General features: G+C 35.0%; 8 protein-coding genes across 16 annotated transcripts; 3 read left to right on the top strand and 5 right to left on the bottom strand.

Annotated features, from left to right (window-relative positions):
• Positions 1-23,306: 23,306 nt before the first annotated feature.
• On the bottom strand, positions 23,307-199,023 carry LOC129249501 (uncharacterized). Of its 7 annotated transcripts, XM_054889353.1 has the most exons (21): positions 198,260-199,023; positions 149,727-151,398; positions 120,970-121,222; positions 98,154-98,417; positions 85,119-85,315; positions 83,469-83,589; positions 81,638-81,776; positions 81,345-81,562; positions 80,956-81,248; positions 77,684-77,809; positions 77,417-77,604; positions 73,395-73,533; positions 72,839-72,853; positions 64,093-64,149; positions 63,704-63,787; positions 63,398-63,566; positions 60,538-60,627; positions 56,851-57,060; positions 50,474-50,686; positions 45,068-45,425; positions 23,307-24,842 (listed from the first exon to the last, which is right to left on the bottom strand). In XM_054889353.1, the coding sequence occupies exons 2-21, from the start codon at positions 151,122-151,124 to the stop codon at positions 24,329-24,331; spliced, it is 5,046 nt and encodes a 1,681-aa protein (XP_054745328.1). In that variant the 5' UTR covers positions 151,125-151,398; positions 198,260-199,023; the 3' UTR covers positions 23,307-24,328. The 7 variants fall into 7 exon arrangements, with proteins under 7 accessions (XP_054745328.1, XP_054745330.1, XP_054745329.1 ...); XM_054889355.1 differs by lacking the exon at positions 56,851-57,060 and having other exon boundaries at positions 63,488-63,566; XM_054889354.1 differs by lacking the exon at positions 72,839-72,853 and having other exon boundaries at positions 63,488-63,566; positions 77,447-77,604.
• Positions 199,024-208,688: 9,665 nt separating this feature from the next.
• Positions 208,689-208,817, bottom strand: LOC129249507 (uncharacterized). Its single transcript, XM_054889367.1, has one exon. The coding sequence runs from the start codon at positions 208,815-208,817 to the stop codon at positions 208,689-208,691; it is 129 nt and encodes a 42-aa protein (XP_054745342.1).
• Positions 208,818-213,960: 5,143 nt separating this feature from the next.
• Positions 213,961-217,372, top strand: LOC129249502 (uncharacterized). Its single transcript, XM_054889361.1, has 8 exons — positions 213,961-214,533; positions 214,628-214,831; positions 215,087-215,256; positions 215,325-215,468; positions 215,537-215,945; positions 216,199-216,740; positions 216,850-216,928; positions 216,986-217,372. The coding sequence occupies exons 1-8, from the start codon at positions 214,105-214,107 to the stop codon at positions 217,190-217,192; spliced, it is 2,184 nt and encodes a 727-aa protein (XP_054745336.1). The 5' UTR covers positions 213,961-214,104; the 3' UTR covers positions 217,193-217,372.
• Positions 217,228-218,618, bottom strand: LOC129249504 (peptidyl-tRNA hydrolase ICT1, mitochondrial). Its single transcript, XM_054889363.1, has 4 exons — positions 218,365-218,618; positions 218,127-218,312; positions 217,593-217,762; positions 217,228-217,524 (listed from the first exon to the last, which is right to left on the bottom strand). The coding sequence occupies exons 1-4, from the start codon at positions 218,527-218,529 to the stop codon at positions 217,431-217,433; spliced, it is 615 nt and encodes a 204-aa protein (XP_054745338.1). The 5' UTR covers positions 218,530-218,618; the 3' UTR covers positions 217,228-217,430.
• A 1,095-nt stretch (positions 218,619-219,713) lies between these two features.
• On the top strand, positions 219,714-222,805 carry LOC129249503 (tRNA (guanine(26)-N(2))-dimethyltransferase). Its single transcript, XM_054889362.1, has 6 exons — positions 219,714-219,941; positions 220,007-220,458; positions 220,511-220,888; positions 220,953-221,121; positions 221,187-221,719; positions 222,565-222,805. Exons 1-6 carry the CDS (start codon positions 219,768-219,770, stop codon positions 222,698-222,700), a joined length of 1,842 nt encoding a protein of 613 aa, XP_054745337.1. The 5' UTR covers positions 219,714-219,767; the 3' UTR covers positions 222,701-222,805.
• Positions 222,806-222,831: 26 nt separating this feature from the next.
• LOC129249505 (protein CFAP276) lies at positions 222,832-223,758 on the bottom strand. Its single transcript, XM_054889364.1, has one exon. The coding sequence runs from the start codon at positions 223,500-223,502 to the stop codon at positions 222,924-222,926; it is 579 nt and encodes a 192-aa protein (XP_054745339.1). The 5' UTR covers positions 223,503-223,758; the 3' UTR covers positions 222,832-222,923.
• Positions 223,759-224,667: 909 nt separating this feature from the next.
• LOC129249506 (serine/arginine-rich splicing factor 2) lies at positions 224,668-228,290 on the bottom strand. Of its 3 annotated transcripts, XR_008582661.1 has the most exons (6): positions 228,101-228,290; positions 227,845-227,975; positions 226,875-227,292; positions 226,710-226,820; positions 225,428-225,909; positions 224,668-225,366 (listed from the first exon to the last, which is right to left on the bottom strand). XR_008582661.1 is itself a non-coding variant. In XM_054889366.1 (4 exons), exons 1-3 carry the CDS (start codon positions 228,164-228,166, stop codon positions 226,923-226,925), a joined length of 567 nt encoding a protein of 188 aa, XP_054745341.1. In that variant the 5' UTR covers positions 228,167-228,290; the 3' UTR covers positions 225,947-226,820; positions 226,875-226,922. The 3 variants fall into 3 exon arrangements, 1 of the variants encoding a protein (XP_054745341.1); XR_008582660.1 differs by having other exon boundaries at positions 224,668-225,909; XM_054889366.1 differs by lacking the exons at positions 224,668-225,366; positions 225,428-225,909 and having other exon boundaries at positions 225,947-226,820.
• A 3,452-nt stretch (positions 228,291-231,742) lies between these two features.
• Positions 231,743-236,786, top strand: LOC129247189 (eukaryotic peptide chain release factor GTP-binding subunit ERF3A). Its single transcript, XM_054886191.1, has 7 exons — positions 231,743-232,702; positions 233,994-234,185; positions 234,257-235,026; positions 235,094-235,180; positions 235,263-235,439; positions 235,502-235,670; positions 235,740-236,786. Exons 1-7 carry the CDS (start codon positions 232,291-232,293, stop codon positions 235,781-235,783), a joined length of 1,851 nt encoding a protein of 616 aa, XP_054742166.1. The 5' UTR covers positions 231,743-232,290; the 3' UTR covers positions 235,784-236,786.
• Positions 236,787-243,370: the final 6,584 nt, after the last annotated feature.

Here is a 243,370-nt window from a genome sequence, read left to right as displayed (position 1 = left end):
CCGCGTGAAAAAAATATAGAAAAAAGGGGAAGGCCTTGCAATGATGTCGACTAAGAAATATCCACAAATTCAAAGTAATTAAAATATGTATGTATGAAATAAAACCAATCAAGACAATATGCTGCTTTTTATGACGTATGTATGTGGCCTGCTTTGAAAAATATTATATTTGCATTACTTACATATACTCGTATACACGTATGTACTTGTGTGTATGGACATTTCAAAAATGGCACAGAAGTTGTCATACATTTAGCAAAAATTAGTCTACGAAAAATGCAAAATATTCAGTAATACAAACATACATACATACATATTTTGGAAATATTAATGAAATTAAATATACACGTTCAAGCACATCCATTTCATAATAATCAGCGGTCCATGTATATTTTTTCGGCAGAACTTAATTAATTTTGGATAAGATGTGGAAAAGCAATTTATGTACCAAAAAATCTTTCTAGTAGTCTCTGTTTGAGTTGTTTGGCGCGGCAAAATATTCATTCATTTTAGGCATTCTATCTATTAGTTTTGCACATACGTCTCACTCGTCTTAAGCTTAGCTTAGCTTTTTAGTGCGAAGATTTGGCATTTGGATTTTCAAAATGTTGCGGCGCTGAGATTTCGCAAATAACTGCTTTTAGAGCGCTAAGTTCATAAATCGTCTTAAATGATTGTTGTGCCGGTTCAAAATTTGGGCAAAGGTTTTGACAGGCGGTCACAATCAATTGCGGCCTTTTAACGGGGACACCATTGACCTCCATTTCGCCGGATTGGATCCAGTTTGCGAGTTAACGATATTTGAAAAAATCCGCTTGGTGCTGCTGAGCGCTCATGATGAAGCAACTTTACCCGTTGAACAGAATTACAGGGTTGACGGGTACCCGCTGTCAAAATTAGAACACTTTTATTAGCATGGAATTGCACATAATCGCGGCGGGGACGGGTTTCTTGCCGTGGATTATTTTTACGGCGGGAAGATATTTAAATAGATTAATTTCTATTTTTACTGCCGCGTTAAACACTGAGGGTTGCTTTTCTGAGCACTTGATGACAATTTGTTTGTTCACAACCAACAGCAGGCAAATAATATTTATTCAATTTGCATAAGAAATCCCGCAAAACATAAATAACTTAGAAATAAGTGGTTTTTTTTTTAATGAGATACAACGAGTTGCTTCACACTACAAAATTACTTTTATTGTAACCACAAAATGTTAGCTGAAAACCGTCCCGCTGCAATAGGGGTTTCCATCCCCGTCGAAATTGTGTTTTGACCGACCGAATTTTTCGAGGGAAATGGATCAGCTGTACCCCCAGCATGCTCAGCTGATACTCAGTTGATTAGCTGCGCTTGATTAGCTAATGATGAGCACCAGATTGTCAACATTTTATTGACAGAACGCGTGGCGTTGGCATTGTTGTAGCAATTTTGTGACAGAACGTGAGGCCATCTCATAAAAGTAGCCCTGCCGCAATAATTATAGCTCGAACACACTCACTCGGGTGAACTTTTCCACATGATTGCACAAAAGTATTCATCCAATTTTGTTTTTGAATACATTTTTTACTATCATAAATAAAAACAAAAAATGATTTAGAGTGAAAATTTAGATGAAAATTTTTATTTTGACCTTTACGTGCATCATTGCTTGCTTGTTTATATTATATATTGCATCTGTTTCGTTCACAAATGTAAAATATGATTGATGTACAACACCGTTTGCAAAAATTATAACGGAAGGACGATTAATTTTGCGCCACTTTGTATGAGGTTATTCAAAAAACAACTAAACTTAAAATATTTAGGCAAATTAAATTAAAATTAGTATCTTTTGAAAGAAAGTTAATACAATGTAAAATCATCAACCTCACTTACTTTTGTAAAAACTTGAACATCAGATCACCTTAATATAGGTTGTAGGGGTGTTTCTAAATGACCTCCCCAGCGGTCAATGGCACATTTCCAAATACCGTTATTTCGAAAACTACAGAAAATCTGACAAAACGGAAGACCACGTTGAATTAAGAAGGCCCCGATTAAACTGTCAACTTTTGCCCAAAACGCAAAGTTGAAATACGACTAATGCGCTATTAATAAATGACCCAAAAATTGGCTCAAAAACAGTATTAAATATTTGTCAGTAAATTGAAGTAATATTGCAAGCGAAAAGATGGCTTAAAAATGTGTTATAAAATCTGCCACAATTATCATAATTATGCGTGTAAGCAACAGTATTAGACTCTTTATAAATTTCGTTTTTAGTTTTTTGGCGATAGCTGTATTGAAGCAATTGGGAATAGCAGAAACTTACATGAATGGTCGTTATTGTAAGCATTTTCATTTTGCAAAGTTTGCGATTGAATTTTTTGTTATAAGAGATTTTGCTAACTGCCTCCTTACTTTATTCTGTATCTCCGCGGATGAATTTTGCACATTACATTACATTAAATAACTCGAAAGGTTTGTTTCATAATTTATATAAACTTGTTTTGTTTAGTTTTCTTACTCTTCGTAGTGTAAATTTCCTGAAATTATAAAGAAACCTTAAAAAAGTATTAAACCAAACTTCACAATTATCGAAGCGCTGCAGCAAAAAAAAAAAAGAAGATAAATCCAAATTTATTTGAGTATCGACTGTAAGAACTAGCAAAACCTAATTTATTTTCATTTATTGTATATTTTTTTAATTAAAAAAAAAAAAACATTCACACACATACATTTGAAAAATGTTAAATTGATCGCAAAATAATAACAAAAAAATAAAAATAAAAATATGAAGCTAAATTATAAAATTGGCGTATAGTCAATCGGCCACCGTTAACGAGTTGGCTTGTGCGTGTCTACCATTCGTTAAGGTTTTTTCTGTGTAATAGTGGTTGCCCCTCGGCAGGCAAATGCAAACCGTCGCCGAGTGTGTTTTCGATATGAAAAAGCTCCTCATAAAAAACCATCTGCCGCTCGGAGTCGGTAGGTAGGTCTCGCCATTTGTGGAAAAATATGATGAGTAGTTCGACCAAACAGCCCATAAGGGGTGTTCACACCATTTTTTTTATACTTATATATTTTTCTTTTACTCGTATTCCTTGATCATCAAAGGAAAAAAAATCATCAGAAAAAGTAGTATCAGCTTTCTTATAAATTCAAAAAATTGAATGAGAGTGCCCACTCGCGTTCTAAAATATTTTCTTATAATCATGAATAATTACAATTAAATAAGGTTTACGTACATACAAAATAAATACATAGACGAATACTTATACAAATACATACAAATGTTGCTTCGAAATAGTTTTGCGAATTTCCAAAATGTTGTGTGTTTAATATAGTATTTAACGGCAAAATAAAAAAAATTATTAAAACGACTCATTTGTATGTCTAAGCAAGTACATCGTTAAAATAAAGCTTTCCTTAAGTGCATACATACATAAATACATGCATATTTAAATCTATATACACTGATAGGCGTAATAAAGAAACATAAACGTTGTTTGTATATACATAAATAAATAAAAATATAAATATAAAATAATAACCATTTACTAACAGAAAAACAGAAAAAATACGTACACAAATTCATGAGCAAAACATAAAAGTAAGCCTATAGAAATATCTGAATGTTAACTGTTGCATATGTATCACAATTAAATAGATGCTCATATACGTACATATATATATATATATATATATGTATATATACTGTATGCATATAGGATTGCAGTTGAAGAATCGCATAAAGTCATTCTAAGTGTTAAAATCCATGTACTTATAATAAAATTATATATTTTAATAATTGGCAGTATTGATACCTACACACATACATATATAAATAAATCTATCGTGTGAGCACACGAAATTCAATGCATACTGCAAACAAAATGACAAACAAATCAGAGCTGATTCTAAACCTACCACCAAATACTGGCAACCTCTTTAAGCGCGATGTCAGCATACTGACTAATATGCGTGCATATGTGCATATGTATGTAGATAAAGGTAATATATCAAAGTAATTATTATTATTATAACCCATTATTATTATTATTATTATAATTACCATTATCATTACTTTTATTAATATAATTATTATATTATTCAAATTTTTATTACTTTCTATGAAGCACGACATTTTACCGGTGGATATCCACGAGATAAAAAGTTTTATTATATGTTTTATTAATTAACATATCAAAAATATGACTACTTTGACTTGGCAACTTATATTAGTATTTTTAAATTTATAAATATGTACCATATGTGCACGCGCATTATTACAGCCAATTAGAAAGGTTGCATATCAAAAAGATTGTACGTCTTTATTCTCATTTCATGCTTAGTTAATAAAAATACACGCTGTGACGTTGTGACTTAGAGTTATATAACTGATGTAAAATTGTTGTAGTTATCATGTAGAACTTATTTTGAAGCTATAATGGCAGCATCTATGTACCATACGGAAATAAATTTTGTACACGGCATGCATTCGCACGACTTATTTACCGCAACATTGTTGCCAGCCACATATTGCTGTGCTTGTTTGAGTATCCAGAAGGAATTATCGAACAACAAAAATACCGGAGCAACATGCTCTCTTCAAGAGGGAAACAATTGTGTGCAAATACAAAGTTAGGAATTTGCAATAGCAGCCAATTGCTGATTGCTTTGTTGTTTGAATTCAAGAGTGTATAAGCGCAAACGTTTGAAATCTGGAGTAGATGAGTGGTTTTCATATGCAATTTACTGTAGAAACGTACCTACACTTCTTGCATATTTAATATGCTTAATTTATTTTATTATTTTTATTTTATATCTTCAACTTGAAAATTCTCAAAGATAAATGTATTATTTTTGAAAACTACAATGTTGATGTTGTAGCAGCATAAACATTCTCGATACATAGAAGTATAAGGGGAATGCTGCTGTAGTGACAGTCCCTGGCCGGATATAAATCCGCGTCCTTCCAGTTACGTAGAACCGACTGTTTTTCTGACAATTAAACATTTATTAAATAAGAATTTGCAAGTTTTCACAATATTGTCTCAACGTCCCTTTTTTATTATTGTTGTAATATGTAGAAATAAATATTTCTCATACATTTTTCGAAAATGCTGTCCGTGGAGCGATATAAATTCCGCTTGTTCCAGTAACATAGAACCGAGTATTGGTGGAACGACTGCATCTGTGCTGCCTTAATTTTATTAAATTGTATTTTTATTCATTTAGTAAATCTAGAAATACAACATTTCTTACAGACCACATAGAACTAACAGTATTTGCAACAATTTTAAGATGAACGAAATAATAAGGTGGTGCCGATCGTGGTACCGCTACTTTGCTCTCAACGAATTTGACAGGACAGCTTTGTATTTGGCGTTCCAGAATTTTTTGTAATGATCTTTCTTTCTATTTAAATAAGTTCGATAGAAATTATGCTTGTAATGCTGCCATTGAATGTGCAGTTCGTGATTTTAATATTATCTCCAATTCTTACTTCTAAGTTTTCTCAGTTCGAAATAAAGAAACACGCATAAACATTCTCCATGCGTGCACGGAGAATGTCGCTGGAGTGACAGTCCTTGGCCGTATATAAATCCGCTTCATTCTGGAAACGTAGAACCGACTGCCGTGGGAACGACACATTTTCTGTACTATTGAACTCTATCTTTTAGTTTAGTTAGACGCAAGTTTGAAATTATATTATGTATATATTTTAGTAGTCAGTTTGGAAAATTTTTTTTTTGGTTTGCTGAAACAAATACATAAAATAAATGCTTTTAAATCTCCGAAACTATTGAAATGATAGCAGTAGACCGGCTGATATATCGAAAAGCTGTTCCATTCACCCTATCGTCGTGTGCTGCTAGTTTCAAATTAATGTCTGTCAGTTTGTCCTTTTCTTTCTCTGTTATATTTTCTTCTGTCCTGACATTCCGACGCATTGTTGTTGGTCTAGTACCGTTACCTTTAATGAATGCTCCTTGGCAGTAACTTGTATAGTATAAAACCAGATTTATTCATTATTTGCAGAAATATAAGATAAAAAAATATGAATTTATGTGAATTTTTTTATTTTTTTTTTAATTTTATTTGTATGTCAAATGTATTAATTTAATAATTTTATGTAAATATTATTGTACATACATATGTACTTATAATTTTAAATATTATTATATACTGTCAACGTCAAAAGAAAGCATTTAGCACATATTGATAACTTTTGTTTATTTAGTTTGTGATTTAAATTCTTTTTTTTTTTAATATATAGTTCATACTACAACAAGAACGATACAAAGAAAAGTTTCGAGCTTCGTCGAAATTTCAAACTTTTTACTCAGAATTAAAAAAAAAACAAAATATTGAATATGCAGTTTTATAGATGGTTGAATTTTGGTATAATAAAGTGCAAGTTTCAAATGGTTAAAAAATTGCGTTGATTTTTGACAATTGTTTCTGTTGACAGTGTTGGGTGTTTTCGTCCACATAAAAAATGTCGAGTAGGCGTTAAATAAAGGAAATGCACAAGACCGGGACTGAAAAAAATTTTCAAAAAATAAGTGTGATTTTTGACCTATTTGAAACTTGCACTTTAAACAAAATTTAATGAGCTCTAAAGCTCGAAATTTTTTTAAAATTCTGAGTAAAAAGTTTGCAACTTTGATAAAAATTTGCGGAATTCTTCCAAAATTTTGAGCAAAATTTGAAACTTTGCTTTATATTTTGTTGTAATTTGAACTATATTTTTATAAAGAATAATTGAAATTAAAATGTAAATAAATAAATAGTCAAAGTTTGCCAATGTATGTACCCTTTATTTTGGCATTGACTGTATGTATGTAAATAATTTCTAACTTAGTTAATTTTTCAAATACGAACATACATACATATGTACATACATAATATATATGTATACATATATATATACCAACACATAACACAAATATAAAAGTTAATATAAACCAAATGAAGATAATTCAGCTTATAGCTAAATCGAATTTCATCAGCTTAACGATCATATAACATAAAACTACACATACATATACTCGTATACATATAAATGTATATGTTGCTTTAATATTCACTACAAAACCAAAGAATACTAATACTTGTTAAATTTGTATAGTGGTATATTTATATGTATTAATCGTATATACTTATACTATAGCCCAGTAAAGCATCTATTGATATTCATAATTACAAAAACAAACAAAAAAAACAAGATCTCAAAACTTGATATGTATACAACCTGCGTAGGTGCATATACATGCATACATAAAGTTTTCTATATTCCGCAACATGTTTCTAGGTACGAGAGCGAGAGAGTAATACTAGACACACGTGGTACTATATATCGAACCTTCCTATATGTATTGACTTAGGATGCATTCAACTTTAATGCCTTTACAAGAAGTTAAATTATCTTCAACTTGTTAATCTATGAATAATTAAATATCAAATATGAGTACATATAAAAGCATAGAAACATATACATAAACACATACATACATATTAGCCTGATGTTGAGTTGGTTCTATTACTACATATATATAGTATATTCTAAATATATACAAATATTTAGCGAAAATATTGTTGTATTTGTGTGGCAAACGAATATGCGTGCAACAATAAGAAAAAATTAACAAAACAAAAAAAAAAAAATAAAATAAATAAATTAAATAAAAATTAAAAAAAAAAATTCAAGAAATTTTCAAAAAAAAAAGAATAAAAAATCAAAGAATAGCCAAACTATTCTCGAGTTCAGAAATTAAAAATTAATATTGAAGATGCAAAGTCGTATTTGAAGTAAGAATGCTTAGGAGCGATGCTATGTGGAGACATGCCCACAATAGCAACACACATACATGTGTTTATGCAGCACTGCGTGACGGTATTTGATCGATCTCATTACATTTAAAGCAATTGCATGATTGCGTGCAAACCAAACGTCATGTCAGTTGTCAAACGTCGCACACACACGTACTATGGTTTATGAAGTAAAATGCATTCAACTGATTTGTTTCGTAAATAAACTTATTTACACACATATGTATATACATGCATACATACGTACACGTATAAGTTTGCATGTGGTGACGAAATTAAAGCCTCAACAGCTGCACGCACACACGCATATCCATACATACAAATCAGCTACCTGCTGCGCGTCGTCACGCTACAGTCGCCGTGAAAAGTGTGCTGCTCCATCATACCATTGGCGACTGTTGCATGTTGTATAGCACTTTAGTGCGCCTCGCATTTTGCATTCATAAAACATACCATACACACATATGTACATGCATACGAAATTAAAAAAAACATACAATCGTATTTATTAAAGCAAAAATATGTAGGTATAAATATGGACAAGAATTCAAATATTTCATTGAATGGAAACTATGCATAGGTACATACATACATACTTATACTCTAAATGAATAAAACAAAAGGAAAAAGAAAATACAAAAACAGAATAAATAATTAAATAAACAAAAGCATTCATCTAACTATATCAGTTTTATTTGATGCAATAAATGTATAAATAAATTATTGAATTCAAATATTAATTCGGCGTTTTATTTTTATATTAAAAGTATAGGCAGAAGTGCTTAAGTGTTAACATGGTAATACTATATACAACTCAGCTGCATAAGATTGCATAATAACTATAAATTGCGGATACTATTCTTCCTTTTTATATCCTTTTCTTCCCATTTTTCTCGGGCTCCATAGCTGTATGCCGTTTACGAGCTAGAGATGATTTTTTATTTCCCTTTTCAGAAACATTTTAATAACAGAAATGCATTTGCAGACTTGACGGCAATGCACAGGGTTGTCCTTTAGATTTGCATACTTTTTGTCCCCATTAGACCGCGCACAGCAGAACATGAGATTAACCAGTTAACTGTATCGCTCCATTTACAAAGTGCGCAGAAATTTTTTTTTTACCTGTTATTATTATTTATTGAATCTAAAAGGGTTTCCAATAACAGGTGTTATTTGTTTATATCGAGAGATGATTAACGATTTTTTATGGCCGGAGTTGGATGGTATTGATCTGGACAACGTTTATTTTCAACAAGACGGCGCTACGTGCCACACAAGAAACGAAACCATTGATCTTTTACAGTAAAAGGTTCCAGATCGTGTCATCTCTCGAAGTGATGATCACAATTGGCCACCGAGATCTTATGATTTAACACCTTGTGACTTTTTTCTTTGAGGCCACGTGAAAGAGAAGGTCTACACCAACAGCCCAAAGTCGATTCAAGACCTCAAAGATGGAATTCGTGAGGCTATCGAGGACATAGGGCAGCCACTTTGCAATTCGGCTATGGAAAATTTTATGAAAAGGATATGGTCCTGTAAGCTTGGTCGTGTTGGTCATTTGCCTGATGTTATTTTCCACTATTAACGGCATACCTTTCACTTTGGAATGAAATACCTAAACAACCGATTATTTATATTAAAAAATAGAATTTTTCTTTGAATATCAAAATAACACCTCTTATTGGAAAACCCTTTATTAATTAATCTTAATACTAACCATAAGGTTTCGACTCTTAACCTAAATTATTGAAGAAGGTTATGGTTGTTATGGAGACCTCAAATATGCGTCATCGAGTTGGAAGGTCAATTCTGTTGAGACGTGACGAATTGACGGTAGGCAACAGCGACCGAGCCAATGGATTTTTGTGGTGTCTCAGACTTTGGTAGTAGATTTGTTGGATTACTGCTATTTCTGCTGCCAGTAATGGAACATTTAGGTCTCGATGGATATTTTCATTTGTTATGTACCACGGCGCTCCAGTAACCATTCTTAATATTTTAGATTGCCTTCGTTGTATAACTGGAATATTGCTGACACTTGCATTACTCCACATGTGACGCATACGTCCAGATTGGCTTGATGATTCTATTGTAGAGAAGGACTCTGTGATCAAGGCTAAGCCCGGAACTGGAATGGAATAGCCAATGAAGATCTTTCGTTTTTCGCTTCATCTGTCCACTTTTGGCCTGAATGTGCCGTTTCCATGTCAGGCGCCTGTCCATACAAGCTCCAAGGTATGTAACTTCTTTAGAGGTATGAGTGTAGTTTACTGTGTGTTTTACATGACTGTTGAGGTCACCCGACGCTCGTATTGGACACTCGGAGCCCCAAAGGATTGCAGTGTAGTCAACAAACGTGGATGTACATATTTGCGGATTTGTTGGAAGGCCAGCCGAGTATATTACATATAAAAGCGGACCCAATACACTGTCTTGTGGTACGCCGGCTTTAATATCGACTTCATCAGTTAGGTAGTTTTTATACTTACCATAAACACCCGATTTGTAAGATAAGATTCTAATATTTTGTGTGAGCTTTGTGGCAGTGTGCTTTGGATTTTGTAGACAAGTCCCTCGTGCCATACTCTGTCGAACGCTTGAACTACATCAAGAAATATGCTTGAGAAATATTCCCGTCGTTCAAAAAGATTCCTTGTTTCGGAGCTTGAACAATATTGTTTTGCTACAGATGAGGCATCAGTTTTCGTTTTAGCAACTTTTCAAATAGTTTGGAGAGAGATGGCAGCAGACTTATAGGTCTGTATGAATTTTCCTGGCTTCGGAATCATCATAATGGTCGATTCTTTCCAATCAGAAGGAAAGTGGCCAACTTGAAGAACTGCGTTAAAAAGCACACTGAGAAATCTAACAGCGCAGTTTGGAGTTTCTACTATCATTTTAGGAGATATTTGATCATATATAAACTTATGTATAATTGGCGCTTACACCAATTTTGGGCTTTTGGCCGAGCTCCTCCTCCTATTTGTGGCGGGCGTCTTGATATTGTTCCACAAATGGAGGGACCTACAGTTTGAAGCCGACTCCGAACGGCAGATATTTTTATGAGGAGCTTTTTCATGGCAGAAATACTCTCGGAGGTTTGCCATTGCCTGCCGAGGGGCGATCGCTATTAGAAAACATTTTTTCTTCATTTTGGTGTTTCACCGAGATTCGAACCTACGTTCTCTCTGAATTCCGAATGGTAGTCAAGAACCAACCCATTATGCTACGGCGGCCGCCTTTGATTTTTGATCATACCCAGATGTTTTTTAGGATTCATCTCGTTCTCAATTATTGACTTTAGCTCATGCGGAGAAATTTTTATTGCATTGTTACTATATTCAAGTGGTGATGGAGACTCACTTCCAAATTTTGTCAAATAGGTTTGAGTTGCCGGCAATTCAAACCCATTAGTTAGTGAGTTGGGTTGAACAAATTTGTGTCGCGAAAATCGAACGATGACGAGTATGGACGTCAAGCGCATATTATTTTTATATTTTTACTTTATTCTGGTATGATCTCAAATTATTCTAAATATCTAAAATTATTCTAAATATCTTAAAAGTTCATTTTTACAACAATTACAATTTAAATACCCAAGGTAAGTTCTTCTTCTTAATTGGCACTATAACCGCTTACGCGATTTTGGCTGAGTTTAACAAAGCGCCCCAGTCGTTTCTGTCTCGTGCTAGCCGGCGCCAGTTGGACACACCAAGTGAAGCCAAGTCCTTCTCCACCTGATTTTTCCAACGCAGAGGAGGCCTTCCTCTTCCTCTGCTACCACGAGCTGGTACCGCATCGAATACTATAAAAGACGGAGCGTTTGTATCCATTCGGACGACATGACCCAGCCAACGTAGCCGCTGGATTTTTATTCGCCATACGTTAGGACGGGTATGATGAGAGTCTTGTAGAGTGTTAGTTTTGTTCATCGAGAGAGGATTTTATAGCTCAGTTCCTGCCTACTTAGTCCAAAGTGGCACTTGTTGGTGCGATAACGCGTGTGCGCCGACTGTTTGTTTGAAGACAGTAGGTACTTCGTCGTTTACCACCAGACCCATTCACTTTGCCTCTTTATCCAGTTTGAAGAGGGCAGAACTAACAGCGCGGTTGTTAAGGCCGATGATGTCAATATCATCGGTATACGCCAAGGTAACTAAGGTATCTGCCATCTTTCCATGGCGGGTATCCTTGTCAAACACAGTTAACTGGGTAACTACATATGCCGGCGATGGTTTTCACCTTCAAATACTATCTAACACGTGGGCTGAAAAGTCCTTTACCTAACAAAGAAAACACGTTTTTGACTATCAACGTAATTTCCATCAAGAAACACGCAATTATTCCAGCGCTGCTCTAACATTTTAATACCAACTTTGTAAACGATTTATACTTTCTCTCAAAATATACCTCAGCTTCAGCGATAACCTCTTTATTCGAGCCTTTTTTTTAGGTTTGCGAGCAGCCAGTAGTCGCTGGGAGCCAAATCTGGCAAATACGGTGGATGTGGAAGCAATTCGAAGTTCAATTCATGTAGTTTTGCCGTTATGGCTTGACTTGTCACGCGGTGCGTTGTCTTGATTAAACAAAACAGTGAGCAAACGTGGCACCCACTTTGAACGGAGCTTTCGCATAGTCAGATGCTCATCCAATGTAAAGCCAACACTTCTTTTGGTATCTTTCTATCGATGTCAGCTAACTCACGCACCTTCAGTTTTCAATCATTCAAAACGATTCTGTGGATTTTTTGATGTTTTCTGGTGTTACCGCCTCATTTGGACGACCACTGCCTTGTGCATTATCGGTGTCTCTACGACCACGTTTGAAGTCAGCAAACCATCGTTTTATTATTGTTTCTGGTGGAACGGAGCCCTCATATCACTTTTCAAGCCATTGCTTCGCTTGAACAGTATTTTCCCCATCAAGATGCTGTGTAAAATTAAAACACGAAAACGCGATATAATTTTCATAGGAATGTTAATCACAGATTTGTAAAGAAAAAAACAGAACTCAAATCAGTTGAGTTAGAGCGTCAGCTGGCGATTGTTCTGGGAACTGTTCAAGGCAATAATTAATTTTCATTGAGTATTAAGGGCTCCACTACGGTTCTGCACTCTGGTAAGTATGAGAGATGATTAGCTCCAGTTTGGCACGATTATTACAAGTTGTGAAGAGAGCCGAGACAGTTTTGATAGGTGAAAGTGGTAATGCAACGAAGAAGTAAGAAAGTTTGGTAATAATCGAGGATCAAACGTAAGTTATTGGGTTGAGGAATAAGTTCGTAACGTTTTTACCGAAGACTTTTATTTAAAAACAATAATTATATCAATAAGTTAACCAATTATATATTCGCCGTTGCTGTACACAACCTCTTGCCACCTCTCGACCAACTTGTTGATGCTGTTCCGCCACAAATCACCCGGTCTGGTGTCAAAGAAGTTGTTGAGCCAGTTTTTAAGGACCTCTTTGTTATTGAAGGTAACACCGTTCATATGGTGTGAAGGCGTTGTCGTGAGGGAGTATTGGGTTGACCATGTCGATCAGGTATTTTCAGTCGAATAGCCTCATTCCCGACGGTGTAGCTGGGCAATGTAGGGCTCCTTGTTGAGGGCTCCATGTTTTTCGAGCATTTCCCAGTGCACCAGTTGAGATGTTCTTCATCGAATTCAGAAGGATTTCCGCTACGGGACATGCATCGACGTCAAAGTCACCATTTTTGAACTTTGCAAGCCATTTCCGTGCTGTAGACTGGTCTATGACACCTTTCCCCTCCTTACACGTCGCAAATGACCCGGGCTGCTTCGGCAGCTTTTTGACCTCGATGAAAAGCAAAAAGAACAGGTGTCGAAAATGTTAATTTTTGCCTCCTGGGTATTCCATTTCTAAGTCTCAAAACTAATAAAAAAAAATAGGTTGTCTGTAAAGTCGGTTTACTGACGATAGTTTAACGTGATAACGTCATAAGAAAATACTGATTGAATGGTTGCATTTTTCAAAAGAAAATTTTAATTTTATTTGTTTGTTAGATATTTTGTATGGATATAGAGAATGAGTCAACATTAACATAACATAATATACTTTAACATAACATAACATAACATAACATAACATAACATAACATAACATAACATAACATAACATAACATAACATAACATAACATAACATAACATGCTGTTCAAGCAAGGTAACGACGCATGAGCAAGATAACGACGCATTTTTTGGTGCGTGCAGCCGGCTACATAGAATTATAAGACGTTATCACGTCAAAAAATAATAACATTAAAACAACAGGTATTATTAACAAACTTGGTTTTATTTTAAATTCTTCAAGTAAATCAAATTAAAAATTAATAATAATCAATAAGAAGGCATATGCAAATACAAATACGTGAATTTATATATGTACATATACGCATATACATACACATATACGCTCACTTAAGTAGGAGAGAGCAAGATGTCGAACGTTGCCGTTCGTTTGCTTTTTTTGCTTTGTCGTTCGCTCCGCGCTTTCGCTTGCAGTTCATTCAAGGTAACGGCAATGAGTAAGGTAACGGTAATGAGCAAGGTAACACTAATGAGCAAGGTAACACTAATGAGCAAGGTAACGGCAATGAGCAAGGTAACGACACATTTTTTCGTGCGTGCAGCCTGTTAAATCGAATTATAAGACGTTATCACGTCAAAAATTAAATAACTCAAAAAATACGATTAACATAGTTTTGTAGAGCAGATAGAGTTCTATCGAATAAATACTTATCCTTTGTCAAACAGCAAACAAATCGTTGTAGAATAAAAGAAAATATAAAAACGCTATGAACTTATTCCCCACCCCAATATTTGTTGTTATTGGCCACACCTGCAGTGTCAAAGTACTCACCTTTGAATATGCAAATTAAAAGATCCATTCATTTTTGTTTCTTCATTATTTATTGTAAAGCTTTTTCTTGATTTCAATGAAAGTTCTTATGTAGTTATAATGACTTGATTTCTATGAATACATACTTAATTTCGCATCCGATTTCACAAACTTACATACGTATCAGTTAAATTTCGTTTTATGTAATGTGGTATGTGCATTTTTTTCTCTTTTTTTCTTTTTTCAATTAACTATCGCTAATATACTTACACATGTGGGTAAGCATGAATATAACGTAAGGCTTTGAGTCGAAAGTTGTGCCAATTTCGAAATCGTTTAACAGTGTTTCTCAATTTTTCATTTAAGTACGCAATATGTACAACATGTGAGCCAAAATAGTTTATGCGCGTATTGGTAATGATGTTCTAAGTCAGTTGTATTATTTTATTTTATTTTAGCACTAATTAAAATTTTCGTTTTGGTAATCACTAATTAAAAGCCTAATTTAGTAATTTCAAATTAATTAACTTTGTTATTTCATAGTTGTTTTTGTTTTTTTGTTTTTTTTGTTAAGTGTTTCCTAATTAATTTCATTTTCAATTAACTTTTGACAACGCTTACTATCAAATAATTGTATTTTTTATTTATAATTGAATTTTCAAATACTTTTTTCGTTTGTATAGTTATTGTCTCTAAAAATTGGAAATGAAAGTCGAGCGGGTGGAGAAAGGAAATACATACATACATTTTTATGGGAAGCGCGTTAAAAAAAAAATACCCACAAAAAATATTATTGTAAAAGGCAATTATATGGCAACATTTCGAGTAAAAATTAAGTACATTTTTGAAATCTTGTGTGCAAAAATTTTACTTTACAAGAAAAGACGGAATATATCGTTTACCTTATTTACAATTGCAAAGTAAAATGTTTCAAGTATTAAGTAAGTAAAAGTAAAAGTATTTGCCGAAATAGAAAAAATAATATAATTCTATATTGTTTTAAATTACTCGTATTAACAGCAGAACAGGCGTGAAAATCGTATTTATTATCGAATAATAATCGAAAATAAGCGAACTGCCTTCTTTTAACAAGTGCTGCAGTATTGGAGAAAATTTGTTCCTACCTTTCCTGTGCATCGTTACGTATCTTATTGATTTTGGAAGATCTTTTCATAACACAATTCGACACAATTTTTGGGTCTGGCTTATGCTGAATATCATATTATATATTGTTTACTTTTACGCTACTAATAGAGGAAAAAATCCAATTTTTCATCAAAGTTTGGTTTTGTAGAAACCAGTGCAATTTTTCGAAATTTTAAGAAACGAAGTACCTCCTGTCATCAAACAAACAGTCGGCGCACTTGCGTTATCGGCACCCACGTCACTGTTGACAGTTATACCATAATTTCGAGGTTGTAAAAGACTTCGTATACTTAGGAAATAGCAGCAACAGCGATAACAATGTCAGTCTTGAAATCCAACGTAGAATCTATCTTGCCAACAAGTGCTACTTTGGACTAAGTAGGCAACTGAGTAGTAAAGTCCTCTCTCGACGAACAAAACTAACACTCTACAAGGCTCTCATCATGCCCGTCCTAACGTGGGGCGAATAAAGATCCAGCGGCTATGTTGGCTGGGTCATGTCGTCCGAATGGATACAAACACTCCGGCTCTGAAAGTATTCGATGCGGTACTAGCTGCTGGTAGCAGAGGAAGAGGAAGGCCTCCTCTGCGTTGGAAAGATCAGGTGGAGAAGGACTAGGCTTCACTTGGTGTGTCCAACTGGCGCCGGTTAGCACGAGAAAGAAACGACGGGCGCGCTTTGTTAAACTCGGCCAAAATCGCGTAAGGGGTTATCGCGCCAATCAAGAAGAAGTGCAATTTTTCGAAATTTTAAGGAAAAATATTGCTTTTTTCATAGTTTTTTATATAAATTTCAATCAGGAAACAGCGAAGACTTTTTAATTGATTGATGTTGATTATTCTTAGCACAAAAACATAAAATAATACCAAAAAAAACAACAAATTAAAAACTGAATAATAACGTACAGTTCATATTCTATCCTCGAGAGTACCAGTTTCTTGAAAAATTTTCACCAACCTTTGAATTGTCAACTCATTCGGACGATTAATTCCACCAAACAAATCACGAATTTTGCGATTTCTTGTTCTTAAAGATCGACAATTTTTATAATAAGTTTCAATAATTTTAACACTTTGTTCTATCGTATAAAATTTTGCATATGTCTATTTGACAAATGCTAAAGATGACGTGAACAGGGTAACGTCTAGGATTTATTTACTACTAACATCTAAGCGTCACTTTTGAAAGATCATTCGCAATCCGTTATTATTTGTGGTTTTTATTAATAGCATTCGTGCCTGTTTTAACCAAATTTCTGTTCGATGCAAATGATTTGAAAATTTATAGCAGAATTTCTCTCAAACACCATACAGTATCACTTTCAATGTATTTGCCGATGGATCAAAAATGGAAGAGGGGTGGCGCGGGCATATATTGTGCAGAATTAAGCATCAAAAACTCATTTAAGCCCCATAACTATTGCACTGTGTTTTAAGTTGAAGTCTTTGCTGTAAAGAAAGCAGCTGAGATTGTATGTACAGAAGCAACAATTAACTGCGCAATAAACTTCTACGTGGGTAGCCAAGCGGTTATAAAAGCGATCAAATCATACTGTCTATCATTCCCAAAAGCATTTAACACGCTTGCACGTATTTGCATTTTAATAATGCTTGCAAGAAATGTAATGATGCGGGCACAAAAGATGCCCTCGAGCAACTTCTATGCTGCTGTCCGGTGATCGAGAAAACTAGTCTATGCTACCTGGGTGCTCTCTAACCTTAACTACCTGCATACACCCGCTATTCGTTATGACAAAGTGATGATTTAAACAATCTATCCGAATGGAATAACAGGAACAAATTATCGCTTAATATAATATCAGTAAATTTTTCCACATAACGATCAATAAAGTTTTAAATCCAATTGGCTTTACTTATATGATTTCTAATGTTCGTCTTTCCGCAGTAAATGAATTTTCGGATCTAGGTGTTGTTTTTGACTTAGGACTCTTCTTTGTTAATCACATTAGTCTCATTATTCCTACAGCCTATTCCAACTTGGGCTTTCTGCGACGTTATGCGCGAGACTTTAAAGATCTTTATACTAGTAAAAAGCTTTATATGGTATTTCCTTAGATTCCCAAAAGATCGAAGGAGCTCAACACAGTTTCGTTTGGACCTCTTAATAGAATTAGACCTCTTAATAGAATTAATAGAATTTTTAATAGCCTTGATCTTGATTTCGCACTTCCTAGATCTCTATTTTTATCTAAGCTGAAATCAAATTACTTCCTAGTCTTTATCTTTAAATAATGTATTATATTTAAGTAATTTTTTACCGCTAGCCTGTAAGGTTTGTAACAATAGACTTAATACTAGTACTAACTATAAAAGAAACCAAATGAATATTCTTAGCGATTTTATGGTATGTTTGTATGCACTCTTCCATAATCAAAAATCTTATTGAGGTAAAGCATACAAAAGCAAACTTTAAAAGCTACTAATGGATAATTTGGCATGGTGAAAAGATTTCACAGGCTTGCCAAGATCAGACCGTTAACCGACAATCACCTGATTGGCCGAGGTAACCGCAGTCATAGCAAAGGTTTATTTAGAAAAAAACTGAGATTGTGTTGGTGGCATACGAAGAAAATCAATACAACCATCGCTCAATTTACTTCGTTAACTCCTGAACAACGACTGATTGGACGAGTGTGTGAATACGTGTGAAATTAGCGGGCAGAATTCTGGTGCCGAGTGCCTGCTGACATGGCAGCCGAGCTCTCGCGCAATTTCGTCTTAGTTTCGCAATAGCTGAAGGCCAAACCTGGTTTGGTTCTTTTCGATGGCTAGCAACAGAATTTATGTTTTGAAAAAGGAATCCAGAAAACAGCTTTCTGTTCGAGCTGTGCAATAATTTGTGTACAATGGTTAATTTAGGCTGTGCTTGAGAGTTAATTTTCTTTAAAAAAAAGTATACGTAATATATGCATGTTATTCGTATATAGAAATATACATACATAAATATGAAGTACATTTTGACAAGTGCAATGAATTAAATTTTTTAAAATTGCAATTAAACATTTTTTTATAATGAAACAAAAGTTATAAAACTTAACAAAAATTAAAAAAAAATATTAAAAGTACAATTGGCAACTAGAAATATTTAAAATATTTTGATTTAATTTTGAAATAAATACAAATTGGCAAAAGTAAATGTATACAAAAAAAGTAGATTCTTTAAGTTTTGACAACTTAATTTTCAACTTTTGGGCAGCCATGATTTTTAGTTCATAACTCGAAGTTTCAAATTGTTTGGCGTTCATTTGTGTTAAGATGCACATATGTACAAGAAGGCGCAAAATTAGTCATCAAATATGTTTTTGAATAACTTTTTTACTAAATACATATTATATCTTCATTACAAATATTGCAACTGTCTAGTTCACCCGGCCCAAATAGGATACGACGCCATTTGCAAAAATTGTAAATCTCCCGATGGTGATTAATTTTGCTACACCTTGTATATGCCCAATTTTATATATTTTGTAATACAAACTTTAAGGCATACATATGTACTCTTTTGAAATTTTGATACAAGAAGAAATCAGCTGGAAGCTTTGATTTTAGTGTACTTACATACCAAAGAGCAGACCGATTACTCATTCAACACTCATTTCACAAAGGTTTCCCACCACACCTTGATGAAACGATTTTTAAAAGATTGACTGGAAACAGCTAATACGAGTATAAAAAAATGGAGGCATATAGCTTCGAAAATGGATGATATGTAAGTGCATTTAGTTTTGAATATTTCATAATTGTAACTATTTACATATTTTCACTATAAAATTAGTGTAGTGGTACTCTGTGTAGTGATGAATCGAGCGCTACCCAAGGGACTAATTTGTGTCACAACGCTATAAAATAAAGTATTATGAAAGAACTTTAAAATTTGCGTAAAAGGAGGTGCCAGTAATGTTTGGAACATCCCTTTTTTTGGCTATGTAAAAGATGACACTGGAAAGGAGATTGCTTTTTTCCACATGTGCTATGAAGTTTGCAAACACATTTTGGACTTCACCTTGTAGGTATTATAAGATATTTCTCAATTCATACATAAAGAATTTGAAAGATGTCATGCGCTCGTTGCTCAAATCAATTACTTGAAAATGTGATTCATTTATTCACTTGAATTTTTGATTTCAACCATTGAGTAAGGAATAATAGAGTTACAAGCACTAAATTTTTAGCAAACGGGTGAAAAGAAGAGGAAGGACAAATCATCGCGACAAGTTCCAGAGGTGAAAAATGATGTCATTTAGCGCATTTTTAGCGAATCGTGATATTTTTCTGAGCACCCGGCAGGGCACTTGTTTCGCTGCGTCGTGCAGTGCTTTCTAAGGAAAAAATAATACATTTTCTTGTCCCAAATATAGCCGAATTTAGTATTGTTGAAGTGCTTCAGAAAGAAAAATTTTTAATCTTCATCTTAGTCTTAATTTTATCGAAAATATGAAAGCTATGAAAAAAAAACTTAATATTTGGGTTGAGCGCCCTTAACTAACTCCACTAACTAACACGTTTTTAGCGAAATCCAGCCATTTTCCGATGTTTGGCCAATTTTTATAAGGAGCTGCTGCACTGTACGTCGTTTACCCTTCGTGTATATGAGCAAAGACATTAATACTCGTCTCTGTAACTCGTCGCTATGTTATGCCTTTCCTCTTCTTTTCATACTTTTTACTTCACAAAAATGAGACACCACAGTATATTTGAGTGGAAATGTGATGCCAGTACTGGCAAATAATCTTTGTAACTCTCGTGACTCTCTGTTATTACTGACACAATGTTTCAATGTCAATGCATGCTATTTTTACAGATCACTGAGTGGTTGAGTGTGTAGGTAAAAAACTAAAGCGAGTGATGCCATCCATTCTGCTCTCTGGTGCCTATGCACCTACACAATTGAGCATTAAATTAAGTTGTTAGCTTCAAAAATTGTAAACGTTTGCCCAATGAAGCAGTAGAAAGCAAATAAAAATTGAATCTATGTATATACAAATTTGTTTTCTTGGTAAAATGTTTCGTCATAATTTATGTTCTTAACATTTTAATGTTTCCTTTTATTATTTGTCTTTGTAGTCAATTGTGTTTTGTTTTTCTCATTAATTTTAGCTGTCAGTTTTAATTTGATAAAATTTTGCGTATTTTTGCTTGCCAATTTGAACTACAAATTTAACGATTTCAATTTATTTTATGTTTTTTTTTTTTTGGGGTTTTTTGTTCATTTACTTTTAGGTTATGCTTATTTATGACTAATACTAATGTTATAAAAATAATTTAAAACCCATACATTCACGCCGTCTCTAACCGACACAAACTTCATCAGCACACACTAACCTCGCACTAGTACACTAAAGTTATCTCTATTGCATACTTATACATGTTTATCGTTAGGATTCTCATTTCTATAGCATCTCATGTCTCATATACTTAAGGACATACTACATATGTACATATTTCTTATTCACAGTTTAGCGTCTAGAGAACGTTTTGGATTTCATTTTTTGTTTTCACCTTTTGCTAATACAGTCACATGTTGAATGCCATTTACATACATAAAATGCGCGTTTTTATTTTTTAGTTAAAAAATTTTACTGTACAAAGTTTCTAGACTTTTCATTTGCCCGCTACATATGCAAATTCATACATATTATAACATACAAGTACCATAATTTATTTCTAACACCAGTTTTTCTATCAAAATTTGTGAAAATTTTCAAAAATTAGCTAATAAAGTATATCAAGTTGAAATAATAAAATTATTGATTAACTAGAAAATTAACTAACAACATTGAATAAATAAAATCTGTTAGAAAATGGAAATATTTGTATTTCTTAAAATTTTTGTTTGTTACTGTCAGTTGCAACTATTTCACGCAAAGGAAAATATTTTTTTTATTTATATATTTTTTTTGTTTTTTTGCACAGCCGTTAGTTGCCAAGTTTCACTTGCTGCTGTACAGTGTTTCTAAATAGATGGCAATTGGTTTTGTAGGTCTACTGTTATTTGTTCTAATTTTACTGTTAGTCAATGCACAGCGTTCATTTAAGTACTTAAGCACAAATGCAGCTTAAAGTACAGATAAATTAATTTGCGCAATTATTTAATAATTTTTGTTTTTCTGTAATTTTTGTTGAATATTTGTAATTTACAACTACATACATATTTTTACGTATCATGTTTTTCTACAATGCTGTTTGAAGCATACTTCATTTTCTTGTTATTTTTATTTTTGTTTGTTTGCATTTTTTCTTTTCTTTTGGAACAATTGGAACACATTTGCTTGGAATAAAATCACATAATCATTATAAATTGAAGAAAATAACAATAATAAAAAAAAAAAAATCAATTAAAATGCTAGCCTTCACATATCTTTAATTTTCAATTTCAATTATTTTTTACATTTATATTTACAGTAGGTAGAAAAAGCGTGGACAAGTTAGTCGGTTACGTAACTTTCAGAATAATTACGTACATCTTTTGCTTTCAAATTAAAAAGAAAGTTCAAAATAGAAAAGTGTCTTCAAATGTTGACATTAGGGTGGCACAAAACAAGAAAAACAAATTTCTTAATGCTACCTTATAAATTTGTTGCTTGACCAAAAAAGGAGACAGCTAATTTTTTATTTTTTCTATTTTTTATATTATGTTTTAATTTATTAAATATTAACGCGTGCCGCACACTGAATTCATATAGGAAAAAGTCCCTTTAATATTTAATCTCCTGTTTTTATATTCTTTCACAAATGTTCAAAAAATGTCTTAGGTCAAAAATAAAAAAAAATATAAGATAAAGTTTTAAAATTTTTTAAATTGTGGGTGCTTTTCAGGTCCACCACGGCATGGGGTAAGTATTAAAATAAAATAAATAAAAAATTATAGTTTTTTGGCCATAAAAAAGTTTTCTAATATGTGCAATTTCTAAATTTCTAAAAAAATTGTTCAAATCTTTAAAGTTAAAAAACAAAAATATCTATCTAATTTTCGTATTACTTTTGGTCTAAGACATTTGTTTTAAATAAAGCATATGGCATCATATTTTAAAATGTACTTTTCCGTTAATTTGGTATAAAATGTTTTAATTTTCTTTCCCAAATGTTCAAGAAATGATACTTTTAGCTTTAAAAAACAGTGTCTTAGGGCAAAAGTAAAAATAAAAATCAATCAAAATATTAAAATACATTTAAAAAAATTTTAAATTTTAACAAAAATTTAATTTGGAACAAAAAAAAAGATTTGTCTTTTTTTTCTCTTTGACATTTCTCTGACATTTTTTAAATTTTGGGGGTTTTAGCATCACGGCATGGGGTAAATTTACAATAAATAAATAAAAAATAATTTTTTGAATATATTTTAATTTTTAAATTAACGGATTTGTGCAATTTCTAAAAAAACACGATTTATCTAAATTTTAAAAGTAAAAAATATATTCATATTAGTTTTTGTTTTTTTTTTTTTGTGACGATATTTGTTTTAATAAAGCTTTGGGTGTCATTTTTTAAATATTACGCACGGCTAAATATTAAATAAAAATATATTACAAAAACCAAAAGGTGCCTAATTTTTTTGGCCATAGAACAAATCAAAAGATTAACATTAAGAAATAAAAAACTTTCTTTGTTTGGTGCAACTTAAGTACTTTAACGAGCAGGTTTTGTAACTTACTTTCGAATGCATTTAATTGAAATTTTTGGGCAAACGTATTAAAATTCACGCGGAAGTGAATTACAGAACCTACTCCATAGACAAATAGGTATGTTCTATGATGGCAAAAAGATGTATTTTCTTGATGCCACTCCCTCGAATGTGTAAAACGGAACTAACTCGTAAGCATAACTCGCAGATTTTTTTACAATTTGCAATTTTGTAAAAGCAGCGTTTGCAAATGTTTTTTGTATTCGCACGGCAGTTCATATGCGACCGCGTACCGTTACTTCATCAGCATACCCCAAAAATTTTAGCACACATTTTATGCTCTTACACTAACAGCAACATTGTGCACATTTTCCACCCTGCGGCTTGCCAAGCCTTCAGATAATCAAATCATTATATACCTACATATGTATGTATGTACACATCAACATACACACGAGTGTATCACTAATTAAAAACTACTTAACAAAAACGTATTAGCAAAAAAGTTTCATAACTGAACGAATCTACTTACGCATACAACTAATCGTTGTCCTGGCTTGACGGCGCAACAAACTATTGATAGCCCTTTTTATTTAACTAAACCCTTCTTCCTTCAATACTTATTACTACACAGAGCCCACATACGAAATTATGCCTTGATTAGCGGTATTTATTGGCATGTAATTCATTTCATTGGGCATTTACCGCACGAATCGTTACTCTTACACTCTCCTCTTCTCTCACTATTTACTGTAACATTTCATATTTGTACGCCCAACGGCTTATACGCCGCTGCTGAGTGCTGCTGCCGCCGCTGGCAAGAAGTCGCTGTTATAGTTGCGCGCGTCTACTATCTCAAATGATGCTCTCATCATTGTTGCGTGTCAGCCGTATGGTGGTTGTTGTATTGTTGCTGCTGCCACTGGTGCCACTACTACCATTTGCGCCGCCACTTCCACTGCTACCACTACGATTTCGACCACCACCACCACCAACGCTGCCGCTGGTCAAGGTTGTCACAACAATACTCTCATCGTCATACAAATCAATATCTTCATCTTCGTCGTCATCATATTCCGAGTTCGATGTGGAGAGTAGTGCGGTGGTCACTTGATTGCGCAGACCGCTAATACCCGTTATACCCACTAGACCACTGCCGCCACCTCCACCAGCGCTACAGCTGCCCATTCGGCGAATTTGTGCACGTGGCGTTAATTTCGGTAGGAGTGGTTCACGTCCGGTGCTATTGCTGCTACCGCTGATGGTGCGCTCTCGAGTGGTCAAAGCGGCGCTGTCCCAATCATCGCCCGTCGGCTCGCACAGGGACTTGGAATGGCCGTGCTGATAAGTCTCCTCGGGGATAGTGTCTCTGTGGTTGGGTGTGAGGAGATTAATTGTGAATCGTTTGATTTTGAAGCGCCACGTATGATGGGGGGGAGCAGGGGGTCAATTGAAAGAAAATTTTAATTATAGATTTTTTTTTTCAAATTAAGGGGAGTGTGTTGTTGATACGTATATGATTTTTTAGCAACATTTGTATGTTCTCTTGAAATTACATATTTTTTAGAATATTTTCTCTTAGAAATGTCGCACTATATGATAATGGAAAATTTGTATAAGCACGAGAGCCAAAAGCATGCAGGAAGAGTGGTTTAAGAAAAAGCTGGGTTTTTTTTTTCAAATTTTAGTTCATAATAAGCACAAAAAAGATGAAATGAAAAGCGAAAGAGACCAAAGCGCTGGTGAAACCATAGGCACGAATGCAGTTTGAATGTACGACTGCAAATTCTTCTACAAGGCTGAAATTTCTTAGTTTGCTTGGGTAAAAAGAAAAAATTAACAAAAATTTAAGAAATTGAAAAGCAGTTAAGATAAATAAAGTTTAAGTATAAAATGCTGAAATTTATTCAAATAAATCGCCAAAAAGCTGTGTGAAGTGAAAGCATAAAAATGTGAAATATGTATATATTAAACGATATGTACATACACATGTGAAAATTTTGGTAATGTATAGAAGCATTTTAGTTTTAAAACATCGAAATATTTCAATATACGAGTATACACATTTTATACATACATACAAGTTTATAGGCGAGAAACAGGAAAGAAGCGGGATTAAAAGTAATTTTATGAAACAATAAATAAGGATGTATTTACAATTGAAATATTCATTAGGATACAGTACTCTCATAATTGTAAAGTTTACATTTTTTAATAGAAATAATAATACTAAATATGTTACCCACAAAGGCTATAAAGTCGTAGCACATTTATTTCTTAGTATGAAAATATTAAATGAAATACTTTTTGAAACAGTAATACTTTTTGAAACAGTAATACTTTTTATCAACCGAAATTTTATCAGCTAAATTATATTAGATAAGGTGGTATTAATTGTTAGACAAGATGGCGCAAAACTAATAATCCCATTCTTACTTTGAATAACATCTTTACTAAATAAAGAAAGATGATTTTGAGTGATCGAAATATTTATTTTGACCTTTACGCACTCCATTGCTTGTCTGCATACTGCGGCTGTCTCGTTCAGCCTCAAATACGACGCCATTTGAGAAATTAAAAATCTTCCGATATTTAAACAGTTGAGAAGAAGGTGTACACCAAGATTGGCTAATTTTTTAGTGATAGTTAAAATAAGCGTTTCATTATCACCAAATCTTCAGTTTTTCGGTGTTTTAACTATCCGCTTGTGGCATTAATTATTTAGTGCACTATGCCCAACTCTGGTGTACTCTACATATTGACAAGTTTAGACTATTTATTTATTTACTTTTTAATTTCAATCATTCTTTTCACAACAAAAACCATGTAAAGCAAAGTTTCAAACTTTGCACAAAATTTGTAAGAATTCGGTAGATTTTCGTCGGAATTTCCAAGTCTTTACTCAGAATTTCTGCAAAACATTCAATTTCATAGCTCATTCAATTTTGGTTTTGGTAAAGTAAAAGTTTCAAGTAGGTCAAAAATTACACTGATTTTTTTTTGCTCGCGGTCTTGTGCGTATTCACCGTTTAACGCCTACTCCACATTTTTTTACATTGAAGAAAACACCCTACACCGTCAGCAAAAAAAAAAAATCGTCAGAATTCAACGCGATTTTTGAATCATTTGAAACTAGCCCTTTATTAGACCAAAATTCATTAATCTAAACTCAGTAAAAAGTTTTAAACTTTGAATTTTTACAAATTTTGTACAAAGCTCGAAACCTTGCTTTATATGGTTCTTGTTGTAGTATGAACTATATTTTTGTAAAAAATTTATTGAAATTACAAAATAAATAAATAAACAGTCAAAACGTACCAATGTGTGGTGTACGCTTTCTTTAGACGATGAATGCTTAAATAATTGGCTTTTATGCGTTTAGTGGGTGTTCGGCCGAGCTTCTCCTCCTATTTGTGGCGCGCGTCTTGATGTTGTTCCACAAATGAGATTAGGTGATTAATTTTGCGCCAGTTTGTATGGGCATATTTTTATGTATAATATACATTATACATACATATCCTATATGTATATTTAAAGTAAATTTATATATTGCATATATCTAAAATAAATAAATAAATAAATACAGTTTATAATATAAATATTTAAGTATTCAAAATATTTAAAAAAGGTTTACAAAAGTAAATTCCTCAGAAATAATCGAGTCCTTAGAAATTTGTATTTTCTAATGCGTATGTATGTATGCACGTATAATAAAATTAGAAGTACTTGTGTTGCACGTCCAACCTCGATCCAATTATAGAGTGTGTCTTGATGTTGCCTTAAAAACGAAAGGTTCAACAGGTTTATGGTTTCGATAGAGGTTGTGGAAAATCGAATGACAGCAAATGAAAAATTGTTCAACGTACTCCGAAATGGAATATTTAGTGATTCGGTAGACCGCCTCAGTACCGAATCACTAAATATTCCATAGTCTAGTGGCTTTGAGCGTGATCGACAATAGGCTTAGGGTGCCATACCCACTGTGAACAATGAATACTAAAAAGAAGTTGAAATTATACAATGAATCAGCGTCTCAGAAAAGAAAAAATATACCCTTTGGAGAAGCTTAAAACTGTGAGTTCCTTCAGTTATGGAATAACATTAAGATGCATACTACAAATTGGAGACGTTTGGTCTAAAAATCCTTGAAGGTCATATGTGTTAGTAGTTATATCTGTGGCTACAATCAATAACCGACTAGGTTGATTTGAGAGAGATAACTCGAATCTTATCATATTTAACCAAGAAAAGTCTATATGAAAGCGAGTGAAATCGTACCTCCGAAACATATTCTTTTAAAAGTTACTACTATTAACACATGGGCTAATTTCTCTTAAGTATGATTTTCGACTTAGGCGGATAGTGATGGTGACCACAAATATTATTTATTTATTTAAGTCTACGAATTACAATCCTTACAGACTATAATACACAAGTTGCTTAGATTAAACTTCGCACATATTACATGTATTTAAAAACAACTATAATAAGAATTTAAGAGATTTAAAAATGCTACTCTCGAAAAATCGAGAACAACATCATTATGAACGGAATTTAATTCCGTAAAGCACGAGTAATGGGAGCATTACTGGCATAGTTAGTTTTAAAGTTTCACCCATAAAAAGGGTAGAAGGGTAGACATTAAATCGAATCTTTTCCAACAAGTAGAGACAATCAATTACTCCAGTAATAATGTTATGAGTAAAAGACAGATACAGTATAGACCTAGGAATTTCTAAGGACTTGAGACTTTTAAGCATGAGACGATCAGAATATTATGGCATGAGATCAATAAAATTCAGAGACCAAGGGGCATATTTGAGAAAAAAATATTGCACACGTTCGATTCTATTGATAGCTTGCTGACTACAAGGTCTCCAAATAAAAACAGCATATTCTAAATGAGATCTGGATTTTAAAGTAATATAATATTTATATGGTTATTAAAAGAAAAATTGTTATCATACCTATATAAAGCCAAGGTTTTCGAGTAAGATATTTGAAAGCACTTAGATTAGTTCAGCGAAAGTCGTGAACTCTGGCACCAGAAGTAAAGCCTATTCATATCGGGTTTAAGTTTAATGGCATCCTCTTGAGTCTTGATCGCTGAGAAGATCTTAAGGTCATCAGCATAAAGCAAACATTTAACAAATGAGAAACAACTTTTATGTCATTAATAAATAACACAAATAAAAGCGGTCCCAAGATACTTCCTCGCGGAACACCAGAGGTGGCACCAAAGGGGGTAGAAGAAATACCATCAATTGTTATAACACAACGTCTATTGCTCAAATAAGATTTTATTCATTGCAGAAATGCAGAATGAAAGCCAAAACAACCTAATTTTTTAACTTAGATTCTATGAGAAATTTTGTCGAAGACTTTCGAAAAGTCAGTATGAATACAGTCGACCTGGAAGCCAGCCGAGAAAGAATCAATGCAGTATTCACTAAAAACAACCAGATTAGATACTGTAGATCTGTTAGCAATAAACCCCATTTTTAAAGGGGTGAGAAATTCATTTGCAGAACGACGCAGTCGGTAGTCATAAATAATGCAGTTTTTGTGGGAGACAACCCATAATGAAATTTTCCAAAGAATATATTTGTAGACCCTTTACGCCCCTAAGTGCTTTTTGGAAACTACGTTTTAGGTATTTGTCAAATAAAAGACCCTCTATAAGAGACAGTAATGGGTTAAAATGTTTTACAAAAATACAAAATACTGCTGAAAGGAAAATCCTCAAGTATATAATGCGGTATGCAAAATCAATCAGTCATAATTGACACATGTGAACTAGACAGCTGTAGTATACCAACACTATACTATTTTTTTCAGTAAACAAAATTGGATGATTATTTTTGCGCTAGCTTGTAGAATTCATAGCCTCGAACGAATAATGTTTGGATTATATTGATTGCAGTTTTGTCGCGTAGACAAATCGATTCTTGCTTCACTGAGTAACTAATTTTTAACAACAACTAAAACCAGACGGACAACGTGCACTTTTTGTTGCGTAGAGGCTTTCACTAAGGGGACTCTAATCGCCAGCATATTCAAAATTCGCTATAGAGGCTTTTGAGTCGGCTTGAAGTGGCTTTTGTTAACGGTACTTTAATCATGAATATATTCCAAAGGTCTGCATGCTTAAAGCTTTTTCATTATATTGGGTGTTTTTTAAGAGCTCAAGATCTTAAAATGATAATACAAAATAGAAATATTGTTGGAATGATTTTGTTTTAGTATAATTTGGTAGATAATCAAATTATATTTACTTTTTGAATATGAGATGTGGCATAAATCCGCCGCGGCTACGAGTTACATGGTCCCGATTAATGTTGACTTGAAAAACTTACTGAACAGAAATGTCAACATAGTTCGCCATTTTCAGCTGTCAAATCTTAGTTATCGATATTGATAGTTCTCCATAGATCCATGTATGGAACATTTAACAATAACGAGGCTTTTTCAGGGATTTAGGAAAAATTTTGTTATATTGAATTTGTCGTTTTATCTATTCATGTTTTTATGTTATATCGAGCCTTCACTGTATATAAAAACTTAATTTGATCACCATGCAACCTATCCATCCTATCCTATACCATCGTTTTGCAACCTATCTAATATATATGTACATATATAATTAGCGCGTACACTTTTGGGAGGGACCTATAGTTTCAAGCCGATGCCGAACGGCAGATATTTTTTATAAGGAGGGATGTCGAGGGATGACCGCTATTAGAAAAAACTTTTTCTTCATTTTGGTGTTTCACCTATATTCAAAACTGCTTTCTCTCTGAATTCCGAATGGTAGTTATGCACCAACCCATTCGGCTAAGGCGGCCGTCAGATAGGTAAAACACTGAAACATTAGGCCTGACACTCAACGCTAACTAACATTCGATATCAACATTCAAGCCTCTCGTCACACAATTCACCTAAACCTATTCATCTTACACATTTCTTTCTCTCTAAGCAGTTAACTGAGAATTTGATAGCAATCGGGTTATATGTGGAACCAGGGCGCTTAATGCAAAGATCTTGTTGTTTTACAAATCAATTTAATAGGAAATACAAAAAAACGCTCGGAGCACCCTAAAAATAAATTACAGTAATACGTGCAATAGAAGTGACTTGTAAAGTATTAATACATTAATACAAAAACACATACATATACATAAGTATGTACATATGTAAGTATGTTAGTTACAAAAATTGAGGGGTTAGTAAATTCTAAAATGTCGTATCGACAGGACAAATTTTTGCGACTCATATTTTAAAATCTAACATTACTTACTTTTTTCTAACTTAAATTGGAAGAACTCTAAGCTCTTGTGTACATACATATGTACGTAAACCTTTGGGTATTTCCTTTAATTAATTTGCACGATGCCAACCTAAGGAGTTGTTGTTTTTATGTATGTGGTTTATAGGCGCTCTCTATCTTTACCCCAATTTACTGTATTCGTGTATGTTTAGTAGATAGATATTTATGTAAGTGTACCCATAGTCTTTATGATACAAATGCACACGGTATGCGTGTAGGTCAGAGAAATACTCGCAGTGCTAAATCCCCTCTTAATAATAATAATAATAATAATAATGCATGTATGTGTGTGTATGTTCTTTTTAAAATGCTTAGTGCGGAACCACTACAAAGAGAAGCTTAACAATTTCATACCGTTTGAGTGTTTTGTGTTAAAAATATTCTAGTGTATCTATTCCTTTCCATAAAAGCATGTATATGAGTGTATGTGTGTTTGTAGATTCGTTAGACACGTTGATACTGGAAATGTATACTGTAAGAAATTCAAGAAATGTGATTTTATTTAAGGACGATCAGTCACAAATGAGACTCGTTTTTGGAATCTTAGTTTAGAGTTTTTTGTTTATTTGTTATGTTTTCACCTTTTAAACGCCACCGAGATATGAAATAAGAAAATTATGATGGTTTAGTATATATAAGGTAAAGAGTGGCGCAAAATTAATCACCCTACCCAAAGAATTATAATTTTTGCAAAATAAAGATTTCTATCACTCAAAATCATTTTTCTTACTTAATAAAAAAGTTATTTCAAACCAAATTGGAAGATTAATTTTGCTCCACCTTGTATTAATTAAAAATGTTACAGGTTTGAATTGCTCAAGTGCAGATTTCACAAGCAAAAGAGAGTTAAATACAAATATGTAATATATAAGTACATTAGGGTGCATCCATACAAAAACAAACCGAATTATTTTTCCATCATAATCATAAAGTTTATAACGTTCTAAGCCTTCCGCCATAAAAAAGTTCAACCAAATTTTAAGATATACGTGAGTTGGTCCGATTTGGAAGAAGCTCCAAAAATCGAGTTTTTTAATAAATAAAAATTGATTTTAAATATATTTTTAAATATTTCAGATGACAGTTTAAGCAAAAAGGTCTATACAAAAATGTTGAAAATTAAAAAAAATATACAAATATTGCGAAAAACTAATTTTATTTATAAAAAAACAACTGATGCCAGTTGCCTGAAGTTTTTAATATGATGATTTATAATTATATTTCAAGTAAATAAATAAATAATTTAAAAAGAATATAAAACAACACGATTTTTGGAGGTATTTCCAAATTAATATCAATCTTCTTATTTTTCCGAAATATTTAACCCAACATTAAAATATAATATTGTATAAAATATATTATAATATATAATAATATAGTAAAATAAATTTTATAATCCCGGCGGAAAAACAGCAACCTTTTTTTTTAATAAATGGAGTAGTTAAATATAAATTGGCTTATCTTCTGTGCTAGTATTTCTGATATACCTTTTTCTTGATAACTGCATGGTGTCCGGAGGCAGAATATACATATATATATATATATATATATGTATATATAATTGGCGCGTACACCCTTTTTGGGTGTTTGGCCGAGCTCTTCCTTCTAATTGTGGCGTGCCTCTTGATGTTGTTCCACAAATGGAGGGACGGACCTACAGTTTCAAGCCGACTCCGACCGGCAGATATTTTCTATGAGGAGCTTTTTCATGGCAGAAATATACTCGGAGGTTCGCCGTTGCTTGCCGAGGGGCGACCGCTATTACCGTGATTCGAACCTACGATCTCTCTGAATTCCGAAAGGTAGTCATGCACCAAGCCATTCGGCCACGCCGGCCACCATTAGATAGAATTAAGTTTTAAATTTAAAGTTTCTCCCAAGCCGCTGAGCGTATAAGTAAGTGGGGAGAGGACCGCGCTAGATTTGTTATTCGTGCCGGCCAATGATTCGTATGCAACTGCTCGTCGTAGAGTCTGCGACTTTACAATATTCGACGTTTAGGTGATGCCCCAAGCGAAGATTTGATTCGTGCGAGAGCGAAGGTTCCGGGCAAAAAGTTCGGTGGCCAACAGCCCACGAGGGCCCAGGCAGAGAAAATAGGCAATGAAATGAAAGAGTTCTCTTTAACTAGCCTATTCAATTTTACCACTATTTCATAACGAGTTTCCTTTTCACTCTACGGCACTGCCTTTACAGCGATTACGGAAATTGTTTCGGATTTAAAGTACAGGGTGGCTGATGAAAGCCGCTACCAAAAAAAAAATTGAATAACTTTTTTTCTTTTTAAGTTATCTGTTCCATTTTTGATTTAATTTGCAGATTGATCTTTAAAATTTATTAAAATGGATAACTGGGACATGCAAACAAGAATTTGGATAGTCCGCCGCTATCACGCACTGGAGTCCGTAGTTTTGGTACAGAGAGAGTACAGGCGGATGTTTGGCGGCGATCCCCCGAGCAGATGGACCATAATGAGACTGGTGAATAATTTTGCTGAGCAAGGAACAGTCGCAAGAAGGCCTTATCATCGAAACCCACCAGTTCGGACGGAGGAAACGATCGCTGCTGTAGCTGCAGCTATACAAAGCAATCCAAGGGTTTCAACAAGAAGCTTATCTGCTCAACTTGGTGTCAGCCGACAGTCTTTGCAAACAATAATGCACAAAGATTTAGACTTATTTCCCTACAAAATTCAAATGGTTAACAAACTGAATGCAGCAGACTTGCCAATTCGCTTGGAATTTTGCCAGAAGATCCTGCAAATGGTGGAAGAAGACCAAAACATGTTAAACAGCCTTTTCATGTCTGATGAGGCCCATTTCGATTTAAACGGCAATGTGAACAAACAAAATTGTCGAATATGGAGTACTTCTAACCCACAGATACTCCACGAGACGGAATTGCATCCTCTTCGCGTGACAGTGTGGTGTGCGGTTTCTTCACGCTGTATTGTCGGGCCTTATTTTTTTGAAGAAAATGGTCACACCGTTACGGTTACTGGAGACCGTTATTTGAAAATGCTGAAAGAATTTTTCTATCCAGAACTACGCCGAAAGAGAATTCCTTTCAACTCTGTGTGGTTTCAACAAGATGGGGCAACGTCTCACATAGCCCAGACTGTTATGACAGAGTTGCGACGAAAATTTCCCAATAAACTGATTTCAAGAAACTCCGAATTTCGTTGGCCCCCCAGGTCGCCTGACCTTACTGCACCTGACTTTTTCTTGTGGGGTTTATGTAAACAAGAAGTTTATAAAACAAAGCCAACAAATTTGGATGAACTAAAACAATCCATTCGGGCAACAATTGCGGCTATTCCTGTCGCAACTCTCAAAGCAGCAATGAACAACTTTTTACTAAGATGCCGCACTTGTGTCAACGAGCATGGGGGGCATTTAAATTCAATTATTTTTAAAACTAGTTAAGCTACATTTAATAAAATTTAATGACCTTCAACTTGAAAAAAAATAAATGAACTCCATACACTAAAAAAAAAGTTATTTGAGTTTCTTAATGTAGCAAAATTCATCAGGCACCCTGTATAATGAAAGTGTATGAAAATATTTGAAACAGTATAATTTTGAGTTGGACTCTGTTTCATTAATATTTTTGGAGATAATAGAATATATGTACCGTTAGAAATCATCGTCACACACATCGACCGTTAGATCATTCTGCATATCCTAAAATTCGAATATTCTCCTTAACTATAACTATTTTTATGAGCTTGCAATTTTAATATGTATTCATAAAAATATATCTCCTCGTCTCAGGTACCCCTATTTTCGTGTTTGCTGCTGTACATACTAAAAACTTGAAATGAAGAAATCAAATCATATGCATACATACGCATGTACATGAACATATTTCAGGAATATACACATTACAATCGCATTAAATTCTTTGAATTAATATTTAATCTCTAAATAGCTTATTATAAAAATTACTTAAAATATAGGCATACTACGCCTTTTAAAATTTGATTAAAATGCATAAGACTTGAGCTTAGACTACAATATTTTGAGCAAAGTAAAACATGCATTTTAAAAAGCTTCATTGTGCATATTTAAAAATACGCTTTACAGAATAATTTAGATTTACTTGTGCTAAATAAAAGGCTTAATATATTAATGCTCAGACCACAATCGATTTGAAAATAAGTTGCAATAGCGGTAAAGAGTTTGCCGCGCATGTAACGTTCGGATCGAATCTGATGATCGTGGCAATAGTTTTCTTACAAGAAATGCTAATTAAATAGTTGAAAAAATGTTAATCGATAATTTTTAAAGTCCATTTTAGCCTACTTGTGAGCTACCAAATAAATTAAAACTACTATCATGCGTAAATCGTTTTAAAAAATATTATTTTTAAATGCTCATATTTGTTAAAGAGAAATTAGGTTTTGGTTATTACTTTAACATAATGGTTTGATAGAAAATGTGACCCAGATATGTAAATGTAGGTGTAATCAACGATTACCATTGAATAAATTATTAATATATAAATTTTGTTATTAATAGTGGTTGCCAAAAAAAAAAAAAACAAATAGCAACGCGACATATTGTAAAGTTTCAAGCACATTTTTGTACTGATTTTTTTGTATTTATTTTTATCAAAATATATTTTCCACTACAATAAAATCCACTAAATCAAACTTTCAAACTTTGTAAAAAATTAAAAAAAAAATCTATAAATTCCTGTCAAAATTTCAAACTTTCTAGTTAGAATTTTTAGAAAGCTGTTGGGTACACAATTTTGTAGCCCATTCAATGTTGGCATATATGTAACACCGAGTACTAACCGAATGGACTAACATAGTTCATATGGTATTTCATAGCACACTTTTTCTCTCACTATGCCGACCGAGCTCAATCGCGTAATCTCAATTGCCGATGCTATCTTGTCATTGCAAAAAGTGTTGTTGTACTTAAAATTTACGAAACTTTCAGGCTTCTTTTTAGCAACATTTTGTTCTCGAGTTGAGGCTAGTACTAACTGCACAGTCGTGAAATGTTGCTAGCAACATTGATTATCAAATGAGAAGAAACGTCAAAGCATCACGAGCATCACTTTAGAAGCAATTGGCAAATTTTGATGAGAAAAGTGTTTGTGAACAAATTAATGCACACATAAATGTAGTATATTGACAGAAAAAGATATAAAGAAGATTTATTTACACTCTTTGTGAAGACTCAAGCACTTCATTCGCAAGCGAACTGGCAGTTTTCGCTCAACTTTAAATGGCATGCGCATTTTAAATATATCGATGGTTTTCGAGAAAAGCGACATAACTCAAATTCGGAGTTTTGCCGTTAAAAGCAAAAATCAACTACAGAGTTTATATATTTTTATCTGGAAAGATTCGCTTATGACATCTTGAAACAATTCTGAGAGATGGCGTTAGTGTCGTTTTGTCAGGTGATCGAATTGGCGCGTGAATTATCTAGAAACCTGACCCACCTCAGTATTTTGTATTTTTGAATTATGTCACTTTTCTCGAAAACCATCGATATGTGTAAACATGGTACTGGCATGTTGCGTACTGAGTACTACTTTGTCATGAGGTACATACGAAATTTCACGCGTATTTCACGCCAATGCAATTTGTATGGATTTTGACGACCGTTTCACATGAAACTCAGACTTAGTACTGTACTTGAGAGGTAAGGAGCTTATGTTTTTTGTGTTTTTGCCATTTCAGGTTGAAAAAATGAGTTCCAAAAAAGATTAGCTAACAATTTTATAAAAAACAAAGCGCGGAATGACCAAGTGTACATGCGCGAAGTGCAATAAAAGCATATGTGGATAGCACAAAGTTGAAGCCTGCAACAATTGCTCTTAAAAAGAAAGAACGTATTATTTTTTAAACATTTATTTTTAATGAATTTTGCATTGCGAAATTCTTTTATTTATGTGTTTATTTATTTAAAAAAAATATATATTTATTTTTATTTATTTAAAAAAATTAAATATTAAATTAAAAAAATATATAAATATTATTATTTTTCCTTAAAATATATTAAGTTTTTTTGTTTTGGGAAAACTATGTTTTAAAATGAGTTTTTTTAAATTTAAGTAATAACGAAAGTGCAAAACTTTTATTTTGTTACTTAGAATAAATGAAAATATAGTAAATAAACTTTTGTTGATGATTGATGCCTAGGAACCGACTAAATCTGTGCTATGGGGGCAGCTCCTCCAGTAATTTAAAATTTTCCTTTTTTTGCTTTAAAAATTCAATTACAATCTAAAGAATGTCTTTTAAATGTTTCAAGCTTAATAGAAAGTCTGAAAAGTTACTACAACGTCAGTGAAGTGATGAGAAGTTTATCGCGGTTTTCACGAAATACGTTTTTTCCGCGCTGTTGAATATAACTCAAAAAGTAATCAAGATATCAACTTAAAATTGTAAAGGGATATTCTTTAGCATATTAGCCTTTGCATGTACCTTAAATTCTATATTAATTACACTGTGGTACAAAAAAAAAAGTTGCAAAAAAACTTTGGATCGGACATGGTGAGGGTTGTAGCTTATGAAAAACTGAAAAGAATGGTATAGGAGAAATTTCCAATACACCCTCAAAATCTCATTTTATGGCCATAAAACCGTTTTTCAGTAGGTTGATGTGAAGAATAACTCCTAACTTCACCAATTTCCCTCCGATTTCGAATTTGGTTTTTTAGTTCGAAAGAACAAGAACAAGCCTTTTTGACAGAGTGTTAACGTTTTTTCTGAAATGACAACTGACGAGACTGTAGACGGAAGTATTTGGAATTTTTTTATTTTTTCTCTATTTTTTCGACTTTGACATAATTTTTACGATATTATCCGATATTGAGGATTTTTTTTAGGACACTACTGTTATAGTAAATTTAATTTTGCGTCAAATGAGCTATATTTGACTGTAATTGAATTAAAATTAGTAGAGTTGTGCGAGTTTTAAGATTTTTTGTTTTTTTTTTTTACTAATTTGGAATGTTGGTATAGCTTACGCTAAATGGGAATAAGAACGTGTTTTGATGCGTTATTATAGATACGTAATATTTATTGGAGTGTATATGTATACATAAGAGTACACTGTACTGCATACAACAGAACTGGTTAGAACTTACGAAAATATCTGACATATTATAGCACTTTTTTTTCAATAGAAATATGAAAAAGCTCCCAAGTGTACCAAAGTTCACTCTGTACATTGATTAACAAAAGAAGTTTGTTATTATAATTTAACCTTATTAAAACGTCAAAGTTTTATTGTTTGTTTCATTGAAATTCAAGAGATATAAATCAAAACGTTGCCAGAAAAGTCGAATTTCTCAATATTCTCCGATGATGTGGCATCATCATCCTTATCATAAACCAGATGATTGTTATTTTTATAAAACGGACGTAAACGGTCATCATTATAAAGCTCGAAAGCACATAAAGTAGGTTGATGTTGCAACTGTTAAGAACCCCGTAGTCTTGGACGATATGATTGACTCAACTGCAGGAACTGAAGGAAGTTCAACTCATTGCTGATGGTGATCAAACTGATAACAATAAACCTGATGATGAAGAGTACTTTCCGTCTGGTTTTAAGTCTTCAGAACGACACATTGTATTAAATTCAGATTTTCAGGATCTTTCTCGTGATTTACTTCTATCGGGAAGACAATCTGAAACGCTCGCTTCTCGATTTAAACAATGGAATTTAGTTGATGACGACTTCATGATGATCGAATTTCTTACAGAGAAGTATTCAAAACTGATGAAGAGAATGACAAATGTACCGTACCATACTAAACTCCAAAGGGCCGTTTCCAATGCATTTTTAAGTTTGGAACCAGTTCCGTTGTGTACTGCACCGTACCGCACCGTACCATACCGTACAGTGCTGCACTACACAATACTCCAATAAATATTATGTGTTTATAATGACACTTGTTATCATTTTCATGCTTCGAAACGCATACCAAATCTCGTAGTAAAAAAAAAGAAAAAATCTTAAAACCCACACAACTCTATTAATTTTAATTAAATTACAGTCAAATATAGCTCATTTGACGCAAAATTAATTTTACTATAACAATAGTGTCCTATAAAAAATCCTCAATATCGGATAATATCGTAAAAATTATGTCAAAGTCGAAAAAATAGAGAAAAAATAAAAAAATTCCAAATACTTCCGTCTACAGTCTCGTCAGTTGTCATTTCAGAAAAATTGTCAACACTCTGTCAAAAAGGCTTGTTTTTGCTCTTTCGAACTAAAAAAGCAAATTCGAAATCGGAGGGAAATTGGCGAAGTTAGGAGTTATTCTTCACATCAACCTACTGAAAAACGGTTTTATGGCCATAAAATGAGATTTTGAGGGTGTATTGGAAATTTCTCCTATACCATTCTTTTCAGTTTTTCATAAGCTATAACCCTCACCATGTCCGATCCAAAGTTTTTTTGCAACTTTTTTTTTTGTACCACAGTGTTATCAGTAGAAATATTGTTCTGATTAATTTGTTTCTAAAAAAAGAGTAATTTTTTTCTTTTTCACTTCAAATTTTCAGGTTTTTTTGTTTCGTTAAAAATAGGTAAGTGCAAAGCGGAATAACTTATTTTAATGAAAAATTTTTGTCTGGTTGATTTCAGTTGGCTGTACATTCCACGGCGCAAATTAAAGAAGAGCCACGTTTTAGCAGCTGTAACGTCGCCATTTTTTTTTTTTTTCAAAAAAATTTGTATATATTAATTTATTTATATATAATTTATTTTAAGATATATTAATACTCTCAGTTTCTCGCAAAAAATGATTGAAAAATACATGTTGGTCGATTCGACAAAGAATTAGCGCATGCGCATAAAAATTAGCAATAATTCTCTAGGATTAAATTGGCTAAAAGTGAACGTTTTTTTGTTTTGGGCACAGTGTTGCGCATTTTCTTTCATATAATGAATGCTCCAAATTTCTTTTTTGCAATATGTCGCGCTACCATTATTTTGCCCGCCACTGTCTACATTATCGGTAGTGGTCATGTACGTATATAAATATATAGCACACATACATACATACCTGCACATGTGTGTGTACACAAATATAGTAGTTTAAGAGCTGCTTATGAGTTACTTAATATAAATTTTTAACTCCACCAACTTTTCAAAATACTTTTTTATGGTATGCTTGATATTATTAATTTCATGTGGAGCATATGAAGGGCGTTACTTTGTCCACACTAAATACATATATGTATAGTACAACTTCATAATACAATTAGCTTACAAAAATACCAAAAGCTCTTTTCATTTATTACATATTTAATCATTTAGTATGTATACTGCATACAAATACATACATATGCGTGTGTATGTGTTACTTAACCTGCTATTAATACTCTACTAACTGTTTTTAAATATCACCATGGGAAATTGTAAAATTTTTACTGTTTCCTTATATTCAGATGTACGCGCGTACATACATATATGCCCATAGCCTGCGCATTCATTCACGTCCAACTTCATTTCCAACATCAAAACTTCAAATACTATAGATTTACTTCTCAATATTCAAGCGCTCGGCAGTAACTACTCAGCAGCTACTCGCACTATCGCTATTGTCAAATGTTGTAGAAGTATGTATGGTGGCATTTGAAGAGGCTGTGGTAGCAAAATGGGTAGTTATGGGAGTAACAATGGCCTTTGTGGTAGAGTTAGTAGTAGCTGTAGTGGTTGTAGTTGTGGTAGCGGTATCGAGACTTTTAGTAGCTACACTGGAAGTATTACAATTACTCATTAGGTAGTCGCAGTTGTTGTCGTATTAGTTGTTAATATAGTTGCAGTTGTATTCGTAGCTATGGAATTTGTAGTAGTAGTAGTAGTAGTGGTGGTAGTAGTAGTAATAATGGTAGGAGTAGTAGTACTATAAGTAGTGGTTGTGGTAGTGCATGCAGTTGCAATGTCTTGTAATGGTGAGTTAAATTGAAAAACTCTACTGGGCCTGCGTCCAGTCACAATAAGTCTGTAAATACAATACAATACATACCAAATAGCACAAAAAATACTGTTATTTATGGCATTTTAATGCTTTGTACTAAGTTTGGTAATCAAAAAATATTCAAGAATTCTGTTTTTTTATTTTTAATTTTTTTATTACATTAATATTTAATTGCAAAGAGGAATGTAAGTATTACTGATATGCCACCAACTCGTTTTGGTGAGTGAATGCAATTATGTATAAGTATGCGCGCGAGTGTATGTGTATGCGGCACATGTGCAGGTTTCAAGAGGTAGTCTAAGGGTGTATTGTAATTTAAAATATAATTTAGTAATTAAAGTTGTGTGGGTCTAATTATTTTCTCGAATAGACTAAATACCTACCTACAGTGGTCACACAATTAATTCGTACACCCTACGTAGTACGTAAAAAACTTAAGCCTTGCGCAAAATATTTGCTGTGACAATATATTTCTTTTGGGTCACTGCAAGAATGTTATATTCCTAGTGAATTGCTGCAAACAAAACTCCCGTTATTTCTCAACTCACACTGAAGGTTCCAAGGAAAACAGGCAGACGTAGCAAAATGCTGCAAAACATTTATTCGTACACTTTCAGCTCATGATATTGTCGGTGCAGAAAGTAACAGTAAAAATCGTTTGTGTTTTTACTAATATTGCTGAAAATGAGATAAGATTGGTTTTTCTTACTTTATAATGCCGCTTCAATTTCAGTGGCGCGTAATATCTCGACTAAAAGTGACCAAATGGGACGAAGTGCGGATTTACCATTAGAAATGCGTAAAATTGTGCGAAATCGGCAAAATAATTGGCAAATAGCATTCTACAGTGCAAAGTGTTATTGCTAATTATTGCAATACTGGTAAATTGGAAGCTAATCATCACCAAGTCAGAAGCGAAAAATTTCGACTCCCCGTGAGGAACGTAACATAGTAGCACCAATCGCGCAAAATCTAAAAATTACCTCCACGATATTATGCCGAAATATTCAAGAGTCTTTGCATAAAGAAGTAAGCCCAGAAACAGTCTGTAATTGTCTGCATAACGCTGGTTATCATAGCCGAGTGGCACACCGCAAGCCCTACATTTCAGATGTTAACAGAAAGAAAAGATTGGAGTTCGCCAAACGCTATATAAATGAGTCAGATTCTTTCTGGGAAAACGTCATATTCAGTGATGAGTCGAAATTTAATATTTTCAGATCAGATGACCCTCCAAAAGTTTGGCGAAAAGAAAATACAGAATTTATTAAAAAAATCGTATTCCTACCGTTAAGCATAGAGTAGGAAATCCAATGGTTTGGGGGTGCATAGCTGCATCTGGTGTGGGAAAAATGGTTTTTATTGATGATAAAATGGACAAACATCAGTATTTAAACATTTTGAAGAATAATTTGCATGATAGTGCCGTTAAACTTGGACTGGATGCTCAACTTATCTCGTGCAAGAATGGCTGATTTACCACTATAAGCAGATTAAAACTCCACCTCAATCACCGGATCTGAACCCAATTGAGCATGTCTGGGGGATTTTAGAATCAGAAAGCACAAGTAACCAAGGTATTGGTACCATAAAAAGTATGCTTCGACGTTTGGAAGCAGTTATTAAAGCTAAAGGTGGCACTCGTTTTTTCCTTTATTTTTTTAATAAAATATTTTTTTAATTTTGCATAAAATTGTGCCTTATTTCGTTATTACCTTAAGTTCTATAATTCCAGAAATGAATTTGGAAGTTTTTGTTCCTTAAATATTAAATAAAAATGTTATTTTTTACGAATATATTAACATTTTGTTCTTTTGTGTAAATCGTGGTAAGTATCAGGTGCATCTGTTTATAAATTGTGAGTGTACGAATAAGTTGTGTGACCACTGTATGTATATGAAAATGTATATTTATAGGCAATTGCCTAAATGAATTGTATATTTTGCCGATTGTGTACTTAATAAATATGCAACTATGGACTTAATGATATTCTAACCAAGCAAGGAGTAATTTTAGTAAACGCTAATTTATAATTAAACCAATGAATAATTTGTAAGAGAACTACTTTCATACTTATTATTCATTTTTGCTAGTGAAACGAATAACGAATAAACGTATAAATAATGTGATACAAATTAGTTTAAACCACAAAATAACTAACATTTGGGTAGTTCAAAAGTCACATTGATACATATATACATCCATTACAACAAGAGTTATTGAGAAACACAAGCAAGTCATATACTGAAAATAGTTTTTCTTTTGTTGTCATAATTTAAATGTTGAGGGCAAGAATATTATAATTTTTTATATTTAATTCTTTTAGTTAGGAAAGAAGTTTTTTAATTTAGTTAAGAAAAAAATCCGAAAATTTAAGAGTAACTTTTATTACTGTTATTTTCCACTTGTAGACATTCGAAAGATGAGCACACAATAATTGGCAAAGCTACCTGCCTACCTCAGCCTTGTGTGAAATGGTTTTTATTGTTCGGAACACCCTCTAGAAAAATGAGAATGGGGAAATGTAGACAGAGGTACCCATGGCGTATACTTTATTTCATAGGATGAAAGCTCAACTATTTTTTTTATATTTTTATAAAACAGCAAAAAGAAAGACGTTGAGTTATGTTTTTTCGAAATACATCGATATACTTTTAAAACATAATCATTAGACAATTTCAAGAATATTTAAGAGCACATTTTTCAAGGGAGTACTACACACAAAAAGGGTGATCAGATTGGAGGTACTTCCTCCAATAATGTTTTTTTTTTACAGTTCACGCTGAATACTGCCAAACCAAATACATATTTGTTTCAGAATTCATTGACATTTCATCATGGAAAGACTTACGCTCTGACAACGTTTACAAATCGTAAAACTGTATTACGAAAATTGACGCTCTGGGAAAGGAGACCATCGCGCGCTCAGGCCAGGCACGATTAGCAACATTTTTGGCTTAATGACCTCAACATTAAGCAAAGTTGCCATATTTGGGTTGAAGAGCAACCCGAAGCCATTCAAGAACAGCCATTACATCCATTGGAAACAACCTTTTGAGGCGGCCTATGGGCTGGAGGAATTATAGGCCCATATTTCTTCAAAAACGAGGTTGATGCCAATGTAACAGTGAACGGCGAATGCTATCACGCCATGATCTCCAGAACAAGTGGTTTCAATAAGACGGTACAGCTTGCCATACAGCCCGTCAAACAATGGATTTCTTGTTTCGTCGTTTCCGTGAGCAATTCATCTCTCATCTCGGGCCAGTGGATTGGCCACCAAGATCGGGTGATATCACACCTTTGGACTTTTATTTGTGGGGGTTATGTAAAGTCTAAATGCTTTAAACCAGCTTAAATTGCGGCATTGGAAGCCAACATTACTAAAGTTTTACACGAGATACCAACCGAAGCCCTGTAGCGAGTCATTCAAATTGGTGTTTATGGATCATCGAATTACGGCGCAGTTGCGGCCAATATTTGAAAGAGATTATCTGAAAAATAAATGTCATGAATGGTTCTACATTAATATCTTGAGGTGAGTATAAGAATTTATGATATTTAAAACCATTTTTTTTTTTAATTGTATTCTTTGAAACTTTAAAGACCTTTGAAGAATTGAAGTAGCGAGAAAATTAAAAACTGAATATGCAGCATTACTTTACAGAATCTTTACTTTCACGTGCATATGGAATTTTTCGTGGATAAATATTATTTGTCATTTTTAAATTCAACTGAAGAAATTATTAAAAGTCGGAGGCGGAAAGTGGCAGAAAATACCATAGACTCATTAATTTGCTATTTATTTTAGCTACATTAATTCAATAATAATAATTCAATGTAGAATTAGTTATTATTTATTATTGTATTAATATTTTTATTATCTGCATCAGGTTCTTTAAACAAATTTTATTTTAGTATTTTTATTTGACAACTTTACAACGACAGAGGTTAGTAGATATAGATATGGAAATATATAAAACATAATATACATATATTAAAAATGTCCAATAAAACACTACTTAATGTGCTGCAAATTACTGGTTGATTTAAAAAATATATATGTAGATATATAAAATTGTATCTACTTTTTTTAGCTACTACTTAGTCAGGCAAATTTATATTAGTTTTCTTTTTTTAGTTTTAATGATGGGAACAAATAAATTTTGAATAGCTTCAAACAATGTTTAACACAAAAAAAAAACAAACAACAACACAAATATTAATATGCGTGTAAATGTATTGGCGAAAGTGGCGAATCTAAACAAGAAACAATAACGTTGAGCCAAGTACTCTGTACTTACCCACTTAACTCCAACATCGAGCCGCGCCGCACATTACGCCGATGGCTAGCCGTGACTGGAAAGGGTCCCGCATGCGCTATATCGCCCATATTTATACCCATACCGATATGGGCACCAGACGAGCCGACCGAAATTGATTGCGAACGTTTATCAAGGCGGGGATTCGAATGCGGTGGCTGTATCAACGGCATCAGGGGCAGGCCGCTGATTAACGCACTGGCTAGTGTAGGATCGGAACCACGTGCCGAACCAGCGCCATCCACGGGATCACCTAAACTGCTGCCACCCCTCGAACCGCAACTCTCACGCCGGAATAAACCTATGACAGACTTGGGCTGTTTAGGTTTATTAATACCACCTTTTTTTGTGTGTTCAATTGTATGGGGATTTGTTGATGGGAGGTGTGCATGTGAGTGGGGTTTTTTGTTTGATATTTCGTTTGTTACCGGGTGTGGGTGTTTGAGCATTATTGCACATTATTTTGTTTTTGTTTTTCGTTTTTATTAAATTGTTAATTTTCAAACAAACCAAGTCGAAAGTAGACAGTTAGATTATGTTTTGTTTGGTTTTTGTTGCAATAAACACATTCAACGCAGTTACGTGGAAGAGAAGAACAAAAAGGAGTTGGAAAAAGAAAAAACAGAAAAATAAAATAAAACACAATTTTAGCAGGTGTCTTAACAAATTTTGACAATTGGTGCTATGTAATAATATACGAGTATCTATACCAAATATTTCTAAACTACTAATTAGCTTTTTACATATGCATATAATTTTTTGTTCATAGCTATGTAGAAATATTTAATTTTTCCAATATTTTGTTTAATTAAAAATGCTCCAAAAAAGTTGTTACCAGACATTAGTTTGAGTAGTAAACTAAATGCGCAAATAAAGTAAAATAGGAAAATACAGAAATTTTAACACTGGGACTATTTTTAAAATCAGCCAATAGGTAGAGAGTGCATGCAACGACTTTTGAATTGGGTAAGAGGAAGTTTTGCTTAGGAATCCATTAAGTAATATTGTTTTTCTTTTCTATTTTATATACATTTCAAAACTAATTATATTTGTTTCACTCTTTGATTTTGTTTTTTCTAGCGCAATGGTCAGGAAAATTAAAACATGCTGACATTTACTTGGGTAATTGCCAAAAAGTGCTAGTAAATACCCCCCAAGCTTCAGCTCTAATAAAGTAGAAGACATTTTTATACAATCCAAATGCTTTCAGGGCACGAGTATTTCCGGAAATATAAATATATCTATATATATATCTATATACGTATATAATTGGCGCGTACACCTTTTTTGGGTGTTTGGCCGAGCTCCAATTTGTGGGGTGCGTCTTGATGTTGTTCCACAAATGGAGGGACCTACAGTTTCAAGCCGACTCCGAACGGCAGATATTTTTTATGAGGAGCATTTTTATGGCAGAAGCATTTTCAAAGGCAGAGGTGCGCTCGCTAGTAGAAAACCTTTTTCTTCATTTTGGTGTTTCACCGAGATTCGAACCTAAGTTTTCTCTCTGAATTCCGAATGGTAGTCCCGTACCAACTTATCGGCTACGGCGGGCGATACCTGTTTAAAATAAGGAAATGAGAATACCCCACAAGCATATACGGTGTGGCAGCCGAAGATAACGCCGAACACACCTTTTTCCAATGCATGCGTCGGGAACAAGAACATCGAACGTTGGAGAATGCTGTCGGTCACTTAACCACTGAAAATGTAATCGACAGGATGCTAAGTAGCGAGGAAACGTGGGAAATCATCAGTGGTTTCGCAGAAAATTTACTATACTCCGTATGAAAAAACGGGACCGGGACGCAGGCACACGAGTATAGATTCTGCAATGAGAAAGATGGAATGCCACTCTGAAGTAATGCGAAAGCCGTTCCACGGTTATTGACGTTTCCAAACGAGCGGGAGTTCTCTAGTCGCATGACTATCAAAATCACATCTACTTATCCAAGAAAAAAAGCTTCAGGTCTACATATAATACCAGCCCGCAGCGAAGCTCCATAATTTTTTAATTTTATTTTCAAATGTATACTGCCTTCTCCCCTTCTTAATTCGCGCGATAACCGCTTAAGCGATTTTGGCCGAGTTTAACAAAGCGTGCCCGTCGTTTCTTTCTCGTGCTAACCGGCGTCAGTGACACACCAAGTGAAGCCAAGTCCTTCTCCACCTGATTTTTCCAACGCAGAGGGGGCCTTCCTCTTCCCCTGCTACCACCAGCTGGTACCGCATTGCATACTTCAGAACACTGTCTTAATTAGCAATAAAGAATATCGTACGTAATTATTGCGCACTTTTCAAGTCCTCGCATAAATGACAGTAATTTGTTCTTTGATACATTTACATACAAGACCCAAGTAGTGTGCGTTAAATGCGTGACACAATAAGTCCTGCGCTAAAGAACTCTAGAAACTACAAGTTATCTATTCTAGATCAGCTGCTCTGGAAGGCAGATAATCTAAACCTTATACCTGACTCGGAAAACTGGTACACAGATGACTCGTAGCTTGCAGGTGGTAGGATTGATGTCTATGGCTTTGGACAGAAATTAAAAACAATACAATATTTCCGGATTCGTAGCTGTGTTTGCCGGTTATTGCACGATCTGCACACACGCGGAAAAGCTAGGCTTATCATTTAACTCCCCTATGGGGACCTTTCAGAGAAGAAGATTGTTGAGCACTTCCTCTGTAAATGTCCGGGTTTGGCAGCTAGACGATTAAGACACTGAGTGTTCCTTTCTTCGACAGATTGGGGCAGTGCGTCAACCTAAATCTCATCAATCTTCTCCTACTTCTTCTAACTGTATATATCTGCCTGTTGGAGATCTCATAACGGTATCAAAACGGCGCTTTAGTGCTACTTGGGGAGTGCCAGAATGGTACTTCAACCATTTCACTTACCTAACTATCTATCTATCTATCTGTAAACAATAAGGGCGGTTCTTCCACAGGCCTTCAAGTGAAGATCTATGGCTTAGATATTTGTGGCAGAGAAAGCCTTCGAAGTACAACACTGTAGTCTCACATAATAACTTTAAAACCCATCCTCAATATCCTGGGCATAAGGGACCGGCACCAGGATATGAAGCGCATGGCAAGAAAGAACAGGCGGATTGTCTAGCGAAATTAGGCGATACAGCAAAATTTCATTTAGCAGAATGCTTTTGAAGGCTTACCAAAGCTCGTACTCGAATAAAGAATGTTACTCACGAGTGGGAATTTATACGACACTGGATGGAATGTTTAGGACGAAGGCCGCTGAAGCAGTTTTAATATAGAAGAGCATCAAGTCAGCTCCTAAATCTCGATCGAAAGGTCTTACGAACTCTCAGTGGATACTTAAACGAGACATTGTAGTCTTCTTTATTGTTTCAGAAAAAGAGCTATTACTATAGTAGACGAAGTAGACAGATTATTCTGATGCTAACATGGGTCCCGGGACACGTGGGTATCGCGGGTAATGAGATTTCTGACTCTTTAGCTAGGATGGGCTCTGAGGCCAACTTCAGACTGTGCACTCTGCCCTGCATGAGAGAAGGATGAGAGGGCGGACCACTTTCTGTGCGTCTGCCCGGCGTTCGCTCGAATCAGGCTTGAGGTCTTTGGCACTGATGTCTTAAGAAACAACCACCTTGGCTCCTTGGCACCACAAGATTACTCAGATTTCGTCGGAGCAGTACAATGGACTTAATTGTGTCTGAGTGCTGTACTTGGCTAGTCTGTCTAGACAAAAAAAAAAAAGACGAGCTGGACGCTGAAACGCCAGGGCACATCCTCTGGACTTGTACAAATCTGAAAAATAGCCATTAATTTGCAATCACCTCTTGGCCGGAGGAGCCAAGTCAGGAGAATAGGAGGAATGTGAAACAAGTTGGAACCCTATTTCCATTAAACTTGTCTGTTCTTCCAAGACATGCTACTAACGAAACATTGTAAAGATAATCACACTGAAATACTGTCTACTAACTTCTAATTATTCCAGCGATATATACATATATATATTCCTGTAAACTCTGGGTGGAACAAAGGGCATCCAACAAATAGGATCAGAAAATGTTGACTGCTATAAGGTTTAAGTACAGCTTGTTAGGGACTTTTAACATTTTTACCACCTCTATAGCTTCAGAGAAAAAAATTTCTAAATTTGTTTAAGTCCGTCAAATTTGTTGGTTTTTCGTCAAATACATATAGCGTGAATTTAGCACAACGAAAAATTTCAGTTACCATTTTCTTGCTATATTTATTATGAAATAGCTTATCGCTTATCCAACGACACAGCACCACACTTTGTTAGGTTCCCGGCCACTCCGGAGTGGAGGGAAATGAAAGAGCAGATAAGTGTGCAAGGAAAGGCTCGGAGCTTAACCTTCAGCGAGTGCTAGAGGACATAAATAAGCATTTCTCTAAACGAACTATACACTGCGATTAATTTGAGCGTAATCGCGGAAACTAATAGAAGGTAATCTCTGATTACTAACTGCAGGGTCTCCAAAACGTTCTTGCCAAAACTGAACCTTAAAGCACAATATGTCTATGATTCAACAGATCAACTACAACGTCCTCGCAGGGATTGTAATGGGCCACTGCGTTATTGGCACCCTAGCCAGTAGAATGGGTGTACTTCACAATGACGTCTGCAGGAGCTGTGGAGATGAAGACGAAATTGAGTCGGTACAACTCCTCATCTGTGAATGTCCTGCACTTCAGAGAAGTCGCGCGTAATATTTTGGCGATTATTTCTGTGAAGACCTGGGAAATTTGCAAAATGTCTCACTGGAGGCACTAGTTACCTTCTTAAGACGTTCTGAATCCCACCTATGCCCTTTTTTGGGTGTTAGGACATGCTCCTCCTCCTATATGCGGCGTGCGTCTTGATGCTGTTCCCCAAATTGAGGAACCTGCAGTTTTACCCCGTTTTCGAACGTTAGATGAGGAACTTTTCCAACGCAAAAATCCAATCGGAGGTTTGCGACTGCCTGCCGAGAGGTGACCGCTATTAAAAAAAACTTTTCTATCGTTTGATGTTTCATGCCTGAGAGATTTCGAACTCAGGCACTACTGAATGGTAGCCACGCACCATCCATTCAGCTACGGCGGACACTCAAATTAAATTCATTTTAAATAATTCACAGCGCAAATATTTGAGGAGACCATCGCTACCATCTACTCACTGTAGTGGATTGATTTCTCTGTATATAATTATGCTTTTATTTTTTTTATAGGAGAAATATACATTATTAGATAAAATCAGAACAAATCGTTCAGGTTTCAAGCATACTAATATTCTATTCAAAACAACTATGCAAACTTATAACATCTACTACATTTCCCATTAGCTTTAGTTATCGAGTCATTAGTCGCAATTTACTACACATTTCAAAAATCTTACCTAAAAATGTGGCACTAGGTGAATTGTATGCCAGGTACTCCTTATTCGAAGCCCAGGCGGGGAATTCATTTTGTTGCACTGCGTCTGTAAGCTCATCACCCTGTCGCTTCCAAGGTAATTGCGACTCAGTGGCGGTGGGTGTGGCCACACGGCGTTCGCCATCTGAATCACGTGATATATTGTGATCCTCCTCGAGTATGGGATTCTCAGCAACTATGTGGAGAAAGTATGCAAAATATGATTGAAATCAAATTTAAGCTATATACTTTTTTCCAGCTAGGGTGAATCTAAGCATACAAGTATTGGTTTATTTAAATGGTTAAGCTTTAGCTTATCGAAATAAGGCGGAAGGCTGTGTGCATGCAAGATAGGTGGCAAGAGCCCGTTAACCTCGATTTTGTTAGTTAAATTAGTTAAATATTTGTGAGTTAAATGAAATTTAGTTACATCAGTTGCGGGTCTCTTGATACCCATCAACCAGGTGTTAGTATGTGTGGTTAATTTTAACACATTGCTGCAAACAAAAATAAAACGTTAGGGAATACTTCGAAAACGAAAAATCGAAACCCAGAAAATAACCAAATTGAAAACAGCTAAAAAAACAGTCATGCACAAAAATGCCATGCTCGTAGTAATCGATGTGTTTGGTATTGTATTGATTGGAACCGATTGAGTTTTTATACACAAACGCGATTTTGAAAATCGATCTTATTACATATGAAGAATGATGACACAAATTTTGGTGTGTTTTAGATTGTTCGGGTTTGTGAATGTCAAAGCAATGCATTAAATACAATCTGGCAACATTAATATAATTTATTTTTATGCAATTATTGAAGTGTCCAAACGGAATGCACGATTACTTAGGCGAAGTATGACAACAGGGAAGGGTGGATGAAACATTTATGGGAATTGGGCAAAGAAGCGATAAAAAGTATTCCTGGATACTACAGTTGGGTTTGAATACTTCGTAAACATCCAGCTATACATTTATATATAACCTATACAAGAAATCGAAAGTAAGTTTCATGAAGGAACATATCGTAGAAAAAAAAATATATGTCGAAACAGGAGTTGTGGAGATATAAAAGTACATATTACAGGGCAACTGCAAGAGGTTATGGTTTGTTAAAAACTCCAAGGAAATTGCTAAAGAGAATCTCTTGCAGATTCTCATTTAGAAATCTGTGATTTTTGGGAGTACTAACTACTAAGCTTGGTGAAAAAACTTCAGGAGATCGTTTTTTAGTCCGAAGCCTTTGCTGTGTTTTTCCACTTCACATGGTTAACAAAATTCAGATGGTGTGGTCGATATCAGACCGTTAACCTCAGCGTTCAGACTGACGTAGCTAGGGTCGTAACAACGGTTTATTTACAAAAAAAAAAACGAGATTGTGTTGTTGATATACGAAAAAAATCAGCACAACCATCGCTCATATTACTTCGTTTACGTCGGAACAACGACGACTGGTTGGACGTGTATGTGAATACGTATGAAATGAGCAGAAAAAATTCTGCTGCTGAGTCCCCAGTGACATCATGGAGAAAATATTTCCAAGGCAAGCTCTTCAACACACCGTTATTCGGCTTTGAGCGAATTTGTCAGAATCGGATAATGGCTATCGCCACTTGAGCTGTGTTTACAAAAAAAAACTGAGATTGTGTTGGTGATATACGAAAAATGTCAACCAATGACACTTCGTTGCCGTCTGAACATCGATTGATTGGACGAGTGTGTGAATACATGATCGTGTAGAATTCGGCTACTCAGTTCCCAAGTGACGTGGCTGCCAAAGTTCCCCTCATAATTTTTTCTTTATCATAGCTAAATAACACGTTACTCCCTCACTTTTGTTTTCCACCATAGCTGAAAGTCAAACCTAGCACTCTATACTCTATACTTCTTGCTAACTAACAGAGTACATTTTGGCCTCGTGAATGTTACTCAAAATCACCTCAAATCCGACCCTGCATGTCGGATGTTTCATTTGCAACTGTTAGTTCTAAGATTCGTTTAATGGTGAATCAAAAACCTGTTTACAAATAAACATAAGTAGTGTAAATATTTCGTTTCTCAAAACAACGAAGTCAAAAATGAAAGTTACTCGTTTTTCTATTAATTTTATACTCGTATCCCACTCCACTCGTATTGAAAAACCTACCGATTGTCTGAATTCCTATTCAGTGAAATACCTAATTGCAAGTAGATGAAGCAAAAAAATGGTCTATTGCTGGACTTGTCACGTGAAACCGTAAGAAATTCAATATGACAATCTGATGGCTATACCGCAAATTGAGTTCCACAAATGTTTTGAGTGCTGAATCAAATGCTGGCATAAGTTCGTTGCAGTTGATGGGGGCAATTTGAAGGCGATAATATTACTTTTGAGGAATAAACTTGTATTTTGAATTTTCTGAATATATTCCGGGAACTGTTTGATCAAGGTAGGGCAGTCAGTCAAAGAAGTTTTGGCACAGTGTTTTTATTTTACAATATTCACAATGTTTTGAATGCTTAATGGGTTTTTGGTTTTGCTAAAATGTTTGTAGAGAAACATAGCTTTTAATATAATAACAGCTGTATAAATCGAATCAACAAATTTTCATCAGAATTCCGAACTTTGTTTTTGGTATAGAATTCTATAGCTCATTTAAATTAAGTGTAGCAAAATGTAAGTTTGAAATTGCTTAAAATTCTCGCTAATTTTTAAAAGTCTTCTGCTGACGGCCGCCGACATTTTATTCCCTTCAAGCGTTCAAACGATGCTTGGAAGAATACGAAGACGAATTATCGTATCGGCTCACACAGGAAAGGTTTTGAGCACACCAAAGATCAAATAATTTGGTACCGAACGATTTCTTTTTACGAGATCAATGTTTGTCAACGACTGAATAAGCTGTTGAAGCCTTTAAACAGCTCGTTTTGGATATATCCACTTCTGAGTGAAGAAAGCGTTTTGAAAATTGGTTAAAGTGAATGCAAATGTATAGAAGTCAATATAGTCAATATAGAAGTCAATATACATTTGCATTCACTTTAACCAATTTTCAAAACGCTTTCTTCACTCAGAAGTGGATATATCCAAAACGAGCTATTTAAAGGCTTCAACAGCTTATTCAGTCGTTGACAAACATTGATCTCGTAAAAAGAAATCGTTCGGTACCAAATTATTTGATCTTTGGTGTGCTCAAAACCTTTCCTGTGTGAGCCGATACGATAATTCGTCTTCGTATTCTTCCAAGCATCGCTTGAACGCTTGAAGGGAATAAAATGTCGGCGGCCGTCAGCAGAAGACTTTTAAAAATTAGCGAGAATTTTAAGCAATTTCAAACTTACATTTTGAGGAATATTTTGAAAAGCAAAAAGCCAATTTCATTATTATCTTACTTTGTTTTCATCATATGAAATTTTAAAAGAAGAAAATACTTGTGAGAAAAAAAAACCTTAAAAATTAACAGAAAGCAATGAGCTATAAAACTCCATGCCAGAAAAAATTTAAAACTCTGTGTAAAAAGTTCGAAATTTTGTTGACTTTCTTTAATATATAAAGTATAAAGTATGAAACGTTGGTTTGGCTGTAGTATGAATTATATTTTTACATAAAATTTACGAAAAAAAAAAATGCCATTAAAGCACTGCTAATATTGTAAAAAACTCACTATATCAAAATTTATTCATAAGATGCCTTTTATGCCTTTTGCATTTTGCGCCTTTGCAGCACTGCGTGTGATGAACTGTTATTCGATATTTGTATCGAAAAGTTTGGTATTTTTTATAACGTTTTCATTTACGAGCTTTATTTGTTCGTTTTTCAATGAGTTGAAAAATTCATCTCGCTCAAAAGAGGGTAATCGCTCGTGAACATTTTCGTGGGATAACTTATTATTTACGACGTGGATTATGGAGACAGCAGAGCGTTGATCAACTTGTTTCGACTTTTGAAGTTGAAAGCCACTGTGAAACACTTTTACAACGAATTTCAAGTTGAAGGAATTTCGTGAAGGCCGTTCAAAAACGGTTGTTGTGCCAGAAGCCATCGATGTTGTGCGTCAAATGATAAATCAAGATCCTCGTGTGACATATCTCAAGATTGGGCATTAGCGGGACCAGTCTTTAAAATTGTATCACCGTTTTTCAACGCCTGAAGAAGCTGTCACTTCTGAGTGGGGAAAAAGTGCTTTGAAAATTAGTTCAAGCGAATGCAACAGTGAATTGGCTGCGAAGGGAAATATTTTGAAAACTATAATAATAAAGTTATTTTCATTCATATATACATATAATTGGCGCTTACATCCTTTTTGGGTGTTTGGCTGAGCTTCTCCCTCTATTTGTCTTGATAATGGTTTCACAAATGGAACACCATTCAGTTTCTAAGCTACCTTCGAACGGTAGATGGTGTTTTATGAGGGACCTTTTCAACATAAAAAACCACTCGAAGGTTTTCCAGTAGCTTCCGAGGGGCGACCGCTATTAGAAAATACTTTTTCTATCACTTGATGCTCCATGCACGGAGACTCGATCCTGCGCATTTCCAAATGGTAGTCACGCACCAACCAACTAAAACTTGGTAGAAAAGACGTTCGGTTGATGGTCGGTATTGTTACAGGACACAATCCATAACTACCACGGAGATCATTAAGGACCCGATTTGCCTGTCTTGCTTAGAGGAGGCAGACAGCACTGAGCATTTTCTCTTTTCAGTGGCCTGCTTTTGCTAGAGCAAGACTAAGAATTTTGGATTCCGACGTCATGAGAATGAGTAAAATTCGTTCTCTCAAACTAGACGATATTTTCAGATTTGCTAATGAGTTTGGAAAATTCTCACAGGATTAGCTATCTCTGCCTCTGTCTCGATTCTATCCTATATCTCTCTATCTGTGCCTTCTCTTCTTTCTTCTTTGATAACTATGTACTCTTTTACTTTCTAGAGCGTTGAAAACAATCGGATTTTTAGCCTGTGTGTTTTAGGAGTTACTAATTTCTCCGTGCTTTTTAGCCCTGAGTGTTTTAGGAGTTACCAATTTCTCCGTGCATTTTAGCCCTGAGTGTTTTAGGAGTTACTAATTTCTCCGTGCTTTTTGGCTCGCCTTTTTTTCAAATTTCAATGCCCACCCATTCGGCTACGGCGATCATTCTTATTTTACTGTGTTTTCATTATTGGGCGCAAATTATAAAAGGCAACACTGGTAACGAAGTTTGGCTAAACGCTTTGGACAAATAGAAGATAGCCGAATTTGAACTTTAAATTATTGGAGCATTTTAACATTCGACTTGCGCTTAAGTTGCGCACAGAGTTTTGATAAATGCAATGAAAAGTGAATTAGTGAAAATGGATTTATAGGTTTTTGGGGTAGTAAATATTTGTTTATCTATACTAAAGCACTAAGTGAATTTTGGATAATTTTACAAGCAGGCTACACATTTCCTCAGACATGAGCACACTATTTACTCGATTTGTTTTTTTTTTTCGTTCTTTGTTGAGGTTATTCTACAAAAGCCACTAGTGCTAGCATTTATATAAGCCACACATTTTTTTTTTAAAGTTTTTTTTTACAATTCATATGGGTTACTAACCCCATGCCCAATGGTAAAAAGGTATACAAATAAAGTCGATATCTCTTCTTGGTTCATAGTTAGAAAGAAACAATTTGGATTTTTCATTCAGATACCCTTATGAAAGTAACAGCCAATTTCGAAGTCTTCTTCACAATTTTCATAGCGTTAAACGACTTTAGTAGATATACCTTTTACATATTATTAGTTGTAAATGTAGTTGATCTGCTTGTTAGAACTTGTGATGTGGAATGCGATCCGCTAACGACGAGCTGATGTTAATATTCAAGTCTATGGCATGATCACTTTTTATTACAACAAACATGGACTTTCTGTGCAACCACAATGATTGACTATAAACTCAAATATTTAGGTTGCAGAAAAAACATTTTGTGCTGCTAAATATTTGCGCCTAAAGTGAAAATACGAAAGTTGCGTGAATATGATGAATATGGATTAATAATAGAAAATAAACAAATGGAATAATGAACGAAAATTTGATACAGAAAGAATAAACGTTTGAGATTTTGAAAAAAATATAAAGCCAAATAATTGTTTTGAGATAATAAATTATCTGTTTTCGAAAGAAACAATTTTTTATAATTTATTGAAAATACGGCCAGTAACGCAAACGTTTTAGAGCAACAGATCACACTGATAATGAGTGCAATTGGCTGAAGGCACTTTTGTCGCATTTTTGAAAACAGCTTTTCCCACTAAATTGCAAAGCAGGGTATGCTACATATAATATAACGCGAGAACTACATTTTGTTTTTGTATCTGTAGTGGTGGCTAGTAGCCGTAGATGTTTATAAGCCTTTACCAATGCACTGGTAGGAACGATCCCGCCGCCAAGGCAATATCGATTCGGCTGCCGTTGGGCCCACATCGGGCGTTAACAATTTCTCAGGGCTGCCGTTTTCACTTTTCGGTGTGGAGTAGTGTTGGACGATGCGCGCCTTCGATGCATCAAAACCGGGTAAATTCTGTATGTGCGCTATAAGCGAATTGTTATTGGCCAGATCCGAGTCCGCTGCACAGGTATCCGCGTTGTTTTTTTTTTTTTTTTTGAGTATTTTAATAAATGTTTTTGTAAGCATTATTGGTACGTTTGTGTTTTAATGATCCATTTTTTTTTTGGTTGGCATTTGTATGGTGTTTAGGGTTTTATGTTTCCCAGCAGTATTTTATTATTGTATAGTTGTGTGTGTACATATGTGTGTGTGTGTGCATGTTTTAAAGATATTTCATTGTTGTTGCCAATCAAAGTTGATATATTTACAGTGTGTTTTGAAACATTTCGAATCGTTTTATTAATATCGATATTGTTTTAGTATTGCATGGTAGCATTTGAGACCCGTTTTGTTTTTTGTTTTGTGTTTTTGGTATTTTAGACACAAATGAAAAATATAGAGAAGTGTTTGTGAAAAAAAGAATATTTTTGTTAGATTTTTAATATATTGTCACTTTTTTAATAGAAAAGTTAGTGAGAAGTTGGAAAATAAAATAAAATTGCAATAAATTATACAACAAGCCATTTCCAGATATAAGAATGTGAAATTAAGAATTTATAAGAATTTCGTCCTATTCATATTTTGTTTTTATTTTGTGAAGCAGTAAAAACCAGTGACTACAATGCACTTTGTATGTGCTTTTTCACAATAACAGAAAATCTAAAGGATTGCGGGTTAAATTTTAATGCAGATTTCACTTTAGGGGACTGATAGAAGTAGCACGGTGCAAGATCTAGTTAATAAAGCTTAAGGAATTGGCATTGAGTTGCTGAAGCAGTGGTGGCTAGAAGCCTCTTGACAAACAATGCAAATAAGTCGGTGCACTATGGAACGAGCTAGTGAAAAACCTGATCATATATGCATTTTTTAACTGTTGTACACAACGGAAGTTTTTAGAGTTATTATTTAGGGAGTAAAGCCATTTCTTATAATCTGATAAGTTCTTTATATTTATTTAATGAAATAAAATAAAAACTAAATTAGCAGTTCACCTAATGAAATTGCTGAGGCTTCTACTCGTAATTCCGTATTTTGCAGATCTGAATTTTTGGATTTTTCCAAGCAAGGTACTATTTGGTACATTTTATTTATATTAACTTATTTGCGCCTTTGAAATTATGATTTCTCAGGTGGCATTCGGGATTTCGTGCGCTACTGTACTACTAAAAGTTATTTACATATTCTATAACTAGACAACAGTGCCTTGAACCTCAAACTTCATTTATGAAATTCTAAGAAGAAAGGAAAGACTTTGGAAAGAAAGACTAAAAAATAGGAATTTTATTCGAGAATCACATTAGAATGTATACAAAAATATAAAAAACCGCCATGCTGGTGCAGGCAGCTTACTTCGCATACCCCAAACGTTCTGAACTACAATCTAGTTTTCGACGTACCCAGAACAACCGCCAGGTGACGCTCTAGTCGAGTGATTTGAGTTGCGTTTTTTTTAGCCAGATTGCCACATCTGTGATTAACATTTCTACGGAAATGTTATCGCCACTGGTTGACGCCGCCTTGAGTAATCTACCTCTGCACGTGTTTTCGATATTTTAGAGTTTTAAAAATGCATTTGAATTTGCAACAACGAGTTGAGAATGGTGCGACAACCTTAGAAATTTTGTGAAATTGTTTATGTAATGATACTCTAAAGAAAACAGCCGACAGCCATTATGAGTGGCATGAATGCTTCAGAAGAAATCGTGAGTCCGTCAAGGACGACGAAAGGTCTGGGTAGTGGCAGGTTGTTGACATCAAAAACTGATGAAAGCATGAATAAAGTGAAATAAATGTTAATCAATAAACGCAAAGTCACCATCAATGAGCTGACAGAGGACTTGAACATTGGTTATGAATTAGTTCAGGACATAATTTAATGAACAGAAAAGTAGTTAATGAATGTTGCTATAAAATTTTGCCTGAATGACCTGAGTTTCATGTCAAAAAATACCGCATTGATATTGTCAAAAACATAATTTTCAAGGCTGAATCCGATTCAACATTCATCAAACGCATCTTTACTAGAGACGAGACGTGGTTTTATAAGTACGGCACGAAATCCAGACATCAGCCATGTGAGTGGAGCGCTCCGAATGAACCAATACCGAAGAGATCAGTCAAAAAAGAAAGCGATGCTCACATTGCAAACAATATAAATCTTCCGATAGGGTGCTTCATCATGATCCGCCTTGTAAATAATCTTATAAACCCATAAAAATACGCAATATTTAAGCAGCTTAATGACATACAGTTTCTATGCATTATTAGAGCTGCCTCGTGAGCTACGTAAATTGAAATATCATGCATTGCAAGGTTTCAGAGGCATATAACCACGCATTTTTTGCTCCTTTGGCGCATGTTCCACATTTGCGTTTATTTAGAATTTGAAGAACTCACAATAATAAGTAAATCTATCAATCTGGAAATGGTCTGTTCATAAATAAAATTTGTAACACCTAATTATTGCAACACAAATTGCATATTATTGTAAAATTGTTTCTCATGAATTTCTAATATTACATAACTATATATTTTAATCAATAAAATACTCGTAAAAACAACCTCTGTGAAAACCAACAATGACGTTCATGTTGTTCTACTCGTACAAATTTCGACAATGTAAAAGAATTTCGAAATTATATTTGAAAATAATTTTACTATGGGGCCGAAATAATACATAGGTTACAGCGGGAACTTTCACAGAGCTTTATTTAAACAAATTCCCAACTGCATTTTTAGCAAGACACGAATTTGAATGCAAGTAAAAAATGGCATTTTTGTGAAAAAATAAATGTTTAGCAAAGAAATATTTAACAAACATAAATTCATACATGAATATGCCATAAATGATTTTTAAGTTTCTGGTTTTGTGGATTATCGTTTTTTACGATGGTTAGCTCTCTCATTTTATACTGTTGACACACAGATATTCTGCAACGATTTATGGCATATTAATATGTTTAGCTGAAAAAATGCATTTAAAAACCATTTATGCTTAATATTTCTTATCATTCAAAATAAAAAAAAATTAATTGAAATAAATTAAAGTTAATTGTTTAGAAAATAAAACAAGCAAAATCAAGTTAAAAGGGTAAAACATACGCTCGAAAACAAACGCAACAATAAGCGTTGAAGTTGGGTAAAAGTTGAATACAGTTATATTTGAGTATTAGCGCGTATATTCTTTATTGTAGTAGAAGTAGGGTACATAAATATGACAAAAAATGTTTACCATCAAATTCGCACATACACACACAAAACATACGCGCCTCCTCCTCCCCCAACCTTTATCGTCAGGTGTACTTGCCTAGTTAGTATGTGTGTATGTGTGTATGCTAGCAAATATTTACTTAAAATTTATTTTAAATAAAAAAAATTATATATTTTACATTTTTTTTAATTCAACAAAAAATCATAAAAACCAATAATACATTCATTGTGTATATAAGTGTTAGTAGATATTTCTTGTATATGCAAATTAGTAAATTTCGACTTACGTGAGGATTTCGCTGTAAATGTCAAGCCGTCATCCCAATCGTCGCCACTCACAACCGTCACCTCGTTTAGTTTGCCCAGATTTTCTTCTCCTGATTCATTGAGAACATCATTAATATAGTCTTCTTATAATTGAATATTAAATATGATTTTAAATGTATTTGTGTGTGTGTGTGTGTATGTGTGTTTAATGACAAATTCCGCAATTCATATGTGTATGTATACATTAGTATTTAGGGGTAAAGATAAGAGATAAAATGAGCATCCAAAAAATCCGCCAATGCACGCAAGTAAAAGAAAAATTAATGTAAGATGAGAAAAAATGTCGCCAATATTTAGTTAGGTTGTTAAATTTAGATAAGAGCGCATTAAATATGCTAATTAATAGATTCTTAATAAAAATTAAAAAATATTATAACACTATGCAACAACAATTTTTTTGTACACCACTGGGAAGTAATTAGATACGTTTGATAACTTTCGGTGTACTGAACTGGTCTCAAAAGTTGCCCGTCTCGTCAGAGCTTCGAAAAAATTTTGCTCAAAGTAAATTAAATAAAAAAATAAGAAAAATAAAGGTGTGGGCGAAAAAATTACAAACGTAGTGAAATTGCCACTATTTATACATTTTTTGAAGCTTTAGTCACCACCATAGCCGCATCATGTCGTACGATCGCTATAGATGTAAATTAACAGCTCTATGTTGACACTTTCTGTTAATTTTGGTTCCAATTTTTAACATATGTAAGCTTGATGTTGCCAGTTTCTCTTAACTGTGCACAGCATTTGAAGAGTACTTGTGAACAAATGTTAACTAAATAAAAGCAACTGAGCTAAGAAGTGGTTCCAATTTTCAACAAATTTCCAAATTTTAGCGCAAACTTCGATTTACAATTAATTAAAAAATGTCGATTTTGCGTTTTTTGACCCAAATTTTCTACAAATTGGATATAATATCTGTGGAATCGAATTTACATTCAGCGTACCAAAATCTATCGAAACCCAATTCATTCGTTTTGGTGAAAAAATTAATGTTGCATAGTGTCATTTAAAAGTTATCTGGGTGGGAAAAAACTACTGATGGGAATTATGATTGCTAATATCAAACTTTAAAACTGATATTAAAATGTACAATAAAAACTGCCGTGAATTTCATTCAAGGGATTTGGAATTTAGAGAAATTGTGGACCTCGGTAGATATGCTTTCACTTTAATTATTTTCAATTTTTTACGTCTTTTTAATAATTTATTTGAAATACTTGTAAAACCACTGTACAGCAAATAAACAAAAATACCCACGCTTCGGTAACGGATTCTGGTGGAGAGGACAGACAATATACATATGTGTTACGTATATCGGAAATTTGTAAGTTTAGGCCTAACTTTTTTTGAAGTAGTAAAAAAAATGCGTGCGTCATGGACTTAAAATTTAGTTCTGAATGAAATTTTCTGTATGCACTAACGAAATTATCCGTTTTCCTTTTTGACTTATTTTTGGCCTTTAAGTTGAATTTTGTGTTTTGGTGTATTAAGAGACTTATAGCAAAATTTTATGACAAATAATTTTGTGGTATATTATAACCCGTTATTTACCGCTTTTATGAGCATTTTTTGCTCTTTTTTATAAAAGAGATAAAAAATAACCAGATATTGAGTAGTTGAGGCCTTAAGTGTTTCGCGATATTTTATACATAGAACTGCTGAATACATTAAACAACTAAAATGTAAGAAATACAGTTTATTATGCAGATTTACCATAAAAATGTGCAAGAGGTGGGGAATTTGACCTGCATAACGAAAAATGTTGATGCACACTTTCAAATCGCATGTAAAGGGTCTTTCAAAAGTTACGCCTAGATGTCAGTAGTGAATAATTCCTAGAGGGTACCTGTTTTGGTGGACATTTAAATGATATAATTTTTCATATATACTTGTTAAGAGCCGTATTTTGTAAATAGTGAAACCTGAAGTAATCTAAATTTTAATTTTTTTTATAGAAACCTAAAAGAATCTAAATTTTACATGTTTTATTTTAAAGCAACAACCAGATGCCTCTTTTAAAATACCTTTTTTTACGAGAGTTTGTTTTTTTTTGTCCACTCTACAAGAATCCATTGCCTGAATATTGTTATTTTGGAAAGCATCTCATTTTGTTGCACAGTGTAATAAGTAGAACTCAAGTTTTTAAACAATTAAAATAAATTTAAAAAACTGAGTTCTAAAAGCAATTATAATAATATTTTCCCCAAAAATTATAATAAGACTGCTAGAATACTGCCATTTGGATTTTTTGCTAAATGTGAATTTGTCTGTAAAATTTATCTTTTTATACCAAATATAATGGAGCATAACTAACGATATTTATAGAGTTTGAGCATTTCTTAGAAGCACGAAAAAGCCTTTTTCGTGACTAACTTTTATCAGTTGTGGTATAAAAAAAATATTATAAAAAAAAAAGTTGGTACCATTGTTCGAAAACGTCCCACTTACGGACTTAAATTTTATATAACCTGATTTAGCTGAAATGGAATAAGCATTATTTTTATTTTGTATTATTTATAATAATTAACTTTATGCAAAAATTCGTTGCTCGTTTATGTGCAAATATTATTCTTTTCTGCTTTCTAACCAATGCAAATGAAAAAAATTTAAGAGATGAAGCCACATAAAAAAGGCAGTAGGGGAAGAATTTTTCTTCTCCGATTTTGTTGCCTATCTTAAGGTGTTCGTTGCAATCATTTCTAAAGACAAATCAACTTTAAGGGGAAAGTACATGCCTACCAGATTTCTTCCACTATTCTCAAAAGTTTATAATCACTTGAAAATCGTTTTTAAATTTAATTTACTTGATGGCACATTTACCTATTTCTAATCTACGATATTTGTTAAGTGAATTGTGATTATGTTTTCTGATTAGAATTTTGCGAAATTGATGTTTCGCTTTGTTCGTACCATGCGAAAATTGTTTCGTTGTGCCGTTCTGTTGGAAGTCATGGAAAGAGACGTGATTTTGTTTAACACCATCTTGTTGCTGTAAAAAAGGCGACTGATTAACATATGTGACACATGTGCATACAATTAGTAAGTATCATAATAAATAGCATATATCCACAATGCAACTACAATCCAATTAACATATTTATATGTGTATATGTGAAAATTGCATACCTTACTAGTGCCGCGTTTGCTGCGCTTGTGATGTTTCCGATCATTGAACATTCGTCGGAAGTTCATTTGCATTTTGTAATTCACCTGTAAAACGTTTCAATTAATAGCGAATGTAAATTAGCATAAAAATTAATTATACAATATTTTCCAAGCGAATGCACTTGGTGGCAAAGCTTGCAAACTATACACATACACATATACATTTGACTCACACGAGTATATTTTCACATTTTCAACAATCACTACATTTTTTGTTTTTGTTTTTTTTAATGCAGCAGTGCAAGTTATTATTTCAGAGATTTGTCAATTACTTTCGAATTATTTGGCTACTATTTTTCGAAGTATGTAGGTTTTGGAACTTATTGTTCTTTTTTCGTATTGCGACTTACCTGCGTAGACAAATCTCTGTCATCTACTGCGTGTCGGCTATAACTAAGGCGGCGGTGCTGTAAAAATAAAATGCAATTCACAAGGTATTAACGACACAATTCTTGTTTTTGCGTTTTGCTTGTAGGGAAAACACTAAGGTTACACTAAGAATTCAAAAATAGGTCATCACTTGCAACAACTAAGCATCAGTTTGTAGGAGAGGGAAGTATAAAGTCTAAGTAAGGTCTGTTGTATATCGAGGCGTTAAAGGGCTAAATAAATGATACAATGATGAAGTCTTCAAAATTTAATTAATTTCCGCAAAATATATTTCACTTCATAAAAGTTCTAAATAATGATATTAAAATGCAAAAAAAAATCTTTTTTAAAGGTATATACGTATGTACTTAACATCTCAAATAGCAACACAAAGTTTTAATAATAGAAAATTAAAGATTTGGCAAATATGCTGCTGAAGCTAGTATGCGAAATATTAATAAAACATTTAAGCATGAAAAAAAATTTAATTAATAACTCACTAACTATTATTTTTATTATCCAAAAGTACGAAATTTGTTTTATGAAATTTCAGTAGCGTCAAAAGAGAGTGTATACCATATATTGGCAAGTTTTGGCCATTAATTTGTTTATTTTTCACTGTCAATTATTTTTTTTTATAAAACTATAGTTTATGTTACAACAAAAACCATATAACGCAAAGTTTCAAACTTTATACATAATTTATAAGTATAAAAATTAGCAAATTTTCATCAGAATTTAAAACTTGCTGGTTTGCATGTGATTGCCTCTCCAGTCTTTCAGCCATTGAGCTATTTTATCAAGTACTTTCTAGAGTTTGAGGGAAGCCACTTCGGGGTGGGAGACTACTTAGCCTTGTCCTAAATTCTGTGACAAATTTTACCACGCTTACGGCGAGAAAAAATTCGCAGAAAAAAGTTCCGCTACTTTTACTTTTGTTCGTATGCATTGTCTACTCATAAATTATACTCAGTTTCGTGGCAAATTTCGCTTGTTAACAATGAAGTGGGAGCTAAGGAAATTCGCATTGCAGTGTTGCATTACAAAAGTATGGTAAAAGCGCAAGTGAGATTTACGAACTGTTGAAAGAAATTAATATTTCGGGAATGTTTGCTTAGCATACGATCAATCGTTTTTTCCAAGCGTCACAAGTGACAGACAGGAAAAGAAGTGGTCATCCTCGCGTAGTTCAAACCAGTGCAGCCATAAAAGCAGTGCGAGAAACAATTCGCAGAAATCCCCTTAGAAAGCAGAAAATCAAGTCCAGTGAAATTGCTGCATCGACCAGATCTAAGTCAAGACAAGTTAGAGATGATCTCTACATGAAAGTCTTCCGTCGCTCCACAGATGCGAGCAGCTTCTTCGGTGGCACGCGGTTAACGGCCATGAAAATATTCTTTTCACAGATGAGCAAATTTTCACTGTTGAAGAAGTTTTTAATAAGCCAAACGACAAAGTCTATGCTAAAGCTTCTAAAGACGTAGAAAATATTGTTCCAATGGTTCAGCGTGGACACCATTCAACCTCCGTAATGGTTTGGTGGGGAGCGTCTTGTAAAGGCGTTACATCAAAAGTGCACCATGAGGATGTCTTAAAAAGCGTATTGAAGCAGTTAAGCAGTACTCTTTTCAATGGAGAGTGACCATAAGGCCAAAACCATCCAGCAGTGGCTAAAAAACAATATTCGTGGGTTCATAGCCGCAGAAGATTGACCGTCTGGAAGTCCAGATCTGAATCTATTGGGATAAAGTTTGTGGTCAGGATTGGAGAACATGGCCTGTCGAAAACTTTTGGAGAGTCTCAAGTAACCTTTGGTTCAAGCAGCGACTATGCGTCTATGTCTATGCCCATGAAAACCGTGCGTGCTGCAATAGCTGAACGGCCTAATCGTTTGAAGGATCGTATAAAAGCAAATGGTGAACATTTCGAATGAAAATTTAAAACATGGTTTGTTTAATATTTACATGAAAACTAATTTCATATCTATAACTGACTTAACTTGTAATAGAATTTGTGGCAGGACTAAGTATAATAAGTAGGACGGTGTCATCTCCGAAAGTTCCGACGATAGTTTCCTCTGTGATTGGTAAATCTTGTGTGTAAAGCAAGGAAAATATTGGGCTCAATATACTGCCTTGGGGTACGCCATCTAAAGTTTCATAGAGTTCAGACTGTTCTTCGTTTTGTTTAACAAAAAAGTGTCGGTCCTTGAGGTAGGACTTGATAAAAGTATAATAATTAATGACTTTCATTTTACAGAGTAAACCATCATGCCAAATGCGGTCGAAGGCTTGAGATATATCGATAAATGCGGCAGTACATTACTTCTGCTGAAAAGCTTTGTGAATACCATTTACGAATCTATTCTTGGTACTGTGTATTTTTCTGAAGCCGAATTGGTGATTTGGGTTTAATTCTCGGTCTTCAATTATGGCTAACATTTTTCAGAAAAAAGGAATTAACTTTAGCGGCAACGGGGGGCGATAAGATTCCACTTTTTCTGCGCTTTTTCCTGATTTTATTTAAATTGGACAGGGTTGGGTGACTTCCTCTATGCAATGAATGCTTGAAATTTTGTTTTATATATTCAAAACTTGTCAATATGTGGTGTACACTTCCTTTTGACGCTGACATTATGTACAAAAAACAACTTTTGTATGAAAATATTTTATTAAAATTTTAATAGATATTAACATTTTTACAAATATTTTATTAAATAGCTATTAAAATTTTAATAAAATCTAATTTAAATATCTATTAAAATTTTAATAAAATATTAACGAACGTTTGGAGTTAGCGAAAGCGATAATTTATATTTAGAAAAATTTTCTTCTCATTAAGACTCATTTCACTTAATGTAAATGGGATTTTGAGCATTTTCATATGCTTTGATCTTCTTTTTCACAATATTTGGCAAAATTTTAGGATTCGTTAAAGCCTTTTTAGTGTAATTGCACAGTGGTACCGTGGTAGGCCATTCGAGCAAAATACTGGTGCCTCATTTTTACACCACATTTGGTCTAATTACTAACAAATAGTTATTCTAACTGGGAAAACAACAAAAAAAAAAAGCATGTGTAATAAATGTATTATTATCCACTACAATGAGATAAAAAAAATAGCGGATTCATCTCTCACAAAATAGATATCTATGACTTACTTCCTTCGAGAGCGGTACCACCGTGCATTGTAAATATTTGAAAATTCCATGATTAAAATATGTACATATGAATGTATTTGCTTGTAGTTTTCTTTTTAAAGAAGCTCTTTTTTTAATTTTTAAAATTATTAATCCAGAAATTATTTCCCTTGTAAAATACATTAATTGACACACATCATTTAAAATAGTAAAAGACAAATTGCTTTAAATTTAACAAAAATATCAAACGTAGAATATTTCAACACTAAAAAGACAGAACTTAAAAAAAAATTATACTAAACATTAGAATTAGTAACATGTGTCGAACGAACTTTCGCCGTAAATTCGAAAATCCTGGAAATATTTGATCAAGAGGAAAATAAAGATTATTTATTATTATGAATAAAAAAATCTTTTAAGGAATTCATTTTCATTTCGAATTTTTCTATCATTCCGTTTTTTCTGGGTATTGGAGCAAAACAATTTTTTTTAGTTGAGTTGAGATAGATAAGTACAAAAGCAATTTCTCTGTTTTCGCAGTTAGCCTTCGAAGTTCAAGAGTGGACCTTTCGTAAAAAATTATTTTTAACCCTTTAACTATTTATGTTGAGTATATTCGTGAAGTCGTGAAGATAAAAACATCTCGATCGTATTATTATTCAACGAGCCAACGTAATTGTTTCCCCTAAAAAATGTACATTTTAGGATATTCGTTAGTCCGACTACGTTTTTTATTTTAACACACAATCAGCCCTATCATAGAATCCGTCATAGAAAACCTTCGAATACGAATGTCTACTACGAATACGAAAGAATTGTAATCGTGGGCTCCATGTGAACACGATAAAAGTGCTGCCAAATATTATACAAATGTCAAATTTTGATATTTCGACATCAGCTCACTTCACTGTAAACAAGACAATTTAGTAAATAATCTTTAAGTTTTTTGTCAAGTTTTCTGAATTTTCAAATTAAAATGTATTCGTTGATATGTGCGGTTGTGTTAATGGAAGAGGCAAGTGAGAGAAGCAAACGGAGGGTCAGAATTGAGCGAAAAATATTGAGAGCGGCAAGCAACGATCTCGATACGAGTATGGACGAACCAATGTAAGTGCGTGCCTTTTTGTTAAAGAAAAAGTTTACTTAAACAGAGTTTAAAACAGGTTTATCAAAAATTACCGGTTAAATAAAGCTGCATTTGCATACGGAGGGAGGCTATCAGCACGGAGTTGGTAAAGATTTCGACGTGCCAATGGAGCAGTCGACATTTAGCTAAGTGCTAATAGACTTATTGGCGACACTACAAAAACGATTGTGTCCACAGTGGGTAAATCCCGACGTGAGAACCAATGAAAAACGGCAAAGCCAGATGGAATTCTATCAAAAATATAGATTTCCTGGCATCATTTTGTGTGCGTCCCATAAAAATTATTTCTCCTACTAAAGAAAAATTCCTCTACTACAACCGGAAGGGGTACTACAGTATCAATGCCATGATTGAGTTCTCCTTTATTAGCCCCAACAAAGTGGTATACTGCTGGCATGTTGTTATAACTTTACACAAGTGGAAGTCACATAAAAGTACATATACTTAAAAAATTTCTTTACATTTACAGGTGAGTTAATATAGAACTAACATTTTACCGATTTTTCATTTGTTTCCTTTGAAAATAGAAAAATTGTACACAACTCTAAGATTTGACGTTACGAGTGTATTCAGTGAATGATACTCTACGAACTCCGAATGTACGTTCGGAGCCATTCGAATTTTATGCTTACAATTTCTTAGTTTTTACGAAAAACAGTCTACGATGAATTGCCTGATAGGGTTGAATAGCTTGTATTAGGCTGAAATAACAAGTTCTGAGATAGTACCGTTACAAAATGATTTCTTGAGAATTTTATTGACAGGAAAAGTAGTAATAAGTACTTTGAGGAATAAAATGTGAAATTAATAATTTTAGTTAACCCTAACAGATGTTCATACTGCTCTACAAGTAATATTAGAAGAGAATCCAGATATTGGTGCCCAATATGCAAGGCAGCATTATTTACATTTCTTTTATATTTTTTTTTAAGTTTACTTAATTAAATTTCTAGTTTTGTAACCACCAATAAAAATATTATATATATAATATTTTCAAAAATAACTAACACGCCACGTTTGATTTTTAGTCATAATTGCCTACTTTTACAGGCGGAAATATTTTACTCTGCTTATGTCGAGTATACTCGTAACACCTCTTCGCTGGAAAATAGTTAAGCAGGCAGAAAAAGTTTTTCGAAACAAAATTGAACAGTTAAAGGGTTAATTATGTAAATAACTAAAATGTTAAAAATATTACATTTTATAAGGGACCCAAGATCAGATCTTCGTAAAACTAAAAACTTTAATTTGTTTTTTGTTTTGTTTTTTAGCACCTGCAATATAAGTTTACACAAGAAAGTTATATGCCATTTAAGTAAGAGCAAACAATGACCCGCGCCCTAATTTTTTAATTTTCTAGTTACTTACATACAATAATTAAAAGTAGTCTTTTACCAGAAGTCCAATTTCGAACTTCGAAGTGTATGTATATCTCGATTTCTGAGGCTAACTTCGAGCTACTTTTACTTATGACTCAATCTCTTACAAAAATAGGCTTGGTCCAATACCCAACCAATGCTGTACGGTATTATTGGTGAATTGAGATGAGGCTCACAGTAAAGGTGGACAAATTTGAATTATTTTTCGTTTAAAACAAATTTTACTAACTGCAACTTGCAAAATATAACTGTGCATATTGAAGCGTGACCAATTAGTGACCAATAATTCTAAGTGCGTTTTCTTATATATAATATATAGTATATTAGTTATTATTTTATGGATATGTATATATGTACATAGCTTAAAATGAATGCAAACGTAAGACGAATGGTCATAGAAATTAATTCAATAAACTTAAGGGTAGTAATTTGTTTTTCTTTTTTTATTTTTATTTATTTTCTTATTTATTTAAGATATATACACCTTATATATGTACGACTTTTGGTATTTTTACAATGCAGGTAAAAGATTAAATCATGTGACTAAACAACAACAACATCAAACGAAAATAAAAAGATCCTAGATTACATGAGTGTATTGCTAACTGGCGGAACGAGAAAAACTGTTAAACAAGGCGAGTCTAAAAAAGGTGATTTCGACTCCCTAAATGCAACAAATTAGGTCTGTTCATGTAAAAATTATCCAGTAACTTGCCAGTAACTTTATTTCCGAGAATTCTCCGTCAAAGCGAAAAATATCAAAAAACGTACATGAACGCAAAACCAGAACAATTTGCAAGTGTAACGAACAGCTGATTAAACTGTTGGCAGGAAAAATCACAAAAATTAAAAACATTTTCACTTGAGCTACCTCGTATTAAATTTAAAAAAATATAAAGCAAATAAGATGCAAAATAATAACCTTCCGAATCATATGATCTCATTTTGTCCACAATAATTTGTTCCATTTCATGATCGCTGTCAGATGAGGAACATTCCGCCAACAGTTGCAATTCGCAAATTTTAATTCGTATTTATTTTTACTTTGCGATCAGCTGTTTTTCTCACATGCAAGTAAAAATTTATCCAGGAAAAACTTGCAACTTCCCCTCAAAATGAAATGTAATTTTGCTCTCTCACTTTCCCCTACTTTGCAAGTCTGTTGGGTACACGAACACCAAAAGGTGATAATTTGTAATAATTGTTACAAAAAATTTGCTTCATGAACAGACCTATTGGAACGCTATTGTCGAATTTCAGCTAAAGAAAGAAGAGAGAAAGAAGATAAAAATACAGCCACTTTCACAAGCAGGCACCAATCATCTGATGAAAGAACAGCACCCCGTAAAGGTTTGCCTTACAATTAAATATATTTTATATCCATTGCGCCCACGGTGTAGAGAGTATAAAAGCTGATCTCATTCGCGAGTCTCTATGAGACCCTCAGGGAATTTTACAGGATCAGCTGATTTGCTGTCGTAATAATTAGATATTTGTCATTATTTCGTTGTTGTATTACTTCTATTTTTATTGTTAATCGTAATCGAATTTTTCCTACAGAGGGAAAGGGATCGAACTTTCCCTTTCTTGTTTATTTAAATGTTGCGTCACAGCCAAATACTCGCACGAATATCGTTCCCCAAACGTGAACCTTTACAGGATTTTAACAGTTCGTAATCGGCAGTGCACCAGGATCGACGTATGCAACTATCCGCCCAAAGGAAGGATTCCTCGGTGAATGTTACGTTTGCCCAATTCCGCCCATGTAAATCTTTTCTCAATGTATGATAATGAGAGCAGCGGTTTTTTCAATTTGCTCTGGAAGTTGAGGTCTTCTGCACGTAAACGTTCTCGAGTCGTGTGTTCGGAAACATTAAAACCACTTTTCCTTAAAATTGTTTCAGCTTCACGCAATGATAAGTGCGGTTTTGCCATACACAAATGATCTTCTGATCCTGCTTTGGAAAGGTATTTGTTTTTGGGTCTCGTCCAGGGAAGCCGTCAACGTTTTCAACTTCGGTATACCCTTGCACCCATTAATTTATGAACGTCTGGGACTTCTTTAAATATTTTACTACAGATTAATAAATAATTGTCGCGTGCACTTATGTTAGGTGTTTGGCCGAGCTGCTCCTCCTATTTGTAGCGTGAGTCTTGATGTTGCTCCACAAATGGAAACAACTTTTAAGCCGACTCCGAACGGCGAATGGTTTTTTTAGGAGCTTTCTCATGGCAGAAATTCACCGCTATTAGAAAAAACTTTTTCTTCATTTTGCCGTCTTAGCACCCGCCTGCTCCAGATGCACATGACATTTTTGGGAATACTGTTTCCAATCGTTTTACATGCGCGGAACTCATTTTATAAAACCAACATACGCTTTCTAATTTTCTCACAAAGCTAACAAATTGCACAATATGCGCAAAGGACATGCCTATTAAGCAGCAATTAAATTTCTCTATAACTCTAAGTTTGAATTTTGCCGGTCACGCTTCTATTAGACAGACTGTATACGGGGAAAAAGTTGAAATTTGGCGCACTGTGTTAGATTAGCCAACAGAATATCATTACTAATATCTGTATAACAATTTCATGGCTGTTTAAAGCTTAAGTAAGCATGAGTAGCTAATTAATTACCTACTTTTTCAGAGAGTTCTGTGTAGAAATCAGTTTATTTTATAGATATTTTTAATATACCTATATGAGCATTAGTACTGAAGGTTGCAGACAAATACGTATGGTATGATTCCTAAAACAACATAAAAAAGTATATTTAATAAAGAAAGAAAAAAAGACCATTTAAACACAAAAAAATATATGACTTTTTTTATATATAATTAGCGCTCTTTCATTAGTTAAGGACATTAAATTCAACTTTTTTATGGTTATTGATTAGCTTAATATGTAATATTTGTTTATAAACTATATGTGAAGAAAAATTTGTAATTGAAACTTTTGTTTAAGTAAAAAATTGAGACAACAATTAACAACCAACAGCGAAAATAGCAATAGTAAATAGATGCAATATTTTTATTGTAAATAAAAAGACCAATTGATGCCGTACCATTTGCATTGAAGCCTGCTTAGTGAGGTTTTTTGGTTTGTTTATCATTTTTAATGAATTGGTATTGACGACAGTTTTTTCGATTTTTCAGCAGTTTGTTTTTCAGTACGCGTTTATTTTAAGGCAATTAGGTAACGTTTTTTGTGTTTTCGATTTTTTTAGATTTTTACAATGTCGTACATAATGTTACGTTGAAAATATAAAAAGAGGAGAAGAACATTTGAGTTTCATTAAATAAATTTTTGCGTATTAGTCAATATTGATAGTTCAGTTTTTGTCATAGAAGTGGCATATGTACATATGTAAAAAAATAATAAAATAAAAAATAATAAATGTAAAATACATATGTCATACATAGAGGTAATGAAAATATGATGTGGCATATATAGTTTCAAAGCGAGAATATAATTAAAACTGTATATAAAATATATTTGTTTATGCATAGTAACGATTGGGTGTATTTCGAACTAATTTGTGGCATAAGGTACTCTACAAAAATGAACCTAAAGAAAAATATTCTTTTTGTAAATTCGAAAAAAAAAAAATTAATACAAACCCTTCTATATGGCTTCAACTCCTCGGCCAGCAGATGGTGTATTTTTGCATCTGTAAGATCTTTTTTCGACGGATTGTAGTCCAATTCATGCATGTCGAGGTTTCGTGAGCAACTATTGTCCAGATTTGTAAGGCTTGGACTGGTTAACGAAAGGTTTAAAACGAAAATATGTGCATAGATTAATAAAATATTTCGATGAATTATAATATTAAAGATAATTGGTATTTTTCGCAAAGCAAATTTTTTTAAATGCCTAATTACTGCGACATAGATGCAGCGCATACAGATAAAACAAAATAATTTTTACCATTTGTTATTGAATAGATATTTTTACTTAACAAATAGGGTATATATTTTGAAAAATATATAATTTTTACCATGCTTTGCAAAAAATATATATTTTTGTTATGCGATGATTTTTACTTAAACAAAAAACGCTACGAATAGATAATGAGTGATGATCTGAGTGAATATTTTAAGTGTCACAGTAATAGTTTATTTTATAAAACGTTTATTAAAAACATAATAAAGTAAACGAATTTTAGTTACAGTGCATCTTTTAAGGAAACAGTTTAGTGTTTGAGAAACTGTCAAACATAAATTTATTTATAGGGCGAATTGCAAAGAAAAATATTAAACAGTAGGATTTTTGACTACTATACAAACGGGTAGCAGGGCTTTCAAGTTTACAACGATTTCTTTTTATTTCTATTTTTTTTGTTTTTGTAAATGGGGAAGGTACATTTTTTTACATAAAAGGCGTTACTTTTAAACATTTAACGCCATTTTGTTGAAAATGAATTTAAAACAAAAGTAAGGGGTGTTTTTTTAGCTGCATGAGAACTATTTATTTATTTTATGAATCTAACCATAAGTTATTTTACAGTGTTTGGGTTTAATTTTAAAATATTAAAAATAACATTAAAAATAAGGATGTTTTAGGGGAAAAAGATTTGACAAGGCGAAATAATAGACTGTAAAAAGTGGAAGTAGGAGGACAAGAACAAGGAAGCATTAGAAGAATATATGCATGTACCTACATATTAGCTATTATAACGGGTGATCAATTAAGAGGAGTTTTTTTCATTTGCGTTTTTTTTACAGATCGCGCGCGAGTTGTGGCAAACTGTCATCGTGGATTTGTTGAACAGCGTTTGGCATTTCATCATGGAAAGACTCACACCGCAACAACGTCTACAAATTGTTCAACTGTATTATGAAAATCAGCGTTCTGTGACAAATGTTTTTCGTGCGCTTAGACCGCATTATGGTCAACATAATCGGCCTGCCTTAAACACTATTCGACATACCATCAACAAATTTGAATCCGAATATTCATTGGTGGATAATTCTCGACCGAATAGACCACGTCCAGCAAGAAGCATTGAGAATATAGCGGCAGTAGCAGAGAGTGTACGTGAAAACCGCGATGAATCGATTCGGCACCGTTCTCAGCAACTTGGACTGTCGTATGGAACAACTTGGTCAATTTTACGGAAGGATCTTCATTTAAAAGCATACAAAATACAGCTCGTACAAGAACTAAAGCCAAATGACCTTCCTGCACGTCACCGTTTTGCTGATTGGGCTCTTGAAAAGATTGAAGAAGATCCGCTGTTTTCGAGCAAAAGTTTGTTCAGCGATGAGGCGCATTTCTGGCTCAATGGTTACGTCAAATTGCCGTATTTGGGATGAAGGGCAACCAGAGCTACCTTTGCACTCAGAGAAAACAACGGTCTGGTGTGGTTTATGGGCTGGTGGAATCATCGGTTCATATTTTTTCAAAAATGATGATGGCCGCAACGTAACTGTGAATGGTGCTCGCTACCGTACCATGATATCGGACTTTTTGCTACCTGAAATTGAATCTAATGATCTCTACGACATTTGGTTTCAACAAGACGGAGCCACTTGCCATACAGCTCGTGAAACAATGACTTTATTGAGAAGTCATTTCGGAGAGCAGCTGATTTCACGTTTAGGACCTGTGAGTTGGCCACCAAGATCTTGTGATATCACACCTTTGGACTTTTTTCTTTGGGGATTCGTGAAGTCCAAGGTCTATGCTGATAAACCAGCTACGATTGAAGCTCTGGAAGCCAACATTACGCGTGTTATTCACGACATACCAGTCGAAATGCTCGAACGAGTGATTGAAAATTCGACCTTCAGAATGGACCACCTTAAGCGTAGTTGCGCCCAACATTTGAATGAAGTCATATTCAAAAAGTAAATGTCAAAGAATGTCCTTTCAAATGATAAATAAAGGTTTTGAACATAATTTACATTTTTGTTTTTTTTTAACTATTGAAAAAAGCACCTCATGATTGATCACCCGTTATATACATACATATAATTGGCGCGTACACCCGTTTTTTGTGCGTCCAGTTTCAAGTCGACTCCGAACGGCAGATATTTTTTATGAGCTTTTTCATGGCAGAATTACACTCGGAGGATTGATTGTTGATTACTAAACAGTTTAAGTGATCGGGACGATCAAGGGAATTAAATTCATACGCCAAGGTATTTGGGCTCACTAGAGTTAATGACCTTGTGAAGCAGCCATAGATATCGATAACTATGGTTTGACAGCTAAGCATGGTAAGCTGTGTTAATATTTCTGCTCCGTAAAGTTTGTGAGGAAGAGCTCGGCCAAACACCTAAAAGAAATGTACGCGCCAATTATTATTATTATTGTTTTTTTTTAGTTTGGCAAGTCATCTTAATGCCAAAAGAACGCTTTTCTTTGAAAACACAAAACAAAAAAAAAACAAAAAACAAAGATAAATAAATCTGTTCGCAAAGTTCATAGAACGAAGTGTGGAAGAGGACGCCGAAACCGATTCGTCATCGTTCTCAAATTTTTGGTCTTTGTTCTTCAACTACGTATGAAATTTTGGGTAAGGATCTTGGCTTACGTGCCTGTAAAATACAGTTCGTGCAAGAATTGAAGTCGAATGACCAATGTGTGCGTCACATTTTTGCTGATTGGTCTCATTTAGATTTATTTATGTATTAATAATGAAATATAATTATAAATAACTATATTACAAAAAAAGGCACTAGCTACTAAGATTTATTATTCAGATTTATTAGGAAAAAGTAGTCACAAATTGGTAGTAGTCACAACTTACAGCCGCGGCGTGCATATGCTGGATATCATATTTGAATAATAAATACCATGAAATTATTTATTTATTCATTTAATATTTTCAAATGCCAGATTATAAAAAAAATAGTAAACAATAACAATCATTTCAAAAATATTTCTGTTTTGTAGTATCACTTTAAGTTCTCAAGCTCTTAAAAAACACCCTTGATTTCATTCATTGCGTGAGATTTCTTTATATGATGAAATGTTCAAAATATTTGAAAATCAATTTTGTTTTCATTTTTCATTCACAGGAGTTAGCGCACATTTTCGCACGAGGGCCAACAACAGTCAATAAATATCGATACAAATTATGCGAAATGGTGCTTAGTTGTATGCTAATATATTATATATGTGTACAAACGTCAAAATACAAAATATATAAATCGTATCACTTAATTTGCTACTAAGTACTAAAACAAATCGTCAAGGCGTAGGCTTGTACGCGCCTTAATTAAGGCAACGCACGCGATTCAAACCCGCGAAGCAACGAGAGATCCTTCTATTTTATTACTTGCTCCTTTATCGAATACTTACATTTTTCCTTAATAAAAGCCAGGGAATTAAAAAAATAACTAAAAAACATCCAATAACTACTTTCTATTGCATTAGTAGCACATGAGTGGGACATGCTGGCTAACAGTAATGTCACTACAACAAAATATAATAATATTACTATTAAATCAATTATATCAATTAAATACTATAAGTACGAGTATTTAAAAATCAAAATCAAATCTGTAAGCAAAATTAGAGAAATTAAATCCATTTTACGAGTCATAAATTTTTGTTTGCTTTTTCGCATTTACGAGAGTTACATGCACATTTTTCTTTGTTTTTGTTTTTTTGTATTCTTCCAAAATTCGTTTACCATGTCGTGTAAATAGTTGGTGGTGCCCACCTTCCACCAATACAATTACTGGTGTAATTTCTGAAGAGAGCACTCATTGATTCGGTGGCCGTTATTTGCCCGATAGTCGACGGATTACGTCGCATTACTTCCATGGCATCACGCATTGTAAGCTTTGAATAGGTTTCAATAATTTTCGGTTCAGCGCCCTAATATTGAAATGAATGCAAACGTTTAGTTCGCTTTAATGTCTGCTACTGGAAAAATAAATAAAAAAAATGTGTATACCTTTAAGTCTCTGATTACTAGCGGCCTGATGAAGCGGTTGTCGAAGCGCTTAAACTTATCACGCACATTGTAGTTGCCAGTCTTGCCGATTATATCTTCAATCCCAGCCATTAAGTGGTCCATGAACTGGAAAAGGGTGTTCGGAAAGGATTAAAACAACAACAAATTAGAAACAACAGTTCTCACAAACTTATTTGGAAATGCGAGGGTCGTTAGAAAAGTCCGTGCAAAAATAAAAACTACTTAATTATTTGGGGTAAAGCTTCTTTACATTTTTCGACATAGTCTCCTTTTAGGCTTATATACTTTATCCAATGTTGTTCTGGTTTGTTGATCTCTTCCAAATAATAGGAATTGTTCAAGTTTAAAAAATAGCCATTCGTTTCTGCAATTATCTCCTCATTGAAATAAAATCTTTTTCACACCCGTCATTTCTTGAAAAGGACGAACAAATAGTAGGCCGGGGGCTCCCTCGGCTTCTCAAGCCTGGAGAATAAGGAAGATCTGAGACGAGTTGGAACCCTATTTCCCCATTGCGCCCACAAATGCTGACGCGTTAGCTGTTCCGTTGTCGTGATGAAAAAGGAAAATCATTCGACTTCTTCAATTCAAGCGAATGCCAAACACAAAGAAATAAACCAATCTGGCCGAAACTTGGTGTGTGTTCTTCAAAGGGATACCATTAACTAAACATAACTTCGGTACGCGCCAGTAGTGCCACCGCTCTGACCTTCGACGGAATTTTCAAACGACCCTCGTATATACATTTTTAATATTTTTACATTATATCTATTTAAAATACAGTGTGTGGCCAAATTATTAGAGGCACATTTAAAAAATAAATAATTTTAATTTTTAGGCGAAGAAAAGTAATTATGTAAGTAATTGTTTTTTTATCTTCCTTGTTTCACTCCTCTTGCGAGCATAGAGCATCTGAATTCGTTCCGGGCAGTTATTTTTGCAATGTTTGCGAAGTGTTGATTCTCTTCAAGTGTTTTTTGAGCAACCGCGACTTCTGTTTCCTTGCGGGTTGCATTCAAGCGCCACTCTTGTTATGCTTTCAGGTGACTTTCTTATTAGCCAGAATATTCTGCATATGATTATTTTGTATTGTAGTATTTGTTGGTGAATACTGGCAGTTTGTTATTACTTTTCTATTACTGATAATCTAATAGCCAAGTTTCACTGCCAAGCATTAAGAGAGATTTGAGACCATACAGGACTAGGTCGCCCGAGCGCTGCTCTGGCTTTACTCAATCTATTATCGGCATTTTGCTCGGCTCCACCATCTCTTGTTATTGTACATCCGATAACGCATGATGCTCAATCATTATCTGGTTAAGGTACGAGTGGTTGATACTCATACCTTTGATCTTTGCTATGCTTATCTCTAATCCGACACCTCGCGCTAGCTTGACCTTCGCCAGGTTCGCCTTCGTCTGCATGTTTCTGTCTGCAGAAGCTGCAAACGGTGCCTCTTGGTTTGCAAGGAGAGTTTGGTCATTACATCGTCCAAGACGGTTGCGAAGAGAAATGACGAGAGTGGGCATTCATGTCGCAGTTCAGTGTTTTTGTGGTGAAAGGTTCATAAGCAGCGAACTACTGCCAGATCCGAATTTCCTACATTGCTTTTATGAGACAAATCAGTTTCTGGGGGACTTTTCGTTGTGAAGTGTATGGACTCGTTTTTCGTTATCAATTACGATAATATAAGTTATTTAGTTTGTCAAACGCTATTGAATCTACAGTTAAAATATGCTTAAAATAGCTTCATAATGTTAAAATTAAAAGAAAGGCATAATATTTAGTTACGCCGCCTTTTGGAGCAATCCCAGCTCGTACATTGCTCGACCTGCTTTGCGTACAATTAATATAGTTTTTCCCCCCTTTCGTCACTTCTATACCAGAGGTCATTGAAGACTTTTTCCACTGAATCTTATTCGTTATATTTTCCTTTTTTTGAGGCAGTTTCTTCGACAAATTACAGGCATCCTGCGCCTTTGCTGCTAATCATCGACCAGCCCATTATGATGAATGAATGCTTGAGCCTTTTCACGATCCAATCCTTTATACATCAATTAGTTTATTCACCTATGATTCGTCAGTGAATCAAAGCTGAAAAATACACTGCGTGTAGTTAACAGGAACAGGAACAGGAACTTATTGACAAGTTTTGGTAATTTGTTTCTAAAAATGTTTCAATGAAAACAAAAACCAAAATTCCAACTTTGTGTAATTTTGAAAAAAAAAAAATTTGTTTAAATTTTCACCAAAATTTCATACCTTTTAATCACAATTTTTAGAAATATTCGGGGAATGCAGTAAAGCCCATTAAATTTTGGTGTAATATATTAAAGTACCGGTTTCAAGTGGCTCAAAAACTGCTTTGATTTTTGCTAATTTTTTTTTTTTTTGCTGACGGCCTTATACACTTTTTCCATATACCTATACCATAAAATAAATCGTCAATTTGGTTTTTGAATAACTTTATGAGTGAGTAAACCCTTATTTGGACCGTTCAGCGCTCCGTTGATTGTCTGTTTGTATTACTGGAGTGTCATATACGATTGACGTACGATGTCATTTGCACAAATTATAAGTCTTCCGATAGGGTAATCAATTTTGCGTCACCGATATACACATGCAGGCTCGACATTTTTTTCTTATATGAAAGAAAAAAGCCTACACTGTTAGTAAAATAAATTGTCAAAAATAAACGCAATTTTTAGCCAGTTGAGACTTGCACTTTAACTCATTGCACTACAATTCATTGTACTATAAAACTACATACTCGAATTTTTCTTAGAAATTCTTATTTGAAAGTATGTAATTTTGATGAAAATATGAAAAAATTCTATTTAATTTGAATAGTTTCGAACTTGGATTTATATGGTTTTTGTAGGAGAATCAACTATATTTCCATAAAAAAAATATTCAACTTAAATAAGAAAAAAATAATTCTCAAAACTTGTGAATAAGTGCTCGTGCGAAGTTATTTAACGCAACCATAATTAACTAAACGTTGAGTTGGGACTTTGCAAAAGAGAGTTTATACGAAATCTAAACGTGTAACTGGTATTATTAAAAATATGTAGGTATAGCTACCATTTTCCGACCATCAAAAGTCCAATTCAAATGTTCTCGGCACCATTTAAATTATTCTTTAAATTAGTTAAAATATTGATGTGACTAATAATTCGGCCACCCACTCCAATGTAGTTTTGTTTTTTTAATTATATTTATTAAAATAGGTAACGTTCTCTAAAACTCACCCGCTCGTGTATGCGTTCGTTCATTGTCGGTTTTTTCTTGCTTGCCCGCTTCACTTTCAACATCGTCACCAGCGGTTTTATCGTTATGCCTTGTAGGAAGACAGTGAAATAAATCACTGCTATTGTAGTTGTCACATACATATCCTTCTGTTTGACGATGCGCTCATCGACCAACAGCACCAATGCAAAGGCGACCGCACCACGCAAGCCGCCATACGACATAACAAATTGATCGACACGTGACAACTTGTGCAATCGGAAACGATTCGCCAACGCAGATAATATCACAACTCCTGTGCATAAGACATTGGCAAAGCACATAGAAGATGATGAATTCAATATACATACTTTACGTAAAACTCAAAGGGAATGTGACTGATGGTTCTTACCAAAAACACGATACACCGAACAGAAAGTGATAGTCAACAGCACAAAGGCAGTATTCCACACGTGATTATTATTGACTGTTGCCACACCGAGGAACATGAATATAATTGTCTCCGATGAACTGGATAACATTTTCAGTGCATATTTTATTGTGGTATGAGATTTTTGTGAGATATTCGCTTCGACATAGTTTTTCATTGTTATACCGCAGAAGGTAATGCTGTAAAGTAATTAAAGTTTAATTGATTGAACTGCTCGAAACTATTGCAGAGGGGCGAAATGGAATTTTATTTACGCTAGAATGCCGCTCATGTGGAATATTTCCGCATTCAGATACGCTAAATACGCCATTACAAAGATGAAGATCGGTTCAATGACGCGTACATGATCAGTGAAACGGGTCACTAGACCGGTTAGGAAGCCCCAAATGATGCCTGTAAGGGTTTGGGAGACATAAAATAATTGAGAAATGGAATACGCATAATTTGCCAGAGCAAGAAATATGTACTTAGGATAACTCAAAAGAAAACAAAAACAAAAATATCTTGATGCTCCCTTTAAATTTGTTCTGTGAGACACAGTTTTTGTTTTGCTGTCTTTTGTTTCTTTTATTTCCATTTAATACTCTTTTTTTAACACTCATCAATCTGCTGTATCAAATTGATAAGAACATCGATTTATTTTGTGTGAAAAGTGTGAAGTGTAATAATTTTTTATTTTGTATTTATTTCTGAATGTATTTTGATTCATTTTCTATAAATATATAGACTTCTCTTACTTTTCCGCTTTTTATTGCTTAAATTTGAGTTTTTGATGTTGAGTCAGATTGGCATTTTTTCCAAGGACTTAAGCGTACTAACGAAGGATATTTCAAAAGTGACGTCTCAATGTCAGTAGTGAATAATATTTTTGTCAAGTAGACAGATGTACAATTTTACATAACAGAAAGCGTTAAATCATTAAAACTTATTATGAAAATCGTTGATCTCTCAGAGCAAAATATCGCGAAATTCGTGATTTTTTGGTGTATATAATCAGCAGAATGAGTCGACAATTCAAAGTTTGGTGAAAAAATTTCAAAAAACTAGTTTTGTCAAGAATAAAAAAAAGCAGATAGACTAGTAGACCAAAAACTGGACGTTCTGTTGAGAATATTTCTGCTGTAGCGCAAAGTGCTGCTGAACAACCTTCAACATCGATATCCCGACGTTCTTAACAAGTAGGCATTCACGAATCGAGTGATTGGTTCGGCGGATTTTACTTGTGGATGTCCACTTGTAATGGTGGACATATAAATTATGTTATTTTTTACATATAATTGTTAAGAGCCGTATTTTGAATAAAAATAGTGAAGCCTGAAAGAAAATAAATTTTTATGCGTTTTATTTTAAAACAACATCTAGTCTCGTCTTTAGAAATCTATGTCATGATCCTTTATTAAAAAAAAAGTGTTTTCAACTATTTTCTGCGACCCTGAAAAAATTACACTTTTCTAGGTAGGAGAAAAAAATTAATAAAAATCCACAATAAATTATTAAAGCAATTTAAAAAAAAACATTTAAAAACAACATAATAATTCATTACTTCCTTATTAAAAATTTCTTACGTCAAAAATTTAATAGAAGCAAAAAAAATATTTTTTAAAATTAATTTTAAAAATATTTTTTTTTTTTTGTAATTTTTAAGATATTTTTTTATTTTATTTTAAAATATCTTTATTTTTAAAAATTTATTGTTTTTTAAATTCTTAATATATTTTACTTGTAATTTTTAAAACATTTTTTGTTTTGTTTTTAATTTTAATATAAATATGTTTAAAATTTGGGGGTTTTTAGTGTCGCTGTAACAAGTTGTTTAAATTTTTTTTTTTCAGCAATGCTTAGGGTCAGTTCTTTAGTGCAAGTTTAACCTTGATTTCTAGTTTAAACATAAAATTTTGCATGCCTAAACTTATATACAGTTAAGCCAGCACTGAAAAACTGGCACTAAGTGGTCGATCTCTTTCCGCTCCCACACATGTCGAAGCTGACCACATAGAGTCCACATTCCGACATATAGGCGAGCACGATCACGCTTAATGCTCATTCACAAAATGTTGGTTTTATATGGACGAATAATATACTTACCAATAACAGTACCACCAATGGCAACGACAAAGAATGAACCTACACCACTCGCAATGTCTTGAGCTATTATTTCCGATATGCCGATTTCGTTGTATACTTCCATCATATGATACATAACGACCTAGAAGAAACCGCAATTAAAACAGAAATATATTTTGGGTTTGGAATGCAGGCGAAATAATAAGAAATTAAATGTGAAGTGATTTTTGCTTTTCAATGTCTTATCTTTTAAGGTCAATATACTGCTCCCATCTTTCATAAAGTTTATTTATACCACCTAGAAAATGTGTTCGTCTAGGCCTTACGCAAGAATTGCTGACTTCACTTCATAATCATCAGTAAATTTTCTGTAAGTTTTGTTTTTCATTTTTCATCTGAAGGTGCTGAACTATGGTGTGAGTGGTTAAGTGTTTCGAGGGCGCACTTGTGTAGGACAGCTTGAGCAACATGACTCTTGCGATTGGGTGCAAATGTCGTGCAAAAGAAGCACATCTCTAGTTAAGTTTTCCCTAACTGACAATAAGATGCTTTCTGAATCCTAAATTCTGAAAATTAATACCTATCATCTTTCCAGCCGATGAACTTTCATCTCCAGTAAAAGTTCAATTCATAAGCAAATTCTCGTTCTCGCTACATCATCATCATTGTTGGCTGGATAACATTGATCGCGTTTTCGCCTGTTGCAGCATATGCCGCCAAATAATCTCAGTTGCTTGACTGCGTCCTCCATACCCAGAAAACCTGCGCTTCAGATACACCGTCAATCCATCTGAGCGGCAGACGACCCTTACTTCACTGTCTATGACGCTTTCCAAAGCGTATTTGTTGGGGTCGGTAATCGGTATTAGCCCGTAATATATAACCTGCCTGAGACTGAGTTTTGTCGAGGGCCTATGCTCCCGAGTGGAGTGAACAGGAAAAAAATGTAACCTGCTCAGAAGCGGCTCTTGTCTAGAAGGCGGCTCTTTAGGTTTTGGTTTGCGTAGACTCTGGATGCGCTTTTACTTTTGAGGTGGTGTGAGCATTCTTGGTGCCCGTGTCGCGCTTTCCGTCTGCATACCAAAGATAAACAGACTAATAAAAGATGCAGACTATTTCTTTTTGCAACTTATTTCTTTTTCAAAAGTTCATCTTTTAGAAGTAGTTTTTCGACTTTTTGACAATACCTGAGGACGCCACTTCAATCGGCCGAACTCAGTGTTGATCGCCTTCCCACCTTTGCTTGAATAGATTATGACACTTAAAAAAAAATGTTTTTCATGGGTAAAAGTCTGCGTACACAAATGACATGTCTTCCATAATAATCTGTGGTGCTTGTATTTCTCGCGAGTAACTTAATCACGTCACGAAACGCACTTTTCATAATAATAATTGATGTTTTTTCCCCTTTTCACTTGCTTAGCCGGCGATATATAATATAAAAGGTAATGGACCGCTTTGATTAAAACTAAGATTTTTAAGAAGTGTGTCTTCGTCGCTAGGTGCTAGTAAAGATTAAACTTAAACTTTTTCTTTATTAAAAAGTTAGAACATCAATTATTTCACTCAAATCACTAACAGAGAACACAAAACTAGGAGATAACTTCTTCTACTCTTAAAAGTAAGTGATTCTATTATACAAAAGCTATTCAAAGCAGGTATTTAACTTACCGTCACAGCATCGTTCAAGAGCGATTCACCAAATACTACAATGTACAGTACTTCATTGACGTGGATTTCTTCAAAAACAGCCAACACAGCCACAGGATCCACAGCAGAAATTAAGGCGGCGAAGAGAAAAGTGTCTAAGAAACGTGGTGCTTCAGGACCAAAGAGACCAGTCAATCCGCAACCCCAAAGTGAAAGACCTTTAAGGAAATATTAAGCATACAATTTATGTGGCAAAAGCAGTTTGCAGTGAAAATATAAAATTTGGTTTCTTAAAAATACGTCAAATTAGCTTTAGAAGGTGTAAACGCTATTAAAAAATGAGTTCCCGATGTTTATTAAAAAATAATTCGAACCTATGTTCGAAAGTGGTGAAATTTTTAAATTTATTCCTTTATTCTTGCTACGAGATTGCTTTGGAAATCATCAAACTAAACAGGGTGGCAGACCCTTAGTCGAAAAAATTAATTTCGGTACATGGAACAGAACCGACTGTCATGGGAATGACGGTTTTGGCTAGTTCTGAATTACATGGTTCCCTTCGAAGACTATTACGATCGGCGAAACTATAAACCTGCTAAGATACTGCGCTCAGGTCAGCAATCGTGTCTTCTAATGTCGCCTGAGTACCATATTCACAGCGATGACACTCCTCTTCGCAAGGACTACGCTACTCATAAAGGAGCATAATATCATGCTCAGCGAGCAGTTTCTTCTGGCATGCTTCGATGGTAACCTTTCCAAAAATCTTCTGCTGGAAGCTGAGGTACCTTCTAGGTACATCAGAAGCCATTTCTTCCAACGACAAGATACAGACTTGCATAAAACAGCTACTGGACCTGACGGAATATTGGTGCACTTTAGATATTCAAAGAGGGTGCATTACCACTTTCCCGAACTCTCGCCCTTTGAATGTTCTTATTATAGACCAATCATCACCTACAGCAGATTTCAGCCGTTCTGAATACTGTAGTCAATCGAACTCCTACTCATTCAGAATTGGCGAATTCACCCGACATACTACAAAAAATATTCGGTATATCAAGTTAACCCGCATTAAATTAATCCCCTCTACTTATCTAACACACGCCCTACCTTTAGCCCCATACGGTCAAAACAGCTCGTTTCTTGGACCTATCGTTAGATGGTATTGAAGATGAAGACTCTAAGCTGGAATCTGCAAACTGCAACAACAGAAACAATGATTTTATAATTTATGATAATTTTCAGACTTCGAAAAATTCTACTATTTGGAAGGGATCGAAAACTAAAACAGCGTTGGACGAAGTGTATAAGCTTATGAGGAGACTACGCCGAAAAATAAAAAAAGGTTACCCAAAACAATTAAGTATTCAGTTTTTTGTATGGACTTTTCAAACGACTCTTTTATTATACAAACTATTTTTAACTGTTTAGCCTGTCAAAAACTCAAAAGGGGGTAGAGATTCGATTAAAATGTATCTTTAATCCAAAAGTATTGCTGAAAATTCTCTGAAAAATATTTATCAAAAGGGTGCTATCTAAATGTCGATAAGTGTTCAACTAAAATCAGCTGCAAATTTTACACCAGGATTTCAATAGATTTTTCTTACAAGAAATCTTTCGAAACGGGAAGTTTTTTTTTGGGCAAAAGAAGTCCATTATTTCTCGGTAGATCGCTTCGGTGATCGATATCTCGTAAAGTATCGACCAAACAATTTTAAGTTTATGCTCGTTGTCAAGGTGACATTTCACACTAAAAAAACTCCTTTGCTGTTTTTTGTTTATTCCATTCAGTTGTGAGTTGCAGGGTGTTAAACACGAGAATCAATAAAGAGAAAATTCGGTACATTTTACAATTTTTCTTTGATAAAGGCGAAAACGCAAGCCAGGGAATGGTGTTTATGGTGCCGCTATTGTAACTGTTGCTAATTATGTGCCATTTTGGTTTCGTCGATTCCGTTCAGGCATTTCTGATGTTAAAGAAAATGTCGATAATGTCGATAAAATCAAAGAAATAATCTCAGTTGACCGCTTTGTTAGTAGTCGTAGCATCGCCCTGGAGCTAAAGATTGACCATAAAACAGTTTTAAACCATTTTCGTTTAATTTTTACGATAACACAATGGATTTATTTTTCCCCAACTAAGTGTTGCGTTTTCCTGCAGTGATTTATTAAGGCACGCAAGAGTCGCTATTTCTTTTGTACATAAAATGTAAAGTTTTCCTTTTTCGACTTTACATTAATCAGAAAAATGTAATACTTTAAAATTTGAAATGTCAAAAGCAAACCATAAAAATGCTATAGTGGATAAATAAGCCTTTTTGCCGATAACAACCGCCACGAATCATTCTTAATCTAATATCATTAATCTACTTTAGTCTTTATGTTTTCTCAATGTGCTTAAGTAGCTTTATGTGCTTATGTTCATATGCTTTCATTTTGTGCATCAAAGAATTTCGATTACCACTTCAATTTTGTATGTAAAGAAAAAAACGTATTGCTTGTGTGATATTTTTGAGGCACGTGGGCAGACTTCAAATTGAAATGTGCAAACGTCAATCTTAAGGTGTATTTATACTACTATACTTGTACAGCGCCACATGTCAAACAAGTGCCATGTGCCAGAAGCAAACTGAGGGTGCGGGCACGCAGGTGAGGTGTTCGTACTAGTTTATATTTGGGAATGCTAAATATCTTCTTCTTTTTTCTTTGTATTATAATTGTACTCAAATGTTTTTCTACTTATGATGACAGATTTAGAGTTGCAAAAAAAGCGAGGACAGGCATAAATGCATATAGGAGGTTGTATGTAACAGCTTAAAGGAATCGAGATAAATATAGGCAAACGTATATCAAAAGGCTCAGAATGATGGGATAGCTCGATAGCGCTCGTCATTCGCCGTAACCCCAGCTCCTTTCTCATTTCGAAAGAAATAAGGACCGATATTGCCGCCATAAATATATAGATACATAGATAAACGAAGCTTCTTCTTCTTCTTAATTGGCGCGATTACCGCTTACGCGATTTTGGTCGAGTTTAACTAAGCGCGCCAGTCGTTCCTTCCTCGTGCTAACCAGCGCCAGTTGGACACACCAAGTGAAGCAAGTCTTTCACCACCTGATCTTTCCAACGCAGAGGAGGTCTTCCTCTTCGTCTGTTACCACGTGCTGGTATCGTATCGAATACTTTCAGGGCCGGAGCGTTTGTTTTCATTCGGACGACATGTCCCAGCCAACGTAGCCGCTGGACCGTTATTCGCTGCGTTATGTCTACGTCTTCGTAAAGCTCATACAACTCATCGTTCACCTGCGATATTCGCCGTTGCCAACGCGCAAAGGTCCAAAAATCTTGCGCAGAATCTAAACGATTTCTCTTGCAACCTCGAAATCATAACTGTCAACAGAGACGTGAGTGTCGATGCGCGAGGGCGCCGACTGTTTGTTTGATGTCAGGAGGTACTTCGTTTTGTCCTCGTTCACCACCAAACCCATTCGCATTGTTTCTTTATCTAGTTTGGAAAAGGCTGTACTAACAGCGCAGTTTCGAACAATCCAGCATTAGGTTAAAGAAATCACACGACAGTGAGTCACACTGTCTGAAACCTCGTTTGGTATCAAACGGCTCGGTGAGGTTCTTCCTAATTCTGATAGCGCTGCTGGTGTTGAGCAGCGTCATTTTGCATAGCCGTATTAGTTTTGGGATACCAAAATTCAGACATCGCGGCATGCAGATAACTTCTTTTCGTACTTTCGAATGCAGCTTTGAAGTCAACGAAAAGATGGTGTGTATCGATTGTCCTTTCATTAGTCTTTTCCAAGACTGGGCGAATTGTGAATATCTGGTCGATGGTGGACTTTTTAGGTCTAAAGTCATACTGGAAAGGTCCAATCAGTTGGTTGATGGCGGGATTCAGCCGTTCACACAATACGCTCGTTAGAACCTTATATGCAATATTTAGAAAACTAATCCCGCGGTAGTTGGCACAGATTGCAGGATCACCCTTCTTATGGATTGGGCAGAGCACACTTAAATTCCAATAAAAAATCCACTTAAATGCCGGGTTACTGAACGACAGTTCCGTCGACAACGATTTGGGTGTCGGGATCTTCACATTCTCTGTGACATGCGCAGCTGCCACTATTTAAAAAGTTCGAGAAGTGTTCCCTCCATAATTAAAGTACTTTCTGGATGTCAGTCATCAGATCGCTGACTTTGGTCTTACAGGAAAATCTTCTTGCCAAACCTTACTGAACAGAAATGGCAATACAGTTTACCATTCTCAGCTGTCAATCCATAGTTATCGACATCGATATTTCCCATGCAGCTAAAAAAACACCCGATATTACGAATAATAATGTAAACAGGGAAAGTCGCAATAGTAAATTAGAGAACCAATAACATAATTGTGACACACGGGGAAGCATTGCTCTAATTGATTTAAAAAATGGGTTTCCGCCAGCTGCAAGTGAAGACCCGACTTTGGGCATCGATACCCGCAATGTAAGGAAATGTTTACCTCGACAGTGAACCGAAACTGTGCTTAATGGCGACGATCTGCGGTCAGAAGTACAGCGGAAACCTTTATTGAGAGTTCATTGCCTCGCTACACCATTCGGCGTATTCACGGAAAACAAATGGAATGGCCTCCAAAAATCTCGTAGAGTGAAATAATTTTAAAAGTGAGCTGAACTTTACCTAATGATCAATTTGATTTTTGGAAAAAAATACTTTCCGTGATGAAAATCTTGCATTGACGTACGATACCATTTGCAAAAATTATAAATCTTCCAATAGGGTGATTCATTTCGCGCCTGTGGAAGCTAACAGCCACCGACTTGCGACAAAACAAGGGGTTTCATATGAAGCGAAGCGGTCAATGCTTGAATAGTGAGAATACTTCTGTCCCTCAATTAAAAGAGAACCTCTATCCAAAAAAGGATTCCTCTCTTGTTTGGTGAGTCTGCGAGCGAGTGGCGCATTATTCGTTCTACCAATCAGGAGCTAAACTAACTGCAGAGTTCTAACTGCAGCGCAAATAGCCAGATAAACAAAAATTACCAATCATCCTTCACCGCAGTGCTGGATCATTGTGTAGTTGAGCGCATTAGACAGGGATAGGTTATAGGGGAAAACCCGAGTCATTCCGGTACGCTGCCATGGGAATGCTTCCGGTTAAGGAGCACAGTAAAATGCTAGGGTGGTACCGCAGATATTTGTGTGAGCCTGAACCCCCTCCCAGGCGAGTCAGTAAGCACTTCTTCAACTACATCGCCTAGATCCAGGATCAAACTGGATCGAATAGTATACAGACAAACATTAAGCGACATTCATCGGGAGTATATTACCACTTTCTTAAACACCCGACCCCCGAATACAGCTATCGGAGTCCAACCAGCACCCATTGCAGACGAAGAACTTCAGCTGCCTCGAGATACCCAGGCCCATTTACGTTCTGGATATTGTAGCAGGTTAAAATTCTACTTATTCGGAATGATCTCCGATATACTTAATATATGTCTGGCATGTGCAAGTATTCTGCACGATACTAACTGCTCATTCATATGCCCTCTCCCTCTAGACCCAACCCGTCAAAACTGCATGTTTTCTGGGCCTACCGTTAGATGAGTTAGACGAAGACGAGCGGTGACTATACCGCACAGGCAGTTTCCAAATTTACGGTTAGAAAGTAAAACCCAATGTTGTCGCCAATAAATTACCACCTCTTCTGAACTATTGGCAACATCATCAGTAACCGAGGCATATGCCCGAATCCGTCTGTTAACAAACAAACCGAATCCGTTCCCATGGCAGCCGGTTCTACGTTACCGGAATGAGTCGGGTTTTTCCCGACCCAGTAAACTAGCCCTGTCTAGTGAACAGTATGTCACCGAATCCGTTGCGCTTCCACGATAGTCGGTTCTACGGTACCGAAACGACCCGGATTTATATCCGGCCAAGGACTGTCACTCCAGCAGCATTCCCCGTATGTAAGTAATAGGACTATGAATAAGTTCGTGCGGTTTTACAACAGATGGCGTAACTTGATTATTATTCCATCGATCCACATTTCCAAACATTCATTGGAGAGCTACTGTCGTAAGGCACAAACGTCAGTATAAGTTTTTTATTTGAAGCGTAAACAACAATATTTTTACCACACTTGAAAATGTCGAATTTCGTGCCAAATAATGTGTTTTTGCGGGGAATTCTTCTTCATTATTTTAATATGAAGAAAAAAGCAGCCGAAAGTCATCGTATCTTGGTGGAAGTTTATGGTGAGCATGCTCTAGCTGAGCGAACGTGCCAGAAGTGGTTTGCACGCTTTAAAAGTGGTGATTTTGGCTTGGAAGACGAAGAACGCGAGGGTGCGCCGCCAAAGTTCATGGATACCGAATTGGAGGAATTGCTCGATCAAGATCCGGCTCAAACGCAAGAAGAGGTTGCAAAAACTTTGGGAGTTGATCAATCAACCATTTCCAAACGTTTAAAAGCCATGGGAATGATCCGAAAGGTAGGCCATTGGGTGCCGTATGAATTGAAGCCAAGAGACGTTGAACGCCGTTTTATGGCATGCGAACAACTGCTTCAACGGCACAAAAGAAAGGGTTTTTTGCATCGAATTGTGACTGGCGATGAAAAGTGGGTCCATTACGACAATCCAAAACGTCGGGCAACGTATGGATACCCTAGCCATGCTTCAACATCGACGTCGGCGCAGAATATTCATGGCCTGAAGGTTATGCTGTGTATCTGGTGGGACCAGCTGGGTGTTGTGTATTATGAGCTACTGAAACCGAATGAAACGATTACGGGGGATGTCTACCGACGACAATTGATGCGTTTGAGCCGAGCACTGCGAGAAAAACGGCCGCAATACGCCGATAGACACGACAAAGTTATTTTGCAACATGACAATGCTCGGCCACATGTTGCACAAGTGGTCAAAACATACTTAGAAACGCTCAAATGGGATGTCCTACCCCACCCGCCGTATAGTCCAGACCTTGCGCCATCCGATTACTATCTCTTCCGATCGATGCAACATGGCCTGGCTGACCAGCACTTCCGTAATTACGATGAAGTCAAAAAATGGATCGATTCGTGGATTGCGGCAAAACCGACCGAATTTTTCACAAAGGGAATCCGTGAATTGCCAGAAAGATGGGAAAAAGTAGTAGTAAGCGATGGACAATACTTTGAATATTAAATTTGTAACCATTTTACGTCAATAAAGTTTCAAATTTCGAAAAAACCGCACGAAGTTATTCATAGTCCTATTATATGAAATGTTTATGCTGCTACAACAACAACAACATTCTACTATTTTAATTCAGAACAAGCAAATCGTGTATTTGATATCGGGCTGCATGATGTTCAATGTATTTATTGCCTGCCTCATAGTCAAATATAGGCGCACATGTACTTTCCCACAATGCCATGCAATTAAATAGTAAATATTTATTAATGAATTATAAGCCATATAATTTATTTTAAAGCGCCATCTCCAATATTAGGTAACCGATAGTGTTCATATATGCCTACATACATACATACATATAATTGAAAGTCATAAAGCTATTGATCAGCATTGCGCAGAGCAACAATTAACACTTATTAACTTATTAACGCCTTCATGCCACAGATCCACAGATGGGCGCTAAGGCAACTTAGGTTTATTATAGCACATTTCTACATATGCAGTGAGCAGTGAATATGCAGTTGCAATACACAGCTGAACATATACAAAAAACAGTAGTTTAAAATTGTATCTGGTCTCAGAGGATAGCAAAAACGATTCTGGAAGTTGATTTCCCTTTCTCTTTTTGCATTATTTGCACGAAATAATTATAGTTTCTTCTTATTCAATTAAAAGCAAACGAAATAATGATCAACACTCGAAAAAGAAAATTTAAAACTATTTTTTCGCTTATAGTCATAACACGTGGAATGTGGTCCCTAGCAATTTTTGCCATTCAAAGTCAGTCACATGCAGCACCGACGTATGCATGGTTAGGTGAGGTTTTTGTAGCAGTCGGCTTAGAGTAGCCAAACTCACTTAGGTCATGTAGGTCCGTTGTGGTACCACTGTGTAACGCGGTAACCTTACTGTTAGTTTTCATGGGGCCAGTTAGACTCCCTTATGAAGCGAAATATAGGTTTTATCCCTACACCGGATAGTTCCGTCGGTATTTAGTTCAAAATGGTATTTTCTAAGGCTGGACAATTATAAAGGAAGTGTTCTACTGTTTCTTCCCTACTGTTTCTTCCTCTTCCTCGTCTCTACAACTTCTGCAGTGTTCATGCGAAAATATTCCTAGTCTAGAATTCCTGTTGGCCTAACAGCCAATGACCGGTGACACAAGCCACGACCTTTGAGCTGTTCTCTCTTGATAGGTTAAACAACTCTCCTGATCTTCTCTTATCTATTTGCGGTAAATTAACCTCGTTTTCTTTTCTCCATGACCTATTGGCCTGCTGGAGAATATTATTTTGAGAGGAGAATATTAATTTGCAAGTTGCTATAGAAATTCCAATGTTGCCTCTGTTTTCAAGAAGTGGAAGATTAGTACCGCTTCTGGCTAGCTCATTGGCCCTCCAATTTCCTTCAATATCTCTATGTCCCGGAACCCATATAAAGCTGACCTTGAAGACAGTGCTAATATCATTTAGAGCTGTCAGGCATTCCTGAACAACCTTTGATCTTAGTGTAACTGCCTCCATTGATGTGATGGCCGCCTGGCTATCCGAGAAGATATTTATCGTAGTTCTTATTACGGCGTGTGTCTTAAGGTACACAGTTACCTCCTTTACGGCTATAACATTTAACAGATATACGCTACAGTAGTCAGGAAGTCGGACGACGGCAACTGGTTCTTTGGATTTGAAGCGTGTTGCTGGTGCTTAAGCAACCCAATAGTTGGATCCCTTACGTTCAAATTGGCATTTGCTTGTAGAGAAGTATTTTATTATAAGTGGATAAAGCGAATCGATTACCCATAGGCTAATACATGTTTCTGAATTTAATGCCAAATTCTTCTTCCTATCTGAGTTTGTTGTCAAAAGTCATACCCAGGTATTTAGTCGTGTTATGATACGGAATTTGCTTTCCATTTACGTATAGTGGAAAATATCTCATTATATTGTACGAAAAGTCCATATGAACGAATTTTGTATAATTTAATTTTATGCGCCAAGTAACTGCCCACTCATAGTTTCTGTTTAACTGTTTGACTGAATCTGTGTATTACATTTGATGGAAAAGAAATATACTCAACAAGCCCGCGATTTGATGTGACTAGTCCTGGGATTTTCAGAAATCATAACAGCCGAGATTTGACACCCCTAATGCGTACTCATTTGTGTGTATGTAAAAATCTATAGAAAGAACAAAGCAGGTGATGTGCATCGTCGTGTTCCGAACAAGAAAAATGCTGGCCAATCAATTTTGGTCTTTAGTAAGAGTTAGTGGCGAGCAAATCCAGTACATGACATTGAAATATTAAGTTAATGTATATAGTACTATCATATATAGTACATAGTATGTATGTATGTCTGTATGAAAAAATTACCACATTTAACTTTTGTTTTGATTACTCAAATTCAAATGGGTCTTTTACTTTATAAAACTAAAGACAATATTAGCTTTCCTCTTCACTCCATTAAGGCGTAGGCATGAGCGTGCTCTATGTGCTATATATGTATGTATGGATATGTAGCTAAATGCGATAAATATCTTGAGGTGCACAAGTATAACGGAATATGAATCTACACTACTACAAGCATTCCTAAGCAAACAAGATCCGGGCGCTGCTGGCACAAAGCTACAGCTCCACGTGCTGCTATTGAATGCAATTTTCAATGCTTTTTATGACTTTTCTTTTTTTTTGCATTTTATATTTTAGAGCGGACATGTTGCGGAAGAGAAGAAAGCGAAGAGCAAGCAAGCAAATATTCAAGCAAGTGCCTTCGTCAACTAAAATTTATTTTATAATTTCCACCATGGAAATGATGCGAGGAATTTAACGATGAAAAGATGATAAAAGAAATTTTAGTGGCTTTTAATTAAATTTTATCTCAATTTATTTAGCATTTGTTGAAATTAGTTAAATGCACTAAGTGCTGACTTTGGCAAAGGTTATAAAGCAATTTCTTTTCTTTCATCGCTAAAAATGTCAAAATAGTAATTAAGTAGATGAGCTGGAGAATGAGATCAGCTGATACTGGCCACTGCTGCTCCATTTAATCGACCTATTTTTAATTTTAAGCCATTTTTTTGTCAACCTTGGATCTGGGTGTGGGGAGATTGAGGTTAAGTCATAACGAATTAGACCGATGCATAGGGCGCAGAAATCGTGAAAATTCACTATCAAAAAGGTGAAAGTTTTTATGACAAAATGTCATCGAAAATTTTGTCAAAAGGACAAACGCCACCAAATGTTCGTTTCCATACATAAATTACGAGTCTAGGCACATTTATTGTAATAAGAAGGTCAGAACTTTTCAAATAAATGAGATACTCCATCTGAATTTGGTAACTTTCAACGGAAACTACAGGATATATAGTAAATTTTTACCCACTTCAGTCTCTACATACATAGTAAATTATGATCACTGAAACAAAAACAAAAAAGCATTTCAAGCATTCGGTTTATAGAATAAAATATATATCACCATTCACAAAAAAAAAATTGTTAAAAATGAATGGGAGTTTTCAGTCACTTCAAACTTGCACAATATTTCCTAAAATTGAAAGGGCTACAAAACTGCATACCCAGAATTCTGACTAAAAAGTTTGTAATTTTAATGAAATTTGTTAAATTTATAAAGATTTTTTATAAAATATGAAATATAAAGATATATGATTTTTGAGGACTAAAAGAAATGCCAACTGTTTTCCAAACGGAAATTTTTGCTATTCTGAGAGTAGCAGAATGGATAATTGAGAGGCTATGGGGCGGGAAACAGATTGGTGTTTTTACTGACAGCCAGGCTGCACTAAAGGGTTGGAGAACGCATCAAAGATTGTTCAAGAACGTAAGAAAAAGTTCAATTTGTTTGCCAGACAGAAAAATCTCGTACCTATATGGGTTCTAGAACACTACGGGGTTCAAGGGAATGAAATTGCCGATGAATTGGCCAACTTTGCCTCAGCGGTTCTCAAGAAGTGGATCAGAGATTATGTATGCAATTTACATAAAGAGCGATGGTCCGGTATAGAACGCTGCAGAACTGCAAAGTATTTTGTAATAAGCTCGAATAGAAAACTGTCGGACTTTCTTCTAAAACTTGGAAGAGAAGACGTTCGGTTGATGGTCAGTTTTATTACACGACACAATCCATGGAGTCAACATACGACTACCATTGGAATCATTGAGGACCCGATTTGCCTACGTTGCGTAGGAGGCGGATAGCACTGAACATTTTCTCTGTAAGCGCCCTGCTTTTGCTAGAGGAAGGTTGCGAATTTTGGGTTTCGATGTCATGAGAACAAGTATTGTAAAATTATTTCTCTTAAACTGGAGGATATTTTCAGATTTATCAAAGAATCTGGAAAATTCTCACAGGACTAACTATCTCTACTCCTCTATTCTATCCTATCTTTTTCCTTCTGTTACTTCTCTCCTTTCGTCCTTGACTATCTACTCTTTTACTTTCTAAAGCTTTAATACAATGGGATTTTTAACCTGAGTGTTTTAAGAGTTGCCAAATCTCTCGGTGCTTCTTGGCTCGACCTTTAAAATTTCAATTTCAATGTAGAAATTACTCTCAGCTCTTCCCTTATGATGTGTAAAAAATTCAAAGCCATAACAAGGAGGCGCAATATTAATAATGCATTTTTGTTTTTGAATAACTTTTTTACTATTATAAATAAAAGAAATAGTTTTGAGTGACGGAAAGCTTCCATTCCTCTTCGGTTTTTGTACTGCAGCTGTTTAGTTCACAAAAAAAAAGTTATGTCTTCTGATAGGGTGATTAATACTGTGCCACCTAGGCAGCTAGCATATTGAATGTCTAGTTTTTGATGCTGCATACTCAGTTTTTAAGAACCTTAAGTTTAAAGTTTCAATGGGGAAACGTAAGCAGAGGTATCCATTGCGTATATATTATTTCATAGGAAGAAAGCTGAGCAATTTTTTTAACGTTTTTTTTATTCATTAGAAAACTTTAAGGACAACTTTCGCTTCAATTCATTTCACTTAAGAGTTCTGAAGTTCTAAGTTCCAATTCTTGTCCATAGTTTCATTCCAAAGATTGCCATGGAAGATTCTAACCGATTTCCTTGTATTGTTGTATTTTTAATTTTTCGAATTTTCTTCCAGAAAACTCGTAATATAGGCACCCAGAATCCAGAAATTGGTGTGAAATTTAATTTTATTTATATTTGTTAAAATATGTACATACATATGTAAAGGTCTGTTCAAAACTCAGCGCACGCATATGCCATTAACATTAACCTCTTTTACTTTTGAAACTTGTCACAATGACGAGTCCATTTGTCTTCTCTCTTCTGTAGTTACGGAGCTGACCAATAGTGAAAATAACACTTTTATTAAAGTTCGTAGAGAATACAAATAAAACTTTAAATGCAATGGCAATACGCAGTGCATGTGCATGACGTACACTCGCACATGTACATTCGCTGACATAACAAAAATAGTAAGTAAACAAATAAATATTTCCAACCATTGGACTGACAACGGCGCATGCACTTCGACGGCGCTTCATATTTCACAATCACATTAAGCAATTTGTTGGCGTACACCGCAATTAATTGAATTGAATTGAATTGAGTGAATGGATGTCGCAACACAATGAAGTGGAAGTTCACAGCGACAGTGGTCTCACTTAGGATAAAATATGATTTTTCTCAGTACAAGCAGTAAGCTAACAAGCAATAAAAAATACTTTACATATATACTCGTATGATTATAAATAAATTACAAGTGTATGCATGCTTACATATGTATCTATAATACTTTTTTGTATTTATGACGCACACCAAATACATACATACATACAAGTATATGAACGTACATAATTTATATCCTACTTACCGATGGTTGCTGTATTGAAAACAGTGCCGACCACAGCCATCAACAGGATTGTGCCCAAATTATCGAAGAATAAACGATTTGGCATGAAGTAGCCAGCGTCCAGAATAATCGGCGGAAGCATGTAGAAGAAAAATGTATTTGGTGTAAGTGGCGAGACGGCGACATCAGTGCAAAAGTACAGTACGAAACCAATAAGGACACCAACAACGATCAGCAAACATGATTCGGGGAAAATGAGGTGTAATTTTGGTGTCATATGAAAACCTGGAACGAAACGGAGAAATACAATTGGTTAGTGAGCATTGGAGCTAAAGGTGGCGAATAATACAAATTGCCCATAAACATACATACATAATTGAGATGGTAGTAAAGCACTACACGTTTGCAATATTAAGTGGCACTTACTTATCTATACCGGGTGTGCCAAACAGATGTATTTTTTAAAAATAAAATTAAATGGTGTGGAACAAAATTTCCCCTGCCATATTATGGCCTCATTAGAAAGAAATATTGCCTCTATTTATGGAAAAAAAATTTTATTAAAAAAGGAGCTTGAAAGATTCAAAACACCTGCTCTTGAAACAACAAAGTCAAGCAACACAGAATAACTAATAGCATTGAATTCATGAATCGATCGCGTAGGTCTACGAAATACTCTTCTATTGAGACTGGTTACCCATGTATTTCTGTGCGCTGAACATGATCCTGGTGTCCAAAAGTACCCATCACATCATGGTTTTGAGAGTATTGAAAGTAAAACCTCATATAAACGTTTATTTGAACGCTTTTACCCATCCTTATCCCAAAAACCTAACGTACCAGAGATTTCAACTTATACCCGGACAAAAGCTCGAATCCTACACTATAAACGCCATATATAGAAGTTCCAAAATAAATAAACAACTTTGAATAAAATGGGGTTACACCTTTAAAATCCAGTAATTACGACTGAGTTCCAATTATTAAAATAAAGGGTAATTGGAGGTACTTTTTCCAATCATGTTTTTTGACAGTTCACGCGTGACTACTGTCAAAGTAAATACAAACTTTTTTGCAGTATTAATTGACATTTCGTCATGGAAAGACTTACGCTCCAACAATGTTTACAAATCGTATAATTGTATTACGAAAACCGACGCTTTGTGAAAAGTGTTCATCGCGCGCTCAGGCCAGGCGCGATTAACCAAATTTTTGGCTCAATGGCCCAAAAATAAGCAAAGTGGCCATATTTGGGTTGAAGAGCCACCCGAAGCCATTCAAGAACAGCCATGATATCGATTGAAAACAACCGTTTGGGGCGGCCTATGGGCTGGAGGAATCATCGGCCCGTATTTGTCCCAAGACGAGGTTGGCGCCAATGTAACAGTGTTCGCGCCATGATAAACGACTTGTTGATGTCAGAAATTGAAGCCCGTAATCTCCACAACTGTTGAATTTGGTTCCATTAAGACATTTCAAGGCGCTACTTGCCATAAAGCCCGTGAAACAATGGATTTACTGCGTCATCGTTTCGGTGAGCAATTTATCTCTCGTCTCGGACCAGTGGATTGGCCACCAAGATCGTGTGATATCACACCTTTGGACTTTTATTTGTGGAGGGTATGTAAAGTCTAAATGCTTTGTGGGTAAACCAGCTTAAATTGCGGCATTGGAAGCCAACATTACTAAAGTTTTACACGAGATACCGACCGAACTCCTCCAGCGAGTCATTCAAAATTTGTGTTTATGAATGATCGAATTACGGCGCAGTTGTGCCAATATTTGAAAGGGAATATCTTTTAAAAATAAATGTCGTGAATGGTTCTACACAAAAATAATAAAGATTGTAGAATCAATTTGAATTTTCGTTGATTTATTTCAATTTAAAATTCGCTATCTTTAAACAGATAACCTCTTTTTAGGCGGACCGAAAAGTAATGTCGTTTTTGCCCATGTGAACGCTTCTCTACCGTTTACGAGTTCATTGCATAGTTGAAAGTCGTACCATAAAGTTAAAATTTTCTTGCGCCGTATTGAGCGAAATGGCTAGACAAATACCAAACGAGATTCATGTCCGCCATTGCATGCCCTTGGAGTTTCACAAGGGTGGTAATGCAATAGTTGCTACCAAAAAAATTTGCGATATTTACGCAAGCGACTTAGATGTCCGTAAATAGCAAAGGCGGGTTTCTAAGATCAGATACGGTAGTTTCGAACTTTCTGATTCACATTGGTGAGAAAGACCAGCAACTTTAGGCGGAAGTGAAAGCAAATCCTCGTCAGACAATTGAGTAACTGTCAAATACTCGTAACCCACCTTGGTAGACCATGCAGGAACATTTGCACCAAATTAGTAAAGCAAGCACAGCAGGTGTTTGGGTTCCGGACGTTCTATCTGAAAAAAACAGAGCTAACCGATCCACGACATGCAACTTATTGCTTCAACGCTACAAAACAGTACAGTTTTTTGATTGCTTGATCACTGTAGATCCTGTACGCAAAAGGCAGTAGCTCCCTCCGAATGTACCGCCTCGAAGGACTGCTAAGCCAGGTTTACATGTGAAAAAGGCGCTTCTTTTGTATGTTCGGTAGGCTTCACGTGGAATCGTCCATTTTGAGAAGCTTAAGTCTGAAAAAACTGTTATTGCAGACAAGTAAATCTATAATTAATTGAAAAGTATCTAGCGATTATCTGGAGGCACTGGAAAAAAGTAATGGGTGGGGGTGGGAGGTATTGAATCATGCACCATACTCGCCAAACATTGCGCCATCGGATTTCCATTTATTCCGTTCGCCGTAACACTTCTTAACAAACAATAGATTTCAAACTTTGGTTCATATGAAAAATGCCAACTCCATATATCGCACCCTAAATACAAAAGGGTCACAACTCAAAATTTTCCACACTCGAGCTTGACTTGTTTACAGTAGCACAGAAAACAAACTATGTGACATATCACGCTGAAATTTGCCATGTAAGCTTATAACAGTCCTACCAAAACGCAAAAAAATTATTTTTGCCATATGTCATCCGCGGACCGTTTTATTGAATACGTCTCGTTCATATTTGAGCAGAAGGACATTTTGAGTTGTGACCCTTTTGTATTTAGGGTGCGATATGTTACTAAAATATTTTCGGCATTGAAAATTGGCATTCTAGATGGCAGAAGGTTGTTGCCAACGAGGGTGATTACATCATTGACCAAACCGAAAATCCTGTAAGAAATCTCTTTATTCGAATTTACCGTAAAAAAAAAACATTATTTTCCGGTCACCCTAATACATTAATCGAAGCTCATAAAATTGACGACTCGTGGGATTTTGGAGTCGCTGATTACAGAATCGATGACAATTTTTCAAAACTTAAACAGGCGGACGCAAAATAAAAAAAAATTGGGCTAGGGTCATGAAACTGTCATTTTTGGAGTCGCTGGTTACCGAGTGGATCAAAATAATTTTTTCAAGACACACCAACGAAATTAAAAAAAAAATTTCAAGTATACCGCTCACGCTTCCCGTTTTGACATCTTTTTGGTGTTTAAGAAGATTTTGGAGGTTTGATATATTAAGGGACTTACTATAAGTAGAATTTTGTGACAGATATTTTGATCGTTAATCTTGACCAGTTATGAATATTAATTGACCTTTGTCACCAAATAAACAAATAAGAACCATCTATGAAAGAGTTAGAGGGACAAAATGTTCCACTATAATATTTCTCCTTGATTTTTTTTTACACAGAACTACTGTATACATCATGGATCTAAGAATGTCCTAAGTTTTAGAGTTGAATTTCTCATTTCGAAAAAAACTTCTCTTAGCAATTTGGTTTGCACTGACCGGTCGTGCCAGAAAAATTTAACATTGCCTAATCGCCACTCCAAAACCAAGATTTCGCAAAACAACCTTTTTGGATGTGCGCCTAGGTGTTGTTCCACAAATCGAGGGACTCACAGTTTTACGCCGATTTCCAGACGGCATTAGTCGTTTGCATTCGATTAAAGAGCCAGCCATTGAACCTTGTAAGTGAATAAGCCAGTTCTTTGTGCAAGAGATCCTAGACTGGTGCGTCAAGTTGAATTTCTGCAGCAGCTTGCATACACCTCAATATGTCCAACACATCATTGCCCAAGCTTGAAGCAACTCATTACGTTCCGCCAAGATTTTGAGCGTAAAACGAGCTGTCAGTGTTGAAATAGCATAGGTTTCAAGATATCCGTATTTGGAACATCCAGTATTATGACGAACTCTCACAAGCACCTTCATTACAGACGCAAAGGAGTTGCTAATGTTCATGCATAAGAATTTGATTTGTCACTCCCACACTTTACCCATTGCCCATTGCCACCAATACATTTGCACTCCTTACGTGCGCGTCTGATTATATGATTTCTTATATACTATAATATATGTATGTGTGTTACGTATATTTCATTTTTTTGTTTTTTGCTTTTACACTGCGGCTTTCTTTGGTTTATTGATTTTCATTGTTGTTGAAAATATTCACGAATCCACTTGAAATATCTGCACATAAAACAAATGTATTTGTGTATATGTATATGGGCAATATGCAGGGTATCTAAATTCACCCACTGCCAGTGTATGTATGTATATGTGAATGTATTTTTATGCGGGTATCTCAACAATCTATAAGGCATTCATACATATCTATGGCCACGTGCACATACCCAGTAGTAAAGTTTTGCATAGATAGATTTGCAAACGAGCCGAATATACAAGTATTTATAAAAACACTTGAATATAACTGGAACAGTTAATGGAATCTTACTTTAAATTTTCAAGGATTACTTAGCATCATATCAACTACTAATGAAAAAAATAAAGGAAGTGTCTGTGTGGGGTTGGGTGTTTTTCACAAGCAATAAAGAAAAATTTACCCTAACATTGTTTTGAGACAATTTTTTTTAAAAAGCATATTTTATTCTAAAAATACATTCACTCTAAAAAATAAAATAAAAAGTAAAGTAAAAATTTATAAAACTGCACAAATTTGATTTTAAAAACTTCATACCAAAATTTTCAACCTAGAATAAATTTTAAGATATAAAGAATTTCAGACTTAGACTTAGCATAGACTCAGCTATTAATAAAAAAATAAGAAAAATATCTGAGGAGGGATTGGGTATTTTTCACAAATGGCAAAGAAGCATTTTTAACGAAAAAATTAAATTTTTTCGCAGCAAACTTTTTGATAAGCATATTTTGTTCTAAAAATATTAAAAAAAAAAATGAATAAATAAATAAAAAACAAGAAATAAAAATAAAAGCAAAAATAAAAACAAAAAAAATTTAAAAAATAAAAATAAAATAAAAAATTATAAAACTCAACATGTTTAAACTTAAAAAAACTGCGTACCCAACTTATCCGTTTTGAATAAATCTCAAGACTTAAAGACTTCCAGACTTCAACTTAGCATAGTCTCAATTATTAATGAAAAAATAAGACAAATATTTGAGAGGATTGGGTGTTTTTCACGAATGACAAAGTAAAATTTTTAAAGAAAAAATTAATTTTTTTTTGAAACAAATTTTTTGATTTGCATATTTTGTTCTAAAAAATATAAAAAAAACAAGTAAAAATAAAAAATCAATCAAAATAAAGTAATAAATTATAAAACTCAACATATTTGACTTTAAAAAACTGCCTACCAAAATTATCATTATTGAACAAATCTCAAGACTTTAAGACTTAGACTTAGCATAGTCTCAGTTGTTAATTAAAAAAATAAGAAAAATATCTGAGGAGAGGTTAGGTATTTTTCACAAAAAATTACATTTTTTGTTTCAAAACAAATTAAATAAAAAAATAAAATTAAATTAAAAAAAAAAACAAAAAAAAATTATAATAAAATAAAGTTACAAAACTTAACATATTTAACTTAAAAAAAACTGGCTACCAAAATTACCAGTACTGAAGAAATCTCAAGACTTGAAGTCTATTAATGAAACAAAAATAAGAGAAATATCTTAAGGCTGTTGGGTGTCACAAATGACAGAAAAATTTCCCAAACATTTGTAACGAAAAAATTAAGTTTTTTATGAAACAAATTTTTTTTAAGTACATTTTATTCTAAAAAAGAAAATAAAAAATTAACAGAAAATAGTTATGTATAAAACTGAACACATTTGACTTTAAAAAAATATTATAAAATTTTTCCAGTCCATGTCAAAAATTCTTGATTCACTTAGCATGCGATTGCTCAGTTATGTCTTTCTAAGTAAAAGTAAAGTCGATGAGATGCAGTTATTATGTATATTTCACAATGAAATTCTTTTTCAGCATAAAAGAGGAGCTGATACCCTTTTCTGTCTAGTTATCAAAAAAAAATTCTTTTTTTGGGTTAAGCTCCCCCAGCAAACCAGCGATAAGTAAAATGTGTTCAACTCCTTTTTACCACATTGCCAACATTTGAGTACTGCTTAGTTTTATTATATTACTATTAACGGAATACTTTCCTCTTAATAATGAAATAAACATCCGATAATTTATATTAAAAAGAAGCATTTTTCTTTGAATATCCAAATAACACCTCTTATTAAAAACCCCTTTATTTTTTGGAATACTTTAGGTACATAAATAATTAATTTACCACTTATCTCTCTTTTTCACCATTCTTGAACCAATTTGAAAACAGTCGAAAAATGTATGCAATAGCACCAGTACTTTAATGAGGCAGTGTTCTTTTTTACTAAGGTGCATAAAAGTAAGTAAATTGTTACGCTTACAAGTGGCAAAGGTGGCTAAAAGTGTTTTAGTTACGGGTATCTGCTGAAATGGCATGTTTTCATCATGAAAATGCAGGCCAATGATAAACTGCCTAGTAATCAGGTCAATGCTGAAAATATGTTCAAAATGTCTATAAAAAATTGATGAGGATTTTTAAAACAGAAATAACTGCAGAAGTAGAACAAGTGCATTTGAATCAATCAGAATTCACACAAGCATGTAAATATAATCATAAAGGCCAGTAAAAAATATGAATGCATGTATGTACGTATGCATATCGATTAAAGTTTTAAAAAATAATTCTTCATGCTACTTTACTAATACATAAGCACGTGTGCTTGCCAAAGAGAAAAATAAGTACACACCCCCAATGTCACTTATCTATTTATCTACTTGAATATTATTTTCTTCCATGATATTTAAGAGACTTAATTTGAACAAATTTTTTGAATCATCGTGCAAGTCTTTAAATTACTCAAGTCTTTAAATCAAAGCTAAAATATGTTATTAGAGCACCGGCAATGCAAGTAAATTTTTAAAAATCTTTATAAAAATTTAGAAAGAGAAATTTCTTAATATATTAGAGACGCTTATCTAAGTAGGAAGGAAGTTACCTTACGAAATTTCAGATTTGTCACTTTTACCAACCTGAGATCAACAATGAGTTCTTGAATACCCAATAGGCTAAAATGAATTCTTAGTCGATGTGAAATTTGTTATTAATGGCAACCTTTTGTTCCCCATAGAAGACAGCTCAAATCAGCTGTTTTAAGAAGTGCAAGCATATAAAATTACAAACCATTTTGGTTGGTATTTAATAACAAATTTATCACTTCAAAAAATAATTAAAAAAAGTTGGGAATTGCAAGCAAAAGTGGATGGTTGGCGCAGTGAGAAGGATATTGGTCAGTATGCTAATGAAATAAATGTGCCCCAAATGGGTTTGTGCGTGACTACCTTTCATTAGTGCCTGACTATGAAACCCACTGTGGGTACGAACACTAAAATTATGGAAAAAGTCTTAGCAGTTAGTGAGTGTATGTTTGTGATGAAAAATCTCCTCATAAAAAGAAGTATAGGTAGTCGGAGGCGGCGTAAAACTGTAGAAAGGCATCAATACACACCACAAATTAGAGGAAGAGCTTGGCCAAACACCCAACAAAGAATGTAAGCGCCAATTGTACTTGTATAATTGTGCATTTATTTACATTATATTACCCCACCAGACGATGTCGATAATGAATTAGATGACAATATCCAAGTTTTTTATAGTATTTAGTTCACTAATATATAAGGTGGTGCAAAATTAATCACCCTATCGGAAGATTTATAATTTTTGCAAATCATACCAAAGCGCCGTACGTCAGTGATATACGACACTTCTGAATTAGACAACTGCAGTATACAAACAGACAAGCAATGGAACGCGTAAAGAACAAAATAAAGATTCCCATCACTCAAAATAATTTTATTTTATTTAGTAAAAAAGTCACCCTGTATATACTGTTTTGTTCCTGCGATATTTAAATACGCAGGTTAGAAAAAAAGTCCCAGGACCTCAGGAGGTTAAGCAAATGTACGCAGAGGGTACAGAAGATAAGCTGCTCACATTTTTTTCTCCGATTATTCCTTTTTTTAGCATTCTGCAAAATATTTTTGGGAAATCTCTGATTTTTACGTTAATAGCCTCACTCTAAAAAACGTTAATTACGTAATCTTTCTTCTACGGTCAGGGAAGAAAACTATGATGATATTCGATAAATTTGATTTTTTGTTTTTTACTTTTTTTTAAATATTGTTCTTTAATTCTTTAATGAAAGCCACTTGAAAAGAAACTTCCAAACTTCATACAAAATGAATAATAAATTCAACAAAATTTCATTGAATCTGCATTTTTAAGTCTAAATCTTTAGAAAAATTTCGCATATGCAATAACATCATCATCATCATCTTTTGGCACTTTGTGACTTTTGGCCTGCTGCACGTGGGACCTCCATACATCTCGATCGCTTGCGACTTTTTTCCGCTTCCTTATCCCAAGTTTATTGATGTCCTCTAATTCGTCGGCTCATATTGTTCTTGTCCCTCTTGCTCTAGTGTTTAACACGCTCTGGTCTATACAATTTTCTTCTGGGACCTCATACCGTCCATTCTTGTTATATGAACCAGCCAACTTAGCCGGTGCGCTTTGATGAATCGCATAACATTTTCGCCATTTATCCGCCTTACTATTAACGCAACTCGCCGTGATCTTTGATTGCTCCAAACATTTTTCTGAGTATTTTTCGTTCGAAAGTTTGCAGTTTCGCTTTATCTGCTTCAGGTAACGTACACGATTCAGCGTCATTGCATAAGACTGGTATGTTGATGGTTTTGTACAGAATCAATTTGGATTGTCTGCTTAGTAGTTTCAATTTAAACGATTTGTACGATCTGTTTCCTCCTTGGATTCTCTCATCTATGGTGAGGCTTGTTGAATTGCCTCTACTCAGTTTGTAGCCTAACTAGGATTTCAATAGAAAAATCGCCAATTTTCAGTTTGTCTGATTTTGTCCAAGCATCATCATATACCAGATGCAACATGGCTCATGAAATTTTAATAAAATAAGTGCAAGTTTTAAGCGGCAAAAAATCGCATGAATTTTTAATATTTTTTTCTGACGAGTTTTTGCACTGTATTCCTCATAAAAATTAATTTCTTATGGAAGAAAATGCGTGAGACCATTTGTAAAAAAATTAAAATGAATAAACTCCAGTTTTTATAAATTGCATTTGTTATATGAAAAAAAAACAGCAAGAGAAATCACCAAAAAAAAAAAAATAATTTTTAAATCAACGTTAAATAAAACGTTTATAAAACTGTGCATGGTAAATTTTCCATGAATTCAGATTAAAAAGTTGTTGAATTTTTCTAAATATTATATCAAATTTCAAATTTTGATTTGTATGGTATTTATTAAAGAATTCAAATTAAAAAAATAGCAAACCAAATTTAACTCGTAAAATATTTTAAATAATAAAAACATCATAATGCACTCAGCTATGCTCGTCACTATTTCGAAATAAAAAAAATTAAATTCGGCTAACCCTCCTATAACACGGTAGATAAGTTCCTCCAAAATACCGTGTTGTGTGAGACCAACAGCCAGTACAAAAACGGGGGTTCAGTGTCGAAAACTTATTAAAAACAATTTTTTTCAGTTCTACATAAACAACTTGACTTTTATTAAAAATACAAATGTATGTTCAACGAAAAAACAAAAAAATATTATTTTAATTTAACACAACTCTAATTTAATAAATTTCTTCGCCGTCACTGAGAGAACGTTTTTTCGGTGGAATGATGGCGCCTTCACTTTCAGAACTTTTTTCTTCATTTAAAGTTTTTGCATCTTCTTCCCTTTTAAAATATCTGTAATTATACTTTGATTGCTGCTTCTTACCAGCTCATTGTAAATTTCTCGATATGAAGCTAGACAGTTTTGCAGCTCCCTTTTGAATTTTCGTCTTCTCACAGTAGAAGGGTACGCATTCAAGAAAAATGACTCGAGATTTTCAGCTAAGCTTAGGCCTTCTTTTAATTTTTTTAATGTTAAATTATTAACTGCACAATCTTCATTAGTGCTAGTGTCCTCAGAATTGATTTGATTCGGAAGACATTTCCCTCAAATTCGCTTCGTCAACTTCTCCTTCCACTAATAAATCTTGAACGTTCTCATTAGACATATCCTTCGCCTCCGATTAGTTTAGCAAGTTCTAATCTGCCGATTCAGGCACGTTTTCTATTACAACTGAAGAGAGGCATTTTATCTTCCAGCACGCATTTAAAGTTTATATGATCAGTTTTTTCCGCGCCAAAGATATGATGTCGATACAGTGCTTGATTGGAAATTTCTTCCAAGCTTTCATTACATTAGTTGATTTTGAGTCGGGTACGTTCAAAATCCACTGTAAAGTCCTTCTTATATAATACGAAGATTTTGGGATTTTCCAATATACCGGTAAGGTGTTTTTATTTACGCCTTTAAGTGCACGAGGATTTAAATATCTATAAACTAGCAAGAGTTTTGCCGTAAAGGCCCTCGATACATTACTGCACAAAAGGAGCGTTAGTTAGACGATCTTTAAACCCGGGTGCTGTTTTTTTTCTTTTTACAATATAAAGATTCGACTGGACATTGAAAACTTCATCTGCTGTGTATCCTTGCTCTTCTATAACGTTTTTAATTTCTTTCTGGATACGACCTAGGGGCTTCCTCATCCGCCGACGCAGATTCTTATGCTATGAATTGCAAAACGCTTTTTGAATTTTTTCAACTAATCTTTACTTGCCACAAAATCTGTGTTCACAGAGGATTCTCCTTGTTCTTTAATTTGTTTGTAAATTTTTAGTGCGTTTTGTGTGATGATATTGCCATCTGCCATCTAATGGAGTATTTCTTTGATAATATTCATCTATCCTTATGCTGAGTGCCACAGCACTTTTTATTTCTTTTTCATTTCTCTTGCTAGTCCGGACTGTTGCTTCATTCAAATTAAGACTGTTTCCAATGTGAGATGTTTTTTTCTCGTTTCAATAGAAGATCCAAGATTTATTTCTTTACTTCTAAAGTAATAAATTTTCTATTGAACGATCTTTTTTTTATGTTAAAAATTTATTTTTTAACGTACCGCGGGTCAAGGCAGACTGTCGACCACCAGCGTAAGACACTCTTGTTTTCAGACCACGGAGATGAAAAGAAATAATTCCGCCAACATCTCAGTGGCAAAACTGTATCCTTAAGACGGCAAGCCTCACCGCGGCTGTAGAAGTATAATACTTTACAAAGGTTTTCGCAATTTTCTTATTCGCTACGTGTTAGAGCGAAAGCGTGTTGTAGGAGGGTTCCCAATATTTACGAATCGTGTTATAAGATGCCGTGTTGAAGGAGGGCTACCTGTACTCTATACTTGTGTAAAGACTACACCAATTTGGATTATGCTTCTTTGCTTTTGTCGTTTTAATACTGAGGTAGGAAAAAATTAAATTCCGTAAACCTCAAATTAAAAACCCGATTTTCGGAAAAACGCACTTGCGTTTTGTATGGATATTTTGTATAGCAATGCAAACCTACACCAGCAATGAAAATTGCATTTGACAATTCACGCATTCATTTATACGAGCATAGCCACTTCGGTTTTGCTGGCATGCCCATCATTTCATAACCCCGCATTTATTTTTAATTCCATTATTCATACTGTAGCATTCCTACCAGAGCTTCTAAAATTGAATAGAGCTAAAATTTAAGTTTCAGATTTTCGTCGCCAATGTGGTAAGCATGGAACGCATTTCAATTGCGTACGAGTTTCATTTAATCACCAAACAAAACGCGCACACAGTGTGGCCAATACTGCCGACCCCAATGAATTGCGGTTGGAGCGCGGATTGGAATTCATAATCACACAATAGGGGTTACAATATGAAACATATGAAAGTTTTAATTCACTACCGAACTTTGTGCCACTTTAAATTAATGGTTAAATGGTATTTATATTAATTGAAGACATTTTAACAGCCCAATGAGGCTTTTTTAGTATTATAATCGATCGCCGAACCAAACGTAACCTATGCACGAAGAAGAATCCATCAATAAATAAACAAAAGGAGGGGGATTACTTGTTTATGAAGAAAAAAAGTAGACGAAAGCAATGGTACAACCAAACACAAGAAATTATATGCACATACACATGCTTTCTAGCCAGGCGTCTTTCGCATAAAAACGCAAACAAACAACAATAATATTACTAAGCCATTCACTGAATTTTCACAAACATATAATTTCTCCAGGAAGGACATCCCCGAGCCGTTTGATACCAAACTAGGTTTCAGGCAGGGTGACTCGCTGTCGTGTGACTTCTTTAACCTCATGCTGGAGAGGATCGTACGAGCCGCAGAACATAATCGCTCAGGCATAATTCTTTATGAGAGCGTACAATTGTTGGCGTATGCCGATGACATTGACATCATCGGCCTAAACAACCGCGCTGTTAGTTCTGCCTTCTCCAAACTGGATACAGAGGCAAAGCGATTTTTGGACCCCTGCACGTTGGCAACGCCGAATAACGCAGGCAATGGCACGATGAGCTGCATGAGCTTTACGACGACATAGACATAGCGCAGCGAATAAAGATCCAGCGGCTACGTTGGCTGGGTCATGTCGTCCGAATGGATATAAACGCTCCGGCTTTGAAAGTATTCGATGCGGTACCAGCTGGTGGTAGTAGAGGAAGAGGAAGGCCTCCTCTGCGTTGGAAAGATCAGGTGGAAAAGGACTTGGCTTCACTTGGTGTGTCCAACTGGCGCCGGTTAGCACGAGAAAGAAACAACTGGCGCGCTTTGTTAAACTCGCCCAAAATCGCATAAACGGTTATCGCGCCAATTAAGAAGAAGATATAATTTCTCCTACTTTTGTTCGTTTGTTTTGTATTGCGAAGGAAGCAGACGTCAGAATAAAGTAACTGTGTTTTATTGGCGCCACTTTCAGTACTTAATTCGCCTTGACTTATACCCAATACTACCGAATCTATTAAAAGAGGTATGAGTAGACCAGCTGATTATTGTTTTTTTTTATGGTTTTGAGGTGTTCGTTAGGATGCCAGCATAAAATGAAATGACAAAAGTCTATTCTTTGCGGACCATCGTCGTATGCTTCTAACTCCAACTGCGCGTCACCTGTGCAACATAGCTCGTCTTTTTAATTTCTACTTTCTTTTGTCGTGACATTCTAATGTACAAAACGTTATTGTTGGTCTAGTGCCACTCCCTTTAATGCGCCTCACTTGTATCTCTAGAAGTAATTGAAATGCAAATATTATGTTTCTAATTCAAATTCTAAAAAGGTAGTAATGCCCGCAATGAAATATAGTATAATAAAAGATCTAATTAAGAAACATCTGCCAAGCAAATATATTTAAAATGCCTTTAGTTCAATATTTGGCTTTAAGAAAAAAAAGGCATTTATTCACAAACATAGACGATAAATATTAGACAGGTCTGGCTCATTACCATTATTTCCGAGCAAAATGCGTCTTTGCATAATGCACACAACAGAATGCACTAACAGAACAATAACATAATTGATTTATTTGTTTGTATGAGCAACGTACTTATTCATGTTTGTGACAGCTGCAATATCTAATAAAGGGTTCTCCAATAACAGGTATTATCTATCGCTATCCAGAGATGATTAACGATTTTTTATGGCCGGAATTGGATAGCATTGATCTGGACAACGTTTGTTTTCAACAAGACGGCGCTACTTGCCACACAAACAACGAAACCATTGATCTTCTACGGTAACAGTTTCCGGACCATGTTATCTCTCTCGAAGAGGTGATCACAATTGGCCACCGATATCTTGTGATTTAACACCTCATGACTTTTCTCTTTGGGGCCACGTGAAAGAAAAGGTCTACGCCAACAGCCCAAAATCGATTCAAGACCTCAAAGATGGAATTCGTGAGGCTATCGAGGACATAGGGCAGCCAATTTAGCAATTCGGTTATGGAAATTTTCATGAAAAGGATATTGGCCTGTAAGCGGGGTCGCGTTTGTCATTTGCCTGATGTTATATTCCACTATTAACGGCATACCTGCCTCTTTATAATGAAATAAACATCCGATTATTTATATAAAAAAATAGCATTTTTCTTTGAATATCAAAATAACAACTCTTATTATGAACCCCTTATTATGTTATGCACATTGCAAGTCTTGTTTTAATTTATTATACATACAAACGAAACACATTTAGTTAATTGTTTTTTGTATTCATTAATGTTAATTAAATTTGAAAAATATGTATGTGCGAGTATGTATGTACATTCTTCAAATTCATTTCGAACGCAAAAATACAATAAAAATTTTGTGGATTTGTCCGGGTTTTTATGCCGGATAAAGAGTGAATTCATTTCTAGAATAAAAACATCTGACTATGAGGCAAATATTAAAGGCCATAATACAAATTTTTGAAATAAAAATACACTACTATGTCCGCTATTACTAGAAATACCAGGTAGCGCAAAATTAGCCATTCAATTTTATTTGGGTAACTTCACTAGATAAAAAAAATGATTTTGAGTAAGGAAATCTTTATTTTGACCTTCACGCGGCTACATAAAAAACTACTAAACCTCAAATATTAAGGCAAATTAAATGAAAATTAGTATTTTGTTAAAGTAAGTTTTTATATTGAAAAAAAATTAGTTACGTTAAAAATTAGTTAGTTAGTAAAAACAAATTAGTTTATTGGTAGTCAGAATTGCGAGATAAGCAACAATTTTCAAGTATTTTAAAAGTCGAAGCGAATCAGGGAAAGGTAAATTGAACTACTCTAACATCGCAACAAGAACATGTGACCATTTCTGGGTCGGTGTTCGCAAGAGTGATATTTTTCATTGATTCGCTGTATGTAGAAGTTATAGGAATTTCATTACGAAACTTGCAGGAATTACTAATCATAGCCTACGTTATTATTACAAAAACAAACTGAGGGGTTTTGATAGTATACAATTACCAAAATTTTTTTTCCATAAACGTTAAAAAATTAAGGTTTTGAAAATAACTTGAAAAGAGGGCTTGCAGGGACTACTGATTATAGTAATTTTTATTATTAAAAAAACTCAGAGGAGTGCTTGTCAAAAATTATCAAAAAAAAAATATATATCTATACATATACGTTTATTTTCAAAAAATTTAGAAAGTGTTTTTGCTCAAACAAAAAAACAAGTATAGAAATGTTATGTTTAAATTATCGAACTTTTTTTATTTTATATTTTAGATCTGTAGAATAAAAAAAATTTCATCGCAAAAATTTAATTTTTTCCAAAAACAATTTTGTTTTAATGTAGAAAAAATATTTTTTTTAATGTAGAAACAAAACAAACACAAAAGAATTTCCAACAAAAACAAAAACAGTTCCAAAAATGTAGGAAAAAATTTGTATCTTTACCCAAATAAAAGCAAAAACAAAATTTTTATAAAAATTAGAAACAAAAACTAAAAACAGAAGATATTTCACTTCAAAAAACTCTATTTTTCACCATTGAGTAATCTCAAAAAAGAAATTCTAGATATGCAGAAATTTTTTATTTTATTTATTTATTTATTTATTTATATAAGCTTATACAATGTAAATTTACATATGTACAACCTAAAAACATGCAGCGCTAGCATCAGAGGCTATCAGCTGACCGTTGAATGGATGTTTTGTGTTAAATTCTTCTCAATAGGTCACAATCTTTTAGTAAGTTATAAATGGTTTTTATGTTTTCCTCAGTTGGGCTGGAAAGGAGGGAAATAGGATCCATATTAGAGTAACATTCTCTTTTATCTCGAAGCATTGGGCAAAATTCTAATAGGTGGAGGACAGTTGCTGTGTCGTTGCAGAATGGACAGTTATTGGTTCTTATGCCACCAAGGAGGTGAGCATGCGTAGCTATTGTGTGTCCTATCCGGAGACGTATGTATGGAGTGAGAAAGTTAGCTGGAATTGTTGCAGGATATACTGGTTTGATCCTTGCTGGGTTGACTATTGTATAATGATGATTATAAGAAATCCAATCGATGAAGAGTTTCGAGTGCCTCTTTTCGTTGATGAGACGATATATATCAGATTTTGTAAAGAAGTTGAGTGTTAATGTGGGCGCGTTAGATGCATCTTTAGCTAATTCGTCTGCGTAAATATTTCCTGTTATACCAGTATGGCTAGGAACCCACATTAGCTTAATTTTCTTTTGATATAAAATAAGATGTTCTCTAATTGAATTGATGACAGTAGTTTGGTTATAGCAATTTTTTATAGCTTGAAAACATGATAAGCTGTCGGTACATATTACATACTTTCCAGAGTTTTTAGAAGCATGTAGAACAGCGTGGAAAATTGCGGTGGCCTCAGCAATAAATATAGAACAGAAAGGGAAAAGCAGCCCATAGGATATCGGCTTACCTTTCTCGCTAACGACAGCAAAAGACGTATTTGAGTTTTTAGAGCCGTCCGTATAAATAAATTTCCAATTATTATGTTTCAATTCGCTCGCGATTACTCGAAACTCAGCGATATAAATCGCATTAGGAGTGATGTTCTTAGGTAGGCGGACTAGATTGTCTATAAAAGATTCTTTAGGGATCAACCATGGTGGATGACAAAGTTTACGTAATTTAGGTGGTTTTAATGGCAAGTTATTTGTTTTAGCGAAAATCGCGCAAATGTATATAGCTGATTCAATTTTTGGCAATCGGATCCGTGATGACGATGAAAACAAAACTTTTCGTAGCAAGTTGTTGGAACCAAGAATAATCCTAGGGTAGAGTTTCATAGTACTGTCTTCCATGTTATCCCTTAGTGAGGGAAGGCCAGATTCAGCTAATAAATTTTTTATAGGCGATGTTGGAAATGCACGAAGCGATCTTCTTATAGCTGAATGATAGGGTGCAGCAAGCAGTTTGAGATGGTTATTTGAGTGATGTCCATAAATTTCAATAGCGTAGTTTATTACTGAGAGTATTAAAGCGTTGCCGACTTGAATTAATAGAGCTGGGCCAATGAGCGAGCGCTTACATGATAGGTACTTAACAATATTTGAGTTTTTAATAATTCTATTTCTTATATACTGACAGTGATCTTTAAATACATACTTACTATCTAGAACTAATCCAAGAAACTTCAGTGTAGGAGAACATGTAATATTAACATTATTAAATGAAATGGTTGGAAAAATACAATTTTGTTTTCTACAAATGTGGAATGATTTAGATTTAGAGTACGATATTGAAGCGCCTGACGAAAGGGACCAAGATGATAGCTGGGAAAGGAAATCTACAAAGGAAGATGATATAGAATTCAGGTCGGAAGATTTGGAAAATAGGAGAAGGTCATCAGCATATAGCTGGTGACATATATTAGGAAAATTTGATAGAATAGAACTAATTTCGTCAAATGCTATGGTGAACAAAATAACTGATAACGGAGATCCCTGAGGAGTTCCGTTATCTAAGGGAAGTGTGGAAGAAGATGTATCAGAAATAAGAACTTTGATTTTACGTTTATAAAGGAAAGATTTTACGAAATTAAAAACACGGGGTCCTACCTTCCATTTAATTAATTGCCTTAGAACTACGTGTATGCCAACACGGTCAAAAGCCTTTTCAAAATCAAGCGAGAGAAGGGAAACGTGGTTTTTGTTAGATAGAGCATCACAAATGAAGTGGTCAAGGTACAATAGAGCATCGATTGTGCTTTGGCCTTTTTTAAAAGCAACCTGATTAGAGTGAATAAGCTTATTAAATTGGAGGAACCAGGAAAGCCTTGTAGCAACAATTTTTTCTAAGAGTTTACCTAGGCAAGGAAGAAGAGAAATAGGACGATAGCTGGTAACTTCGCAGGGAGATTTGCCCGGTTTTTGCAGAAATTTTATTTTTTACCTTTTAACAAAAAAGGAAAAAAGCCAAATATTCATAAAAACAAAAACAATTAATGAGAACCGAAGATATTTCATTTCAAAACCTCTAATTTTCAGCACTCAATTCATCTCAAAACTAAAAAAAAATTTTTAAATGTTCAGTCTACGTCTTATACTCCAGGCCAGGATTCTATTATTAAAGGTTTGCTCACTAGTGACATTCGATTTTTGACACGCCCTTACAAAAGGTTGTATTTAGGAAGATGAATAAAGTGGAAAAAATTAAATCCTTTTTGGTAAAAATGGTAGCAAAAAAGTATTTTCTTACTTAAATGGAAACAAACTGCGAAGGGTTTAAAAAATACATTTTAATTAATTTATTTAATTTGAATGTAAATAATGGTACAAATAGAAGTTATTAGCGGAAATTGCCAAGTCTAATATTATATTATCATAAAACAAGAAATTCTTTCACCTAATCCCAGATTTTATTTTGTGAATTAATTATTAAATTTAAAACCGATCGCCAATATGAAACTATTTTGTTAAAAATAAATAAATAATTGGCACGTACAATTCTGTTAGGTGTTTGGCCGAGATCCTCCTCCTATTTGTAGCGCGCGTCTTGTTGTTGTTCCACAAATGGAAGGACCTACAGTTTTAAGCCGATTCCGGCAGATGGTTTTTTATGAGGAGCTTTTTCATGATGGTACTGTGGACACTTCATTAATCCAGGGGAAGGTGGGCTCATTGGAAACAGGTTCCGTCAATCCAAACTTTTTTATAATGAAGTGTGCAATGTTACCGAACTAGTATAGTCCTGAACATACCGATGAAAACTCTTTAGCGAGTTGTTGCTCGTAAGCAGAACATTTTGAAAATGAAATTTTACTTTTCCTCCACTTTAACTAAAAATTTCTAGAGCTAGCAACCCATTATCTTATCTAAGGGAGCCAATTTGTCAAACGAGAACGAGAAAGCTGCTTACTGAGCAAACCTTTCATCATTGAATCATGACTCAGGCCTATATATTATACATGTGTGAATAGAAGAACACCACCTTAGTGAACAGAAATGTCAACACAGTTGGCCATCTTCAACTGTCAAATCACAGTTATTGATTTTGATAGTTCCCATGCAGCTAAAGAAACACCCGATACATACGTTTTCTATTTTACTCCATATCAATTTGGGAAAAATACTGATTTTTCAGCATTTTTAAAACTTGAGGCTCTAGTCGGTACCTATAAAACTTCTCCGGTTGGCTTAAAATTTTATATTTAGTAGCATTTTTGTTTTGGTTTTTTGATAACCTAACGTTTCTAGAGAGTGCCTCGGAAAAAATGAATATATGTTTCCCCGTAACTATTGCAAAACCGAAACCTTCTCCGCCCTGCGCATTCTAGCTGGCGCCATCTATCGGGTCTATTTTTCAAATTTTTTTTTTGTTTCATATAACTAATGCCTCAGAACCTAATACAAAATGCTCTAGATATACTTTCTAGGTGGGCAGGAAAGTGTGGTCTAGGAGTCAACCCAGACAAAACAGAACTCATATTGTTCACTAGGAAACACAGAATCCCTCAACTAAGTCCAATTATGCTCAAAGGGGAAGCTCTTGTGATTTCGGAAGAAACCAAGTACTTGGGACTAAACATAGATAGGAAACTGACTTGGAAGTCAAACACCTTACAAAGAGTCAGGAAAGCGAACCTAGTTTTTTATGCCTGTAAGAGAGCTTTAGGTAAGACCTGGGGAATTAAACCTAAGGTTGCTCATTGGCTCTACACTGCTGTCGTCAGACCCATTCTTCTATATGGAAATGTTGTCTGGTGGTGTGCTATGCAGAAAAAAAACTATTCTAATTTATGGAGTAAGGTGCAGAGATCAGCGGAACTAGCAATATGTGGCGCCATGAAAACCACGCCATCCATGGCTTTGGACATCATGCTACATCTGCCACCCCTAGATCTCTTCTGCAAATACTCAGCGGCCTGCTCCGCTTTAAGGCTCAAAGCGAACTCACAATGGAGAACTGTCACACATGGGCATTCAACCATTTTAGACGCCTACGCGGTATACCCAGTGACTGTGATTATCACCCTCCCATTCTTTGCTTCGAAAGGAATTTCCTAATGAAAATCCCTTCTAGACTGGAATGGTTTGAAGAAGATCCGGACGGAACCAAAATGGACACCGGTGTAGGATCACGGCTATTTTGCGAAGAGCTTTCTATTAGTGAATCCTTTAAATTACCGGATCACTGTAGCGTTTTTCAAGTGGAAATAAACGCTATTCATGAAGCCTTAAAATGGTTTAAGATAAACAGAATATCATCAACGGATATCTGCATTCTATCAGACAGCCAAGCTGCCCTACGAGCCCTGGATGCATTCCAAACAACATCAAGGAGTGTCTTACGTTGTCGCCAATCTCTAAATGAGATGGCCAAGCAATATCATATAATCTTATGCTGGGTCCCAGGCCACAGAGATATACCAGGGAACTGTAGGGCAGACCAACTTGCAAGAGAAGGTACCTGTATGCCAGACATAAGTAATTTTTTGGTGATACCTCTCGCAACTTGTAAGCTTCTCATTAAGGACACACTAATCAATTAGGCAAATCAGAGATGGATTAGCGCTGACACCTGTGAAATTGCTAGGCAAACATGGCCAAGGCTAAATTTACGTCTGTCCAAGAGTATTATAAAACTGAGTAGACTTCAAATCAGGACCTTAGTAGGGGCCCTCACAGGACATTGTCTCATAAGAAATCATGCAATTAGATAAGGCGTTTACACGCATGATTTCTGTCATAGCTGCAGAAATGAGGAGGAATTGGAAACAATTGAGCACCCTTTTTGCACATGCCCGGCTCTAGCCAGAAGCAGAAACCGATTTTTAAAATCCTACTTCTTAACGAATATAGATAATCTATACATTTTAGGTATCAACATCCTTTTACGCTTTGTCAAAAGCTCAGGATGGTTCAATATGGAGAGGGAAATGTAGCCCAGCTTCCGCGGCTTACACCGGACCCATTCCGTGGTCTAAGTGGTCGTTGTCTCTATGTGCGATGCGGCTGCCAAACCTACCTACCTACCTACCTAATACCTCAGAAAAGAAATCATTTTATTCGGTTAAGAAACATGGGAGGATATAGTTCAGAAATTTATGATCTAGCCTATAAATTTTATTCGAAATAATTCAATCTATGTATACTTCCTCCAAAGTTGGAAATGCAAAATGTTTTACACGAAAGCTTCGTGAGTGCTAAAAATCGATACTTACAACTTTCTACAAGAGAAATAATATATATTTTAATTATTTATTTTGCAAGCAAGTTGATAATAATAATTTAATTCTTATCGTCTTCATTCATTCTGTACTTAGTAAAGCTTAAATGTTTCTTGAAAATCGCTGCATAAATCCAAGAAATCGATGAGAAAACATAGCCAAAAATAAATAGCTGATTTGCAAAATCCTGCCCATTGATTTTTCGGCAGCACTCTATTTAAGCACTGAAACAACAAAACATTATACGAAGAAAGTGCAAAAACAAAGCAAATTCCGCTTGTTAGCATGCAAACACCCAAACCACCCATCAAGTCCAGACAACAAAGCTTGAAAGTTGGCAAGTGTAAAAGTTTAGGTATTCACACACGCATGCATGCATGGGCTCACACTGACATTTTAAATATAAACACGCAACCAAAAAAATTGGGTCTTATGAGTTGTTAGTTTTGCGGCGTGGGCTACATGAATGCCCTTGAAATGAAATGCGAAAGCCAAGGACAAAGTCGGCGACCAAACTATTTTGCACAAATGGCATGAAATGGCAAAGCACAACTATATTCCAACACTATACACACACATACGTATATACGTGCAAACATAATTCGAAATTTGCCAGCGACAAAGGACACACTGGTTTTCATTGGCAGCTGCTGTTTTTAAGGAGGCGGAGACGAAGTTTGAACATTTTTGCTCACAAAGCAGGGAAGTAAATTCCTACACATACATACATACGCAGGCAAAAAGTGCACAGACAGCAATATTATTGTAGAATTTGGCAGTGAGGTTATTGCATTTATCGTATTTGCTTTTTGTTTAGCATTGAACACCATTTCCAGTGTGCAAACACCTAACCAACGTCATCAATAGAAGTATGGAAATTTAAGTCTCGCAACCACGCAAACACGCAAGACAGTCATTACATAGAAAGAAAATTATATTTTAGCATACTTTCAGGCGCGCAAGAGCTTTTTTTTTCTTCTTTACGCATTATTTCAAGCGTTCGTTGGCAAATTGTGTTTGTTGAAAAGTAACAACATGAGAAAATCGAATGCCGATTTATTCTAATGGTGGACATTAAATTTTTATAACTAAAACTATAACACAACAATTTCCATTAAATGTAATTAATGCTTGTAAAAATTGTTTACTCTTCATTCTAAAGTTATTTCGATCATTTGATTACATAGTTGGCAATTTTTATTACAGATTGGCAGTTGGTTCCATTTTATGTCATCTGTTGAAAAATTTCCTGTTTTTTGTGTTTCTTTTTTTCACATCTACTCTATTTAAGTTTCTTCTCCCTTTTCTTACATATTTGTGTGTGCTTTATTTATTTCATTTTGTTACTCACCAATTTTCGCTACACTCGCCGAAAGTATCCAGATACCAATTATAAATGGCGTTTTCACCCTATCAAAATCCACCTGCGAAAGCGGATAACGGTCTGGTCTATGCGCATAGGGATCATCATCGTCATGTGCTGAAATCATTATCGGTGGTCTATGTGTTTCGACTTCTTTGGGTTTTTCACTGGGCGTAGGTTCTGCTGCTATGGCGTTGCTTTGAAATGAATTTTTACTCTCATCACTGCCACTGGATGCAACCTGCATTGAAAATAGAAGGGACGAAATGAATAATTGCTTGCGAAAGAAAATAGATTGTTTTTATACATAGGACTTTTTGTAGTCGTAAGAAATAATAGCTCAAGTCGAAACTAAAGTTTAGGAATATAACCAACTTTGTTTAGTTTTTATGCCAACTTGTTCCAATAAACAAAATTAACATTTTTTTTCTATAAATCCAAATAGGGTCTATATATTATTATTCCTGTTAATATTTTTTTAGTAAATCTATTAGTTCATAGCATAAAGAGGCTCAAATTCCGCAGCTCCAATTCATGGAAAGTAGTTATGATCACAAAACTTAGCTAACTGCTTTTCGCTCAAGGCAGTCTCTTTAAAGTGAAAAGTTTTCGTGGCTGTTTGTTTATGGAACGCACCTTTTTGCATTCCCCTAAACAAACCAAAGAAATTCAGAAATTTCACAGTTCAATTCGAGCTTCTTTCTATAATAAAGAAAATATGAAAGCAACATTCAAAATGTCACCAAAAATTGAAATACCGAATTGTGTCAATGTATTGACTAATACACAATCCACACTTAAATGAAGCTCACAACACGAGGTGTGTTAAAAAAATAAGGTGAAATTTCAATCAAATACGGTACACAGGCTCTTTTCAGGTGTTTTCAGTTACTGTTACCTACTTAATTTTCTAGATAGTTTTTTTTTGTTTGTTATTTTATTTTAGAAAATTTCATGCTCTTCATAAATTTACAACGGCTTTTTGATGTTAGAAAAGTTACGAGGATTCGGGGTTCTCTACTGATTTTCGCGTTTGAGGCAATGCTCAAACTCTAGATGGTAAACATTTTTCCTGCTAAACTTATTTTATGTTCACTACCACCAAACATAAATTGATATATCTGTGGGAATAAAACCTGACAACGAAAACCGAAAAATTTTAAAAGAAAGTAAGTGAATTGTGGCTTGATATTTTTTATCAGAGCTATACTGCGAAAAGATTATCTGTATTAAGAATCGTAGGCTATGTTTTATTTTAATATCCTAAAAGTCATGCGAAAAACACTCAAATCGATGCTTTCCGAGAGAATGGGACTGTCGTGCTACCATATGGGGTGAAACTTAAGGTATTTCAAAAAATTTCACTGAAAAAATACTCAAATGGTTACCAGTTTTTTTAATATAATTAATTTGAATGAAATACGCGCTTAAATACTTCAATAATCTTTTAAGAACTTCAAAGGCCAAACAGATCAAATTTGTTCAGAACTCCCTTTCAACACAGGTGTATTATTCTTCTACTCTTAGAATATGAGTTAACAAGAGTTTGTCGGAAATAAGCAACACAATGTTTAAATTTTGTATTAAAATAACTCTGATAGGTGATATTAGCAAGCGACTGAGATGTTACAATACCTTAATTCTGAGGCCTTTCGAAGTGCATGAATTGTAATATCACTTTTTATTAAGAAGAAAAAATGCTGTATGGGAAAGTCATTACAAGTGCCCATTCAGCCATGCTACATTTAATGTTACGGATTTTTGATAAAACAACTTACACTACTGAACCTAAAAATGCAGATATTCATTAAGGCAATTAAGCAAATAAAAGTATCCATACATTCTCATCACTTTTCCAACGAGACAAATGTAAAATGCTAAGGAATTTTAACCCTAGCAAGCAGTTTCTTTTCTTTTCCGAAAATAATATCTTTTTTCCACTTTTCGCATGCTTCAAAATTATTCTACACCGCAGGAAATGTAAATGTTATTTATTGCAAAAACCACAATGTACGAGTAAGTGATATGTATTTTATTGTGGTTAAATGTAATTAATAGTTAAAGCCTCAATGAGTAGTAGTACGAATATATGTATAAAAAAATGCTTAATGGGGCAAGTAATGCAGGATTGGTGTGGATTTTCGATAAAGCAACATACACTAAGGAACATAACAATCGTACGCAGTAAACTCCTGCACAAACAGGCTCATTCGTTTTTCTCTGCACAAAGAGTAGTGTGATTCAGTGCGGTGGCCGATGTTAGCTTTGATTCGGTTTAGCAGCCCAATCAACTCACAATCGACAACAAATGTTAACAAGAGTTGAGAGGCTTCTCTTTTAAAGCATGAATGGCTGAGCAAATAACTATTTTCATTGCCTTTCGAGTGCAAACAGTTACAACACGAGAAAATCTCATAAGCAACACGATTCATTCTATTGAACCATTGCTTGTGGTCTGTCTTTTGTTTTGCAGACAATCAACATTTAATCGACAAGAAATTTTAACCAGAGATGAGAGGCAAGAAAGTTCATTCTTCTCTTTTAAGGCATTAATTGCTGATCTCTTATAACAATTTTCAGTGCCCTTTACGTAAAGATAAAATTTCATAAGCAACTCGAGACATTCGATTGCTTATGTTTTGCCATTTCTTGTTTTTTTTTTTTTTGCTTTTCAAATAATAGAAAATAAAATGGTGCTACCATGGAAGATGATGTAAGTAGGTTTATTTTAAATTGCAATTTTAACACTACGATTTCTCAACATTTCCCACAAGTGCTCTCAATTCATGTTCAACGAAACAAAATTCCTTCTAAACACTTGATTCATTCATTCGGCCGAAACGAAGTTGAAATTTGCAGAACTTTACATAATAATAATTTGTTTTTTCACATATATGTATATCTATATATATAAAAATGAAATGATGTTCGTTTGTACGCATTTTTTTTGGGCCGATACGAGGCCAATTTTATTCGTTCTTTTTTCATATTATAGGGATCCACTAGGGGAAGGTTTTTAGCAAAAAAAAATTTCTTTTAAATATTTTCTTCATATGCTCATCGTATGGGACGAGTGTACTATGGCACACAAGAAACCATTGGCACTTGATAGAACTTTGAAAGATCTACGAGGAAGCCAAACAGTCTTTGGAGGTGCCGTGATTTTACTGGCTGGAGATTTCAGGCAAACATTACCTGTGATCCCAAAATCTACGGCTGCAGATGAAATCAATGCATGCTTAAAATCATCGTATTTATGGAGACATGTAAACACGCTTACACTTACTACAAACGTACGTGTTCAACTACAGAACGATCCGTCAGCAGCTGAAATTACTGAAAATGGGAAATGGCCAAATGTCTGTCGATCCAACAGGAATGATTACATTGCCTAACAATTTCTACACTTTTGCACAGTCTAAAGAGACATTGATACAGAGTGTATTTCCAAACATAGTTCAACATTACAAAAACCATGATTGGCTCAGCGAAAGAGCAATTTTAGCTCGGAAAAATAAGAACGTCAATGATATAAATGCAGCTATTTTGGATCAAATACCTGGTGACATAGTTGCATATAAGTAAGTCAATGGACACTATTACTGATCAAGATGATGTCGTAAATTATCCAACTAAATTCTTAAACTCACTCGATTTGTCAGGCCTACCACCTCATAATTTACGATTAAAAATTGGAGCACCGATTATTATGCTGCGCAACATTAATGTGCCACGACTTTGCAACGGTACCAGACTTTGAAAGGGAGGTACAAAGAAGGAGAAGACGTTTTGATACCCAGAATTCCACTGATTCCAACGGATTTACCATTCGATTTCAAACGTTTGCAGTTCCCTATTCACCTTGCCTTCGCTATGACAATTAATAGGCGCAAGGGCAGTCTCTACAAATGTGCGGCATTAATTTAGGTGACCCAATTTTTTCTCATGGACAATTGTATGCAGCTTGCTCACGAGTAGCCAACCCATCGTCATTATTCATTTATGCGAAAGACGGAAAAACCAAAAACGTTGTTTACCAAAAAGTATTACAATAAAGTTCGAATGAAATTGTATAAAAGAATTTGCTTTGTTACGTATTAATTTTATTCCCTTTCAGCAAATCATTGAATTTATCGCCTAGCGAAGTGAGCGAGGATACGCTAGTATGTATATAAGAAGTACTCTATATACATATAAGAAATACTTTTAAACATAAATCTATTTTATTATGCAGAATAGGGCACAATAGATCGTTCAGGCCGCGGTGCTAAACCCTCACATTGTACGAAATAATATACCTACAGCATAAAATAAAACTCTGAATTAAGTAAACTCTCCTTATTTTAATTACATAGGCTATGTTTTTAAGTTGTTGTACCCTTCAAGTGTAAATGGGTGTTGTTGTATTCAATGCGAATGCCTTCGAATCAATTGTGTTTCAAAACATTTCATGTTATGAGTGCAATGAAATAATAAAACAAACATCTCCCTCTTTAGTGTAGTTTAGTGAGGTGCTCTCTCGATCTTTCCTTACAAGGCCTTTCGCTCAGATACTGTTATATGTGTATGTGCTTCGTTAAGCTAAATACACACCAGGCAACCGTTGCAGCAACTCGGCCATGTTGAAGCGACCGTTGCCTCGTGTGTAGCTGTGTTGCCAAATGATTTTCGTGTTGCTGCAACCGTTGCCTGAAATATCAAATAAATTTAATTTTTGGGATAGGTTGCTGCAACCGTTGCTTCGTGTGTATCATTGTTTACTGCTTTTACTCGTTCAGTTCGTTGAACACAAGCAAAGAAGAAGGTTCGTGCGGAGTAAAATAAAGTGAAAAAGGAAAAAATGGCAATTGAAAATAATGAAAATTATGTTAATTTTATTAACGAATGTAAAAATTTGAGAGAGCTGTGGGATATAAGTAGTGAAAAATATATTAAAAATAAAAATTTTAGAAAAAAAGCATACGAACAATTAAAAAATGAATACAATAAAATTGATAAAAATTTCAAGTGCGCAAAAGCGTTTCCTGTTGCAAGATACCGCAAAGTTATTGCCAGTCTAATTTCTGCTGATATTGCCTCTCTCATTATGGTATCTTGTTTCGTTATTTTGGCCTTTACGAAGTCCAACAATTTTCTAAACAGGGCTTCGTCCATCCTCATGTAATTTTTATAGTCCGTTGGCTCATTTTCCCTCAGTTCTTTCAGCAGCCTCTCGTTCGAAAATTCTATTTTTTTAAAAGCCAATTTTTGGACAAGATTTTTTTTCTCTTCTTTTGTTGCATCTCTTCTTCCTCATTTTCGTACAAAAGTTCGTCAATTATAATAAGAGAAGTAATTTTACGCATTTCGTCGATCATTTAAAAAATTTAATTTTACGTATCTTCCGCTTGTACCTTTCCTGCACCACAGTTATACACAATACTGAGATTGAAGCAACGGTCGCAACGTGTTTCTTAAACAAAGGCAACACGTTGCTGCAACCGTTGCTTCAACGGTTGCCTGGTGTGTATTTAGCTTTAGAGCAATATTTTGCACTGATTCTTCACTAAAAAGTTTCAGTTTACTTCTGAGTATGTGATAAACCCACAAATAAATCAATTTTTAGCAGAATCGACGATAACGTTGAAAATACTTGTATCACTTGGCATGGAATCGCGCATGATGGAATTTATAGCAAGGCATGATATCAGTAAATTGAAAGGAGCTACGGGCATATTTAAGGCAGGCCTTTGGAATATGCCAAATTCTATCACTGGCAAATTTATGATGAGGTACTAAAAATGCAATATATTCCAACTTAGAATGAATGATGTGAAAAAGAAAATTTAAAGCCGCATTTAGATATCATAAGGTTAATGTAAACAAAAAATGTGAATCAAATATAGCACCTAAGCCTTTGATTTCACTCAAGAACAGTACCGGTGATGCTACAAAATGTACGTAATAATTCACTGCTTTTGGAGAATGTTAGATGATAACAAATAAAAGTTAAAGCTATGACATCAATATTGTTGCATCTGCTGATTTTTTTACAATAGAACAAAATTTCACAGTCGTATATATAGGGCATGAGTCTTGAAGACGAGAAACAACTAGATATAACAGCGATAAAAAGAAGAAGATAATACAAAGAGGCAAAATAGAGGATACTCTCTCTTAAGAACTTTATTAAAAATAGTAAATGCTGTTCATATAAAGAGCATTGTATCACCTAGTGCCCATTTACACAGTGAATCATGTGGAAGGAAAACATTTTGTTCGTGGAAGAAGGACGGACGCGGAGATTTTGTCTCCCGTACTGGCGAAACGCTTTGCGCTTCTTATTCGTATTTCCAATCTTAAAGCAATTTTCTTCTTTTGTGGGAGAAAGTTCGGAGTTCTGTGTTAGTTTCCAATCAAACGAAAGAAATCAACAATGACAAGCATCAGAACGCGGTTTGGCAAATATAGAATAACTTTTGCTAGTAAAGTAGGTTTGACTTAAAAAAAACTCATGGGACAGACTTATTTATCACACTATAAATCTATGTTTGGATGAACGATTTGGCGGCTTTAAAATTAAAGTGATTTTCTTAAATTTAAATAATTCAAAGACGTTGTTGAATCGCGGTGGGCGATGCGGGAAGGGCATTTCGAAAAAATTATTTTATAATTTCTAATCGGCAAAAAAAGATTTGACAATCATTTATTTGTTTCATTTTATTAGTCTAAACCGATATTCAAACAAAAATATGTAAGTGCAAAGTTTACGGGTGTACGGTGGATCTACATTCCGGGTAAACAAACATATCTTTGTCATTGACACCTTTTTGTAAATGTTTCAATACAAAACTAAAACACGCAATAGAAACTTTTAGATGTTATCAATCACTTGAGGGTATTAATTTGTAATAACATTGACTAAATGCTGGCTGAGGGTGAGTTCGGTATGCCGATAACACTTGGCAAATGATTTTCACTACCGGTAACTTATAAAAACATTTTTCCAAGGCAACTCTACAAGCACGGCACGCACACAAATAAGGGATTTTTTGAAATAAATTATAAGTATGAATTATTTTTTATCAGCTAAAAAAATTATATGTAACAACGTAACGTAAAGCAAGACCGGTTAAAACAGTGTAAAAATTCAAAATAAATACGGTCATTTTGGAAAGAGATTCTCTCCGCTAACCGCTTTATAAAAGGAATAAAAAAGGGAGCTATGCACTTTTATCATTTTACACACTTTTCATATTTAACTTTCAAATAAAACGCTCTGACCTCAAATTTTTAATTAATTTTTCACTTTTTCATACAAAACAAATTCGAAAAAACAAATGCACGTATGACATGAAAACTCCACAAAGAAACACACAAAGTTATAAATTCTTATATCCATTGAAAACACACGCTTTTTAAGAATCAAGGCAATATTTATGGCTACCTCGTGTGTTAATTCCCGAAAACAGCAGGCGAAAAATGTTGCGCTCTAAAATTGGTTGTGCGCTTTGCAATGTTTATAAATCACTTCTACGAGTCTAAAATTAATACTTGCGGCCGCCGAATGTTAAGGCTTAAGAATAAAAACATCAGATACGTGCACACATACATACACATGTACATACATTTCATGCTGACCATATCATTAAGCCAAGCGCATTCTGCTGCAAGCGATTGGCCTCATTTGCGCCAAAATCTGGTTGATACTGGAAGTTGGCTGCCAAACCAAGCATAACCAACTCAAACCGAATTGAGCAACTCCGTAAAAATATTTATATATTAAAAGTATTACTTCGCTATAAATACCGAGTACATGGATTTTTTTTAACAAATAAATATTAAATATGTGCATACATAGGTGCAAAACATAGTTGTTGTTGGCTGTATCAGAACAAAAAGTATAATATCAAACAGAGAATCACAAAATGACATGCGTCGTTCATGTTCGTGCAGGAACTTGCTAATCGTTGTATTCGCAGCATAATTACAACTCTGATATGCGAGTGGATTACAACTCTCTGTACATATATATGCATCAAAATATGCATATCTTCTGCTCAAATATGAACGAGACGTTATCAATAAAACGGTCCGCGGATGACATATGGCAAAAATACATTTTTTGTTTTTTGGTAGGACTGTTATAAGCTTACATGGCTAATTTCAGCGTGATATGTCACATATGTAGTTTGTTTTCTGTGCTACTGTAAACAAGTCAAGCTCGCTGACGTCTCGTTCATATTTGAGTAGAAGGTACATTGCAATGAAATGTATGTATAGAGATAATAAAGTAGCGATTTATGAATAAAACAACACTATGTGTGTATATATGTGTATGGCAGCATTGAATTATTACATTGACAGCTGACAAAGAAAATTGTTGTGAAGAAACCCGATTTGAGCAACAACAAAAAACCAAACAAAAAAATGTGTGTAACTATAATAAAAGATCGAAAAATAAAAAAAATATAAAAAAAAAGTAAATAAAAAAAATATAAAAAATAATAATTCAACAACAAACGTTTAAAATGATTACTAATTAAGTTTTATTTGTGCTTACATGTGAATAAAATTATTACCCTGTATGCAAAATTCGGAATTCTTATTCCATCGTTATAGAGTTTTCTAGATGGGAAATTTTGACTTCAAAATTTTAATTTCATAATTTAATCAAAATTTTTCCAAATATTTTAAATTTTTTCTGAACGTTTCAACCAAAGGGCATCAAATATTAGGTGAAGTAACAAGCTTTTCTACCCGCCCAAAATCTCATAAGCGGTTATCGCGCCCATCAAGAAGAACAAGAGAAAGTTTTGAATGCCTTCCGCTAGACGTGTTTAGGTCAAATTATTCAGCGATTTAAAGATGATATTACGCTTCCAAAAAGTTCTTTGACAGTTTTGTGTTTCGTCAAGCCAGGTACATGTTTACAGCGTTGCAAAATAAAAGGAAAAAACAGAGAAATTTTAATGCATACTTCAGTACCACTACAACCAAGGTAAAAAGGCGAAGCGGGCGGGCAAATAAAATGTTTTACAGTATTGAATGCTTGCGCTGTGCAGCAATAAGTTTGAACACTTTAGGTAAGTGGTCCAACACGGACTACAACCACGATAAAATCCTAGCTGGCATCTCGGAACTTCACAGACTGGTGGACTATGTACTCCCGCCTCCACTTGCCAGTACAATGTTCACGATTCCTCTACTCTCAAGGGAAGAGTGGGAATGGGATGATGTAGGACAGGGCGCGTCCATCCATGTATACAGAGATGGCTCAAAGCTTGAGGGCAGGGTAAGCGGAGCTGTATATTCCGAACATCTCGGGATCTCCTTCAGTTTTCGGTTTCCCATCTACTGTAGAAGGCCGAACTGAGGGCAATAATACACCCCGTCACACTGGTGCAATGTGATGCGATACCTGGAGATAATTCCTACATTTACATAAAATCCCTCCCAAAGCAGTCGACAAGTCTTAACAAGATGGCTGAGTCATTTCACCTAAAGCTGACATGAGTTCCTGGCCATTGTGACGTTGCGGGTAATTGCAGAGCCGATGAGCTAGAAAGATTTGGCACCAAGTGGACTGATGAGTACACAGACAATGCAAAGGCACACCCTTACGAACATCTAAGCTACTTATCCTTGAGGTAATTGTAAGAGTACCGAATGAAAGATGGCGTAATGAAACAATGAATTTTTGCTAAGCCAAAATAAGCATAGTCTTAGCACACTGATTTCAGTGTGCACGCTCAGATGCAAACACAGGACTTCTGCATAAGCTGTCTAGATGAGGAAGAGGAAGAGACGATCTTGCACCTCCTGTCTTGCATTTCTTGCTCTATCAGAGGCAGATTTACCATTTTAGTAGGATTTTTCAATAAATTGGAAGATTTCAGTACTGTGAAAATCAGGGAGCTTCTGAAATTTTGAAAAGTATACACTGGTTTTTTTTTATAAGAACTAGTACCCCACGGGGCACCCCAAAGGGCTATGAGTTTGAGTGTGCTGCACAACCGCTTCAAGCGGTGATTTCAAAGATTATACTCCGGTAAGCCGGAAATGTTAAAAAAAAAATCATGGCAACCGTCGAGTCCGAGGGACGCCTCATCGGATGCTGCCATCATCCAAACTTCTGCGCCACACGTTAGGACGGGGAGGATGAGAGTCTTGTAGAGTGTTAGTTTTGTTCGTCGAGAGTTGATTTGAATGCTCAATTGCCTACTTAGTCCAAAGTAGCACTTGTTGGCAAGAGGGATCCTCCGTGGGGTTATCGGTGTTAATGCTGGTTCCTAAATAAACGAAGCCTCTTACAACTTCGAAATCATAACTGTCAACAGTGACGTGAGTACCGATGTGCGAGTGCGTCGACTGTTTGACAGAAGGTACTTCGTTTGACACATTTGCTTTGCTTCTTTATCCAGTTTGGAAAAGGCAGAACTAACTGCGCGGTTGTTAAGACCGATGATGTCAATGTCATCGGCATACGCCAACAATTGTACGCTCTTATAAAAAATTCTGCCTGAGCGATTAAGTTTTGCGGATCGTACGATCCTTTCCAACATCGGGTTAAAGAAGTCATGAAGAGATTCAGCCTGTCTGAAACCTTGTTTAGTATTAAACGGCTCGGACAGATCCTTCCCAATTCTGACGGCGCTGCTGGTAGCCCCGTCATTTTGCATAGCTGTATTAGTTTTGCGGGAATACTAAATTCAGACATCGCTGCATACAGGAAACTCTTTTTCGTACTGTCGAATGCAACTTTGAAGTTGACGAAAAAATGGTGTGTGTAGCTTCTCTTTTCGTGGAGATTTTCCAAGACCTGGTGCATTGTAATTGCACTGTTACAAATCTCTTAATTTCGTCAAAAAGACAGAGCAAATATCTTATTTCCATTGCCACAAAATGAAGCGAAGAGACACCCACAATTTTTGTTTTTTGTAATTGTGACAACGCCGATATTTTACAAGTAAAAACTTAGAAAACCTTTTACTTCACCTTATACTATACTTACATGTAATAGGTGGCGCAAAATTAATTGTCCTATCGGAAGATTTACATATACTTTTTGCAACTGGCGTTGCACCTGAATCGTATGTGGCACTTGTGTGTTTGACAAGGAAAGGAGCGCTTAAAGGTCACAATAAAGATTTCCATGACTCAAAATTATTATTTTTTTACGTAGTAAAAAAGTTATTCAAACACAAAACCTGTTACATATACGAGTATTCTTAACTTTGCCTTTTAACGGCGCCAAAAAATAAAAATCCATCATTATCGACTATTTAGTACGAGGGAAGTTCAATAAGTTCCCGTGTTTGATGACAGGGGGCGTTTCTGAGGGAAGTTGGCATTAGCGTCATGTGCTGCCATCTATCAAACGACGGCTAAACAAATTTCAGACTGATTCATAAGTTAGTTGGGATTTGGCAGCTATTCGAGTAAAACGTGTTTCGTGATTACTAAGATAAGTTGGAAAAAGAACAGTATCGTTCGGTAATTCGCTTTTTATATTTGGATGGGAAAACATGTGAGGAGCTAAACGCAAAGTTAGATGCTGTCTATGGGGACGCTTCGCCATCTATGACCACAGTTAGATATTGGTTCAACGAATTTAAACGTGGGCGAACATCCGTGAGGAGCGACCAGGACGCATGGCAGCCGTGGTACCGAAAACAAGAGTGCGCGAAGTATCAGACGCCATAGGTGTGTCGACCGGATAGGCAATTAATATCTTGCATGATAAGTTGGCGATGAAAAAATTGTCGGCCCGATGGGTGCGATTGCTCACAAGCAACAACGAGCAGATGCGGCTGTTAACTTCGAAGCAGTATTTAGAGCAATTTAAGCGAGATCCCAAGGAATTTTACGAGTTGTCACCGTTTATGCATCCTGGACTCATCATTACACACCAGAAACGAAGCAACAATCAAAACAATGGATTTCTCCCGGTGAAACTGCTCTAAAGAAGACGAAGACAGGAAGACAGACCTATCGGACGGAAAGGTCATGGCGACAATTCTTTGTGAGTTAGCCCGATCTGGCTCCCTTCGAATTTTTCTTGTTCCCTACCATGAAGAAATGGCTCGCGTGAAAAAAATGTAGTTCAAACAGGGAAGTCATCACCGAGATAGATGCGTATTTTAGGGAGTTCAAAAAATCTTATTTTTTGGAGCGGTTAAAAGGAGCGTTGGGAGAAATGTATCCGTCTAAAAGGAGACTATGTTAAAAAAAATTAGAAAAAAAAATGGAGTATTCATTTCTAAGCCGGGTACTTATTGAACCCCCCTCGTAATATTTAACAATCGTTTTAACCATTGGAAACGTTAATGAATATGTAAAATGGAAGCACTCAGACGGCATAAATACGAGTATAAATATTTATTTATCAATCAATATTAATATCAGTATTGAATCCAATATTTAAATTGAGACAAATATGTGAAGTATAAATATATTTATATAAATAACTTTTCCATAATTACACCTAAGTAAATAGGTATTGTATGCGTCAATGCCATTCCAGCAATACCAGATATTATTCTGATTCGATATACTCACTTCAAATAGTTTTATATTATGGCGTAAAATAGATAATTTAGCAATGTAATTGCACAAATATGCATGCATGGACATATGTGCATACGGATATACATACAAACAAACATACATACTTACGTCCATGTGCAATGAAGAGCAATTTTACTAATTTCTGGAAATTGTTTGGGAAATTGCATAACCAACCGCATAACACAACTCAAACGCTATCGCCTGGGTAAGCCATTCGCACACAAACACATACATACGTATGTATGTGCATATGTACATTTGCACTTATTTAAAACATTTCCATTTAAATAGCTGTTAGTAATCCACAACGTAGCAGCAATGGCATTGGCAATGGCACTACGTTCAAAGCAAAGCATTTTTTTTTCAAGTTCAATTGTAATCGATTGAATTATTGCAGTTATTTGTGTACGAATACTGGCTTGCGTACGTACATACATATGTATGTACATACATATCTACGAGTTTCTGCATGTAAACTATGTCAATTTGCTTTTCCTTTTTCATGCGGAAATGACGAAAACTGAATTTGAAATGCAAAAGTCTAATTAAATATGTTTTGTAATTAGAAATTCTGAAAAGTTTGCCGCGGCATATGGACCTGTAATATGTACATAGCGATATCTATAGATAATTATAAATTAAATGCTTTCAGAGCAAGCCGGCAATTTATTCTTGGCCCGCGTCTCTTAAGGTGCTATCAGGCGTTGCAACGAAAGTGTTTGCAACAAGCTGAGCAATTTTTGAACTGCAAAAGCAGTTGCAGACGATACGATCACCGTAATCAAGTGGTTCGTGCGTGTTTACCATTCGATTGAAATCGGATCGAAACCCACTGTGGGTATGAAGCATCAAATCATAAAAAGAATTTTTCTGATAACCGTCGGCCCTTCGCAAGCAATGGCAAGCCTCCAAATGTGTTAAAGGTTGTCAAAAAAGTCTTGCGGTATTTTTATTGAATTTTCAATTGTTCATAAAATTGGTTATAATAATGCGATTTAAGTCAAATATACGCCGTTTTGTTTGTTTTGTTCGATGTTCCCAACGAGATGCCAACTTCGTAATGCCCCTCTTATAGAAGCTCGCTTCCCTACTGTCAAAACTCGGAGAGCCTGTTGATCAAAGATAGCCTCTTCTGCATGAGTGCTGCATTCAAGCGGTCCAGTTGTTGGCAGTACAGGTCCGAATTGAGCGTTTGGCCATAGGGGAGCAGCTCATAGTGGATGATTCCCTGCCAAACCCACCAAACACACAGAAAAACCTTCCTGGCCGTCAATCCAGGCTTGGCCACCGGCTGGGCAGCTTCACCGCTTTTCGACCACGACCGTTTGCGCTTCACGTTGTCGTAAGTGACCCACTTTTCATCGCCAGTCACCATCCGCTTCAAAAACGGGTCGATTTTGTTGCGATTCAGAAGCGATTCGCATGCATCCATACGGGCAAAATGTTTTCTTGCGTCAAGTCGTGTGGCACCCATACATCGAGCTTCTTTTTGAATCCAAGCTTCTTAAATGGTTTATAACGGTTTGATGACTCATGCCCAGCTCTTGGCCGATGCTACGGCTGCTACTATGCCGGTCTCTTTCGATTCAGCGATTTTATCGCAATTTTTGACGACAGGCCTTCCGGACCGTGGCGCATCTTCGATCACCTCTGCACCAGAACGAAAACGTTGAAACCATCGTTGTGCGGTGGAAATGGAAACTGTATCGGGTCCATAAACTGCACAAATTTTATTGGCAGCATGAGATGCATTTTTGCCTTTATCGTAGTAGTACTGTAAAATATGCCGTATTTTCTCTTTATTTTGCTCCATGTTTGCGACGCTATAACTCACGAACGACTAAAAGCAAACAACAATTAATCAAACACGTGTTAGCACGTGAAAAGAGCTTTCCAAAAAGCTCTAGCGTGAACCGATACGACGAATATAACTAGAACTACGCGCTTGCAAAGACAAGCTTGCGGAAATACCGCAAGACTTTTTTGCTAACCTTTATTAGTTTAGGGGGGAAAAATTTCCATTATTTACATTTAAAGTTTATGCTCGTTGTCAAGGTGACATTTTGCACTAAAAAAAATTATTGTGATGGTTTTTGTTTGTTTCATTCAGTTGTGAGTTAGAGGGTGTTAACAATGGTGGCCCACAATGTGAAAATGCGGTGCTGGTACAGTTTTTCTTTGATAAAGCGAAAATGCAAGCCAGGTCGCTCAAATTGTGAACGGTATTTATGGTGCCGATACTGTAACTGTTGCTAATTACGTGCAATTTTGGTTTCGTCGATTCCGTTCAGGTGTTTTTGATGTTAAAGAAAAAGTTGATAATGTCGAAAATGTCGATAAAATCACAATAATAATCGAAGTTGATCAGCATGTTGGTATTCGTAGCATCTCCCAGGACCCAAAGATCGGCCAAACAACAGTTTTAAGCCATCTGCGCAAAAATTTTACGCAAAATAATTAACATTCTGTCAAAAAAATATCGAGAATTGTTCATTTAAAAAGCGCAGACATATGTCTAAATGTTTTTTGCTGGAATGTTGGTACAACTGTCCTCTGCAGTATCGCAAAGTTTGAGCGTGATCTGTCAATTAACTTGTTTTTGGCATTTAATTATATCAGTCAACCGCAGGTCTGCTCTGCGATATTTTAATTCTTAAAATTTGTGTTTGAAAATGTTGCAGAATGCCTATGACGAGTGTACTTTATCAAAAACATCGGTCTACGAGTGGTATAAGGCTTTTGCAGAGGGCCGAGAAGTCGTGGAAGATTTTCCCCGATTTGGCCGCCCATCAACGTCTTCAACGGATGAGAACGTCCACAAAGTCAATGAAATGGTGCTGGAAAACCATCATTCAAATTTGAGCGGGGCAGTTCGTAACCTTAGCGTGTCTCTCGAATCAATTCGCAACATTTTACACCATCAATTGAGCATGAGACGCGTAGCTGTTCGACTCGTTCCAAGAGAGTTGAATTTCTTTCAAAAAATTCATCGAAAGAACAACAAGACATGCTTTAGCAAGTGGATTCGGACCCATTCATAACCCAATTCCAGCGCATCATAACAGGTGGGTATATGAGTTTGACATGCAAACCAGTCAACAGGCGACTGAATGGCGCTATCCATATGAGCCGAAGCTCAAAAAATAAAAAATCACGCCAAATTCGGTCAAAAGTGAAAGTCGTACTACTCATTTCCTTTGATTATCAGGGTATTGAGCATCTCAGAATTCATTCCAAATAGTTCTACGGTAAATAAAGAATGTTATTTGGAAGTTATGCGACGTTTGAGAGAGAATGTGTGTAGGAAACGGCACAATTTGTGGAAAGAAAACTCATGGATCTTGCACCATGATAACGCACCGTCTCACAAGGCTCATATTGTGAGCACTTTTTTGACCAAAAACTCGACAAATATCATCAAACAACCACCGTATTCACCAGATTTAGCCCCTGTGACTTTTTCCTTTTCCCAAAACTTAAATTTCCACTCCGCAGATGCTTTGATGAATGGATCCTATTTTGAACGCGACAAAAGAAATGCTGATTATTAAACAATTATTTTCCGTTTTATTGAACAATTCCCGGTACTTTTTTGACAGAATGTATTGTTTTCCCTTCTAGCTTTTGAAACGAAATTTTTGTATTAATGTTCTACTAAATTTTCTCGGTTGGAGGTCTACTGAATGGGTCGGTACCCACTAGAGACCTGTATCACGTCAAATTTTCGGGAAGATCGCTTTTTGCTGTCTTCATTAAAAAAATCGAAAACCTGGTTTAAACTACCGGCAGTATAGTGATATGCATATAAAAAAAGAAGAAAGTCGTAGGAATCCAATAAATGCCCCTCATGCAAATCTTTCTGCAGAAAAGACTACAGAAAATAAATAAAATTTTAAAATTGATTCTCGACTACAACAATGTAATTGCAAAAAAAGTTTAAAGGGTCTTCAAGAAAACCCGTCACCAAATAGTTGTTGAGAACGGCAAGATATCTGATGCTCAAGTCTCGTGGCCAACGCGTCATAGTTATGTTGTGAAATTTTAATTGTTTGTATGTTATCATTTACGGATGATTCGAAGTTGGACCGAAGAGTGGTTGGGGGAGTATTCTGGGAAGAGCTCCCCATCAAGCTCATATTTAGGCTGCCGGACCTCTGTAATGATTTCCAACTGGAAATAGCCACATTTTGGAAGCAGTGCTCGCTTCTGTAATTACTGTAAAGGAGGTAAATATCTACTCCGACAGCCAAGCGACAATTAGGGTCTTGAGCTCGTTGTTTGTACGTTCGAAATTAGTCGGAGAATGTCTGGCTTCCCTCGCGATTGCATCGAAATACTTCGATGTTAGGCTTATTTGGGTTCCCGGTCACAGCGGCATAGAGGGAAACTGCTGGGCCGATGAGCTGGCTAGACAAGGGACCTTTGAGACGGCTTCATCACAATATGAGAGGTTTGGAGTTAACTTGAGAATCTGTGGTCTGCTACTGGAAAGATGGGACTTGCGTCAACTCAGCAAACGCTGGGCTAGTGCGCAAACGTGCAAAGTGGCGAGATCCTTCTGGTCACGGGTAGATCGGTGGCGCTCGAGAGAACTTCTAAGGCTAACAAAGTCGTAGCTATGTGCAGCTATTTCTGCAGGAGCTGTCTGGAGGACGAGGTGGAATTATCTCTGCAACTTCTTTTGAGCTGCTCTGCTCTCGTCGGGAAAAAATTGACACATCTGGACTCTCACTTTTCGGTACACCAGCGAATGTTGCGGGTTTAAATATCACACATCTGGTGAAATTCACTAGTTGCTTGAAACGGTTAATACAATCGTAAATCTCCACTGTTGGTCATCTCCCTTCTCTTTTCCTCTCCCCTTCCCCTGTTATGCAAGGGCAGCAATTTAACCTAACCTAACCTATGTTATCAATTAGTTATACCGAAAAATATTACTTTTTAGCTTTGTTAGCTGTGATACTATGAAATAAAAAATAAAAGCAAAAAAATAGAACGTCCAGTTTTTAATCTGCCAGTCTTTTTTCTATTCTCGCCAAAACCAGTTTCTTAAAATTTTTCCACCAACCTTTGAATTGTCAACTCATTCGGACGATTATTTCCACAAAAAAAATTACGAAATATGCGATATGTTGTTCTTATAGATCGGCTTCTTTTATAATTTCTTTCAATAATTCTAACGCGTTATTCTATCGTGTAAAATTTTACACAACTCACAATGCCTTCTGCAGGAGTTGGGGAGATGAAGAAGAAATTGAGTCGATGAATGTGCTGCACTCCAAGGAAGCCGCACCCGATATCTTTTCCGAAGACCTGGGGACAGGGCTAGTTACCTTCTTAAAAAGATCTAAGTGGTTTAAGCAACTAAGTTAGGGGATGGAAATCAAATACAGGTATCAAAATGGGCCTACCAAGTAGGGTTACCGAGTGTCTTATCTTTGCCAAGCAACCTGGCTAACCTAACCTAACCTACTAGACAAATGTCAAATATGACATAAAACAAAATTACCGTATAGAAAATTTAAAGGAAATTCAACAATTTTGATATATTTCAAATTATTAGATATACTTTTTTCGAATCTGTTGATGAAACAAAAGATCTTGGTATTATTTTTTCATCGAATTTCACATTTAATAGTTTTAATAATATTGACTATATTGTTAGGAAAACTAATTCAACACTAGGCTTTGTTAGGCGTGACTGTGCACAGCTCTCTGATCCATTCACACTTAAATTGCTTACACGCCTTACTTAAATTTGCTTTGCGGTCTTTGAATTTTTCTGAGCCTAGCTCTCGTCTGCTTCTAATAAGCCTTAAGACCTGAGAAGCTAGACGAACTGTGCTCTCACTGTCCTTTATGTTTAATGCTTTTCATGGCTATTTAGATTGTACTTCTTTATTAGATCGTATCAATTTTAATATTCCGCAAAAAAGCCTACGTGCATGAGTCCCTTTTTATGTTGCCAATTGGGAGGCTGAGTATGCACGTAATGCCCCAATTGCACGTGCACTTAGTGAATTAAATAAGATTTCGAGTTCTATGCCAGTGGATTTTTTTTAGTGAATTGTTTTGGGTTTGTCAAAACTTTTAATATCTTACTTTCATAAGTTTTTGTAGTTAATTTTTAATGCTTTTAGTAATAAAGTTTTTATTTCCCCATAGTCTGAAAGAAACTTACTTACGTACTTTCATAGACTAAATTTATAGGAATAAACTGAAAAATATTTCGCGAGAATTCCTGCGGGAAAGTTAAAAAGTTTTAAGTGACAAGCATTAAAAAAGCACTTTTATATCTGGCCGCACCTTTATGTCAATAATCGTCACGCCTTCTTAACACTTTGCGACATATACACGTGCATATACATACATACATACATGTAGCTGGTAAGGAATTTAATTTCTAGACTCTTTATAAAATTAAAATGAAAATAAAAAAGTGAAATGTTCAAATGACGTTATTCTGTAGATTTTACGCCACTAAGACAAGACATGGTCGTATGAGTTTTATTTCTTAAGTCAATATTGGATTAATTGCAACTTTTTCAAATCGATGCTCGACGATTTCCGCATGTTATAATCAACGAAGGATCCAACACAAATTACTAAGCTCCAAATTATAAATAAGCTCAAGTATTTATTTGTTTTTTAATAAATATAAAAACAAGGTAAAATACTCTTTTCGTTCTATAGATTTTACTTTTCTTATGAATTAAATTAAGTTTCGTGAAATATGTGTTTATTTCTATCATCATTATAATTTTAAATATTAAAAACATAAACTGTTAGCTCGAAACTGATAACAAAAACATAAAAAATGTAGTTGGTCTTATATTTTTTTTCGTGTGGTGTATAATAACACTTTGCAGTCTACTTTGCATGCAGATTTCCGGCTGTGAAGTTTCAAATTAAATTAAATCCAGATATTTAAAAGTGGTCAGTGTGATGCCAATTTCCCAATATCCCTTATTATTTATTTATGTACACATAACGGATTTGTTCTCTAAGATCACCCCAGTTCTCAATGGTTTCAATGCACATTTTTATTTTTTTTTGGCTTTTTTGTAATCTTTCTTTTTTTGGTTCTTATTTTTTGTTTTTTTTTTTAACCAAATTTGTGGAAAATTGATTTGTATCCCACTAAAATGTTAATTTTTTGCAATTTTAAAAAATATCGTTATGTAGAAGAAGATGTTTGCGGTTATTGCCATTGTCAAGAAAAATTTCAATTCGATAGACATATAAAAATTACTAAATCGATTCGTCTCGACATGCCGATTATTTGGGTGGGTACATGTTTATATACGAGTATAACACAATTCCCTTCGATCGTTACATACAAAGTTATAATACCGTAATGCATCACAGGACACGGGTATGAAAATGTGCACGAATGTAGCAGGCATTCAGGCACTCAATTATCTTTTGGCGTTGCTTGTGTCGGTAATTATCAAAGCAGCAAAGTAATAAAAGAGCAAATGGACACGGGCATTAGCAATATGCAAGAAAGAAGTCTTATGACAATCTCTTCGCTTTGAACTTGAGCACTTTCGCAATTCTAATAAAAGTACTTACATACATAATATAAGGGTATCCATTTGATGGGCTTACTTAATTTTTTTTTTATTTAATTAAAAGTGAAAGATCGCTATATTATACACCTAGGAACAAAATAATAAATACTTGTTATTTTGACCATTCTTTTACGTTTGTTCTTCTTTTTTTAATAGTAATTAATTTTTTATAAAATCATAGTTCACAATGCAGCAAAGCATCTAACTTTGTGCAAGATTTATACGAATTCGTCAATTCTGCATAAAAATATTGAACTTATTAAACAGAATTAAAGCGAATTCATTCGAGATTATGGCACTAGAGCAGCTGATTTCGCGATTGTGTGTCCTGCTAGTCAAAACGCTCTGCTTCTTTGTTGCTGCTTTGTTTGTTTGTTTACATTCTGATGGAAATTTTGGAGTAGAATCGCTTTTACAAAAACAAAATACAAGTCTTTAAATAGTGTTGTTGCTCAAGTGCTATCACCCTCACTAGATTTGCTTGGATCCGAATTTGGAAAAGAAAATTTAGGACCGCAGTTTTATAGCCCATGAAATTTTAGTACCATGAAGTGCAAGTTTAAAGTAACTCAAAATTATCGTTGGTTTTTTGTATTTTTTTAATACTTTGGTGGAAAAACGTCGTAACCCAGCAAATTTTTTTTTTTTTTTTTTTGATAAATATACAGAAATGACAACCTCTTTATGCTGTGCAAAAAATTCATGGCAGTATCCATTAACAGTAAATATCCCATAAAATGAAAATGTGTCTTTACTTTTAGGGAGCATAGTAAATTGAAAATATTGAAGTCGATTTTGTCGAAATTTTCAATTTTTGAGCTATGTCCTTTTTTCAGCAAACACTTCCCTACAGAATTTATATATGCAGTCAAACCTCATTAACTCAAATCACAATTATGCCATGAAAATGTTGGACTTTATGGATACTTCAAGTTATAGAATATTATTATGTGCTTCTTTAAGAAAAGCCAAGAATGATAGAAACAAAATTGCGCCCATCTGAGAGTGCGTGACGTTACATTAGCTGAGTTGTGCAGTGTTGCCAACCATTTGCTTTTCACAATAAATTTAAACTTTTTTATAGCCCAAAATACGAAAACTTTTAAGTTTGGAGTTTGTCACTTTTTTATTCAAAGCTACCGAAACTGTTGGTTAAAAAAAAATGTATTATTAAACAAAATAATGTTAAAAAAGGTCACTCTAGGAAGATTTTAGTGCTCAAAAAAATTTGTTGATTCTTATAAAATTTGATATTTTGAAAGTGCAATTTAATTTTTTGCTCCTTTTAAGGTTATGCAAGAATATAAAATGTCCCTCTCTCAACTCTTCTTAACATTGAAAACCTTTTTACACATTTTAAAAAGCGTTTAAATTTACTGTATGCGAATTAAAACCATAGTGGTGTAATCGTTTCTTCTGGTCCTCAATCCTTAGTGGGGCATAGAGCATCAAGAGGTGTATTCATAGTAAAAATAAGCAAAAAAATTACAGAAAATATTGAAGAAACCATAACGAGATTTTTACAAAAAGAGTATCTTATCTTGTTGCATAACCTCAAATATAGCAAAAGTCGTTCTCTTAACAAAAGAGTTTCTCTCAACAAAAAACTTATGAATTAAATTGTACTACTTAACACATTTTTTCAAAAAAACGCACATTTTAAAGACAATTTGTCACGCATACAAAGCTCTTCAAGTAATTCAATAAAAATTTGGTATTTTATTTCCTTTAAATGCGCTTTTTATATCCAAAGCTAGGCAACACTGCAGTAGCGAGAGAGATATTTGACTGTTGGAAGGAGAAGAACAATTATTGTTGACTGCAATCGAGAAAAAAAAAGTAAAACTAAATAAAACTGAGTGCATTATTGAACTAACTGAAATTGGATATTAAAAAAAATTATAAACATTACTTTTATTTAGAACAGGCTAGAAAAATTTCATGAAGAAATAACTAAAACACCGAGACTAAATAACAAAACAATGCTAAATAAAGTTACGAAAGTGGTAATCTGGCTGGTCACCAATTATGCTAATATGGCGTTACTCATTGTCAATTTAGCTGAGAGAGAAGTAATAGTACAACGATAGGCGCCATCTCATAATGTTTTATATGTTATATTAATTAAACCGGGTGTTTTTTTAGAGGTTAGGTTTTCAAGTTGGCACTACTTTTTTCGTAGATGGTCTTTTTGACAGCTGTCACTTGATTTATGCTCAGTTTAGTTTGCCATTTCATAATGAATAGACTTACACCTGAACAACGTTTGCAAATCGTGCAAATTTATTACGAAAATAATGGTTCGGTTCGCGCGACGCATCCCGTTTTTCACAAGAAAATTTTGTTCAGCGATGAAGCTCACTTTTGGTTGAATGGGTATGTCAATAAGCAAAATTGTCGCATTTGGAGTGAACATAATCCACAAGCCATTGCTGAGACGCCGTTACATCCTCAAAAAGTCACTGTTTGGTGTGCTCTATGGGCAGAGGGAATCATTGGTCCATATTTCTTTAAAAATGAAGCCGGCCATAATGTTACAGTCAATGGAGAGGGCTATAGAGCCATGATTAATGACTTTTTCGTGCCTGAATTGGACGATGTTGATGTGGACGACCTTTGGTTCCAACAAGACGGCGCTACATGCCATACAGCCAACGCAACAATCGATTTATTGAAAGAAACTTTTGGTGAGCGCATTATCTCGCGCCGTGGACCTGTGGCGTGGCCTCCAAGATCGTGCGATATAACACCGCTGGACTATTTCTTGTGGGGCTAGGTGAAGTCGCTTGTCTACGCAGATAAGCCCGAGACGATTGACGTCTTGGAAGAGAATATTCGGCGCGTTATTGCTGACATACGGCCCCAATTGCTGCAAAAAGTGGTCGAAAAGTGGACCTCTCGGCTGGAATTTATTCGGCGGCCACTTGCCCGAAATCATTTTTTTTGGAGTTTAGCCAAACTTCTCCTCCTATTTGTGGTGTGCGTCTTGTCGGCTACAATTTCTATGGCAGAAATTCACTCGGAGGTTTGCCTGCCGAGAAGCGACCGCTACTGGAAAAAAACTTTTTCTATCAATTGATGTTTCGAACCTAGGCACTCCCGAATGGTAGTTGCACAACAACTACTACTTCTATTTGCCATTTCCTCGCTCGTTATCTCTATGCTCGATTAACTTGACGAAAAATTTGCATGCGAAAGCAATAACAAAGTTATCGAGCAAGATTCGCCCCTAGCGAGTATGGCTATAGCTCATGAGACTGGTATTATTCGCCACTTGCTAACTCTTGGCGAAAAGAAGAGGCCTAATTTATGGTATGTATGTATGTAAATTCGCATTCTAATTGACAGCGCAAGGCAGGCTGCAGCATCAACCTAACAACTTCAATCTATCAAAAATCTGCTAAAGAATGGAACTTAAAAAATGACGACTTCTAACTAATTGAAATTAAATGGTACAGATAATCAAACAATTCACTATTTGCAAAAAAGTAGTAATAATATTTAAGGGTATTTTATTTTAAATTCGAATTTAATTTTAATTAGAGCTCAATTTTTAAGTTTCAGAATTAAATTTCCATTAGAATTTATTTTCTTAATTTTTAGAATTTAACTTTAATTTCAAGATTTAATTTTAAGCTTTAGAATTTAATTCTTAGGTACTTAGAAATCTACCAAAATTTTGCAACCTTTACAAATACATTTCCCATATCTTGAGATGTGTACGCAAGTTCGTTTGCATCCATGCGATAAACTTTATAGCTCTGCTCAGCTAAGTTGGATATTACAGCAAATATACAGCGCTTTGTCATAAAGCAGACATTTATAACCCACGCACACAAGCACAAACACTGGTTTAGTCATGTAGATATTTGTGTATTATTATGCAGCCTCTAGCAGTAGCATTGGGATTAAATCATAGTGAAAGAATATAAACAGATATACGGATATGACTATGAATTGCAATAAAATCTAAAAGAGGTAATAGCGATGTTACTCATGTTCGTTCGAATATCGTGTATTTTGTTGCTTCATTGCATCTACTACTTACATTTATATCTATGGATGCTTATTTGCACACAATATAGCTTGTAATAAAGTCAGTGAAGTGTGTTTGAGTAGCATGTGCCTGGCCGATGGTATGCGAGTATGTGTAAATACATACAAATATATATACGATTCACGTCGGTCGGTTTGTTGTTGCCGGTCAGTTCATAATATTCTATACACTGTCAAGTTCAAGGTTGCATATAACAGCATCGAAGGGAAATTATATTTGAATATGGTTATACATATATATGTACGTATGTATGTATGTATGGATCATAAGATGTACTTTGTCATTAAGTAACTAAAGTGTTCTCTCTATTGCATATTTACTTGCACGAGTAAGAAAATAAGTACTCACTAAATTCCACAAATCAATGCTCTGAGGTGCATATGGCGCGTTTGCTGGAATGGATGATGCTCAATAAAAAACAAAAAATATACAGTGTACTCTCTCCTAACGGACACCTCCCATAAGCGGACATTTTTTTTCAGTTCCGCAAAAATCCATAGGAATTTTTTAAAGTTTTCTCTTTCGAGCAGGCAACGCTCGCATAACAGGACGCGGACACTTTTTCACCTCACCAAAGATATTTCAGTTCTGTCATAGGCGGACAGCTTAAAAATTCTGCCCTGGAGTTATCAAAATCAATAAATTTGTTATATGTTGTTTATTTCATTCAAAAAGCGTGGGAGCAAATGACTCCATAGACAATGAAAAATTGTTTAGAGGAAGCTGCTTTTGAGAAAACAAACTTCCCTAATGGCGATATGACGGTTATACTGCAGAGGATGAGCTTCCACAATCGCAAGTTGCTCAGTTCACCAACATTATTAACTTAGCTCCGAAACAAATTCAAGTTGACGTCGAAACTGTATTAATTTAGATATCAAAATATTTTAACTTTTTTTACACTTTCCTCATGAACGGACGCCTCCCATAAGAAAACACATTTTTCAGTCCCTTAGGTGTCCGCTTAAGATAGAATCCACTGTATGTCGAAATGACCGACTTCCAAGTATCTAATACATTTATTTATGTAGTAAAAATAATCGAATTATTAGACCAGCACCATAAACAAAAATAAGATCCTAAAATAATCTTATTAAAACTGAAAAGAAAAGTATTTGAAAGAGGCCATAAATCGAAGATCACTTAACAACAACACTCAATGCCATTTTCTCTATTATATTTTGAGCACATTGAGCATATCAGACCGTTGATCACTGCTGGAAAATTCGTATTCACCCAATTATTATACGCCCTACTTATATAATTATTTTGATGACGAAAGGTTGCGCATATCGCTATACCACTACTCCGAGGATGCTCGATTACCAGGTTTGGCCACCGGAAGCAAAATTGTACAAGCTACGTCACAGGGCCCTCGTCAGCCGATTTCCGCCAGCTCGTTTCAGACATATTCACACACTCATCCAATCAGTCGTTTTTCAGACGGCAACTATATCAGTTTTTGTGTAAACACTTCCCATGTTTCGTCAGCCTATCAGCAGATTCTGTCAAATTCGCTGAGAGCCAGTCAACGGTCTCATATTGGCCACACCTGTCAAAATCTTTTCACCCCATTTGCACTCGCTGTACCAGTACTCCATAAATGATACCATGATTACCAGGTTTGACCATCCGAAGTGGAAATGTGAGAGTAACTTCGGCTGTCACGTCAGCGAGGATTCGGTCGTCATACACTCGACCAATCAGTCGTTATTAGATGACTGAGAACCAGTTTACGGCCTAATGTTGGCCACACCTCAGTGTTCTGTACATCGGGCCGCTACTTAGCCCTCAAAAAGGTACATTCATTAAAGGTGATTACACTAGACCAACAACAAAATTTTTCTTATATTACAAATGACACGACAAAGAAAGATAGAAAAGAAAAAGAAAAGGACGAGCTCTGTAGCACAGCCGATTGAAGCTCGAAGCATACGACGATAGTGCGAATGGAATGGATTTTCGTCAATTCATTTTATGCTGCTCTGCAATTGATCACTTTGTATAGATTCGCCTTTGCTCTCATTGAGTTTGATAGAATTAGACGTTGAGTTAACGTCAAGGCGAATTGAGTACTGAAGGTACAGTTACTTTACTCTGACATCAGCTTCCTTCGCAATACAAAACAAACGAACGCAACAAACAAAAATAGGAGGAACTGTATGTTTGTGAAAATTCAGTGAATGGCTTAGTAATATTGTGATTTGTGAGATTTAAACTAAACAAACTAATGCAAACGAAGTGCTGCGTGTTAAATTGTTAAAACGCAAATGAAAATAAAGCCTCCAAATGCAGTTTTTTGCGTTTTTATGCGGAAGACGCCATGGCTAGAAAGTATGTTTGTGAGTGTATAATTTCTTGAGTTTGGTTGTTTCCCTTGCTTTTGCCTATCCTTCTTCTTCACAAACAAGTAATTCCCCTTCCTTTTGTTTGTTTATTAATGAACTCTTACGAGACGGCGATTGCGGAAAGCGCAATCTTCTTCTCTATTCTTCTTGATTTACATTTTTTCTCAAGGCGAATTCATGGATGATGTTACTAGTAGTAGAAGAGAGATTTTTTTGAGATTTGGTGGTTTGAATATCAAGAACAACTGAAAAATTTACTCGAATTTACACGAATTTTAATAAAAAATAAGCAAAGCTGAACTCTTTTCTATTACCTTTATTCTTTATATTAACCTAACCTAACTTCTCACTTTCGTTTACAAAAGCTAACTATGATACTTTAACAGTCTCTTCCAAGTTCTCTCGTACACCTCATTCACAAATTCGTCGCCACAAAGTTACGCTCAATTTTCCACTCCAATCTACGTAATATAATATTTTATTCTATCATTCTTGGTTATGGCATCATTTAAGCTTCTTCGCCTTATTTGTCCAAGCAATTGTCATATGAAAATGATTGATGTCGCCGCCGGCCAGCATGCGCGTTGCAGTCAAAATAGTATAAGCGAACTTATCGATATATAATATGGTATATAGGGTCTTCTAATAACGACGGGTCGAAATGGAATGAAGCAAGCTGTGCAAAAGGTATTGACGAAATTCTTTCTTCAATAGAAATATGGCAACGTTCAAATATCCGTCGGCGTCCCAATGTATGTGACCCAATTCTCATTCACTCTATTGCTCAGATCCTGCAGAATTTATGTAACAGCTGACTTTGAAGTCATCGTTCGTTTGCGACTTCTTAGCATAGACCTGTAACTTTAGAAACCCCAAGAAGAAAAATTATGGCGGATTAAATCGCATGATCTTAGTGACTAATTAAAGTCACCTCTGTGGCCTCGTTAATAATACTCTATAAGCTCAAAATTAGGGCAAAGGTTTGGATAATTGATTTTACTTAAATGAGACCTTCTTAATTGAAGATTGGCTCTGATTTGTCAGATTAGCTCCAGTTTTCCTGGAAACGGTATTTTAAAGTTGCTCTAAAACCGCTGACTAAAACTAAGAATAAGAAACAGAGTTCTTACAAGTACACAAGAATTATGTACTCGTATTTGAATTTTGTCAATGGGTGAGAATCTTAAATTTACTATTCGCTGTCCCACAGAGACGGCTAGGACCCATAGACTTATAGTATAGAGATAACATTAATACAGGGAATTAAAGATATGACGAGGACTCGCGCGTGTCTCAAACAGTTAGCACTGGGTAATTGTGAATTAGTTTTATTACTGTTATGGCCTGGTTTATGAGGTCTAAAAATTGCATCTCTTTGCGATTTTTTTTTAAGGAAAAAATTAATTTAGCACTGCAAAGTTTTTTCTATATTTTAATGAACATTTAAAAAGTATAAAAAATTTTTGTACTGGTTAAAGTAAGTTGAAAAAAATGTTTAGCATAGAAATGAGTAGAGCGCTGCAACGCTGGAGTTTCCAACTGGCGTACAAGATACAGCACGTAATTATTATCTAAAGCAAAAAATTCAAATGGATTTCTAATTATCATGATTTTTTATTCTAGATGAACTAAGAAAACTGAGAGAAATTCCAAAATTTCAACTTTTTGGAGGTTTTAAAAAATGCCTTTCTATAAAAAAAAATTCACTTCAACTTGGTATAAAAATCGTGAAAAATTTTTTTAATCTATTTTGTTAGTTCAAATAGAAGAGAATTTAATACTGAAGGGAACAAGCTATGATTCATTTCAAAAGGTTCATTAGTTTTTTTTTATTCATGTACGCCAATTCAAAGAAATCATAAAAATGAAAAGTCGAGAAAAGAAGATAAAGTTTGTCCTATAGCTGTTCGGTCACAGCGTAACTACCTAACGCTCGCCTACCTTTGGCTTTGTATCTACGGAAATATTGAGAATTAGGCTCTGTAACTTTGTGTGAATATTCTGAAATATATTAGGAATCGCTTAAAACGAATAAAAAAAAAAATTGATTTTTTTGACCTTATAAACCAGGCTTCCCCCTTAACTTTCAAGTTCGTTTACATTACAAGACGGGTTACATTTTAACACTCTTCGTTTTACCGTAATGAAGTTTTTGTTGAGCATAATTTAGATAAAATGTAAAACGTTTGGTTCAATAAAATAAATGCCAGCACTCACCGTCAATCGCACGGGTGTTACTCCACTGTCTCCCTGAGCCCCGACTGTAGAAGTTGCAGCCGCAATCACCGCTGCTGGAGTGGGTAAAGGAACAGGTGCTCCATCCGTAATCTGATTTTGCCGCTCCAAACTATTCGGACGGCCCTCAATGCGATTTAAGCAGGAGAAGAAGACGCAAACGATGAATAGAAATATTAATTTACGATTTGTCAGCAGCTTTAAGTGCCGAGATGACTTTCTTTTGGAATTATCTTTTTCACTTTCGTGCGGTGCTTGCGTCTCGTTTTCTTTGCTGTCCTGCTCTCTTCTCTTGTTTTCCTGCTCCTGACGTCTCCGTGCTTCGGCGAAACGAGGATCATCATGTTTAATGGTAACTGCATCACAATACGCAACAAATGTCAGCCAAAAGTTAAGAAGTTGCTCACGCACCACATTGAAAATTTCACTTTGTGTCGATGGTTCATTACTTCTTATCGTCTCATCGGCTTCCATTGAGTTTGTTGTAGCTTTTGTTTTGGTTTTGGTTTCTACGATACTTTCAATTAAATTACTACTTTGGCTTAAATTTATAGTTGCGAGTTTTGGACTAAAATCACTAAGTACTACATTATTATTATTATTACTACTACGTTTATCGTTATTATTCACAATTTTCTTGCCACAGTCCACATTAACAGCGGCTCTATGACTTACACGATCATTATAAGTTTTAGCAATTTTTTCTTTGCAATTATTAGAATCACTAGCATTTTTATTATTATTACATTGAATATTTTTCATAATTTTACTAAAAGTAGCACCATTCAAAACCGTTGTCACTTCTTTATCGACAAAAAATTCCTTTGTAACTGTCTCACTACCAATATCCGACTTTGTATCACTATCGCTGTCCGTACGATTATCCACCAAAATAGAATCCAATTCCCATTCAGAACCGGAATTCGTATCATCATACTTATCACTTTCTATGCCGCCTTCGGAGCCGCCTGCCACGACTCTGGTAGTCATCGTCGTCGTTGTCGCCATTGTCGTAGCCGTCGCGGCGGCAGCGGCAGCCCTTTGGCAATTCACGCATTTCAATTGTTCTTGCTGCTGTTGACACCAGCAAGCACGTCGCATCGATTCCAATTGCTGTCGCGTGCCAACACCACCACCAGCATAGATCCCGACAACTGGAGTACCTTCATAAGCAGTCTCTTTCATTTTATTCGCCATTCGGTAGCGTTCCCTGGCAATGCAATCGTGCAGATGTTCGGTAAATGTTTTCACTTTGGATTTTGTTGAATTCTTTGTTGCAGCAGATACACTATTGCATGTAATTAATTTATCTGGTACATAAGCATCACTAAAACGCGTAGCTTCTTCATGCAAGCATGCATTGACTGCATTGATTAACATAACAGCTGTTAGCGGGGGGGAAAGAAAGTGTGTGAAACGAAAGAAGAGGACGTGATTTGAATTACGGCGGAGAAGAGCGATAAAGGTTTTCGATAAATAAGAAATATAGGTATAGGGGATTAGAATCTATAATTCTTGATCCAGCGCAGTTGATAATATAATTCGCATTTGGTATCCAGATGAGTTGATTTTTTCGGAATTAGAGCTGTTTTAGGTTGTTAGCAGATCTTTTTGTTGGACGTCTCCAGGATGCCAATTAATAAGTAATTTAAAACTGTAAAGAAAGAAAAGAAGATATATGTTACGAAGGATATGGCACTATTTTTTAAATATTCTTTCATATATAATCTTTTATTTATAAAAAAAAATTGTAAAAATTATTAAAGATTTTAACACAAACCCTATAATTCTATGAGAAAGTAAAACATATAAAAAATAAAATAAAACATGTAAAAATTTAGATACTTTCAGGTTTCTATTTCCATTCAAAATACGGCTCTTAACAGTTATCATACATGTGAAAAATCACATCATTAAATTGCCCACCTACAGGTAAAATCCACAGTCGATTCATGATGGTCTTATTGTCACACAGGTGTTTTATTGAGCAGATATTAGGTCAAAAATAAATACAACTTCAAATAAAGAAACTTTCTGATGCAAAGTTTTCTATTGTGGCTTGGGTAATGTTGGGGTGTACTGAAGAACTATAAATAATAGAAGCCGTAAAAATCGTCGAGTTTTATTGATTTGAGTTTAGTTTGAGTGTGATTTGCGTTATGCTCGGAAAAATCGCTTGCTGTAAAATTCCGAATTCAAATGAGTGGTCAGTGGTGTCAAAGTGACACTATAGTTATCTAACGCAGTTTGTTACGTGTGCTGCGACCAAATTAAAGGTTTTCGTGACCATTCTGCAGAGTCCACAATTCATCACTTAATCCATAAATTTGGGACAACTCGTCAAAGAAACGCAAGATCGGGCGAAACTATTATGAGTGTGTGAGAAAATAAAAGGCAATACACGACATTCACTGGCCACCGAGTTTCCTTTGCTTCTAGTTTCCCTAACTAGACTACTTCAGTTAAAGTCATATATCTCTGTAAGTTTTTCTCTAATTTATTTATTTATTTAAGTCTATGAACCAAAAATTCTTACAGACTAATTAAAGGGTCCGGCACTCGAAGGGTAAGCAACTTCAGACCGCCGAGCAGCCGTTGCACGGGCATCAGCTGTCTGTTAGTTGACTAAATGATAGTCCAGAGTATTGTTTGCAAGCGCGCGGAAGCATTTTGCCTCGAGTAAACGGGCAGTAATGGATTTCAAAAGTAATATAGTAATAGTGTGATTGCATTATATTTGGCTGGAAAATGACAATCAGCGATTGGTCGTGAACTCGAGCACCTTAAAGTAAATAAAGTTTTTGTTTATCGCACCATTACTCGTTACAATGATACTGGTAGCTTTGCGAAACGTCATGGAGGTGACCATAAAAAGACTGCAACGTCACGTGAAATGGTTCAAAAAGTGAAGAAGCGACTTGAGTGAAATCCCCGACAAAATGCCAATAAAATGGCAAAAGAACTGAAAATATCTGACCTTGGCATCCGCCAAGTACTGAAAACTGATCTCAAGCCTTACAAGATCCAAAAGGCGCATGATCTCACACAAAAGCAGCAACAACTCAAACTTGAGAGAGCGAAGGAGTTGCTTCGCTTGGCCGAAAGCGGTTAATTTCAATAGGGTTTATTTAACCGACCGTTAAACACGAGAATTTGTGTCAACGATTGGCCACCAGAAGGCAGCACCCGCCACAGATAATGGTTTGGGTCACTGTAACCGCAGATGGGTGCTCTCCAATCATTTTCAGCGAGCCTGACGTCAAGGTAAATGCGAAATATTATCGGGAAAGTATTCTGGAGGTTGTTTTGAAGCGGTGGGCAAACAAACATTCCGGTGGCAGGCCCTGGACTTTTCAACAGGACTCGGCACCATCTCACAAAGCTCAGTTTGAACCAAGAATGGCTAAAAAACAACGTTCCGAATTTCATAACGTACACACAATGGCTCTCAAATTCACCAGTTGCGAATCCGAAGGATTATTCTCTTTGTGCCATTTTGGAGAGCAAAGTCCGAACTAAAAGATTCACCAGTCTCGAGGTGCTGAAAAAATCCATTATACACAAGTGAGCCAAAATACCTGCAAGTCACATTCGGGCAGCTTGTGATTCGTTTCTGGACCGTCTCAAGGCAAAAGATGCTCATGTCCAGCAAAGGTAAACTGATTCTTAATTTTTTTATTATTTACACATATTTTTTACTTTGAATTGAATAAAAGTAATTTTCCAAACTAAATTTATGACCTTTTTAATTGGTCACACTTCGAGTGCCGGACCCTGTACTACTACTACAGCTACTGATGTACGTATTGAAATTCCAAGTTGTTGTTTTTTTTGTTTGAAAAATAAATAAGGATAATATTATATTAATCGCCTGACTGACGAAAAAAAGTTTTAAATCGTTTTGTCAATCTGTTTTTCCAATTTGTAGTGAGTGTTGTAATTTTTTTCCTAAAAATAGATGGCCGCCGAGGTGCCAGGTTAGTTTTATTATAACTCTCTTTATGACAGAAACATACTCCGGCGGTTTTCAGTGCTTGCCGGCGGGCGACCAATTTAACCATTTTTTATTTACCGCGCAACTATCGATAAAACAGTTGACTTGTGCGTATGTACTACATACTTATATGACACGCGCAAGTTTATTAGCCTACGGTGGGGTTGTTGAATGAGTAAACAGCTCACTTTGAGGTACTAAATTTTACTACTAAATAGAGAAAAAAAATGTTACTTGTATGACAAATTCAAATACCGCATAACTCCCCTCCAAAAGTAAATAGTTTTCAAACGCCACTGATATTAAATACAAGTTGGGAAAACACTCACAATGATTCAATAAACGAGATTGATGCACAATACACAAAAATAGAGTATCTGTTCATTTACGCTGTGACACTTTTTGCTGTTATCGGCTATTAGCAATAAACGCGCGCGTCAACACAATTGAATTAATAAACAAGCGCCACCAAAACTAGAAGTAAAAAATTACGGTAGCAAAATCATCAGTCGACGAACTAAAAACCCCAACTGACCTGTCGCAATAACCAATTTAAACTGGTTAAAACTGAGACTCGACGCCAGATATTTAAAGATTTTTCACACAAATTCTGAATGTGGGATGAAAGTTTCACACCATCTCAACGTTTAACCAATTTTACATATTTATGTATGTACACAGGTTAATTGAAGTTTATGTGAGATCAAATGCGAAAATAATTCACATAATCTTGATGACGTTGTTATTAAAAAACTCAATAAATCAATAAATAAATGGATACAAAAGAGAGTATCCAATTATTTAGTTATTTGCTTATAATTTTTTAGACTGATAGACTTATGAAATGATTTGTTAAATGAACTCGATTGCTCTTTTTTTCGACCGGCAAATAAGGGTGATTTTTTAAGAGCTATACGAAAGTTTTTCAAAAAAAAACACACGTAAAATTCAGAAAAATGCTTGAACTTTTTATTTAAATCGATAGTACAGTCCATATAATTTAATGTTTGAAGATTATTTCATGCAAATGTTGACCGCGACTGCGCTTCAAATGGTCCATCCGCTTAGTCAAATTTTGGCATACTCTTTCCAATGTTTCGGTCGCCATCTCACATATAAATGCTTTAATGTTGTCTTCCAATGCATTAATTGAAGCAGGCTTGTCTGAATAGACATGAGCTTTAACATAGCCCCACAAAAAATAATCTAAAGGCGTTATATCGCACGATCTGGATGGGCAATTGACAGGTCCCGAACGTGAAATAAAATGTTCACCGAACTTGCCTCTCAACAAGTCCATTGTTACGCGTGCTGTGTGGCATGTGGCACCGTCTTGCTGAAACCACATGTCACGCAAGTCAAGCTCTTGCATTTTGGGCAAAAAAAAGTTGGATATCATTTCACGGTAGCGCTCACCATTCACAGTTACGTTACGATTCGCAACATCTTTGAAGAAGTACGGTCCAACGATACCACCAGCCCATAAACCGCACCAAACTGTGACCTTTTCTGGATACATTGGTAGCTCTTGCAATTCTTCTGGCTGATCTTCACTCCACTCCACGTACCCATTAATCAAAAATGAGCTTCGTCGCTGAACACAATTTTTCGATAAAAAAGTGTATCTTCGGCCATTCTCCAAAAATTCTGCGTTGCGGTAGGTCGTTCGGCTTCAATTCTTGCACCAGCTGTATTTTGAGAAGCTTCACACCTAAATCCTTTCGCAAAATTTTCCACGTTGTTGAGTAACAGAGGCCCAATTGCTACGAACGGCGGCGAATCGATAATTGAGGGTCATCATTAACACTGGCCGATACAGCTGCGATATTTTCTGCAGTTCGCACTCTACTTAAGCGTGTTAGTGGATTGATGTCCAATAATGTAAATTTGGTTCTAAATTTAGTCACAATAGCTCGAATAGCCGCTTCAGTGGGTCGATTAAACTGACCATAAAATGGAAGAAGCGCGTGATAAACTTTCTTAACAGAACACGCATTTTTTAATAAAATTCAATGATTTGCAAGCATTGTTCGTTTGTAAGACGATTCATAATTAAATTATATGCCAAACTGAAGATGTTTGACAGTGAAACAAAACACGAAACGTGCGTCAGCTGTTTAAACCAACTATTTAAAAGATAATAGCTAAAAAATCACCCGTTATATGATTGCAGAAAAAATTCGCCAATTGGTATTGTATGCTGAAAATACTTATAAGTAGGCACGGATCATTTGGTTTGCATTTTATGAGTAATTAGCACTACGCCAATTAATATTTTTTGCAACCAAATTAAAAAGTCCATTAGCACGCTTTTACTTCAATATAAAGTATTATTTAGTTGAATTGCAGAAGGCGACTGCTGAGATGGCTTAACAGGTGCAAATGTAGGTAATCAAACTTGAAACTACTCCGCAAAAAAAACCCCGTAAAGCCTCAAATGGAAAGCCTTCTCTCAGCTTGTATCACGAGAATCGTACTTGACAAGTTTTTGGAGTATTTTGACGGACTGATAAGCTTATGTGCTCTTCCACAACTTTTATTATTTCATCATCATCAATTCCTAGAGTTCCAGTGTGGAACATAGGGCCACAATAATTATGAATTATTTAATGTTTAATATTTTTAATTTTTAATATTTTTTATTTATATATTTTTTTAGTATTATTAAACCCAGTGGTTACTCTCCTACCACCCAATCGATACGAGAGACACGGGCCCGTTCCCATGACAGTCGGTTCTACGTTACCGGAACGATCCGGATTTATATCCAAGGACTGTCACTCCAGCAGCATTCCCCGCGCATGTATGGGGAATGTTTATGCTGCTACAACAACAGAGACACGGGCCGCATGACGTACGAATCATTTTTGGCGTTGGGCCTAGAAAAACTGGAGTTTGTTAAGCGTCAGGATCCAAAAATGTGAAGCTACAGAAAAAGTAATTCATCAGTTAAATAAAAAGCTAGAGATATGCCATCGTCAATCATTTCTTTTGAGAAAAGAGAGCATCGTTTTTCTAGATAGTAAAAAATGGGTCTGATACATAAAAAGTTCTGGAATGAAAATTAAAAAACTGGCATAAGGATCGAAATAAATCATTAGGTTAGTAATTTTTTGTACAAGGTTTTAGAAAAATAAGCCTAAAGTACCTTGACATTTGAGAGGGAATATTACGGTTAACATCTGTCAGAAGAAAGGGGCTAGAAATCATAGGGTGTTTAGGGGAGCTCCTCCACCTATTTTTGGTGTGCGTCTTGATGTTGTGCTACTCGTAAAAATGGATGGACCTTCTGTTGAAGCCAACTCCGAACGGCTAATGGTTTTTTATTAAGAACTTTTCCATGGCAGAAATTCAAGCGGAGGTTGGCCATTGACTACTGCGACTACTATTGGAAACAACTTTTGCAATTATTTGGTGTTTGCACCACCGAGTGGAAGTCACGCACCAACCCGCTTGGCTATTGCGGCCAAGCTGGCATGCATGAGGCTTTTAGGCTTCTTAAAAGGTAAAGGACTAATCTGTAAAGCAAACTTCACCAATTTTTATGCCATTTTTGGCCTCTTCCAAAATTTATTGTTCATCAATTCCTGCTAAATCAATATAGTATTGTGATAATTCTGCAACATATTTCTCAAGTCCTTCCTTCCTGGAGGAAGTACCTATACTCCGTGTATATCTAGAAATATAAAAATCAATTACTGTTTTGTATATAAGCGCATCACCCACGAGCGGCTTAGCAAATTTGCTTTATTCTTTTCTATTTTGCTTCTTTTTGACTGTGAAAGGTTCATAGAGAAAAAACCTTGAAAAAATGGTGTTGCCGGATTTTAGAAATATCAAAAAAAATTGTTGTGCTAAATGGGCCGCACTAACGTTATTTTTTAAAGAAAATATTTAAACTAGCATTTAATAAAAAATTTGAAAACTGTAACGCATATAATGTAACAACACGACCATCAAGCAGAACGTGTTTAAAAAAATATAAATCATACTTTTAAACCTTTTAAAAAAAAATTTTCAGAGCAAAAAATTTTGTGTTTAAGGCAGGTCATGGACTGCCAGGTGCTCTCGTATGCATATATAAAAGGTTTTGTAGCTAAAATGCACTCGATAATTCAGAATTGCCTGCCAATAAAAACCTTCTTATATATTTTTCTTCAAGCCCAAACTCGCTTTGCGTATCTTGCCCCATTATCAGGGGGGGAACCAGTTTAGACTGATAAAAAACTCGAAATTTTTTTATTGCATAAATTGTTAGTACAACTACTCAAGAATATGTGGTAAAAATTTTAAAAGGAAATTCGCATTATTCCCGATTCTATGAGCACTTAAGTGACAGCCCGTCTGTTCGGCACCGTAGCGCGCGGTAGTTAGAACGGCATTTTTCTCCAAATGACTTTTTTCAACTGGTGGGCACTCTAGCTCAAAAAGTTATCGACCAATCGTTATGCAATTTTTGGGGAGTGTTATTTATTCAATTCTAATTTATACGAACCTAATTCTTGGCGGCCGCCGTAGCCTAATGGATTGGTGCAAGACTACCATTCGGAATGCACAGAGAGAACGTTGGTTCGAATCTCGGTGAAACACCAAACTTAAGAAAAACATTCTTCTAATAGCGGGCGCCCCTCGGCAGGCAATGGCAAACCTCCGAGTGTATTTCTGTCATGAAAAAGCTCCTCATAAAAATATCTGCCGTTCGGAGTCGGCTTGAAATTTTAGGTCCCTTCATTTGTGGAACAACATCAAGACGCACACCGCAAATAGGAGGAGGAGCTCGGCCAAACACCCAAAACGGGTGTACGCGCCAATCATATATATATATATTTCTTGGATTATATTATCATTAAAAATATTTTTTTTTAAGCAAAATAGAAGCAATGGTATGAAAAATTGGCATTGTATTCAAGCGCCTCAAAAACACGCAATTTTCCATATTATTTTATTAAAGTTAGGTTCATATTCTTAGGAAACATGTGAATGAAAAAAAAGTTGTTGTTGATTACAGAGAAAAATTACAACTTCAGGAATGCCCGCCAGCCAGATACTCGGATGGCGATCGTCCATGAACAGCATGCACTAACGCCACTATTTCCGGCGGAAATAGCTTGAAAAAATTTAAAAGTATACTTAAAAATATGAATAAACTACCCTCTAAGTTTAAACAATTTCTGATTTTTCCTTCCTTGCTAAAAAAATTTACGAAAAACACAAAAATTTCGGCCTCTTAAACCGGTTTCCCCCCTCAAGGGCATCTCCTTTATTTGCACTTAATATATAAATTTCTAATTTGCGTTTAGTTAAGTTGTCTCTTACTTTTCACAAATTTCGTGCTAGTTACCCCAATATTTATGACTTCATTACATCAATTCACTGTCTGGATTGAAATTGCGAATTAGATTTTTTCACGCAGCATAGGCCTTATTAGTGAAGCTTCTCTTGAACAGTCTTAGCTTATGCGAAACCTAGCTTCTTTCCTTCTAATGCCTCATAATAGGACGTCACTGCTTTCCATTATCACCATTAAAAGTGCCAAATGTTGCGTTCATCCAATGCGTAAATAAACACACACATACACACATATGTACATATGTATGTACATGTATGCTCCTTTTTAAGCCTCATTTAACGAGTGAAACGAACAATGCAAAACAAAAAGAAAATTTCACTGTTATTTCTACATTTACTTCTGAATAAATCGTTCGCTTATTCTTTTCAACTTTAAAGTGGTAATGCAAATTGGCAAACAGAGTAATAATATTAGCAAACATTTGAACTAAAGCTCTGGAAAAAACCAGTTAAATGTAAACACGTGCAAAAAGCTGATAATTTGCGCACGATTATGGCGTTAAGTGGAGGATGTGCACTACATAGAAATGCATAATGCATATATATATATTTACATGACACTTACACATATTACATAATTACATATTGTACTTAGTAGACGCTGAATGACTGATTGTACAGGTACTCCCTTTGGAAATAATGAATTGTTAAGAGTTTTAATTGATAACCAATTACGAGTTTCATGACTAATTTTAAACATTTCCCACAATCTCTGAAATGCTTTGCAAATAAAATATTAATTAAGTTTACTAAGGGCTATGCATGCATGTACACTGATGTGTAATAAAATGGCAAAACCAAAAGTTAAGCTGTAATGGATTTTAGCGTCTTTTTTATTTTTATTAGGTACTAACATTTTCAAAGAATCTTTTAAAAACAAACTTAAAATTATTTGTGAAGTAGTATAATAACATAGAAGTTATGTATGTATGATCAACAGCGATTAAAATAAATTCCTCTTTAACCAATATTTTCCAAGCTTTTAAGCTTAGCTGGGTTTCAGTTTTTATTTTTATACGTTACTAATATATACAAAGAGGGTTCAATTAGTACCCGTGTTATAAATGAAGACACCATTTTTTCAAATTTTTATTTTTTTTATTTTTCAACATAGTACCCTTTTAGAAAGATACCTTCTCCCAACGCTACGACCATTTTTTTAACCCCTCCAAAAATAGGATTTGTCGAACTCTCCAAAATACGACTCTGTATCGGCAATGACTTCCTCGTTTGAACTCAATTTTTTCCCCACGAGCTACTTCTTCATGTTAGGGAACAAGAAAAATTCGCTGGTATCCAGATCGGGTGAATACGGCGCTGCGGCAGCAATTCATAACGCAATTCATGCAGTTTGGCGACGACAACTCCGGATGAATGAGCTGGTGCGTAATTGTGATGAAACAGCATCTTCTTTTTCGCCAAATGCAGCCCTTTCTCCTTCAATTTTTTGTAAAAGCGGTTCAATACCTCACTGTAGTACTGTCGAGCGATCGTTCTTCCTTTCTTTAAAAAATCCATGAGGATCACACCGTTCGCATCCCAAAAAATCATCGCCATAACCTTTCCGGCCAAAGGGACTGTCTTCGCATTCTTTGGAGCAGATTCACCGGGAGAAATCCATTGTTTTGATCGTTGCTTAGTTTTTGGTGTATAATGATGAATCCAGGTTCATCAACGGTGACAACTCGACGCAAAAATTCCTTTGGATCTCGCCAACAATTTTTTCACCGCCAATTTACATGATAAAATATGAATTGCCGTTCCGGTCGACACACCTATGGTCTCTGTTACTTCGTGCCCTTTCGTTCGTCGATCAGCGGGAATCATGTCGTGGACTCTTTGAAAGATTTTCGGTAACCACGGCTGCTCCTCATCAAAAACGAATGTTCGCCCACGTTTAAATTCGTTGAACCAATATCTAACTGTGGTCATAGATGGCGAATCGTCCCCATAGACAGCATCCAACTTTGCTTTTATCTCCACGCATTTTTGCCATCCAAAAACACAAAGCGAATTACAGAACGATACTGTTCTTTTCCCCTCTTAGCGAAAATCACGAAACACGTCCTACTCGAATAGCAGCCAAAACTAAACTCACCTACCAATCAGTCTGAAATTTGCTTCGCCGTCGTTTGATAGATGGCAGCACACGATGCTGAGCCAACTTCCCTCAGCAACGCCCTCTATACGTATACTTATTGAACCGTCCTTCTATATATTATATACATAATTGGCGCTTACACCCTTAATGCTTCAACTTTAAGTTGCTTTAACTTTCTCTTTCAATGTTCTAGTTGTATTCACACACCTTGCAATTGTTAGGTTTTAGACGTTGCCCTGTATGAACGCGGTCTTATTAATACTCGTTAAGTGCTTCCAAATAAATTTAAGGTTTGGCAGCTACTTCCCAGTATTGCCATCTTATGAATGCTTCATCTATTCGCCACTCGCAAACGGTTGTCGAATCGAAGGCGCATAAAGTGTGAAAATATGTGCATACTCTGTTTTACTCAAAAGTTTTTGTTTTTGTTTTGAAGCTCAACTCTCGTGGAAAGAAATGCGGCGAAAATCCGAAACATTATCAGAAAACTAATTTTCAAAACTCAGCTGAAATTTAGATCCACTCCAAACTCGCACTTTATTATACAATACTAAAACTTAAGGGCTATAAAACTGCGTATCCAAATTTTTTTAGAAAATTCTGATTAAAAGTTTTGATGAACATTTTTTGAATTTTTATAGGTCTTGTATGAAGTTCGAAGCCTGGATTATTACGGTCTATAGAATGAACTACATTTTTGAAATTAAAAAACGAATTGTGTCCTCCAAGCAAAAGCATCGGTATCACATACTCTACGTTCTGACTAAAAATACCGAAGGTATAGCGAAATATTTAAAAAGGCGACCCCTATGTTCGGCTAAAAAACTTTTTTTTTTAGTCGCTTAGGGGTGTATGGCGAATTTTTTTCCGGTACGATCTAATAGATTGGATATACTTTGCCTTAACAGAAGAACAAAAAAATTGTCTATAAATTTACGAGTAAGTATAATTGGTCCCCAATTCTGGAAAGTGATAGAGATACTATTTCTCAAACCGTATCAATGTTAGTGTATTAAACATTAGCCTGTACGATCACTGGATTTGACCCCAATGGATTATTGTATCCGGAATAGGTCCAAGAGCTAATTTATTCAGTAGAAATTGAGTCTAGTGAGCATTTTATAAAAATAATTAGGCAAATCCATAAAAAAATAAAATTACGCTAAATCTAAAAATTGCGACCACCGAAATGCTTAATAGGCGTGGGAAATGTATTAGATGCATGAAATATTGAGGAAAGATCTAAAATTTCACCCCTGCAAAATTCAAATCGTGCAAGCGCTCAAGTCTAACGATTACAATTTGCGTAAAAAATGTCTGCGAGACAATGTTGGAGCGATTTTGTACGGTAAACACTATCTTTTGAAGTGATGAAGCTCATTTTCGTTGAAATGGAAGTGTAAATAAGCGAAATGGCCGCAAACGACACTCATAGACCCAAAGTGATTTCTGTCAATAATAATGCAACATCCTTCCTTCGGTACACATGCATACATGGTTTCAGAAAAGATAGTGCCACGCCGACCACGGCGAGAGAGGCCATGGCGATACTGCGTGATTTCTTCTGTAACAAACTTTTAAGCCGCTTCGTTGACATATCCTGGCCACCCAGGTCACCCAATCTTGCACTTATGGACTTTTTCTGAGGGGTATCTCAAAAGGAAAGTCTATGAAGAAAACGTAGCGACTATCTGAACACGAAAAGAAAATACCCTTCGCGATGTTAATGGCACCCGACATCGCTTCTCCAGTGATTGGCACGGAGTAGAAGGCCAGATTCGAAGATAGTACCCGACGTAACGGTCAACATTTAGAAAATAACATTTAATAATTTAAATATAAATAAAATAAAGGCTGTTGATGCTTTCCATTTCAATTCAACCGGGCTGCTCGGGTCATGTTCTTCGATTTCGATGTAACTTAAATATGTTGCTCTCTGGTCAAAATAATGAGACACGTATTTTTTTGTTCGCCCGAAAAAATTTTTTTTCAAGAGTTATCGGCAATTTTGTTTTTTGCCTCAAACTCGATTTTTTTTAATTATATAAGAAAAAAATTTTTTGAAATGCCCATAACTTAGTCAAAAATGAACCGATTTTAATAATTCTGGGTTCAAAATGATCGTAATTACTTACACAAGCGACTTCATGTAGAAACAATTGCAAAAAAGTAGTTGAAAATTTTTTATTTAGTAAAAAAGAAAAAAAATTTAAATTTTTTCAAAATTCAATATTTCAAAAAGGGCATTTTTTTTTTTTTTATAACTTTTTCCAAATCAAAAAAACATCTCAAACTTTAATTGAGCTGCATGCCTAGTAGCTAAAATGCGTTGTTTTTGAGTAATGAATTTTTAAGTAAACACCCTGTTTCGCACTTTTTGTTTTTTGCAAAATAAAAAATTTTCAACTACTTTTTTGCAACTATTTCTACATGAAATCGCTCGTGTAAGTAATAACGATCATTTTGAACCCAAAACTATTAAAATCGGTTCATTTTTGACTAAGTTATGAGCAATTAAAAAAAATTTTCTTATATAGATTATTTCCATTTCAATTCAAAAGGGCTATTCGGGACATGTTCTTCGATTTCGATGTAACTCAAATATGTTGCTCTCTGGTCAAAATAATGAGACACGTACTTTTTTGTTCGCCCGAAAAAAATTTTTTTCAAGAGTTATCGGCAATTTTGTTTTTTGCCTCAAACTCGATTTTTTTTAATTATATAAGAAAAAAATTTTTTGAAATGCCCATAACTTAGTCAAAAATGAACCGATTTTAATAATTTTGGGTTCAAAATGATCGTTATTACTTACACGAGCGATTTCATGTAGAAATAGTTGCAAAAAAGTAGTTGAAAATTTTTTATTTTGCAAAAAACAAAAAGTGCGAAACAGGGTGTTTACTTAAAAATTCATTACTCAAAAACAACGCATTTTAGCTACTAGGCATGCAGCTCAATTAAAGTTTGAGATGTTTTTTTGATTTGGAAAAAGTTATAAAAAAAAAAAATGCCCTTTTTGAAATATTGAATTTTGAAAAAATTTAAATTTTTTTTCTTTTTTACTAAATAAAAAATTTTCAACTACTTTTTTGCAATTGTTTCTACATGAAGTCGCTTGTGTAAGTAATTACGATCATTTTGAACCCAGAATTATTAAAATCGGTTCATTTTTGACTAAGTTATGGGCATTTCAAAAAATTTTTTTCTTATATAATTAAAAAAAATCGAGTTTGAGGCAAAAAACAAAATTGCCGATAACTCTTGAAAAAAAAATTTTTCGGGCGAACAAAAAAGTACGTGTCTCATTATTTTGACCAGAGAGCAACATATTTGAGTTACATCGAAATCGAAGAACATGACCCGAGCAGCCCGGTTGAATTGAAATGGAAAGCATCTGTTTAATTTTTTGGGGTAAACCTTTTTTTTCGATATCGTCTCCCTTTAGTCTTATGCACTTTGTCCAACGTTGTTCAAATTTGTTGATCTCTTCCGAAAAATAGAATTTGTCCAAGTATCCGCGTGTGAATAAAATCTGTTTTCCCGCCAGCCATTTCTTCAAATTGGGGAACAAATAGTAGTTCGAGGGAGCCAAGTCTGGAGAATAGGGACGATATGAAACGAGTTGGACCCCTATTTTCATTAATTTTGCGACTACAACGGCTGAGGCGTGATCTGGTGCATTGACTCACTCGACTTCTTCGATTCAAACGAATGCCAAACACATAAAAATAGGCCGATATGGCTAAAACTTGGTGCGTGTTCTGCCAAGAGATGCTGCTAACTGTAAACAATTCTAATACACGCCAATAGTGCCATCTCTCTGACTTTGCATTGACTTTTCAAACAACCCTCGTACACTGATATAAATACCGATTTAAACCAAAATAAAACTAAAATGTTGTTACAAATAAAAGAAATAACAAAAACCCCAACAACGCAGTGTCGACCAAGTAATTTGTGGCGGATTTTCGGTCTTCTTCTACAACAAATATGTATGTACATATCTGCATACATACGAGTATGTATAGTATGTAGACTAAAAATTCTTATCAAATAAATGAAGTAGGCAGATAAACAAAACACGTATCATAATTAAAAGGCCTTGCTGGTGTTTAGCAATATTTACTGATTTAAAATAGAAACTAAAATTTCCCAACTTGTAAAAGATATTTTACTCTATCTTATCTGTATCTGACAAATATTGGTAGAATTATTAAATAATATCATAGTTATAAAGCCTCTGAGTAAATAAATAGGTAATATTTACTTTTTCTAGTAAACATTATATCAAATTTACAAATCACAGCAAAGTGGACGTGATCAAAATGACTAAAGCTCTGAACTACGCATAATAAATATTGAATTAAAAGCCTTTTATGATACGAATACCTGGTTTCGAAATAGTAAATGTTTATTGATAAGGGAAGCCCTGCATTTGATGGCAGATAAGAACATACGGTATATAACACAAATAAGTTCCAGCGTTCTACAAAATTGATATTGGTTTTTGAAGTGTTACAAAACATAGAGTGCGATGTTGTTTTTTTGTTAATAAGTAACACCACTTCATGAATGCCTGGTAACGGTTGTTTGCGATCATATTTTTTTCTATTGACACATTTGGCGTTTATTGTTAGCAGTCCAGCTTCTGGCGTTACAAAAGTAAACTTCCAAAGGAAAGGCATTATTAGCGTTTCGTTTGCAAACCATTTAATGAAAAAATTGTGTCATACAACTGCGTTATAAGCAGCACTCAAAGGGATTCGTACCAAAATATCACATTTTATTAGCGATTCAGTAAATTTCAAAATATATTAAGATATAAAAAAATACTAAGTTGGGGAATAAGTTCGTAGCGTTTGTATATTTTATTTTATTTTACAACAGTTTCGACACCTGCTCTTCTTTGATTTTCATCGAGGCCAAAAAGCTGCCGAAGCAGCACGGGAGTCTAGGCGAGTCTACAGCACGGAAATGGTTTTCAAAGTTCAAAAATGGCAACCTTAACGTCGATGACACGTCCCTCAGCGGAAGGCCTTCTGAGTTCGATGAAGAATTTCTCAAATCACTTTCGAAGGAGAACGGTCGCCAAACCAGTGGTGAATTGTCGGAAAAAAATAACTGCGGTCATAAAACGATTCTCAATCACCTTCATTCAATGGGATTTATCGAAAAATTCAGAGCCTGGGTATCTCACGAGCTCAATCAAAAAAACAATGAAAGTCGTCTTCAAATTGCTTCTCAGCATCTCTCCCGCCACGGGAGATGACAAATGATGCCTATACTTCAATATAAAGCAAGTAAAGGAGTGGGTGCGTCCAGGTGATACGCCAAAGCCGCGAGTCAAGCCAGAAGATCATGATATGTGTTTGGCGGGACTGGAAGGGCATGGCGCACTGGGAAATACTCCAAAAGAACGTCACGGTCAACCAGGTGCTCTACATTGCCCAACTACACCACGTGAAGGAGGCTATTCGACTGAAGAGATCTGATCGATATGGTCAAATCATACTCCTTTATGGCAAGGCAAGGCCCATGTGGCACAAGTCGTCAAAGCCGCACTCCAAGAGCTCGAATGAGAGGTCCTTCAGCATCCGCCGCGTTCTCCAAACCTTGCACCGACCGATTACCATCTTTTCCGCTCCCTGTCATACCATATGACACAGGCGTTACCTGCGATAGCAAAAAGGTCCTTAAAAACTAGCTCAACAACTTCTTTAACACCAGACCAAGCGATTTTTGGCGGAGCGGCATCAACAAGTTGGCCGAAAGGTGGGAAGAGGTTGTGTACAGCAAAGGCGAATATGTAATTGATTAACTTATTGATATAATTATTGTTTTTTGTTTAAATAAAAGTCTTCGGAAAAAACGCTACGAGCTTATTCCCGAACCCAATATTTTGCTTGGCTTCTACCGAATCCATCAATAAATTTCATTTCATAGCTTTCCCATAAATTTCATTGTAATCAATTATTTTTTCTTCAACCTTCTTCAAAATTAAGAACAAAACAAAAAAATCCTTTTTTCCACAAGCCAAAATATTTTCAGCGATACCAAAACCAATGAAAAAGGTAAGAAATTAAAAATATACCTGCAATGCTTAAAAAGAATTACAAATGTGGCGCATTTGCCACATATTACATAAAAATGCATTTACATACATATAATACAGAGGGGCCTGGTCCGACCCTGGTGTCCAACAGAAGGTTTTAAAAAAAAGTTGAGTTTAAATTTTTTGATTTTAATTAAGTTTAATATATCTACATACATATGTACATATTTATTTTAAATTTATGTACAAATGTACATATGTAGATAAGTATTTTTGATTTAAACCCTGCTATTTCCTTTTTATTCTTAATTTTCTGTTTTTTTTCGTTTATTTTTTGACAAACAAAAAAATTAAATGGAATTCAAATACAGATTTTGTTTAATAAAAGACAAAGAAATTATGATTTGATATGATCGTACATACAACAGACCCCCAATTGTCACCTGAAATAGATAATCAGCACTGACTCAGTAAAATAATGAGAATTAGCAGCAGAGTTGAATATTTGTTTGTATATTCGATAATGCTTATACGTACAGGAAAAGGCGAATTCACACCTAGATACATTTTGACATAAGTTGTGGCATAGCGATCTTAAGAGACTGATATAAGCTTTGTTCTAAGCGCCTTCAAAATTTGTACCCGCCTGATCGGCAGGTGCACAGTCAATCAAATGGCAGCCACTGTTTTGCAGCTATTTCTCAACATTTGTGTAGCACATGGAATATACTTCTCTAAAAACATACATACGTACATATGCACATATGTAAATAAAATAATGTAAACAATTAAATTTTGCTTACAGTTCATAGAATGTTCAACAAAGTGTTTCTATACATAGGCATACATATGTGTGTGTGTATATTTTGTAAATAAATATGTAAGTCAATTTGTTGGCAAAACTACACGTTGCGCCTATTTTTAAATTTCATGCATAACCTAAAATATTAAGAACTATACCGCCTCCGGTTTACCGCTAATTGTCTGCACGGTTGTCAGCTTGCTGAGCATATTTTAGATTTAATGTTCTCTGTCGTATTACGCAAATACTAGCGACTGTACTCACATACATATGTATTCACATACATACATATATGTACATGTATGTACAGTGCGCACCAAACATATTGAATTGAATATTAATAGGCGCTTTCGAACTTTTTCAATTTGCTCCAGAACACATTAAGTGGTGAGAGAAGCACTGAGCACTTTCCTTATGAATCCAAATTTAATTTGAAATATTCAGACGGAATGAGAAAAGTTCACCAATCATGAAATACATGTAAGTGCTTATATCCGCCATACTCGCAAGGTACAGTTAAACATGGCGCAGGGGTAGGCAATGGGTATATTTTTCGGGACTTGACATTGAATTTTTACAACGAATAATAAGCATAATGGATCCTTTTTTATGTTCCAAAATTTCTTTAAAAGTGTAAGGCTTCCCCACGAAGAGTGGAATATGCCACTTTCATGGTGGTTCCAAGAAATTTGATCGCAACTGAAAAAATCCAAATATGGTTGGCTCAGTCGCCGTACCTGGCCATATTTTCCTTAATTTTCATTAAAATTATTTAAAATGAAGATGTCAATATATTTTTTTCAAAATTGGCGTACAGTTTATTTATACATTAAAATAATATATAATAAAAAAAACAAGCCGAAAGCCTCCGATGCTAGCGCTGCACTACTTTCAGTTTGTATAATAATTTTATTATTATTAAACCTTTATAAAATAAAATAAAATAAAATAATATAGAAAACGTGTAAATCCACATAGAAAGTAATATCATAAAAAAGATGTGTGTAAAATTTCAGGAAGATCGGTCAATAACTTTTCGAGTTATCGTGTATGACAATTCGAAAAATGAAGTTGAATACATAAAAATTCCTCTCCCAGCGCTCGAACGCAAAGAATAGAGTCGTCACGGTTGACGATCTCTAATATAAGAAATACTTAAATTTACGTGTAAAAATTGTTTGAAATATTCTTAAAGGATTATAAAGGGTGGTTAAGTTTCAAGGGCCGGTGTTGGTTTTGAATAAAATACAATTTTTTTAGGAAATTATTTTCATTCGCCTTTATTATGATAATATTGGTATGGCTCAATTGTATGGAGCAAAATATCGACCAAATGGCCGCTGCGGCCTCGGGGGCACACTTCCATCCGATGGTCCAAATTTTCGATGACGCTGAAGCATAATTAAGGTTCTATGCCATTAATGTGCCCAATTATCTCATCCTTTAGCTCTTGAATTATTGCTGGCTTATCTACGTACACCTTTTCTTTCAAATAATCCTAAAGAAAGAAGTCCAACGGTGTCAAATCACATGATCTTGGCGGCCAATTGACATCGCCGCGACGCACAGTGCGGCCGATTCCCAAAAAGCTGGCCAAAAGTCGAAAAAAAAAGTTTCTAGATAGAGTTTTTTTGTCTTTGGGTTGGCTACAGTAATGCCTTGAGTAGTGAAAACCGTTCATAGCAACGTCCTGTACCCTAAGTATCCTCTGTATTTTCAGTCGCAACGTGGCCTTCGATTGAGGATCGTATTACTGTCGATGAATAGTGAAAGTTGTACACATTTGAAAGATTTTGTAATGGAGTAAATTGAACAAAACCAAATAGAATCATCTTCGGAAGGTTAGTAAAATACGAGAAATCTTTAGTACATATCAATACCTCGACACAAAATTTTTAGCTGCAGCAATACGTAGATACATTTTTTGCAATTTTTTTTATAAAATTTGAGTTTTCAAACTGTATAGTAATACAACACCGTCATATGCTACTTTGAAACCTATTAAAGGTTACTCAAAAAAGTAATGGTTACTGAATAAAACAAGATTCAGCTGCTACCACTTGCTACCTTGCGACCCCGAAAACATATAAACTTACATGCATCTTGATTATGTTCTTGAATATACGCTATTTCACGTGAGGGGGTGGCCAATAGGGGTGGAAGGGGGTGGATTTTCAAAATTTTAAGATCAAATTCGTAATCAGCGACCCCGACAACCCCCGAGTAAGAAATTTTGAATCAATTACTTAATTTTTTGAGTTTTGGCCAGCTTTTCGGGAATCGGCCGCACTGTGCGACGTGAGATTATTCGGCCATCAAATTTTTCGCGCAAAAGAGCACCGTCCTGTTGAAACTACATATCGTCCACATCCATATCTTCCATTTCGGGCCATAAAAAGTTCGTTATCATCTCACGATAGCGAACACTATTCACAGTAACTGCCTAACCGGCCTCATTTTTGAAAAAATACGGCCCAATGATGCCGCCGGTCCATAAACCGCACCAAACAGTCACTCTGTGTGGGTGCATTGGTTTTTCGGCAACCACTCTTGGATTATCATTCGCCCAAATGCGACAATTCTGCTTATTGACGAATCCACTGAGGTGAAAATGTGCCTCATCACTGAAGATGATTTTCTTCAAACGCCCGTTTTGATTTGAACGCCCGTTTTCATAATAAGCCTGAATACTTTAACACATTTCTCGATTGTGTATCTTTCCTTAGTTCAAATTGAGTTAGTCTGAAGTTGAAAAATGTCAAATGAAATACAGAAAAAAGCTTGACGTTTAGGTGTGGTTCACATTCAACATCGGCCCTTGAAATTTAACCACCCTTTATTAACATTTTATGAAAAAAAAATTTTTTTTCGGAATTTTACAGATAATCCAATCAAAAATCTCTGGGAAATAGTAAACGGAAGCATAGGCAGAAAATCGACACCCTGATATTGATAAAAATTAGTTAATTGAAACTGCAGTACTCGCCTGGTTAAGTATTCCTTTGAAAATCACAAACAACCTATGGCTCTATGCTTCTACGGAGACGCATATATCTTCAGAAACAATGGTTATAATAGATATAAAATATTAAATAATAGGAGTCTTCGATACGCCACTTCTCTGCACGCTATCTCTGGGCTCTGCTTGACGAAAAATTTGCTTGTGAAAGCAACAACAAAGTTCTCAAGTATCACCGCTAGCAAGTTGCTTCAAATTTGCGAATTATTTTTTGCTGATGACCGTCATGTTAGTTCTGATCTAAAGTCAACAACATTTAGTTTCTGATCTAAAGTCAACAACAACATTGAGAGGAACGGGATCACGAAGGGTGTTGACAAAGCACAGTAACGAGTTGAAGCAACAAAAGTTTCCCGTGGTCTAATTAATACTCATTAAGTACTTCCAAACAAATGTAATTTTTGGCAACTCTTCCAGAGCTACCAACATATGTTTCTTTATGCCAAGTGCTTCATCTATTCACCACTAGGCTATTCGAAGGGGTCTAATAATATTCAATATTGAATATTGTTGCTATTGTTTTTCGTATATCATGCCACGGAGTGAAATATTTTTCATTTCATTTCATTTATTGCCCAAAATCATTTTAACATAGGAGTTTACAAAGTTATGATAAAATTAGATTATTTAGCATTATCCTAACATACATTTGTATTTATCTAGGAGTTTAAAACTTATTTTTCTTTTGATTATACAATAGGTTATCATTATTATATGGAATATCTTTGGCATAATTTTAAAACTTATTTATATTCTCCCAAAAAGGGCTTAAAAAGGAGATAACGAATAATAAACTTCTATAATTTATTTGGCTATAAATTGATCAATGTTATAAACTAAATTTTCATCGTTAAAGTTGTAAGTATTGTATCGCCTATGATAATATATTGCTTTACTATTTTTATGTAACATATTATTATTTTTTAGTATTTTTAAATATATTGGTGATAAATATTTTTCTGTTAGAGGTAATGATATTTCCCTTGCCTTTGACAGATATTTGTTTATCAGTTCATTTTCTATGAATGTCAGTTTATCAACAAATCTTACTGACGATTTCATTAAGAAAAAGTCTATGTGTGATATTTTACATTTTTCATACAAACTTTTATTAGAAACTCTTTTCCGAAAAGTACCACTTCTGTAAGGTTGGCGATTAAGTCCGCTACAAATTCTTAAAACATATCGTTCAAATCGTCTGAGTCTCTCCATTTGGCTCGAAGAAATGTTGAACCATATCGGATGAGCATAAGATATGATTGGTCTAATTATTTGTTTGTAAATATTTATTTTAATACCGTTCGATATTCCACCGTGCCTTCTTAATAAAGTACAATAGCTAAAGAACATTTTTTTTGCTTTTGTCAAAATGAAATTTATATGTCTTACAAAGGTGAATTTGCTATCCAAAATTATGCCCAAGTATTTGATTTGTTCTTTGTATTTTATGTTGAATCCATTTATTTTAATTTGAGGCTCATATTTACGAGCATTTGGATATAAGTTTTTACGTATTCCTTTAACAATAGTTGTTTCGCTTTTATTGAAGTTTGAAGGTGGGTCAGGGAAATCAGCTAAGAAGATGTTATAGAGAATTGGCCCCAACAAAGAACCTTGTGGCACACCTGAGCTAACGTCTCTTGTCAAAGAATTAAATATACCTTCATTAACATAAAATGATCGCTCTTTTAAATAACTATACAACATTATGCAAAGATTTTTTTCGAAGTTGAACTTCCTGTACATTTTAAATATTGTAAGATTCCTTCCACCCAAGCAGTATCGAATGCTTTTTCCAAATCTAGACTGACTAATATCGTCGCTTGTCGTCGATTTAAATTACTACAAATAAAATCAGAGAGTAAAGTTAGTGCGTGGCATGTTGAATGATATGGCCGGAACCCAAATTGATAGTCTTTTAAGACATGTCGCTCTTCGATATGTTGTTTTATTTTTTCAAGCAAAAAATCTTCCAATAATTTACTAATATTTGAAAGAAGAGATATTGGGCGATAATTAACAAGAGAACTAAGGTCAGTGTTTGGTTTGTAATAAAAAATTTGTAAAAAAAAAATTCCAAAAAAATATGCACGTTTCGAAAGTAATCTTCTCCCACTCCTCCCACATAACATCATTCAAGACATCTGTGCTTATATTTTTTGGCGTTTCTTTATGTTCCCATAAGAATTCAATAAGCTTTAAATCTGGTGATTGTGCAGGTGTTGGCAATAACTTGGGAATATTATAGAGAAGCAATAATTTTACTATAAGTACATGAGCAGTAGGTTTGGAATCATAGTCTGGTTGAAAGCAGTATTCAGCACTAATATACCTATTTTTGAAACTTTTGCCATATTTCATCTTTCACTCTTGGGGCAGTTATCTTTACATCTTTTCTCACAAGCCCCCCAATACTGCGCTTTTCTCTTTTGGCTTTCTGTTAATTTGACACTCGCCTTACTATGTACGTATTACTAAGTAAAATAAGTACTGTTAGAAGCGGTCATAATTTTTTATCGCCAGCGAAGCAACCACGATAGCTCACCGTTAGAATTTGATTGACAATTAGTATTTAAAAATAGCAGGAGCCTAGAATTATGACGCCTAGTGTATGTACAAGTACATACATACATATGTACATATGTCAAAGGCTCAAATATGTAAACTATACTGTAAACGAAATTGCCATTCCCGATCGGCCAATTTACAATCGTTGAAAGATGTTCCTTATGCCAGCACATCAACTGCCGCAAATTCAGACACCTAAAATTGTATATAAAAAATTCAGTAAAAGACAGATTATTGTGCCAACTACTTCACATTTCCCGCTACGAAATCAGCTGCCACGGTAAAAATTAATGATACTAACAAAAAATTGGTTTAAGAAAATTTAAGCATTTCTATATTTCTTTGTGTGTAAACTGGCAATCTCGCCTCGCAGGAAACAATCAGCAAATCTGATTCATTTCTTCTGGAATATGTTGCCATATTTTCTTAAAAATGCGCAAATTTCTTTATTTTTTTATTCAAATTTATAGACGACGAATACATTTTTTCTCACCAAAAAGCAAATCCTCTAACTCTTACTGCAATTATTTGTCATGAATATGTTTTGAACCACCTCAGCTGATAAATTTTACAAGACTTGATTACCTTCGAATAACTATTTATTTACGCGGATTGCGATTTTTCCTGCTAATAGACGAAAGTTGCAACAAAAAAAAACATGTTAAATGTCCCCATATATCCATTTGTGGAACAACATCAAGGCGCACACCACAAATAGGAGGAGGAGCTCGGCCAAACACCCAAAACGGGTGTACGCGCCATTAGGTGCTTCTTGCTTTTGTCGCTCTTCAGCTTTCTCTCTGGCTATGCCAAATTCATATTAATTCTTAATTTATTAAATTTAATTTTACTTTCATTCTGTTTTGTGTGATAGCATTTCAGTATAACAAGTGCACTCTTGCAAAACATATTTATACACACACATACTTATATGTAAAAAAATGTCTTTGACTGCACAGAGCATTGCTAGATTGGTACTCAATATTGTACAACATTCACTTTCTAGTCTCTATGTCATGCACTTAATTGTCTCCTTCTTCTTTCTTCTGCCAAAATCTGCCTACTGCTGCAGATTCACTTTTCATTATTCGCTCAATCTGCATTTGATTGTCTGGCGATTGCTCTTTTATTATTTTCACAAGCATTTCGCAGTGACAAAGTGGCTGCGTGTTAACTGTGAGTTTATGTAGTAGACTCCCTATAGTACTCGTACAACTTACACAGCAAAGTTGTGCTGTTGGTAGATTTAAAAAATCAGCCAACAAAGCTTGCGTGCCTAGCCGAACAATACGATAGTTGAATGCATTTGTGGATGATAAAGCATCTGCTGTTGGTGGTGGGGGTGATGCGATTTAAAGTAGTAATTGTTGGCGCGAGCCAGTTTGTTTGGCTATGAGCGTACGTTCACAATCTGTGCTCGACTATTCGACTTTAATTGACGGCAATTGTCGGTGGCATATGTGTAGCACGGAGCGCATGTGAGCGCACGGATTACTGATAACATATACGACATGGCGCTTGATTTAGTTGGCGGTAACTCTTTTGGTGCAAAATTGTATGCAGAGATACGCAAGTAAGAAAATGCTTTAACGACTTAATTCCCATGAATTTTATTTTTTATGCGTCGAGCATATTGAGACATTATTGATTTAATGTAATATACTTCAAATGGTTTAAAGTTTTTGATGTAGTTTTAAATTTTTAAAGTTAGGGCGCGTAGTTAAGTAAGATGTTGAGCCTCTCTTACTTAAAACCGCCCTCGAACGGTAGATGCTCTTTTTTGAGAAGTATAAATGCACTTGAAGGTTTGCCATTCCCTGTCAAGGGGCGAGCTCTATTAAACAAACATTTTTCTATCATTTGGCATTTACGGCTCACCGTGAGCTGCGAGTCCAAGACCAACCGAATGGTAGTCACGCACCTGGCTACAGCATCACAGCGCTACAGTTATTGATATAATATTCATTATATTTGGTAACCTTAGCAATCAATCAAAGACTTTCATAATCCATTGTATGTGATCACGCATTGTCATAATGAAATACGGCTTTTCAACTGTCAGTGAATGTTTCTAGATAATTAAGGGAGTTTTTCAAATGGAACACCTTACAATAGAATCTTGTAAAATCGGGCATACGAATATATACTATAAACGAGTTCAAAGTATTACTCTCATAAATGTCGGATGTACGAATTTTACTGTTCCCTTCGAAAATACAAATTTAAAATGAGAGAGCAACATTTCACGGCAACTAGTCTGTGTTTAGAAATCTAGCTGTTACTAACAAAAAAAAACAAAAAATATTTTTAAAAACTAAAAAAACAATTTTTTTAAAAACAAAAAACAACAACTTTTTTAAAACCTAAAAACACAATTTTCCTTATTTTTTAATAATAAATAAAATAAAATAAAAAAAAAATGTTTTAATTATTATTTAAATATTTTTTTTTTTTTTTGTTGTTTAAAAAAAACCTTGTTAAATTTATCATCATAAAATGAAAACATTTTTTATTTATAAAGTTTTGAACTTATTAAAAGGAATATATTCTAAATTGAAGAATATGAAAGAAATCGACTCATAAATATTAAAGAAAAAATTGGGAGTATCCGACTATTTCTATACATTGCGGACAATTTTTTGTGCAAGTATTGTATTTCTTCTGATATAACAAATATACATGTATCTACACACATTAATTGTCTTACTTGCTTCATACACTTTGCTAAAATATTTAAGAAATAAAACTAGGATACTCAAAAAACCAAGCAAAATGAAAAAAAATCAGTTTTGCGAAAACTGAATGAGCTACTCCAGAAATTGCAGAAACAATTGAAATAATGTTTTACGGTAAGTTTAAGAGCCTATATGGAGTAAATATTCATCCTGCGCAAGATGTCTAACTTTATGTCAAATAAGCCATTGAGGCGTATGGCGTACCCAACTTTTTAAGGGGGTGGTAGGGTTTAGCGCTAAAGAAAAACACTTTTTTTTTTAATTTTTTACAGAAATATGGCTTAAGATACTTTAATAATGTACATCTATTGTACATCTTTTCAATAAGTTTTTAAAAAATATTAATAATAAAATATTGACAAATAAGCCCATGACAGAGTTTTTTTGGAGATATGTTTTTCGAGAGGTGCTCTGCGGTGCCAATCGGCATTCGTCGTAGAATCATCTGAAACTAAAAAAGTCGAATTTTTCAGTTAAAGTATGACGTAATTGGTGGCAAAAAAAACGTAAAACGAGCATTTTTGGCGAAAAATTTCGCCATATTTGTAAGTGAAAAACAACCTTAAAAAAAAAAAATAAAAAAAAAACAGTGGGGGGGAGGGGGGGGGGGGGGTATTTTTGATTTAGAAAACGTGTGCCAAATTTGAAAAGAATCGGTTGAATAGTTTCGGAGTTGTGATTGGCACCGACTTTTAAGAAGTCGTTTCGGGAAAAACGCGTTTGAAAAAATGACTGAAAAATTATCGATGCTCCGCATTCGAGGTAGAGTGCCTACAAAGGTTATAGCTTTGAGAGTTCTGCTCCGATCCACTTAAAATTTTGACACAACATTCCTGAAATGATTTACCATAAGATGAGTGAAGAAAAAAAATTTCGATTTTGTTTACTTTTTTATTGAATTTCAAACAATCCAACCAGGTCCACTTTAAACGAAAAAAATATTCTCATGTAACCGATATTAATTTTTAACGTGAGTCAAATTGGAACGTATTAAGATTTTTAGTAATACCTCGAACACAGTTCTCCATATCGGGTTCATAAACCTTTTCAAGCATGCTGACAACAACTCATCCACATTTTATCGCATTCATTTTAATGATTTTGAGACTAACAAATCACACACAAACTTTCAATTTAGGTAAGTTAACGCTGTTTGTATAGAAACTTCAAAAAATATGTCTCTCACGCTATGGCAATGTGAGTAAATTTTAAATTCATATGACCACAGGCGCTATACGGCAAAATTGCTGACAAGTTTAGTCAGCCAACACCTCCAATCAAGCCCCAAGGTGTCGTGCCTGCAGTTGCAACGTGGCTGCGAGGTACGATTTAAGTGAAACAAAATATTTTCTTTTCTAGTCAGAAAATGTTTTACTTTTAACAAACTAAACAACAGTTAGATAGAAAATGCCACAAACTTCAAAGTAAAAAACAAAAAACTGCAATAACCTAGCCTAACCTAGCGTAAAAATTTTAATAAACCAAATAACAATTAGTTTAACTTATATATACAAGATCATAGAATATTCAATGAACTTCAAGTGCAATGCAAATACTTATATTCTAGGTTAGGTTAGGTTTGGCAGCCGCATCGCACATAGAGACAACGATGCCACTTAGACCACGAAATGTGTACGTTGTGAGCCGCGGGGGCTGGGCTGCATTTCCCTCTCCATATTGAATTTATATTGTAACAATAATTGTTTTTAATTACTAACTAGTAATTGAAGCAAGTTCAAGTATTCAAGTTTTATCGTAACAGTTGATCGACGCATGGCAACATTGGTCCACTTTTTCTAATAACATTTTATCAAAGGGGGAAAAAAATGTTGTAATTAAAAAAGCAACTTGTAAAGTTGTTTTTATTTTATTATAAAATATAATTTAATATATTATAAAATATAACTCTTGTATTTTTAACCGTAATAAAAACGCCGGAAAACGCCGATTACCAACGGAATGTGTTCTTTCCAAGAGCAATCCTGTTATAAAATTCAAATTTAGAGTTTGAAAAAAGAATTCTAGTAGTCATTACAATTTTAGGGCATCTGCGGCAGAGAATGCCTTCAAAGAAGCGGAACTCTGAAACACATCTGCATTTTGTGTGACAGTCATGTAGCCATTGTGGGTGTACTACAGTCTCAAAAAATAGCATCCAAGCTCGTTGAGGAATGATTTACTGTTCTAAATGCCCTGGGAGCAAAGGTGGGCTTGGTGTGCTGAATACTAGGACATAAAGGTTCAGATGGCAACGAACAAGCAAACTATCTAGTCAGCAGAACCCTTTTATGAGCTCCTCTAAAATCACATAAATGAAGTTCTTAAAGACTGAGAAGACAGGGAATTCAAATGAGACTCGCTAGAATTCAGAACAAAAGCAACCTAAACAGTTTGGCGAACTCTCACTGGATACTACATACATATATGAGCCTTCGTTATCATTGCAACAAACTAGAACAAGTAGAAACACGCATCTGCCGTTTTTGCGAACTGAACGATGAAACTCCGAGTGCCTTCTCTCCGGATGGACAGCTCTCGCAAGAGGAAGACTCGTACTCCTAGGTGATGCGTTCTAAGTCCTTTAGTTATATGGAACCAAAAGCCTAAGGATGTCCTCAAATTCATCAGACATTCAATTATATAATTAACTCTCATATAATATATGAATCAGCTTTCATGTTGAGTGATTTATATTTCAAATTACGCACAAATATACATATTTAGTATTTTTTATTTTTATTCTAGTTCAATAGTGAAAAGGTTGTAACCAATGGCTTTATTAATTATTATTATTAGGCTAATGCGCACTGCGCCCAAAAGAGCGGCTGCTGCTTCCCACGACAGTCGATTCTACGTTACCGGAACGAGCCGCATTTATATCTGGTCAAGGACAGTCCCTCCAGCAGCATTCCCCGTGCATGTATGGGAACTGTTTATGCTACTCCAACAGCCCATATCTGGGAGCCAGTTTTGAAGGTGATAGAATTTTTTTCCAGGCCGTACATTAATAAGCAATTGAAAGTTCTGAATAGAATGGGTTAGAGTGATAATGTATGAACCATATAAAGAAATAGGAGTGTGTCGAAAGGTCTCTAAAATATTCTTCCAGACCCCCACTTTTTAGATCGGAGTTGTCTTTTAATCTTAAAACGCTCAAACGAGCTTAATTTTCAGTTAAAATGGGAGGCGGTGATGTACATAAGAATACACCTAATGCGTCAGTTGGGCATATACGACATAGACCAGGCAGTATCTACAATTTGTTGAGTTCATTTAGCACATTTCATTGCTTAACTTGTGGTGGCTCATGCTAGAGAAGTGTAAGTGACTATGGGTTTAACAACTGTGGTGAATATCCAGTAAGTCATTCTGGAGCAGGCAAATAATTTGTAACTTCCTCAGAATGAGAGTTCCAAGTGCGCGTTTTATCAAGATTGATGCAAAGATAGTTTGCTTCTATGGAGAATTGAACGGTTCATTCATTTAGCACTGGATGTTTGAGGTTCATTTTCTTTTTCCTAGTAAGCGGCACTAGCGCAGTATTCAATGGGTTAATAAGAATATACATACATATTTTACTTTAAAAAATCTGCTCTACCCTCTTCAATCGCACCACAATTGGAAAAACCCATATTTTTATCTAAAATTACTTAATTTCCCTAAAAAAATTTATGTAAATACAAAACGTTGCACTTCTCCGTTGAATATTTTATAAATAGCCGGTCACGGACCGATAGCGCATAGTGTGGAGACGTCAATTGAAATACACAAATTTAATGGAAATGGAATTTGCAGGCGAAACGATGAAGCAACTAATGGTGAGCCAGTCACTACAAAGAGATTCTAACGGTGGATAGAAGAAATATTAGGTGCTCTAAGCATTTATTTCGAAAATAAATGATTATGATTCCTAAACCTGGTGCGGGTATCAAGCCTTTACATGTTAATTTCCCAGAAAACATTACCATTGAACAAAAATGTCAAAAACATGTGTTTGCTTGTACAGCTGGCTTGACAGGTCTCACTATTGAAAGATGTGTAAATTCAAATGTCACTCGTCTTACATAGTCGTATATATGTAAATACCACTTTGCATACATTATTTTGACGTAAATGCAAAAAGCGTTATGCAAGATTTTCAGTCACTGGGAGATATTTGGATATGATTGCCTTCCCTGCGCCTCAATGGTTTTCGAATTGAAAATTACGTGCATGACTTTGAACTTGGCAATATGTGTTGAACTTTTCTGCATTCTATGTGCCAAGTTATAGTATTTTTATTGATTTAGAAACGAGCAAAACAAAAATAAACAAATGCCCCGCAGTTCATTCAAAATAAAACGAAATTTTACATTTTAATTTTTATTTTTAATCAACTTGCACTAATATAATAATTGGCAATTTGCCATCAAACGCAACGTCTTCAGATGTTTCAATGGACGAAATTTGGTTTGGAAAATAATGCAATATTTTTGTTAATAGGTGTAGAAAGATTTTATGGTTAAACGGTGAATTTTCGAAATGCCGCGACGTCATAATGCGAAAACTAAAATAAAGAAAGCTGATTTAATGTTTTTACAGCAAAATATTATTTCTGTCTTCTTAGAATTTGCCATCAGTTTGATGAACGATATTATTATTATATGTATACACATACATTTACATTAGTATGTCCAAAAAACAACAGACTGTTCCCGTCGACGGACAATGACAAACCTCCGAGTGCATTTTTGCCATGAAAAGCTCTTCATAAAAACTATATGCTGTTCCTAGTCGGCATAAAACTGTGCGTCTTTCCATTTGTGGAGCAATATCAAGACGCACGCCACAAATAGGAGGAGGAGCTCGGCCAAACACCCAACAAGGGCGTACCAATTATAAATTATAAAATAAATAAAATTTAATAAACATCGAGTCATTTTCTTTTTTCTAAAAAAGAATTACCAGCATCAAATAAGTTGTAAGTCACTGAGCTTATTTGATGCTGGTAATTCTTTTTTAGAAAAAAGAAAATAACTCAATGTTTATTAGATTTAATAAAAAAATGTATACGACTTGTAATGAGATATGTATGTTCTGTTTACCACTGCAGAACCATAACAAAAACAAAGCTTGCTGAAAAAATATACAGTTTTTTTATCAAAATATACTCACGGCTTAAATGATGCAGTGTATTTTATAAAGCGTGATTTTTTAGCTATTATCTTTTTAAACAGTTGGTTTAAACAGCTGACGCACGTTTCGTATTTTGTTTCACTGTCAAACATATTCAGTTTGGTCTATAATTTAACCATGAACGTCTTACAAACGAACAGCGCTTGCAAATCATTGAATTTTATTATAAAAATACGTGTTCTGTTAAGAAAGTTTAAAGTCGAAAAATTATGTTCAGCGACGAAGCTCATTTTTGGATCAATGGGTACGTAAATAAACAGAATTGTCGATTTTGGAGTGAAGATCAGCCAGAAGAATTGCAAGAGCTACCAATGTATCTAGAAAAGGTCACAGTTTGGTGCGATTTATGTGCTGGAGGTATCATTGCGAATCGTAACGTAACTGTGAATGGTGAGCGCTTTTTTTTGCCCAAAATGCAAGAGCTTGACTTGCATGACATGTGGTTTCAGCAAGACGGTGCCACATGCCACACAGCACGCGTAACAATGGACTTGTTGAGCGGCGAGTTCGGTGAACACTTTATTTCACGTTCGGGACCTGTCAATTGGCCATCCAGATCGTGCGATATAACGCCTTTAGATTATTTTTTGTGAGGCTATGTTAAAGCTCATGTCTATTCAGACAAGCCTGCTTCAATTAACGCACTGGAAGACAACATTAAAGCATTTATATGGGAGATACCGGCCGAAACATTGGAAAGAGTATGCCACAATTTGACTAAGCGGATGGACCATTTGAAGCGCAGTCGCGGTCAACATTTGCATGAAATAATCTTCAAACATTAAATTATATGGACTGTACTATCGATTTAAATAAAAATTTCATGCATTTTTCTGAATTTTACGTGTGTTTTTTTGAAAAACTTTCCTATAGCTCTTAAAAAATCACCCTTTATTTTCTCTGAGAATGTAATAACGGTGAAATGTCACCGCCATTCTCGAAAACATTTCTGTAAAGAAAAGTTGCAAAAAATTAAATTTTTTTAAATGGGAAAACGGACCTCACTTGAAAAAAGGGAAGACGTAATTTGTCATTATAAAGAGGGCAAAAGCCAACGAAAAATTGCAGAAATAGTTGCTATTAGTACCTCAACTGTCCAGCTTATTATATAAAGGTTTCGCCACGAAAACAGGATAGAAGATAAGGGTAGATCTGCGCCAAATAAAATATTTAATGATGCAGGTAAGAGATGGATTGTTCGCAAAGTTAAAGAAAAATCCGATTTAAGCGCTCCAAAATAACGAACGAAGTCGAAAAATACTTAGGCAAGATCTGTAACCCTGAAACTGTTCGTAGAGTTCTGCGCGAAGAAAATTTTCATGGAAGATCTGCCCGAAATAAGCCGTTGATTAGTCCTCGTAATGGAAAACAAAGAATGGAGTTGCAGGCAAAATTTGAACAGTTAAACATAATTAAAGAGCAAAACTTGTAAAATCTATGAATTCACGGTTAAAAGCTGTTCTGAATCAAAAGGGATACCCCACTAAGTATTAGGCGTAATTGTGAAATCGCAATATTAATGTGTTTATGTTTTTTGAATACTTTTAATTAAGTGCATCATTTAAGCTGTGACCTCAAAACTGTAACTGAATTATTTTAATTTGCCATATCTTTCTTATGATGAAACATTTTTTGTTATTCTTTGTTCTTAATTAAAACATGTTATTTAACAAAAAAAAAAAGATTTTTTTCTGTAATGGAAATACCATAAAATATATTTGATATTTTAATAATTTTTTTTGGCTGCGTCAAATAAGCTGTATATACAATGGCGCGATTGAATATCTACTTATGACGCATATGTAAATAAAAACCCAGCCGAGACCACATGGTGAAGAATAAGGACTCCCTATACAATACGTTCACCCTCTTATAGGGGCGCCGAAAAGGGATCACATACGCCGGAGAAAAGGACCTTCGTATATATGGAAAAAAAACGGCCATAGAACTCCTTAATTTTGGGGTCCCAGAAAGTTCACTCAAACAAAGACTCCGTACGGGTTCCTCTATTCGCCTATGATATTTTAAAAAGTACTTCTTAATTCATCCCGAAAATAACAAAGTGTTTTGGAATTATTTTATTTATTTGTAATTAATAAGCGAATGCGAAAAAAATAAATATCAAAAAGATAACAAAGAGGCCCAGCATGATTCATAAACGCTCCGATATTGTGCTTTTGAATGTTCGCTTTTCACTCCTCCTTCGGAGAGCTTCACCCATTTATTTGGCTAGGAAGGTATGTATGCACTACCTTTTTATAGTTAAACCTGCTTTTATGCACTCTTTTTGTATTCGGGTTTTATGCGTTTTCTTTTATGACATCCTTCTTTTATGCGGTACGTGAATATCGAAACCTTAAGTGAATTTGAACGAAGTAGGCATCGCTTTTAGTTTTATTGATTATACCTCATAAAACTTGTATAACTCCCTATTTTCAATGCTGCCAATTCTCTCTTCTGATATTAGACAAGTTTCATTAGACCGCGTCCATACAGAACAAATTTTGTTGCTTCAACTTTGCGCATTTTTGGTGTTGCCCTTCATGTTCACGGCAGTTCCGTTGCTTGCAATTGTTTTTTAGTTTAAAGTCAACAACAACATTGAGAAGAAGGAGAACACAAAATTGAGTTGATTCAGCAAAAAATATTTCTTGCTTATTTATGTCAGTTGCTTCAGTTGCTTGGCTAATCGAATACGCCTTACATTATCAGCCCTCGAAGTGCGTGTATAAATATCCATCGACAATAAAGGTTGGATTGATATTACAGGGTCCGGAACTTGAAGTGTAACCAATTAAAAAGGCCATAAATTTAGTTTGGAAAATTACTTTTATTCAATTCAAAGTAAAAAATGTGTGAAAATAATACAAAATTAAGAATCCGTTTACTTTTGCTCGATATGACCACCTTTTTTTGCCTTGCCTATCACCTTGAGACGGTCCAGAAACGAATCGAACTGAAGAGCGCCCATCTGCGGTTACGGCGGCCCAAACCATTACCTGTAGCCGGTGCTGTCTCCGCGTGGCCAATCGATGACACAAATTCTCGTATGAATGGTCGGCCAAATAAACCCCATCGTTTTGGGAGTTTACGAATTACTCAATTTGAAAAATTCTCTCGTCAGAAAACATAATGTTCGGAAATTGAATGATTTCGGTCAAGCAAAGCAACTCCTTCGCTCTTTCAAGTCTGACTTGTTGCTGCTTTAGTGTGAGATCATGCGCCTTTAGGATCTTGTAAGGCTTGACTTTGAAATCAGTTTTCAGTACGTGGTGGATGCTAAGGTCAGATATTTTCAGTTCTTTTGCCATTTGATTGGCACTTCGTCGGGGATTTTGCTCAAGTCGCTTCTTCACTTTTTGAACCATTTCACGTGACGTTGCAGTCTTTTGATGACCACCTCCTTGACGTCTCGCGATGCTACCAGTATCATTGTAACGAGTAATGGTGCGATAAACAAAAACTTTATTTTCTTTAAGGTGCTCGACTTCACGAACAATCGCTAGTTCTGATTTTCCAGCCAAACATAATGCAATCACACTATTACGTTTGAAATCCATTACTGATCTTCTTTATTCGCGTTTACTCCCGGCAAAATGAGAAAGACGATTACATTAGAAACTAGAACTGAAGTACTAACTAGCAGATGGTGAAGGACCAAGAGCTCTTGGTAAGGAATATATCACTCATTTACTTCATAGTGACATAATCCAAAAAAATCTTGTAGATAAGTATTCAGAAAATACATACTAACATATAAGCTTTAATTTTATGCTACATACATACATTTGTATGTACAAAATTCGACCATCGTCGGAAAATTTTATCACCGATTATGTTTTTGGAAAGCTTTTCTCGCTATTCTCAGCGGTCCGCACAAAAACAGGTTTGACTGTATTTTTATTACCGTTATATTGTACAAGTTACCAAACTTAAGTCAATATTCTCTACCGCAGCCAAACTATTTAAATATGTACATGAAATACAAGCGCATACATATATGTATGTATGTATGTATACACAAATTGTTAAAGTATACAGTTCAGTGAGCCTTCAGACTTACTCAGTGTAATTCTCATAATTTGTATAATAAATACAAAAATTATGCCCATACAAGACAAGCAAACAACTTCAACGAAAATACCTACATACATATTTATGTAAACATGTAAGTTAACTTCAGCCTTAGTGCCTTATCTAATCATATATATGTATATTTACCAGCATTTGGCCTTGAAATAAACAAATCTTGATCGCATGGCGTCATAAAAAATAGAACGATTTCTTTTCTTGTTTGCTTGTACTCGTACACAATTGCTTTGAATACTTGTATGGGTCTCTCAAAAGACGCGCCTAGATGTTGTTTTAAAAGAAATTATTTAAAAATTTATATTCTTTCTGGTTTCGCTATTTTTATTCAAATACCGCACTTAACATTCATTCACATATGTGAAAAATTACATCATTTAAATGTCCATTATGAGCGCGTCTACCCGTAAAATCCGCCAAACGAACTAATTATTGAGAACGTCGCGAAGTCAATGTTGAAGGTTTTTAAACAACACTTGGCACGGCATCAGCAATTTCCTCCACAGGAACGTCTAACTATTGTTCTGCCAGTCCTTTTTCTATACTCGACAGAACCAGTACTTCAAATTTTTTCACCAACCTTTGAATCGTCCGTGTACTCGCATGATTGTTTCGCCCAAAACGATCACAAATTTTACGATGTGTTTTGTTTAAAATCGACCATTTTCATAATAACTTTCAGTAATTTTAAAGCATTATTCTATCGTGTAAAATTGTGCAACTGTCTGCTTGGCAAATGTCAAAAAGCACATACAACGTGAAGGCCAAAATAAAAAAGGACTAGCATCATAAAAATGTTTTTGATAGTGTCATCTTTTTAATGAGTTAGTGCGTTGGAAGTTACATCCCTAATTGACTTCTAGTGAAAGCTTACTGACATTCGGTTCAGTGGAAGCGAAGTTATTGCGACTAAAGTGTCAGTGTGTTTATGTCATTGATACAAAAATGCGTTTCGAACAAAGCTAATATCAATTTTTTTTTTTTAAATCGGAAAAACGTTTACCAAAACATTTGAATTAATGAAAAAGTTTATGGCGATGATTGTCTATCTCGTGCCAGAGTTTAAGATTGGTTTACGCGTTTCAGAGACGGGCCGCCCAAAATCAGTAATGCTGAAATTCGTGGAATCGAAGTTGAATATTTATAAAACATCGATTTATCGCATTTTAACTGATCATTTAGGCTTACGAAAGGTCTGTGCACGTTTCATTCCGCACAAGTTAACTGAGGACCAAAAAGTGCCTAGAATTCAACATTCGAAAGACCTCATTAAAGAGGCGAGAAAAGATCGAAAAGCGAGAGAACTTCCTTTACAATATTGTAGCTGATGATGGATGAAACGTGGTGTTTTTCTGAAATGAACCTGAAACTAAGCGTCAAGTGCCGAATGGAAGGCCGCAGCGAGCCACCACTCAAAAAATCGTGTTAGGAGAAGTAAAAAATCAAGTCGATGCTCATTTGTTTTTACGATTCCAAGGGAGTTGTCCACAAGGAGTTCGCGCCAACTGGCCAAACCGTCAATGCAGTTTTCTATCTTTTTGCATCGCATACGTCGAATTCGCCCCGAATACAAAAGGCGACGCATAAAAAAGGCGGCATCTAAAAATTATTCAATACTGTCATATAGGCGTTACTTTTGAAAGGCTCTTTATTAAACATATGTATACAGCATTTTTACATATATTATAAATATGTTTTTAATAAGTATACATATATAAGAACATTGTTTATATTATAAAATTAGGCGTTTTGGATTTAAGAGATATTTACAGAGTTATTAGTCAATAACGTCATGCACCATTTTTTGGTGAATTGTCTGGCTTCATCCCCAATTTATCCGAAAGTACACGGTGAGTGTAAAAATAAACACTTTTACATTTGTGGGTACTCTAATGTACATAGAAACATACATGCATGCCTCTTGAAAATGTGTACTTAATTAACAAAAAAAACACACAGTTTTCTTTAGCTTCATCAAAGGCACATCAAAACAGGCAGCTGATTTGATTTTTATCTATTTATTTGGTCTCTGAATTGTACAAGTTTAAAGTTAAAATTACTCTAAACTGGCAATCTTTGCTTACAGATTTTGACGTTCTAGTGCCCAAAAACAAAATGAACTGTTCGTATTATTTTTGCTCTGATTCTTCTACTCTCCTACTCTACACTTCTGTGACTCGGATACAACGAAATATTTCTTTTTAGATCATTATTTTTATCTATCATTATTTGTTTTGTTTTGTGGTCTAAGTCAAAATTAAAAAAACGTGTTTATCAGTTATTTCACACCACATTATTTTAAACTAAATTTATTCAATGTAATTTTTACTAATATATATCGTCAAAAAATAACCACTAGATGGTTATAGTAATTTCAACATTATATGGAATTCATTTAAAGTTAAAATTAATGGTCTTAGTAAAAAATTCAAATTGTGTATGGGATTAAGTTTCCGTCTCTTCTTAGCAAAACAATTAAATAATACCTGATATTGTGTGAAGTATGTGCCTTTGGAAGCTACAACTTTACTCCATCTTTCAGGCAGCATATGGATTCCTCTGACGAAAAATTCGAGTTCTTTTGACGTGATCTATTCATTGAGCCAATTCGCGATGCTGTCATAAGAAGTGAACTGCTCTCCATTCAGCGGAACATATCGTAATCCGAAGGTGCAATGTCTGGGGAATACGGCGGGTCGGGGCAAGATTTCCCAATTCAGTCCCTCTAAATATTTCTAGACCAATTTAGCAACGTGTGGCCTGACAGCAAAATAAGTTTGTCATGTCTACCTCCCATTCCGGCCGCTTTTCTTTGAGAGCTCAGAGCTCGATTCAAACGCATTCGCTGCAATCGGTAAAGATGTCCAGTGATGGTTTCAGATGGTTTAAGGAGTTTATAATAGATGACACCCTTCTGATCCCACCAGATGCACAACATAACCTTTGAGAACGACAAAGAGGCACAATCGGCCCCCGCGTTCGGCAACGTTCGACATTTGGCTCTCTCCTACTTGAGTGCGCATACCTATTCAAAACACCATAACTTTTTTGTGTGAAATTACTTTTTATTGATTTCAAAGACAAAATTGTTCAAAAATGATTACAATTTTTACTATGTATATTCACTTTAGCTCGATATGATCACCTTTTGCCTTGACTATTTTTTATTTGTATTTTGGCACATTCTCGTATAATCGATTTTTTCAGCACATCCATACTGGCATATTTTTTAGTCCTCACCTTTCTCTTCAAAATGGATCAGATGGAATAGTCCATCGGATTTGCGTCTGGCAAATTCGAAAGCCATTGTGTGGACGAAATGAAGTGTGGAACATGATTTTTTAACCATTCTTGGTTCACACGAGCTTTATGAGACGATGCCGAGCCCTGTTGGAACGTCCATGGTCTACGACCCAAATGTTTGCGTGTCCACGGCTCTAAAGCAGCTTATAAAACATTTTCCCGATAACAAATCGCATTCACTTTGACACCAGGCTCGATAAAAACGATTGGGGAGCGTCCATCAGCGGTCACTGAAGCCCAAACCATTACTTGCGATGGGAAATTGCTTCGAGTGGCCATACGTAGGTTCAAATTCTCGTATGAGCGTTCGGTCAAGTAAACACGATCGTTTTGAATGTTTATGAATTGCTCAATTGGGAAATTTTTTTCATCAGAAAACACAATGTTGGGAAATTCGCCACGTTCGTGCAAGCGCAACAACGCCTCTGCTCTTTCGCACCGATTTTTTTTTTTTGCTGGGGTGAAAGGTCGTGTGCTTTTTGGAACTTGTAAGCCTTGACCTTGAGCTCATTTTTTAATATGTGTCGAATGCTGTCTTGCAATATTTTCAGTTCTTTGTCCATTTTTCTTCCACTTCGACGTGGATTTCGTTCAAGTTGAGCCTTCACTTTCCGAACTGTTTCTGGTGTTGTTGCGGTTTTTTTTTTGGTCCACCGCCATAGCGTTTTGCAATGCTACCAGTATCATTGTAACGTTTTATAGTGCGATACACAAACATTTTATTCACTTTGAGGTGACTGAGCTCACGAACAATGGCTGGTTGTGAAATATAACGCAATCACGCTACTACGTTTGAGTTCCATCACAGAAAAAAAAATTCAACAAAACTGAGACGCAAATACTTTTGATGGCTTATAAACAATATATTTAACTGTCATTAGAACAATTTTGACGTTGATGTCATGAGCTATTTTACAGATACAAGCAGTGTGAAGTTGGTAACACTTCATATATGTGTATATGTATATATATGCGCATATGTACATATATAAATTCACATAGTTGTATTTGCACATGCCCTCTTCCTGTGTGCATGGTAATGAACCATTTCTCTATGAGGATTATTAATTTGATTTACTTGAAGAATTTAAAATAAAACCAATTATATCTTCATCATCCTTACCGAATTTAAAATTAGTGACGACTAGTTGTTAATAATACCTGTTGTTTTAATGTTTTTATTATTAATTTATTATTATGTATGAAGAAAAAAATGTTTGATAATATTTAATGAGAATAGGACGATGATAGGAAAAGTAGGAAATGAAAGGGAGTGTTTCGAGTGTAATGTGTCTTGAAAAAGTCAAATCGATGATGGTGGCTCTTAGTGTTGTTGACTTATTAACGTCTAATGTACAATCGAAATTGAACATATCTGTCATGAATTTGATAAATGTTTCGTAATTTTTCACGTTTGTGTAAATGTAACTTGATCAATTCCATTGCAATTTCATTTACCTCCTTCTCTATATCCATACAAAATATCTATCAGATAAATAAAATTAAAATTTTCTTTTGAAAAATGCACGTTAAACTATCGTCAGTAAAACGACTTTACAGACAACCTCTTTTTTCAGTAGCTCTTTATTAGGTCTTCTCCACACATACATATGATTGTCCCTCTGAACTAAATATGTTAATCTTGCTTTCTTCTGCAAATAAAACGTGCTTCCAGAACTCGAAATCCTTATCACCATGACCTCTTGCAAATTTTATTCTCTTGTGTCGGTTAATCTCGTTGATAAAAGGTTTTATCGTGCAACTCTTTCATTATTTATTCTTTCGAAACACTATATATATACTTTCGGAATTGCAGTTAATATAGGGTTTTTCAGTAAGAGCGCTTCAACTTTTGAACTTTTTTGAATAAAACATAAACGGTTTGACTTTTTTAACTAATTTTTTTTTATTATCGAGTTTGAACATATACATTTAAGTATGAAATTCGATTTCTTTTGCATGACCACCGCGTGCACGTTTTACGAAGTCCAATCGTTGAACCCAATTTTCGACCAGTCTTTTGCATAAATCGACCGAAATTCCAGCAATTTCGCGTTCAATATTGGCTCTGAGCTCACAAATCGTCGCCGGCTTGTTACTGTAGACCAATGACTTCACATAATCCCAAAACGGGACGGCTTGTTAAATGGACCGTAAAATGGCCGTAATGCTCTTAAAGTAGCAGCAACAGAACGATTATTTTCATAAAAAAATTGCACGATTTGCAATCGTTGCTGAAGTGTGTAGCGTTTCATGATGAAATGTATACTAATGAGGTTTACAAATAACAAGCGAAAAATAAAAAATATTGCGTCGTTCGCCCTCCCTATCGGAAAAAAGTTGAAGCGCACCTATTGAACAACCCTATATTAAGGCGTTGAGCGACTTCTGTTGCGAGCTTAGGAGCGCTCAAATTTGGAGTTTTCTCCGTTCATCTGCATCCGAAAACAGTTTGGTCGCCCCTATTTCTTCCTATTTTCCACGGATGTTGTTTCTTTGCAACGTTTTGTCACGTCGTATACAGTCGATCGGGGTCTACTCACTATTTCTACGATTTCCTGAACGGTTTTATCCTTTTCATGATGACTAATAATTAAATTTCTAACTTCAATTATGCTTTGTCCACGCTGTCTACCCGTGTTTATAATTTGGATTTTTATTCAACAAACCACGACTGAAATTATATTTTAATTTATTAAGTTTGGTTATTTCTTCGCGCCGTTCTACCGAGAGCAAATTAATTGTGGGATTCCCCGTTTTAAAGTGTCACACAATCGCAATAATGTTAGATGTCCGACTTCTTTTTTAACACCAATTTTGCGAATGCTGCCTGATACATTTTTTATAACAAGGAGGTAATGGATTTGTAAATTTTTCTTACTATTTTTAAAATCCTATTTGAATACCCAATAGAAAATTATTAAAGTAAATTTTGAATTTGAAACTGCATGCCAAGTATGTATGTATGTCCGAGTTTTTTATTGAGCCACTGTATGAACATATTCAAAGTTAATTGTATTTATCGTTAATGGTTCTTTCTTTAAAGGTTTTAATTTGTATGTACATATGTATATACATACATATCTATTATACATATATACTTAATATTTACCCTTTCACCAAAACTTTGTAGGTATGTGACGAATTGTGTAATTGATCATCACTTTTAATGCGTGAATCAAATTTTTTCAAAGTAAATAAAATTTTTGATCAATCAATATCAATATCAATCAAGCTCTTACAAAAAATGTGCATATCTACATACTCGTATGTATGAGCATGTGTGCGTACATGGACACATGAATACCAGAAAAGCGTTCAGCCAGGCACTTAACTGATAACTAAATTACAAATATGTAAATATATCCATACATATATACATACAATATAGGGCCCGACATCCACAGACATTATAAGAAAAGCATTGCAAACATACATACATACATACATACATACATATGTATGTACACTTTACGCGATTACAAAATAGGCGATAACAGTGATTGACAAATATAAATTTGATTAATTTATTACAAAAATATACATAGTAAGAAAATCACACTGTTATACGATATTTGAGTGCATGTTTGAAGTGGCTCAAAAATCACGTTGATTTTTGACAAGTTTTTTTTTGCTGACGCCAACAGCGTTGGCCATTCGTTATATGGAGATGATGCGCAACACCGTGAAGAAAAAGCTTGAAACTTAGATTGTGGATATGTGGAGAATGAAATACACTTTTATAAAAAAAAAAGAATATTACATAACAATAAAATTATAATACAAACTGAAAGTAGTGCAGCGCTAGCATCGGAGGCTTTCGACTGGCAGGTTGATTATGGCTCGATTAGATCCGACGAAGTAGATCAGTATCTTTGAGATAGTTATATAATATAGATATGTTGGCTTCGGTTGGGTTTTTTAATATTTCAAGAGGGTCAATGTTACGAAAGTAATAATGTTTAGTCGATGCAAGGTTCGGGCATGAAGACAGAAGGTGATTTATACTCAGGGTAGAGTTGCAAAACGGGCATAGGTTGGGTGGAATGCCTTGAAGTATATGGGCGTGTGTAAGTATTGTGTGGCCTAGTCGAAGGCGGCTGTATGGTGTGACCATATTCGTTGGAATTGACTCACTAAAACCTGGTTTTACACGCTTAGGATTAACTAAGGAGTAGGGATGGTTATAGTTACTCCACTCGCGTAGGAGGTCACTTTGCCTTTGGTGTTTTATGAGACTGTAGATGTCATGTTTAAAGATGATATTGGTTGTAATGGTAGGGGTGATTCTCATTTGTTTTGCAATTTGGTCAGCATGTGTAGTACCATTAATATCTGTGTGGCCAGGAATCCACATAATTTTAATTTTTTGTGGTTTAGTAGTTAGTGTCTCTCTTATAAAATCCATTATGTAGTTAGAGTTGTTGTAGTTCTGGATGGCCGAAAAGCACGATAAGCTATCAGTGCACACTATGAATTTGCCCTTGTTTTGGATTGCATACAAAAAAGCGATAAAAATTGCAACTGCTTCTGTTGCAAAGATAGAGCAGAATGGGAATAAGAGCCCATAAGTTATTATTTCGTTTTGCTCTTTTACGACAGCATATGAAGTCTGTTCTGTCTTAGACCCGTCAGTATAGATCAGCTTCCAGCCCATGGCTCTGTAATTCGCTGCGATTTCAGAAAAAATGGATTTATATTCTTCACGAGATGTTTTAGCTTTACGTTTAAGTGCTAAATTGTTAATAAAGGACGCCTCTTTAAGTAGCCAGGGTGGGTTTCGATGTTACTGATTTGAAACCTTTGCAGCGGTAGGTTATTATCTTTAGCAAATTTGAGACAGAGATGGATGGTTGACGGTGTCTTAGGAATACGCTTTCGAAGAATATTAAAATTGAATAAGAAACCAATAAATTTTTAAAACTTGCCAATAAGGTCCTGTGTTATAGTTATTTACCGTATGCTTCCATTTAAAACCACGTGTTGCATTCGAACGCGGTCGTTACCTGTACAGCAAGCAGACTGGCGCACGCTCACCATAAATAAATTCTGAAGAAAATAACACAAATATGCTCCTGCGTAAAAAGTAATTACTTTCTAGAGTAAAAAAGCAATTAAATTTTAAACGATTTTTCGTTATATGGAGAGAGACTTTAGCACTAGATTTACCACACCACTCAAAATGACCGCTCTGGCAATATAAACTGAAAATTGTTTTTGTAGCTATAATTAAAGAATCAGTTTTATGAACTAAATATATGTGATGCTTTCCATTTCAATTCAACCGGGCTATTCGGGTCATGTTCTTCGATTTCGATGTAACTCAAATATGTTGCTCTCTGGTCAAAATAATGAGACACGTATTTTTTTGTTCGCCCGAAAAAAATTTTTTTCAAGAGTTATCGGCAATTTTGTTTTTCGGCTCAAACTCAATTTTTTTTAATTATATAAGAAAAAAATTTTTTTAAATGCCCATAACTTAGTCAAAAATGAACCGATTTTAATAATTCTGGGTTCAAAATGATCGTCATTACTTACAGGAGCGACTTAATGTAGAAAAAATTGCAAAAAAGTAGTTGAAAATTTTTTATTTAGCAAAAAAGAAAAAAATTGAGATTTTTTCGAAATTCAATATTTCAAAAAGTGTATTTTTTTTTTTTTATGACTTTTTCTAAATCAAGAAGACACCTCAAACTTCAATTGAGCAGAATGCCCAGTAGCTAAAATGAGTTGTTTTTGAGTAATGAATTTTTGAGTAAAAAACCTGTTTCGCACTTTTTGTTTTTTGCAAAATAAAAAATTTTCAAATACTTTTTTGCAACTGTTTCTACATGAAATCGCTCGTGTAAGTAATGACGATCATTTTGAACCCAAAATTATTAAAATCGGTTCATTTTTGACTAAGTTATGAGCAGTTAAAAAAAATTTTTCTTGAATTTTTCGTGAATTTTCAGACTAGCTGAGTGAACTGATTTTACATAGAAATTATATCATCCGGTATTTGGGTTTTTTGGCAGTAAACTAGTGTAATCTCAAGTTTCCAACACATACCCGTTCTTGATTAGCAAATACCTCAAAAGGGTCTGAAACCTATTACTAATAATAGACCAATTCAAGAAATTGCATTGAGAATTAAAAAGGGAAATTAATTGAGCAATTTATAGCAGTCATTTTTTCACAGTTCAGTAGTCAGACTTGTACGGAACTAATTTACTGTGTGTGCCATATAATGTGAGATAATGGAATCACATTGCTCGTAAAAGCTTTTTTTATTACGTATAACACGGATTATTTCACTATCGCGCCAACTGTAACTGAGTCACATGTTTGCATATGGAATGTATAGATAAAACATTGAGCAAGTAATAAGTAATTTTAACCTATTACTTCCAAATGGGTATTTAACTACTCATTAAACAAAAGACAATATCCCGGAAATGTTTCTTACACAGCCAGCAACTTCCATCACTTAGAATCGCTTTTCTTTTTAATTAGTAAAAAAAGTTATTCAAAAACTAAATTGGAGGACTGCGTAAGAAAATGGATTATCATTTGATTAATCTCCTTAGATCTTTAGATTAGTCTACTTACATATTTTGAGTAAAAAAAAATTTTCTTTTGAATATCGTCGCCCAATTCTTCTGAATTGCTGATGGCATGAATTTGCTATAATGTAACATGGGCAATTCTAAGCAAACTATAATGTCTTATTTAATGAAACTTGGTGGAGATGTGAGAGAGTGGTTCAGGAATAATCTTTATAACTCCCAATTATTCCAGAAATAATAGTTTGGTAATAATTTGCCTTCAAAGTGCCCTCGGGAACTTCGCTATAGTTTGGCACATTATATTATAATATATCCCCCCTAACAACCTTTTTTTCAAAGCATCTTACATTATGCTAAATTTTACCCGATGGCATCAACATCATGTGGCGGTGTAAAAACATTTACTTTGTCTGTATATTGAGCTCCAACTATCAACTTCTGCTTCCAGATCCTCACAAGTCATAAATTTTCTTTGCTTTTCTTTTTTAACAATTTTTAATAAAATATAAGCACACATTATAGCATAATATTATTTGTTTTCACTTCGTAAAACAGTTGATTTGAACTGTTCCCTAAGGCGATAAAAAAATGTACCGTTGATAACAAATTTGACATTCACTAAAAACCTATTGCATATTTAAATACCCGTTGCAAATCCCAGGAGAGACAAAAGTTACAAATATGAAATTTCAGAAGCCACTTGTCTGTAAATTAAAAAATAAAATAATAGCACGGCGGAATCGAGGACAGCCAGTAATGGGTTAAAGTGAGTTCTTCGTTTTTATTTTAAAACTAATCCAAGCGATATTCAAGGTGACCATATTAAGACTTCCAGACCAAACCATACGTATGTATATTAAATTGCAGATGCACAGACAAATTACAGATGTCTTCAAAAGAGGCACAACTCGAAATTTCTTATTTTTCAGTTAACATATGGAATTGCTCGTTGTTAGTCTGTTTACTAATACGCCAAATTATACCTCATATTTGTTAGAGTAAATTGTGGAAAAAACAGTTAGTTTTCATTTATTGTTACGAAGGACACTGCGCGGCGATAGGCCAACATTTCATATTTTTAGTTGTGTTGTAATATTCAAACCGGTTATTGAAAAGAGACATGTTTCGAGTTAAGACTTTTTCCTTTTTTTTAATTGTTCTTCACTTCCTCTAAATCCTTGAATATCATCAAAGGTGGCATAACTAAATAATAAATTCATTAAAAAAAGCGCGAAAATTTTATCAAAAGAGATATAATTTAAAATCAAAAAAATCACTTTTTCTAACAGTCTTTAAAAACAATTTTACTAATATACGCAATAAACAACGTTTTTTTTTTTAATATTTTATAAGCTCAAAAACAGTTTTTTTGGTTTTCTGAAAAATTACCAATTTTGAGTTGTGCTACGGCTTGACTTTAGTATGCGATATGTATGTATGTGTGTATGTCAGATATTCTTCTTAGCTCCACAATCCGTGGTGGACCATAACTTCAAAGTGTCTCGAAGGGAAAGAATGTGCAACGAGATGGCAGATCGAAAGAAATTAAGCCTTTCACCTCTTTTTTCCAATCCCCTTACATCGCCTTCACGTGGTGAGCCTGTTAACCTAGTGCGGAGATCAAGTAGCTATCTTTTTACAAGAAAGAACAAACCTTGGTAGATGCCCTAGGAACGAAAGACGTAAGATGAGCACCCCCGAAAAGGGGACTGGCCTTTAGGCAGACAACCTAATGTCAGTTTAAAAAAAAACTTTTCTTGACACATCAACAACAGCATGTCAGATATGCTATCTCTAAATAAGCTAAGATTAACTACCATATGGGCAATATTTTCAACGCATACAGAGCTAGAAGTCCAGTGCAGGAATTCTCGAGCGACCCTGACAATAAAAAGAGTCGGCTTATTCGGAAGCAAAATAACAGGTCTACAAAATTCACTATTTTTTTATAAATGAATGTTTTTCGATTCTGTTGTCCAAATTATCCATCACATGATGGTTTTGAGGTAAGTTAAAAAACGTTTTTCGAAGTTTTCAAAGACACTTTTCTCAAAAACTTTGCTCTAATTCTCAAAAACTCTGCTCTTTCTAGTAAGAATTAGCGGCTTCACAAAAATGTATGAACCACATGTATTTGCAAGCACATATGTATGTATATATGTACGTAGATATACATATTTCATATCAATCACAATTTTTTGTATTTATTTTTGTTGCCTTCAGTGTCCTTTGATTCAGGTTTTATTTATTTTTAAACCATTTACCCAATTTGAAGAATAGTAATGCTAGTGACTTCTATCACACGTTGTTTTGAAATTTCATACATATGTAATTTCAGAGTACATATACATAAATACATGTGTACATGCATAGAGATACACCGAGTAGTAACTGTTATTAAACAAATGTATTCTATCCATGTTTGGAATTTCGTGCCCACAATGGATTTCAAACCTAGTCCCACAAATCTATTCGACTACGACGGCCGATATACATACATACATACCTATAATATATACCTAAGTAATATGCAAGCAAAGAAATAGCTTACGAACATTCACACATCTGCGGAAGAGTATATACATATGCATACATATACATGAACTCATGGTACACTACCTACATAGGTAGGGTAGGTAGGTGCATAGGTAAATACTAAAAACGAAGTATATTTTACAAAAAAGAAAATGCAGTAGACTACTTGTCACAGATTTTCCCATAAGAATGCCCAAAAGCAGTATTTGCCCAATTAAAAATTTTTAATTATTCCTGTTAAATACCTGAATATTCCAATTCACGTACATATGTATGTATGTAAATGATTTCGTTCAATTTTCTCAAATTTCCGCGTCGGCCTGGCTCACACTGACTTAGTTGCATTTGTTTGGTAGCTTACACTTCCGTTCTGTTTTTATTTAAAGCGTGAAAATCACCTTTTCGTTCTTTGAAATTTTAATTATGCTAATTTTATTTATGCAACATTGTTTCCAGATTACAAAATTTCGTCCTTGACTTATTATGTTCACAAAACTATACACTTCTCGACTCCTTTAAAACTTTTTATGAATGTACAATAAATGGTTCAGCTTCATATTTCCACAAAAAAATGCATCTACTGCATATGTATGTAAGTGCATAGTTCAATTTTTATGCTGACACATTGCATTTTACAAAATTGACAGCACACAAATGCGCGCGTACTCTCTGCAAGGCACTGAACAAGCAAACACGCCGACAAACCAACAAAAAAAACCGTCTACTTTCCCACTACATTTTTTTATTTTGTTTGTAGTGGATGTATGCACATATTTTTAATTTGCTTTGGAAACGCTTTTGCACACGTCTTAATATTGTATATATTTTAAGAAATTTTTCTATTACACAAACCGCCACGAATCGACAACACAACACAACAACCCGAACGACTCACTGGAAAAAGCAAAATGAAACCTATAATAAACAGATAATGCACTGAAAGTGTAAACTCAACAAAATTCCAATTCTGCTTTGCTCGTTTACTTGCAAGCAGAAAAAAACTGGCAATCGACAGCGTCGCTGCACACAAATGTAAATGTAAATTGAATTTTTCATTTTTGAAATAGCACCACTGTGTCAGTGTTTAGTGTTGCAATACCCTATTTATAACTTATTTCCCTTTTAAGAAAAGGGAAATTGGAATACACACTTATGAATTTATTTATTTCTTAAATAAATTTGGAATTTATGGAAGGAAAATTAATAATTTTTTCATTTGAAACTGAATCTAGTGTTTTTAAAAAATTTCAATTAAGTCAAATTAAATAAAAATCGTACATAAATAAATTTCACATACGGCAACACAAACGTCCGAATTCACCACTGTGGTGTTTATGTTACAAAACATCTGGGATAACAAAACATATACAATAATTTGCTTTCTAGCTAAACTAAGTTGTTGTTGTTGTGCAAGTTGTTCCTATATGCAAAAATAAATTAATTGCGAAATAATTGGTAAATCGTTATTTTTAAAAGCATTTTTAAGTACTCAACAACAGCCACTATTTTCATTTTCAGATTTTCATCTCAATTCATTTGACAAGTTTAGGCGCCATGCCTAAATAAATTATTAGAATTATACTAAGAATTTTGTTTTCCAAATTACATACACATATATATATTGCAATTAGTTTATTCGTATTTTTGCCATCACCAGGCATTGGCAACTCACCTACACTAATCCCTTAATTTATATTCAAGCTTTCTGAAAGTCACTGGGCAAACTTTCACGCCCCAAATTATGCTTTCTTTTAACAGTTTTCTTCAGTTATTCGTAATTTCATTAAACGAACTAATTTCTATTGCAGAGTTTAATAAAAAATGGGGCCATTTGTAGTGAAATGTGAACTGTCAAGTAATTGTCTTTTGCACGTAGAAAGCGCATTCGCGGTTATAAAAGGGGGGCTGACGAATAGCTTTTGTTTGGAAGTTCTGAAGATGCCAAAATCATCGAGGCAATTTTTATATAGCATAGAATTCTTCTTAACTTATGATGTCTCACGACGCTTAGTATTGAACATATTCTCAAGAACTATACAGGATTCGGTAACCCCAACAATAAAGTAGAAGAAATTCATGATTACAGAAATAAGTTAAAATAATAGCAGATGTGTTAAGGAAACATTTACTTCACGAAGCAATCACTTTTCAACCACCCTAGTGACTGTATTAATGCATGAAATATATGTAGATTAAAAAAAAAAAAAAATTAAAATAAATAACAATGAAATAAAAACAAAAAAAAAGAAGTTTAAAAAGTACTAATTTTGTGAATAACTCGTATTAGGTTGCCTCCACATTACAACAAACCAAAAAAAGATATTTCTTTTCACAATAAAATAATTGAACAGCGATCCTCGTCGTATGGTATATTCTCTCTCATATGCACGATTTTATTCGGCCCTTTCAACAACAGAAAGGAGGGTGATAAAAAGTGATCGGTAATTTTTTCTTTCATTGAAAAAAAAAATTGTTAAATTCTATGCTTTTTCTGTCCAAACTTTTACAAATTGAAGTGCACAAGCTTAAGTGTATTAAAACAAAACCATTCCGAGAGACATTGTTTTAACCCATTGGTTGGCTGAGAGCAATTTCGCATATTATTCACTAGAGTTGCTTTCGTCTAAAAAATGGTATCGATAACGGTAGTTACATGCATCTGCACAAAGTGTTTTTAAATTATAACTCATTTGTAACACTTTTAACAAAGTAATTTAAAAAAATGCTGTAATATTGGTGGACAATTTTATCAGAATTCCACAAGACGTTTTTAAGTATGCCATTTTTTCGTAAAATTATAAAACAAAACGATGAATTCGTAAATGAAATAAATTTCAGCAAATGTAGAATTAAATACTCCCTCAAAGAAATATTTTTTCAAGCTAATTTTATACCATCGTTGTTAAAATTTGCTCACAAGTTATTTTCCATAGCAGCAAAACAAATGACTTCAACTGCTACAACAACTACAAGTGAAAAATTACTTTGAAGTCAAGACAAAAAACAATCGAGGTCGAAAACCTTAAGTACGAGGGCTATATGAGATTTACCATGCATTGACAAGAAACAAACTATTTTGTGTGTAAAATTTACTTTATTTTGACACACTCGACACACTTAACCTAAAAAAAATAAAATTCCTGCAACTCCTCAAAATACGACGAACTCAACATCGTTAGAACCAAATTTTTTTCCGCAAGGCCTTTTTTCATATGTAAGGGGTCCCGGTGGTTTAGAACTCGAAAATACCCTAAGTATTTTCAGGATGTTTTTTACAATAACAAATGAAAAACGATATTTACAGTTTGTAGGCTTTTTATTTAACTTCTTTTACATACAAAAACGAAAAATAATTTTTTTTTAAATTTCAATAATTTTAAAAATGGCGCTGAAGTTGACCCTCCCGAAAAATTGGACATGAATAGTGTTGTCCATTTTGGCACTTCTATTTATCTGAAAACTAAAAAAATATTGATCAGCATGACTATGTCCCACTACTAAAATAAAAAAAATTGACAAAATGGCGCGATTTTGAATTCGACACTTTAAAATTTGGGTTTTTTTCAGTTTTTTAAACAAAACAATACGAAATAATTTAAATAATAATATGATTCTAGTACGGGCGATGATGTTGTGAACAACATATTAATATTTCAGACGATTCGGTTGAATAGTTTTTTTATGACAACTCCAAAAAATTCGTTTCGAGATAAATGAGTAGACTGTAGAAAGTATGATATTGTGAATTTCTGCATAAAAATTTCACAGTATATTCTAAAGATACTATACTTTCGAAATATCGAAAAAACAAAAAATCGATTTTTTCAAATTTCTAGACCACCGTAGAATTTCTAGACAACTGTACAATCAAGAAATAATCTCTAGGTGCTAAATCTAGAGAATATGGTAGATGAGAAAGCAATTCGTATACTAACTCATGGAATTTCGCCCTGGTGGCGACGGAAGTGTGTACTCATGTATTATGAGCAATCGCGGCACCCACCGCGGATAAAGCTTTTTCATATCCAAATGAATTGTTCAAATATCTTGAATCCATTCAATTGAAAAACCCACAATCTCAGCAATCTCACGCTCTTTCACCCCCCATTTGTTTACCACAAATTGTGAATTTTTTTAATAATTTCAGAATTGTAACCCCACAGTCACGTCTTTCAGTAAATGTGTCTTAATATCCGTCGAATTTCTGTTTTGACTTCATCCCATTTTCTCATGTGGGCACCTTGCTGGCTTTACATTTAATTTTCAAAATGGCATCAAACAAATCCAAAAATGATACAATAAGTGATAGCGAGGCTCCGGGAATATATAAACAAAACACACGCTTTTCAAAATTGCGAAAAATATGGTAACGGTTTTTGGAAGACGCCACCTTCTGCATTCAATTCGCCTTGAACTAAATCGGATTTTGAATTCGCGCTTGACACAGTAAAATGAAAATTGAGTTGTTAAACTAAGAAATGACAGTTGATGTTAAGATAGCGGTGACAAGAAATTCGATACAAGTATTTTTTAACATTGAAATTCGCGGTCTGCACCTTACATATTTCTTCTAACAGAGATTTCATAAAATAACCTATAGAAGGTGAAGATGTGTGGTAACCTCATTGGGACAGTCTGCGCTGTCCTCATCAAAACTGCTTATACGGCCTTGTTATAATTTGGGTCTTCGATATTTTATAGTTAACAATGAAGGTACAGAGTCCTCATAAAACACTTTTAGTTCCGTTTTAATTTCATCATTGGTTTTCCTTTTTCGCAACTCAAATTTTTTCAACTGTTGCATATCTGTCATGTTACGTCACGTCTGCAGCGTTACGTCACGACTCCGTTCCGTTACGTTCATAGTAATTAGCCCAATATTCCATACAAATACATATGTAGCACTCGCGAATTAGACAATATTGCGGATAATTATGTATATCACGAGTTAAACGCATTAGTTTCCAAAACAGACTGACGCCAACACTGAACTTGACTCGGGCTAACAGTATGGAGCAGAGTGGCTCAAAGCAAGTCCTTTGGATTTTTCATTGTTTTTGTTTTTTTTTGTTTTAGTTGCATGTTTGCGCGTTTTATGTTCATTGCACACAATACAACCACAATAAGACAACAGCAAATATGCAATGAACTTAATGATTTTAACTTCCGCTCATCGCCCGCCGACCACAACCGGGTGTCAACCAAAGAGCCAAGCGAAATGCCAACAAGTTCAGCTGATTGCCAATCGTTGGCTTTATAATTACGTTCGACTTCGGTGGATGGATGCCTGCGTTCCACAATGTATGCATACAAGTATAAGAGTATATGGGTGTAGCCTTTCGTGCAGCCACCAGCAACTAGTTCGAGGTACGAGATATTTAATGTATTTCCCACTATTGATTTATTTTTACAAACGATGTTTGTTGTTCTTAGCATGCAATTTTAAATGTCAAGATTTGTAAGTAATTCATATATGTATGTATCTACATACATGCATATGTAACTGTGTAGGTGGGATCCTTGAAGTTCGTAATTTGCTTATGTAAAAAATTCAAAACCCATCCACAAATGAGAGGAACTGCATATAAAACAGATGCGGTCTGTTTGTATGTTGCAATGTAAATCCAGCGACGTTCGTATTAACATCTACTTTAGTTGTAAATCGTATAGAAAAGGGGCGTGTTACCATATGTACCTCCATTGATTATGCACGCATGTGGAAAAGGTCTCTTGTGTGCATAAAATACGTAACCATTTGCATTACGAAACACTTTAATACTCTTTCTGTCGCCATGCGCTCGTTAAATCCTTCAATTCGGTGCTACTGCCAACGGCCAATTGCCAACTACATACATACATACATACATACATACTGTTGAAGGCGAAAAGTAACATTGAAAGAAAACGTCCTTGTACTTGAAATTTTGCAAATCTACCAGCTGGCGGCCCATATTGGTGCACATTGAATCTTCCACACGTGCGGATATACTAGCATCACATTGAAGGGAGGTGTGGCAAAGGCTTCTGGGTAATGAAGGGCTTTTTTCAGTTTCAGTTGCACTGCAGCGGAAGCTAACCACTTACAGGAAATGAAACTGAAGAGGTCAATGAGTAATGCAGATACGCATTTTTTAAATTTACTTTGAAATTAATTAAAGAAATTATAGTTAAATTAGTTTTTCAAGTTGCCGATGCAAAAAACGTGTTTCTTTTTATTAAAATTGAAAAAGTAATAAATTACAATCACAAAATTAATCAAAAAAGCACGAGCAGTTAGGCCACCAGCGTCGGTTAAAAAGTATTAATTTCAGTATTAAAGTATTCTGTTTCAAGTGGGGCAAAAGAAAATTTTTTTCTTCGTTTTTGGTACTGTGCTCACATAATTCATCCTATTTGAAAGGGTAAATTGAATCTTTGCACTTATATTTTTAACTTTACTTCATTCATTGAAGGGCTTATATGTAAGTATATGCTATTAGTAATATTCGTAAAAGAATTTTGTAATTAAAGGGTATTTCAAAGTCAAGCATGTAATAATCTAGATGCTTTCAAATTTCCCAATTTTTATTATTTTATGTGAAAAATTACATCATTTATTATTGAGAACGTCGAGATATCGATCTTTTCAACAGAATATGCAGTTTTTGGTCTGCCTGCCAATTTTCTATCCTCGTCAGAATCAGTTTCTTGAAATTTTATAACCAACCGTTGAACTGGCGACTCATTCTGACGATTATTTCCACAAAAAAAAAAAACACGAATTTTGCGATATGTTGGTATTTTTTTCTAATAGCGGTCGCCCTTCGACAGACAATGATAAACCTCCAAGTGTATTTTTGGCATGAAAAGCCCCTCATAAAAACTATTTGCCGTTCGGAGTCGGCTTAAAACTGTAGGTCCCTCCATTTGTAGAACAACATCAACACGCACGCCACAAATGGGAGAAGGAGCTCGGCAAAACCCTAACAAAATTATACAAGCCAATTATTTTTTTATATTTTTTTTAATGTTCTTAAGGGTCGACCATTTTCATTACAATTTTCAATCATTTTAACGCGTTTTCTATTGTACATTTGTGAACTTGGCAAACGTCGAATATGACATAAAAATGTACCGTCTACGAATTACTCACTGCTGATATCTAGGCGCCACATTTGAGAGACCTTTTATTTATCAATGGGTAAGAACAGGAGCAATAATCCTTCCGAAAGAAAGTCCATATGGGGTTCATACCAAAAATTTCAAACTGTTACAAAAGTAACGGAACTTTTATTTGACAAAAATTTAATGCGAAAAACACATATTTTAATAAATGGAATATTTCAAAATTTGTCACGATATAAGCACAGGAAAATGGCAGCGGCTGATGACAGAAAACTAGCCAGGTAGAATAAGGCAGGTGCTTTTTCGATCTCAACTGAAAAGAGCACAAATGAACGTGAATTATGGAGGTAAAATATCAACCCAAACTGTACGAAACCGACTTCAGGAAAATTGTTCGAAAGGACCCATTACTAGATATAATTAATTGTCTGGAGTGGCGGGTCCAAATTTAATGAGTTTCGAGAATGATGGAAGTACACTAAAAAACAGTTACACATAGTGGTTCATCGGTTGCGATATGGGTGTTATTTTCCATCATCAGGAGTTGCTCACGTGGTAAAAAATTCAAAGCAAAATCAATGGAATTATGTGCAAGAAAATCTAGCACACCCAAATTGTATAAAAACTGTTGAGTGGCGTAAATGCAATAATTAATTTGTGCGAAATTATGAAGAGATTAGGAGTTACAACTCGATTATAATAAAAAAGATTCATTGCAATAAAATTTCTGATTTGTATTATAATTTTAAGTTCTCAAGCTCTTAATTAAGATATTCACCATTTGATAAAGTAAATTTGAAAAAATTCCATTACCCAACCCCTATTGCTTTCTGCCGCCCATTGATGTCCATTTTTCTGAGATTTACTGCCCACTAGCTATTCGTACCAAAATATCACCCAAGATTTTTAACTAGAATGACGTAAAAACTACTACAATTATATTGGTAACAGAAACCTATAACAGTAATAACAACTATATTTTCACACCAATGAGGAAGCATTTACAAACACAAACTTACATGCATACACATGCATACAAGCATATATGCACTCTATGCAAAATACCCGATACATAACAATGTTTTTGTTAGGATAGGATAAGAGCAGAAGCAGAAGCAGCAATAGCAGTGGTCGCTTGCAGCTTGCAAATATTGTATATAAAGCACTTACTTAAATATACATGCATACGTAAGTATATGTGTATGTAAGTAAATAACCGCCGCTTGGGAGAATTATAAATTCGCACTCTCTCATAAACTCAACTAAACAGAAATTCAGTCTCCAACAAAACTTATGTATTGCCCGGCTCGTTGCGTACGTGTGCAGGCAAAACATCTGATTTTGTATTTTTGACAGCTGCACAAAAGCTCTCCAGCGCACAAATACACACATACTTAACCAAGTGTCTAGTGCTAATGCCGAATTGTCAAATGGTAAGAAAATAGTCCTGCGCGCAAGACTGACAGTTATTGCTGCAAAGTAATGGCATAACCGCCTTACATCTGTGCACACATTGACATAAGTGGTTTCCTGCTGCCCTGCAGGCAAGATGTGAGCTAATGAAACAGCTTTCTGGTATAGAACTGGTACGATTTCGCCAATGAAAACCATTGCTCTACATATTTTGCGGGGTAGCTACTTTTGTCTTCAGGGTTTAACAGCGTCGAAGTTGCTTTGAGTCGAGCTGAAAGATTATACATATAATATGTCACATTTCAATCTTTAATCTAAAGGGTCTTTCAAAAGAGGTGCATATGTGTTGTTTTAAAATAAAACATGTAAATATTTATATTCTTTCGGGTTTCACTATTTTTATTCAAAACGAGGCTCTTAATAATTATATTTGAAGAATTACATCATTTAAATGTTCACCATGAGCACGTCTACAGTTAAAATCCGTCAAACAGTCGATTTATGAAAGCCTAATTGTTGAGAACGTCGAGATATCGATGTTGAAGGTTGTTCAGCAAATTTTGCGCTACAACAGCAATATTCGCAACGGAAATTCCAGTTTTTGGTCTGCCAGTCCTTTTTCTATCCTCGAAAAAGCAAGTTTCTTGAAATTTGTTCACCAATCTTTGAATTGTCGACTCAATCGGTCGATAATTTCCACCAAAAAAAACACGAATTTTGCAATATGTTGTTCGACCATTTTCATAATAAATTTCAATGAACTCATACGCGGTGTTCTACCATGTAAAGTTGTACATCTGTGTACATGACGTATATCAAAGATGACATAAAAAAAGATAGTCTAGGAATTATTCACTACTGATATTCAGGCGTCACTTTTGAAAGGCCCTTTAGTTTAAGTGATTAAATTTTTAAATGATACATTGAAATGCAGTAATTTAAAAAAAATTAAGAGTGTGAATTGTATTAAACCTCAGATCACCATAGAGCAACTCAGTGTTCTATCCTATCGACTACAGCGTCGGCGGCTAGAGCACAGTTTTATTTCTCATGGATTTAATTCGTTGAATTTAACACTGATTCCGAAAAACTATTGAAAAACAGTGTACTTGATCTCTCCGTGGTACTCTTGCCCTCTAACCTACCGTACTTGATCTCATTTGTAGCATTTAAAACAAGTTTCGAACTAACAAAAAAAAATGATTCAGCGAATGCAATTGGCACTACCGAGGGCATTACAGTGTAAAATTCACCTGTTTTTTATATAGAAAAAACAAGGCAAGCGAACTGGTCAAAGTAATAAATTCACAAGAAGCTCAAGAATTCGCTACTACATAGTAGATTTTCCTGCAGGGTGTGATCATGCTAGTAGGTGTTTGGTTACTTGACGAACCCGCAAAAGACAATGCCTCTTTGATTTTTTGCATATATATATAAATATGCTCATATTTCACATCAGTGTGTGTGTGTACATAATGTGGGTGTAGGTGATCTAATGCGTTCCCAAGGGCTCAGCCAGAGCATTTAAATTTGTATAAATATTAAGTTAACGCCAAACAATAGCTGCTGGTTTTCATTTGTTCACTTTTATATTCCTGCATGTGTATTTGTATCTTACGTCGCACACGCTTCTCTATAAGGGCTTGCTCGTATCCACTAATAGGTAGTAAAACACTTTTGCACAGCAATCCATCAAAATATTATATAATAATTTTGTACGTCGTCCGCCGCAAGCAAGTTGCCACACACACACACACGCACACGCATACACATGCACGCACATGTCTCGGACGCGCTTTTGTTATCCTAGAGCTGTGCATAATGGCCGATAAGTAGTGGAGCATGCGAATAGTCTTTATTTGAGAAATCACTCAAAGAGTAGCATATTTTTAGGAATTTTTTCTTTACATACATTTACATTTCCAATATCTATTTGTACTGCACTTTCCAGCTCGTTTTTTATTAAAACAATCGGCCGCCGCTTTACACTTTTATTAACTTAAAAGTTCTAAAAAGCAAACATTTCATTGAAAATTCAATGCTTTTGTTCTACTAGACAGCTCCAAAAAAAATTTGTAGGTATGTACATATGTATGTATATGTATGATAATATTTTATAACTTCACTAGATTTTATGAAACGTATAATTTTGCACGTTTAAAGTGATCGCTTTAACACGTTTGAGTTTTGCATTAAATTTGCTGTTTTCATATAAACAGCAAATAGTTTTATATGATTTTTGTGAAAATTTGTAAATCTGTTTTCGTAGAATTGATTCGCTGCCATTTCTTTAGACGACTCGAACGATGACTGAATTTGTATGTACTGGCTGAAAATTTTCTTGGACCACCTCGGTGTAGCACAGCAGGCATAAGCAGACATGACTTTTGACATTTGTGGCGATGTGTGAAGAAAGGAAAAAGCTCCGGTGACTTGCTGCAGAAAGCTGATGTAAGTAAATGCATAGTACGAAATGGATAGCAAAGTAAAAAGAACCGGCTATTGAAATCAAATTACAAATGCCGCATTTATTTGGCCAAGTATTTGAAGTGTTTGCATGTAATTTATGGTTAATTCTTTCAAACGTTAAAATATTATTATTATTATCAAAATGGAGCTTCAACAATTTTCAAAAAAAAAAAATAGTAATAACAATAGGCGGCCACCGTTGCCGAATGGTTAGTGCGAGATTGCCATTCGGGAGTGGTATAAGTATAACTGGCGCGTACACCCTTTTTGGGTATTTGGCCGAGCTCCTCCTATTTGTGGCGTGCGTCTTGATGTTGTTCCACAAATGGAGGGACCTACAGTTTCAAGCCGACTCCGAACGGCAGATATTTTTATGAGGAGCTTTTTCATGGCAGAAATACACTCGGAGGTTTGCCATTGCCTGCCGAGGGGTGACCGCTTTTAGAAAAATGTTTTTCCTAATTTTGGTATTTCACCGAAATTCTAAACTACGTTCTCTCTGTGAATTCCGAATGGTAGTTACGTACCAACCCATTCGGCTACGGCGGACGCCTTCATCATCAAATAATAGAAAAGGTTTTTTCTGGCGTCAAAGTAAATGTGAAATATTATCGGGAAAGTATTGTGGAGGTTGCTTTGAAGTCGTGGGCAGACAAACATTTCGGTGGGAGACCATAGACGTTTCAATAGGACTCGACACCGTCTGGCAAATCTCGAGTGAGCCAAGAATGTCTAAAAAACAACGTTCCGAACTTCATAACGTCCATACAATGGCTTTCAAATTCACCAGATGCGAATCCGATGGATTATTCTTTTTGGGCCATTTTGGAGAGCAAGTTCCGAGGCGCTGAAAAAAGCCATTTTCCGCGAATGGGCCAAAATACCTACAAGTCACATTCGGGTAGCTTGCGATTCGTTTCTGGACTGCCTCAAGGCCATAGTCAAGGTGGCTATATCGAGCAAAAGTAAATTGATTCTTAATTTTGTATTATTTTCACACACTTTTTACTTTGAATTGAATAAAAGTAATTTTCCAAACTAAACTTATGGCCGTTTTGATTGGTTGCACTTCGAGTGCCGCACCCTGTATATACCTCACTCTCAGTTTTGAAGACGGAACTAGACAAGAAACTAACTCTGAAAGCACAGTCTATATTGGAAACCTCGAGCTCTCACTGTATTACCAAAAAAACTACGAACTTGCAAAACAAAAACACTCCCAAGGAAGGAATGTAAAATATTGGTTGCAATACTGACGAGACGTTGTCTCACTCCACATCACGCAATTAAAAAGGGATTGGTCTTGACCGATGAGCGTAACTTATACGAAGAAGAAAGAGGCACGTTAAAGCCCCTCCTTTGCCACTGTCCTGCTCTAAGCAGAACTCATTACAACTGCCTGGGATCGATATACTTTTCATCGTTGAGGGATATTGCTAACATAAGTTTAAACTGTTTATTAAAACTCGCTAAACATGCATCACGAACTATGTTTAACGCGACTCCAATAACGTTGGTAACGGAGCTTGTGGTGTAAGTGGGATCTATTAAGATTAGCCATATATACCTAACCTAACCTAACCTAACATCAGACGGACAACCTGAAATTTAGTCTTAAAATATAAAAATTAGGTTTGGTTTTTCTCCAATCTTAATAATATTTATGTCAGCTCTAATTGAAGTGGGGAGCAAATTTGGACGAGTTTTTTAAGTCGTTATTAAGATCCACGCATTTAACCAAGAATAGACGCGACGGTTGCGGTTGCGGTTGCGTTTCTTTTTTTTTTTGGGTTCAGCATTTGTAGGAATTTGAAGTAATTTTGCATAATTTATAACAGAGATATCACATTTTTTTGCTTTTTTGAAAATTATCGTTATATGGAAGATGGGCGTTCAACCCGCCTTGCAGAAAGACTATTGTATCATTCCAATGGCAGCTGGTTCTACGTAGCGGAATGACTCCGGTGTTTCCCGACCAAAGCCTGCTGCCCCAGTAAACTAGTCCTCTCTAGTGCGCTGATCCTCCCAATAATATGTATTTTTCTTTGTCAATGAGTGTTTATTTGTATAAGGTGGCTCAAAATTAATCATCCAATTTTGTTTTTGAATAACTTTTTTAATAAATAAAAAAATATTTTAAGTGATGGAAATCTTTATTTTGACCTTTACGTTTGTTTGTATAATTTAGCTGTCAGCGTCAAATATGATTGACGTACAACTCCGTTTGCAAAAATTATAATTTTTCCGATCGGATGATTAATTTTGCGCCGCCTTGTATTTGAAATACTTATATTCTTTGAACACCTTATGTTGTTTTAATTATTCAAAACTTCCAAAAATGTGATTCTAAAATAAAAGTTTTTTATGGAACAGATAATGTATTATTTAGTTTAAGAAATTACAATCTATGTAATATCAATAGTTTTTAATTTCTAATTTTCTTGTTCATATTAAGCGTCGTAAGTGATGTATTATTCCAAAGCGAAGCGAGTATATTTCAGTGTAAACTTGAACCCGGTCGTGCTCGCTTATGACAGACCTACTCAGTGTGGGTATGCGTATCAGGAGCTAACTTCGTCAACACAGAGACCTCCGGTACATTAAACACTTCAGTCAGTTCAGGAATCGCTAAATAAACGTACTGCACCTAGGAGCAAACGCGTCCACTTAAAAATACTAGACTCAAACATTTAAAAAAATCTCAGAGCAAACATATTTATTAAATATTATAAAATTATCTAAATTTTCTAAATAAAAAACATAAGTTTTGTTATATAATTAGCGCTAACATCCTTTTAGGCCGGGCTCTTCTTCCTATTTGTGGTATGCGTCTTGATGTTGTTCCACAAATGGAGAGGCCCTCGGTTTTATATCGCCTCCGAATGTCAGATGCTCTTTAGAGGAGCTTTTTCATGGCAGACATAGTCGAAGGTTTGCCATTGTCGTCTATTTGCCGAGGAGCCGCTATTTATTAGAAAATCCATCAACTTGTGTTTCGTATCCGGAGTTTCGAGCCTGGGTAATTCCGAATGGCCGCCTCAATGAGACAAAAACAAAAACATTTTTGTAAAAAAAATCACGATGGACCAAGTAAAGAGTTTAAGCACATGAAAATAAAAAGTAAAAAATGATAAGTTGATTTCGACGCGTCGCTTGCTTGCAGCAAATTTTTCTAAAATTATTTCACCGTGGAAATTTGAGTCTTTATAGATACAAATATCTGCTGTCCAGTTTACCACTCTTGTGAGATCGCATTTCTTAAATGCACTCGCTTGATTAAGGGCAAATATTTTTGTGTGTAAAATTTTCTTTCAGAGTCGTCAAAAAAAATTGTACTTCTCAATAATTTAATTATACTCTAAAAAATTGTTTTTGCCAGATTTAATTATACTCTAATAAAAATGTAGTTAGAAATTAAAACCCCTTTTACCTCGAAATATTAAGATAAAAAGACGTTTTGGTTGTAAATTATTATTTGTTTTATTTAATAATTTGTACGACCATCATTATTTAAAATTATTTCAGAAATGCGTTTTGGTACAAAGTCATAAAGAGATTTAAGGGGGGGGTAGGGTCACAAAATCGAAATTTTTTTTCTTCACTCATCTTATAGTAAATCATTTCAAGAATGTTGTGTCAAAATTTTAAGTGGATCGGAGCAGAACTCTCAAAGTTATAGCCTTTGTAGGCACTCTACCTCGAATGCGGAGCATCGATAATTTTTCAGAGTCATTTTTTCAAACGCTTTTTTCCCGAAACGACTTCTTAAAAGTCGGTGCCAATCACAACTCCGAAACTATTCAACCGATTCTTTTCAAATTTGGCACACGTTTTCTAAATCAAAAATACCTCCCCCCCCCCCCCCCACTGTTTTTTTTTATTTTTTTTTTTTTAAGGTTGTTTTTCATACTTGATTGGCACCGCAGAGCACCTCTCGAAAAACATATCTCCAAAAAAACTCTGTCTTGGGCTTATTTGTCAATATTTTATTATTAATATTTTTTAAAAACTTATTGAAAAGATGTACAATAACATGCAACTGATTTTATTAAAGTATCTTAAGCCATATTTCTGTAAAAAATTAAAAAAAAAAGTGTTTTTTTTAACGCTAAACCCCACCACCCCCTTAAGGTAGTTTAGAAAAATCGGGCACCAACTAACAAACTACCGAAGTAACGAAATTGTTGTGGGTACCCCTATTAATTATCGGGCGCACCAACGAATGAACATATATGGCTAAATTCTCGCCTTTATCATTCATTTCGGTATATGTATGTGTGATTTGTATATACATACATATAATTTATTTCAATAATGTCATAATCCAAAAAAAAAGGGTTTTGATAAGTATGCAGAAATGACCACCAGCTCTTCTTGTATGTTGTGTAAAAAATGCATGGCGATATGTATTAACAATATCTCATTAGATGAAAATATGTTTACTTTACTTAGGGAGGCATAGTTAATTGAAAACTTTGAAGCCGTTTTTCTCGACATTTTGGTTTTTGAGTTATGATACTATTGAATTGAACTACATCCAACTCGGTTCCACTATGCTGCTGCATACGACCGTTATGTTTGAAGCAAAATGTGATGGTAAATACACATATTTTGTTGCTGCGTTGCCATAGTAATCACCGGAGTGTGATTACCCTTTATAATGCCCTTGGGCACAGGTGCGCGGCACCGCTCTTTTGCTAATATTTTTCTCTAATTTACTCTTCGGACCCTATTTTAGAAGTAACCGTTCTGTTAAGAGTAAAACGAATTTAACAGTGGTGGATTTAAAAGCTAAATTCAATTATGCGCGATTGTTCGTTTAGAATTAGTTTTACAGAAAAGTAGGGTTAAACTTGAGCCAAAAAGTGGGGAACGTTGAGATATCATTTGCAATTCCCCACAGTAGTGTACCGTTACTATATACTTAATTTACTATGTACTGTTTAATTATATTTAGTTCTTAATCTTTATGTATTGACGTGAATTTGTCAGAGTGTCGTCTAAAACAAAATATTATTCGAAATTGTTGAATCAAAACTATTACATATATTTATGTCGTTATTGTTTTCTTTTCGGAAAATATATACATAATTATTTTTTCCAAATGGCCGTTGTTTTGTTTATTATTACCATACCCACGGAAGCTGAAGAGTTAAAGCTGCGTAGTGAATTTTCAAGGAAAAAACCTGACGCAGATGCTAACGACTACATGCAAGATAGTGAAAAATTAATTTCCACACCTACAACAACTGCAACGCTAACCAATCCAGCAATTATCATCAACGTACCCGAAGAACTGGCTACAAATACTGAAGAGATTGACGCTGTTAGCCTTGGCGCTAAAATGGAAAATCCTCTAACGCCTCAGACGCAGGATCAGCAATACAGTACATTTCCGAAACGTCGGAAATCTGAAAGAAATAAAAAGTTCTTATTTGGGAATGCTGGACAAATACTTAAGAACACCATCGCTAGAGAAAGTAGCATAGGCAGCGCTTCAGACAGTGCAAAAGACATTGATCTGGAGAATGCGGTGAGTTGACGGTTTTCTAGTGGCACGATATGAATTTATCGCCAAAATTGTAGCTATTACAATATAGCATTTAATTTTTTCTGGCAATTCCAAGGATGGCTCAGATTTTGTACGAAGATCTTGGGAAGGTTTGCGGGACATTCTCTCATATTCAAGCCGCCGACAAAGGAAAACAGAATCAACACAAATAAATATTCCTAGCGATTCGTGCATGGAGACAGTACTGCGTGAAATTTTGAAAAAATCTCAAATATTCAATGCGTTTTGGACGAAAGATGCCGATGGTCGTGTATATCAAGTAAGCATTTATATATATATGTATATATGTGTGTGTGTGTTTCTATGTAATACGCATGCAATTTAAAATTTTCTCCTTCGTGGGAGATTTAAGTGATTTATTTGCATTCAATGTTCCCTTTCAGACGTACCTTTCATGTTCGAGTTTTTTTATTATAAGTAAATTTTTTTATTCGCACATAGTAAAACAAATCTTACTGTTCTTGTTAACGATATTGTTATAAAATATTATTTTAAAATGAAATTTTCTTATAAGATAATATTTACAGTTGAGTTTAATGAGAACTATGAAAACTTATTGCACAAACTTTACGAGTGGGGTATTGGCGATCGTGTCGGATCCTCTGTATCGGTAATGAATTGCTTGGTCTCGAAAACATTTAGACGAGATACCGAGGGCGATTCATCACAAGACAACGACGATGTGTAAGTATTTATTTTTTTTGTCTATACAAATCTTCACAGCTACATTGCGGAAGCATTCAATTTTAAAGCAATTTCTTCGAACAAAAGCAAGGCGTTTGGAATCGTTTCATGAACTCGGTAAGAAGTCGACTGAATGTTGCGCAAATCGTGCGTGATGTACGCCAAGATGCAGCCATTACATTTGATTTTCTTATTTTGCTAATTTCAGCAACGTAAGTTGGATTTATTTTAAATTGCGACGATTTTATTTAAACACATATTTTACAAATTTCTTCATCAGCATTTTGGCCGCCATTGGTTTGGCTGAGAATAGTACTATTTTTCTAGCAGCAAGTATGCTGGTTTCCCCGTTGATGGGCCCAATAATTGCGGCAATTTTCGGTACCGCCATCAAAGATCCTACACTGCGTACTTTGGGACTAAGAAATGAGTTAATCGGCGTATTAATTGCAACAGTTGTTGGCTTTATTTTCGGTTTAATCATCTGCACTCTCGATGAGCGTTATGGCAATGGCGAAGGATTAACGGCTGAAATGCTTTCACGCAGTGAATTGCACTCACTGTTGGTTGGATTGTTCACGGCAATACCTTCCGGTGCAGCAGCTGCTGTAGCTATTCTTGGGGGAAATATTGGGTCCCTGGTGGGTGTTGCAATATCGGCCTCCCTCTTGCCGCCGGCCATCAATGCGGTAAGTTTTCTTGGAATAAACTTAAAAAGTATGCTTTTAATTATAGTTAAATTCAATTGTTTGTGTTGGATGAAATTAATATCTTATAAGTGCGAGAGTTGAAATATACTAAGTTTTTGGAGATATAAAGATTTAAGGTATCAATCAAGTAGTCTGTAAATTTAATACCATTCCTAGTTCTCTCAGCCGATATGGTTCAGTTTCGAATTTATTTATATTATTTACAAAATTTTCTTTTCATCAATTTCAACAGGGCGTCCTCTGGGCCTTATCTCTCATTTACATATTATTCGAAAGGGATGATTCTCGTTTCAATCTCATTGTGAAGTCACGCACATTTTCCGACAATCAGGCCAAAGAGTTGGTCATTTTGGGTGTCATTAGTATGTTAGTGACCATATCGAATATAATCTGTGTATATATTATGGGCGTTTTGGTACTGAAAGTAAAAGAAATAGCTCCTGTTATTTCCAGAAATCATCGAGAATTTTGGAAGCATCACATAAAAATCGCAAGAGGTCTTCCCAAAAACGGTATCGACACCAATACAGCACTCATCGATGAGTTTGCCAATCTTCCTAGGGAAGATCAAAAAGCATTGGGTATTGATTATGATTGGTTGAGGGCAATGCGTTTGGATGACGCCTCTTACCAAAACACCTGGTCTCCGATTGGAAATAGACAATTGTTTGGCCGATCTGCACTAGATGAAAGAAATGATAATTATTTGACTGTACATCAAATTGAGCGTTTATACTCGACTATGAATCAACAACAGACACTTAACTATAGGAGGTAAGTAATCATATAAATGTTTTTATGAACCGTGTTACAATTTTTTAAAGCCAATTAGGTATGTATGTACATATTCACATTTCTGTCGTAAATGTTTTCTCCTTTATAGAAACCGTGGCAGTTTTTATCGCCATCCAACAAGTCTCACTGGCGATTATGGAAAAACTTACGAGATCTTTGCAGGCAGCGTAAATATTAATTACTTTCTTATATCGTTCTGATAACTATAAAATATATATTTAAAGCTTCCTCGCCGTACAACATTGCCCACTAAGGCAAACTGCCATACCTCCAATGTTTTGAATACAGTAGGCGAGGCAGATTCGTCTACAGCGAATCCATCTTCACGATCTTCAATGACTAATACGCCTACTAGCACATTAGACGAACGCAAACGACGCAAATTTATCGTAACACCCGTAGATGATCTGGGTGATGAAATGGATGCTTAGTGGGTGCAGCTTAAATCAATGCTAATAGTCAACAATTGTAGTTTCCATGCAAGTTCATAGCCATTAACGTTATTTATTCTTACAAACATACATGAGTTAGTGCATATACACGTTCTAACTTAAAAATGTTTATTTGCAGTTTTTTCTTCTTCAATTAAACAATTTACAAAAGGTTCACAAGTTTACTTTTTGGTTAGCACGATATAAGAAAAAAATCTCTTTTACAGTTCAACATGTTCTACAAGTCCGTGATATTAGGCCCTTGCCTCGAGGATTTAGTAAGTGATCGTTGGCGTTTCACCAACAGACGTTCACGCGCAGATTTTTCCAGTCTGTGGGGATAATAAATTGATATAACTGACAAGAAAGTAAGAAATTAAACTAATTTCGACTAACTTACCTACGACGCAACTTCTCTAAGCTTTCTTCTGTCGGCGGAGGTTTTTCTACTTCGTATTCACGTATTAAGTTACGTAGCTTCTCCAAGGCATCAGCCAAATTCATTTGCTGTGATCGTGTCAAATCGCTTTTTATGACAAAGTAACCTTCCTTGGTGAGCTTATTCTGTAACTGAAGTATAACAAGATAAAATAATTACCTATTTTTTAAGTAAGGTCGAAACGCAAATATTTTAGAAAAGCATTGAGTTTAAAGCTTTCATACGTTGCTCTCTACTTTACGGATTAAACTTATCCGTGCATGTGTTGTAACAGCTGAAAATATTCCCCCCCAACAGTAAAAATTGTGTAATACTGCTAGTTGTTGGAGACGCGATTTGTAAGAACAAAAAAGACTAATTACATGCCGGAAATTTCGGAAATATGTAATTGCAATTGCCCTATGTCCATGAACGGTTTCAAGTCAATGGGGACATAACCACACTTTAAACATAAGAACTACTTTGGATTTACAACTTGAAGTTATTTTCACTTACAGCTTCCAGTAGCTTTAGCCTCGTCTTTTCTGGTATCCATTCGGCGTTTGCCAATTTGAAACGCAAGTCCACCTTTGTGTTTACGCAATTCACGTGCTGCCCACCAGGTCCCGAGCTGCGGCTGTATGTTATTTCAAGCTTATTGATTGGTATGAAACCAGAGAATTTGTCCCCTGAATTTGTAGGCTGTGAAATTGAAAATATTACTTATGAAGTAAATAATTTAAGAATTATTTACCGGTGGGGGCGTAAAAAGCTTCAGGCGACTGTTGGGGTATAATTTATCAAGCGACAATTCGCTTTTAAAAGAAATCCTCCGCCCGAGAATGACCGAGGTTGTGTAGGCTTTTTCAATGCTGGATGGGCGCAGCACACAGATAAAGTTGCTACAAATTTTATTCATTTTCCCTATTCAAAACACCAAAGTTGGAAAATTTTTAAATTATTGCCTCTTATATTCTTATATTTTTTTCATTGGGAACAGCTGATTGCATAGGTTGTGCCATCGGTGTGGACATAACAAAAACATTCACAGTACGATTTATTTTAGTTCACAATAAATAAATAACAGAAAGGAAATAAAATATAAAATTATATTAAATATATTAAATAAATCAAATAAAAGCTTTGCAATGAAATACATGATAATTGTTAAATGTTGATGGTTTCTTTTAATAAAGAAGAACTTTAAAACGGCAATGGTATTGTCTGTGCCAGTTGCAGTCACAGCATGGATAACCCGCAACGAATTTATTCTGAAGGGGCTATTTCGCCGGGCAAGTTACAGCACTTTGTAAATCGTCAATATTTGTTTGAGATATACATATGATTTAATTTTACTACTATGATCACAAGCCATTGACGAAAATCATTGCTTTCACTTTTTCTGGAATCGTTTGGGGCTCTATATGGGTAAATAAAGTCACTGGCCACCTCAATTGCGTGATTTCATCCCTTTGGTTTATTTTTTATGGGGATCATTAACAATTAAGCACTTGCAATTGGAAGCGCTATTAACGCCATAAAACCTAATTTACCGCCAAGAGTGTATGAAAATTTTACCTCCAGATTATGCCATATACTCGTCAGTTGCGGCGGCCACATGCCTGAAATCATAGGGTGTGTTCGCCGCTCTCATTATTTACTGCAAAAGTGCGACTTTTTTTGATGGCCTGTTGCTAATACTCGGCGATTAACTGCCACATTCTTTCAGAAATTATTTCGCGCCGAACGTGATGGTTGAAAATATGAATAATTTGAACTTAATTTTGCGCTAAAAACTATAAATAAACAGTTCTTAACTTCAAAGTAGCGTTTATTAAATAAAAACTTACTTTTTTTCTTCCATTTCAACTTCGCAGTGAAAACTTTATACTGTACTTGATTAGCTAATTATCATCATCAGATTATCAACATTTTATCTACTGAACGCGTGAAGTTGCCATTGTTGCAGAAATTATGTGACAGAATATGAGCTATCTCATAAAAATAGTTCCAGAGTTCCGCCTATAAAAAAACACCCTTTAGCTATGCTAAGGCTGCCACTTACACCACTTTTTCTTTACTTGCGCACAAATAATTTTACAAACTCAAAGGTGCTAATTCGCACTCAATGCAGATGAATGCGGTATCTTTTGAATTATGAATTATATATACAATGCTCAAATGAACAGGATCGTTTGTACAGCTTGCAATTTCCTAATCCGTTTGAAATGGCAACGCAACTTTCTACACCTACAGCCAGCTGTTTTTAAAAACGTGGATACAAAGCAAATCCGGAAAAATATGGAATTGGAAGCTACACCAAATAATAAAGTATTTTGCATGTTTTGAAAACCTTCCGTTATTTTCTTACCCAAAAATGTATCATAAATTCTCAGGTCACAACAGATCCTTCGGCGGCAAGTGTTTGTATACCTGAAAGGGTGATAAAAGAGTGCAGTGCTGAAATTGTTTCTGGAGGCAGCGTCTTTTACAATCCAGTGCAAGAATTTAATCGTGACCTAAGTATTGCCGTGCTTAATGTATTTGCACAACGCTTACGAAAGGAGAGGGAAACGGCAGCATGCAAAAATACAAAAGATGTGGCAGATGACGCTGTAAAGGGCGACGATAGCGTATGCACTGCTGGAGTGAAATACGACAACGGTCTACGCATATTGGAGGCACTTTCTGCAACGGGGTTGCGTAGCATTCGTTATGCGAAAGAAATAGTTGGTGTGCGAGAGATTATTGCCAATGACCTTTCAAAGGGAGCAGTTGATTCTATACGTGAAAATGTACGACACAATGGCGTAGAAGATATAATTGTTCCAAGTCAATCAGATGCAATGTGAGTTAAAAAAAAAAAAATTGGAAACATTTTATTCAATTACTGCTTTTAGGACGCTTATGTATCTTTCTACAGCCAACAATAAACGCTTTGATGCTATAGATATAGATCCGTATGGCTGTCCCAATCGTTTTCTAGATGGAGCTATACAAGCTATCGCCAATGGTGGTTTACTGCTTGTAACAGCGACTGATATGTCAGTCCTAGCCGGCAACACACCTGAAGCCTGCTACGCCAAATATGGGTCTGTGCCGTTGCGTTTAAAATGCTGTCATGAAATGGCTTTGCGCATACTTCTGCACAGTATTGAGATGCATGCAAATCGTTATGGCAAATATATTGAACCACTTTTGAGCATTTCGGTCGACTTTTATATACGGGTTTTTGTGAGGGTACACAGTAGTCAAGCGAAGTGTAAATATAGCATGAGGTGAGTAGCACACCAGCTGTGAGTTTCACCAATTGCACATTCCAAATCATTTTATTTTTTACAGCAAGCAGTCAGTAGTTTTTCAATGCACCGGTTGTGACACGTTTACACTACAATCGCTGGGCAATGTTAAAACCACTACCACAACCAATGGTAAAATTCAAACGAAGTTTGGCATTCCCACTGGGCCAAATGTTAGCGCGAACTGTGAGCACTGTGGTCATAAGCATCACGTAATTTAAGCCATCACTTAAGTCTATAGTTGCTTTTAAATCTAATTACGTTATTTTCAATGTAGATGGGCGGTCCAGTTTGGTCTCATCCTATACATGACATTGATTTCGTCAACGAATTACTACATGCCATAGAGAGAAAACCCCTCTGTGAATTGGGCACACAACGTCGTTTGGAAGGTGTGCTGTCGGTGGTGCGTGAAGAGTTATCCGACGTGCCATTGTACTACGTATTAGATAAACTTTGTTGTGTGCTTAAGTTGGAGAATATTCCGGTGCTCAAATTTCGTTCGGCGCTTCTGCATGCAGGATATCGCGTTTCATTCTCGCATGCCAGTAAAAATTCTATTAAAACAGATGCACCAGCGGCGGTTTTATGGGATATTTTGCGCTGCTGGGCTAAAATACATCCCGTAAAGACGGATCGTATGGTAGAGGGTACAGCACTTAAAGCTATACTGGACCGTTCACCCCAAACAGAGTATATTTTTAACGACCTACACCCCGAGGCGAATCCCTACAGTCGTCGCAATGCTCTAACGCGCTTCCAAGCAAATCCAACTGCGTATTGGGGTCCTGGCACCAGAGCGACCATAATGTGAGTGCATTATGTGTATCAATTTATAATATTTTTCTTCTTTAATTTCCTTAAGGGGGGAGCCTGGTTTATAGGTCTAAAAATTGCATCTCTTTGCGATTTTTTTTAAGGAAAAAATTAATTTAGCACTGCAAAGTTTTTTCTATCTTTTAATGAACATTTAAAAAGTATAAAAATTGTTTGTACTGCTTAAAATAAGTTGAAAAAAATGTTTAACATAGAAATTAGTAGAGCGCTGCAACGCTGGAGTTTCCAACTGGCGTACAAGATACAGCTCGTAATTATTATCTAAAGCAAAAAATTCAAATGGATTTCGAATTATCATGATTTTTTATTCTAGATGAACTAAGAAAACTGAGAGAAATTCCAAAATTTCAACTTTTTGGAAGTTTTAAAGAAAAAATGCCTTCTATAAAAAAAAAATTCACTTCAACTTGGTATAAAAATCTTGAAAAAAATTTTTTTAATTTTGTTAGTTGAAATAGAAGAGAATTTAATACTGAAGGGAACAAGCTATGATTCATTTCAAAAAGTTCATTAGTTTTTTTTTTTTCATTCATGTACGCCACTTCAAAGAAATCATAAAAATGAAAAGTCGAGAAAAGAAGATAAAGTTTGTACTATAGCTGTCCGGTCACAGCGTAACTACCTAACGCTCGCCTACCTTTGGCTTTGTATCTACGGAAATATTGAGAATTAGGCTCTGTAACTTTGTGTGAATATTCTGAAATATATTAGGAATCGCTTAAAACGAAAAAAAAAATGATTTTTTTGACCTTATAAACCAGGCTCTCGCCCCTTGAGAAACTGCTAACAAAATTCAAATTATGTTCCGGTTTTTACAGGATTGGCCAAGACAAAGCAGCAAAAAGTCATCGTAACCAAAACAAGAAACAAAAACAAAAAGGAATTCATCCGGATCGCACACTTTCTGAGAAAAGTGATGAAAGCAAAAGTAAACAACCAAAATGGGAAGCGTGATGTACTTATTTGCTTTATTTAAATTTTTGTTATGATTGAATTGTAATGAAGGATAAATATTTTTAATAAATTTGGACAACTTCTGGTTTTGGTATATATCATGAATCAATTATTATTATTATTTAATTGAATCATGTGCATGTACAAAATTCGGAGCTACTATGAACGACATTTTCTGAAGCAATTTTTCAATTAATTTTTATGTTATAAATAAAAGTTATGTCTAATAACGGAAAAAATTCCCATCTCCAGTTTGTCGTGAAAATCCATTGTTTACCAATTGACTGTGCACACCACTGTTGATTAATTTAACACTATGTGGCGAAATCTTCTCCTTAATACCACCAATTTTTAAAGGATGATCTTGGGCGTCACTTGCTGGCAACTGTACTGTCTTGACATTCTGTAAAACACGAAAGGATTTCAGCTCCACAATATTATCTGTGCCATCACCATCAATTCTTTGGTAGGCACAAGTTTCTCGTTGTAATACTGTATCCACGGGTTCTGGAAATACTTCATGGGAGTGATCGTAGCGCGCTTGTAGCCTAAAATCCAACGAATCACGAGGTATTTGAGGTGTTGCAATAAAACGTTTACTTTGTCGTACAGAGTTCAATGTCTGATGATAGAAGAGCCTTTCGTGCGGTTTCAAGTTTGTGGACCATAGCGCACCTGCTGGCGATGGAGGTGGTTGAGGCATTGGGCAAAGGTAAATCCCCTCACTACTCAAGTCTGGTTCATACCAGGCATTCCGTATGCGTATCTTCATCTTCGGCATTATGTTAATATTACGGCTCATATGAGTTCCGCAACTACAACTATTAGAATTTATAAAACAAAAAGACTATAACAACCGAGTTTTTTCTTTTGAAATTAGTTATTGTAGTTGAGAGCAAATGCGTACGCTTACTAAAGAAATAAATCTTTGCTCGTTAAACACCATGGTAATTGAAAAAACCACTATTGGCAACAACGAGGGGTTACCAAGTTAGATGTGCATACATTTCAAATGTGAATTTCTAGCATAATAAGCACAACATAATGAAGTATAATTAAGTTAAGTTACATATAGGTATAAACAGAGTAGTTTATTTATTATTTAACAACTTAATTCCAGTTTGCATGGACCACACATTGCCAATTAAAATAATAGCTTGAACTCTTCACACCTTGAATATATAAAAATAAATAATTGGCGCGTACACCCGTTTTGGATGTTTCGCCGAGCTCCTATTTTTGGTGTGCATTTCGATGTTGTTCCACAAATGGAGGGGCCTACAGTTTTTAGCCGACAAATGGTTTATGAGGTGCTTTTTAATGGCAGCAATACACTTCGAGGTTTGTAAAAAAAAAAACCTTGCTGTTTCATGCACGGAATATATTAAATATGCATATAATTCACACGTGCTTTTGCCAATTTATGGTGCATGTTTTGTTCTTGTTCCACAAATGAAGGCGCCTACACTTTTATGACACCTTTGAACAGCAGGTGGTATTTTAAAGACTTTTTTTAATGCAAATGATGGAATATGGCTATTGGAAAACACAACCTTTCTACCATTTCAGGGCCAGTGGATTTTGTACGCTGACCCTGTGGAATGACAGCCTCGAACGAACAATTCGATTGCGGCGGTGAACCGCAAACTATCAATTGGCGAAGTAGTTTTATATCCGGTGGTCACATCAGTATAGCAGAGTCGCACAAAAATATTTGGCAACTTACACCAACAGCCACATAACATACTACCGTTGCGAACCCGAAGTTTGAATTGCTTTATGCTTCCTGGATTTCATTTTTGTGCCCAATAACTCAGTACACTTTTATCAAACGTGATGCTAATAGCGCGAAGGACAGGATATCTCGACCAGAAAAAGACACATGGCCAACCCTTCTCTAAATCGTAGGTTTATCAAGAGAACTGGGTTCGGATGAGATACTGTAATGAGTGAAAAGCGCAAAAGACTGAGTTTGAAGTGCTAACTTTATTATCATTCATTCATTTTTCATTGGGCCTAATATATTTATCAATAAAAAACAGTTTTAATACAATCACAGCCAATTTATTTTATTTTTATTTCTAAATTGGTAAATCTTGTTCTGCAATAAAACTCATTATTACATAAATTCACAATCACCTACCTGTACCAAAATCGTCACACATTCACCAAGATTTTTTTAGCTTTGAACTTCCCAGTCATCGCACCCCTTGAATCGCAGTTTGACTTCGGAAGTGTCGAAAATTCACTGATTAACCTGTGCTGCAAACTTGGAGAAATAAAATCTTTCGGGGAAACAGCAACCATTCAGAACTCGAAACAGCAGACCACCAACATCAAAAAGTCATTAACTACCACCCAAACGAAGATGAACAACGTACGATGAAGCGTACTGAAGTGAATAACAGCATATAGCAGCAACACACAGCTACCGGCTACAGCTACTTGCACCAGTTATACGTACTACGGCATTGTCTACGCATTTAAGCATGCCGCTATAAATACTACTGGACTGCCTTCAAATATTTGTCCGATATCATAGATTTCGCTGAACTTTTGGATCAAGTACAGGTTTCAAGATTTACGCATGCATCAATCAAAACTTTCTATCCTTATACCGCTCCAACTGCTGCGCATATACACTGAAACCGCCAACCGCTAACCGCCTACCAGATATAAAAATTAAATGGCTGGTCGTACGTAGCAGGCTTCGGAATACTTATTTACTATCAAGTATCTGCATTTAAAGGAAGTACTTTGGCTGGATTTTGTATCTACGTTACATAACTAGATTGATGCAGCAGCAGAGGCAGCAACATCACTCTCAGTAAACAGCAACATTTTACTCTACAGGATGCGAACTCGAACAATAATTTATCGTGAGCTTAGCACTTGATTAGCGTTTCTCTAGACGATGTACGAGAAATCCAGTCAAGTGTTAGGCATAATTAGGCAGTAAATTGTAAGTGCAGCGGCCCGATTGGTGTATAAATATTACAGCAAACAGCAGCTGTAGCAGCAACAAGAGTAGCAGGAGTACGTATATTGTAAATTCTCTACGCAGCAATCACCAATAAATATAAGAATCTCTGCCTCCTGTTCCTTGCATATTCTTTCTCCCCATAAATTTCTTTTATATTTCATTTTACTGTCTCTGCCTTTATCCCTTTCGCGCTCTTACAGCAGCTCATACAGCAATCTTTGTTTGCCTGCATTATATAGAAGTGTAAAAAATATATCAAGCCATGTAATTAGATTGGGTTTTATAAAGTGTAAACTACATAAAAATTACACAAAAATTTAGCAACTTAATGATGCAAACATTTGGATGATGTGTTGTGTAATTCGTATGTAGGCCTTATGTTGAAATTACAAATTGATTTTGGTATTGAGTCAAAACAAGTACGTAGCGATTTTCAGAATTCCTATTATTATATAGCCTATATGCTTATTGAATAAAATTACTTGGAATACATTTATTCTTTTTTATAAAACTTACAATACGTTCATATTACTTTTCAGATTTAAATATACGAGTACAAATAATTTTGGAGAATTTTAAAACTATTATTTCCATCTCATCAATCAAATTATTGGTTATTGATGGCCTAATTTCACAGAACTGATTTCCAATAAATGGAAAATAAATTAAATTAGAATGCTTTTCCAAATATTATTTAATTTTAGGTCATATTTATCATAAATTAAAAGCATTAAAATCTACCGATCTATTAACATATTTTGTATATTCCGGGTAGTAATACGTTAATATGTATTGTAGTACACTTCAAGTGGAAATGGGTATAATAATGTGATTATTTAACATCAGTTAGAAATGTATGAAATGATGTTATGCGTAAACGAGAATACACTCTGAAATTAGGGTAATTATAAATGGAAAGATAGACAAAGGGCAAGTTTGAGTTTCCTGTTATTTTTATCTTTGATTTCTCCTTTTTAAATGTTTTTGTATTTGAAGTGCTACAATTGATATATTAAAAAGTTATACCTGTTGAATTAGCAGAACTATGCCCAAATCACGTGCTTTAAAACGAAATCGCTGCTAATCAACTATACGCGGATATTTCTATGCGTACTGTGCACTATTATTTAGGCAACTCTAAAAAAAAAATTTATGAATATTGACACAGGCAATTACTTTAAATCAATTTACCTGATTTATTAAATCAACCATTTTATTTATTCCGTCAAGTCACAATCTTTAGGACCGACTTCGACTGCGTGATACACTGCGTCCAGCTGCTACTCCGTTCCGACTTTGACTACGGCTCAAAGATTTTCGCCCAACTGGACTCCGTGAAAATTTCCCACGTCGAACAGGGGAACGGCTACCGGCCGAACGTGATCTAGATCTAGGTGAATACGACCGACGGCGAGGACTACGAGACCGTCTACGTACAGGCGAACGAGAACGGCGTCTGCCACCACCACCTCCACGTCGGTTATTGGTGCGACGTGTCGGTGAAGTTGGACGACCGTAACGGGCCATCTGAACACGCAACTCCCTGCCATCGAGCATGCGGCCATCCATAGCCTCTAATGCGTCCTCAGCATCCCGTTTATCATAAAATCTGCAATCAAAATTTAATTTAACATGGTAATGCAATAATTATTTCATATTACCGAAAGAACTTGTAGATAAGCATATATTAAATAAATTGAAGATAATTATTTACATATGTTGCATTCGTACGTAGACTGACTAGGATTATTTCGTAGACAGCAGTTGCAAAGTGAAAGCATTTCATATATGCATTTTTGCTCAGAATAACTATTTATATTTAGCTTATTCCTAGTACGCAAACAGCAAAGCAAATATTTTATACACGAAATTCATACATATATCGTAACTGTACAGGGTCGAATTCTTCAAATAGTTTGTTACTTTCGTACGTAGGTTGACTAGGACAAATTCGTAGACAACAGTTGCAAAGTGAAAATATTTGTTTTTTGCACCTTTAAATTATGGATTCATACTGGTTGTGAAAGAAACCATGAAATATATTAAGTGCAATAGTATTTGAGGTTAGAATCGACCCACGCAGTTGCCCCAGAAAAATGATGGTGGTATGTTGAGACACTATCTATCTGTTTTATCTCTACTCATATTCGATTTAACTTACCTAACAAAGGCAAAACCTCGACTTTCTCGAGTATATCTATCGCGAGGTATGTAGATGTCACCAACCTCGCCACAACGTTCGAAGACACGTCTTAAATCTTCAGGAGTAGTACGATATGTCAAATTATCAACCTACAAAGAAGAACAATACACAAAATTTCACTCTCACCTAATTTTTTTTTTTAATTTTTTTGAAGTTTACTGCGCTAATTACTACACCGGAAATATGGAAAATCCTCGATTATTACTTCACTCACCTTTAGGGAAATCATGCCGTCAATTCTTGGTGGCGGTCGAGCAGAATTATTTCCACCTCCACTCATAGTATATTTCCTTCAGATCTTTTATTTTCTGAACAAATTTTTAGAAAAATTACGTTTTAATAAAAACTAATTCACACTTCGCACTCCAAAGAACAATTATAAAATGGCGTCACGAAAATGCTACGAATGCACGTCCGCTCAAATCGGTTGACGAAAAATCAACTAAAGGACCTCAGGCGCCACCTACCGCTGATTTTGTAGCGTTGCCACTTATCGCTCTGTGCTGCTGCTACAATCGCTTATTCAGAGCGATTAGCACTAGTGATTTTTTACTCTACGTCCGAACATGCGTACGCTGATCGCATGCAAATCATATCACACATAACATTACGCAACTTAAGAGAAATTAAAAAAAAAAATTCTAATTCCATTAACCAGTAGCACATGTGGAGCATAAAAACAGCTTATAGATTGAGTTAGCGACATTTTGTTTACTGTTTGAAATAAAAGTTATACCATGTCATATATATTTTTTTCTCCACTTTGGTCTTTCACCAAGATTCGAACCTACGTTCTCTCTGAATTCCAAATGGTAATCACGTACCAAGCCATTCGGCTATGGCGGCCACCATGAAATGCCAACGCAAAAAATTAATCTACGAAATTGACAGTTCGTATGTGATAGGTCATCGCAAAATGAAAACGTGGGATAATTAGAAATGTATCGTAGCAGATGAGTAATCACTAAAAAGCTATTTACTTGCTCTTAGTAGAATGTTTAAACCGTTTGCCTTTCAACAAGGTTGGTCGCCAACCAATAATGCTTGTTTACATTGTGTACTAATATATTACAAACTTTTTGGAATGCTAAAAGCATTATACTAAGTCATATTTATTTTGTGTTTCAACCTCATTACACTTTCTAAATACCAAACTCCTACTCAACTAAAAGTCGCCTGGTGTAAACGTAGGGGTAGGCAAATTTTTCACATTTAACTCGTTGAGCCCGGCGTCGGTCCCTAGGGACCGACAGTGAACTTTCCGTTTGGCCGGCGTCGGTCCCTAGGGACCGACAGTGAACTTTCCGTTTGGCCGGCGTCGGTCCCTAGGGACCGACAATGAACTAAGACCGATAGTTAAAAAATAAATGTATAGTAATTTTAATGAAGTTTATTGAAACACTCTAAACAGAATATATTTTCAAAGTGTACTTTTGTCTGCTGCAATTCGTTTCTAACTAATCGCTCCAGTCTCCAGTCTGAATATTCCCGATTGCTCGCTCGTTGCCGGCCAAATGGAAAGTACAGTAATATCGATGCCGGGCTCAACGTGTTAATAAACCACCTGTGGACATTGGATCATTTAAACAGGTTGTAAAAAAAGTGTGGGTGTGTTGCAACTTGAAAGCAAGTTTTTGATAAAGTAAAGCGCGGCGAATACGGGGAACATTGTTTCAAACATAAGTTACAAACATGGTTGATAGCTGCCGTAATATTGTTTCAAATATCACTTAGAAAAAACGTGAAAAACGCAACCTTACTTTTTTAAAATCGCTTGAATATAGTTATAAAGAGCGTAAAAAATTCTTGTAAATACTAATTATTGATGAATGTTTGAAAGAACCAAAAAGAAAGAGACTATGCCCTAAAATTCTTTACTTCAAAAGAGATGAACTTTCGCATATTAATTTACTAAAGGAACTAAAAAATATTTCGGTTGTATTTGCTTATAAATTTTAATAAGTGTTTCAAAAGACTCTCTTTTTTTCAAAACTCCTATATGCCATATGGCTCTTCTGCATCCACAAAATAAATGATATTACGTTTCCTGTTTCAAACATTCCCGTACACGTGTAACATTAGCCATAGCATTGCATGTTTGTAACTTAAGTTCGAAACAATAATATTCCTCTTGTATGCCACGCCTTAGAGTTTCTTTAGCCAAGACTTACAGTTCGTTCACATATTCAGTAATTACCAATAAATCCACAAAATTAATGTCCCCATTCACATATGGCAAATTACCTCCAAAATTGACAATCAGCTGTCAATACTCCTTTTAAGGGTTTTTCTTCATTGAAATTGTTTTGGTGGAATATTTTGGAGCTTTTGGTTTGTTTAATTATTATTAAAGATATGAAGAAAAGACAAGGAAAAGGAATAGCTAATTTAATTGCGTAATTGGCTGTTAGTAAGAAACAGTTGGAGAAAATCCGTAAACAATGTTTACTGAGGTTTCAAAAAATTATGGCAGCTATACGCATGCGAAATTTGATATTACATTTTATAATAAGTAATAAGAGGACAAAGCGTTTTTTCTGTAATATGAATGCATAATTAATAATATTTTTATATTTAATATATTATAATTATGTTTACAAAACTTTTTTCTTTGCCGGCATCCATTTTATTTAGTTTTTACTTTGACTTAACATTCGTAAAAATAATGATATATTACGCAGAAAGACAGAGTTGTATGTCAGAAAATATGGTTATTATATATATACAATATATAATTGGCGCGCACACCCCTTTTGGGTGTTTGGCCGAGCTCCTCCTCCTATTTGTAGTTTAGATATTTTTATTTGTTGCTTTTTCATGGCAGAAATACACTCGGAGGTTTTTCTTAATTTTGGTGTTTCACCGAGATTCGAACCAACGTTCTCTCTGTGAATTCCGAATGGTTATTAACTAGGATTATTTCTTAATCTCAGATTTTGGGAGAGAAATTTTGTATGGGAAATCTTGCTTTTTGATTACGGATTGAAAGTTAAGCTCGAAAAAGTAGATCATCTGCTTATATGTGAACGTATTATAAGAACTTAGTCTGTATTTGTAGGTGAAATTTAGACAGAGAAATAGCGCACTTCCCCAGAATAACATAAAATGATGATAATTTATACTGGATGACCTAGTAATTAATAACTAGTTACAAATGAATTACTCTATTACTTTTACATTTATTCGCTTATGTCACTCGATTCGCGAAATATCGCTATTGTAACAGTATTATTTTTCAGAACTTTGCGTCTTTGTTTCTATGGGCATTTCGGAAAGACAAACGCGCCTTGATATTTTTTTCTACAGTAACGGTTTTCTTCTGCAGACACGCCCATACAATTTATTTTCAATATGGCGCTTTCGCACAAGTCTGCTTGATATATCCAGGCTATATTTCCCATTTATTCCAATGTTCGATTATTTCTAATAGTTCAAGAGGATTTAAAAGGCTTAATTTTTTTAACGATATCTTGTTATGCTGATTTATATTCTTTGGCGCTTTCGAATTTTATTTCTTTTAATCATATTTTTATCTGTACTAATATATCTGATGACAATGCACACCAAGGTTTGTTTATTTTCTGTGTTGCCGTCAGTCAATTGTCAAATACATGCCAGCTGATTAACGTTCTTCACTACTTTCACTATTGCATCAAAGTTTTGCCTTTTTTATTGTATTAGTTATTTTATCCATCAGAAAACATTAATATTTAATAAGACATTTTAATTTGAGGAAAATAATATTTTTTTTAAATAAAGATATTTATTTCAAAATTTCTAATATTTAAAATCACCCTCTTGAATAATAGCATGTTCCATATACCACCGTGTTCCATTAAAGTTGCTACATCGGAACAGGTAAATTTTCCATATATGCGTGGCCATTTTAACCGATTTCGTGTTACCGCAGAGGTTTGTGATTTTTGCATACCTGTATTGTAATGCGAATAATACACAATAATCGCCTGCACAGTATCTACTAAGTTTTACTTCACTTCACTTTGTTTTGGATACTGCTTTTGAAAAGTTTGTCATAGACAAAAACGTCAAGACAGGGCTCGGCTGGCAGAAGTGACAAAGAAAAACGTGATTTGCCGAGCTGCAAGTAGTGAACGTAAAGAGATTTTGGAACCTAGGAGATAATAACCGGAGCTCAAGGAAAGCGTTTACTTTACAAAGAAAAAAAAAAAGAAAAAAAAAAAAACAAACAAAAGAAAATATAAAAAACGTTTGCGGCTCCGTCACTTGTGTATATGTTAGTACCTCGAATTTGGTGGTAAACGTGGTGGAGTCAAAAGTGTATCGGTGAAAAAACACAGTTGTCATTGAGCAAATCTGATAAATTTGAGTGGACTTATAATTTTCATAGAGTTAAACAAATCAAAAATATACTAGATATCAAATATGGCTCAAGAAAACACTGAGATGGCCACCAAATTTTCGACCCTTAATGTGAACGCTGTTGAATTTGTACCAAGTTACGGTTATAGCAGCGTTGCAGCTAGTGCGGCAGCAGTTGCGGCGGCTTCAGTAACAACAGCTGCGCCCACACCGAACGTTGCCCCAATGGATGCATCATCGCTGCCGGAGTCTGGTAGTGCCACTCCCGCCACAACCCCAGATTCTGCCGGCTCAGGCGGTTCTACAAATGCATTGAATGCCACTGCCGCAGCCGCTGCCTTACAAGCGGTCCCGCCTGGAGCAGCAACCGAGACTCCATCTGATTCTCCCATGCAAACATCACCTGTGACCACACCTTCGGCTGCAGCACCCATGGAAAACATTAACACCGCAGACAAAATTGCTGCCAACAATGGTAAAGTACCCTATCGGCTCAAAATGAATAATCAAAACACTGTACATATTCACTATTTACATCTTTCGTACTATTTGTTTTTCGAGGGACGAACCCATAATTTGTTTTTTCATGCCTCCCTTATTCTGCTTATAAAAATTTCGCGAGAATATGTATTTATAAGGTTTAACATACCTATATTTACATTAATAACACAACATCGACAACATGCTTGCTTATAGATCTTATATATGTTTGTATGTTTTTGTTATCTAGAGGAACGCACCGGCTGCAAGCAGTTTTTGCTACACATGCTCTTTTTTTTTGATTTTGTTATTTGCTTTACTTAACAACCTTAAAAATACCACATTTATGTATTAGTTTATTTTACTTCGAACATAACCTCCAACAATGTATGCGAAATGTATGCCTTGCATCTTGCAATTTTTTTTTACCATAATAATAGAGTATTGCACTATTAGTAAGCTAAGCATGTGCAGACAGTCTCTCCATCTATTTTTAACTTCACACGCAATAGTGAGTTTGTCTTTCTTTCACGTACTCGTTTTTAATATTTATCATTTTTATGTACGTTCAAGTTGGCTCTTTCTACCACAAATTTCCTTAAAAAATCTCATTTTCTATTCCGACGTGTTAATTTTAAAATTTTTACTCAAGTCAATGTGCACCTACGATATATCCAAGTGAGCAGACTTTTTAACAGAGCGCTCTCAATATAGACAACTTTCTTTTTTATACATATTTACATCTTTTGTTTTATTTTTGCGAAATTATGTACGAAAAGCTTCCCAAAATATTTCACTTGTTACTGCATAATACAATACCAATTATTTGATACATGTTTTTACCAACTTCGCGACTCTGCGGCTTGCAGTTTTAACTGCTCTTAACCTGTTAGTACTGGTTGTCTATCTGTTAGCAACTCGAAGCTGCGAGCTATTCTCGTTAGTCAGCGGATAGTTGCATGTGGCTAGTCAAAGCTTTCGAAAATTTTATTTGTAAAACTCGGCACAAGGAATAATTGTTTCGTATAATTTTTAATTTAGTGATAATAAAGAATTTTATTACATGAAAATAATTTCTTAAATTAATTTGTTTTCACACATGAAATAAATAATGCCACGTGTGTCTCGAAGAAGTTAGTGAATTAATTTTAATAATCACAAAATTGAATTGTAATTTATAACGAAACCCACCAACGTGTTAAAGTTATGCTTAAATAAATGGCACACAGTTTATACACTTTTCCCGCATAAATGGATAATGATATGGTAATGTTTTTGTTTTTTAGAGAACGATCCAGCTGATAGTTGGGACGTTGAGGATGATCCTGTCATAACCCCAGACGACGAGGAACCTGACGAAGCTATTGAGGATATTGAAAATGATATTACGCCAAAGGTCTCAAAGAAGAAAACACCCAAGGTTGAAGAATCGCGTAGTAAAAAAGAACATGTGAACGTTGTCTTCATTGGACATGTTGGTATGAATGCGGCGAACTTTACTACTTAGATACATTCAGAAAGTTTATTTGTTTCATACTATAATTTATAGATGCTGGTAAATCAACAATTGGTGGTCAGATAATGTATCTCACGGGTATGGTTGACAAGCGTACTCTCGAAAAATACGAACGTGAGGCACGAGAAAAATCAAGAGAAAGTTGGTACCTTTCGTGGGCATTGGATACTAATCAGGAGGAACGTGACAAGGGAAAAACTGTTGAAGTGGGCAGAGCCTTCTTCGAAACAGAGCGCAAACATTTCACAATTTTGGATGCGCCTGGGCACAAAAGCTTTGTGCCTAACATGATTGGTGGTGCTGCCCAAGCTGATCTGGCAGTGTTGGTAATTTCGGCTCGAAAAGGTGAATTCGAAACTGGGTTTGATCGGGGTGGACAAACGCGTGAACATGCTATGTTGGCTAAGACAGCTGGTGTTAAGCATTTGGTTGTTTTGGTTAATAAAATGGACGATCCGACTGTAAATTGGGATGAAACACGTTACAACGAATGTAGGGACAAGATTTTACCATACCTCAAAAAATTGGGTTTCAACCCTTCAAAGGATTTAACCTTTATGCCTTGCTCTGGTTTGGGCGGCGCCGGCTTACGTGATTCTGTACCAGCCGATATTTGCCCCTGGTATAGAGGGCCGGCGTTTATACCATTCATTGACCAGTTGCCTTCGCTTAATCGCAATGCCGAGGGCCCATTCATTATGCCTATCGTTGACAAATATAAGGATATGGGTACAGTGGTAATGGGGAAAGTAGAGTCAGGAACTGCGCGAAAGGGACAAAACTTACTGGTCATGCCAAATAGGGTAAGTCTTATTATTGCAGTATGTAATAAAAAAAGTTACATTTGATCTATTTTACTTTGCTTTATAGACACAAGTCTCTGTGGATCAACTATTCTCAGATGACGATGAAGTTACATCTGTGGGTCCTGGCGAGAACATTAAAGTTAAACTGAAGGTACGCTGAACATTTTGTTGTTGTAGTTTCACAGTTCTTTCAAAGTATTTACATCTTTTTCTCAATTATTTTCTCGGTATAGGGAATTGAAGAGGAGGATGTTTCACCTGGTTTTGTTTTGTGCGATGCCACCAATCCTATTAAAACTGGCAAAGTTTTCGACGCGCAAGTGGTTATTTTAGAGCACAAATCTATTATTTGCGCTGGCTATTCGGCGGTTATGCACATTCACTGTGCGGCTGAAGAGATTACGGTGAAAGTAAGAAACAGTTTTTTGCTAATTTAATATGCGTTTGTTCTTCAATGATTCCATTTTTATAGGCCTTAATTTGTTTGGTCGACAAAAAGACAGGAGAAAAGTCAAAAACACGTCCTAGGTTTGTTAAACAAGACCAAGTGGCAATTATGCGTATTGAATGTTCCGGAATGATATGCCTTGAGCAATTTAAGCTATTCCCACAAATGGGAAGATTTACACTTCGCGATGAGAGTGAGTTGTCTAGAAAATATATTTTTAAATGCTTGAAATTATCAATATTTTTGTTTTCATTATTTTTAGACAAAACTATTGCCATTGGCAAGGTATTGAAAGTGATCGAATAAATTGAGTAAAGCTAAATTCATCTCAACGCCTTTCTTCTAAACAAGAAACAAACATGGAGCCCAAATGATCAGCGTCATCCTCGTTTAACGGAAATCATTAACGCCATTTCAGACAAAAATGAAAATAGCAATGAAGTTGGGCAAAACATGATGAAGATAAAAAATTAAAAAAAAAAAGAAAAACAATTATAATATTATAAAACGAACGAAAAACAAAAAATATGAAAAGTAAACATAAATATATAATTATATTATTGCTACAATTAAATATGAGAAAACTTATATGAAATTATTGATTTTATTATTTCGGTTGAATTTTTAACAAAGTCATAGAAACAGTAAATGAATTACTAACGCAAATGAACATTTAATAACAGCTGCTAAAAGTAAGCGTAAAGTAATTTTGAATTGAGTTTTTTATATATATAAAAGTCGATAGCATTTTAATATCGAAATATTAAAAACAAAAAATAAATAAATAAATAGACAACATAGAGCAGTTTCCTTCGTTCACAAAATTACCAAGCAACAATTTAATACATATATACGCAGAACACTAATCGAACGTACACAAACCACATATACAAACACATCAACATTACGTTTCATTCACCCGCTAATGCCACTGAAAATATACTACTATATTTTAGCAATATTTACACTGCATATTTCTGGCCGCCGACTATAAAAGAACACAACAAAATATGTACAGACTGAAGTCGATTAGTCTGATTAAGTGGTGAGTGCGTGATACATTTACATTCGTATACACAAAGTTACCTAACTTGAAACATATATGCTGAAAGGTTTTTTTTTCGTTTATTTATAAGGTTGCCACGTTATGTAACCTCTTAAACTAAGTTAATGCCTAACTAAAATTTGTGCAAAAATTCTAATTCAAAGTAGATAAAAAACCCATTGTTTTGAAGATGGATAGTTGTCGATGGCGTAAGACTGCATGGATTGTAAATCAATTCGTTAAAAATGCGTTCGTCCAAAGTAGGCATTTTAAAGCTACAGCTCCCAGCTTTATATGTATAATCGGCGGAACATTTAAAATGTATTTTACTATCCAAATATATCCGGAAAATAAGAATTAATAACTAATTACAAACTTCTCGTTAGTTGAAAGTAATGTTACTTTACTTTTGTTATGGAAATAATTGCAACGAATGTTTTTTTTTTTGTTTTTTTCGTACTCTTTCATTTGTGATACTTTACAATAAAAAATACATTGGTATTTGGTATGATCGACTTTGGTCGTCATATTGTAACAATCGCTTCTCTTATCAAATCTGCGCTGCTTCTCTATTATCTAAAGTTACAAACATAGTCAAAGAAACGAAAAGCAATTATACTGCTAAACACTAAAGCAAAATAGCATCAGGAATAACGTATATTTATTCACCTACGTAAATGCTCTTAGAAACGAAAGCAAATGTTTGGTTTTTTATTGTAAGCCATTGGCATATATTGAGAATTAATTTTCTTCCATATTTAATCATATAAACTTATGTTAAAAATAATTGATTTAACAATCACTTTATTAATGTATGAATGCATTTGGATCATATTTTTAAAACTAAAGATGAAATATAAATTAATCAAATAAAAAATGTCATAAAATGCTTTAAACATTGTAAAAGTGTAACTCAAACGAATTATTGCTTACGCATTTTCTTCTTATTTAATGGAAAATCAAAACCAAAAAAGAATATATATAAAAGAATGAACACCAACAATAAAACAAAAAAGAAAGACAAACGCATATTAAAAGTCGGTAAAATGTCAATAAAGCTAAAAAATGCTAAACACAAAAAGCTGACAACTTTTTTAAACACAAAAAAAAACGAAAAAAATTTGAGTATATTATTGCATGAAAATGCGACTAAAACCATTTTCTGTCTATCCCATAATTTAATATAAACTTCTGGTGGGCAGCTCAATTTGACAATTCTATGTATTTGGGATCACGATGTAGTGTTAGGCTACCTAGTCCACGCATTCAGAATTAGGCGATGGTGGTTTGCTTTCAAATGGATGGTTTTTCCAATATGGAGGTATTAAAAATATTATACAAAAAATAGCTTTATTTGATTTACTTAATCTACTAGGAATGCACAATTGCACCCGTTTAAATTGGGTCCCAGGACACAGGGGTATAACTGGGGACGAAGTAGCGGACGCATTGGCGAGAAGGCTGCTGCCTCACCTTTAACAGGATTCGAACCCTTCCTTGCTATGGGACAACGCACCATCAAAGAGAAGCTTAGGAGTGAAGAGCTAGGGCTAACAGAGGTTTGCTGGCTCCAAACTATGGGGCTAAGACAGACGAAATCCTTGCTGGGAGGGTACAACCAAAAGAGGTTTAAAAAACTCATAACCCTCCCCAAGGATAATCTGAGAATGCTCACGGGCATCCTTACAGGTAACTGCAAACTCTGGATTTGGTGTACGGAGTCTTGCCGTTTCTGCGACCAATCTCAGGAGACTCCAATACACCTTCTCCTAAAATGCAGCACTATAGCGCGGAGAATGTTGAGACATATTAGCCAATTGCAGCTCTATCCTGAGTTTAATAAGGGAATCGGGCTTGGATGAGGTACTGTGATGAGTAGAGGGCACAAAAGACCATGAGGTCGAAGTGCAAGCCTAACATACCTATCTATCTCTCTACCTATTGAAAGGGTTGCGAATGAGCAAAACAAGCAACCAATCATGCCCAACTCTAGTGCCATATTTCACAAACTAGACAATTTCAATTCTACAGTCTGTCTAATGGAAGCGTGATCGGCAAAATTCAAACTTAGGGCTCCTTTATAAAAAAATGTAAATGCTGGTAGAGCATCCTTTCCGCAATACGCGTTGTGAAATTTGTAAGTTTTGTGAGAACTCATTACAAAATTAGTATGCAGTATGCTTGGCATGCTCGGCATACTCCAGTTTAAACAAAGTACCTGCTGTCAACACACAAGGAGTCTTCGCGTCTTGAACAATATGTCAGCGTTGACAACCAACAATTCGAAGTTGTGAAGGACTTTGTCTACTTTGGGACCAGCATTAACAACAGAAATGACTTTAGCCTGGATATCAAACGGAGAATAACTCAGCCAACAGGTTTTACTTGAGGCTCAGTAGGCAGTTGAGAAGTAGAGCTCTCTCTCGAAGGACCAAACTGGCACTCTACAAAACTGTCATCATTCCCGTCTTAACACATGGCGCAGGACGATGTCAACAACAGATGCAAAAGTTTAGGGAGCCTTCGAGAGAAAAATTCGACGTACGATTTTTTACCCGCCCCGCGTTGGTGAGGAGTATCGTGTACCGTGGAACAGCGAGCTGTATGAGCTCACCGTTTCCTCGACAGTCGGTTCTACGTTACCGAAACGACCTAGATTTATATCCGGCCAAGGACTGTCACTCCAACAACATTCTCCATATGTAAGTAAGGGGAATGTTTATGCTGCTACAACAACAACAGCTCCTGTATAGAGACATGGACATAGTTAAGCTTGTATCCGGCCAAGGACTGTCACTCCAACAACATTCTCCATATGTAAGTAAGGGGAATGTTTATGCTGCTACAACAACAACAGCTCCTGTATAGAGACATGGACATAGTTAAGCTTGTAAAAATAAAGCGGCAACGCTGGCTTGGCCATGCCACCCATATGAAAGAAGACGTACCAGCAAAGCGAATTTACAACACAGTACCCCAATAAAGAAGACGTGGAAGACGAAGACCACATCTCCGTTGGAAGGACCAAGTGCTGCAGGAGCTGTCTTCACTCGCGATTTCCAACTGGCACCAACGAGCGCAGGACAGAAACAGCTGGCGCGCCATTTTGGATTCGGCCAAAACCGACACACGGTAGTAGCGCCACATAAGTAAGTAAGCATTACAAAATCAATTCTCCGTATGAAAAACGATTTGAGGCAGTGTTCTTATGTACAGGGTGCGCCATCTTTTATGTCGGTATGAAAACATTGAATAACTTTGATAAAAAAAAAATGATTTTTATTTGGTTGGGCTATTTACTATTTATTAAAACTATTTTTTGAATACAATATCAATCAAGCTATTATTTATTATTACCTTGTCAAGCATTTCGGGTTTTATAGCGTCGATTTCGACATGAACGTTTGCCTTAAGCTGGCCAATAGTCTGCGGCTTGTTGGCGTAAACCTTACTTTTCAGATAACCCCACAAAAAAAAGTCCGGGGGGTTAAGTCAGGTGATCTGGGGGGCCAGTCGATGCCGCCTCTTTTTTACACTAGACGTCCCGGGAATTTTCGTTGCAGAAATTCAATTGTTGCATTCGCAGTGTGGCATGGCGCACCGTCTTGTTGAAACCAGTATCCGTCTAAACCTTTCTCACGCATTTGCGGGCAGACATAATAATGAGCCAACATCCATCGATATCGGTTTCCATCGACCGTTTCGTTTTCTCGGCAAAAATATGGTCCAATTATGGTTTTGGCGCAAATGCTGGCCCAAACAGTTACTTTCCGATCATGCGATGGCGTTTCATAAATTTCGTTGGGATTCTCAGTTCCCCAAATGCAGCAATTTTGTTTATTCACTCTGCCAGAGAGGTTAAAATGTACCTCGTCAGTCATAAAAACTTGCTTCCAAAAATTGCGTTCAGTGTCAACCATTGGAGCGACTGTTTGGCCGTATTCCAAGCGACGTGAAGGATCTGTCGGCAATATTCTTTGTGTCAATTGCACTTTATACGGAAACAAATTTAAATCATCCTTCCCCGGACGAGGCCAAAACAACCTCTTCAAAGCAAGATTTGAAAATCATTGATTTGCTTGTGAGTTTTAAGGCAAAGTGGTTTTAATATATCAAAAGATACGATTCGAGGGCGTTTACGTACAAAAGGCCCCAAATTATAAATGACGCACATTCTAAAAACCGCTGCTCTTATTATCACGCATTGAAAAAAGTCTTGTTTGGGCTAAGGAAAATTCACAGTAGAATAGGACAAACGTAGTATTCACGGACAAATCTTCCTTTTGGGCTAATAGTTGCATGCGTTGGTCCTGGTGTACTGCTGATATTCGACAACTTCAATGAACTGTTAAAAATCCAGTTAAGGTTCATCTTTGGGGATGTTTCGCCGAAAAATCATTTGGTCGTTTATTTGTGTTTACCGCCAATTTGAAATCAGTTTTGATGAATAAAATTTACCAAAATGCATTGGAAGAACTAGTCAACCTTGGATTGTACAAGAGCCAACGATCCCAAGCATCGAAGCCGAAGGTGTGTAGAGTGGAACAATAAAATGGGATTGAAATGTTGGATTGGCCTTCCCAGTCGCCTGATACCAACACGATTGAAAATGTTTGGGCAATAGTTAAGCAAGAACTCCAAGGTAAAACAACATGGACGGTGAAACAGTTATCAAGGCAAATTTAAATTATTTGGAGCCGCTTAAATCCACAAATTTCGCATTCACGTCTTTTTCAGTTAATTAAAATTTCATGATAAGATTAACGCTTCTTTTATTATTTTCAAAACAATGGACTAAAAAGAATTTCGTCTTTTAATTTTACATTGCTTCTTGATTGGAAAAATACTGTTCAAGCGAAGCAGTGGCTTGCAAAGTGTTATGGGGGACTCCGTAGAAACAACAATAAAACGATGGTTGACTGACTTCAAATGTGGTCGTGGTGGTAGCGACACCGATGATGCACAAATCAGGGGACGTCCAAATGAGGCGGTAACACCAGAAAACATCAAACAATTCACAAAATCGTTTGAATGATCGAAAATTGAAGTTGCGTGCTTTAACTCACATCGTAAAGATATCAAAATATGGCTTTATATTGCATGAGCATTTGACTATGAGAGAGCTCTGTTTAAAGTGGGTGCCGCGTTTGCTCACTGTTTTGCTTCATCAAGGCAAGGTACCCCGTCACAAGTTAATGAAAACAATGACAAAACCACATGAATTGAACTTCGAGTTGTTTTCACATTCACCGTATTCGCCAGATTTGGCTCCCAGCGACTACTACAAGTGCTCGCTGAAACTGAGACATATTCTGAGGCAAAAGATAAATCGTTCTACAAAAGTGGTATTTAAATGTTAGAGAGGCGCTGGAATAATTGCGTTGTTCTTGAATGAAATTACATTGATGAATAAAGCTAATTTTGACAAAAAAAAAACTTGTTTTCTTTGTTAGGCCCGGGACTTTTCAGCCCATGCTCGAAGTTTATCGAAAAGCTTCCTTCTCAGCGTATAGATTAAAGAAATCTGATGGAATTTCTTCAACCAGAACGACGTCGCAATCTTTTCGGGAATGAGAATTTATTTTGTATACACAAACTTAAATAACGTCGTTCGTAAATATATATATATATAAATAATTGGCGCGTACACCCTTTTTGGGTGTGTGCCTTGATGTTGTTCCACAAATGGAGGGACCTACAGTTTCAAGCCGACTCCGAACGGCAGATATTTTTATGAGGAGCTTTTTCATGGCAGAAATACAATCGGAGGTTTGCCATTGCCTACCGAGGGGCGACCGCTATTAGAAAAATGTTTTCTCTTAATTTTAGTGTTTCACCAAGATTCGAACCTACGTTCTCTCTGTGAATTCCGAATGGTAGCCACGCACCAACCGATTCGGCTACTACTAATAACTGCTATAACTACAACTAGTTTGATATTCCCGATATTTACAATCGAGATTGATTTTAGTAGTTTTAGTTTTATTTCTCTAATTATTTTAGACAATAAACATTTTATTTTATTTTATATTAAATATATAAAAAAAACTTTATTGCAAATTCAGGATAACATCGGCAAATTAGATTGCAAAAGATATATTTTTTTTGTTTTTTGACAATGTTTAATTTAATTGTAAATCAAATATCTGTGAATTTGAATTAATTGGCTTAGGCCTTAGGCTTAGGCTTATTAAATTCCTTGTCTCTTTATAAATAATTTTTTATTTTTTTTTAACTTCATTGCTCGTTCATTGGTGATAATTTTTACAATTTTACTCAGGTCGATAGCCTCTGGTGGCACTTGTTTTAATTGTGTTGCATAAGTAGAATCATTTATTGTTATATCTTATATATAAAATAAAGTCAACTTTTTGTGTGTGTTCGCTAACCGGCCGTGTCTTTGCACCGAATCAAACCAAACTTACACACATTGTTAAGTAGGTATTGAAGATGGTTTACGTATAGTTTGGATGCCTATTGGTGCATAGGGCTCGAGATATAGGTCAAAACGTGGACCCGGGCAACCTTCGGATGTGTATGTACAATATGGATATCAGATGGAAACTGTTGGTGAATGCTTTAGTTCAGAGTATTTTTCATGCCGCTCCGTGACTAGGGTCTCGAGATAGAGACCAAAACGTGGAGCCTAGGATGTGTATGTACAATATGGGTATCAAATGGAAGCTGTTGGTGAATGCTTTAGTTCTGAGTATTTTTCATGCCGCTCCGTGACTAGGGTCTCGAGATAGAGACCAACACGTGGAGCCTAGAATGTGTTTGTACAATATGGATGTCAAATTGAAGCTGTTGGTGAATGCTTTAGTACAGAGTATTTTTCATGCCACTCC

The sequence above is a fragment of the Anastrepha obliqua genome, chromosome 5, assembly GCF_027943255.1.
Source record: "Anastrepha obliqua isolate idAnaObli1 chromosome 5, idAnaObli1_1.0, whole genome shotgun sequence".
NCBI lineage: Eukaryota > Metazoa > Arthropoda > Insecta > Diptera > Tephritidae > Anastrepha > Anastrepha obliqua.
This window is presented reverse-complemented; position numbering and strand designations above follow the sequence as displayed.

Bases quoted from the DNA above. Each gene is read 5' to 3' on its own strand.
- LOC129249501 (XM_054889353.1), bottom strand. From the start codon at position 151,124: ATGTTAATCAATGCAGTCAATGCATGCTTGCATGAAGAAGCTACGCGT. The intron at 85,316-98,153 runs GTAAGTAGGATA...ATTTCCTTAAAG, and splicing joins TTTCAATACAGCAACCATCG to GTCTTTCACTTTGGGGTTGC. The intron at 50,687-56,850 runs GTAAAGGCTTAT...TTCTCCACATAG, and splicing joins TCGTTCCTACCAGTGCATTG to TTGCTGAGAATCCCATACTC.
- LOC129249507 (XM_054889367.1), bottom strand. From the start codon at position 208,817: ATGGCAGCGAATCAATTCTACGAAAACAGATTTACAAATTTTCACAAA.
- LOC129249502 (XM_054889361.1), top strand. From the start codon at position 214,105: ATGGCCGTTGTTTTGTTTATTATTACCATACCCACGGAAGCTGAAGAG. The intron at 214,832-215,086 runs GTAAGCATTTAT...TTTTCTTATAAG, and splicing joins CCGATGGTCGTGTATATCAA to ATAATATTTACAGTTGAGTT. The intron at 215,469-215,536 runs GTAAGTTGGATT...TTTCTTCATCAG, and splicing joins ATTTTGCTAATTTCAGCAAC to CATTTTGGCCGCCATTGGTT.
- LOC129249504 (XM_054889363.1), bottom strand. From the start codon at position 218,529: ATGAATAAAATTTGTAGCAACTTTATCTGTGTGCTGCGCCCATCCAGC. The intron at 218,313-218,364 runs GTAAATAATTCT...TCAATTTCACAG, and splicing joins AGCTTTTTACGCCCCCACCG to CCTACAAATTCAGGGGACAA. The intron at 217,525-217,592 runs GTAAGTTAGTCG...TTATCCCCACAG, and splicing joins TTAGAGAAGTTGCGTCGTAG to ACTGGAAAAATCTGCGCGTG.
- LOC129249503 (XM_054889362.1), top strand. From the start codon at position 219,768: ATGAATTATATATACAATGCTCAAATGAACAGGATCGTTTGTACAGCT. The intron at 219,942-220,006 runs GTATTTTGCATG...ATAAATTCTCAG, and splicing joins AAGCTACACCAAATAATAAA to GTCACAACAGATCCTTCGGC. The intron at 221,720-222,564 runs GTGAGTGCATTA...CGGTTTTTACAG, and splicing joins GGCACCAGAGCGACCATAAT to GATTGGCCAAGACAAAGCAG.
- LOC129249505 (XM_054889364.1), bottom strand. From the start codon at position 223,502: ATGAGCCGTAATATTAACATAATGCCGAAGATGAAGATACGCATACGG.
- LOC129249506 (XM_054889366.1), bottom strand. From the start codon at position 228,166: ATGAGTGGAGGTGGAAATAATTCTGCTCGACCGCCACCAAGAATTGAC. The intron at 227,976-228,100 runs GTGAGTGAAGTA...TCTTCTTTGTAG, and splicing joins ACGGCATGATTTCCCTAAAG to GTTGATAATTTGACATATCG. The intron at 227,293-227,844 runs GTAAGTTAAATC...TTTTGATTGCAG, and splicing joins CGAGGTTTTGCCTTTGTTAG to ATTTTATGATAAACGGGATG.
- LOC129247189 (XM_054886191.1), top strand. From the start codon at position 232,291: ATGGCTCAAGAAAACACTGAGATGGCCACCAAATTTTCGACCCTTAAT. The intron at 232,703-233,993 runs GTAAAGTACCCT...TTTGTTTTTTAG, and splicing joins CAAAATTGCTGCCAACAATG to AGAACGATCCAGCTGATAGT. The intron at 235,440-235,501 runs GTAAGAAACAGT...CCATTTTTATAG, and splicing joins CTGAAGAGATTACGGTGAAA to GCCTTAATTTGTTTGGTCGA.